The sequence below is a fragment of the Staurois parvus genome, unplaced genomic scaffold (assembly GCF_062004578.1).
Source record: "Staurois parvus isolate SC_StPar_1 unplaced genomic scaffold, SC_StPar_1.0 ptg000298l, whole genome shotgun sequence".
In the NCBI taxonomy this organism is placed as follows: Eukaryota; Metazoa; Chordata; class Amphibia; order Anura; family Ranidae; genus Staurois; species Staurois parvus.
In genome coordinates this window covers 484,410-761,872 of record NW_028318094.1, presented here as the reverse complement: position 1 = coordinate 761,872, position 277,463 = coordinate 484,410, and the positions used below count along the sequence as shown (strand labels likewise).

At 42.3% G+C, this 277,463-nt stretch overlaps 2 protein-coding genes, 1 long non-coding RNA gene and 1 pseudogene across 3 annotated transcripts; 2 read left to right on the top strand and 2 right to left on the bottom strand.

Moving 5' to 3' along the window:
• Window positions 1-63,213: 63,213 nt before the first annotated feature.
• On the top strand, window positions 63,214-180,141 carry TNIP1 (TNFAIP3 interacting protein 1). Its single transcript, XM_089682787.1, has 18 exons — window positions 63,214-63,489; window positions 114,404-114,545; window positions 118,123-118,260; window positions 122,798-122,895; window positions 124,666-124,734; window positions 137,165-137,359; window positions 139,633-139,727; window positions 142,342-142,456; window positions 146,183-146,272; window positions 148,068-148,133; window positions 150,761-150,892; window positions 152,658-152,786; window positions 159,118-159,246; window positions 162,429-162,554; window positions 164,807-164,872; window positions 173,746-173,934; window positions 174,014-174,104; window positions 177,691-180,141. The coding sequence occupies exons 2-18, from the start codon at window positions 114,443-114,445 to the stop codon at window positions 177,732-177,734; spliced, it is 1,875 nt and encodes a 624-aa protein (XP_089538913.1). The 5' UTR covers window positions 63,214-63,489; window positions 114,404-114,442; the 3' UTR covers window positions 177,735-180,141.
• Window positions 158,826-176,139, bottom strand: LOC149457990 (uncharacterized). Its single transcript, XR_016313527.1, has 2 exons — window positions 176,011-176,139; window positions 158,826-160,807 (listed from the first exon to the last, which is right to left on the bottom strand). It is a non-coding gene; the product is annotated as an uncharacterized LOC149457990 (long non-coding RNA).
• Window positions 180,142-187,265: 7,124 nt separating the features above from the next.
• On the bottom strand, window positions 187,266-222,648 carry GPX3 (glutathione peroxidase 3). The gene is made up of 5 exons (XM_089682786.1): window positions 222,471-222,648; window positions 207,344-207,497; window positions 199,667-199,784; window positions 189,474-189,573; window positions 187,266-187,841 (listed from the first exon to the last, which is right to left on the bottom strand). Exons 1-5 carry the CDS (start codon window positions 222,549-222,551, stop codon window positions 187,599-187,601), a joined length of 696 nt encoding a protein of 231 aa, XP_089538912.1. The 5' UTR covers window positions 222,552-222,648; the 3' UTR covers window positions 187,266-187,598.
• A 50,370-nt stretch (window positions 222,649-273,018) lies between these two features.
• Window positions 273,019-273,134, top strand: LOC149457987 (U2 spliceosomal RNA; annotated as a pseudogene).
• The last annotated feature ends 4,329 nt before the right edge of the window (window positions 273,135-277,463 follow it).

The following is a 277,463-nucleotide window of genomic DNA, read 5'->3' as shown; positions in this document are numbered from 1 at the left end:
CCGGACGGTGGCACTGCAGGGTCGGGTGGCCGTTTATAAATGGCCTCCCCGCACCCTGCTTGTGCGCGCTCCCTGGGAGCATGCAGCACCGCAATCCGGTGCCCGCTGTGTCCTCCAGACACAGTGAAACACCGATCGTCAGACGGTACCTCTGTACGAGGTCCCGATCATGTGATCACTGATTGGCCAATCAGTGATCACATGCAGAGTAGTAAGCAATATGTCACTTGTGACATCATTGCTTACTACGTGTGAAATCTGTGAATGATCACAGAGGTCACATGGTACAAAGCTATGTGACAAGCTGTGACCAATCACAGCTCACTCAGTACTTCTCAATGAGTGCAAGAATGCAGACAGAGAATGAGAAATGATTGCTTTTACATCCTATATGGGTCTAAAAGCAATCGGTGTAAAAAAAAAAAAAAAAGATCTTCATCACCCCCCACAAGTAGTACAGTGTCACCATGGTGACACTGTACTGCTAGGGTGACAGTATGTAAATAAAATAAATAAAAAATAATATAAAAAAATAAAATAAAAATGTAAAAAAAAAATTTTCAAAAATTATAATTTTTGGTTGTAAACTAATTTGGATTTTTTTTTACTAAAAAGATAACGGAAAAAATTTTGGCCAAGATTTATGATGAAATATTATTTATTTGCAAAATTTTATTTAAAAAAAACACTTTTTTTCAAAATTGTTGGACTTTTTCATTTACATAGCAAAAAAAAATAAAAATCCCAGCGGTGAATAAATACCACCAAAATAAAGCTTTATCTGTCTCAAAAAAATGGTAAATTCATTTGGGTTCAGTGTTGCATGACCGCGCAATTGTCATTTAAAGTGTGATAGCGCTGAAAGCTGAAAATTGCCCTGGTCAGGAAGGGGGTATAAGTGTCCGGTCTGGAAGTGGTTAAGCAGAGACCCTAGAGAATAAAATGGTGGGTGTTACATATTTTTATGCTTCAACCATGATCCCAGTAAAACCACTTCAACCTTAGGCCATTTAGAAATGGTCTAAGGACAGAAAGTGGTTAAAGTGTAACTAAAGGCACTACCCGTCCCCTAGATATACACAAGCATTTAGCCCATGCAGTGCCAAGGCAGCCCGACTGCAAGAGAGGATTTGTACTTGCCCTGCAGTTCAGCTTTAATAAGACATTCTTTGTACATTGCAGTTGTAATTAAAATGAATGCATTTCCAGGCAGTTTTACCCATCATATTCTAAAATATGGCCTTAAATACATAGACTAAATTCAAAAAATTTTACACAAGGATAAGGAGTCTTCATTTCAGCCATGTGACTGTAATTCCAAATCGCATCGGCGTCAGATGAATATAACTGTTCTTTTTTTTTTTTACCTTTTTCTTTTTTAGAAAAGAATCCTTAGTCGGGTGTGTTGGCTGGGCAATTCAGCATATTGCATGTGATTTGACATGATTGTAATAACCAGCTAGCACACTGCAAATGTAAAAATGTCAGCATTTAATAACATAGACTCTAGAAAGAATAGGTTTTATGCAACAAAGCTGAGTGGAATTCCCCAGTTAAGCTTCCTCTCTAAACCTGAATTTCCTGATGTATGCTTGATGAGTGAAAACACTTGCTGCAACAGTTATGCAGGTTCTATGTTTGGCTTTGATTTGAGCCTTTTGAGAATTTATGACCAAAATGGCAAAAATAACAATTGACAATCCCTTTTTAAGGGACATATTTCCAAAGCAGTAAGGGTTTGTTTATACTTGTAGCAAGGACTGCTTCTTCTCTCTAAAGCGATCAACATTCAGATGTCTTTTCAGAGGCGTTTGAAAAGTGGTGAGGAGGTGATACAAAGCAGAATATAAAAGCTGCACAAACTCGGACTCTTCACAGTAATGTATCTGTGACTTCTTTAGGGTAACATGTGGCATCCTCAGAGGGTCCAGCTGAGGATAACTACTCCATTGAAACAGTTCTGAACACAATCTACTTGTGATTATCCTGTAGACAGCGTCCCTCACTGTGATGTCCATCTCTGGTAACACAGGACACCGGCTGGAGGGATCCAAGAACAAAGAGCCATCCCACTGGAATTGAGTATGCTGGTGGCAATTACGGAGGTGCTCCTCACTATAGCTGAGTCTGCTTTGGAAGCTGCGTGCTATTATGCCCTGGCCTGACTGTCCACATGCCTATTCTGAGAGTGGAGGGCCTCCTACTTGGCTATAGGTCACTTGTCTCATCAGGAATGAACCCTCTGAGCTGCTGATGAAGGGAAGCAGAGAAACTAACTGTATCTTCCTTGGGTATGGTCCGGGAACCCAGGTGGTTAAAGGTAATGAAGTTAAATGGGCCTACCCCTACATCTGAGTGTGGTGAGTAAATGGGCACTCCACTAGGAGTACTGCAATACACAAAAGTGTCAAGTAGAGGCCTCCACCCATTTGTCTTCTGCACAGGTCATCTAGACCCTCCATATACTTGTTCTTCATGCCCTACATGGGCACATCCAAGAGAAATCCAGCAGGCTGAGACCAATGGAAAAAATGAGAAGTCAAAAGAAGCCTCCTCTAGAATCCCTCTCTACTGCCAGCTCTTGCCTAGACACCACTCTGCAGCATTTCACTTAGTGTGCTCTTACTATCAATCAAAAGCTGAGTCTGACAACAGATCTGTCCTAGCACAGTATTCAGGGTAGGGGCAAAATGGTACATAGAAGGAATGGTCCACTGGAGCTGTGCTCCAGACCAGATCTGAGGGTTGGTGGGCAGCATGTTGGCAACCAGGGCCCTAACATTATAATAAAAGGAGACCTACCCTGCTTGGGTGCATTATTACCTACTTTGGTAGCTTGCTTCTTGCAGCTACCATGCTGGTTTCTTTATGTTATTTTTAGGTTCACACACACACCTTAAATTTGGTGAGTCTGAGAGCTAAATACAAGGCTACACCACCTGGTTATGGTGCCAACTCTCTATTTATATTAGCCCTAACATTATAAGCAGTACTAGAGAACACACTTTTCTCTAAAACTCACAATTACGACAATATACTCAATTTACAAAGCTATAGTGCCAGAAAAATGTCATTTTTTTCTACTGAGACCAGATAGACACACCAACCACATTGCCTACAGATATCTCACCACTATTATGCAGGGTGTTACTGGCAAGTGATGGTTTATGCAAAGCATGTGGAGGGCAGTACGTTTCCAGAACACTGTGGCTGTGGGAAAGAGATGCTTCCTTTACTGACATGATGACCTTCACTCATATCTCCACTTCAATGTGAGTCATCAACATGATACTTCCTCATGGATATGCAAACAAATTGGATGCATCTGCTTCACCTATTATGAAGCTATCATTCCTGGAAAGTATACATTAGATCAGTTTACATTTTTGTTTATATTATAGAATATAAACTGATTCTGTATATAATTTTTAAATAATTCTTATAAAATCCTTGTTTTATTAATAAACATTTAAAGAAAAAAAACCATATATGATGCAGTGACATACAACAGTTTTGGGTTTTCTGTGTCCCCGTTAGTTTTATTCCTTGTTCATCCTGCCAGTGGATCTATTCATTTTCAATTTCCTGCAATAGGGTGACAACAATGATTTGTGAGTCCACTACAAAATGAACAGTTGCGTTTTCACCCTGTAGACAGGGTTGTCTTAAATATATTGTTTGAATAGCCTTTAAAGCGGAGCTCCACTCAAAAGGAAAAGTTCCGCTTTAAGCCTTTTTCCCCACTCCCCATTAAGGATTGGCAGCTTTTGGGAGCGGGGAGGAGGAGCGGGTACCCAAATTGGACAGGTTCCCACTTCCGCTGCGATCGCCTAGGCGATCAGAAGCGGAAGTTGTCCTCCCCCCTTCCCTGTAGTCTTCTGGGCCATTCACAAAGTGCAGCGCTTCTTGCACATGCGCAGTGGGCACCCGGCTGTGAAGCTGCAAGCTGTCACAGTCAGGTGCCCACACTGGACATGCTGCCGTCGGGGAGAGAAGACGGCCGGTAAACCAGCGGTGGTGAGGACACCGCTGGACCGACGGACAGGTGAGTGTCTGTATTTTAAAAGTCAGCAAGTACAGTTTTTGTTCCTGCTGACTTTTATTTTTTTCTTCAGCTGGAACTCCGCTTTATGTAAATGACAAATTAAAACCCAACTCAAGCAAAACTTTTAGGCAGTTAGAGCAACTGATTTTCTGTTTTGGAAAAAGGTTTGATCTGTATGAATAAAAGCTGACCATTGCAAGAATATATATACACAGTATATGTATACATGTAGCGCTACCCCTGAAGGAGCCGCTAAAAGATTTTGGGCCTCCGCTTCCCAACTGGCCCTAGACAGAGCCTCACTCTTGCTGACACCACCTGAATACCTTTTTGCCAGGGCCTCCCATCAGTCACACAAGAAGGGTACACACCGGCTGTGGTAAAATAAAAAGGTTGTATTGATAGAACTAGAGTAATCAGACAATACAGCAGTTTAGAGATGAAACTTTGCACACAATGAAACAACACAATAACAATACAGTGCAGTTAACTCAGGTACCCTTTTAAAGCAAGGCTTATTATGTCCTGAAGAACAAAGAGCAAAAAAACAATAGCTCTCTAACTAGGAGATCACACCCCAAGTGAATTCAAAAGGCTAACAAAAGAACAATAGGATAGTTCACTTGAGGTCTCTCAGGTGGGGGAGTCTAGGCTTGGATTTGAAAGTCTAATAAATCTTGTGCACATCAGTGCTGCTACCAGACAAATGCTTAGTATCTAAATAAACCTAAGATATAGACTTCTACTGGTTTAGTTGGGGCACTTTACATGCATGCAAAGCAGGGTGAGATTACTTTATGAGGTGAAGTTATTGGGAAAGTTCACTTTAAGAGGTGAAGCTGTTGGGACAGTTCACTTTAAGAGGCAGAGTCAATGGGAAAGTTCCATAAAGAGAACTTTAATTCAGTTAGTAGGTGTGCCCCTTTAAGTTGCCAAGGCCAAAGTAGTTGAAGAGAGGGATCTAAGCAGGCAGCAAAGTAGTGAATCAGTTCACCAATCTGGGAGCCACAGCAGTGAAAAAGGTGACAGCTTGCAGAAGTGGATGGCAGTGGAATGTTTATCTCAGATCAAGGTCAATGTCAGGAGGTATCATAGCCTAGCCAGGCCTGAATAGTAACAAGCGCTAAATGCAACTTGCAGTAGAGAAGTGTTGGTCAGCAACCTTCTCATCCAGTTCCTCTGCAGTGATTCAGAAAATATAAGTCGTCACACTTTGTGGGCCCTTTTATCTGCAGTTGTGAATGTCGATTGGGTCACATACACTCCGGCAGCTGAAGGGTCCCCACAGGATGGTTCTTTCGCTCAGCGTTCAGCACAACAGTCTTTTCCATGGTTCTCCAACAATCCTGTACAACTCAGCTTAACCTGGCCTAGTTTGGAATGGCACAGCTCGGCACAGTCACACAAGCGCTCCTTCCCGCAGGCACGTCTCTCCCCAACTCCCAAGATTTTTCTTTTATAAATTTCCCACCACTTGGCTGTTGCTTAAGGGGCTTTGTAGTTTGACTTCAGCTTTACTGTGTGGAAAGTCCTACTCCCAGCCTACAACTCCCAGAATGCTCTGAATCCTTGTATTAGGGCTATGGCAGAGTGAACATGCTGCCATCTTGTGAATAAATAAAGTTCTGCATTCCCAGTAACAATGCATAGTATCACATATACTGTAGGGAAAATATTTATTTGATCTGCTGCAGATTTTTAAGTTTTTATAATAGGTGTATTTTAAATGATAGAGATGGAATATCAACCAAAAATCCTGAAAAAAACACATGATACAAATGTTATAAATTGAGTTGCAGTTCAGTGAGTAAAATAAGTATTTGATCCCCAAGCAAAACATGACTTAGTACTTGCTGGAGAAACCCTTGTTGGCAAGCAGAGAGGTAAGACGTTTATTGTAGTTGGTTACCAGGTTTGCACACATCTCAGGAGGGATATTGGTCCACTCTTCTTTACAGATCTTCTCTAAAACCTTAAAGAGATTACTGTGTTCAATGGTTTTGAACAGAGCAGCCTGGATTCTCCTCTTTTCAGGCCCCTCGCAGGCTCTCCTTACTACTCTTGTCTGTCAGGTGACCCCACAGCAAGCAGCTTGCTATGGGGGCACCAGCTGCTTAGTGTGTCCATTCACACATGGAGCTGCAGCTTGGCCCCACCCCTCTAGTTCCTCATTGGCTGACTGGCTGTGATTGACAGCAGTAGGAGCCAATGGCTCCTGCTTGCTGTCTCAGACAATGAGGAAGCAGAGACCTGGGACAGCTGAGGCTGTCACTCACATTTCTGGATCGTGATGAGGCTCAGGTAAGTATTGAGGGAGCTGGAGGAGCTGCTGCACACAGAAGGTTTTTTACTTTCAAGCAAAGAATGCATGTAGATAAAAAACCTTCAGCCTTCACAACCACTTTAAGGTTTCTTGGCTGTCATTTGGCAACTCGAAGTTTCAGCTCCCTCCATAAATTTTCTATAGGATTAAGGTCTGGAGACTGGCTAGGCCACTCCATGACCTTAATGTGCTTCTTCTTGAGCCACTCCTTTGTTGCCTTGGTGGTATGTTTTGGGTCATTGTCATGCTGGAAGATCCATCCATGATCCATATTCAGTGTTCTGGCTGAAGGAAGAAGGCTCTCATCCAAGATTTTGCAATACATGGCCCCTTCCATTGGCCCCTTTAATGCAGCAAAGCCGGCCTGTACCTTTAGCAGAGCAATAGCACCAAAGCATAATGTTTCCACCTTCATTCTTGACTGTAGGGATGGTGTTCTTAGGGTCAAAGTCTGCATTTTTCTTCCTCCAAACACAGCGAGCCGAGTTAATGCCAAAGAACTCAATATTGGTCTCACCTGACCACAGCACTTCGTCTCATTCCGTCTCTGAATCATTTAGATGTTCATTGGCAAACTTCAGACAGGCCTGTACATGTGACTTCTTGAGGAGGGGGACCTTGCGGAGGACCTTTCAATCCATGGCAGCGTACTATGTTACCAAGGGTTTGTGTAGTGACTGTAGTCCCAACTGCCTTGAGATCATTCACAAGCTCCTGCCGTGTAGTTCTGGGCTGATCCCTCACTTTTCCCATGATCATCCTTACCCCATGAGGTGAAATCTTGCATGGAGCTCCAGACCGAGAGCGATTGATGGTTATTTGCAAATAATCGCTCCAACAGTTGTCTCCTTCGCACCAAGCTTCTTGCTGATGGCCTTGTAGCCCATTCCAGCCTTGCGCAGGTCTACAATCTTGTCCCTGATGTCCTTTGACAGCTATTTGGTCTTACCCATGGTGGTGCCCAAGAAAGAGATTCTGTAGACAAGTGTATTTTATAGAACACAAGATATGAGGCGAGCGCAGATAATATGGCAGCCGCTAGCACAAAAGGCATGGTAACAAACCCACAGTAATCAATTCAAATGTAAGTGCAGCGCTAAAGCATAAGTGACAAATGCAATCATAAATTGCTTATGTGAATAGAAGTGTTCATACAAAATTCCAGTGAAGCAAATCAAATAAAACGTCTCAGATCACATAGAATCATAAAATCATAAAAAAACTATAACATTCTGAATATAAATAGTGGATAGTTTGTGACATTGCAGGTCACAGAAGTGCCAAGTGATATATGTGTGCTTATTTAGCAATAATGGTGATTATACATAGTCCGTGGCACTACAGGTCACAGCAATGCCTGATGTGCGTGGAACTACAAGGTGCAGCAATACCAGCTTGGATGCTCAAGAGTTCTCATGATCCAACATTGGAATCCATCCACCTTATATGGATGTGCACTCACCAGAACGCTACTTGTATAATAGCGTTAATGCTGATCCTTACGGGGGGGGGGGGGTCTCAGGAAGCCATAAATAGGAACCAGACTTCACCAGGGTCAGGGCTTTGCAAAACCAGCAAAGGATCCTCCTAGGGAGAGAAGCTCACCACAGGAGCTGAAGGTATGGCAATATAGTGTAGTATTTATTGTAAATAGTTAAAAGCAATCCACACGGATACAGCAAAGAGTTAAATGCATAAAAGCATACCAAAATGGCTGCCGCTCCAAGCTCCACGGCGGTGGCGTGACATCAGTACGTAAGGCTCCACCCAACGTGTTTCGTGCGCATGCATGTCTTCAGGGGCACGCTTACTGTGTATTGTATACACATAAGTTATAGTTATGAGCACCTTCTTAAATCAACAGGACTAATCTGTGTTGCACATGGGCGCATAGCCAGTCTGTGGGAGACATAATTATTGTTGGTTGGTAGGGGATCAAATACTTATTTTACTCACTGAACTGCAACTCAATTTATAACACCTGAATTGTGTTTTTTTTGTCGATTTTTTGGTGATATTCTGTCTCTATCATTTAACCACCTCCCATCCTTCCGTTGTATATAAACGGCCGGACGGTGGCATTGCAGGGTCGGGTGACCGTTTATAAACGGCCTCCCCGCACCCTGCTTGTGCGCGCTCCCTGGGAGCGCGCAGCACCACGATCCGGTGCCCGCTGTGTCTTCTGGACACAGTGAAACACCGATCGTCGGACGGGACCTCTGTACGAGGTCCCGATCATGTGATCACTGATTGGCCAATCAGTGATCACATGCAAAGTAGTAAGCAAGATGTCACTTGTGACATCATTGCTTACTACGTGTGAAATCTGTGAATGATCACAGAGGTCACATGGTACAAGGCTATTCACAACAGCCTTGTACCATGTGACAAGCTGTGACCAATCTCAGCTCACTTAATGGCTGCAAGAATGCAGACGGAGAGAAAGAGAAATGATTGCTTTTACATCCTATGTCGGTGTAAAAGCAATCGGTGTAAAAAAAAAATATATATATATATTCATCACCCCCCACAAGTAGTGCAGTGTCACCATGGTGACACTGTACTGCTAGGATGACAGTATGTAAAAAAAAACAAATAATAATATAAAAAATTAAATAAAAATGTAAAAAAGTTTAAAAATTATAATTTTTGGTTATAAACTAATTTGGCTTATTTTTTGTTTTACTAAAACCAAGATTTATGATGAAATATTGTTTATTTGCAAAATTTTATAAGAAAAACACTTTTTTTCAAAATTTTTGGACTTTTTCATTTACATAGCAATTTACATAGCACCCAGTGGTGAATAAATACCACCAAAATAAAGCTTTATCTGTCTCAAAAAATGGTAAAAAAATCATATGGGTACAGTGTTGCATGACCGCGCAATTGTCATTCAAAGTGTGATAGCGCTGAAAGATGAAAATCGGCCTGGACAGGAAGTGGGTGAAAGTGTGCGGACAGGAAGTGGTTAAAATACATGTTGAGATTCAGCCTTGTGTTGGGATATCAACAGGATCAATCACCACTGTCCAGATAAAAGGACATACATTTCATTCATGTACAGCATTGTCAGTTAAAGTAACACAGTGCCGTTTCACAAAAAAATGCCCTGGTCAGGAAGGGGGGTAAATCCACTGGAGGGCAAGTGGTTCCCTCCCACTGGTGCAATTTGGCCACACACACCCTATGACATGCCTCCGGGGGATGGGGAGGGTGATTTCCTGCACACCTATTCTCTGAGAAAGAAAACTCTATCTATATATATATATAGACATTTGCTCAAAAAAATTAATGGAACACTTTGAAAACACATCAGATCTCAATAGGGAAAAATATCATGCTGGATATCTATACTGATATGGACTGGAAAATGTGTTTGGAACAGAAGGATGCCCCATCGTTTGATGGAAATGAAAATGTTCAAACTACAGAGCACTGAATTCAAAGGACCCAGGAAAATCAAAGGGAAAAAATAATGCAGCAGGCTAGTCCATTTTGCTGAAATTTCATTGCAGCAACTCAAAATGGTAGTTTGTATGGCCCCCACATGCTTGTATGCATGCCTGACCACGTGGTGTCCTGGGGTATTTCCTCCCAGGTCTGGATCAGGGCATCACTGAGCTCCTGGACAGTCTGAGATGCAACCTGACGGCATCGGATGGACCGAAACATAATATCCCAGAGGTGTTCTATTGGATTTAGTTCAGGAGAGTGTGGGGGCCATTCAATGGTATCAATTCCTTCATCCTCCAAGAACTGCCTGCATACTATTGCCACATGAGGCCAGGTATTGTCGTGCACCAGGAGGAGCCCAGGACCCACTGCACCAGTGTAGGGTCTGACAGTGGGTCCAAGGATTTCATCCCGATATTTAATGGCAGTCAGGGTGCCATTGTCTAGCCTGTAGAGGTGTGTGCGTCCCTCCATGGATATGCCTCCCCAGACCATCACTAACCCACCACCAAAACGATCATGCTGAATGATGTTACAGGCAGCATAACATTCTCCACGGCTTCTCCAGACCCTTTCATGTCTGTCACATGTGCTCAGGGTGAACCTCCAAATCATTGGATTTAGGTGTTCCAATCACCTCCATGGTCACAGGTGTATAATATCAAGCACCTAGGCATGCAGACTGCTTCTACAAACATTTGGGAAAGAATGAGTCGCTCTCAAGAACTCAGTGAATTCAAGTGTGGTACTGTGATAGGTTGCCACCTGTGCAATAAACCCATCCGTGAAATTTCCTTGCTACTAAATATTCCACGGTCAACAGTTGGTGGTATTATAACAAAGTGCAAGCAAATGGGAACAACAGCAACTCAGCCACAAAGTGGTAGGCCACATAAAATGGCAGAGTGGGGTCAGCGCATGCTGAAGTGCACAGTGCACAGAAGTCGGCAACTGTCTGCAGAGTCAATAGCTAAAGACCTCCAAAATATGTGTGACCATCAGAATAGCACAACAACAGTGTGTAGAGAGCTTCATGCAATTGATTTCCATGGCTGAGCAGCTGCATCCAAAACCTTACATCTCCAAGTGCAATGCAAAGCATTAGATGCAATGTTGTAAACTGGACTCTAGAGCAGTGGAGACATGTTCTCTGGAGTGATGAATCACGCTTCTCTGTCTGGCAATCCGATGGACCTGTCTGGGTTTGGCGGTTGCCAGGAGAACGATACTTACTTGTTTGGTGGAGGGGGATTATGGTGTGGGGTTGTTTTTCAGGGGTTGGGCTTGGCCCCTTAGTTCCAGTGAAGGGAACTCTTAAGGCGTCAGCATACCAAGACATTTTGGACAATTTCATGCTCCCAACTTTGTGGGAACAGTTTGGGGATGGCCCCTTCCCATTCCAACATGACTGCACACCAGTGCATAAAGCAAGGTCCATAAAGACATGGATGAGCGAGTTTGGGATGGAGGAACTTGACTGGCCTGCACAGAGTCCTGACCTCAACTTGATAGAACACCTTTGGGATGAATTAGAGCGGAGACTGCAAGCCAGGCCTTCTCAGCCGACATCAGTGCCTGACCTCACAAATGCACTTCTGGAAGAATGGTCAAACCTTCCCATAGACCAGTGTTTCTCAACTCCAGTCCTCATGGACCCCCAACAGGTCATGTTTTCAGGATTTCCCTCAGATGAAACAGCTGTGGTAATTACTAAGGCAGTGAAACTGATCAAATCACCTGTGCAAAATAATGGAAATCCTGAAAACATGACCTGTTGGGGGTCCAGGAGGACTGGAGTTGAGAAACACTGCCATAGACACACTCCTAAACCTTGTGCACAGCCTTCCCAGAAGAGTTGAAGCTGTTACAGCTGCAAAGGGTGGGCCAACTCAATATTGAACCCTACGGACTAATGGGGGCCATAGACGAGTTGAAAATCATCCGAGTTTGCGGCCGAAAGAAAAATCGGCTGATTTTTCGTCTGAAAAAATAAATCATCCGATTTTTTGGCCGTAAAAAAAAATCGTCCGATTTTCACACCATTAGTGGGTTAATTGTTTGGTTGTTTTTTTGGGCTTTTCGCACATTTTTTTTATCAGGCATGTTGGAAATTTTGTGCCCGATTTTCCTGGCAATGATGGGAAAATTGGCCGATCGTTTTACCGATAAAAAATCTGCGCATGAGCTATGACCTGCAAGAAGAAGAAAAAGAAGTAGAAGAGGCAGAAAAAGATGAAGAAGAAGAAGATAAAGAAGAAAAAAAGAAGATTTCCAGTCCTCTATTATATTTTATATGAAAAGTCTTGCGGTTGCAACAATGTATCTATTTGTATCCGAATAAAACCATCTGTGTCCAAAATGGATACATTGTTGCATCCGCAAGACTTTTCATAAAATATAATAGCGGACTGAAATTCTCTCTTCTTTTTCTTCTTCTTTTTCTTCTTCTTCTTTTATTCTTCTTATTATTCTTATGTATTGCTCCCCTGTGTGCTCCCCTGTCTCTGCAAGGGACAGAAGTAATTATGGGGTTAAATGCCGGCTATAAACAGGACGAAAATCGTCCGATTTTTTTTTTACCGTTGGTGGTAACGGCAGCCGTTCGAACGACCGATTTTTAGTTTTTTTTTTTTTAAAAATGGCCAGTTTTCGACCCATCTATGGCCTACATTAGGCTGGGAAGCCATTAAAGTTCATGTGCGTGTAAAGGCAGGCATCCCAATACTTTTGGCAATATAGTGTATATACTGTACAGTATGCATATATAGTATGGTTCTAGGAGATACGATCTGTCCTTTTTTCTTTGACTGGTGCTGCAATGTGCTTAATCTCATCTCTCATCTCTCTACTTGTCAGGTCTATGTAATAGCATCAGCTCTAAATCGGCACCTAGGAAATTGCTGCCCTTCCTTGAAGCTTGTCACCAACCACACTATCCTTACATTTCTCTCTTTGAAACTACTAATCCAAATGCGTTTCATCTGTCTCTGTGGAGCTACAAATTCCTAGAATGCTATTGCAGTGTTTCTTCTGTCTATGGATCTACCCATCACAGCACACTGTGTATTTGTGCATTTCCCTAGAATTTGGAGACATAGAAGCCCCAGCATATTATACTTTCTGTAGAACTACATGTTTTAGAACATACCTGGATATCTCTCATCTCTGAAATGTTTTTTTCTTCCTGCACTCTTGAAGCAAACCTGAGCCCATTGATGGGGCAGTACAGTGGCTAACTGGTTAACACTTCCGCCTGGCAGTACTAGGGTCATTGGTTTGAATCCCAACCACGGCACCACTTACTGGAGTTTGTATGTCCTCTTTGTGATGCATGGGTTTCCTCCAGGTTCTCTAGTTTCCTCTCACACTCATGCTGGTAGGTTAGTTGGATCCTATCTAAATTGGCCCTAGTATGTGGGTGGATGAATGTAAGTTAGGGACTTTAGATAGATTGTACGCTCCTTGAGGGCTAGAGACTGATGTGAATGCACAATATATATATATATATATATATATATATATATATATATATATATATACACATGTAAAGCACTGCTTAAATTGACAGTGCTATGTAAGCACCTGTAATACATAAAATAAATTTAAAGCAGAGCTAAAGGCCTTATACTTACTTCTTCCCTAACAGTTCAGGTCCCTTGCTGGTGCCAGCATCTTCTCCCTGTGTGCCAACCTTTGGGCATCTCCAATGCCTGGCATGGTCTGGCATAAATCATTCACACAGGCTGGAATCAGTCACCCTGGCACACATGGACCGCATTGACAATGTAAGCTGAGCTGCAGGAACATAGGTGTATTTTATTGCAGAAGAGACGTATGTGGTAATAGCCTGCCTGCTAGCCATTTGTTAAAAAATACCTTCAGTTCAGTCAGGGCCTGGACTGAGCAAAGCTAATAGAGAGGGCCAGCATGACTAGGGCGTGCAGAGGAGGCAGAGATTGGATTTGGGTGGGAGTATAGTCAGATGGGGGTGGTTACTCACCTGACTGGAGTATTCGAGCTTGAGGGTGCTCTTGACAGGATTCGGAGGTGGGTTGGGACTTGTCAGAGGTCTGTTGGAGCTTGTGCCAGCACGTGTGTGGTTTCTCCCACCCTCCCTCCTTGGAGCTGTTTAGTTGTTTTGTTTTGCTTGCTTTGGTTATTGGTTTTGTCCTTTTTGTGTTTGTCCTGTTGTTTGTTTTGTGTGGGTTTGTTGATTTGTTTTCTTTTCCTGATGGGCATTTGATGCTCTGTGGTGTTTGTCTGGTTTTTTGTTTTGTCATGGCAGCCGGCAGGGGTCCCTGGGTCTTTGAAGGCGGTGCTGGAGTGACAATTTGGTGGATTATTGGGCCCATCATAGGTATGGGTGTTCCTTCCAAATTATAAGGTCATGTTAGTAAGGTGGGAGGTCATTGGCTGTATCTGGGACTACGTAACTGTAGTATTGTCCTTGAGGCGGTGTAGTAGCGACTGGGGGCCTTACATTGGGCTTCAGATACAGCCGAGGTATTGATGTGAGCAACAGTGCTTTTGAAGACCTTGGACCCGGTTGGGATCATTACTGTCAGTTATTATTTGATTGTATTGTAAGAAGTGTTATGTAATAGTTATGTTAAATAAATGGGCTGCTATGGCCGGTTTTACACCAAAAAGGAGAGTTGCGTGGTTATTTAGGTGGGGAGGGTTGAAGGGTGGTGGTTGTTTTATGGTTTAGGTGGTAAGTACTAACCTCAATATTCTGCATGTCCCTCAGTCATGCTTTAGCTTTTTCCCCAAGCTGTTACATTTAGGCTAGGTTCACATTATTGCAGGACAGCCCTGAATCATTCAGCTTCCAGCAGTGGCAGCTCCCATATTTTTGCCCCTGTACCAAATGAGCTCACCAGTCTATTTCTCTGCACCGTTTGTAGAAATGCTCATGTTCCTTGTAGTGTGATTGTCTCTTTGTCTTCCTCTGGAAATTATACTATGTTGTAATCTTCACAATGCCCTTCATTTTCTAAGAACTTGTGCCAAATTACACAATAAAGGAGGTAATTCAGATTTATGACTTTTTGTGAATGCCTGTGAAAAAAAAGTTTAATTAAAGTGAACCTATGAGGATGGAAATAGGGGAGCTCCCATGACAGGCCCTGAGATTGCCATTTTGAACTTGATTTAACCACATGCCACCCAGCCACTGTAGAAATACGTTGGCAGGGCGGCACGGCTGGGCAAAAGCACGTTTTAAAACGTGTGTTTTTAAAACAGGCAGGGGGTGCGCGCGAGGCGTGCTGCCGCCCTACCTGTCCCGCCGATCACAGCCACGGATGTCAGTCGCCGGGTCACAGCCAGTCGTTATTGGCTATGTCCCGGCGATCGGCGGCAATCGCTGACAGAGAGCACACCTGCAGTAGCTGTGCTTTCTGTCAGTTCCCTGACAGCTCCAGGACACGCTGATTGGGACAGAAGAGTTTCTCTCTCCCGATCAGCGGTGTTTCCTGCAGTACACCCCCCCCCCCGGCCCCTAGTAAAACACTCCCCTCACACAGTTAACCCTTTCCCTGAATGATAAACTTAACTCCTTCCTCCCCAGTGCCATTAGTACAGTGTCAGTGTTTTTTTTTTTGCATAGCAAAGCCCTCAGCTCTGACTTGAAATAACCTGGCTGACTCATCCCAGGCTGCTATTCAGCCTCTGCCTCATAGCTAAATAGAGGGACGCCACAACTCTTTTTTGAATTAGTGCACATGCTTGCTGACACGAATAAGGGTGATGCTGTGATTTTGGGATGCAGCCTGGGTCAGGACAGCATCGTCAGGAAACAGCACCTCGATGTGGCTTTAACGGGACAGCTGCCATCTATGTGGCTTTAACGGGACAGCTGCCATCTATGCTATAGCTGCAGACCCTATAGAACAATTCATTCTCAGTTTTTACAAGAGATGCAGTGAAGATGTTCAAGCCTTGGGTCTCAGCACTCTGCTCTCCCCTCCTCCTGTGTACTTTATCGGTGTTTACTTTAGAGATTAAATGTCTGGAAGTCTGTAAAGTGACTGCTGAAAGAAAATAAAAGTATGTTTGCCCTTTGAGGATTCAAAGCTGAATTCCAGGCAGATAGAAAAGACACAAAGTAATGCAGCTCTGCAATAATTATTACATCATTAGGAAGTTTTATGCAAGCAACGTAAGTGCATGCAATGGACATATCAGCCTCTTTAAGTCCTCATGCACGCTGGACATTTTTACAGCTGCTGTTTTTGACTTTTGACATTTTTTTCTACAGCCAGTAAACTCCCCAGCATGTTATCCTATGTGTCCATGCACAAATAGACTGTAAACGACTTTTTTTTTGGCAGAGACGTTTTTTGGCTGGAACAAAACCCAGGACGAGTGGGTTTCTAGATGAGTTTTTTAGTTGTAAAAATGCTCTAACCCTGAAAAACGTGGCAAAACACAGTAAAACGTTGCAAACCTACGTTTTTGGACTTTTTTGGTAAAAAAAAAACAAAACTAAAAACCACAAGCGCAGAAAAACGCTGCAAAACGCTGTTAAACACTAATTCAAAAACGCCATAAAACGCTTAAATACTCACGTTTTTACACAGCTAACGTTACCAGCGTTATAGTGTGCATGGAGACTTAGGGTCTATTCACATCAGGTGAGGGAGAAATGCGTTGGGTGGCTATTACAGCGCAGCCCCACCAAAAACACAAGCCAAACTGTCTTGTCTCCTACCTGGCTGGCATACACCACTGAGTTGCAGTGGTGTATGCTAAAAAAAGTGTCATTTTTTCCAGCCCAGTGCAGAGCGATGCGATCCACTGCTTTTCATTGGATGAAAGCAGATAGAATTTACTAAAATGTTACCATTTGATGTGCCGTAATTGGTGCATTGGCACTGCAGTGATCCTGCGGCATTACACCACACACCAGTCGCTGCTTTGTAATGTACAGCAGAAATCAGTCTCAGAAAGGCAGCACAAGGCTGCAGTGCTCATATTCTAAAAAGGAACATGCACTTCTGCTTCTCCTTTCAGTCTTCTTCCTTCTCCATTTCCTTCAACTGCAGCAGAAAATAAACCGTGTCTTTGGCTTGTCATACAGGGCAATGCTGTGTATATCTCAGGACTGGATGAACAGGAATACAAATTATTGGATAGAAAAATAGCTCCCATATACTCTGCTCAAAACAATTAAAACGAACACTTTGAAAATCCGTCAGATCTCAATGGGGAAAAAATCTCATGCTGGATATCTATACTGATATGGACTGGGTATTGTGTTAGGAACATAAGGATGCCCCATCGTTTGATGGAAATGAAAATTATCAACCTACAGAGGACTGAATTCAAAGACACCCCGAAAATCAAAGTGAAAAAATGATGCACCAGGCTAGTCCATTTTGCTGAAATGTCATTGCAGCAACTCAGAATGGTCCTCAATAGTTTGTATGGCCTCCAAGTGTTTGTATGCATTCCTGACAACGTCGGGGGAGGCTCCTAATGAGACGACAGATGGTGTCCTGGGGTATTTCCTCCCAGATCTGGACCAGGGCATCACTGAGATCCTGGACAGTCTGAGGTACAACCTGGCAGTGCTGGATGGACTGAAACATGATATCCCAGCAGTGTTCTATTGGATTTAGGTCAGGCGAATGTGGGGGCCATTCAATGATATCAATGCCTTTTTCCTCCAGGAACTGCCTGTATACTTTCACCACATGAGGCCGGGCATTGTCGTGCACCAGGAGGAGCCCAGGACCCACTGCACCAGCGTAGGATCAGACAATGGGTCCAAGGATTTCATCCCGATACCTAATGGTAGGCAGGGTCGTCATATGAAGTCCTCCCAATCTAACTGCTCATGCGCGCCCCCAGGGGCGCATGGCGATCATAGAGAGCAGATGACACAGGCTCTGTCATGTGATCAGCTGTGTCCAATCACAGCTGATCGCATGTAAACAGGAAATGCCGGTTATCAGCAATCCTCTCCTAACGCTGACAGCATGTGAGGAGAGGAAAGCCAGTAAGCGGCATTCCTCAGAGAGGACATCTACACTGATCATCAGGATACTGATGATCAGTGCCCTGATGATCAGTGTAGCCCCATCAATGCCACCTGTCAGTGCCCATCAATGCCACATATCAGTGCCCATCAGAGCTGCATTTCAGTGTTAACTATCAGTGCCAGTCAGTTCCGCCTATCAGTGCCCGTCAGTGCCGCCTATCAGTGCCCATCAGTGCAAACCTATAAAAAAAAAAGGAAAAGTGAAAATAGTTTCTTTCCTTTTTGGTTTGCTGTATACCCCTTTTATGCCCATCTATTTGAGAATCCTTTGAAGCATTATATACTTGTTTTTATTATAGTTTTATAAAACTGCATATTGTACAGGAATCATATTTATCTACATCTATCATAGGTGTGTGCACAGAGTGTGCCAGGTGTGCCTGGGGAGAACCGGGGAAACCAATTCTTATTTTCCTCCTGCAGCAGCTGCTCCTCTCCCTCCCTCTGGCATTCAGATTCCATGGGAGGAAAATACATGAGATCGGTAGAAGTATATGTTGCCCTCGCTGTCCCTCCTGTACCTGTTCCTCTATTTTTCTGCACGCTAGGCCCCCCTGTGTGCTTCCCTGGGCCCCAGTCCCCCCGCAGCTCTGCCAGCACCTATGTCATTTAACGACCCCTTCCATTTCTGAATTAACACAGTGAGTGATTGGTACTGATTTCTCAGTGTGTTCATTCATAACTGAAGCAACGTAAACTGTGTTGACTGAGTTTGTGAATGAACAAGAAGCTGCTCAGCAAAGAGCACTTCCCATTCATTCGATGTCCAGTGTAGCTGAGGCTGCAGAGAAAGAGACTGAGGAATCATTGTCCTCAGTCCCTTTCTCTGTCTCAAAAGTGAGACATCAAGGATCTGTTTTGACCCCTGATATTTCACCAAAGCCCCCCAAAAGGGGTTCCAAAAACAATTGTAAAAAAAATAATAAAAATATTATTGTAAAAAAAAAAAGTAGAAAGTAATTTAAAAAATAAAATAATAAAAATAAAAAACAACTGACAACATTCACTGTCCTACTGACACCAATCTCTCCCCTACTGACACCATCCACTGCTTTACTGACACCGTCCTGTTTTGTACTGAAAAAGTCCACTGCCCTACTGACACCGTCCACTGCTCTACTGACTGACACCATCCACTGTCCTACTGGCACCAGTCTCTGCCCTACTGACACATCCACTGCTCTACTGACACCGTCCACTGCTCTACTGACACCATCCATGTTTCAATACATTTTGAAATGTTTGTTTACATTTCATATACACTGCATCTAGTCCCCCGGCGGGCATGATGATGTCACTGCTGTAACACCACCCTGTTTTGCCCAAATTGATATCATCACTGGGGCAAGTCACATAGCAAGGGTTCAACTTCTGGTTGTGACCCTAGGGCCACAGATTGTAAGGGGTAGCTTACGATCTTCATACCCTCCCCACCTGGGCCTAAGTGTGTGGACACATCAGAACAGTCTGTTGTACTGGAAGGAGTTTCCAGATCTTCCATAGCCCTAGTATCAGAGTTCTCTGTTTCTGAGTTGGCAGAGGGTGGGTATGGGAGCAAGAGAGGAGACAGAAACCATTTGTGGGGGGCTTATTTTCTAGGTGGAAAATTCCCAGGGTCGAATGCCTCCTGGTCACCAGCAGGCTTGTTGGAACAGTTCCCACTCAGCACACAGGGCCACAGTATGTTGCGGTGAAGATGCCTCATTACAGGGTTGGGCTCCTCAGGAACCAAATCATATACTGTTGTAGGTGTGATTCCCCTCCATCCTCTATGGGGTACGCTCCCACTTCGGCTCCAATTTTATGCCCCTGGTGCTCTGGGTGTTTTTCACTAACACTCAGTCCCCCCGGTTGCAACGGTAACAGAGTCAAGTGCCATTTCATTGTGCCTATCTAGCACCAGCATCTGCTCCCAGCATTCCTGCACCCAAGAACTGGGCGTCTGGGGTGGAAAGGGTTCCTGGGATTCCAAGAGAAAGTCCACAGGCATTTGGCCATAATGCCCAAACATGAGAAAGAAGGGTGTGTGGCTGATGGACCAGTGGACAGTACTGTTGTAGGCCCAGACTATGGTTTTCACATGTTGATTCCATCTGTCCTGATAGCTGAGCTTAAGGGTTCGCAAAATTCCCAAAATGGTTCAGTTGAACTGCTCATGGGTTCCATTACCCTGGGGGTGATAGGGAGTGGTATGGGACTTCCGTATGTCGCTGAGGTGGCACAATTCAGTCATGATCATTAATTCAAAGTTTGGACCCTGGTTCGAGAATATGCATTTTCGGCAGCCATATGATTGGACAATATGCTCTCAATAAAATTAGGCTGTACTGGGAGTTGTCTGGTCCTTGGTAGTCACTAATACCGGTTGACGAAAATCAGAGCATATAGGTAACCTGAGAGTTTGCTGGAGATTGTCAAAAAGTCCATGGTGAACAGCTTGAAGGGCTCGTTGGTAATTGTCATTGGTGTAGTCTTTTTGGAAGGGGCCTTGTGTATAGTGCAGCTCTCAACACTCTCGGCAAGCCTTGTGCACCCAGTCTGACAGCCGGGACTCAGTTCGCTCTGCCCTGAAGTGTCCACACGCTGCATGGAGCACCTGACATATCTGCAACGTGTGACTTGGGGACCATGACTTTAAGAATGTCATTTTGTTTGTTGGGAAAGCCTGATTGTCGGTATAGCACTTTCCAGCGTCTAAAGCCAAGTCCACTGTCTCAGGATCAATCAAGCAACATGGGACCATTTTTGGCATTCACAGGAGGCTGGCCTGTGTTGTCAGGAAAGGAACTGTTGTACCTGCATCAGGTCAGGATACTTTTGTTGGATCAGCGCCCTTTCCTCCTAATTGTAGAGTTTGAAAGCTTTCTCCTGCATGTCGGTGACCTTTTCTTTGAGAGTTAGTGAAGCACCTGATGTACAAAAGACAAGCCCTCCTGGCTATGGTCCACAGTCTTTCCCTAGACTCTCCACTGGGACAGGGACAAGGGCATCTGCGTGACAATTAATATTTTCTGGCTGATAGTGAATTTTGAGCTTGAACCTTGCTAGACGTGCAGCCCACCTTTGACCCAGCGCCCTGTTATTACTGTGTCCAGGTAGGCCAGAAGGTTGTTGTCTGTGAAAACCTCTATGTCTCCTGCAGTGAGGTATTCCATAAATGTCTCTGTAATGTCCCAGATTAGGGGTGGCAACTCTAGGTTAAAGAAGTTGTAATTATAGGGGTTCTTCTTTGTGGCTCACCTAAGCAATCACTCATTCACAGCCATTCTGAACCTGAGCCAGGACAGCCCCCAGACCCTGGAGGCTCCCATTTGTGCACACTCAAAAAGGCTTGGTGTAGTCTGCATAGCCCAACAATGGTGCTGAGGGCAACTACTGTTTCAGTGCCTTGAAGGTCTGCTGTTGGGGGGCCCTGCCACAGGGCTTGTATGAAAGGTGGAGGCCTACCCCTTTTCTGGGTGGCGTGCCTGCTGAGTAGCTGGATAAGCGGGGTAGCTATCTGGGCAAACCTTGGGATAACCCGGCGATAGTGCCCACCAACCCCAAGAAAGAGAGTAGTTTAGTGATAGTCTTTGGGGGAGTAGAGTTGAGAGGTAGATCCTTGACCTCCTGACATAGGGCTGAGGGAATGTGGTGGTACCGTTCTCTAATGGATGGTGTATTCCCCCTGTGTAAGTCGAATGGCTTAAGTGAACCTATAGTTTTCCGGAGCGGTGGCAAACAATAGTAAGTGCTTCTCCAGTAATTGATGAAGTAGTCTTTGCTGTGGCAGAGGGAAGTCTTGAAAGGATATGTCCAGCTGTTCCAGCAATAGTTTGTATTTGGGCTTGTCTATTGGCGTCATGGCCGCGTGTAAAGGAGCACAGACTTCTTCCACTCTTGGTTGAGCCTTGGAGATGCAGCGACAAGGCACCACATACAGGTCTGCTATGGTGGTGTGGCTGGGAAGTAATACTGGGGTTTTCCCCAGATTGGTGAGCTGTACCAAAACCTTCCCTTTGTGAATTTTGGACAAGGTATGGCCCACCATCCACTCTCATGTTGTCCTTGCGGGGTTTAACAATAACGGTGGCTCCCTGTAACATATTGTGGGCCCCGATGGGGAGTGACCAGACCACCTCTTGAGGGGGAAATAGGAGAAATTTCTGCCTGGTAGGAGCGCGGACCATCCTCACTTGTTCAGGCTGTTTCCTAGCTATCCTTTGTTTGGCCTCATAGGCCTGGATCACTTTGAGCCACATATGGGATTATATTTCTTTGTCACTGCCAACGCTGCTTCTACTTCTTCTCGCTCCCGTGTAATTACATCGAAAAGAGATGGCGCGTTGCATCCCGATTCACTCTTACATGGCTCTCCTGACAGGACCAGCTTTCATGCCCACTATAAACTGATCCCTATGATGCAGTGATATCAGCACAGCTGTGCACATCACTCTTTTCCTGGATCTTCGAACGATTCTGGAGTTCTGTCACAAAAGTGAGATTCTAATCCTTGCTTCCATACAAAGAATCTCCATCTCAGCTCCGGGACAGGTACCTTTTCTCCTAACAAGCCCTCCAGATGTGACACAATCAGTTCTAATGTAGCCTGTTCCTCCTCCGGCAGCACTATCACCGTTCTGTGAGCATCATCCTCTAAGGCATTAATAGCCAGCTTCGTGATTAGCTGGGCTGGAACCTGGTACAGTCTCACGGCACTTTCTAGGCTCTCTTCCCACTCAGCCAAGGGAATATTGGAGTGTTTAAATATAGGTACTAGCGTTAGGGCTGATCCTAGTGCTGCCATGATGGAGTCTTCTCCTCCTTCCGAACTTGTAAGAAGGGACATATCCTGCTGACTGCCACCAAGCATGGTGCTGCAGCAGTAAACACAGTGAGTCTGATGGAAAATAACAAAACTTGTAAGTGAAGAATTGGCCCAAACATGCAAACAGTCCAGTGGGAGCTCGGAACACTCACAGTTCTAGGCAAACTTGTGGATTGGAGCAGGTTCTTATGAACCAACAGCATCCGTCTCTTAGGGCAGAATGTGGCCTGGCCAGTCTAAGACCAAGGGGGAGGATTCCGATGCAGGATAGCGTGTCCCTAGCCTGTCTCTACTTATCTGGAACCATTCCCTACCACTATTCACTCTGACAGATGGGTGAACTGTCCTTGCACTACCCACTTGCCAAAAATTGTGCCAAAGCCTGGGGTTAGGCACATTTTAAAAGGCTCTGTTGACCCAAGATGGCAGGATTTGAGGCATCTGTGTTTAGTTCTCCAAGATGTTTGCAACAACCTACCTGCCAAGTTCCTTCAAAACTTCAGGCACTGTGTGTACCTAGAAGTGATAATGTTTTGGAGGCAAAGGGTGGTTACACAACAAATATTGATTTGATTTTGATTCTGTTTTTACTTTCCATTTTGTTAATTGATAAAAATAAACTATTAACTCTTCTATTTCTGAAAGCATAATTAATTTACAGCATTTTTTCACACCTGCACAGTACTGTATATATATACACACACACACACACACACACACACACACACACACACACACGCATGCTTGTTTGAGATTTGGGTGCACACCCTAATGCTATAGGCTGCATACACCTATGACATCTAAAAAATGTCAAGGAAGACATTAAGAATTGTTTGACAATATATCTATAGTACATTTATCCTGGAAGTGGACATTTAGGAATTTCCAAAGGAGCAACTCAATGACAAAAGACTTACTATAAACACCCAGAAAAAGGAAATACATGCAAATGTTTTTTTTACATTTTGGCCTGCAACATGTCCCTTTCATTGCCCATCTAATTGTAAAATCTTTGCAGCCTTGTAGACTAGTTCCTTATGGTTTTATAACATTGCATGTTGTACAGGAAACATATATCTCAACATCTATAAATGTCAAAAGGTGCCAATAAGAATTGTTTAACTCTATATCAATAGTACATTTAACAAGTAGGAATTTCCAGAAGAGCAACTCAATGACAAAAAAACAATTTTAAGACAATAGACAATGCTGGATTTATTGAATGTTTTTAAAAACCTCCAACTGCAGCTTTTGGACAATAGGAGCCCTTTCACGCTCCAGAAAAAAAACGCAGTAAAAACATGTATGCATTTTTATGCGTTTTCTTGTTCCCTGACCCCCAGCATGGACATGTGACTCAAAAAACGCACCAAAAATGCAACCTAGGTGCTTTTTTTACGATTTTTCCATTTTTTTAAATGGGCAATACAGTTTTGGTGCTGTTTTTAGACAGGACACCAAAGATGCAGCATGCAGGACATTTAAAAATGCACTGCACCCGCAGGGCACTGGTGTGAAGAATACCATAAGATTTAAAGGGAAATATTTTTATTCTGTTTTCTTGCACTTCAACACATCAAGGTGAAAGGGCCTTAAGTAGTACAAGCCAGTGTATATAAACGACCAGAAGGGAGCAGTGCAGGGGCGGGTGGCCATTTATAAGCATCCTCCCCGCTTCCCTGCTTGTGCTCGCTCCCTGAGAGCGTGCAGCACCGCAATCCGGTGCCCACTGTGTCTGGAGGACACAGCGAAATACCGATCATTGTACAGGACCTCTATGTGAGGTCCCGATCATGTGATCACTGATTGGCCACTTCTGACATCATTGCTTCCTACTAGTGAAATCTGTGAATGATCACAGAGATCACATGGTACAAGGCTATTCACAACAGCCTTGTACCATGAGACAAGCTGTGACCAATCACAGCTCACACAGTATTTCTCAATGGCTGCAAAAATGCAGCCAGAGAGAAGGAAAAATGATTGCTTTTACATCCTTTATGGGTGTAAAAGCAATCAGTGTAAAAAAAAAATAAAATCTTCACCACCACCCACAAGCAGTACAGTGATAGGGCTTTACACATGCTGTACCCCCAATATTTTGCTTTGCCCCCCACAGCATTTCTACCTTGGGTTGACAGGCAGCACCGCCTGTCAAACTTGCCTATTGAGTTAAATGGGGCTACACCACGGCTTTGAGTTGAACACTGGAGCAGTCCTGCAATGTAAAATTGGCATTTGGTAATTTAAAAATAAAAGTATAAAAAAACAGGCATTCAGGAGGTGAAGATTTCATGAGGTTTGGCAAATGCCCTGTGTGTGTTGATTTTCGATTTGTGTTAAAGGGGCCCTGTAGAACCCCCGGTTCAGCAGATCCCCAGCTCATTATTATCCTCATTCAGCAGATCCCCAGCTTATTAGTACCCTTGTTCAGCAGATCCCCTGCTCAGTAGTACCCCCAGCTCTGCTGATCCCTCACTCAGTAAGAACCCTCATCTCTGCTAATATCCTGCTCAGTAGTGATCCCCAGCTCTGCTGATCCCCCACTCAGTAGTAACCCCCAGATCTGCTGATCCTCCAGTATGGTCCCCACTCACCTCTGGCTATATTGTTGCTATGCTGCTCACTATGTGTGACATCTGCAAGTTTCTCCTGCTCTGGTCCCCCAGCTCAGTAGTAACCCACAGCTCTTCTGATCCCCCACTCAGTAGTAACCTCCAGCTTTTCTAATCCCCCACTCAGTAGTAACCCCCAGCTCTGCTGACCCTCTGGTTTGCTGATCCTCCTCTCTTTCTGGTCCCCGCTCACTTCTGGGTATATTGCTCCTATGCTGCTCATCGCGTGTGAAATATTCTAGTTTCTCCTGCTCTGGTCCCCCAGCTCTGCTGATCATTTGTAGCTCAGACCTCTTTCTGTTGCCTGCTTACCTTCCACTATTGCGTTCCCATGATGCATGCCATGTGTTCCTTCTGCTCGTTTCTCCGCTCCAGTCCTGATCCTGCTCACCTTCCTCCTGCTCCATGTTACACAACAGATGTGATGTCTGCACTAGACACGTCTAGAAAATATACTGTATACACATGAACCAGGGGTGGCTTCTGATGACATCCTTTTGGTTTCCCTGTGCATCCTGAGATATCTCATACCTGTAATACTACATTAGCACATTTTGTCATAGACTTTTATGGATGAGATGCTTTGAAGCACCAAGAAAGTGACATGGGGGATAATTTTTGAAGTAAAGCAAACACAATGTGTAAACAGGACTGTAAGCTTACCATTTTATTTCATGACAGGGGCTTTGATTGGCATTCAGAGTGCTTTAAAAAAAAAAAAAAGAGTGTCCAATGCTACATTGTGAAGCAAGCATAAATGAGCCCTTCCTGCAACAATCTTTATAAATGTAACCAAATGATGGCTAATATGGTCTACAGAATGTTACTATCTCACCCTCAAAAATACAGAAGTGGATGGCATTTTTTCAAATAACAACTTTTTGAATGAATACTTTCAAAACAGACGTGGTATCCTATCTCTGGAGTTCACCGAATATATGAGTTTGTGATTTAACTTACCGACATCCAGAAATATCTGTCTGTGGACTTACCCTATTCAAGACTCTTGCAAAAGGTATGAGGAAAACAGTTTGGGGAGTCCCTTGAGTCATATATAAGAGGTTTACTGTCCATGGTACTGAGGTAACAGGTTAAAACAAATCCATGGTCAAATGAAAAATCATATATTCACTTCCACATTGTATTTCAATTATTTATAGCCTACTCCTATTAATCTGAATGTTCAATTATTTTTAGCCTACTCCTATTAATCTGAATGTTCTTGAAGTTTGTAAACTTACCGTATTTTTCGCTCCATAAGACGCACCTAGATTTTAGAGGAGGAAAACAAAAAATTCTGAACCAATGGACTGCAGACATAGTACAGGAAATGTTCAGAGATTGCTGATGTACTACAGGAGATGACCAGAGACTGTGGACATAGCACAGGAGATGACCAGAGACTGCGGACATAGTACTGGAGATGGCCAGAGACTGCGGACATACTAAAGGAGATGACCAGAGACTGCGGACACAGTACAGAAGATGATCAGAGACTGCGGACATAGTACAGGAGATGGCCAGAGACTGCAGACATACTAAAGGAGATGGCCAGAGACTGAGGACATAGTACAGGAGATGGCCAGAGACTGCGGACAAACTACAGGAGATGACCAGAGACTGCGGACAAACTACAGGAGATGACCAGAGACTGCGGACATACTACAGGAGATGACCAGAGACTGCGGACAAACTACAGGAGATGACCAGAGACTGCAGACATACTAAAGGAGATGACCAGAGACTGCGGACATAGTACAGGGGATGACCAGAGACTGCGGACATAGTACAGGGGATGACCAGAGACTGAGGACCTTTGGGGAGGGGTGGGTGGGTACCCGAATTTGACAGGTACCCGCTCCCACTTCCACGGAGTTGTCCTGCCTCCCCGTAGTCTTGTGGGACACGTGACAGGTCCCACAAGACTACGGGGCCATTCACAATGCGCAGCGCTTCTCATGCATGCGCAGTGGGCTGTGAAGTCACAAGCTGTCACAGCCGGAAGCCCACACTGAAGATGCCGGCGCGAGGGAGAGAAGACGGATAACTCCATTGCATGAAGAGTTATGGTGGAGTGGTAGGATCCTACCTACAACCCCACCATAGCTCTTCATGCAGTGGAGATCACATCAAGGTTGCTCAGCTGGAGGAGGGACCAATCTGTCAGGTCCTTCAAAATTTGCTAAAGGTGAGTGGAAAGCACCAGAAGACAAGTAAAAGGCTTATCTCTGAAGAGAATCTATTTCATAACAACAAAGAAAAAAAAGGCAATGTTTAGAAAAGGAGAAAACACAGGTATGTAGAATACAGGTGGGTAGAAATCCACAGAGCAAGATTTTATACAAGGGAGACAACAAAATTCATAAAAGACATAAAGACTTAGAAGAAAGTCAACATATCAATGTAAAAAACCAAAGAATATGGAGAACCATATAATAATTCAACAAGAATAATCCAAATAAAAAAGTATCAAGAATAAGTTTACATTCCTATTTACTGATTATCTTGTGTACAAACATTTATATATCGACCCCTGTTTGACCCTACAGTTGAGTTTAGGTATGGCAATTTTTTATATAGTTGTCTTGGTCCAGCTTGGACTAATCTAAGATCCCCATGGAAACTGGAAATGACTGTAGTAGGCACTGCTACTACAGTGATCTCCACTAGCGGGGCAGTGACATCAGGTTCTCCTCCTCATCCAGTCAAAGTATGCTTTGGACACATTGTGAAAATGCAGTGTTCTCTGAATGGCACCTGTGCTGATCAGGCAACCTCCTTTGTTCAGTAATCAGCAATCTCTGAAAATATACTTCACTTCCCTCTAAATGGGATATTTTGATGGTGGTGGTCATAGGATGAAGCTTTTGCAAAAGTCCACCAACATATCAATGTAGCTAGGACTGTGGATTTTCAAAACACAGCCAATATTATTATTGTTGTTATTAATCCATATAAAACACTATAAATTTAGAGAAGTCACCAAAGTCATAAGAAGTAAGAAAACTAAGGATAGCAAGCAGTAGATGAAAGGCAGGAAAGAATGGTCATGTATGGCGTTGGCAACTCCAAAGACTTATTGTGAGATATGTACAGTATGCAGAGGCGTAGCTTGAAACTTGTGGGCCCTGATGCAAAGTTGACCTGGAGCCCCCCACTACCAGCTGCCACTTCCACCATGCACAAAGATAATCTCACCACGCGTTAGGATACTCCAAGTGACAAATGACTTATTTCAGAGTTTTATTTACATATTGAGAGGGTAATTCAAAAGATTTTGCAAAAACTATCCAATTTTGACATACCTCTCCAATTATAATAAGATGCCCCCCTCCCTCCCCTCCACCATCCTGGTAATGACATGCTCCCCCCCCCCACATTCCTGGTAATGGCACGCTCCCCCTCCCCCCACCATCCTGGTAATGACATGCCCCCCCCGATCCCCTCCATCCAGGTAATGACATGCCCCCCCCATGCTGCTCAAATTGACAAAATAAAATTTGTGGCCCCTTGGGACTCCTCAGGAGGTGTTAAGGGTTTTTTTTTTAAATAATTCTTCTGTAAGTGTTGGCAGGACAGGTGCTGTGGGGGGCATAAGTTTCAGCGGTCCTGTCCTGACTCTCAGGTAGCACTCTCCTTCTGCCTTGCTCTGTTTTGTGTGACAGAGAAGCAGCCCACTGTCTCCCCCCGTTTTCAGCACACTGGCACCACACTGCCCTGTCCCAGGCTGCTCACCATCCTGCACTGAGTCCACTTCATTCAGGAAACTGGACACACATGACTTCTCCCAAGCCAATGAGAGTGGGGGAGGGGTGGGGACTAGGGTCTGGGGAGAAGGCAAACTGGAAGCTTGGGACTGAATTGCAGAGCTCTGCTGGGGCCCTGGAAGACAAACGGTGAATCGGACCTGGATTCTGTCTCTGGGATTTGTGGGAGAAAAATGCAACATATAAGATGACAGCATTGAGTGGCGGGTCCCCTGGAGCTAAACACGGGGTCACAGTTGTGACCTCTGCAACCCCTGATGCTATGCCCATGACAGTAGGATCTCAATAAACTGGGTAGGGTTAAACCTTTTGATAGTCAGGGTTATTTTGTGCCCTTTTGACTACAATAATTCCAGCTACAAAATTCTGGGAGCATGCCATCTTTCTCCATTTCCTGACAGTGAAGAGCAACGAAAACATATTTTTATGTCAATGCAGTATTTTTGCAATTCTAGTTTATGGGGAGATTATGACAATGATCAGCAACTGGGAGCCAATGAGTTCAGCTTCTAGCCTCCCTGTGACCATTGCTGCTAATTCAGCCTCACCAAAGGAAAGCCCTGAACAGGGAAATGTACATTTGAGTACACTTCAATCTTATGGGTGACTGAACTCAATGTGTAAACAAACAGAAATAGCCAGCTCAGATGCTAACCCTGGTATTGGAATGCATTGCTTATTAGGGTGTGGATTTACCTTGGTTGGTCTCTTAAGTGATTAAATTGTAATTTTATATATATTGTGGGGTTAGCTCAGGTGGGGGGATCACCTTCCCTGGGTAAAACAAGTAGACCGCACAGCAGGCTTTCTTAAAACTCTGACGGGTTGTCAGTTTTTATTCACAGGTTTGCATAAAAATATCCAAAATAAACAAAACAGCAAAATAAACCCTTGACATTCAGGCACTAACTAAACATAGAGCTTTCCCTCTCTTACTGGTGAAGGGCTTCTCCCTGTCACCAACAAAACAAAACCATAAAGCAAACCTGGTCTCTTATGGTATCACAATCACTTTCAAACACAGCTCTGTCAGAATGGTTTTTCTGAGTCCCGGGCCACACAAGCAACTCCTTGCTCCAGCCCTGTCTTATTTATACCACCTGTGGTGGTCATCAGTGGAGCACAAAATCTGGTCCAGAACCACTCCTGCCATTGTGGCCCCAAAAATCCGGAGTGGACTCCACCTAAACTTCAAAGTATGAGCGTATGTGAGGTGACCCATAGCGTCCATCTATCACCTCGCCGTTCATACTGTCACATATCCCCCCCCCCCCTCTCAAGCCCCTGCGGCTGAGCAACTGTCCCAACCAGGCAATGGACCCGGGAAAGGGCGTCGACATTACTCTGCAGTTTCCCCGCTCTGTGCTCCACTGTAAATTTAAACGCTTGTAGCGTAAGAAACCACCTTGTCACTCGGCTATTTTTCTCCTGGTTTCGCACATCCATTTGAGCGGGGCATGGTCAGTGACCAACTTGAACTGTCTTCCTAACAGGTAATATTTCAGAACCTCCAAGGCCCATTTGATGGCCAAACATTCCTTCTCAACAATTGCATAATTTCTCTCATGTTTGTTGAGCTTTCTACTTAGGAAGACCACGGGGTGCTCCTCTCCTTTGGGACAGTACAGCACTGAGTCCCACATCAGAGGTATCAGTCTGTACCACAAAGTCTGTTGTGAAATCTGGGGTCACCAGCACAGGTTGGGCACAGAGAGCTTGTTTCAACCTTTGAAACGCGGTCTCCGCCTCAGGATTCCACTTAATCATGACCGACCCCCTACCTTTTGTCAGATCTGTCAGTGGGGCTGCAATGGTGGCAAAATTGAGAATAAACCACCTGTAGTATCCTGTGATCCCAAGAAAGGCCCGGACTTGTTTCTTATTTACAGGTTGGGGCCACTTTTGAATTGCCTCAGTTTTATTTATCTAAGGCTTAATGAGACCGCGAACAATGATGTAGCCAAGATATTTGGCCTCCTCCAAGCCTACGGCACAGTTTTTGGGGTTGGCGGTAAGACCTGCTTTCCTAAGCGAATCTACTACCGATTGCAAGCGGGACAAATGAGACTCCCAGTCTGGACTGTGGATGACGACATCGTCCAAATAGGCAGCTGCATATTGGCGATGTGCTCTTAACATTTTTTTTCCATCATTCTTTGGAATGAGGCAGGAGCACCATGCAAACCAAACGACATCCGCTTATATTGGAAGGACCCCTCAGGGGTAGAGAATGCCGTCTTTTCTTTTGCAGATTCCGTTAGGGGAATCTGCCAATAGCCTTTTGTCAAATCTAAGGTAGTTCTGTAACGAGCCGTTCCCAACCTGTCAATGAGCTCATCCACCCGAGGCATCGGGTACGCATCAAATTTAGACACACTGTTCAATTTCCTGAAATCATTACAAAAACGAATTGTTCCATCTGGCTTTGGGACCAACACTATGGGACTTGACCACTCACTGTGCGATTCCTTGATCACCCCCAACTCTAACATGTCCTTTATTTCATTTGCCACTGCTTGCTGCCTGGCCTCGGGTATTCTATAGGGCTTTACATTTATACAGACACCAGGCTGGGTAACTATGTCATGCTGTATTACTGTAGTCAGTCCAGGTAGGTGAGAGAAGAAATCGCCATTCTTTCTCACAAACTCCTTAACGTCATTCTGTTGGGCTACTGACAAGGTTTCAGTTATAGGTACTTGAGGGGCCACGGGGACCACAACCTTTTGGGGGCTTTGTACTGCCAATAAACTCACTCTGTCCTTTCAAGGTTTTAAGAGATTCACGTGATATCTTTGCTCGGGTTTCCTTTTCCCTGGCTGGTAAACTTTATAGTTTACTTCACCCACTTTCTCAATAATTTCAAAGGGACCTTGCCACTTTGCGAGGAATTTACTTTCCACGGTGGGAACTAGCACTAACACTCTATCCCCAGGGTTGAAGGTACGGATCCTGGCACCCGGTTATAAACCCTTCTCTGGGCCTCCTGGGCTTGCTCCATGTGTTACCGTACAAGCGGCATAACAGCTGCGATTCTATCCTGCATCTGTGAAATATGCTCGATGATGCTTCTATAGGGCGTGGTCTATCCCTCCCAGGTTTCTTTTGCAACATCTAGCAACCCCCTGGGATGTCTACCATACAGTAGTTCAAAAGGCGAGTGCCCTGCAGATGCCTAGGTACTTCTCGTATAGCAAAGATGAGGTATGGTAACAAAAAATCCCAATTTCTCCCATCCTTGTTCACCACCTTTTTTAACATATTCTTAAGCGTCTTGATAAATCTCTCCACAAGCCCATCTGTTTGGGGGTGGTAGATAGAGATGGGAGATTTTGAACAATTTGCATAATTCTTTCATGACCCGGGACAAACATGGCGTGCCCTGATCCGTTAATATCTCTTTTGGAATACCTACACGACTAAATACCCAGACAAGCTCTTTGGCGATAGTCTTAGCAGAGGTATTACGCAAGGGAATGGCTTCCGGATACCGGGTGGCATAGTCAAGTATCACCAGTATGTGCTGATGGCCCCGGGCAGACTTTACCACTGGACCCACTAGGTCCATGCCCACTCTTTCAAAAGGTACTTCAATTATGGGTAAAGGTACCAGTGGACTACGAAAATGGGGCGAAGGTGCAGAATACTGACATTCCGGGCATGACTCACAATACACTTTTACATCTGCATGTTAGCCTGGCCAAAAGAATCTCTGGGTTATCCTCTCCTTAGTTTTCTCCACACCCAAGTGTCCACCCATTATATGCCCATGGGCTAAATCTAGTACCATCCGGCGAAAGGGTTTGGGGACCACTAACTGTTCTACCACCTCCTCCCCTTGCTTTACCACTTGATACAGCAAGTTTTTTTTTTAAGAGCCATGTAGGGAAAAGACACCCCTACATCATTTTCAACTGGTTCCCCATCAATCATTTTAATGTTTTCTCGGGCTCTATTAAGTGTGGAATCTTTCAGCTGTTCCGTACAAAAATCCTCCTTTCTGACCTCTAGGTCAGGCACCACATTCTGTCCACTCTCATTAGAGCCAGAGATAATCTCTTGTTCATTATCCTCAATGTCTGGGTTGGGATCCACCTCCTCCTGCTCCCCAGCCATTACAGAGAAAGGAAAAAGATCTACGCCTTCCTCGGACACACCAACAGTTTCCACTTCCACTTTGCAGTCAAAGGGGTCAGGAGTGAGTTCAGGTGTTTCCGGTGTTTCCCCAGCAGGGGGAGCTCAGTCCTCCTGACTCCTCTCCTTGTCCCATAACCTCCAGAAATGGGGAAAATCTCTCCCCACTATCGCTTCATGAAGCAGAGAGGGCACCACTCCCACTGAATGTGTCACAGGGCCCCAGGGAGTATTAATCTCCACCATAGCAGTCTGGTAATTACGTGTATCACCATGAATACAAATAACCCCAATAGTGCTAGGGTGTAAGCTTGCAGGGTTTACCAAATCACTTTTGACTAAGGTCACAACACTACCAGAGTCTAGCAGAGCAGTTACTGGCTTTTCATCAATTGCAATTACACACATTTGCTTTTCCATGCATTTCTGACATGCTGCAGTACATACCACCTGTGCAAAAAGAGACATGTGTTTTCCTAAATAAGCACTTTCACATTGCATAGGTTCATCATTTAAGGAACAGTTTCCAGCAATATGACCTAATGCATGACAACGATAACATTTTATATGTTCAGTACCTAGACCTCTAAACGGCCTCAGGGACCTTCCTGACCTATTTGGCCAGTCTCTAGGTCCTGAGCCTACAGTCTCATTATCTGAAACAATAGTCTTATCACTTTTCCCTGAGCCTTTGACCCATGGAACAGTCTTACCGGATCCTCTGGGTAGTTTTCCAACCCTAGCGACATTGGGGTACGGCCCAGATGAATACAACAAGTCCTTAGCGGCTGTATATCTCTCCACCAGGTCCACCAGCTCATTTACCGACTTAGGGTCCCCATGGCCAACCCACTTCCTCAAAGTGGCAGGGAGCGCACGTAGATAACGATCCATGACCACACGCTCCACAACCTGAGGGGCTGACAATACCTCTGGCTGGAGCCACTTCCTGGTGAGATGGATCAAGTCAAACATCTGGGAGCGGGGTGGCTTGTCCCTGTTATAACACCACTGATGCATGCGTTGAGCCCGGACTGCAATGGTGACGCCCAGGCGTGCAAGGACCTCAGCCTTCAGCTTCTCATAATCCTGGGCAGCATCTGGTTCCAGGTCATAATAGGCTTTTTGGGGTTCACCTGTCAAAAATGGTGCAAGCAGTCCCACCCATTGTTCTTTTTGCCATCCTTCCCGAACAGCAACCCTTTCAAAAGTTGTGAGGTAGGCTTCCACATCATCTGCAGGCGTCAATTTTCACAAAAAATAGCTGGCCCGCGCCATTTTCTGTTTCACTGGCAGCGGATCTGTGGGCTCCTTCTTTAATTCCAATAGGTGTTGGGCCACCTCCTTAAGGAGCTCTCGGTCTGCTTTTTGGGCCTCCGCAAACTGGCAAATCACTTCCTGTTGTGCTTGTTGGGCCTCCGAAAACTGGCAATTCGCCTCCCGTTGTGCTGCATTGGCCTGCAGCAAGGCTCTTGTTACTTCCTCCATCTTCCCACTTGCTCAGTAAGTTGCCCGCATCCTCCACCATATGTGGGGTTAGCTCAGGTGGGGGGATCACCTTCCCTGGGTAAAACAAGTAGACCGCACAGCAGGCTTTCTTAAAACTCTGACGAGTTGTCAGTTTTTATTCACAGGTTTGCATAAAAATATCCGAAATAAACAAAACAGCAAAATAAACCCTTGCCATTCAGGCACTAACTAAACATAGAGCTTTCCCTCTCTTACTGGTGAAGGGCTTCTCCCTGTCACCAACAAAACAAAACCATAAAGCAAACCTGGTCTCTTATGGTATCACAATCACTTTCAAACACAGCTCTCTCAGAATGGTTCTCTGAGTCCCGGGCCACACAAGCAACTCCTTGCTCCAGCCCTGTCTTATTTATACCACCTGTGGTGGTCATCAGTGGAGCACAAAATCTGGTCCGGAACCACCCCTGCCATTGTGGCCCCAAAAATCCGGAGTGGACTCCACCTAAACTTCAAAGTATGAGCGTATGTGAGGTGACACATAGCGTCCATCTATCACCTCGCCGTTCATACTGTCACAATATATATATATATACACACATATTGCATGTATAAAGTGTAAGTATTCAGATCTCAGGCGAATTTTCAGCTTTCAGCGCTGTCACACTTTGAATGACAATTGCACGGTCATGCAACATTGTACCCATATGACATTTTTATCATTTTTTTCACACAAATATAGCTTTATATTTGGTGTATTTAATCGCCACTGGGGGTTTTATTTTTTGCACTATAAATGAAAAAAGAGCAAAGAATTTGAAAAAAAAAAAAACAGTTTTCTTTGTTTATATTATAAAATTTAGCAAACAGGTAATTTTTCTCCTTCACTGATGTGCATTGATGATGCTGCACTGATAGGCAGAACTGATGGGCACTGATAGGTTGCACTGATAGGCGACACTGATGAGGCGGCACTGATGAGGCGGCAGTAATGATGCTGCACTGATATGCAGCAATGATGGGCACTGACTGACAGCACTGACTGGCGGCACTGCTAGGAACTGCTGGGTGGCATTGCTGGGCAGCACTGATGGGTGGCACTGCTTGTCACTTGTGGGTAGCACTGCTGGGCACAGGTGGGTGGCACTGCTGGGCACTGATCTTAAGGGCACTGATAATCAGTGTCAATCTGTTTTCTGGCAATTGCCGGTTATCGGCAGTACTTTCCTCACGCTGTCACAGCGTGAGGAAAGTGCAGCCGATAACTGGCAACTGCATTTACCCAGGGATCTGCTGTGTCATTGGACACAGCTTATCACGTGGGAAAAAGGCCGCTGTGATTGGCCTTTTAGCACATCACATGATCAGCTGTGTCCATAGGATACATTGATTATGGAGATCGTTGAGGGCTTGCCGAAGAGCGTGTTCTGTGAAGACGTCATATGACGCCCTCCCAGAACTGGACAACTGCGCTGAAGCCGTCATTGTGCTATAGCACGGTTGCCAAGTGGTTAAATTATTTTTTTCTCTCGTTAATCTACATTCAGTACCCCATTATGACAAAGAGAATTTGAAAAGAGAATTTTAGAAATGTCTGTGAATTTATTAAAAATAAAAAAAATAAAATATCACATTGACATAAGTATTCACACCCTTTGCAACAACACCTCAATTGGAGTCCACCTGTGGTAAATTAAATTGATTGGACATAATTTGGAAAGGCCCACACCTTTCTATAAAAGACCTTACAGTTAACAATGCAAACTGTATCAGAGCAAAAGCCATGAGCAAAGGAATTGCCTGCAGAGCTCAGAGACAGGATTATTGCAAGGTGCAGATCTGGGGATGGCTACAAAAAATTTCTGCTACATCGAAGAATCCCAAAAGCACAGTGGCCTCCATAATTCTCAAACTGAAGAAGTGTGGCACAGTCAGGACTCTTCCAAGAGCTGGCTGCCAAGCCAAACTGAGCAATTGGGGGAGAAGGGTCTTAGTAAGAGAGGTGACCAAGAACTCGTTGGTCACTCTGACTGAGCTCCAGAGATCCTGTATGGAGATGGGACAATGATCCAGAAGGACAACCATCACTGCAGCCCTCCACTGATCTGGGCTTTATGGCACAGTGGCTATATTGAAGTCTCTCCTCCCACAGAGAGTCCTGCAGGTGCTTTTTTGCAAACTCCAAGTGGGCTTTCTTGCTGTTTGCTCTGATGATAGGCTTCAGTCTAGCCCAGGGGTGGGCAAACTTTTTAACTTGAGGGCCGCAATGGGTTCATATATTGGACCCGGGGGCCGGACCAAGAGTAGATGAATTATGTGTATGTGTCATCCATAGTAAGTATAGTAATATTCCCCCATAGTAAGCATAGTAATTAATCCCCCATATAGTAATTCATCCCCCATAGTAATTCATCCCCCATAGTAATTCATCCCCCATATAGTAATTCATCCCCCATAGTAATTCATCCCCCCTATAGTAATTCATCCCCCCTATAGTAATTCATCCCCCATAGTAATTCATCCCCCATATAGTAATTCATCCCCCATATAGTAATTCATCCCCCATATAGTAATTTATCCCCCATAGTAATTCATCCCCCATATAGTAATTCATCCCCCATATAGTAATTCATCCCCCATAGTAATTCATCCTCCATATAGTAATTCATCCCTCATATAGTAATTCATCCCTCATATAGTAATTCATCCCCCATATAGTAATTCATCCCCCATATAGTAATTCATCCCCAATAGTAATTCATCCCCCATATAGTAATTCATCCCCCATATAGTAATTCATCCCCCATAGTAATTCATTCTCCATATTAATTCATCCCCCCTATAGTAATTCATCCCCCATATAGTAATTCATCCCCCCTATAGTAATTCATCCCCCCTATAGTAATTCATCCCCCATAGTAATTCATCCCCCATATAGTAATCCATCCCCCATAGTAATTCATTCTCCATATTAATTCATCCCCCCTATAGTAATTCATCCCCCATATAGTAATTCATCCCCCATAGTAATTCATCCCCCATATAGTAATTCATCCCCCCTATTGTAATTCATCCCCCCTATAGTAATTCATCCCCCATAGTAATTCATCCCCATATAGTAATTCATCCCCCATAGTAATTCATCCCCCATAGTAATTCATCCCCCATATAGTAATTCATCCCCCCTATAGTAATTCATCCCCCATATAGTAATTCATCCCCCATAGTAATTCATTCCCCATATTAATTCATCCCCCCTATAGTAATTCATCCCCCCTATAGTAATTCATCCCCCATATAGTAATTCATCCCCCATAGTAATTCATCCCCCATATAGTAATTCATCCCCCATAGTAATTCATCCCCCATATAGTAATTCATCCCCAATAGTAATTCATCCCCCATATAGTAATTCATCCCCCATAGTAATTCATCCCCCATATAGTAATTCATCCCCCCCATAGTAATTCATCCCCCATATAGTAATTCATCCCCCCTATAGTAATTCATCCCCCATATAGTAATTCATCCCCCATATAGTAATTCATCCCCCATAGTAATTCATCCCCCATATAGTAATTCATCCCCCATATAGTAATTCATTCCCCATATTAATTTATCCCCCATATTAAGTCCCCAAGTACCCCCTGTGTCAATTCACTTACCTTTGCCCCGCGCTTTCCTCTCGCCGTGTCCCGCGCCGTTCCGGTGTAGCATGAAAATCTGTCTCCTATGAGGATCTGTCCCCCTCGACGTATCTGCGCATGTGCCAGTTTCAGGCATTAGCAGCCGATCGGCGATCTCCGGCACATGCGCAGATACGTCGAGGGGGACAGATCCTCATAGGAGACAGATTTTCATGGTACACCGGTCTTCAGGGCGGACTGTGAGAGGAGCCTAGCTCCGTGGGCCGGATTAAAAGGTCCGCCGGGCCGTAGTTTGCCCATTGCTGGTCTAGCCACTCTGCCATAAAGCCCAGATCAGTGGAGGGCTGCAGTGATCAGTGGAGTATTATTGCTCCTTCATTGTCCAATTATTAGGCTGAAGGTGGGGAGATGAAACCTTTGTATTGCTTATTTCTCAGAGAATGTGGTGCTACCCTACTGGCTGTGCTATCACATATGCATGAATCACAAAAATGGCTGGACAGAATTAAAAACCCTGTGGCAGATAACACAAATACAGTTCAAATAGAGGTCTTTCGGTTTTGTATTTAGCTATTTGTTTGCAGTTTAGGTTTCACAAAAAATGTCAAAATTCCATTGTCTGCCATTGAAATGCAAAGGATTTACTTTTGAAGGTGAACTACAATGTGATCAATTATTGAAAACCAGCATTTTCAAGAGAAGATATCAGCAATGGCAACCTTCATGGAGAATTTTCCTTTAAAACTAGGAAAGAGAAGAGTATCTCTTTTGGTGCATAGCATCTAGCGTGAATAAAGGAATTTGTTTTGTTTTTTTCACTCAGCCTCTAAACTGAATGAAAAAAAAACTAATAGTGTATGGCCAGCTTAAATCTATAGAGATAGAGATCAGAGCTTAGTAGAGTTATTGGTGTAATTGAATCAGAGATGCAAAATTAAGACACAATCCTCACCTCAAATGAGTGTCCTTTTATAAAAATGTCCATATACCATAGAAGCAAATAAATACAACAATTAGAGAAACACAACTATTTTTCTTGACCGACTTGAATAATAATGGGTATTGTAAGTAGTTAGGGCTTGTTCTTACATGCAGCAGCCCTTGCTGATTTTCTGAAAAGTGATCACAGTGAATCGCTTTTAAGAGGGCATTTGACATTCATTGAGAAGCCACCTCCTCACCACCTGTTTTAACCCTAAAGAGGCTGAGCCAAAGCACTGAAAATATGCAACCCCATATACTTAGGTGGGCCATGTTCAGCGGTGATAACACCTATTGAATATCTCTTTATCTATCTATAGAAATAAATAAATAAATGTGCATCTCACAGTGAATCACTTTTAAGAGGGCATTTGACAGGCATTGAGGAGCCACCTCCTCACCACCTGATTTACCCTAAAGAGGCTGATCCAACGCACTGAAAACATGCAACCCCATATACTTAGGTGGGCCATGTTCAACGGTGATACCACCCATTGAATAACTCTTTATCCATCTATAGAAATAAATAAATAAATGTGCATCTCACAGTGAATCACTTTTAAGAGGGCATTTGACAGGCATTGAGGAGCCATCTCCTCACCACCTATTTTACCCTAAAGAGGCTGATCCAACGCACTGAAAAAATGCAACCCCATATACTTAGGTGGGACATGTTCAGCGGTGGTACCACCCATTGAATATGTATCTATCTATCTATATAAATAAATGTGCATTTACCTTTTAAATCCCATTTGTAGTTTACCTTCTTTTGGCAAAAAGGAGAAAAAGAAATACAAAGGTTTCCTTATTTATTAATTTCTAATAAGTTGCAAAGATTCTTTTCTTCGACATTACTGCTTGGACAAGGCAGCGTCTCTTGAAAAAGTGGAAACTCCAATTTAGCATTTCAAACAGGTTTAGCTGGGCCTGGAATTTCCCCATCAGCCTAGAGCGAATAGGTTCAAACAAGACCTTCGGACTCAAGTCAGCAGACCAGCAGTGACAGAGGACAAGAGGTAAGACAGTTTTCTTCAATTTATGTCTTCCAGAATTTTTTTTGGCATTTAATTCTTTATTACAAAAAAATTTTACATTTTTTTTTCAAATAAGGCAGTCATATATGTTAGATAATGCAAGATCAGTCTTTCTTTATTAATTACCGATACTTAAACATTTACATACAAATAGTCCTAGCTTGCGCAGAAGATCTCCTAATACCAGCAATATTATGGGTGAAAAATATCTATATCAAAAATTATTTCTAAGAATTTTCCTCTGAGAATAATCAGTGTTGAAGAATTAAAGTGAGACTAAACTCTGGTTTAAAAGAATTCTACTCAAGTATATGCAGTATTCTTAGCTCAAAAAAAGATCCTTCTAATGCTCTCAGCCTCCTCCAAATTTCTTTATTTTTTTCCTGCTACGACTTGACTTAGAGTTTGGTTCTGTTCTTTCTCCATGGTCCTATTGTATGTAGGAACGTAGTCACCCTTCCTTGTAGGCTCTGAAGATGGACTAGCGACTTTGGACTACAGGGTTTGTAGTGTGCATAGAGCAATGCGCATGACTCCCAACTAATGAGCGCTGCTTGTTCCAAATAAACAGAAGTGAAGGGAGAGGTTGGAGAACTCACGGGGGACATTACAAGCAGGCAAAAACAAACCACAGTAACAACAATTTCATGTAAAATCGATTACATTGCCATATGGCCATTTAGTAAAGGATGCGTATGGATTCTTTTTTTTTTGGGGGGGGGGATAAGGATATTGTTTGTTGCATTTTATTTATAGGTTTATCCTTACTGAATTAGCTCCTATTTTTTGAGTCATAGATACCCCAACAATGATATTTTCCTATAATAATTCCCCACCCTGTTCCTGTCCACATGGAAGTTTTGGATGTTCCCTACAACCTTAGTTTTCCAATTCTTCCTGTTACAGTACCCATATTTTAAAATAAATAATACATCTAGCAGATTGAGAACCCCTCATAATGACCATAGCAGGTGTGCAGACCAAGGACAAGCTCAGAATTCTCACCACTAAAGTTCCTGAGATATAAGAAACTGCCAAGTGGTTTATTGCTCTAGCATTTACCAAAAACTGAAATATATGTTTTAGATGGACTGGCCCTTTAGTAGTCATGTCATGTTGCTGTGAAGAATAGGCAGCAGGTCATCTTGGTGTGTTGTTCAGATGTTCAGAATCATGCATGACTGTGGCCCAATAAAACTTTTTTCTTGATTTTGTAAAAACATTTGGATGATGAGTTTTTGTGATGAAATTATGGTAATTTTAATTTCCGTGGAGAAATAATATGAAGTTTTTCCTTGTTATAACTTATAAATTAGAGAAGAGTTTAAAGTGGTAGTAAAGTCCGCATTTTAACTTGTACTACAGGTAAGCCTATACTAAGGCTTACATGTAGGTAAAGTGAATATCTTCTAAACTTGCAGTGTTTAGGAGATATTGATACGGGATGCAGCTGATGACTTGAGCGCTGTATATGCTCTGAAGGGACGGCATTCTCATGCTCTCCCTTCAGACCTCCGTGCTATGGCTGTGACTCCCGCAGGTAAGTGCAAGAGTGAAGTAATCGCAGATCGTCCATTCATATGGCTGGAGCCTGTGAACCCGGAATAAAGACCGGGTGAAGATCGAAGCCCTGTCTGCGGGCTTCATTTTTAAGTATTTTATAACTTGTTAGTATGCATTGCATACTAGCACATTATAACATTACTTTGCAGGTGGACTTTTTTTATTTATGGACTTTACTACCACTTTAAGCAAAATTTTGTTTTAGTTTTGTATAGAAAGTGGTAGAAGCTTGATCACATTTTTATTGTTCTGGCTCTCCATTGAGGAAGATTTCTTTCTCTTTCTGTACCAGAGGTATCACTTGGAGTAGAAATCTCCCCTGAGTTAGGGAAAACCCCACTTTTGACAACTGTCAACAGGAATCCCCAATAGCAGATTTCCCCTTTACTCTTGCACCAGTTACATTACTAAGTTCCGGTTCACATATATGCGGATTGGATGTGGTTTGAGCCACATCCAATCTGCATGGCATGCAAAAAACATTGCTTCCTATGGTGCCTGTTCACATATGTCTGGTGTACTGGTGGTGCGGATTCAGTACGGTTTGAAAAAGAGTCAAGTACAATTTCTGAGCAGCGCAGTCCAGTTCAGGTGCAGATTAAGGCTATTGACTTTTATGGGAACCGTTTCTAAAGAGCATATGTGTAAACAGGATAATCCTAAAAGCTAATCCTGTCCTGAACCTGACAACAGTGAACAACTACTGTATCAATTAGCTGTGAAACCTGGGCTTCAATCCACACCAACCATGTGTGAATCAGCTCTAAAACATTGGATTTCCCTTGTTGAAAATGATCACCATGGTGGACAGTGAGTGGAAATCATGCCAATGAGGTACACTGAGAGCAATAAAAACCTGACAGGACTCTTTCCCAACTCTATCCAAACCTTTAAAAACATTAGTCTGAAATATTATGTTATCATTGTTCATTTACTTCTGAGCTGTATCAGATATATCAGAGCTCTGATTTTTCATATTATTATTATACAGGATTTATATAGCGCCAACGGTTTGCTCAGCACTTTACATTATAGTGGGAGACAATACAGTAACGATACAGTTCAAAACAAGAGGGATTTGAGGGCCCTGCTCTTTGGAGCTTACAATCTAGGAGGGAGGGGTTAATGGTACAATAGGTAATAACTGTGGGAGATAGAGTGGTTGGAAGAGTAGAGGAATCCAGTATTAGCAGAGGGCGGGATAGGCTTCCTTGAAGAGATAGGTTTTCAGTGATCGCCTAAAAGTTAGTAGGCGATAGTCTGATAGATTGGGGTAGGGAGTTCCAGAGGATGGGGGACGCCCTGGAGAAGTCCTGGAGATGAGCATGGGAGGAGGAGATAAGGGAGCTAGTGAGTAGGAGGTCTTGCGAGGAGCGGAGAGTACGGTTTGGGTGATATTTAGAGACAAGATCGATTATGTAATTTTGGGCAATGTTGTGGATGGCTTTATATGTCATTGTTAATGTTTTGAATTTTATCCGTTGGGCAACTGGGAGCCAGTGGAGGGATTGGCAGAGAGGGGTGGCAGATACAGAACGGTTAGTAAGGTGGATGAGTCTGGCAGCAGCATTCATGATGGACTGGAGTGGGGATAGCCTGCGATGAGGATACAAGAATATGAACAAGAATTGCACTGAGATAATTCTGTGTGTAGCATTTTGGAAATGGATCTCTCGTTTTCAACACTTGTATGGCAGTAGAGTGGCGATCCCTCTTCATGGCAGTAGAGTGGCGATCCCGCTACAACTGCCTAATTACTGCAAGCAAATTGTGAAATTTGTGCAGCTCACAATTCAAGTCAAGGCTCATTAACATGAATCTAAACCTAATTACCATGTTAAAGTGTAAACAAACAGATAACTTTTTAATAATTCTGGATAAAGTTGGAAATGGTTAAGCTGAACTCCAAGGAAATTACAAAAATACCTTTGCAGAGCCTGAGCCTGACACCGACCAACACCCCCCCCCTTGCAGACATTGACCAACAATACCCCTGACCCCTCTCCCCCCCCTTCCCACCCAAGGGAGCTTTCCACTATCACCACCCCCCTATACACTAGCCACCACACACCCCCCATCAAGAGAGAGAAGTCACTCACCTTCACAGCTCTGGACATCCCCGGGAATGAGAGTCGGGCTCTGCATACATCAAGCAGCCCACAGCCCCACCTGGTCCCCATGCCGCGTGTGTCCCTTCTTCCTTCCCTTCTACCGGGGAGTGGCGCTGCCCCCATGAAAAATGGCAACCTAAGTAAATGCCTTGTTTGCCTTGTGGTAAATACACCCCTGCTTGCAGTAGGGCACCCCCCTACACTGCAAAGCTTAAGTTCTCATTTTCGTCTAGAGCAGGGGTGTCAAACTGCCAGCCCTCCAGCTGTTGCGATACTCCCATCATGCCTCTACCTTTGTGAGTCATGCTTGTAACTTTCAATCTTACAATGCCTCATGGGACTTGTAGTTTGGCAACAGCTGGATGGCCACCAGTTTGACACCTGTGGTCTAGAGTATCTTAAAAAAAAAAGCATTTTTACTGATCTCACCTAATACTCTTAGGGCTTTATAGTTGCTTCTCTCAAATTCTTCATGCATCAGTCATACTCTTATGTCAACACGTACAATTCAGGACCAGCAATCATTTATTACAAGTGAGAATACTGAGGGACCAGCCACAACCCAGTGCTTCAGTAGGAAAAGAAATGTGTTGGCATGTAAGGAGGTAAGCGTTATATCCCCCAACATGAGGGGAAATCTACCTCCAGCACTGGTTACCTGAACAGGTGTTTCATGCAACGGTTTCTCCTCAGCCCCTGTTCCTGTAACAACTCTAAAATGTTGGATTTCCCATCGCTTTCTGCACCAAGACTAATGGGGGGAAGTAATAAATATCTGACAGGGATTTTCTCTGTTTTTCACTCATAAACATTAAAAGGTCTTTACATTATATTCATATAACATAATCTCAAAAGTTGTTTTTGATCCCCTTACACCTGCATCTTTCATTCAAATTATACTTGCTTGTTCTGATATAAAGGACCTTGTTTAGGAATTTTCTGTTGTGGGGTGAAAACTGTCCCCCATTTGCTATGCTGTGCTCTCATGCTGTCATATTCACCCCTGGTGAAGACAACAGACTCCAAACAAGTATCCATCTCTTGCTCTACCTCCTTTTGGGGCAAAGTCCAAGAAGAAAAGATTCTTCACAGTGACATCCTCAACAGAAAGAAGTGCATGAGGGAAGCCCAATCTAGAAATTTGTGCCAAATATTTATGGTCCCCTGTTACACATCACCAGACCAAAACCATCAATGGTTGGGTAAGGCAGATAAATATTCATATCTCATACATTGTTATCTATCTCACTAAATACTGGAGACAACTCAACAGTAGCAGGCAGAGACCACCAATGTTCTGAACTTAGAAGAAACGGAGCAAGTGCAGAAAAAACACAACCCATTCTAACTACAGCTTAGCTTGAATAGCACATACTGTACATTTATGGACAGTCCAGATTAGACATAAGTAACTGTGGGGTTTATTTACTAAAGCTGATTCACTCAAAATTTCGTGTACCTATGCATGGTAGCCAATCAGCTTCTAGCCTTAGCTTGTTCAATTAAGCTTTAGCAATAAAATCTGGAAGCTGATTGGCTTCTATGCAGACGTGCACGGGATTCTGAGTGAACCAGCTTTAGTAAACAAACCTCTGTTTTTTTAATAATATATTTGATTTGAAGATGATGTGTTTTCACATTTATAGAGACTCTTAGGTTGGATTCACATTTGTGTGCCCAGGGCTTTTCTCAGGGAATAGGTGCAGGTACCCCCCCCTTTCCAAATTACCCCTTGTCTCCACCCCTACCTACCTCCAAGCACCACCACTTTGTTTCAACTCCCACCCACATCCCAGTACAGCCCCTTTTAAAGAATACAGAACCAAGCATCATTTTGTGATGCTAAGTAATTTGTAAGAATTTGTTAATGATAACAAAAAAAAAGCAGTAAAACAGATCACCCTGCAACCAAATACTCCCCCAGGAACAATAGATCCACCCTACCAAGAAGAGACCCCTGCCATCAATAATAGATCTCCCAGCAGCCAGCATCACTAGATCCTCTAGCAGCTAACAAAAATAGACACCTCCCTCAACAACAGATCGCTCCTAGCAACAATTGCCCCCCTGTAACAAAAGACCCCTCCCAGCAACAATTGATCTTCTACCAGCAACAATACATCGCCCAGCAACAATACATTCCCCAGCAGCCAGCATCGATAGACCATCCAGCACATCCCAGCACCCTTTGCCATCACATGCATTCAGTGAAAGAGCTGCATTCCCCCCCACATTCCCACGATTTCCCATTGAAAAAAGCCCTGTGTGTGCCTGTTAAAATGCCAATTTTACCGTGAGTTACCACAACACACATTAAGGCATGATTCCCGGAGAGTTATTTTAGAATGGCACTTTAATGCACTAATTAAGTAGACTGTAACTCTGCTGTACACCACAACACAGGATGTGAATTTTGGTGCACTGCCTTGGAAAAAAGGGTCATCTCTAATTTTTGGCCCAGTGCCATGTGTTGGCAACTCATTCACAATGTTTATATCCAATAAAGCACAGCGCTCTAAATACATATATAAAGTGCCTAAATACATTTTCAAAAAGTTCCAATAAAAAGTCCAGAGATTATGAACACCTCTAATGTGCCCGGAAAACCAGACTTCAGTGTTATCCTTCAACATCATCCACCGCTAGTGAGCACACACAGCCTCTTACCAAAATATCTTGACCCTCTGTGTGGTCAAATAATGCTTATTAATTAGAGTTTCCAAACTCATACACACCCGGCTGTTGTCTTCTAACCAATCTGTTGTCTTCTAAATTATGAGTACAACACCGGCGATCTCATCCGCCCTCTCTGGTTAAGCTGGGCCACTTTTTCTTGTGCCTGGAACCAGGGGCGGACTGACAAACCTCAGGGGCCCCCGGGCAATAGGGGATCATGGGGCCCCTGTGTCCTTGCCCAAACTCAAAAAAGCCTATGAAAAAGGTACCAGGGGCATCTCATGGGGCCCCTTACTGACCCGGGCCCTCGGGCAGTGCCCGAGTTTCCAAATGGTCAGTCCGCCCCTGCCTGGAACTCACTTCTCACCAGCAGTCTCATGCAGACAATACATGGGTTGAATTCCAAATAAATTTTCTTTAGAAAATCAGAAATTTTGTGTGTTTTGTAATCTGATGGTGCCACCAAGATTTCGAAATTCAACCAACCAAGCCTTCAATTTCACCTGATTTTGCTACAGAAGGGAATTTCCGTGGCCAAGAATTTTCTTTCTTTCCAGGTCACAGCTCATGCCCATTTCTTTTTTGTTTATATTTCCCGCACAATTATCCCATCATTGATTCTAAATTTGTTTGTTTTTCAAAAAATTTCCAACATGCCCGAACACTCAAATTCGATGGTCACATAAAAATCGGCCATTTATGTGACCCACTAATGGTGCAAAATTCGAATGAAAATTCTTAGAAAAGATTTGCGATAGAAAATTCTTTCGGAATTCGACCCAGTGTGTCCGGCTTAAGGGCATCCAACTCCTGTATACATTTGACTAGTACCAACTGATAGTGAGCTCCACTTGATAAATTTTCTTTATTGGTCACTAGGTAGAATGTAGTAGTTTGTGGCAGTGATGTCATCTAGATAGATCCTATTCATAATGACCTGCCTTATCACAACCCATGTTATACATGACATAGCATACATGCAGTTGGGCAGCACAACCGTTTGAACACACATAAAGACAGCCTTATGCCATTACCTATACTTGTCCATCTACTACATCTGGAGGTTATTCAAAGTTTATTCATAACATATGTTTACTGCATCTCTCCTTACATAGTTACATAGTTAGTCTGGCTGAAAAAAGACAAAAGTCCATCCAGTTAAACCAGACGAAGGCAAAAAAACCCAGCAAAGCATGATCCAATTTCCTCCTGCTGGGAAAAAAATTCCTTCCCGATCCCTCAAGAGACAATCGGATATTCCCTGGATCAACTTTACCTATAAATGTTGGTATTCAGTCATATTCTGTGTATCTAGGAAACAATCCAGGCCTTTTTTTAAAGCAATCCACTGAGCTGGCCAGAACCAACTCTTGGGGGAGTCTATTCCACATTTTCACAGCTCTCACTGTGAAGAAAGCTTTCCGTATTTGGAGATTAAATCTCTTTTCCTCCAGATGTAAAGAGTGCCCCCTTGTCCTCTGTGATGACCTCAGGGTGAATAACTCTACACCGAGTTCACTATATGAACCACTGATGTATTTATACATGTTGATCATATCCCCCCTTAATGTCCTCTTCTCAAGAGAGAATAAATTCAGTTCCTGTAAACTTTCCTCATAGCTGAGCTCCTCCATGCCTTGTATCAGTTTGGTTGCCCTTCTCTGTACTTTCTCCAGTTCCCCAATGTTCTTTTTGTGAATTGGTGCCCAAAACTGAACTGCATATTCCAGATAACGGGCCCATTCACACCAGATCGGTCTGTTGCGGTCATGTTATGCACATGCACTAAGGGCTAGTTCACAGTAGACGCAGTCCAGTGTGCTATTTTTCTGCATCAAAAATACATGCACAGTGTTTTCCATGTATTACAATGGCCCTAGTTCACACCAGCGCAGTCAGTTCCAGTCAGTTTCCAGTGCAGAAAAAAAAGTAGAACATGCTGCATTTTTTCTGCACAGAACCATACTGGAACATCGCAAACTGCACCAGAACTGCACCGGAACAGAGTATGGTGTGAACTGTAAGCAAAAACGTATCCAGAATGCATCCGGAGTGCTTTTTGTAGTGTGAACTGGCCCTAAAGCTTGTTAAGTCTCCTACTAAGGTGTGTTGTGTTGAATGAGCTGTATAATTATATTGTAAAGCGCTGAGCAAACTGTTGGTGTTATATAAATCCTGTATAATAATAATAATGCATTACAACAGACACAAATGTGGATCTGCAACTCATTTACTATCACCGCCTATTGCAATGCACTGGAACGCAGGTGTTTTGTGGCAGTGCATTGAGTATTCTCAAACAATGGCGCCAAAGCAAGGAACCTGTGTTACCATAGCACAGTGGTGTGAATGGGCCCTTTGTGCAGGTGTACCTGACAAGTCTGACCTGTTGAGCATAATCTGGTGTCTGGGGCTCAGTTGTAAAGAAAAAGGCCAAGTCATTGCAGTAACTTACAGTCAACTACTACAAAGAGGGTCTACAAATAAAACAATTTAACGCACAAATCCAGGCAACATGTGACAGCAATAAATGAACAGTATATTCAAAGCCAAAATGTTTTGTATAGGGTAGGGAAGTGTTAGAACCCCTGTCTGTTTGCTGCCATGGGGAGATTTCACTTCACCTCTCATCCCAAATACACAAGGGGAGAGATTTACTAAAACTGGTGTGCACAGAATCTGGTGCCGCTGTGGATAGTAACCAATCAGCTTCTAACTTAGGCTTCTTCAGTTAACTAAACAATATGGTAGTGTGACAAGAGCACCCCTACCTGAAAAAAGAAGGTTACTAAATGATCCACGCGGAGTAATATGAATTCAAAAAAATTCAGACAATACTTTATTTGATCACATAGATCATAAGGAGGTTAAACATCATAAGGAGGTTAAACAAGTATGAATCTAACTATGTGATTCTTCCTATTCCCATTATATATTAAACTCCTATAATAACTAGATTAATACTAAAATTAGGAAATTGAACCCTGTCTTGATGTCTCCCTGTTCGAATAATAATTATTATAATAATAATTCCTTTCCATTATCCTCTTTAAAGATGATCTGATTTACAGTAATATGGTCTCTCCTTTTTATTGCCAGCAGTCAATTTAAATTTAATATATGTGTTTTAATTCACTTTGGATATTTCAAATGCAGTGATACTCTTTCAACACAAGATGGCGAGGTGGAGACTCTTTGGTATGCAATTAGTGCACCATATAAGGCAAAGGACTGAAGTCCCCTCCCAGTTTTGACGAAGTCTGTGGTGATTGGCGGACGAAACGCGTCAACGTATTGACGTCACTACGCTCGGCGTCTTCATAGGGTGCGGCGCCCACGAGGTGGGAAGGAACGGCGGTGTCACAGCTCCTTGCTAGGAAGGCACGAGGCCCTCTGAAAAACTACCATAAGGCTACTATTACAGCGGTTCGCAAACGGCAATCCCCTAGGGGAAGATACCTTCCACCGGTGGCAAGTTATTTAAGCTTACAGCTGTTTAGATTTATAGAGCATATATGGAGTTAAGAAGGCATGTCATACGGGCCTAATTTACCCTGTATACTCGGGGAATTTTTTGGAAATCCTCTTTAGAGGATAATATATATATATATATATACACGCTATCCTATTTAGGCATTGTATGCTGTGACAAAGCCATATCCTAATGAAACCGCTTCAATTTTCTCAGATTGAGTAATTTTTGGAAACCCTTCATTGGGTATATAGACTCAGGTACTCACGGCCTGCTACATACATATTATATGTGTTTGGAATCTACGTACTGTGACTACCTGGCTCCCCACCCCCATATGCACCTCTGAACAAGCATCAAGGACCTGATCTTATTTCAAGTCGACGGGAGTCTTCTTGATCTTTATTGATGGTAATATACCCATATTGTGTTCCTTGTTTTCAGGGTTTACTTGATGCCTGTGATCTATACATTTATTTTTATATATATCCCCAGAATCATTTGGTACTGTGGACTTTGTTTCATTTGGGGTGGCTACCCAGGAAGTCCCTACATTTGAGAAGCGGGTATGACAGTCTCACAACTGAGAAGGTAATAGAAGTGTCCACTAATTACTGTAGAGGGAGGCTTGGTGAGGCTTGGATGCGATTCAGCTCCTATATTTTCATACATACACTGTGTATTTTTGTGTTCCAGCTTTCACATACCAGGAGGCTCCTGATGTATATTGGGAACATATCTGCTGTATACATGGCTCACTCTAATATAAGCTGGAAGTTCATGGAAATCTAGGAGAATTACCTCACCATTACCCTATATTGCCTTATATGGTGCTCTACTTGCTAAAATGACCCTATAATGAAGACGCCAAGTGCTTTTTAACATGATTTTATTTGTTTGACATGTTCACCTTGCTCATGTTTAACCTCCTTATGATCTATGTGATCAAATAAAGTATTGTCTGAATTTTTTTGAATTCATATTACTCCGCGTGGATCATTTAGTAACCTTCTTTTTTCAGGTAGGGGTGCTCTTGTCACACTACCATATTGTTTAGTATGCATTTTCTGGGTTTATGGATCCACACTTATATAAGTGAGTCGGAGATATGACAATGACACCAGTTATTCGTGTCATTTTAGGTGGCCTGTTTCTGCTCTATTCTTCAGTTAACTACTTGCCCTCCAGAGGATTTATTCCCCCCCCCCCCCCCCCTCCTGACTAAGCCATTTTTTGCAATACTGTGCTGCGTTACTTTAACTGACAATTGCGTGGTCATGCAACACTGTACATAAATAACATTTCTGTCATTTTTTTCCACAAAATAGAACTCAGGACTCTGACTGGGCCACTCCAGAAGGCGTATTCTGTGCTGTTGCAGCCATTGTTTTGTTGAATTACTTGTATGCTTTGGGTCATTGTCCTGTTGCATCACCCATCCTCTGCGGAGCTTCAGTTGGCGGACAGATGGTCGTACGTTTTCCTGCAAAATGTCTTGATAAACTCTGGAATTCATTTTCCCATCAATGACAACAATCCGTCCAGGCCCTGAGGCAGCAAAGCAGCCCCAAACCATGATGCTCCCTCCGCCATGTTTTACAGTGGGGATGAGGTTTTGATGTTGGTATGCTGTGCCTTTTTTTCTCCACACATAGTGTTGTGTGTTCTTCCCAAACAACTCAATCTTGGTTTCATCTGTCCACAGTATATTTTGCCAGTAGCGCTGTGGAACATCCAGGTGCTCTTTTGCAAACTTCAAACGTGCTGCAATATTCTTTTTGGACAGCAATGGCTTCCTCCGTGGTGTCCTCCCATGTACTCCATTCTTGTTTAATGTTTTCCTTATTGTAGATGTGTCAACAAAAATGTTAGCATGTGCCAGAGATTTCTGTAGGTCTTTAGCTGACACTCTGGGATTCTTCTTTACCTCATGCAGCATTCTGCGCTGTGCTCTTGCAGTCATTTTTACAGGACGACCATGCCTAGGGAGAGTAGCAACAGTGCTAAACTTTCTCCATTTGTAGACAGTCTGTCTTACCGTGGACACATGAACATCAAGGCTTTTGGAGATACTTTTGTAACCCTTTCCAGCTTCATGCAAGTCAACAATTCTTGATCGTAGGTCTTCTGAGAGCTCTTTTCTGCGAGGCATGGTTCACATCAGACAGTGCTTCTTGAAACCAGTAAACCCAAAAAAGGTGTGTGTTTTTTAAGGGCAGGACAGCTGTCAGCAACACATCCAATATCATCACACTGATTGGAGTCAAGGTTGGCTCACTCCTGGCTCCAATTAGCTCTGGGAGAAGTCATTAAGCTAGGGCCTCACATACTTTTTCCTCCCTGCACTGTGAATGTTTACATGTTATGTGCAATTAAACCATGGCAACATCTAATGTTTGTGTAGTATTATGTTCAGCAGACTGTGTTCTTCTATTGTTGTGACTTAGATGACGTTCAGAGCACATTTTATGCCCAATTCATGCAAAACTCCACGTAATCCCAAGGGGTTCACATACTTTTTCTTGCAACTGTAAGTGAAGGAGCCCCTGCAAGCTGCACACAGATGCTGATGGCTATACTGCTCCTGAGCTCTTCATAACTAAAAAGAAATGTATTTACACTAACACAGTGACCAACATAACTCAGATGTGAAATACCAAATACCAGAGCAAACTTAATTCCATTTCATCAGAAGTTAACGACTCCGACACATTCACACTTCAATGTCATCGTTCTGTTACGCACTTTTGTTATGTCATGTGTTGAAATGCGTTGTGTTAAAGCAGTCCAGTAATTTTGAATGGATTGCTACCGCACCAGAACATGCCTAAAAGAGCATGTAGCACTTTTCCAACACAGTGCACTACAATGCACAGCAGCATGTTATTGCGTGTTGGAGATGTGTTTCCTGTGCGTTGGGGTCAGGGGCGTGTCTGCCACGAGGCATACAAGGCGTTTGCCTTGGGAGGCATTTTTCAGTGGGGTGGCACTGCCCCCAGGCAGAAGGGACCAGTGGCGTCTAGGCAGTGCTTGGATGGTAGGGTGGTCTTAGCAGTGCTCTGGTGGGGGGCATTCTCAGCAGAGCTCTGGTGGGAGGGCAGTCTTGGCAATGCTTGAGAAGGGGGTGAGCTCAGCAGTGTTCGGGCGGGTTTGGCAGGGCTTCGCAGACTATCTCCTGTATCCTGTCTGCAGGCTCTGAGCATATCCTGTATCCTGTCCACAGTCTTCTGTATCATATCCGCAGTCTCTGACCGTCTCCTGTATCCTGTCTGCAGTCTCTGATTGTATCCTGTCCACAGTCTCCTGCATCCTGTCTGCAGTCTCTGAGTGTCTCCTGTATCCTGTCTGCAGTCTCTGACCATATCCTGTCTGCAGTCTCCTGTATCCTGTCCGCAGTCTCTGATGATATCCTGTCTGCAGTCTCCTGTATCCTGTCCACAGTCTCCTGTATCCTGTCCGCAGTCTGCTGTATCCTGTCCGCAGTCTCTGATAATATCCTGTCTGCAGTCTCCTGTATCCTGTCCGCGGTCTCTGACTGTCTCCTGTATCCTGTCTGCAGTCTCTGACCATATCCTGTCTGCAGTCTCCTGTATCCTGTCCACAGTCTCCTGTATCCTGTCCGCAGTCTCTGATGATATCCTGTCTGCAGTCTCCTGTATCCTGTCCACAGTCTCCTGTAATCTGTCCACAGTCTCTGACCGTCTCCTGTATCCTGTCCGCAGTCTCTGACCTTATCCTGTATCCTGTCTGCAGTCTCTGACCATATCCTGTCTGCAGTCTCCTGTATCCTGTCCACAGTCTCCTGTATCCTGTCCGCAGTCTCTGATGATATCCTGTCTGCAGTCTCCTGTATCCTGTCCACAGTCTCCTGTAATCTGTCCACAGTCTCTGACCGTCTCCTGTATCCTGTCCGCAGTCTCTGACCTTATCCTGTCCGCATTCTCTCACCATATCTGCTGTATTATGTCGGCAGTCTCTGACTATCTTCTGTAGTATGTCGGCAGTCTCTGACTATCTTCTGTAGTATGTCTGCAGTCTCTGACTGTTTCCTGTATCCTGTCCAGAGTCTCTGACTGTCTCCTGCATTATGTATGCAGTCTCTCACCATATCTTGTAGTATGTCTGCAGTCTCTGACCATCTCCTATACTATGTTCGCAGTCTCTGACCAACTCCTGAAGTGGAGCCAAAAGAAGAAAGGGTGGAGTTTGCAGATGAAGGGGTGGATCTTAAACAGGAAGGGGTATGGCAAATGTAGATTGGGGGTGTGTCCAATTTTAGCCTTGCCTAAACCAAAATGCACAACTGGTTGGGGTGTACCAGGATAACACAAATAACATGCAAGTATTACCTGCAGCGTAAACGTGTGAGAGCTCAGTCACACCAGCCTCCACACTAAAATGTATGCGTGTTGTATGCATGGCATAGGAGCGGAGTGCTGCATTGTGATAAAGCATGGCACTGTTTACTCTTTTAAACTTTATTGAAATGTCACAAAATGCCAATTCATGAAACTCTACATAGCGCAGGGCTTTGCTGCACGCTCTGGTGACATGTGATGAGGTGTGTTGCACTGTATAAAACTGCGGCCATGCTTCGTTTTTATGCACTGCACCTCAACACAGTGCTAGAGTTCGTTCACACTAGCAGCTTGGGGGTGATAAAACCCCAAGGTAAGCTGCACTTTTACCACTCCCAACCGCTACCCACTTGAGCTGCAGATTAGTTGGTTGGGGTGTACACATGCCAGCAGGAATTAGCACCCCTGTCTATTTTGGGGGGCGCTACTGCCTGCCGAACGCAAACCCGTTCATGTGAATGGGACCAATCTGCTTCCACTCATGTAATGCATGCAGTTGCAAGCACACTATTCCCAACGCACATGTTCCTGCACAATGGCTGTGAATATGGATGGGTGCTGCAGCAACCAGCGGCTGGACACTAAAGTTGTTCGAAGCCAAAGTATGTCACCAGCACCAAGGATCTCCAGAGCGAGTCCAAAGCTTTATTCTGCGATCACATCATAATTACAGAAGCAGTGTTTCAGAGGCTCGCAGGACCCCTTTGTCAGGCATGTAACAGTGCGCAAGTGAGGGGTTCAAGGCAGTGGCATCCCTAGGTGGGTGCGGGGGGTGCGCACCGCACCAGGTGACACCTATTGCACGGGGTGACACCGGACCCTCTCCATGAAAAGGGAAGTTTTAAAGCAAGCTGACAATCCCTGCAGGATGGATCGGATCTGCGGATTGAGCATAATGGATTGGAGTCCAATCCATTATGCTCCCCAATCCGCAGATCCGATCTATCTTGCAGGGATTGTCGGCTTGCAACCTATACAGGGTTAACTGAACTAGGTAAGGCTGTGCAAGATCCGGGACTAGGGAATTCAGATAGAATCCATAGAACATAGAGTAGCGGCCTTTGCAGACGACTTATTGTTCTATGTGGGGAATCCCCGAATAACTCTCCCAAATATAATGAAGATTCTGAAGGAGTACGGTGAACTATCAAATTTAAAAATTAATCCAACGAAAACAGAGATCCTGAATATTAATATATCAAAGAATGAAAAAGAAAAACTACAAAAAGAATTCCCCTTTATATGGAGAGAAAAAGAGATAAAATACCTAGGAATAAAACTCACTGCCTCATCTAAGCATTTGTATAGATTAAACTATATCTCTTTGATAAATGAGATCAGGGAAGATTTAAAAAGACTAGAAGGAGGAAATCCATCCTGGATAGGACGTATAAACCTAGTCAAAATGGTAATTATGCCCAAAATACTGTATAGATTTCAAATGGTACCAATTAAAATTCCAGAAGCCTTCTTTAAGATAATGAAAAAAATGTTAACAAGATACATATGGAAGAATAAAAAACCCAGAATAGCATATGAAACATTGAGTAGGACTAAAGAGAAAGGGGGATTGGGTCTACCAGATGTCAAGAGATACTATAAAGCAGTGGTTTTAGCAAGAATATATGACTGGACATTTAACCATAAGGGGAAAAGTTGGGTAACAATTGAAAATGATCTTAGTGGCATTAGACTGAACCAGATGATATGGGTTCCACCACAGTTCAGGGGAATTAAAGAAAGCACAAGTATCTACACTTTAAATGTCCTTAGGGTATGGGACAATTTACACAAAAACATGAAATGGGAATTTAATTCTATATTAATGCCTCTCACAAATACTGAGTACTTCCCCCCGGGAAAGTATAAGATATCAGGGAGATGGTTTAGAAAGGAGGATACCCAACTGAGAGATGTTTTGGTGGAGGGGGAATTGAGACCACTTAAAGATTTAATAGAGAAGAAGGGAGATATTTTTATTAGAATAGATGAGTGGAATATCATCAATTGAAATGTTTTATTGGAAATCTACCGAAACCCCTGAGAATAAAACAGGAGTGGAATATGTTTGAAAGGTTGTTAGAGACACGAAGGGATGGGAAGCACGGTATTTCAAAAGTGTATAGAATACTCACAGAATTAGACACAAACACAAAGTTAACTTTTATCACAAAATGGGAAAGAGATATGGGAGTTGGGTTTGATGAAGATAGACAGAGAAAGATGTTTAGATTGATACACGATAATGTTAGTATGAGAGAGGTTGAGGTTAATTATAAGTGTGTGACACGATGGCACATTACACCGAGTGTAGAGCACAAGATGAATGGGGAAAACTCAAATATGTGTTGGAGAGGATGTGGAGAGATAGGCACGGCGTTTCACATATGGTGGGAATGTCCGAAAATCCAGGCTTTTTGGAAGATAATAGTCAAATTGATTAAAGAAATAACTGAAATTGACATAGGGTTAGACCCAACGACGTGCCTCCTACACAATGTGGAGACATCTGTAAATAAATATAAAGATTCAGGTATTTGGTACTTCTTGAACGCGGCGAAAGGGTTGATACCCAAGTTTTGGCGGAAAGCTGAGGTACCAAAGGAGGAAGACTGGATTAATAGAGTAAACCAGATAGGTAGAATGGAAAGATCATACCATATGCAGGAAGATAGGATGAGAGTTTATTTTAGGAGATGGGAAAAGTGGGAAAGAGCAGGATTGAAAGAGAAATATAGGAAAATATGAACTAGGGTGTTAGCAAAAAATTAATAAGCCTCAAGAGAGTAGAATGGGCTAGAGTCTGCAGAGGGGGAGGAGGGGGGGGGTGAGGGGTGGGAAGGGGGGGTAGTGGGATGGGAAAGAAAAGAGTTTTTTAGTAAGGGAAAGGTAGAAATGTTATAAATGTCTATTTGTATGAGAATTATTTCCCTTTTTTTGGGTTTTTGTATTAACATGAAAAATTTAATAAATATTTAAATTAAAAAAAAAAAAAGATCCGGGACTTGTCTGTAAAATGGAAATACGGCCAGGATAGCAGGAACCTCCTCCATCTGACATTAATTCTCGAGCAGGGGCGGACTGACAACTCATGGGGCCCCCGGGCAATAGGGGATCATGGGGCCCCTGTGTCCTCACCCACACTTAAACCACGCTCAAAAAAGTCTATGAAATGTACCAGGGGCATCTCATGGGGCCCCTGACTGACCCCGGGCCCTCGGGCAGTTCCCGAGTTTCTGAATGGTCAGTCCGCCCCTGTTCTCGAGCATGTGCAGACCAGACTGGTGTGGAAAGATCAGTTAACCCCGTATAGGTTGCAAGCCAACGATCCCCGCAAGATGGATTGGATCTACGGATTGGGGAGCATAATGGATCAGACTCCGATCCATTATGCTCAATCCGCATATCCAATCCTTCCTCCGGGGATCATCGGAGGGGTGACACCAAGTGTTACAGCACCAGGTGACACCAACCCTAGGGACAGCCCTGGTTCAAGGTAGGGTTCCCACCTCATCCCTTTAAACCCGAAAACATATTAATTACACAGGTTCTGAGGATAATTTAATGCAGATAAGGCACTAAGGCCTGGCTTACACTGGATGTGACTTAGCATGCGATTTGCATGCCCTGCAATTTGTAAATTGCATGCCAAGTGCACCCTATTGTCCGCAATTGGAGCGGTCATATCGGTGTGGTTGCGACTTGGACTGATTTCAAAAGTTGTACATGCACTACTTTTGGTGCGATTTGTATATACATCCATATCAGATGTCTTGCAAATCACACATGATCCAGTAATACCCTGTTCTGCACATGCTTAGTTGCTTTCAGTTTTTCAGCAATGTGATCAAATTGTAGAGGCCAATCTGCTGACAACCTAAAGTTTTACTGCTGTTGAGGGGCTCTGGGCTTCAACAAAATGGCAGCCGCCAGCAAGAAGAAACAGGAACAATGCTGGAGGCAATTTACAGCCCACACTCATTTTAGTAGCATAATTATTAACCACTTGCCCTGCAGAGGATCTACCCCTTCCTGACCAGGCCATTTTTTGCGTTACGGCGGTGAGTTATTTTAACTGACAATTGCGTGGTCATGTAACGCTGCATCAAAATTAAAATTACATCCTTTTTTTTTCCCAGGAGTTGAGCTTTCTTTCGGTGGTATTTGATCACCTCTGTGTTTTTTTTTATTTTTGGTGCTTTCAAAAAAAAAGACCGACAATTTTGAGAAAAAAAACAATATTTTTAACTTTTTGCTATTAAACATGTCCAGTAAAAAATTTTAAAAATAACATTTCGTCATAACTTCCCAATTTCCTAAAAAAACATAACTTCCTAAAAAAAATCCCAATACGTGTAAGTTTATATAAAAAGTTATAGCGTTTACAAATGGTGGTATAAATACTGGGCTTTTTAAAAAAATATTTTTACTAGTAATGGCGGGGATCAGCAACTTATAGCGGGACTGCGGCGGGCATTCTGACACTGGGGGAAATGACTGTCACTGACATCACCAGTGATACAAATACAGTGATCAGTGCTAAAAAAAAAAAAGCGCTGACACTGTACTAATGGCACTGGGCAGGAAGGGGTTAACATGAGGGCCGATCAAAGGGTTAACTGTGTGCTGTTTCACTTGTGTCTGTGTGCTTCACTGTAATCACACTGCTTTGCATGGCTGTGCTCTGCACAGCCATCCAAAGCAGTATGCAGGAGCCAACAGGGAGGAGAACTGTTTTGTTTACTAACAGTTCTCCTCCCTGTCAGAGATCCTTGTCAATCACCGGGCACCAGCGAGTAATCACCGGCTGGGATCCGTGCCCCCTACCTGGAAATGCAAAATCATGTATATACAGTTGCAAGAAAAAGTATGTGAACCCCTTGGGATTACGTGGAGTTTTACATGAATTGGGCATAAAATGTGCTCTGAACGTCATCTAAGTCACAACAATAGAAGAACACAGTCTGCTGAACATAATACTACACAAACATTAGATGTTGCCATGGTTTAATTGCACATAACATGTAAACATTCACAGTGCAGGGAGGAAAAAGTATGTGAGGCCCCAGCCTAATAACTTCTCCCAGACCTAATTGGAGCCAGGAGTGAGCCAACCTTGACTCCAATCAGTGTGATGATATTGGATGTGTTGCTGACAGCTGTCCTGCCCTTAAAAAACACACACCTGTTTTGGGTTTACTGGTTTCAAGAAGCACTGTCTGATGTGAACCATGCCTCGCAGAAAAGAGCTCTCAGAAGACCTACGATCAAGAATTGTTGACTTGCATGAAGCTGGAAAGGGTTACAAAAGTATCTCCAAAAGCCGTGATGTTCATGTGTCCACGGTAAGACAAACTGTCTACAAATGGAGAAAGTTTAGCACTGTTGCTACTCTCCCTAGGCATGGTCGTTCTGTAAAAATGACTGCAAGAGCACAGTGCAGAATGCTGCATGAGGTAAAGAAGAATCCCAGAGTGTCAGCTAAAGACCTACAGAAATCTCTGGCACATGCTAACATTTTTGTTGACACATCTACAATAAGGAAAACATGAAAAAAGAATGGAGTACATGGGAGGACACCACGCAATATTCTTTTGCTGTCCAAAAAGAATATTGCAGCACGTTTGAAGTTTGCAAAAGAGCACCTGGATGTTCCACAGCACTACTGGCAAAATATACTGTGGACAGATGAAACCAAGATTGAGTTGTTTGGGAAGAACACACAACACTATGTGTGGAGAAAAAAAGGCACAGCACACCAACATCAAAACCTCATCCCCACTGTAAAACATGGCGGAGGGAGCATCATGGTTTGGGGCTGCTTTGCTGCCTCAGGGCCTGGACGGATTGTTGTCATTGATGGGATAATGAATTCCAGAGTTTATCAAGACATTTTGCAAGAAAAACGTACGACCATCTGTCCGCCAACTGAAGCTCCGCAGAGGATGGGTGATGCAACTGGACAATGACCCAAAGCATACAAGTAATTCAACAAAACAATGGCTGCAACAGCACAGAATACGCCTTCTGGAGTGGCCCAGTCAGAGTCCTGACCTCAACCCGATTGAAATGCTGTGGCATGACCTTAAGAGAGCGATTCACACCAGACATCCCAAGAATATTGCTACACTGAAACAGTATTGTGAAGAGGAGTGGTCCAAAATGATTCCATATCGTTGTGCAGGTCTGATCTGCAACTACAGGAAACGTTTGGTTGAGGTCATTGCTGCCAAAGGAGGGTCAACCAGTTATTAAGTCCAAAGGTTCACATACTTTTTCCTCCCTGCACTGTGAATGTTTACATGTTATGTGCAATTAAACCATGGCAACATCTAATGTTTGTGTAGTATTATGTTCAGCAGACTGTGTTCTTCAATTGTTGTGACTTAGATGACGTTCAGAGCACATTTTATGCCCAATTCATGCAAAACTCCACGTAATCCCAAGGGGTTCACATACAACTGTATATGTGATTTTGCACACCCCTGCCACCCTGTAGCAGTATTTCTGCTGTAGGGTGGTCCGGAAGCAGTTAAAGTAGAGCTAAAGGCAATTCCTTTTTTTTTTTCATTTTGGATCGTGCAAGGGAGGGCTATAACCCATCAGATTTATTTTTTCGCCATCTGTATCCCATTACGGAGATTTCCCTTCACTTCCTGTCCCATAGCTAAACAGGAAATGAGAGAAAATCCCTGCAAATTAAGGAAATCCCTTGGGAAACCCCAGATCAGAAGAACTAGTGTCCCCATTGGATGATTTCCCCTTTTATTACGTTTCTGGGGACAACCCAAAATTTGCTCTTTTCTTTACTTTCACTTTCATTTTCAAAACAAAAACAGAAATCTATGCCTTTAGTTATAATTTATTGTGGAATGTATGTTCCTTGCTGAAGAATATTATTCTTGTCAAGCTGTTATAGGTAAAGTTCCACTTTAAAGCAGGCGTGGAGGAGACAATACAACACCTCCTCACCGCCTCTCAAATGCTCGCTGAAGAGCAATCCAAATGCAGATTGCTCTTCAGGGACCAAATCTAGCGTGAACGACCCCTAAGCAGGGGCGGACTGACCATTTGAAAACTCTGGCACTGGGCACAAGGGCCTGGGGTCAGTAGCGGGCCCCATGAGATGCCCCTGGTACCTTTTTCATAGGCTTTTTTGAGTTTGGTCAAGGATACAGGGGCCCCATGATCCCCTATTGCCTGGGGGCCCCATGAGTTGTCAGCTGCCCCTAAGTCTAGGTTCACATCTGTGCAGGCTGCAGGTGATGCAATACTGGCGCGTTTTGTGTTTTTGCTGTATTTTTTTTTTTTTTTTGCTAATACAAAAATATGACAGTTCTGTTCATGTTATGACAAATTAAGCTTGCAGTGCTTCTCAAACCCAGGGAACTGAAAAAAACAACGTTGGTATGCAGAAGGTGGGTGGCGGCATCTTGACAACGATTCAGGTCAATGAAGGTAGAGGAGACAGATGCCGCATCGACCTGCTCAGTGTGAGTAGCAGGGCTGGCCTCCACTGCCACTCCAGCCACACCCCCTTACATGTTTCGTCCTGCCGATTAGGGCTTGGTCACAGAGGAGACAGTATGACAGTTCTGTTCATGTAGTGCATGTAGTGTGATGCGACTTTACACTCTCTGGCACTCAAGTAGCATCAAAGTAGCACCAAAGTCGCACTACATGAACTCTTCAATTAGCAAAGAAAATGCATCAAAAACAAGGCAAATATGCATCAAAAATGTGTTTTTGGTGCGGGTCTATTAAATTCTATTACAGCAAAACACAATCTGCTTCGAAATAAAAAGTCCCTGACCCTTTCCAAAACGCACAGCTGTGAACTAGATCCATAGGAAATCACGTTAAATGGACAGTAGTGTGTTTCTGCAAACTGGAAAAGCACTGAAATCCGCATGAGGCTTGGTTCACATATATGCATTTTGCGTTTGATGCTTTCTCCAGTGCTTTTTGCAGTTTGTCTTGTGTTTTTCTACACGTGTTTTTGACATGTTTTTACCATGTTTTGTGTTTTGTTCAGCTCTTTTTTTTTTTTTGTTATAGCGGATTTTTTTTTGTTGCTGGGCAGAATAAAAAATACAAAATGCATCACAAATGCACCACTATGCGTTTCATCAGCTACTCCATCGAACTCTATTGTAGCAAAAATGCTGCTTTTTGCTTTTAAAAAAGTCCCCGACCCTTTCCAAAAACGCAGCAGCTCAAAAACTTCATTATAGATGGGCGGGCGTTTGCGGAGCGGCACCATAGACTTGAATAGAAGGCTTCAACTCCTCCTGACTCAACCAGAGACGTCCGTTTTTCCGCGATGCGACGCTAACGCTCCCGTTTGAACAGCACTATGTGCTGCAATGTGCAGAATTTTCCGAGGCGTTTGGAAAATGGTAAAAACGCTTCCCAAACGCCTGCCTGCCGCTTGCTACCAAGGCTAGTGTGAACGTAGCCTAATTGTGACGACACATCGCAATGTTTAGTTTTTATTTCCAACATTACTGAAATCTCCTAAAATGACATTTCATTCATCGTTATTCACTGCGGCGACTGCGATGCGGTGTAGTGCGTAGCAACGCACTGCGCTGAAAAAAAAGTAGAGCCTGCCCTAGTTTTTTCGGTTTTAACACACGCTCATTTCCACGCCTCACAGTACATAGACTCAGCCTGCCGTAAAGTGAGTGAAGACAGTCCATTCCAGGGAAGAAATCCTGGACATTGGAAGTACACAGCCTGCAGACGGCAGATCTATACAGAGATCACTGCGGAGGGGTGTAGCCATCTGTCAGACAGGCTATGCTTCCTCATTGAGATGACACTGACCAATCAGAGTGCACTTGGGATTTCCCAGCAATAGGAAGTGGTAATGTGATGATGAATCTCGCAGATTGCATTGTATTGTTTATGGATTTTGTAACTTTTTCAGCACAGATCTAGCAGGAGAGGATACAAGAAGACGCACAGGATTCCATAGGAAGAGGTAACCTCACCGACTGCCTGCTTTTTTACTTGTCAATACTTTTGCAGGGGAATTGCAAAGCATTCTGGTCCTTGGCTGGTCTGTCTGTCATTGTCTGTCTGCTCTTTGTATGTAGTGGGTTGTTCAGCTGCTCTGTAGGCTCCTTTATAGGCAGTCGATGGCTGAAGGCGATCGGGCACAGAACAGGGCAGATTTTAGAGGATGCATATCTGACAATATCTGACAATCACGTCTGTCCATCCAACCCTGAGTATGCCTGATCTATACAAAGGGGTCTGCCTTTCCTCTACAAACCTTTCCGTTATATATTTCTGTGGTTGCAGCAGGAGTAGGGAGACTCCATGGAGGGGGGTGCAGCGTCAGGTACTCCACTGGTAATCTTGCTGCTGCTGGGACTTGGATCTAGTAACCCTTTTATTATTATTATACAGGATTTATATATTATTATTATTATACAGGATTTATATATTATTATTATACAGGATTTATATATTATTATTATTATTATACAGGATTTATATATTATTGTTATTCTTATTATACAGGATTTATATATTATTATTCTTATTATACAGGATTTATATATTATTATTATTATACAGGATTTATATATTATTATTATTATTCTTATTATACAGGATTTATATATTATTATACAGGATTTATATAGCGCCAACAGTTTGCTCAGCACTTTACAATATAAAGGGAGACAATACAGCAACAATACAGTTCAATACAAGAGGGTTAGGAGGGCCCTGATCCTGGGAGTTTACAATCCAGCAGAGTTAACCCACCACTAGTACAGGAATATCAGGGTTTGGCTTGATTGACCGTTTAGGGGAGCTGGTCCACGTCGGTACGCTTCGGTTAATTCTTGATAATTACAAAATATTATTTTTTTTGTTTTCAAAGTTGCGTGTATTGCAGCTTTTCTAAATACAGTGGGGCTACCCTGCACTGCAAGGGTTAAATGTTCAGCCTAGGGGTGCAGGGATGAGCTGTAATACTAAAGCCGGCCATACACAGGTTGAATTCCAAAAGAATTTTCTTTGGAAAATCTTTTCTAAGAATTTTCATTCGAATTTCGCACCATTAGTGGGTCACAGAAACGGCCGGTTTTCGTGTGACCATTTTGAGTGATCGGGCATGTTGGAAATTTTTTGAAAAACAAACGAAATTCAAATCAATGATGGGAGAATCGTGCAAGAAATATAAACGAAAAAGAAACAAGCAGGAGCTGTGACCTGGAAAGAAAAGAAAATTATTGGCAGCAAAAATTCTTTTCTGTAGCAATATGTAAACTTGAAGGCTTGGTTGGTCGAATTTCGAAAGTCAATGAAAATCAGATCACCATCGGATTACAAAACGCAGGAAATTTCTGATTTTCTAAAGAAAAGTTGTTCAGAATTCGACCCAAGTATGGCCTGCATTTGGCCGGTCATACACTATGCAATTTTCTTACAGTTTTCTGTCCAATTTCTGCCTAATTTCCATTAGATTTACCTTCAACCATGTAGCGCAAGGGCCCGCCTAATTGGATACAATTGAAAGTGTTGTTTAGGTTTGACCTCCTATTATATGGTTTTTGGTAAATCTAAAGCAAAATTCTCAAGAAAATTGCATAATGTAGCCTTGGGCTGGCCATACACTATGCAATTTTTTGTCCAATTTCTGTCCAATTTCCTTTAGATTCATCTTAAACTATGTAGCGCAAGGGCCTGCCTGATTGGATAGAATTGAAAATGTTGTTTAGGTTTGACCTCATATTATATGGTTTTTGGTAATTATAAAGCAAAATTCTCAAGACAATTCTATAATGTATGGCCAGCCTAAAGCAGGCTTTCTATGGTCTGGCCATACATTATACAATTTTCTTCAAACTTTCTGTCCAATTTCCTTTAGATTTACCTTCAACTATGTAGTGCAATGGCCCGCCTAAACGGATACAACTGACAGTATTGTTTAGATTTGACCTCTTTTATTATACGGTTTTTGGTAAATCTAAAATAAAATTCTCAAGAAAATTTTTAATCTATGGCCAGCCTAGACAACACTTTCAGTTGTATCCAATCAGGCAGGCCCCTGCACTACGTAGTTGAAGGTAAATCTAAAGGAAATTGTACAGAAAATTGTATAATGTATGGCCAGCCTATATCTATGTGATTGGTCAGGTGCTGTGGCATGCTTGCCTCCCCAACATACAATGCAGGGTTAACAGCCCTGCACTGTACGTAACAAGATGAGAAGAGCATTGGATAGGATAAGTACTAGACTTTATAACTGCACCCCTAAACAGGTATTTGACCCTTGTTGGGGGGGGGCACTGCAAGGGCAGATTTTGTCTAATTCCTGGAGTTCCAATGTAAACGTAAAAATGATCCCTTTCAGTGGGACCGCTCCAGCACTGCAAGGGCTAATTGCTCGTTTAGGTCTGGAGACAGCGGTGCTAGACTGGTCCCCGCATTGTATCTCCTCCATGCACCAGTGGTCTATGGTCCTTGCATCATTAAGACTGATACAGGGTGCTAGACTGGTCCCCGCATTGTATCTCCTCCATGCACCAGTGGCCTATGGTCCTTGCATCATTAAGACTGATACAGGGTGCTAGACTGGTCCCCGCGTTGTATCTCCTCCATGCACCAGTGGCCTATGGTCCTTGCATCATCAAGACTGATACAGGGTGCTAGACTGGTCCCCGCATTGTATCTCCTCCATGCACCAGTGGTCTATGGTCCTTGCATCATTAAGACTGATACAGCTAGACTGGTCCCCGCATTGTATCTCCTCCATGCACCAGTGGTCTATGGTCCTTGCATCATTAAGACTGATACAGGGTCTATAGCCCTGCATTGGACATGTTGACACCGAGGGACAGTCCACCAGGCCCCTATGTGCTGGGGGGGGTAGTGGAGGATTGGGTAACCTAAAGTGCTATTACTCTCCCCTAGATGAGCATTGGGGGGGCGCAGTCCAAGTTCCTGGAGTCAGGCTTTAAGTGATAGATGTTTTCCAGCAGGCTGGGAAAGACTCTGTACATAACAGTGCCAACTGTTCCACTTGTGTTCTGTCACCCCTTCTTTGCCAGAGAGGATGGTCGTTGGGGGAAGCGAATATATGACTTATCCAACAGGCGAATACTTGCAGCTTTTCATTACAGCCGCTGGAAAGGAAAGTATTGTGCCAGTTTTTGTTAAAAAGTCGATCTATCAGGAGATTGCTGAAAGTATTCAAGAACTTCAAAAAAGTGAATTTACTAAAACTAGGGCAGGCACATTCAGGTGCAGCTGTGCATGGAAACCAATCAGCTTCCAGGTTTTAGTCACCGGTCACACCGCTGCCATTTGTGTGCAATTTCAGCGTGATTTCAGGTGCGATTTTTGAAGACTTTATTGCTACTTGTGAAGATTTTCAATGAATTCCTGCAATTTGCACTGCGATTTCCATTATATTGTATGTATGTGAAATCGCAACAAAACTGCAGAAAAAGTAATGCAAGAACTACTTTGGAAACATGTTAAGACACTGACATATACTTTCATTAGATGTCACTTCAGTTCACAAATCGCACCGGTGTGACTGGGCACTTACCCTTCATTCACATCAAGCCCGACTTTGAAATCGTGCGACTTACAGTGAAGTCGCACGATTTCAAAGTCGGGGGACCTGCCGATTTCAGGTGCGATTTGCAAGACATCTGATACAGATGTCTATGCAAATCGCACCAAAAGTAGTGCATGAACAACTTTTGAAATCGGTGCAATATGACTGTTCCAATTGCGGACAATAGGGTTTGACTTGGCAAGCGATTTGCAAGTCGGAGGGCATGCAAATCGCATGGCAAGTCGCATCCAGTGTGAACCAGGGCTTATTGTTATACCTTTATTGAACAAGCTGAAGTTAAAAGCTGATTGGCTACCATGCACAGCTGAACCAGATTTTGCACCAGGGGTGGACTGACAACTCATGGGGCCCCCAGGCAATAGGGGATCATGGGGCCCCTGTGTCCTTGCCCAAACTCAAAAAAGCCTATGAAAAAGGTACCAGGGACATCTCATGGGGCCCCCTACTGACCCCGGGCCCTCGGGCAGTGCCCGAGTTTCCAAATGGTCAGTCCTCCCCTGTTTTGCTCTCTCCAGTTTTAGTAAATCAACCCCAAGGTGTCATGGCTAAAGAATGTTTGGGTGTCATGCCGTCATGGCTAAAGGCTTAGGGTGGCCAGATATTATACAATTTGCTTTATTTTTGCTTTAGATTTACAAAAAACCATATAATATGAGGTCAAACCTAAACAACACTTTTAGTTGTATCCAATCAGGCGGGCCCTTGCACTACATAGTTGAAGGTAAATCTAAAGGAAATTGGGCAGAAATTGGACAGAAAATTGTATAGTGTATGGCCAGCCTTAGGGACCGTTTACACTAAAGTGTTCTGTTGCAGAGCATTGCGTTGAGGCAGCCCATTTATTATGAATGGCCTTCTGATGCACCATAAGGGCCGGTTCACACTATAGAAACACAGTCTAGATGTGTTCCGGATGTGTTTTTGCATGCATGTTTTTAACACGTTCCAGAGCATTTTTGGTGTGCTTTTGATGCTTTCCAGTTGGTTTTTTATGCATTGCAGTTAATTTTTCCCCTCTCTTTTTCTTCACTTTAAATAGAAACATGTGCATTCCAGTGCATTTTTGGTGCATTTCGGGTTGTTTTTGATGCGTGTTACTACGTTCCAGTACAGTTCTGTGCAGGAAAATGCAGCATATTCTACTTTTTTTGTTCTGCAACCGGAACGCACTGGAACTGCAAGCACTGATCTGAACTATGACACTGACAACCATATAACCTACTTTCTGTGCGTTTTGGATGCAGAAAAAAAGAAACTGAAATGCATGTAGTGTGAACTGGTTAGCACTTCCACCTGGCAGTACTAGGGTTGTTGGTTCGAATCCCAGCCACAGCACCACCTGCCTGGAGTTTGCATGTTCTCCCTGTGCCTGTGTGGGTTTCCTCCGGGTACTCCGGTTTCCTTCCACACTCCAAAGACATGCTGGTAGGTTAATTGGATCCTGTCTAATCTGGCCCTAGTATATGTATGAATGCAAGTTAAGGACATTAGATTGTACGCCCCTTGAGGGTTAGGGACTGATGTGAATGTACAATATATATATGTAAAGCGCTGCGTAAATTGACAGCACTATATAAGTACCTGAAATAAATAAATAAAATAAATAAACTGGCCCTAAAAGATGAGAATACATGCATGACCCTTTTTTAACAACACAACACATGGTATATACTGTATACATAGTATGAATGGACCCTTAGCATGGGTTTACACTGATGTGGTGCGGAATTTGCAGCGTTTTCAGTGTGAATTCCGCACCGCATCAGAATCGCACCCCGTTCATGCGAACCGCTGCGGGTGTGTACGTTGAATTAACAACACCCCGAAATCGGTCTACAAAACGCGGTGCGATGTGCAGAATCGGATCACATAGGTGTGAATACCCATGCGATCCGATTCTAGTGCAGACCCAAAAAAGGGTCCTGCACCTTTTTGGCGCAGATGCGGTGCGATTTGAGTCATACTTAATGTATGGCTCCGATCGCACCACACACAATTCGCATGTGATTTGCATAGGAATGCGGTGCGGTTCCTGTACGAATCACATGCGATGTACCGCACTGCATTAGTGTGAACCTAGCCTCAGAGCTATTCCAAAATGCAAGAAAGTCCCTGTGACTAATTAAAGGAAACCTATCATGGCAGAAATATGTAGGCTTCCATTGCTGGCCTCCTGAAATGATAGTCGTCTGTCTGTGTTGCTGTGCCCCTGATATAAGTACTTACTAAGTCACTGACACCAAACAAGTTTGCAGATGCAGTTCTGGCTTTTCTGACCACATGTTCCAGATCAGTGACATTAAAAATATTAAAGTGATATTAAAGGCAAGCTTTTTTTAAAAAATAAACATTTCATATTTGAGGTTTTGCACAAAGCATCTTCTCTGGTCCCTCGTCGACGTTCCTGGCCCCTCCCTCCTGCCAAGTGCCCCCACAGCAAACGACTTACGATTGGGGCACCCAAACAGGCTCGCCCCTGAGCCACTGCTCTGCATGTCCATTCACACACAGAGCTGTGACTCGGCCCCACCCCCTCTCTCTCTTTATTGGCTCACTGGCTGTGATGGACATTGCCATTGGCTTCCACGGCTATCTCAGCCAATAAGGAGGGAGAATCTCCAGAGAGCCAAAGCTCTCGTGCACATCGCTGGATCACGATGTGGCTTAGGTAAGTATTACGGGGGGCACTGCTGCACGCAGAAGGTTTTATATCTTCATGCATATTATTATTATTATACAGGATTTTTATAGCGCCAACAGTTTGCTCAGCGCTTTACAATATAATGGGACAGCAACAATACAGTTCAATACAAGAGGGTTAGGAGGGCCTGATACTGGGAGCTTACAATCTAGGAGCATAGAATGCATGAAGGTAAAAAACCTTGAGCCTTTACAACCACTTTACCTGTACTATACACATTACAATCTTTGTATGATCAACTTCAAATTTACTAAAACTATGTAATATGAGGACTTATGTAAACCATACAATCAATTTGTATCCAATCAGGCAATACATAGTTGTTGGTAGATCTAAAGGAGGCTGTACAGTGAAATTGTAACCTGTGTGGTGACTTCTGAAACCAGAAGATTAATATGACAACCAATTAGATGGCAGCTGCCCTATCTTTGTACTTCACAAAATATGTGCCCACCCTTATTCGCATGGGATGTTGTGTTTTTTTTTTGTTTGGTTTTTTTAGCATGATACCGATATTTGTTTTGGTTTGGTTTTGTATCTAGGTATGTGGCTAGAAGGATGCAAAGCAGCAGGAAAGGTTGTCTTGGTAGCAAGTTCAGAGGGTTCCAAACCATGGATAAACAGGGCAAAACAAAATTCTAAATTTACATTTTCATCACGTGTGTTTTTCGCTTTCAAAAAGTGCTGCGGTTTCATTCCAAGTTAGGAGGATGTACAACAGTAAAGACATTTATGTATAAAGAAGAACCCACAGTTCTGGCTAAAATAACGTCAAACTGGCCAAAGTAATCATCATCGTTCATTGTTTATTTCATATTTAACAAATATTAGACTTGTATTTTGAGTTTCGATTCAAGGGAATATGTAAATAATAAAATATGAAAATGAAATGGACAAAAATTATGGAACTCAACCCAATATTTTGATGTATAACCTTTTGGAGGCAACCACGGCAGACAAGTGATTTCTGTAGCTTCTGCACCTGCCGGCAGGTAGTGTGGCCCACTCAGATTGATCCAGCTGTTTCAGGGTTGAGGGGCATCTTCTCCAGAATGCATGTTTTAGCTCTTACCATAGATGTTCAATAGGATTCAGATTGGAGCTCATAGAGAGCAACTTTGAAATAGTCCAGTATTTTTTTTTTTTTAGCCATTCTTGGATGATTTTTTTTTTTTTTATCCTGTTGGAGGACCCATGACCTGTGACTGAGAATGAACTCTCTGACTCTGGGCAGTACACTTTGCTCCAGAATTCTTTGATAGTCTGGATATTTTTGTGTCCTGTACCGATTCAAGGCACCCTGTGCCAGGGGCGGACTGACAACTCATGGGGCCCCCGGGCAATAGGGGATCATGGGGCCCCTGTGTCCTTGCCCAAACTCAAAAAAGCCTAAGAAAAAGGTACCATGGGCATCTCATGGGGCCCCCTACTGACCCCGGGCCCTCGGGCAGTGCCTGAGTTTCCAAATGGTCAGTCCGCCCCTGCCCTGTGCTGAGCAGAGATATCCGCTCCAAAACATAACCAAGCCTCCTTCATGTTTCACAGTTGGTACTATGTGTTTTTTTCTTAAAATTTCACTTTTTTCCTCTATGAACTTGCTAATGTGAGTTGCCAGAAAAGCTCCAGTTTTGTCTCATCTGTCCCAAGACCACTTTCCCAAAAGCATTGTGCTTTCTGCATTTTAGGTCCTCCTGGGTCTTCTTCCTTTGAGCTGACTGTTGTTTAGAAACTGTTGGATGGAGCTATCAGACACTGATGTACCTGATCCTCGAAGTTCAGCTTCAATTTCTTTGGAAATTGTCCTTAGCTCTTTGTCTACCATTCTCAATATCCTTCTGCTCAATTTGGAGTCAATTTTTTTCTTGCATCCTCGTCCACAGAGGTTGACTACACTCCCATTGGCCTTAAACCTCTTAATAATATTTGTATCTGTAGTCACAGGAACACCAAGCTGCCTTGAGATGGTCTTTTAACGTTTACCTTTGACATGCTGGTCTATAACTTCTTCCTGATCTTCTCAAACATCTCTGACTTTTGCTTTCCTTGGGTCCATGTTCAGTGTGGTGCACATGATGATACCAAACAGAAGAGTGACTCCTTTATATCATTTAAATAGTCTGTTTACAAGATTGAAGATCCGCGATACTGATTAAAGAAAATAGGTTGAAATATCCGTATGATCCAATTATTTATATTTGCTATTTAAATATTTTATAATATTTTAATTCATCCATTTTTTTCTTGAGGTACCAACAAATCTGTCCAGACCATTTTATAATGTTTTTGGAGATTAAGCCTTTTTTTCACACTTTATTTGCTTTAGACTATGACATACCAAAGGCATGCAGATATACAGGAGAATTGCTTTTAATTTCATCACTTTTCTGGAGGAATGAAGCATTGGTACAAGGAGCTGTAAGGGTACCCACAAATTCATCTACTTTTCTAAAAATTGGACAGTGTACCCATTTTGTAAATTTCAGATTTGAAATGTTACTAAACCCACAGCAGTAAAATCAGTCTGTATGTGCAGTAACGCATGCTTGTTATCCTCACTGTGGAACCTAAGGGGTTAATCCTTTGCATTGTGTGAAAGGGCTGTTTGGTCATGTCTTCTCTGGTCTGCCCATTCATATGCTGTTCCCAGTCCATCTGTTGATAATACAGAGCTCTAGGAGTCACTCTGCACATGCTCAATTTAGTGTGTATTCCTAGAGAGTTTTTTTTTTATTAATTGGGAGGGTGCATGTGATCAGCACAGGGCCAATCAGCACTGTCCAGGCAGAGGGTCAGGGGTCATGCAGCCTCATAGGACAGTCAAAGCAGAATTAAAACTCCTCCTGCAAGCTTTAACCAGTACTCGGCTGGACACTGATAGAAGTCACAGGACTGCTATATAATGCTGATGAGAAAAGGTATTTAGCAGTTTATATTTACTAAAATAATTGCATTTCCATGTTCTGTGTACTGTGGGAGACCAGATATAGTGAATGCAGGGTCCTGGGTTTAGTAACACTGTAATGATAAATTACTTTGATGTACGGATGTGTGCAGCTGCAGGCAGTGTGACTTATAATAGAGACATGGAAATCTAACATTCATAATTTATTGCCAGGGGTACAATGTTCCTTTCGTTTTTGTGTTTATTAAAAGTCAGCAGCTACAAAAACTGTAGTTGCTGACTTTTAATAAACAGACACTCACCTGTCTCAGTGCTCACCCATGCCGTCCCTTCTCTTCCTGGAGGCGGCATCTCAATTCGTGGCATCCGGCTGCAACAGCTTGCGGCTTCACAGCCGGGTGCGCACTGCGCATGTGCAAGTCATGCTGCACCTCCTGTTTGATCCGGCAGTCTTTTGGGGCCTGTGATGTGTCCCAGAAGACTGCTGAGGGAAGGAGGGGGCCTAACTTCTGGCTTAGTTCGCCATGGCAAAGTGAGCTGGAAGTGGGAGCGGGTATCTGTCAAAACCAGGTATCCGCTCCTCCCCAAAAAGTGCCAAATGTTGCAATGGAGGGGGGGGGGGGAGGCAGACGAGTAGAGCTTACCCTTTTGAGTAGAGCTCTGTCTTAGAGCAGAACTCTGGGCAAAAGCTTTTTTACATGTCCTTGTTTCTAATTTCCTACTTTCACCGAAAATGTCATCCATCTCCTAGCTCCCTCAGTAGTTGCTCTGAAATTCCCTATTCTTTTTTAAATCAAACCGTTAATTCTCTTTGGTTTCCTGTTTGTAAGGCCAGTTACTGCTATGCCTCCTATTCCCCCAGCCACTGGTCTTGGCATATCCCTCCTGTAGTTCTTTCTCCAGGAAGCAGTGATGTAATTCACCCACTTGTAGTGGTGGATGGACCGAGACTCTCAGATACATTCAACTTGTACAGGCCTAGTGTACCCGCCTACATTTACTACAATTCCCTGTGGTTGATGGGAACTGTAGTTTCCTTTTACTGCAGAGAGAGTGGAGAGGATATGATGTAATCTTGGCTGTTACACCTGTTCCTTGGCAGAGCAGGTAAGGATTTTCAAAATAATACTAACTGTTTATTGTTTTGTGTAGGGGGGTGTACTAATGGGTGATTTTTTTTTTGCATACCCTGGAGTTCTTCTTTAAAGTAGTATTAAACCCTCCGTGTTTTGTAGCTTAGCAAATTAAACCCAATAAAATGATCATTCCCCAGTAAACAATTTCGTAAAAATCTTAACCTAACACTTTTCACAACATTCAATGCTGCTGTCTGAGCCGCTTCCCTGAACTTCAGGATTTCACAGGAAAGAGTTACAGGGAAGCATGGAAATGCTTTGCCATCCTAGACTACAGGGTTGTGTGTTTCTGTTGATCTAAGCTTTGTAGGGAGACACAACTTTTGTCCTTGCATGCAAGAGTGGCTGATAGGATGCTGCAAGAAAAAAGAGCCACCCTAAAACAGGAAACCTGAGGCAGTGGTCATGATATTGACTTAAGCTGGAAATTAGGCAAGGATTAAAAGATAAAGAAGCTGCATATTTGGAGAGCTGTTGCACCAAGCTGATTGACATGAATCATGGCTCCAACAAGAGAGATGTCACTTGAAACAAAGGAGGGTATTCTAAAACTTCAAGAAGGTAAATCATCACGGAATGTTGCAAAAGATGTTGGTTGTTCCTAGTCAACTGTGTCTAAAATTTGGAACAAGTACAAATAAAATGGGAAGGTTGTAAAAGGGAAGCATACTGGTAGACCAAGGAGGACATCAAATGGTCAAGATAGAAAACTTAAGGCAATATGCCTTGAAAACAGAAAATGCACAAGAAAACAAATGAGGAACAAATGGGCAGAAACTGAAGTCAATGTCTGTGACAGAACTGTAAGACATCGCCTAAAGGAAATGGGATTTACATACAGAAGAGCCAAACGAAAACTATCATTAACACCTAAACAGAAAAAAACAAGGTGACAGTGGGCTAAAGAAAAGCAATCATGGACTGCGGATGACTGGATGAAAGTGATATTCAGTGATGAATCACGAATCTGCATTGGGCAGGGTGATGATGCTGGAACTTTTGTTTGGTGCCGTTCCAATGAAATGTATAAAGACGACTGCCTGAAGAAAACATAAAAATTTCCACAATCATTGATGATATGGGGTTGCATGTCTGGTAAAGGTACAGGGAGGATGACAGTCATTAAATCTTCAATAAATGCACAAGTTTATATTGAGGTTTTGGACACTTTTTTTATTCCATCAATTGATGTTTGGTGATGATGACATCATTTTTCAGGATGATAATGTATCTTGCCATGGGACAAAAGCCGTGAAAACTTTCCTGCAAGAAAAACATATATTGTCTATGCAAATAGTCCAAGCCTCAATCCAATTGAAAATCTATGGTGGAAACGAAAGAAAATGGTCCATGACAAGGCTCCAACCTGCAAAGCTGATCTGGCAATAAGAGAAAGTTGGTGCCGGATTGATGAAGAATACTGTTTGTCGATTGTTAAATCCATGCCTCTGAGAATTCAAGTTGTTATAAAAGCCAGTGGTGGTGCAACAAAGTACGAGTGGTGTACTGTAGTGTTTTTTTTTCATGATTTCATAATATTTTCCTCAGAATTGAGTGATTTCATATTTTTTCCTCTGCTTGACCTGCAAAAACAGTTGCAACTGACTACAGTTTTCTTTCTTTTTTATTTTTTTTTCAGTTTTTAAAGCCAGAAGGTTAGAATGTTAGATGAAAGTAGTTTTGAGGCATGTCTGTGATTGTTTGAAAAAAAAAAAAAGTTTAAATATTAGTAGTTCTAAAATAGAAATAAAATAAGTCATCAGGAAAATAACTGGTATGTGGGGAGAATGGGCAGATTAATTAGGGCTGAGTAGGGTAAACTAAGGGTCAATAAGGGGTTACAGCTGAACACATTTTATTTACATTTTTTTTTTTTTTTTTTTTTAGCTGTCAGGTTGCTTTAAATCCTAAATTTAGTTAAAAAAAATCAGCACAAGGATCAGTACATAATGTCTAAGTGCTTTGTCCATCCTTTTGTTCTTTATATATACAGCACACCTCCCTCTTTGTAGTGTGAGATGCCTGTCCTTTGGCTCAGTTTACAGAGTGGCAGTAAAAATAGATGGCTGACTCGTTTTATCACCACCCCAACTGCCCAGCTGCAACTCGGCATGGTCACCGATGATCCCGGCACTTCATGGCAAAAATGTTACCCCAGGTCACATTCTGCAGATAGAACAGCCGACAAATGTGACTCATTCAAGTGAATGAGACTGAGCCATACCAGTCTATACTCTGAAATTCGATCAGTAGAACTGCCAGCTGAATTTGTAAAAGTTACAAAAGTCATGATTAGCCCCAACCTATCCCCCCTTCTTAGCCTCCATTTTGGTCCTTTAAAGTGGCTGAAAACCTCAGATACAGTATGGAATATGAACAAAGCATATCCCTCTTTAGTGTGTACTTGACTCAAACCAGAGCACTAAGTGTCACTTCTGTCTGCTGCCCCATTCCTCTGCTATCAGCATGAATCACTTGAGAAAAGTTTTCTTGAGACTAAGAGAACAATGGTGACAGGGGAGGGACCTGCAGTGCATTGACAGCCTCAGATCTGTTCCTGTGAGTTGAGTGGAAGGGGATGTGTCTCTTCCCTCCAATCAGCTCTCAGTGCTCTCTTCACTGCACTCTGCAGACTGTAACATCAGCTCTTCATCCCTTTTTTTCTGAACTCTCAGAAAAGCTGTATAAATTTAGCACTTTGAACAAATGTAGGGAAGAGAAGACTGCAGATAGACAAGTACAACTTATGTAGGAGGATTTGCTTCATCTCTGTGTATCAGCTGAGGCCAGTTACTTCACTGGGTATATGTGAGGGTTTACAACCACTTTAATATGATGGACAGCCTCATTTACCAATATGGACGTCCATTAGGCCAGGAGGTAGATTGTGACTTTCACATGAGAGTCAAAATCTGCTCATTATTTCTGCTGCCAATAGTTCTAGATTTGATCAAGCATATAATTTTCACTAACAGTAACCTATGATTTTGTCTTTGTTGGTTTATAAATAGACAGTACAAGGCTCTGAGTAATAAGCCTCATTCCACTATTGCCGCCACCTATACAGCATGAATTGGCCATTTGTTTAGGTGTATAAATAACCCTTTAAGTGCAAAACATGAATCCTCTAGGAATCCAACAAAAAATTAATAAATAAATAAAAGTGAAAGTCCCAATCTTATCGGAAAATATATATATTCGTCATCAGTGTCCATAAATAATAAAGTCATTCAAAATTCAGATCCCAAAAAGGAACATTCCAAAATCTTTCTGCCGAGCCCTCCGAATGGCTCCAAAGGAAACGTGAACCTCAAAATAGGAAAAACTCAATAGTGCATTACCATTAATAAAATCAATCCTTAACCACTTCCCTTTCGGCCATTGTTTATAAACGGCCGGAAGATGGCAGTGCAGGGTCGGATGGCCGTTTATAAACGGCCTCCCTGCCCCCTGCTTGTACACGCTCCTTGGGACACAGTGGAACACTGATCGTCGTACGGGACCTCTGTGCGAGGTCCCGATCATGTGATTACTGATTGGCCAATCAGTGATCACATGCAGAGTAGTAAGCAAGATGTCACTTGTGACATCATTGCTTACTACGTGTGAAATCTGTGAATGATCACAGAGGTCACATGGTACAAGGCTATTCACAACAGCCTTGTACCATGTGACAAGCTGTGACCAATCACAGCTCACACAGTAGTTCTCAATGGCTGCAAGAATGCAGCCAGAGAGGAGAAATGATTGCTTTTACAGCCTTTATGGGTGTAAAAGCAATGAGTGTAAAAAAAAAAAAAAAATCTTCATCACCCCCCACAAGTAGTACAGTGTCACCATGGTGACACCAGTGTCACCTGCTAGTGTGACAGTATTTAAAAAAAACCCATAAATAATAAAATAAAAATGTAAAAGTTTAAAAATTATAATTTTTGGTTACAAACTAATTTGGGTTATTTTTTTTTACTAAAAAGATAACGGAATAAATTTTGGCCAAGATTTATGATGAAATATTATTTATTTGCAAAATTTTATACGAAAAACACTTTTTTTCAACATTTTGGGACTTTTTCATTTACATAGCAAAAAAAAATAAAAATCCCAGTGGTGAATAAATACAACCAAAATAAAGCTTTATCTGTCTCAAAAAAATGCTAAAAAATTCATACGGGTACAGTGTTGCATGACCGCGCAATTGTCATTCAAAGTGTGATAGCACTGAAAGATGAAAATTGGCCTAGACAGGAAGGGGGTAAAAGTGTTTGGTCTTGAAGTGGTTAATAATGTAACAAATGTGCACTATTCCCTCCAAACAGGGGTGGACTGACAACTCATGGGGCCTCCAGGGCAATAGGAGATCATGGGGCCCCTGTGTCCTTGCCCAAACTCAAAAAAGCCTATGAAAAAGGTACCAGGGGCATCTCATGGGGCCCCCTACTGACCCCGGGCCCTCGGGCAGTGCCCGAGTTTCCAAATGGTCAGTCCGCCCCTGCCTCCAAATAAAACATGACCACATGTGTGATTGTGAACAATAGTGAAAAAAAACGTGATCATGAATCATTCTGTGAATCAATAATCAAAAAAATATAATCCTATTTTCAGTGGCATTCCATGTGCACGTCTACGTTTTGGGCAATTTTTAGACATTTTGCCAAGGCACCCCTGAAGAAACCATAAGGCACCCCAGGACGCCTGGGCACCCTGGTTGAGAAAGGCTGCTCTAGACTTTACTGCTAATGGACCTTTTTTTTTCAATCAATGGTTCCTCTACTGACTGCTGGGGCCCAAGGGCTGCAGTTCAAACACCAAAGAGCTGCATGTGGCCATCGGGCTACAAGTTGGGCACCAGGGGCATAAACAACCGATTTCCTCTGTACGGATCACAGCACCGCTTTGAATGATGCCTTACAGTTTCTTGACGTCAGTATTGGCTGTCCCTGCTTCCTCTACGTACAATGAAGTGGTCTCTGTGAAAAATAAAGTGGTTTAATAAATGTTACTTCCAGGTTGCTGGGTTCTGAAGTAAACATGTTAAATAAGACCTAATCCCATGAGAGATCTGGTGAGGAGAACCGCATGCAGGAGCCACACACGTCACACAGCTGTGTCAATATTCAGCAGAAGCCGTGTCAGACAGGTGTTGTGGTCATACGACCACGAGGAGGTCGGATGCTTTAATGTGTCTACATAATGAGAGGAGGAACATCTGTCTAGCCTGTTGGGTCCTCAAATGCTGCCACTGTTGGGACGAGTCTCCCAGCAATATTTCGCTGTTCATGTCATAATACAACCTGAGTAATAACTTACTGTTGTTAGTCATGCGGACTATACTGTAATATTTTTAGTTAGAAAAAAAATACTGGGGAAAACAGCATGTATTTTTAGTGTACTCATTTTGAATTCTCGTTTTGTAGTGTTTCCTTGATAGAAAAGTTTGACACAATCTTTAGATTTTTATGAGGTCGTTTGGGAAATTTATCACACAGATGCAGTGAAGATCAGGTACAGAGTAATTCTACCTCCGCCCTACCTCTTAAGGGATTTGTAGTCTTGTGTAATCGCTGACAGCCAACTCTGACAGTTTTCCATTTACTGCTAGGAAATGTATCATTACTTTCATCATTTTGTCATAAGAATGTATGTATAGCCAACTTTTGTATTTAGTTTTGGATAGAATCGGGAAGAACCTCTGCTAAAGCCATTCACACAGGCCAAAATTCACCTGGTTCAACAAGGACCGGCCGAATTTTGATCCAGGTATGGACTTTTTGGCTGTACAGCAGTCGATCTACCAATCAACTTCTGTACAAACACCCTATCAGATTTTCCTCACTCAACCAGAGCTGCAGGCTTTAGCTTGCAATGCTGATCAGTGTATTCTGACGGCAGAGAAGTTTCCTAGCTGTCAAAACACAATAGCTCAGTGAGGAGGATTCCCCCATCAACATCGAGTATGTACATGGGGGAATTGAGTCAGTTTTTTTCCATTAAACCTGCTAGTAATAAACAGAAATGAAACAAATCTTGCTACATATGTTGTACCTGTTTATCTGAAGTCTTCTCTTCTCTACATCCCTTCAAAACCCAGAATTTAGAAAGCTTGCCTGAGCTTTCAGAACACAGGGTGGGGAGTTGAAATTACACACTGCAGTGCTCCGTGAGGAGAGCTGTGAGAGTGGATTGGAGGGAAGGGACACAACCCTTCACACAGCACACAAAAACAGAGCTGAGTATGTCACTCACAAGCTGTGTGCTAGAGGTCCCTTCCCTGTCACCTTCTTTCTCTTGGTGTCAGCAACACTTGTCAGAAGTGACTCATGCAGATAGCAGAGGAATGAGGCAGCAGACAGAAATGACGCCTAGTGCTCTTATTTGGGACAAGTACTATAGAGGGATATGCTTTGTTCATATTTCATATTCACATTTCCAACGGTTCTTCACTGGCACTGAAATCTTCTTCTGAGTGCCAGTCTGCAGGCTTCTTCATTGGCTGGCAGGGGATGACATCACCGTCATCCCATCACTCGGAGACCTGCCCAGCGCTGCAAGCTGAGCGGCATATGCACAACTCCGTTTACAGAGCTGGAGAAAACAGTAAGCAGGAGGCTAGGGGCATTTTATTGCAGAAGAGACAGTGGCAATGCCTGTCTCTTCTGCAATATAAGCCTGCCTGCTTGCTGTTTCTTTCAGCAGAACTCTGTACCGAGAATACGCAACTGCTACATATTGTTGCGAATAGTAATGGAGTAGCTACCCCTGCAGGGGCCGCTTGATAATGTCTGTCCTCAGTGCTTGCCCTGACCTTGCAAGACTCCCGACACCTCTGACACTCTGGGTTTAGGATAATAATGCAAGATACACAATTCTTTAGTAACACCTCTATAATAGTCTTGTTGAAAAGAGTAGACCAAAAGAATAATGGGTTTATTACAGGGTGGATTTGATTTAAATCACTAGTCAGTAAGGCTTGATTTAAATCCTAGTTTTCTACATAAAGACTAATTCTTGCTGGTATAACTTTAATATGCAAGTAGATGAAGATTTTTAGAATAACAACTTTTCATATTAGTTTTTTTATCCCCAGTTTAATAGGTTAATCATTCATATTTGGACAACTTTTCTGTTGTACTTAGGAAGGAGAAAAATAATCATTACCTTAATAATAACAATTTAAATAGATTTATTCATCTGAAACAATAACATTCCAGCATACGGTATTTGCTTAAACAAACATCCATGTTTAACTAATTTGGCTAAACAAAATATATATATTTTAAGAAACTTAGACTGTCAGCCCCTTCCTCCTCGCACTGTCAGCCCCTCCCTCCTCGCACTGTCAGCCCCTCCCTCCTCGCACTGTCAGCCCCTCCCTCCTCGCACTGTCAGCCCCTTCCTCCTCACACTTAGTTTCACTTTCTTCTTGTGCAGATCTATTCCACTCCAAACAATCAGAAAAAAATTGTTTCTATTCTATTCACTGAACTTCTTGAAACTTAGCACTGAAGGGGTTGATTCTGTATTCATAGGTTTGTAGAAGTTAGGATGAAGGTCTTTTTCTTAACTCTGTTCATGTTATAACATTTTTGCTGTGAAGAAGAGGCATGTGATCTCCGCTGAGTCAAATTCAGTTTTGAGAACTGCAAAAGTAAACCAAGCATCTGTGATAATATCTTGTAGGCAGAGAAACTGCCCAATTTTCTTACAAAAACCTCTGGAAGAGCATGACATTGTGAATGGATTCATGGAATTTATTTACCAAAAAAATTAAAGATATACAGCCTTATTCTACATAATTAAAAAACTAATCTTTATTTCATGATGGAATAACCTTTGGATGGAAGCATTTTATTCAAAAAAATCCGATTTAAATAAAAAAAATCCAATTTTTTTTTTTTTTTTTTTTTTTTTTTTTAAAAATCATTGATTTTTATCCACCCTGGTTTATTATATACTACCCCAGTGAATGCATAAATATAGAACGTTGGTAAAATAGCAATAATCAGTTAGCAACGTTTAACAAATTATACAGTCATGAGTAGTAAGCTTCATCTATTAAACTGCAGCACCAGCAGTAAAAGGGGGAAGAAAAGGCTTGTTGACATATCAGCTCCCTGTAGTCCGCTGCTGCCACATTGGTGATAACAGAGAATTATGTAAAAGTATACTCCAACATAAATAGATATCAGTATACTAATTTGAATAACAATGGCCTTAGAAGAAAAGAGGCCTCTTTTAACAAGAGATTGTAATTGAGTCCTGTGATGTTTAAAGTTCTTGATATGGTGGTGTTTGTTGTCTTCTGCTAGCAATGGTGGGGCCCATAAACAGTTGTGAATACTGGTAATTTGATGAAGTTCAACAGGTTGTGGTATTGCTAAAATCAATCTCCTGATACTGAGGTGTAAAGGTGTTTTGTATGCAGTGTCATGACAGAAAAAGGTTGTGCATTCATCCACTCACCAATCCCATGGATAGCATGGTCTCCTAAGAATGAGAGTTCTTGCCCAGGTTCTTAACTGTTTGCAGGGATGTGCAGAGTTACTGCTTGACAGCCTGTCAGCGCAGCGTGCAAAGATGTCTGTGTGAAGACCAGATAGTTACAGTCCCAATGCAGAAAACTGGTGCAATCCTGGTTTGGCAAACGTCATTGTTGTGCTGAACTGATGTGCAGAGTCTCACAGCAGCAGTAGGCAAACAATCTGTCACTAGAGGAGAATGGCAGTCACAGTGTTCAGCTCTGAATCCCACACCAAGAGAGTGAGCCAGTCCCTTGCTGTGAAATATATTTGCTTTCCCAGCATCCTTTTGGCTCGCTAGCTTTCTAGTAATTGTAGTTCAATCAGAACTCAGAAATACAGTTTGTATTGGCTATAGGACTACAAGTCCCAAGATCCTCTGTTGTCAGGAGGACTGGATCCACTCTGCCTATAGGAAGTGATGTAGCAGTCCAAATACTGGGCAGTAGGGGGAAAAGGATTAATCATAGTCTCTTCTGTAAATGTCCCTGAAAGGCATCATGATATAGTCGGAACCTGGCTACACAGCTATAGGTGGGTTTGTACTTGGGTAGAGCCATTCATTGCTATATGTGCCAGCTGTAGGCTGACATTGTGTATCGTGGGGGCAGAAATACATCTGCAATTTATGTTGTATGCCAAAAAGCACCTGTGTGCATGAATCCTAATTGTGGCGATTCCGCCATTTTGAGTCTTCTCAAGTTTATTCAATATCTAAACCCTGAAGAAGTGGGATACCCCTGAAACTCATTTGACTTTTTTATATTGTCTTCATCAGTGACCTGGTTTTGTGTGGGATTCTCACTCGGACCAATGTTACACCTCCCTGGGCTTTTGGTGTATCAGTCTGGGGTACTTTTTGGACTTGTATACATGGTTTATAAACTTCAGTTCCTCCCCCGTTTTAAGAGGCACCCTGTTTTTAGAGCAGCCTCACTGGAACCATTGCACCCTATATGAATTTGTTTGATCCTCACCAGTCATGATCCATTGGTGAGTGGAATCCACATAGCATATCAAGCATGGTGAGGCTCAGTACAGAGAGGGTGAGACTGAATTACTAAAGGAGTTGGGAATAAATTATGTGCAAATTTTCTTCAATTATCCATTCACGCGAAAAACTATTCCTATTCATTTTGAATACCCAATCATGTACAGATGACATAAGTAGACAGAAATGTTTTTCACATGGCTGAATAATGAATATTTACATTGTCTATGGTGTGAAGATTCCAAGCTCCTTTGGAAAATCGGCCTCACCCTCTCTATATATCCTGAAGACCATTGTCTGAAGACCGAAGGTGATAGGAAATCCAACATTGTAGGACAAGAATTGAGGGAACGCGTGTTCCGATGAGAACTGTCACTCTTTAGTGATTTCCTCATCTGTATGTCAATGGGCACCCTCGCTGATTAACCGCTGCAAAAAATCAGGTTAAGCCAGAAGAAAAATAGTCCATTAAGCTCTTATTGACATGCATTTGTTCATGCAGTCTGTTGTAGGTGTCAATTAAAAGTTAACGCTGCAAAAGCAGCTCACAAAATGCAATGTGTTTACCTGAACCAGATCACATGGGCATGAACACCCAATGCGAACACAAAAAAAAAGCTGCACCTTTTTCATGCGGTCACAGTGCGATTTGAGAGGAAATACACTGTATCTGAGTGCCACAAACCAAAAACGCTATTTAATTCATTTTTGTTATTTAACACCTTCCCGCCCGGCCTATAGCAGATTGACGGCCGAGCGGGACACTCGCCATTGTGACTGGATGTCATATGACGTCCTGTCAAAACAAGCCGGTCATGCGGCTGCGGGGCCCTGACGTATCACTACACTGGCAGTGTCATGTGACCGCTTTGACCAATCACAGCAGATCACATATCAATTGTATACAATGGATGGCTTCCTGCCATGCCATTCATTGTATACAATTATGTTGTTAGCTGTGACTGGTCAAGGCAGTCACATGATACAGACGAAGCAGAGAAACGAAGAAAAGTGCGTTTTTTTTTTTTTTCAAAAGTTTCAGGAATTTTTAGTTTTATTTATCAAAAAATAAAAAACTCAGTGGCAGTTAAACACCACCAAAAGAAAGCTCTATTTGTGTGAATAAAATGGGTACAGTGTTGCATGACCACACAATTGTCATTCAAAGTGCGACAGCGCTGAAAGCTGAAAATAGGCTGGGCAGGAAGGGGGTATAAGTGCCCGATATTGAAGTGGTTAAAGCAAACTCACCCCTCCATCCATGTCTCCAAGTTCTATTTTGCTGAGGCCATCTTGAGTAAGGGCAAATGATTCATGTAGCATTTACTTCCTGGAATCCATCTGCCCTTAACTTAGGCATACAGGCAGGAGGGTGTGCTTAGCTGAGAAAACCTATCCTCCCCTCCTGAAGATTCTGGGATATATGACATCATGTGCCTAGGCATGGAAACTAGGAAGTAACTGAAGAAATGTGAAAAAAGTTTAAAACAAGTAAATATGATATACTTTCCTATCTTTTGCTAATGCTAGAAAATAATCAATGATGATTGAGTGATTGAAGTTCCGCTTTAAGGTCTATCAGCTTCTATGCTCTGTGTGTAGAGAAAAGCAAGATGCCAGCAGTAAGATTCCTGGTGCATTGGTTATCTGTCGCCTGAGAGCCACACTGTTACACATTTAGCAGGGTTATTATAGTGTTCATGTAATAACTAAATTTGCGTTCATTTATTTTGTCTTTTTTTTTTTTTTTTTAAATGTGCGAGGATGGACAGCCCCTGAAAAAATGAAATATTATCTTTAGAACAGAAAATGAAAATACCGCACCTCTATGCTTTCAATACGTGATATGCCTTCTAAGAAATGGGTGGAGATCTAGTCTAGAATTTCCCACATAAAATATTTGATAAACAACTACAATCTTCCTGGGGGTTTTGGGGGGGATAGGGTGGTTGTAATCACATTTGGATGCCAAGCTCCCCATTTTCTTTCATTTAAAGTATGTGTTAACCCTCATAGTAAAAAAAATGGAGTTACAGCCATTGTGTTTATTAAAAGTCAGCAGCTACTAATACTGTAGATGCTGACTTTTAATAAACTCACACTTACCAGTCCCAGAGTCCTGTGATGTGCTCACCTGCACCGTCCCTTCTTTCCTTCCTCCCTCCCCGGCACCGGAATCTCAGCTGTGGGCACCAGGCTGTGACAGCTTGCGGCTTCACAGTCGGGTGCCTACTGCGCATGCGCGAGTCGCGCTGCGCATCCTGATTGGTTCGGCAGTCTTCTGAGACCTGTGAAGGTACCCAGGACACTGCGGGAGGAAGGAGGGGGCCAAACTTCCGGCTCACTTCACCGTGGCGAACTGAGTCAGAAGTGGGAGCCGGTAACTGTCAAAACCCCCCTCAAATATGACTGTGGAGGAGACAAAAAAGCGGAGCTTCCACTTTTGGGTGGAACTCCGCTTTTAGGGACCTTTCACATTGATCCATTTTTGATAAGGAAGAAAAATGCATAAAAATATATCCCTTTAAGGCTAGGTTCACATCTATGCAGGTTGTAGTTGATGCGACTTTACACTCTCTGGTACTCAAGTAGCATCACAGTCACATTAACCTTTTTGTGTCCATAGTTCCATGCAGGAACCTTTTTGTGTCCATAGTCGAATGTTAGGGTTGGGCTTAAGGGCTAGGGTTATATGTTAGGGTTGGGGTAAGGGCTAGGGTTATATGTTAGGGTTGGAATTAAGGGCTAGGGTTATATGTTAGGGTTGGGGTAAGGGCTAGGGTTATATGTTAGGGTTGGGGTAAGGGCTAGGGTTATATGTTAGGGTTGGAATTAAGGGCTAGGGTTATATGTTAGGGTTGGGGTAAGGGCTAGGGTTATATGTTAGGGTTGGGGTAAGGGCTAGGGTTATATGCTAGGGTTGGGGTTAAGGGCTAGGGTTACATGTTAGGGTTGGGGTTAAGGGCTAGGGTTACATGTTAGGGTTGGGGTTAAGGGCTAGGGTTACATGTTAGGGTTGGGGATAAGGGCTGGGGTTACATGTTAGGGTTGGGGTAAGGGCTAGGGTTATATGTTAGGGTTGGGGTAAGGGCTAGGGTTATATGCTAGGGTTGGGGTTAAGGGCTAGGTTACATGTTAGGGTTGGAGTTAAGGGCTAGAGTTACATGTTGGGGTTAAGGGTTAGGGTTACATGTTGGGGTTTAGAGCTAGGGTTACATGTTGGGGTTAAGAGCTAGGGTTACATGCTGGGGTTAAGGGCTAGGGTTACATGTTAGGGTTATAGGTTAAGGGCTAGGGTTACATGTTAGGGTTGGGGTTAAGGGCTAGGGTTACATGTTAGGGTTAAGGGCAAGGGTTACATGTTAGGGTTGGGGTTAAGGGCTAGGGTTACTTGTTAGTGTTGGGGTTAAGGGCTAGGGTTACTTGTTAGTGTTGGGGTTAAGGGCTAGGGTTACATGTTGGGGTTAAGGGCTAGGGTTACTTGTTAGTGTTGGGGTTAATGGCTAGGGTTATATGTTAGGGTTGGGGTTAAGGGCTAGGTTTACATGTTAGGGTTGGGGAAAAGGGCTAGGGTTACATGTTAGGGTTGAGGTTAAGGGCTGGGGTTACATGTTAGGGATAAGGGCTAGGGTTACATGTTAGGGTTGAGGTTAAGGGCTAGGGTTACATGTTAGGGTTGGGGATAAGGGCTAGGTTTACATGTTAGGGTTGGGGATAAGGGCTAGGGTTTCATGTTAGGGTTAGGGGTTAAATGCTAGAGTTACATGTTGGGGTTAAGGGTTAGGGTTACATGTTGGGGTTAAGAGCTAGGGTTACATGTTGGGGTTAAGGGCTAAGGTTACATGTTAGGGTTATAGGTTAAGGGCTAGAGTTGCATGTTAGGGTTAGGGATTAATGGCTAGGATTACATGTTAGGGTTAGGGGTTAAGGGCTAGGGTTACATGTTAGGATTAGGGGTTAAGGGCTAAGTTTACATGTTGGGGATAAGGGCTAGGATTACATGTTAGGGTTAGGGCTTAAGGGTTAGGGTTACATGTTAGGGGTTAAGGGCTAGGGTTACATGTTGGGGTTAAGAGCTAGGATTACATGTTTGGGTTAAGGGCTAGGGTTACATGTTAGGGTTGGGGGTTAAGGGCTAGGGTTACATGTTAGGGTTGGGGGTAAGGGCTAGGTTTACATGTTATGGTTAAGGGTTAGGGTTGGGGGTTAAGGGCTACACTGACTGAGCGTTCTCTACTGGCAGAACACAATGATTACTGCTGGAAGCTTTAGCCTTCGGCAGTAATCACATGCAAAAAAAATCTGACAGGCTGAATGTACTGAAGTTGATCAATGGTTCGACTTCAGTACAACCAGCCTGCCCATAGATGGATCAAATCTTGTCCCTGCTGAACTGGCTGTGATTCTATCCATCTGTGGCCGGCTTAAAGCGTAGCTCCACCCAAAAGGGGAAGTTCCACCTTAAGGACTGCTCCCCCGCTCCCCAATAAGGATTGGCAACTTTCGGGGGCGGGGGGGAGCGGGTACCCAAATTTGACAGGTACCCGTTCCCACTTCCGGTCCGATCGCCTAGGCGATTGGAAGCGGAAGGTGTTCTCCCTCCCTGTGGTATTTTGGGACACGTGACAGGTCCCAGAAGACTACAGGACCATTCATGAAGCGGAGCGCTACTCGTGCATGCGCAGTGGGTACCTGGCTGTGAAGCCGCAATCTATCACAGTCGGGTGCCCACACTGAAGATACCGGCCTCCTGGAACACAGGACGGCCGGTTAGACGGGCTGCAAGGGACACATTGTGGGACCGAAGGACAGGTAAGTGGCTGTTTTTCAAAAGTCAGCAACTACAGTTTTTATATCTGCTGACTTTTATTTTTTGACAGCGTGAGAGGAACTCCGCTTTAAGGTGACAACACTGCTCCACATAGATACAGTACAGTGAGTGTTGTCACCCTAGGACAGGAAGTGTGTTGCTGACTGGTTCACCAAATGCAAATTAGGGAAAATAACAATAAGGTTAAAAAAAAAAGAAAAAATAATGCGACCACTGCATGTAATGGCGAGTAAGCTGCAAGATATACATTTTTGCCCTTGGCGGTGCTCGGTGGAAGTAAAAAGACACCATGCACACCTTAGTAAAGTAAACCCTTAAACTCTTCTGGCACGCAATCCCTGACACTATATATACACAAATCACAAAGTGAAAGCAGATAAGATGCGGGCCTGGGAATTTCCAGCTTCTCTCTGCTTACAGTTTCACAGTACTGTTATCGATGATCCATAACAGCCAACGAATTTATCTTGTTAAAGACTTCCACTCATTTGGACATCACCTTAGACTTTCCGCACTGTTACTCCCAAAGCTCTGATTAGTTTGTGAGCTCTGCGGGAGAGAATCCCACCTAAAAACGGGCCATCGATGCAGAAGTGAAACTTGCGGTGTGAGTTGGCTTAGGACGTTCATTTTCTTGGAGGAAACGTAATATGCGTGTAAGGGAAACTGTAATAAAAAAATACTTTTATTATGATGATACAAGTACATTGTTATAAAAGAAATATATTTTTAAACATTCTATGTATAGCTTACCTTCTGACATTTTAACTTCCCCATTAGCACAGTGTCAAAGGGAGATATACTTCCATTTCATGAAATAATACAATATATATTCTTGTGACATACAGACCTCAGCTATTGCGCCTGAATGCATTTTCATTGTTTAAAGCTAACACAAACAGTTAAATACACAGCTAAAGGCTTTTTTACTCTCCATCCAGTCCTGAGATTTATACAGCTCTACCACACAGCATGTCCCCTGCCTGGTGGTGGTGGTGGGGGGGGGGGTTGATCTTTCTTTGCTACAATTTTACTTTCACTTAAACCCAGGACCCTACAATCACTATATCTGGTCTTCCACAGTACACACAACATGGAAATGCAGTTATTTTAGTTATTATTAACTGCTAAATACCTTTTCTCATCAGCAGTTAGATCAGTCTTTTGACTTCTATCAGTGTTCAGCAAAGCACTGGTTAAAGCTTGTAGGAGGAGTTTTCATTCTCCACTGATTGTCCTATAAGGCTGCTAACCCCTGACCCTCTGTCTAGACAGTGCTGATTGGCCCTGTGCTGATCACTCTCTCAAGAAAAAAAAAGCTCTCTAGCAATATACACAAAACTGAGCATGTGCAGCTTGCCCCAAGGCACTGTTCTATCACCAGATGGATTGGGGACAGTAGAAGGGGAGGATCAGAGAAGAGAGGATCAAACACCCTTTTTACACAATGCAGAGGATTAACCCCTTAGTTTCCACACTGAGTATAACAAGCATGATTTACTGCATATACAGACTGATTTTACTGTTATGGGTTTAGTAACACCTTAAATTATCTTACATGTACATCAAATGTAACCTGTTCCAGGTTCTGCCCCCCCTCTCCCCCTGATCACTCTCCTATGTGACATCCTCTCCTCTGCAGCCGCTGACACATTTAAAATTGAGGCACAGGGATCTGTGAATGAGTAAACTACAAGTCTCATCTGCCACCACGACAGAATGACTTGTAGTTCTAAATGGACTATGAATGAGCAGATCAGTGTGCTCATAGTTCATTCACTTTTCCTCCAGCTTTCTCATTAAAAGCCATACAGAAGGAGATACGGGCAGGAAAATGGAGGGAGAGTGTGCAGGAGCCCGACCATGCACCCTCCATCTACTGATCGTGGGTGCAATGCTCTGCAGGCTCCTGTAAGAAATAATAAATGTGCATTTTTTTAACCGCAAAAATATAGGCATTTATTATTTTTTTCTTAAAAGGTGAACTTCACCTTTCAGAGAAGAGACCTTTAAAGGCTAAGTAGCAACAATGAGCTTTTCCCTCTGTCCCCACACCCCTCACTAGCCTGCTTCTACAGCAGCACACCTGATTGGCTCATTGTGCTGCTTCTCCCTCTCCCACAGTCTGAGCTGTGCTGTACATGGTATTACAAGAGGCTGATACTAAGCCAAATTTCAAGTACATAAGCTGACCATACAGTGGGGATCGAAAGTTTGGGTACCCCAGCTAAAAATTTGTATTAATGTGCATAAAGAAGCCAAGGAAAGATGGAAACATCTCCAAAATGCATCAAATTACAGATTAGACGTTCTTATAATATGTCAACAAAAGTTAGATTTTCATAAATAAACAAATAGTGTGGCGCTCAAAATTAATTCAATAAGTAAATAAATATGTTTATATCAAAATAAATAAGTGACCAATTCATATAATGTAACATAAAAAATCTCCACAAATATCAAAGAATATCAATAAATAAATCAAATGAATTATTAATAATAAATAACGGTGTATCTTAAAAAACTCAAGTGATCACACTCTAAATTAATCTAGTGTCTCAATAAATAATAAGATACGTGCTTATAAATGGAAAAAATGGTGACCAGGTTGTATCACAGCCTATATAAAGATGAAAAGTGCTATAGTGCCAAAAAGTGCTAAAAAACATTTGTCCAATCTTTCTAAAAATCCGTTGAAAACAATGTCCATCAGGTGATATATATATTCATGCAATGTGTGGTGATAATCAATAGGTGATTGGTGCCAAAATCCTCTCCTAACGGTGGCTAGATTTCCTCCTCACCTCCTCCCAGTGACCCCTAGGGGCCAGCAGGCTTGCAGGATCACCCTGGATCCTTAATTCAAATGTGCCAGCAGCTTTCCTCCTTCATTGGATTTCTTTATTGGTCTCCTATTTCCCTTGCTCAGCCAAGGTGCCTCTGAAGAACAATGGCTCACCAGTATTTCCTGGCAGTCGTCCCTCCTCACCGATGTGTGGGTACACTGCATGTGAATGGGACTTCCTTGGTGTAGTAAGATGGCGTCGCACGCCGGAAGTGCGTCACTGCGCACCGGAAACTGCGGACTCGCGAACCTACGCGTTACGTCACTGTCTGCTCGTGACTTCCTCGGGGTCACCCCGAGGAAGTCACGAGCAGACAGTGACGTAACGCGTAGGTTCGCGAGACCGCAGTTTCCGGTGCGCAGTGACGCACTTCCGGCGTGCGACGCCATCTTACTACACCAAGGAAGTCCCATTCACATGCAGTGTACCCACACATCGGTGAGGAGGGACGACTGCCAGGAAATACTGGTGAGCCATTGTTCTTCAGAGGCACCTTGGCTGAGCAAGGGAAATAGGAGACCAATAAAGAAATCCAATGAAGGAGGAAAGCTGCTGGCGCATTTGAATTAAGGATCCAGGGTGATCCTGCAAGCCTGCTGGCCCCTAGGGGTCACTGGGAGGAGGTGAGGAGGAAATCTAGCCACCGTTAGGAGAGGATTTTGGCACCAATCACCTATTGATTATCACCACACATTGCATGAATATATATATCACCTGATGGACATTGTTTTCAACGGATTTTTAGAAAGATTGGACAAACGTTTTTTTGCACTTTTTGGCACTATAGCACTTTTTATCTTTATATAGGCTGTGATACAACCTGGTCACCATTTTTCCATTTATAAGCACGTATCTTATTATTTATTGAGACACTAGATTAATTTAGAGTGTGATCACTTGAGTTTTTTAAGATACACCGTTATTTATTATTAATAATTCATTTGATTTATTTATTGATATTCTTTGATATTTGTGGAGATTTTTTATGTTACATTATATGAATTGGTCACTTATTTATTTTGATATAAACATATTTATTTACTTATTGAATTAATTTTGAGCGCCACACTATTTGTTTATTTATGAAGTTCACACTGTACTAGGTATCAGTAGGAGAGTGTTGGCAGCTTAATGTTGGTTGTTAGCCATTTTTTAGCGCAGGAGGATTTCTGATTTATTATAAAAGTTAGATTTTATTTCCATCATTTACACTTTCAAAATAACAGAAAACAAAAAAATGGCCTCTGCAAAAGTTTGGGCACCCTGCAGAATTTATAGCATGCACTGCCCCCTTTGCAAAGCTGAGACCTGCCAGTGTCATGGATTGTTCTCAATCATCGTCTGGGAAGATCAGGTTATGTCAGTCTCAAAGGTTTTAAATGCCCAGACTCATCTGACCTTGCCCCAACAATCAGCACCATGGGTTCTTCTAAGCAGTTGTCTAGAAAACTGAAACTGAAAATAGTTGACGCTCACAAAGCTGGAGAAAGCTATAAGAAGATAGCAAAGCGTTTTCAGATGTCAGTATCCTCTGTTCGGAATGTAATTAAGAAATGGCAGTCATCAGGAACAGTGGAAGTTAAAGCAAGATCTGGAAGACCAAGAAAAATATCAGACAGAACAGCTCGCAGGATTGTGAGAAAAACAATTCAAAACCCACATTTGACTGCACGATCCCTCCAGAAAGATCTGGCAGACACTGGAGTTGTGGTACACTATTCCACTATAAAAAGATACTTGTACAAATATGGTCTTCATGGAAGAGTCATCAGAAGAAAACCTCTTCTACGTCCTCACCACAAAAATCATTGTTTGAACTTTGCAAATGAACATATAGTCAAGCCTGATGCATTTTGGAAACAAGTTCTGTGGACCGATGAGGTTAAAATTGAACTTTCTGGCCGGAATGAGCAAAGGTACGTTTGGAGAAGAAGGGGCACAGAATTGAATGAAAAGAACCTCTGTCCAACTGTTAAGCATGGGGTTGGATCAATCATGCTTTGGGGTTGTGTTGCAGCCAGTGGCACAGGGAACATCTCACGAGTAGAAGGAAAAATGGATTAAAAAAATTTCAGCAAATTTTGGATGGTAACTTGATGCCATCTGTGAAAAAGCTGAAGTTAAAGAGAGGATGGCTTCTACAAATGGATAATGATCCTAAACACAATTCGAAATCCACGGGGGATTACATCAAGAGGCGTAAACTGAAGGTTTTGCCATGGCCTTCACAATCTCCTGACCTCAACAAAATTGAAAATCTATGGATAGACCTTAAAAGAGCAGTGCGTGACAGACAGCCCAGAAATCTCAAAGAACTGGAAGACTTTTGTAAGGAAGAATGGGCAAAGATACCTCAAACAAGAATTGAAAGACTCTTGGCTGGCTACAAAAAGCGTTTACAAGCTGTGATACTTGCCAAAGGGGGCAGTACAAGATATTAACTCTGCAGGGTGTCCAAACTTTTGCAGATGCCATTTTTTTGTTTTCTGTTATTTTGAAAGTGTAAATGATGGAAATAAAATCTAACTTTTGTTGACATATTATAAGAATGTCTAATCTGTAATTTGATGCCTTTTGGAGATTTTTCCATCTTTCCTTGGCCTCTTTATGCACATTAATACAAATTTTTAGCTGGGGTGCCCAAACTTTCGATCCCCACTGTACATGCAAAAATATCACTTGATGCATGGATGGACAAATACTCCACTGCGGACTATTGTATTCTGACAACTGGCACTTGCAGCTGTCAGAATACCTGAACAGTGACTGCAACTGATTGGCTGCAGTCACTGTTCGGACAATTTTTTTTTTTTTTTTTGCTCAGCTCTTTCGATTCCTTAGTCAAAGTTTGTCAAGTGGCCAGATGTCAGCAGGGTCACCCATGGTTTGAATTTCATCGGATTCACAGGAATTGTCAGAAATTTGAGCCACGTGTGGCCAGTTTTACACTGCTGTGAGTTTCTGAGGCTAGGTTCACATGTACGCGTTTCTGTGGGCTGCGTTTTGTGAGGGCACGAGAACCCATTCATTTGAATGGACTCCTGTGCCCTGGGACACACAGGGAAGAAGTCCCTGCACTTCTTTGGAAAATGCAGCCCGCATTGGAAACTCGGTTCCCAGTACGGTTGCGATTTCCAGTGAGGGCAGCGTGCCATTAGAATTAATGGCACCCGCCCGCAGGTCCGCATTCCTCTGTGCGGGTGATGCGGCTGCACGGATGTTTGTGCGGATCCGCAACGGCACCACCCGCACAGATGTGAACCTAGCCTTCGTGTGCATTAGAAACTGCCACAATTCATATACAGCCTGCCTGGCTCATTCAAGTCCTTCACTGGGCAGGAAGGTGCAAATGGGTCATAGAAGCTGCCTGTACGCATTTCAGCTCAAATGAATAGAAGCGCGTGCATGTCTTCATGATGAACTGTAGACGAGTTTTTACGTAGGATTTTGCTGCCAGCTTTCTGCCTGCAAAATCCTCCCTAAAAACCTAATGCACATGTGAGTGAGTCCTTAACTGTAAATCTGCAGTGTGGGATCTAAGGCTTTGCTTTCTTTGAACTAAATTTGTGGTGAGATTTGGAGATGTTAATGCGGTGCTGCTCATTGTTCTCATTGCTGGCGAGGAAGCCGTACCTGAGGACATGCAATGGAAGAATCTACCTGCTTCATTTATTTTGTGAATGTGCTTTCTGTGCATTGCATTTTTATTATTCTCCCAATGGTCATCAGCTCACCAGTTACCTGGGTTCACAGGTCTCACATAAGTAAGCAAAGCCCTGCTCCTTCACCAAGTTGGCCATCTCCACTCAGAGTCACAGTAGAGAACATGGCATGGTAAATAGGGAAAAGATTAACTGACCTACAGGCATTACTGGTAACTAGTCCTTTGCCCTCTGCTAGTCATGTTTTGGAAATTACTTCTATTTTTCAGGTTAGTTTGACTTCATGCTAACTGGGGATTTACAAATGCTTTCCTCCTAGCAGGAGAAAAGCAGTTTCAAAAAAGTGCTTAAAGTGATACTAAAGTCTTGTTTTTTGTTTTTAAATAACAAACATGTCATACTCACCTGCTCTGTGCGGTGGTTTTGAACAGAGTTGCCCGGACCCATCTCTTCTCGAGTCCTCCGCCCTGGACCCTCCCTCTTGTCGGGTGCCCCCAGAGCAAGCAGCTTGCTATGGGTGCATGCGAGCAAGCATAGCCCTGCCCCCTCCCTCTCCTTTTGGCTCTCTGGCTGTGATTGACAGCAGTGGGAGCCAGTGGCTCAGACAATCAGGAGTGAGAGTCCCCAGAGAACTGAGGCTCTCGTGGACATCTCTTGATCATGAGGGCGCTCAGATAACTGCTAAGGGTGCTGGGGAGGCACACACAGAAGGTTTTTTGCCTTTTTGAGCCTTTAGAACCATTTTAAGCCCCATTTTTTACAACATGCTTAGGCACGTCAAGTGCTCTGGCCATTGAAAGGCACATTCATATGTGTTTACACGCATTTCTGCATTTTTCTGCTAAACGCTCCTCTCTTGAACGCATACGTGGTGTCCTTTTTCTGCCTCTAAATGCCCCTGCCACAATATTCCTGAAAACCGCTATGTGTGCATGGACACATAGGCTAACATAGAGGGGCATTCAGAGGATGGAAAAAAAACATTAGATGCCTGTAAAACAGGCGTTTTTGATCTCAAGTGTGCATGAGGCCTTTAAATGACACATTACTCCCATTAAGTTGTCACACATTCAGGTCAGACTGGGGGTTACCAAGTCAATGCTTAGTCAGTGTGACTCATGTCAGGGTATCCTCTAGAATAGATCTTTATGATTTATATTTTCCTTTGTGTCCTTTGAGAAGAAACGCAGACTTCTGCCTATGAGCCATAGCAATTATAATTAGAGATGAGCGAATCGAAGTATCCGAAGTGGAATTCGAGTCGAATATCTGAAAAATTTCGATTCGTGCCGAATCCGAAAAATAGCCTAATTCGGACGCACGAATCGAAATTTTTCAGAAAATGGCGGCTGACATGTGCGGCGACGGAGCGGGGATGTCTGGGAAGGCGCGCAGACAAGGCGCGCTGACCCATAATGCATTCCTCAACTACATGTGATCGCATCAGCCAATCAGCAGCCAGCCAGCCAGCACTGTGTAATGGTCGAGCTATAAATAGCGGCCATTTTGGAATTCTTCATTTGCCTGCAGTTATTGAACAGAGGCAGACCGCTCTGTACTAGGGACAGGGACAGAGTTAGGGCCACAGAAACGATAATTGGGGACAGAGAAAAGTTACTTAGGGACAGAGAACCATTACTCAGGGACACAGACTTGTTAATGAGGGCCACAGAATCGTTATTTAGGGACAAAGAAACGCTAGTTAGGGCCACAGAATTCATACTCAGGGACAGACAGAATTGTTACTCAGTGCCAGAGAATTGTTACTTAGGGCCACAGAAACGTTATTAGGGCCACAGAATTTTTACTCAGGGACAGACAGAATTGTTACTGAGTGCCAGAGAATTGTTACTCAGGGACAGACAGAATTGTTACTGAGTGCCAGAGAATTGTTACTTAGGGCCACAGAAACTTTAATTAGGGCCACAGAATTTTTACTCAGGGACAGACAGAATTGTTACTGAGTGCCAGAGAATTGTTACTCAGGGACAGACAGAATTGTTACTGAGTGCCAGAGAATTGTTACTTAGGGCCACAGAAACTTTACTTAGGGCCACAGAATTTTTACTCAGGGACAGACAGAATTGTTACTGAGTGCCAGAGAATTGTTACTCAGGGACAGACAGAATTGTTACTGAGTGCCAGAGAATTGTTACTCAGGGACAGACAGAATTGTTACTGAGTGCCAGAGAATTGTTACTTAGGGCCACAGAAACTTTACTTAGGGCCACAGAATTGTTACTCGCACAGACACAGAATTGTTACTCGCACAGACACAGAATTGTTACTGAAGGCCACAGAACTGTTACTTAGGGCCACAGAATTGTTACTCGCACAGACACAGAATTGTTACTCGCACAGACACAGAACTGTTACTGAGGGCCACAGAACTGTTACTTAGGGCCACAGAATTGTTACTCGCACAGACACAGAATTGTTACTCAGGGCCACAGAACTGTTACTTAGGGACAAAGAAACGCTAGTTAGGGCCACAGAATTCATACTCAGGGACAGACAGAATTGTTACTGAGTGCCAGAGAATTGTTACTCAGGGCCACAGAAACTTTACTTAGGGCCACAGAATTTTTACTCAGGGACAGACAGAATTGTTACTGAGTGCCAGAGAATTGTTACTCAGGGACAGACAGAATTGTTACGGAGTGCCAGAGAATTGTTACTCAGGGCCACAGAAACTTTACTTAGGGCCACAGAATTTTTACTCAGGGACAGACAGAATTGTTACTGAGTGCCAGAGAATTGTTACTCAGGGACAGACAGAATTGTTACTGAGTGCCAGAGAATTGTTACTTAGGGCCACAGAAACTTTACTTAGGGCCACAGAATTGTTACTCGCACAGACACAGAATTGTTACTCGCACAGACACAGAACTGTTACTGAGGGCCACAGAAACTTTACTTAGGGCCACAGAATTGTTACTCGCACAGACACAGAATTGTTACTCGCACAGACACAGAACTGTTACTGAGGGCCACAGAACTGTTACTTAGGGCCACAGAATTGTTACTCGCACAGACACAGAATTGTTACTCAGGGCCACAGAACTGTTACTTAGGGACAAAGAAACGCTAGTTAGGGCCACAGAATTCATACTCAGGGACAGACAGAATTGTTACGGAGTGCCAGAGAATTGTTACTCAGGGCCACAGAAACTTTACTTAGGGCCACAGAATTTTTACTCAGGGACAGACAGAATTGTTACTGAGTGCCAGAGAATTGTTACTCAGGGACAGACAGAATTGTTACTGAGTGCCAGAGAATTGTTACTCAGGGACAGACAGAATTGTTACTGAGTGCCAGAGAATTGTTACTCAGGGCCACAGAAACTTTACTTAGGGCCACAGAATTTTTACTCAGGGACAGACAGAATTGTTACTGAGTGCCAGAGAATTGTTACTCAGGGACAGACAGAATTGTTACTGAGTGCCAGAGAATTGTTACTTAGGGCCACAGAAACTTTAATTAGGGCCACAGAATTTTTACTCAGGGACAGACAGAATTGTTACTCAGGGACAGACAGAATTGTTACGGAGTGCCAGAGAATTGTTACTCAGGGCCACAGAAACTTTACTTAGGGCCACAGAATTTTTACTCAGGGACAGACAGAATTGTTACTGAGTGCCAGAGAATTGTTACTCAGGGACAGACAGAATTGTTACGGAGTGCCAGATAATTGTTACTTAGGGCCACAGAAACGTTATTAGGGCCACAGAATTGTTACTCAGGGACAGACAGAATTGTTACTGAGTGCCAGAGAATTGTTACTTAGGGCCACAGAAACTTTAGTTAGGGCCACAGAATTGTTACTCAGGGACAGACACAGAATTGTTACTGAGGGCCACAGAACTGTTACTTAGGGCCACAGAATTGTTACTCGCACAGACACAGAATTGTTACTCGCACAGACACAGAATTGTTACTGAGGACCACAGAACTGTTACTTAGGGCCACAGAATTGTTACTCGCACAGACACAGAATTGTTACACAGGGACACAGAACTGTTACTGAGGGCCACAGAACCGTTACTTAGGGCCACAGAATTGTTACTCGCACAGACACAGAATTGTTACTCGCACAGACACAGAATTGTTACTCGCACAGACACAGAACTGTTACTGAGGGCCACAGAACTGTTACTTAGGGCCACAGAATTGTTACTCGCACAGACACAGAATTGTTACTCAGGGCCACAGAACTGTTACTTAGGGACAAAGAAACGCTAGTTAGGGCCACAGAATTCATACTCAGGGACAGACAGAATTGTTACGGAGTGCCAGAGAATTGTTACTCAGGGCCACAGAAACTTTACTTAGGGCCACAGAATTTTTACTCAGGGACAGACAGAATTGTTACTGAGTGCCAGAGAATTGTTACTCAGGGACAGACAGAATTGTTACTGAGTGCCAGAGAATTGTTACTCAGGGCCACAGAAACTTTACTTAGGGCCACAGAATTTTTACTCAGGGACAGACAGAATTGTTACTGAGTGCCAGAGAATTGTTACTCAGGGACAGACAGAATTGTTACGGAGTGCCAGAGAATTGTTACTCAGGGACAGACAGAATTGTTACTGAGTGCCAGAGAATTGTTACTTAGGGCCACAGAAACTTTAATTAGGGCCACAGAATTTTTACTCAGGGACAGACAGAATTGTTACTGAGTGCCAGAGAATTGTTACTCAGGGACAGACAGAATTGTTACGGAGTGCCAGAGAATTGTTACTCAGGGCCACAGAAACTTTACTTAGGGCCACAGAATTTTTACTCAGGGACAGACAGAATTGTTACTGAGTGCCAGAGAATTGTTACTCAGGGACAGACAGAATTGTTACGGAGTGCCAGAGAATTGTTACTCACGGCCACAGAAACTTTACTTAGGGCCACAGAATTTTTACTCAGGGACAGACAGAATTGTTACTGAGTGCCAGAGAATTGTTACTCAGGGACAGACAGAATTGTTACTGAGTGCCAGATAATTGTTTCTTAGGGCCACAGAAACGTTATTAGGGCCACAGAATTGTTACTCAGGGACAGACAGAATTGTTACTGAGTGCCAGAGAATTGTTACTTAGGGCCACAGAAACTTTAGTTAGGGCCACAGAATTGTTACTCAGGGACAGACACAGAATTGTTACTGAGGGCCACAGAACTGTTACTTAGGGCCACAGAATTGTTACTCGCACAGACACAGAATTGTTACTGAGGACCACAGAACTGTTACTTAGGGCCACAGAATTGTTACTCGCACAGACACAGAATTGTTACACAGGGACACAGAACTGTTACTGAGGGCCACAGAACCGTTACTTAGGGCCACAGAATTGTTACTCGCACAGACAGAATTGTTACTCGCACAGACACAGAATTGTTACTCGCACAGACACAGAATTGTTACTCAGGGACACAGAACTGTTACTGAGGGCCACAGAACTGTTACTTAGGGCCACAGAATTGTTACTCGCACAGACACAGAATTCTTACTCGCACAGACACAGAATTGTTACTCAGGGAAACAGAACTGTTACTGAGGGCCACAGAACTGTTACTTAGGGCCACAGAATTGTTTCTCGCACAGACACAGAATTGTTACTCGCACAGACACAGAATTGTTACTGAGGGCCACAGAACTGTTACTTGGGGCCACAGAAACGTTAATCAGGGACACAGAATTGTTACTGAGGGCCACAGAACTGTTACTTAGGGCCACAGAATTGTTACTCAGGGACACAGAATTGTTACTCAGGGACACATAATCGTTTAATTAAAGAGTATGTCAGACAACATGCAGAGGAGTGGCAGAGGAGGCAATGTTTTAGGAGCGAGCAGACGTGGCAGCAGAGGAAGGGGTCGAGGCAGCACTATTCGCAGCCAGAGGCCAGTGCTCCCGGTGTCATCCAGCGGTCGTGTCTCCACCGACAACCCTGCCGTCATCGATTGGTTGGCTCAGTCGTCTTCCTCTTCCCAGGTCACCTCTGACACCTACAGCCAACGGTCGGTGGGTACGTCAGACACAACCGTTAGTTGGCATGGCCTGGGACCAAGCCCACTGAAATCACGTGTCCTCTACCTGCCCCTGTCCTTTGGTGTTCCCTCACCAAGCGAAGTATCGCATGCTGTGGGCTCAGCCCCACTGTACAGTGAGGAAGAGCTAACAGAGGGCGGTCAGGAACGGGGGGAGACATCCGCCTTTTCAGCAGCTAGGCGAAGAAGTAGTGGCGAGGAGAGTGGCCCGGTAGCCGGTCTAGAGACAGGTCTGTCTCCTGACCCAGACGCAGCCGAGGGGGCTAGTAGTGAGGCGGAGACCCTACTTGATGATGAGGAGGTTGATCGCACTTGGCAGCCTCGTCGTCATCAGGCAATTTCTTCCGCATCATCAGGAGAAGAGGGTGGCAGCTTGGCAGTGAGCGAAACAGTCGGTGGGTTGCCCAGGAGACAGCAGCAGGGTCGCAGCAGTGTCAGTGGAAGCAGTGTCAGTGGAGCCAAACGGCCACGGAGTAGAGCACCAGCTCCACTGCAGCCTACCACCACGGCCAGTAGTGGTGCCGGTGTGCACGGAGGAAGCAGCAGTCAGCCAGTGAGGAGTATCGGGGGCAAAGTTTCCTACTCGACGGTGTGGCAATTTTTCGTCAAGCCGCCCGAGGAAGTAAACGTAGCCGTATGTCGACTATGTGGCCAGAAAGTCAAGCGTGGCCAGGGGGCCCATGTTGGGACTATTTGGGCCATGTTGGGACAATGGGAGACCTCCCATTGCTGCTGTCTCCATCGCCACACTCTGCCATGTGCCACTTTCAGGTCTCCTCACACACTGCTGGTGTGTTGAATTTTTTGACATAGGGTGCTGGCAGATTACGGGCCTCCCATAGCTGCTGCCAGGCCCCTAATCTGCCATAGGCCCCTATATACCGCCTCCTCATGCTGCTGCCAGGTCCAGAGTCTGTCATGGGTCCCTGTACGGCCTCCCATTGCTGCTGTCTCCATCGCCACACTCTGCCATGTGCCACTTTCAGGTCTCCTCACACTGCTGGTGTGTAGAATTTTTTGACATAGGGTGCTGGCAGATTACGGGCCTCCTATAGCTGCTGCCAGGCCCCTAATCTGCCATAGGCCCCTATATACCGCCTCCTCATGCTGCTGCCAGGTCCAGAGTCTCTCATGGGTCCCTGTACGGCCTCCCATTGCTGCTGTCTCCATCGCCACACTCTGCCATGTGCCACTTTCAGGTCTCCTCACACTGCTGGTGTGTTCAATTTTTTGACATAGGGTGCTGGCAGATTACGGGCCTCCCATAGCTGCTGCCAGGCCCCTAATCTGCCATGGGCCCCTATACCGCCTCTTCATGCTGCTGCCAGGTCCACAGTCTCTCATGCCATGTGCCACTTTCAGGTCTCCTCACACTGCTGGTGTGTTGAATTTTTTGACATAGGGTGCTGGCAGATTACGGGCCTCCCATAGCTGCTGCCAGGCCCCTAATCTGCCATAGGCCCCTATACCGCCTCCTCATGCTGCTGCCAGGTCCAGAGTCTCTCATGGGTCCCTGTACGGCCTCCCATTGCTGCTGTCTCCATCGCCACACTCTGCCATGTGCCACTTTCAGGTCTCCTCACACACTGCTGGTGTGTTGAATTTTTTGACATAGGGTGCTGGCAGATTACGGGCCTCCCATAGCTGCTGCCAGGCCCCTAATCTGCCATGGGCCCCTATATACCGCCTCCTCATGCTGCTGCCAGGTCCACAGTGTCTCATGCCATGTGCCACTTTCAGGTCTCCTCACACTGCTGGTGTGTTGAATTTTTTGACATAGGGTGCTGGCAGATTATGGGCCTCCTATAGCTGCTGCCAGGCCCCTAATCTGCCATAGGCCCCTATATACAGCCTCCTCATGCTGCTGCCAGGTCCAGAGTCTCTCATGGGTCCCTGTACGGCCTCCCATTGCTGCTGTCTCCATCGCCACACTCTGCCATGTGCCACTTTCAGGTCTCCTCACACTGCTGGTGTGTAGAATTTTTTGACATAGGGTGCTGGCAGATTACGGGCCTCCTATAGCTGCTGCCAGGCCCCTAATCTGCCATAGGCCCCTATATACCGCCTCCTCATGCTGCTGCCAGGTCCAGAGTCTCTCATGGGTCCCTGTACGGCCTCCCATTGCTGCTGTCTCCATCGCCACACTCTGCCATGTGCCACTTTCAGGTCTCCTCACACTGCTGGTGTGTAGAATTTTTTGACATAGGGTGCTGGCAGATTACGGGCCTCCTATAGCTGCTGCCAGGCCCCTAATCTGCCATAGGCCCCTATATACCGCCTCCTCATGCTGCTGCCAGGTCCAGAGTCTCTCATGGGTCCCTGTACGGCCTCCCATTGCTGCTGTCTCCATCGCCACACTCTGCCATGTGCCACTTTCAGGTCTCCTCACACACTGCTGGTGTGTAGAATTTTTTGACATAGGGTGCTGGCAGATTACGGCCTCCCATAACTGCTGCCAGGCCCCTAATCTGCCATAGGCCCCTATATACCGCCTCCTCATGCTGCTGCCAGGTCCAGAGTCTCTCATGGGTCCCTGTACGGCCTCCCATTGCTGCTGTCTCCATCGCCACACTCTGCCATGTGCCACTTTCAGGTCTCCTCACACACTGCTGGTGTGTTGAATTTTTTGACATAGGGTGCTGGCAGATTACGGGCCTCCCATTGCTGCTGCCAGGCCCCTAATCTGCCATAGGCCCCTATATACCGCCTCCTCATGCTGCTGCCAGGTCCAGAGTCTGTCATGGGTTCCTGTACGGCCTCCCATTGCTGCTGTCTCCATCGCCACACTCTGCCATGTGCCACTTTCAGGTCTCCTCACACTGCTGGTGTGTAGAATTTTTTGACATAGGGTGCTGGCAGATTACTGGCCTCCTATAGCTGCTGCCAGGCCCCTAATCTGCCATAGGCCCCTATATACCGCCTCCTCATGCTGCTGCCAGGTCCAGAGTCTGTCATGGGTCTCTGTACGGCCTCCCATTGCTGCTGTCTCCATCGCCACACTCTGCCATGTGCCACTTTCAGGTCTCCTCACACACTGCTGGTGTGTTGAATTTTTTGACATAGGGTGCTGGCAGATTACGGGCCTCCCATAGCTGCTGCCAGGCCCCTAATCTGCCATAGGCCCCTATATACCGCCTCCTCATGCTGCTGCCAGGTCCAGAGTCTCTCATGGGTCCCTGTACGGCCTCCCATTGCTGCTGTCTCCATCGCCACACTCTGCCATGTGCCACTTTCAGGTCTCCTCACACACTGCTGGTGTGTTGAATTTTTTGACATAGGGTGCTGGCAGATTACGGGCCTCCCATTGCTGCTGCCAGGCCCCTAATCTGCCATAGGCCCCTATATACCGCCTCCTCATGCTGCTGCCAGGTCCAGAGTCTGTCATGGGTCCCTGTACGGCCTCCCATTGCTGCTGTCTCCATCGCCACACTCTGCCATGTGCCACTTTCAGGTCTCCTCACACTGCTGGTGTGTAGAATTTTTTGACATAGGGTGCTGGCAGATTACGGGCCTCCTATAGCTGCTGCCAGGCCCCTAATCTGCCATAGGCCCCTATATACCGCCTCCTCATGCTGCTGCCAGGTCCAGAGTCTCTCATGGGTCCCTGTACGGCCTCCCATTGCTGCTGTCTCCATCGCCACACTCTGCCATGTGCCACTTTCAGGTCTCCTCACACACTGCTGGTGTGTTGAATTTTTTGACATAGGGTGCTGGCAGATTACGGGCCTCCCATAGCTGCTGCCAGGCCCCTAATCTGCCATGGGCCCCTATATACCGCCTCCTCATGCTGCTGCCAGGTCCACAGTGTCTCATGCCATGTGCCACTTTCAGGTCTCCTCACACTGCTGGTGTGTTGAATTTTTTGACATAGGGTGCTGGCAGATTATGGGCCTCCTATAGCTGCTGCCAGGCCCCTAATCTGCCATAGGCCCCTATATACCGCCTCCTCATGCTGCTGCCAGGTCCAGAGTCTCTCATGGGTCCCTGTACGGCCTCCCATTGCTGCTGTCTCCATCGCCACACTCTGCCATGTGCCACTTTCAGGTCTCCTCACACTGCTGGTGTGTAGAATTTTTTGACATAGGGTGCTGGCAGATTACGGGCCTCCCATAGCTGCTGCCAGGCCCCTAATCTGCCATAGGCCCCTATATACCGCCTCCTCATGCTGCTGCCAGGTCCAGAGTCTCTCATGGGTCCCTGTACGGCCTCCCATTGCTGCTGTCTCCATCGCCACACTCTGCCATGTGCCACTTTCAGGTCTCCTCACACACTGCTGGTGTGTTGAATTTTTTGACATAGGGTGCTGGCAGATTACGGGCCTCCCATAGCTGCTGCCAGGCCCCTAATCTGCCATAGGCCCCTATATACCGCCTCCTCATGCTGCTGCCAGGTCCAGAGTCTGTCATGGGTCCCTGTACGGCCTCCCATTGCTGCTGTCTCCATCGCCACACTCTGCCATGTGCCACTTTCAGGTCTCCTCACACTGCTGGTGTGTAGAATTTTTTGACATAGGGTGCTGGCAGATTACGGGCCTCCTATAGCTGCTGCCAGGCCCCTAATCTGCCATAGGCCCCTATATACCGCCTCCTCATGCTGCTGCCAGGTCCAGAGTCTCTCATGCCATGTGCCACTTTCAGGTCTCCTCACACTGCTGGTGTGTTGAATTTTTTGACATAGGGTGCTGGCAGATTACGGGCCTCCCATAGCTGCTGCCAGGCCCCTAATCTGCCATGGGCCCCTATACCGCCTCCTCATGCTGCTGCCAAGTCCAGAGTGTGTCATGGGTCCCTGTACGGCCTCCCATTGCTGCTGTCTCCATAGCCACACTCTGCCATGTGCCACTTTCAGGTCTCCTCACACTGCTGGTGTGTTGAATTTTTTGACATAGGGTGCTGGCAGATTACGGGCCTCCCATTGCTGCTGCCAGGCACGTAATCTGCCATGGGCCCCCGTACCGACTCTTCATGCTGTGACGTTGCAACAAGGTGGAATTCAACCCTACATATGTTAGACCGCCTTTACGAACAGCGAAAGACCATCACCGATTTCCTGATGTTAAAAGCGGATAAAGGTACTCCCTGTGTAACTTAGATGTCAGCCATTGGCAGCTCATGCGTGACACCTGCGCTTGCTCAGGCCCTTTGAGGAGGCCACGCTATTCGTGAGTCGGCAGGACTATGGGATGAACGACGTCATTCCTCTGTTGCACGTCCTGGAACAAATGCTGTTAACAATGGCTGGTCAGGGTGCGGTAGACGTGGCGCACAGATCTCAACGCCACATGACCCCTGTGGGGGCAGGACAGGAAGAAGAGGAGGAGGTAGAGGAGGACATTGGTGCTCAGGAATTATTGAGTGAAATGGGTGGTTTTTCCACTCAGCGGACAGGAGTGGAGGAGCAGGAGCATCTGGTAGAGGAGGAGGAGGAGGAGACAGAGGACCCAGACGCACCGTGGCAGTATGCTGTGGAGATGGAGGCAGGGAGTCCCTCGCATTCCTTGGCACAAATGGCCCATAGCATGCTCGGTTGCTTGCGTAGCGACAGCCGAATAATAACCATCAGACAGAGGGATGACTTTTGGCTGTCCACCTTGTTGGACCCTCGCTACCGTTCAAAAATGGTGGCCTTTTTCACACCTGCTGAGAGGGAGGCCAAAATAACGTACTATAAAAACCACCTATGTAGTCAGCTGGTCTCTGCCTGTCTGCGCCAACGTCCATCCTCAGACACTGTGGGCCCTGTGCGCTCGCGTTCCGCTGCCATGGCAGCAGGGGAGGGGTGGGGTGGTAGGAGCAGTGGCAGCTCCACCAGCAGCGGCTGCCTCAGTCTGCAGTCGATGATGAGTAGCTTTCTTCACCAGCGCAGTGAGGAAACTACTAACCAGCCGCAGCAGCAGCAGCAGCAGCATCAGGTGGACCTGGAGCAGGACCTCAAACAACAGGCTTAGGCCTACTTGGACAGCACCCTGCCAACCGAGGTAGACAATCCCCTTGACTACTGGGCAACGAAACTTGACCTTTGGCCCCAACTAGCTGAATTTGCCCTTGAAAGGCTGTCATGCCCGGCCAGTAGCGTGGCATCGGAGCGCGTGTTTAGTGCGGCAGGAGGTATTGCAACTCCGCGGAGGACACGACTGTCCACCCAAAGTGTGGAGAGACTGACGTTTGTGAAAATGAATCAGGCGTGGATTAGTCTGGATTTCAAACCACCAGTTCCTGACACAACTGACTAAATCCGCCATGAATCATGCCCCAAACATGTGCCACTTTCAGGTCTCCTCACACTGCTGGTGTGTTCCATTTTTTGTCATAGGGTGCTGGCAGATTACGGGCCTCTCATAGCTGCTGCCAGGCCCCTAATCTGCCATGGGCCCCTATACCGCCTCCTCATGCTGCTGCCAAGTCCAGAGTCTCTCATGGGTCCCTGTACGGCCTCCCATTGCTGCTGTCTCCATCGCCACACTCTGCCATGTGCCACTTTCAGGTCTCCTCACACTGCTGGTGTATTCCATTTTTTGTCATAGGGTGCTGGCAGATTACGGGCCTCCCATAGCTGCTGCCAGGCCCCTAATCTGCCATGGGCCCCTATACCGCCTCCTCATGCTGCTGCCAGGTCCAGAGTCTCTCATGGGTCCCTGTACGGCCTCCCATTGCTGCTGTCTCCATCGCCACACTCTGCCATGTGCCACTTTCAGGTCTCCTCACACTGCTGGTGGGTTCCATTTTTTGTCATAGGGTGCTGGCAGATTACGGGCCTCCCATAGCTGCTGCCAGGCCCCTAATCTGCCATGGGCCCCCGTACCGACTCCTCATGCTGCTGCCAGGCCCGTAATCTGTCATGGGCCCCTGTTGTCGCTTGTTGGCATATTCCGCTCGTTCAGATGCTCCTTCTCCTACTACTCCTTTTCACGGATTCCGTCAGCAGTCTTTCTTGGAATCCGTTTCCAAGAGACAACAGTTTGCGAGCACGCACCAGACGGTGCAGAAACTGAACGTCCTCCTGTCCAAGTTGCTGCTGCCAGGCTCGTAATCTGTCATGCGCCCCTGTACCGCCTCCTCATGCTGCTGCCAGGTCCAGAGTGTGTCATGGGCCCCTGTACGGCCTCCCATTGCTGCTGTCTCTATCGCCACACTCTGCCATGTGCCACTTTCAGGTCTCCTCACACTGCTGGTGGTTTCCATTTTTGTCATAGGGTGCTGTATGGCCTCCCATTGCTGCTGCCTCCACCGCCACACTGTGGCTCCACACTCTGGTTTTGGCCCCGTGACTGCCCAAATGAGTGAAGTGTGCGGTGATTCTAAGATCGACGGCACTCATCTGCATGTCATACTGACTGACAGTATTATTTCTCTTCCCCAGCAGACTCCAAGGGCATTTAAATTAAAGGTACAGTGTTCAGCACTAATATTAAGTCTCTCTGAAGCCTAGAAACACCCTTTTTAAGTTAAATTCACAGCGAATATATTCGACTCGAATCGAAATTTTTCCACGAATTCGCCGAATCAGTCGAATCGAATTTTTGAATACTTCGCTCATCTCTAATTCTAATACATCCTTGTGTGCCCTATCCTAGAACATTGATCCTTTATAACATTGGGGCAGCACAGTGGCTAAATGGTTAGCACTTCCACCTGGCAGTACTAAGGTCACTGGTTTGAATCCCAGCCATGGCACCTCCTGCCTGGAGTTTGCATGTTCTCCCTGTGACTGCGTGGGTTTCCTGCAGGTACTTCAGTTTCCTCCCACACTCCAAAGACATGCTGGTAGGTTAATTGGCTCCTGTCTAAATTGTCCCTAGTATGTATGAGTGTGAGTTAGGGACTTTAGATTGTACGCCCCTTGAGGGTTAGGGGCTGATGTGAATGTACAATATATATGTAAAGTGCTGCGTAAATTGACGGCGCTATATAAGTACCTGTAATAAATAAATAACATATCCATGTATGAAGTGATTTTCAGAAGTGTTCACCCCCTCCCTTTGGACTTTCCCACATTTTGCTGTATTACAAACTGGAATTGAAATGGACTCATTTGGACATTTATGGCATTAGTAAATACAAAAAGTCCATCATGATGAAGAACAAAACATTGAAATAGTGTTCAAAATAATTTACAGTTCGAAAACTGAAAAATGTTCATTGCATATGTATTCACCCCATTTAACCACTTCAATACCGAGCACTTTCACCCCCTTCCTACCCAGGTTATTTTCAGCTTTCAGCGCACTTTAAATAACAATTGCACGGTCATGGATCATTTTCTTCACAAAAATAGAGCTTTCATTTGGTGGTATTTAATCTTCACTGGGTTTTCTATTTTTTGCTAAATAAATGAAAAAAGACTGAACATTTTGGAAAAAAAAACAAGTTTTCTTTGTTTTTGTTATAGAATTTTGCAAATGAATAATATTTCTTCATAAATTGAGTCCACAAACTGTGGTAAATATCTGAAAGCTGATCATTTATGATGTACTGAAAGCCTATCTCATTTCTTGAGGTCCTGCAAGACAGTACAAATATCCCCCAAATGATTAGAAACTAGCACATTATGATTGCTTATAGCAGTGAATTTCATTGCTATAAGAAAGCATTTTTACTGAATGAAATAGATTAATTCAGTGTGTTTTGTTGTGATTAGCTGTGATTGGCCACAGATAGTCACTTGGTACAGATGGGCTGTGATTAGCTCTGTCTGTAACATATGATCACTGCGACCATTTATAGCTAGCAACACAATTGTACACAATGAATGGCAAGAATTGAAGGTATTCATTGTTTACAATTGTCATGTGACCTGCTGTGATTGATCACAATGATCACATGGTACTGGTAGCAGGCCAATACAGTGATCTGTCATTGGCGCGTTTCAGGAGGACTTCATATGACAACAGGCCGGGCGGGAAGTGCCTATTGTAGATGTAAACGCCATCAATGAAATCTCATTTAAACCTTAACCCCTTCCCGCCGGCGCCTCCCGGCCTTTAAACGGGCAGGGTTTAGGGATCATGTGACCGCCGTGACGCGTCGTCACAGCGGTCACATGATTGGTAAAGGTCCCGATCGAAAGAGCAAACTGGGACCTTTCCGTGAGTAGCGGACATGTGTGCTGGGAGCGCGCAGGGCACGTGCTCTCAGCATATATGTTTTTTTCTTACCTGAACGCAAATGTGCAGCCGCTCGGCATCTAGGCCCAGCGGCCGGCGTAAAGGGGTTAAAGCCCAACTCTGGGAAAAGTAAAACTGCTCCCCCCCCGCAGTGGAGGTGCCCCATTACTGCAAGGGTTAAATGCTTGTTTATGTCTAGGGGACAGCCAAAGCAGTTTATTTACCTGATCCTCTGCTTGCCGGCAGATGACGCTCCCCTGTGTTCTGGTGGTGGACTGTTCCTCGCTGGCATCAGAGGGCATCTGACCACCAGAGCACAGGGGTGAAGTGGTTGTGAGGAGTGCTTTTGCAGAATGGAGGAGTCTGCGGGAGAGGAGAATTAGGCAAATAAAACTGCTTTTCCTGGCACCCTAGATATAAATGGGCATTTAACCCTTAGAGCATGGGGGCAGCCTAACTGCAAGGGAGGATTTGTACTTTCCCCAGAGTTCAGCTTTAACATTTAAAAAACTACCTGGTGACCCTGTCATGAAGGTACTTCATGTTATAGGGTGACCATGGTCTCTCCTTGTTTCCCAATCTTGCTCTTGTATTGTCACACTTTTTTCCAAGTGACAGTTCAACACACATCACAGAGTTATGGTCCACTGTTGTCACCTTCAGGACACCCTTTGTAAGAAATGCCATGCAGGCATGGCTGGAGTGCATGTAGATTGGAAGTGGCAGAAAAGAGTCTGCAGGAGAACAGCAGCCTTGAGATGCAACAGACAAGAAAGCAAATGTAAAGTATTTTTGTTTTAGTGCAAACTTTTGATACTTATTGCTTTAGCACAATAAATGTAATTTGGTTAAAGTTTACATCTACTTTAAAGAATCCCATGATCGAAATATTAATAAACCTAAAGTGGACCTTGCACTTAAAGCGGAGTTCTGGCCCCCGCCACCTCCAAAGAAAAATTAAAAGTCAACAGCTACAAATACTGTGGTTGCTGACTTTTAATAGTAGGGCACTTATCTGTCCAGGGATCCAGCGGTGTCCTCACCCCGGGCCGATTCTTCAGTTGGCTGTCGGGTGCTGGTGCCGTGGCGAACTCAGCTGGAAGTGACAGCAGGTACCTGTCAAAACTTTTGGGTGGAACTCCGCTTTAAAGGCATAGTCCATCTTTTGAAAAAAAATGTAATAATAAAATAAAAAGTGTTTGTCTATTAATTTTTTGCATTTTATAGGTAAAGTTGATCCAGGGAATATCCGATTGCCTCTCGGGGGATCAGAAAGGAATTTTTTCCCCTGCAGGAGCAAATTGGATCGTGCTTTGCTGGGTTTTTTTGCCTTCCTCTGGATCAACTGTGGGTGTAGGATTATAACTTTTTTTTTTAATGGTTGAACTGGATGGAATTTTTTCAACCAGACTAACTATGTAACTATGAAGCTTGCAGAGCATTGCAACTGTGATCAGGCTCCTGCACACTCTATACCCAGGCTCAAGTCAATTTACGAAGCGCTTTACATATATATTGTACATTCACATCAGTCCCTAACCCTCAAGGGGTGTACAATCTAAGGTCCCTAGCTCACATTCATACATACACATACTAGGGCCAATTTAGACAGGAGCCAATTAACCTACCAGCATGTCTTTGGAGTGTGGGAGGAAATCCATGCGGACACAGAGAGAACATGCAAACTCCAGGCAGGAGGTGCCGTGGTTGGGATTCGAACCAACGACCCTAGTACTGCCGAAGTGCTAACCAGTTAGCCACTGTGCTGCCCCATCAATGGGTTCAGGTCAGTACAAGCCGATAAAACATTTCACAGAGATGGGGGATATCCAGGTATGGTGTTCTACAGACAAAGGAGAAATGAAAGTATAATATGCTGGAAGTGCTAACCATTTAGGCACTGTGCTGCCCGCATAGAATAACATTGAGTTGCTTCTACAGCCAAAACACTAAAATCCTGTGAAAGCAGCGTGCATGGTCCCTTATTGGCCCCTGTCTTTTCTGAATGAAAACAGTGAGTGATTGGTACTATTACAATCCTTGGGGCATCTAAAGGTGTCCCAGGTCTTTTACAATTCTATAGGGTATACTACAGCAACAAAACAACGTTTGGCTTGAAGAAAAGGTGGCAACCCTACTACCCAGTGGCTATGCTTTAAGGTTTATTGAAACCCTAAAGCATCCCAAAACAGTTCCGGCGATTTCGGTGCAGTGAAGGGACGGACACCACGCAGACCGACCCAAAGAGTCAGATGTGTAGGATGACCTCACTGCAGCTCCAGCCACGCCCACTGACGCATTTCGCCCTGCTGATCAGGGCCTTGGTCACAGAGGCAACATGGAAGCAAGCTTGCTCCCAAGCCACTGCTCTGCATGTCCATTCACGGTGCCACAGCGACTGCCAATGCTGGATCGACATGGGGCTCAGGTAAGTATTAGGGGAGGATGAAGCTGCTGCATGCAGAAGGGTTTCTGCCTTCATGCATAGAATGCATGAAGGTAAAAAACCTTCAGCCTTTTCAACCAATTTAGAGCAGAACTCTGGGCAAAAACTTTTGTTGCTGATTTCCTACCTTCACTCAATATGTCATCCATCTTCTGGTTCACTCAGTAGTTGCTCTGAAATAGCCTATTCATTTTCAAATGAAACCTTTAATTCTCTTTGGTTTCCGGTTTGTAAGACTGGTGGTTGCTATGCCTCCTTTTCCCTCAGCCACTGGTCTTGGCACATCCCTTCTGTAGTTCTTTCTCCAGGATGCAGTGATGTAATTCAGCCCCTCTTGGAGTGGTAGGTGTACAGTACCGAGACATATTCAACATATACAGGCCTGGTGTTCCAGCCACATTCACTACAATTGTGGTTGATGGGAACTGTAGTTTCCTTTTACTGCAGTGAGAGAGGAGAGGATTCGATGTAATCCCAGCTTTTACCCCTCCTCTTTGGCAGAGCAGATGCTGTTATGTTTTGAATTACAAAGATGAGGTTATTCAGTTAGACTTCTCTCCTAAATGGTAAGTATTTTCAAAATTGTATTAACTGTTTAGTGTTTTTTGTAGGGTGGTGCACTAATGGGTGATTTTTATTTGCCCATCCCGGAGTACTATTTTAAGACTCACCAAGAAAATTATATGGAAAGGCCGTTTCCATTTGCTATGGGTTATGGCTCTTTACTGATTTTTACATATTTTGCCAGAAAATCCCTAGCAGGCTGTCACCTACACTTCCTTTATGTTTTGTAGTTTATAGACTTTGGCACCAAAACTCCCCATGGTGGTGTTTGCGTGACAAGGCTCAGAATTTCAGATCTGTTTTAAGTGGTTTGCAGAGGAAGAGAAGTTTTTTTAACCACAGCTTTATTTTTACATACACCTAAATATGTGCAGAAAGACATGCCCTGTTCATCCTAATTCTGTCTTTCACAGGGCATAAGAAATAGCCCCACCAATAAAATGATTACGATATAAAAGAAATACAAGCGTCCTGGTTGCCACTCCTCGATGTCCTAGAAAGACAAGTGAACTCATATTTCACAGAGGTCATCCTTACTTTCATATGAATCTCTCAATCAGTAAATTGGTAGCGCTAGCCTGGATCTTCATGCGTCTGGGATGTATAAGTAAATCATTCAATTCAATCCTAGTCACACCTTTTTTTAATCTCTTTATAATCTTGTGCTCGCATATTATGATTTGTCACTGATTTTTGCATGGAAATTGTAAACTACCTATTCTTCTTAGTCCTCATTCACACAGGAGTACTGATCATACGATTGCTGGATGCACAGGCGTTCTGTGCAGGCAGCCTGTTCAAATCAATGACAAATGGTTGGCTGCGTGGACCTGCACAGTTCTTCATGCACATCCCAGGGTGTATATTCATATTCAAAGCTTGGGTCAGAATGCAGGCAGACTGTTCTGATCTGTGCATCTGACCCGCAGGGATGTACACTTCGGGATACTCCATCATTGGTTAACCAGTTCAAGTCCGGACACTTTCACCCCCTTCCTGTCCAGGCCAATTTTCAGCTTTCAGTGCTATCACACTTTGAATGGCAATTGTGCGGTCATGCAACACTGTACCCATACAAATTTTTTACTATTTTGTTGAGACAGCTAAAACTTTATTTTGGTGGTATTTTTTTTACCACTGGGATTTTTATTTTTTTGCTATATACGTTAAAATGTCCAAACATCTTTAAAAAAGTGTTTTTCTTATAAGATTTTGCAAATAAATAATCTGTCTTCATAAATCTTGGCCAAAATTTATTCAGCTATCTTTTTAGTAAAAAAAAAGTAACCCAAATTAGTTTATAACCAAAAATTATAATTTTTCAAAATTTTGTTTTACATTTTTATTTTTTTTTATATTATTTATGTTTTTTTTTAAACATTGCTTTGCCCTGCAAGGCCAATGCACAGGTTTACTTAAAGGCAGGTATATTCTGTGTGATTTGCTCAAACCTGCATATTTTGCCCTCTTGAATTGTAACGGATAAGTGATTGAAAATGTTGTGTTTGGTTGTGCATTATATTGTATTTATTGGTGTATTTGTTTATTTTTTTAGACATGTTGGATCACTTTTAGTTGGATGTCTAACTGATTAATGGAAGGAAGAAGCCCCTACAGAATATATGATCCAGGAGGCACTGCCCCAAACCGACTGGCCGCACAAAACAGGCAAAACATGGATGGGATCTTGAGTTTAGGTAAATGAAAATCATAATTGTTGCGGTATTCCTACCATCTGTACATTTACTCTATGCTTCTCGTCCAAAGACCTGCTGGTAGGTTAATTGGCTCCTTTCTATCCGCTGTAGCGCCGCCCCATAGCAGATATACTGCTTCAGGGCAGAAGCTGTGCGCAAAATCACGTATATACAGTGGGGATCGAAAGTTTGGGCACCCCAGCTAAAAATTTGTATTAATGTGTATAAAGAAGCCAAGGAAAGATGGAAAAATCTCCAAAAGGCATCAAATTACAGATTAGACATTCTTATAATATGTCAACAAAAGTTAGATTTTATTTCCATCATTTACACTTTCAAAATAACAGAAAGCAAAAAAATGGCGTCTGCAAAAGTTTGGGCACCCTGCAGAATTTATAGCATGCACTGCCCCCTTTGGCAAGTATCACAGCTTGTAAACGCTTTTTGTAGCCATCCAAGAGTCTTTCAATTCTTGTTTGAGGTATCTTTGCCCATTCTTCCTTACAAAAGTCTTCCAGTTCTTTGAGATTTCTGGGTTGTCTGTCACGCACTGCTCTTTTAAGGTCTATCCATAGATTTTCAATTATGTTGAGGTCAGGAGATTGTGAAGGCCATGGCAAAACCTTCAGTTTACGCCTCTTGATGTAATTCCCCGTGGATTTTGAGGTGTGTTTAGGATCATTATCCATTTGTAGAAGCCATCCTCTCTTTAACTTCAGCTTTTTCACAGATGGCATCAAGTTACCATCCAAAATTTGCTGAAATTTTATTGAATCCATTTTTCCTTCTACTCGTGAGATGTTCCCTGTGCCACTGGCTGCAACACAACCCCAAAGCATGATTGATCCAACCCCATGCTTAACAGTTGGACAGAGGTTCTTTTCATTAAATTCTGTGCCCCTTCTTCTCCAAACGTACCTTTACTCATTCCGGCCAAAAAGTTCAATTCTAACCTCATCGGTCCACAGAACTTGTTTCCAAAATGCATCAGTCTTGTCTATATGTTCATTTGCAAAGTTCAAACGATGATTTTTGTGGTGAGGACGTAGAAGAGATTTTCTTCTGATGACTCTTCCATGAAGACCATATTTGCACAAGTATCTCTTTATAGTGGAATAGTGTACCACAACTCCAGTGTCTGCCAGATCTTTCTGGAGGGATCGTGCAGTCAAATGTGGGTTTTGAATTGTTTTTCTCACAATCCTGCGAGCTGTACTGTCTGATATTTTTCTTGGTCTTCCAGATCTTGCTTTAACTTCCACTGTTCCTGATGACTGCCATTTCTTAATTACATTCCGAACAGAGGATACTGACATCTGAAAACGCTTTGCTATCTTCTTATAGCTTTCTCCAGCTTTGTGAGCGTCAACTATTTTCAGTTTCAGTTTTCTAGACAACTGCTTAGAAGAACCCATGGTGCTGATTGTTGGGGCAAGGTCAGATGAGTCTGGGCATTTAAAACCTTTGAGATTGACATCACCTGATCTTCCCAGACGATGATTGAGAACAATCCATGACACTGGCAGGTCTCAGCTTGGCAAAGGGGGCAGTGCATGCTATAAATTCTGCAGGGTGCCCAAACTTTTGCAGAGGCCATTTTTTAGTTTTCTGTTATTTTGAAAGTGTAAATGATGGAAATAAAATCTAACTTTTGCTGACATATTATAAGAATGTCTAATCTGTAATTTGATGCCTTTTGGAGATTTTTCAATCTTTCCTTGGTTTCTTTATGCACATTAATACAAATTTTTAGCTGGGGTGCCCAAACTTTCGATCCCCACTGTATATATAATCATATATATATACGTGATTTTGCATTTCCGGGTATGGGGCATGCGTGAGCAATGCGCGTACCCTTCCCTCACCGCCATTCGCGGCCGCTGCTGTCCTGCCCGGTGATTGGCGAACATCTCCAACAGGGTGGAAAACTGTTTGTAAACAAAATAGTTCTCTCCCCTGTATGCCTGTCCATTTCTTTGCATAGTCATACAAAGCAGTGTCCATTACAGTCCCGCTATAAGTCGCTGATCGCTGCCATTACTAGTAAAAATAAAAAGCCCAGTATATATACCACCAGTTGTAAATGCTATAACTTTCAGATAAACTAATTAATTTCCACGTATTGGGATTTTTTTTTAGAAAAGACATGTAGCAGAATACATTTTGGCCTAAATTTATGACAACATTTTTTTACTGGACATGTTAATAGCAAAAAGTCAAAAATCTAGACACTTATGTAGGAACGCAGCCACCCTCTCTTGCTCACTCCTCAGATGGACTAGGGATGATAGACACAGAGCAGTACACACAACCACTAACGTCCCCTGCTCATTCCAAATGAAAAGAAGTGAGGGGAAGAGGAAAGGTTCAGGAGTTCACTAAGACAGTTAAAGGAGGCAGAAAAAGGCAGTAAGAAACAATTTTATGAAAAATAGACTACAGGGCCCTTTAAGTGGTGATAAAGGCAATAGGCCTTTTTCTTCTTGCATTTTATGCATGAAGATGAAAAATCTTCTTGGTGCAACCCCCACCCTCAACCCCCTCTAATACTTACTTGAGCCCCATCTAGATCTAGTGATGTGGATGAGCGCCACAGATCTCCCTGGTCTCTCTCTCCTCATTGGCTCACACAGCAGCGGGAGCCATTGGCTCCTGCTGCTGTCAATCACAGCCAGTGAGCCAATGAGGAGAGAGTGGGGGGTGGGGCCGAGCTGTGTTCTGTGTGTGAATGTCCATTCACAGGAGTGCAGTTTGAGAATGAGCCTGTTCGAGTGCCCCCCATAGCAAGCAGCTTTTGGAGCACTCAGCAGGGGGGAGGAGCCAGGACCACTGGCAGCGGACCCAAAAAAGAAGAGAATCAGGGGCTGCTCTGTGCAAAACCATTACACAGAACAGATATGTCTAATGTGTTTTTTTTTTCCAGTTACAACCTTTAGAATCACTTTAAGTACTAGATGTGTATGGATTATTTTTGGAGAACTAGGATATTGTCACTTTTAGTTAGTGAATGAGATGAAGCTATGTGAAAATTAACTTTCCAAAGAATATCCAATCAAGGAAAAAAAAGGGAAAAGAGAATTTAAAAAAACAAACAAACAGTCTTTTCCTTGCACATATTGGATGATTGAAGTCAGCATAGCTTCACCTTAGTAACTAAAGCTCAATGACAATTGACTTCGCAGTGTGAACATGTGCTCATCCTTTAGTAAACTGACCCCATTCTCTCTAAAATGAAATTTCCTTTTCAGTGAAGATACAACATTTTTTCCTTCTGAATTCACTTTACTTCTAATGTCCTGTGTGCCAAAAATATTTTTTCTGAATGGATGTTTAGTTTGGTAAGTTAACAATTTCTGCACATTTTCTCTCTGATGTATAAAAATCGAGAACATTTTAAAACTTTATTATTGTCACAGTAAATAATAATAAAACATGGCCTGGGTGTTTCCCAATCTCCTTATCTGCTCCACTCATTACTCCATGTAGTTTCTTTTCTCCGTCAGCTGTTTCTGTTTCTGTTCTTCCCCTGCTACTAATACACTGCATCAGTCTGAGGCTTCCCACTCTTGTATCTCAGGTGACTTGTTGGAGGAGTCTCAGAATGTGGCGTTCACTCTCCGACAGAAAGCTGAGGCTCTGACAAAAGACGACCAGGATTTGCAGCCTTCTTCGTGCCCAACCACTCGACCCTCTCACCCTGGACCAATGGATACAGGTGAGTCTTTGCTCCAGAGGTGTAAAGCCTTATAGGTTGAGGCCATGACTTTGGTCCCAGAATTCATTTGGGGGTCTTCTGTTATGTCTTCCTAATATGTATGCAGTTTATGGGCTTTAAAGTAAACCTATCACACCTTTTCTGTTTCAATATTTTTATTAGGAAAGTTTTGTTTTTAAGAATATAACAAGCTCAAAATACACCCTCGCAGGGGCACAGCAGAACAATAACATATAAACAGAGACATCCTGCTGACTTGTATTAGTCAAATAATGAAATGTCTAATGACATCAAGAAGGGACGGCAAAAAACCGAGCCAAATAGCAGCAGTAATCCAACATAGTATCGGAGAAAAGAAGAAAGGTTAGAAGAAAATAAAATAAAACAAAAGGGAATCAGAAAGAAAACATGAAAGAAGGGAAACTAGAAGGATCACGGATCCGGGGCTATCACAGGCAACGACTATAGGAGGCCATAACTAGTAGGAGGCAGGGATGGTAAGGAATCCTATCACACCTTTTAAAGTCATCCAGCTTTCGATAGTGGCAACTATCAAACCAATTAAGTCAACTTGACAGCAACTCTGAGGGGGGGGTTGGTTGTCATAATCTTTCGAGTCCAAAGTTGGTGGAATTTGAATGAATAATGCTACATGTATGATCGGTTTTACAGCTGCTATTTCTGCTACAGTGTCAAAACTTTATAAATTGCTTTTGTTTTTTGAGTAGCATTATTGATAATTTATCTGCTTGCCTTCCAGGGCAGTTTTTGAACATTTCATATACAGTATGTTAAATTCAGCATTTTTCTTGATAGAAAATTACTCAGAACCCCCAAACATTATATATTATCTAATAGAATACAATTTTGGCTGTGGCGATTGTTTATGTCATATAATAATTGCGCAGCTGTTTATCAAATAAAAATTTTCAGGAAAAAATACACTTAAATAAACACATAAAACATGATATAATAATCCAATTAGAGGTAAAATAAAAATATGATTTTGCGTCGAGTAGACACCAAACATCAATATTCAAAATTGCGCACTGTAAAATGACAACAAATAAAGATATCTAAAATTGTTCATATGCAGCATATTTAAAAAAGTTAAACATGAGCTATGGCACTAGAATTTATTGCTCTCATTCTGATGTTCATGGCGATGCCTCACATGTTTACATATTTGTGCTGGACTACGTGCTTGTTTGCATTTGCATGTGAGCACAGGGTGGGGGGGAAAGGGTGCTTAATATTGCTATCATAAAGGGGAGAACAAGCCCCTTTGTGATAGCTTTGGGCAGTGACAGGTACTCTTTATGGAGACATAATAGACCCCCAGAGTCTCCCGTGCCCTCCAAGGCAGCTGATGAAACACAGATCGTGTATGATCAGCTGCTTCCCTGACTGTAACAGCCAGGGAATGGCAGCTCTGAAAAGCTCTAAAATCCTTGTTGCTTGAGACTTCATTTGTCTCAGAGAAGATGGGGAAACAGCTGTTCACCCATCTCCTCTGTGGGCAACCAATCAGATGACTCACCACTGTCCTGGACTCCCCAGTGGAATGGGAGAGACCAGATGTGACAGCAGGCAGCTGCATTAGGGGATAGGAGCTCTGCAGCACTGTAATAGTGATAGGCCGGATGTAAAGATGCCCAGATCACATTTGTAGGAAAGCCGATTGCCAGCTTTAATAAATGGTACCAGGATCATGGCTGCAGCTGCATGGCTGGTATGACCAATTGCTGCCCAGGACATCTTATATACACACACTGGGCAGAAAATGGTTAATATTCTGTGTTTGGGATAGTGTCAGTTGTCAGAAACTGTTTTTGAGATCACTGTATAAGTTTTGCTTTCAGTGGTTGTTACAAGCAGGGTTTGGATTTTTATTTAAATAATACCAGTGCAAAGCCAACTTGGTGCAGCAGAATAAATTAGACTCCAAAATGGGATGAGGCATGGCTGAAAAGTCTTCTCAGAAGATCTTATTGCTGCAGCTAAATGTGATAGAAGGAAGCAAGAGCAAACTGACATTGTCAAGCTGCACCCAAAAATATAACATCCTATATAAAATACTGTACAAAATGTATAGCCAATGGCAACAGAAGATGCATTTCTCAATGTTTCTGCCAGTCTTGGGTAGTTTGGACTTCCAGGATGTCATGAGAAGCAAATGTTATAAGACATTGAAGGTTACTGTATTATTCACACAATTCTGAACAAATACTGTCACCTTGCAACCACTTTCTAAAGGATAAGATACATTTCCTTGCTCACTGAATTGTCTTTTTGCCTTGAAAGCCTAAACTTAAATACAAAATGTAATGTGTTACGATTTACCAGTCCTTAGATGTGGTGGCTGAATTAAAGTGGTCCTAAACCTCAGAAATGAAATATTAAGGAAACATTTCACTCTATAGTGTGTATTTGGCTCAGTCTAGAGCACTAAGTAATATTTCTGTTTACTACCTTGTTCCACTGCTGTTTGCATAAGTCACTGATGACAAGTTTTCCTGACACCATGAGCTAAAAAAGTGACAGGGGATGGAGCTCCAGCACACATCCTGTGATTGACAGTCTCAGCTCTGTGCCTGTGAGCTGTGTGGAGGGGGTGTGTCTCTTCCCTCCAATCAGCTCTTGAAGCTCTTCTCACTGAGCTCTGCAGAGTGTAACTTCAGCTCCCCACCCCTGCTTTGTGAAAGTTCAGACAAACTGTATATATTCTGCGCTTTGAACAGATGAAAAAAAGAGAATACTGCAGATAAACAGGTATAATGTATGTAGGAGGAATTGTTTCATCTATGTGTATCGCCTGAGGCTAGTCACTTAATTGGGTATATGTAAGGGTTTAAAACCACTTTAACCTCTTGGTGCCGGCCGAACGCAAATGTGCATCCTCCCGGTGTCTGGGCCTAGATGCCGAGCGGCTGCACATTTGCGTTCTAGTAGAAAAACACATATGTGCTGAGAGCGCACGCCCTGCATGCTCCCAACACACATGTTCCTTACTCACGGAAAGATCCCGATCTCCTTTTTCGATCGGGACCTTTCCCGATCATGTGACCGTCGTGACAGCGAATCATGACGGTCACAAGACTCTAAAACCCCGCCCCACCTCCCGGCTACTGAAATGCCTTAAAGGGCCGGGAATCGCTGGCACCAAGGGGTAATCTTTTTTTTTTTGGGGGGGGGCTTTTTTCCCTTATTTTCATTTGGCGAAGCTGACAAGCTGAACTCCAGGCTTGTCTGCCTTTAGTTCATCTGTTATATAGGGGCTGGAGAGATTAGTAGTTTACAGAACAGAGGTAAAATTGTTTTATGTTTTCAGTTCAGCTCACAGAAAATGAATAGGGCACTGCATTTCTGGCAAGATCATCAGGCATTTTCTGTACTTGCAGAAAATGTTCTGAGCCTGAATAAAGAAAATGAATGCAGCCACCACATCTAAGGACTGGTAAGCAGGATAATATTACATTGTTGTCCACGAGTTTAATTATCCTTTAAGCCAAATCTTATATTTCTGTGATGCTTGGTTCAAACTTCTAGACCACATGCTATTAAACTGTATTCTCAAGTAGCAAGCCACTTCTAGAAACAATGTAGAGGCCATTTCTGAGTGCCTAAAATGTTGGTTGGATGATGCAGTTCTATTCTATGCTCTCTGGACTTTTATTTCCTAATAAAAATGATGGACAACAGTACCCAGGTACTGGAAGGCCCACCTTACAAACACCTAAACAAATAAAATATGAAAAATAAAGTGGAGCTCCACCCAAAAGGGGAAGTTCCGCTTTAAGGACTGCTCCCCATTAAGGATTGGCACCCTTGGGGAGCGGGGGGAGCAGGTACCCAAATTTGACAGGTACTCGCTTCCACTTCCGGTCCGTATGTCCTGTAGTCTTTTGGGATACGTGACAGGTCCCAGAAGACTACAGGACCATTCATGAAGTGCAGCGCTACTCGTGCATGCGCAGTGGGTACCCGGCTGTGAAGCTGCAAGCTATCACAGGTAGGTGCCCACACTGAAGATGCCGGCCTCCTGGAATACAGGATGGCCGGTGAAACGGGCTGCAGGGGACAAACCACGGGACCGAGGGACAGGTAAGTGGCTGTTTTTTAAAAGTCAGCAGCTACAGTTTTTGTAGCTGCTGACTTTCATTTTTTGACAGCGTGAGTGGAACTCCGCTTCAACGTGATACTAAAGGGATTTTGTAAAATATCAAACCTGTTATATTTACCTGCTCTGTGCAATGGTTTTGCACAGAGCAGCCCCGATCCTTGTCTTCTCGGGTTCCCCGCAGCACTCCTGGCTCCATAGGAGAGAGCCAGGAGAGCAGTTGTTGTCGTGTGTGTCGCTGGATCAAGATTGGGCTCAGGAAAGTATCAGGCTGGGGGGAGGGGAGATGCACCCAGAAGGTTTTTTTACCTTTATGCATAGAATGCATGAAAGTAAAAAAAACCTTCAGCCTTTAGAGACAATTTAAGTATCAGCCTTGAATGGACTAACCCATTAACTCTTTGTAATTTATTTCAGAAAAAGAGGACGCAGATGATTTCCTGCATGTACAGATGGAGAAACGGAGTACGGAATCAAATACAACTCTGAAAGCTAACCAGAAATCTCCTACAAGTGTGAGTAGCCTAAAATGTTTCAAATGTCTTTAATTGTAAGCTCTATTTAAAGCAGAACTACACTTCATCTGAGCACCACACACCACATATTGCTATTTCATTCATTTTTAATATTCAGAGCATGTCTCCATGATGTAGTTTGCTGAGAAATCACATTGAAAAACACACCCCCAGCATGTCTGGCCGTGGCCATCTTGAAAAAGGGCAGATGATTAATTTAGCAATTACTTCCTGGAATTCATCTGCCCCTACCTCAGGCATGCAGGCAGAAGGGAGTGCTTAACTAAGAAAACCCCTCCTGAAGACTCCTGGGATGCATGATGTTGTTTGCCTAGGCATGGAAACCAGGCAGTAACTAAAGAAATTAAAAAAAAAGTTTAAAGAAGTAAATAGAATATAATTTACAATCTATTTACTAATGCTAGCAGTATTAGGATTCAAAATAGTCAATGTTGATTGAGAGAGTGAAGTTCCACTTAAGGCATACCCCTGACCCATTTATACTCACCATTTCTAGTTGCTCTGTTGGAGCTGCCACAAAACAGTGGATCGCTGAGAGGCTGAGCCAGGTGGTGGTTCCGGGATCTGGGTGGATTATGACTTTAACCACTTGCCCTCCTGAGGATTTACCCCCCTTCATAACCAGGCCATTTTTTGTGTTACGGCACTGCTTTCCTTTAACTGACAATTGCACGGTCATGCAGCGCTGCACCCAAATGAAATTTACGTTCTTTTTTCCCACGAATTGAGCTTTCTTTCAGTGGTATTTGATCGCCTATCCGTTTTTTATTTTTTGCGCTATAAGCAAAAAGAGACTGACGCTTTTTAGAAAAAACAATATTTTGGACTTTTTGCTATTAAACATGTCCAGTAAAAAAATTTTAAAAAATCTAATTTCATCATAAATTTAGGCCAAAATGTATTCTGCTACATGTCTTTGCTGAAAAAAAAAAATCCCAATACGTGTAAATTAATTGGTTTACGTGAAAGTTATAGCGTTTACAAATGGCGATATAGATGCTGTGATTTTTTTTTTTCCTACTAGTAATGGCCACGATCAGCGACTTTTAGCTGGACTGCAGCAGACATTCTGACACTGGGGGGGGGGGGGTGCTTTACACAGCCATCCCGAGTAGTGTGTTCAAGCTGAAAGGGAGGAAGACTGTAAACAAAACAGTCTTCCTCCAAATCAGGTGATTGTTGGTAATCACCGGGCGCTGGCAGGTAATTACCAGCTGGGACCCAGTGATTGACATCCGTGGCCACAAATGGGTGGGTAGAGTACGGCTCGAGCACGTCATCTACCCGGAAATGCAAAATCACGTATATATACGTGATTTTGCACACAGGTGCAGCCCTGTAGCAGTATATCTCCTATAGGGCGGTCCTTAAGCGGTTAAAGTCACGATCTTTCCCCAGCCTGGACCAGCTGAGTGCTGACAGTGGGTCACAGGAGTGTAGAACAAACTGCACTCCTGTCATCCAAATGAGCTTTGGCTGTACTATCCTTTAAGTGTCACAGGATATATGACACCGCTTTTGTATACCTTTCCTTTGCTGTATTTGAATCCTACTGCAGTGTCTCCATTCTTCCTGCATGTGAGTGGTCAAGCAGCTAATACAGAGCAAGTTCCTTCTACCTTCATCTAACAGAGTATTAATCAAACAAACTCACAGCTTGTAGCTTACAAAATATCATGATTATATTAATAAAACAGTGTAGTCCGAGCTGGAGTTTCCTGTTCTAAATCAATGTTTTTTTTTCTATAGGGATCATCTTCTGAATTTGAAATCCTGCACCATAATGAAAGAAAAAAGCCCCTTAAAGTCAGATTATCGGTGAGTGGATAGTTGTGTAGTAGGATAACCTGTCTGTAGACCACATTGCCTTGGGACAGCACTCCCACTTTGCTGGCTTTACATCCTCAGTCAGATTTTTATTGCTGTATGTGTCCTGATTATAATGCTTCTGTATCTGGGTTAAAACGTTTCTAAAGGCATCATTTTTTTTATATTAAAATATTACTCACCTGCTCTGTGCAGTGGTGTTGTTCAGGGCAGCCCAAACCTCCTCTTTGGGGTCTCCCACCAGTGATCTTGGCTTCTCCTGTTCTGTATTTGCTCCCATAGCAAGCTGCTTGCTATAGGGGCAGACATACGAGCGAGCTCTCAAGCCGTGCTGTGTGTGTCCATAGTCTCACACAGCGTCTCTCAGTACCGCACCTGACTCCTTTCTTACAGGATTTGATTACCTGCAGCAAGATCCAATGGCTCCATCTGTTCTAAGTGTAGCACTGGGCACAGTGCTGGATTGATGTAGGCCTAAGGGGGCACAAAAAGTGGCAAAACGTTTTTTACCTTAATGGAAGGAATGAATTAAAGTGATACTAAACACACTGTTTATTTTACATTATGTCTTCTCTTTCTGTATATGGATGATGACACTGTAATTATTTTAAAGTGGTTGTAAGCCTCAGACATGAAATATGAATAAAGCATATCCCTCTATAGGAAGGGTAGGCAACCTTAAAGAGGTGGAGATCTACCTGAACAACATGGGAGAAGTCAAAGATCACTGGGCACAGTGTCTCCTCCTCGCACCTGATTTAAATCTCTAATTGCCGTACTACTGTGTCGTAATGGTGTGCATTGCACGGCAATTATGGGTCACATGCGGTATATCGCATGTGATTCGCACAGGAACCGCACCACATTCCTGTGCAAATCACATGCGATTCGTGTGCGGTGCGTTTGGAGCCATACATTATGTATGGCTCTAATCGCACCACACCCGCATCAGAAACGTGCAGGACCCTTTTTTTGGTCCGCACTAGAATCGGATCGCATAGGAATTCACACCCATGCGATCTGATTCTGCACATCGCACCGTGGTTTTCAGACCGATTTCGGGGTGTTGGTAACTTAACTTACACACCCGCAGCGGTTCGCATGAACGGGGTGCGATTCTGATGCGGTGCGGAAATACTGCAAATTCCGCACCGCATCGGTGTGAATCCAGGGCTTAGTGTGGGGCATCATGGATAGAGAAATCTTTTGTTTCCAAGAGATAAATCAACTAAGTGAAATTCCCCCGTTTAATCTCCTATAATGTACTAAGAATGTAATAGGAAACATGTCATTGGTTAATATTGGCAAGAATACTTCTTCATGTAAATCCTTTTATGTGGAGCTCATTGTTTTCCAAGGAAAAAAAGGGCGGAATGGGCAGACCCACATAGGATAATGTTTACTTTTTCATTAATGACAAGCAGCCTAGATGTTGCACAACTTTATTAATGATTTTTAGCAAGAGTTTAAGTATTCCAAGAACTATTTTTTTATTGTTTCACAAAGCAGAAATTCCAGATCTTCCCTTTCCTGAAATACAGCATTAACATGTTTGTCTTGCATAAAGACTGGTTACGCACTTTTTTCCTGCCACATATCAACAAACATTTGCACAAAGTTTAAATTAAAAGAAACAAAATAGGAATTTGACAATCTAATGCTTGAAGAGAACTATATAACAAATGTAATGTGCCTTGTATGGGCAAAGCAAAGTGTATCTAATCTCAGAGATAAACATGGAATATATTGCATCTTAAAAAGGAATTCCAGGTATAAATATTTTATACATGGTTATATTGGTCCAACTTGGTCCAAAGTAGGCATCGCTACTCCGGGGGTGTCTTCTGGGACCTGTGTTGAGTGACTGGCCTGCTGCATTGTGAACACAGGAGGTCAGGAGCTCAACATGGACACCATTCAGGGAATGCTTTACACTTTCATCCTGTAGACTTTAACTTACACATTAGCTGTCTGTGGGGAACTGTGTGAATGTTTTTGCAAAGCCCAAGTATAGAGACAAAACCTTGGGTTTTGCTTATTCCTCATAAAAAAGTAGATTTGTTTGGACAACTTTGGTCTTTCATGAACCCAGGCCGACTATTGCTCAGAATTTTGTTCTGTGGTCTTTTTTCAAATTGTCAACCATCTTCCCTACTTTTGAAGTTAAACTTACAGGTCTGCATTTACTCAGTAAAGACTTTGATCCCTTTTTAAATATAGGCTCTACAATGGTCTGTTGCAAATCCATTGGTACCACACCAATCATTAAAGAGTCTCTAAACATTAGAAACCATGGCTTTGAAATATTTTAAACATTTTGGGAGGGCAGTCTTATCCTCTTTTGCAGCCTGTAGAATATTTTTTTTTTTACTAGATTTCCTTTTTACACCTTTTGCTATTGCTTTTTCTTTTGAAAGTGTTCTTAATTTTTATATTTTTTAAATATCCTTTCCTTTTTAACATTGGAAGGTTTAATTTTGAGCTTTTTAGCAGACTAAAGGTTCTGACACATTGTAGGAACCTATTAGTTCCTCCATCAATGCTCAACAGTGTGGATTTAGGAATCTCTGGGCTATAAGAATAACTAAAGAGTGGCTTCTGATTGGATACAGCCACTGTTTGGACAACAATTTTCCGACCTGCTCCCTTTTTTTTTTTTAGGATCCAAGGATATCAGGCAGGAAGGTGTAAACAGGGCCACCCATGGTTTGAATTTCAGGCAGTCTTGATGAATGTCATTCTGTGTATGGCTGCCTTAAATATCAGTCAGTTTACGGTTGACATCTACTTTGAAAATATGCGTCAACGTATGCTTGCATTTGCCATTAATATTCTAAAAAAGGGTACAGGATGTTCTTTAAATGTTCGCATTTCTGTTAAACTTTCTCTTCTTGGGTTTCCTAAATTACAGCGTCTTATCGCTCATACACAATGTTCTCTGGTGGTCTGTGTTTCCTTTTGTTGGCCTCTTGTATACAGACTAGGTTAGTCAGCCTGGCCACACTTCCCCATTGTGCAATCTTGTAGTTTTCTTAGTGGGATCAGCATTGTTCTCTGACACTGACTCATTGTTCTGTGTAACATATATTAACTCTGCAGAGTAGCAAGGATTGTATGTTATGTGAATCAGCTAGGGGCTTTCTCATCTTGCCTGAAGACTGGTTAACCCTGTGACTAGATACTAGAAACCAGCCTGGTCATCGAGGAACTAAGCCTTTCAGTACACAGGGCTGTTTTTAGAATTCTTCCTGTTCTAGGCTATCATCAATGAAGCATCCTACCATTTTTTTTCTGTAATTTTTTTTTTCTCATCAGGAATGCTACATACAGTTGTGTTCAAAATAATAGCAGTGTGTTGAAAAAAGTGAATAAAGCTCAAAATCCTTCTAATAGCTTTTATTTCCATACACACAAATGCATTGGGAACACTACACACTACACATTCTATTCCGAATCAAAACATGAAGAAAAATATATCAAATTTGTGTTGTTCCTCTAAAGAAATTGAAGAAAAGTGAATATTAGACTGTTAAAAAAAAATAGCAGTGTTTGTATTCTTCTTTACAAACTCAAACATTCACTATATAAACTGAAAATTTTTGAAGATTTTTGCTTTCCTTTGAATCACTTAATTAATATTTTGTTGTATAAGCACTGTTTCTGAGAACTGCTGAACATCTGTGTTGCATGGAGTCACCGAACTTCTGGCACCTGTGAACAGGTATTCCAGCCCAGGATGATTGGACTACATTCCACAGTTCTTCTCTATTTCTTGGTTTTGCCTCAGAAACTGCATTTTTGATGTCACCCCACAAGTTTTCTATTGGATTAAGATCCGGGGATTGGGCTGGCCACTCCATAACGTCAATCGTGTTAGTCTGGAACCAAGATGTTGCACGTTTACTGATGTGTTTGGGGTCGTTGTCTTGTTGGAACACCCATTTCAAGGGCATTTCCTCTTCAGCATAAGGCAGCATGACCTCTTCAAGTATTCTGATGTATTCAGACTGATCCATGATCCCTGGTATGCGATAAATAGGCCCAACACCGCAGTATGAGAAACATCCCCATATCATGATGCTTGCACCACCATGCTTCACTGTCTTCACAGTGTACTGTGGCTTGAATTCAGTGTTTGGGGGTCGTCTGACAAACTGTCTCCGGCCACTAGACCCAAAAAGAACAATCTTACTTTCATCAGTCCACAAAATGTTGTGCCATTTCTCTTTAGGCCAGTCAATGTGCTCTTTGGCAAATTGTAACCTCTTCAGCACGTCTTATTTTTTCAACAGTGGGACTTTGCGGGGGCTTCTTGCAGATAGCTTGGCTTCACATAGGCGTCTTCTAATTGTAATAGTACTCACAGGTAACTTTAGATCTTCTTTGATCTTCCTGGAGCTGATTGTTGGCTAAGTCCTTGCCATTTTGGCTATTCTTCTATTCTATTCTATTTTGGTTGCCATTTTAAAGCATTTGCGATCATTTTATCTGAGCAGCCTATCATTTTCTGTACTTCTTTATATGTTTTCCCCTCTCCAACCAACTTTTTAATCAAGGTACGCTGTTCTTCTGAACAATGTCTGGAACGACCCATTTTCCTCAGAATTTCAGAGAGAAATGCACTGTAACCAGCATGTACAACATTTGCTGCCTTCCGTCCTTAAAAAAGGGCAATAATTGCCACCTGTTTTTCAACGAATGAATGACCTCACTAATAGAATTCTACACTGCTATTATTTTGAACATGCCCCTTTCAATGAGTGATTCAATTACACAGAATCAGCAGCATGCATGTCATGACTGTTGGGTCTGTTGGATTTCTATTACTCTACTACACCTGCTAGTAAATTATTTGCCATGTAGAAATATAATTTCTACCAAAAACAGTGATTGATCAGGTTAGTGATGTCTGACTGCTATTATTTTGAACACAACTGTACATATGGAATTCAAAAAATGAAAAGCAAGACATCTGAAGTAGGATGCATAGGTCTGGGTCACACCAATGAACTTCAGTTGTACAAAGACACAGCTAAAATTGCTAGTAATTAGTCACTAAGTCATTTACACCTGAGCATCTTTGCATTTTTTTTTTTTTGTAAATCCTACACATGATAACACTAAGCAATAGGTATCTGATTATTTTCAGTGCAGGCGGTTCACATCTCTATGTTCGGTCGTTCAGTGCTTGAAGGTAAAAAGCGATGTGCTTCTTTTGGAGCTGTGTCATTGTGCATTGCAGCTGGAGGAGGAAGTCAAGAGAAACTGGGTTTCTCTATGGTTTCCTTGGTCACATGGAACAACAATCTGGTTTAATGTACTGGATCCAGGTGACCCTAGGGGCCATCTTGGGTTATACAGAATCTTTTAAAGTATCTGCCCCTGGGTTTTGGCATGCTTTGTGCAAGTGGCTAGTGTAAGGATAGGATACCAGTCTGTCGGGGATGGCACTAGCGGTAGGGAATGGTTTCCAAGGAGTGGGGAAAGCGTAGGGCCTACATCTTCTTCTGTAGCAAGCTCCCCTTTGGGTTGGACTGGCCAGGCTGCACTCCGGTCCCCATAGCAAGCACTTTCCACAGCCCAGGCCTACTCACCACTGATTCTTTTCTGAACTGTTGTAATTGTCCCGGTCGAGTGAGCCTCCCCGCTGGGCTTGTAGTACTGTTTTTCAAGCATTGCAATACATCGTTCCTGACAATCCGGGACTGTGTTTATTGCCGCCACACCACGCTGCACCTACCCAACTCTAAAGAGCCCATGTTGTAGGCTCCACACATGGTCTGCATGCAAGAGTAGTCTGTAAAATGGAGGCTGTCGTGTGGACTAATATTGCAGTGTAAAGTGGATAGTGGTAAGAAACCCCCGTAGCAGGGGCCTTAATTGCTGGTGGTTTTATTAGACTGATCACAATATTAAAGTTTGCCGATATCCTCTCAGTCTTAAATTTGGAGCCCTTAAGAAAACAACAGATTGTTACTAAACAGGGTCTTGTTACTCTCTATTCAGTTTTTTTACCCTTTCACCTTCAGATCTCCTGAGGACTTAAATATTGTTGTTTGGTGCTGCCTCCACTTATATGCAGTATCAGGAATAAGCCCATAAGTGCCTTGGGGTGCATTTGGCTAGCTAAAACCATGATGGGTGAGACAAAGGGCGAGTATAAAAAGCCAGTTAAGAAGCACAACCCTACCTGCCTCAAAATGGTCTATACAAGATGTACTGCAATGTGTTTGGCAAGACAGAAGTCAAGAATGGCAGGCTAGAAATCCCATAAAGTTGTCCTGTTTTTAAAGAAAACTTTTCCTGAGAGAAACATGGTGGTTGCCATTGCTAGGTGCCTGGCTATCATGCTCTCCCTCTAGCTTTAGTATTTTGAGTTGCTAACCCAGCACAAATATGCATATCAAGACTTAAAGGAGAAGTTGGGCCAAAGTCCTTTTGGCTTTACTCCTATGGATCACAGGAGTGCAGTTCATTCTGCTCTCCTGTGACCTGTTTTCAGCTGACAATGGGCTAAAGCCTGCTGTTGGCTGACATCACTCAGCTGGTCCAGGCTTTGGGAAGAGATGCCTGAACTGGCAGCTGGCTCAGACTCTCAGCGAGCGGCTGAGAGCCTGAGCCATCCATTCCCTCTCCCTTCCCTGCCTGATACCCTGGTGAGCGAGGGGCGGAGCAGAGAGCCGGAGACTTACAGTCATTAGCTCTCTGCAGGCCGAAGATTGAGAGCTGAGCGCTCAGTGGTGTTTGATTGCTCAGTTCTCAGTTTTAGAGGAGGAGGGAGACAGATGCAGCTGGGATCGGTATTGAAGCCCTCTAGGTTAGAATGAATGTTTTTTTTTTATTCCTGAACTTCTGTTTTAATTCAGACATTCCCACTTCCTAGTCAGTGACTCAGACAGTACTGAAACCAGAGGGTTATCATAATTGCATGATTCTTTTTCTTTTTTTTTTAATGCATCAGCCCCATGACATTTTAAATAACCCTTTAACAACTTAACATGGTACTTTTGGCTTGCTCTCTAACTTGCCCTGTATATTCAGAATGCATTTTAGGTCACTGAACATCACCATCATTATGTGACATCATTAGTCCGGCTATGCATGATTCACTTATTTTTTAATTCAGCCAGTGAGTTGAAAAAAAAAGAGCTGATTCCCCTATCCACACATGCCATGTGTATAGGGGAATCACTCCTGCTGAGCTCCTGTATTCTTCCTTTTGAGAAGAATACAATGATCCCTGTCACCAGCTATAGCCGGTGGCACTGCTCATTCATAGAAAAACCCAACAGACTGGTTGTTGTACAACCAGCTAGCCCATACATGGATCGGAATTCGGCCTGTCCCTGCTGAACTGGCTGAATTTTGATCTATGTTTGGCTTTAAACTTCAGCAGCACTAATGACCCAAACCCCAATGTCCAACCTTTTGACTTTTCTGGTCCGCTCTGGAAGAAGAGGAATTGTCTTGGGCCACACATAAAATACATCAACAATAAGGATAGCTGATGAGCAGGAAAAGTCAGGCAGATCACAAGTTAGCAATCACTTATATAGACAAAATACCTATCTGAGTAATAAAATGTTTTTTTAATTTATATTTTTTATTATATTTTTAATATATTTTTTATTATAAAAGTAAAAGAGGGCAACATAAAACTTATGCAACATTTGACACTAACAGATCAATATCTGATTAGATGGATGTTGTGTCAATTTTCAAGGAATTCTCAAGGTGCTCATCAGATATTTTGCTTCCAATGTGTGCCCTTTGTGTGCTTCATCCTTGAAAATAGTTGCTCACAAAATAGGTGCTGCCAAAACTGATGACATGAATAAGGTGTGATTGAAAAGAGTGGGATATTTTTAATTTGGGAAGATAAAACTTATAAGAGTCCATTAAGAGGCACTGTCAAATTTTCCTTCAGCCACTTGTGTTCGCTAAGTAACACATTTTTAAAAAGAAATAAATAAAAAAAACAACATTTTCAAGTAAGTGTACGATTTTGCGTTGGGACAGATTCATAGCCGCGGCAGGTTGGACACTCCAATCTAAACCATTAGAAACTAAACCGTATCTGTTTGTACTTCCTATATTTCCCAATAGGGGGCGATCCAACTCCTAGTTTGTCACTCCTGGACTTGTTTTTAAAGTTTCTGAGAACTACTTGGAGCTGGTAATGTTTTCATGATTCAGTCTCAATATTGTGGTTTTTAAAGGCTTTTTAGACTAAAAAAAAAATCTTTTACCCAAACCTTTTGAATTCCTGTTTGCGAAGGTTGAGTGTAAAAAGTGTTCTTATTAGCATTACTAGATTATTAAATAAATATAGAAAAAAAAGAAAATTAAAAAGAAATAGCTACAGCTGTACAATGATAGATAAGATGCAAACATGCAATCCAAAGAAAGAGAGGATGCAGACATGTGATCGCAGATCTTTTTGTGCAATTCAGAACTGGTTTTCTAATTCTTTATTTCGGAGCAGCAAAGAGTACATTACAATGGTAACATAATATACAGTCATAGTTGACAAAAGTAACAAACAGTCATAGAGTTTAGAAAGCCTAAAGCAGTAAACACAGTGAACAGACCAAGGCAGGCCATAGACATCCGTTTATCGGCCGAATGTTCGGCCGATAAACTAAAAATCGGTTGGCCCCATGGCCGATGCTGCCACCCATGTCCGCGAAAAACAGCATGACCGATAAAACTAAACGAGAAGATCCACAAAAAACGGCTTATGGGTTGGCCCCACTAATGGCGTGAATATCGGCCGATTTTTCGTGTATGGCCTGCATATGACAAAAACACTTCTTGAAAACACCTGAATTTGTGTTCCTGACTATTGTTCAGGGGAAGAGAGGCCAGAATTGTGTTTTAAATTAGAAAATTCTTGTATGACTTTTACATATTGGGGGTTATTTACTAAAACTGGGGAGTGCAAAATCTGGTGGAGCTCTGCATAGAAACCAATCAGCTTCCAGGTTTTATTGTTAAAGCTTAATTGAACAAGCTGAAGTTAGAAGCTGATTCACTACCATGCACAGCTGCACCAGATTCTGAGTGCTCCATTTTTAGTAAATCTTCCCCATTGTATATCAGTGTTTAAAAAAATTGGTGTTTTTATTTTGAAACCATTTTTCATTGAGACCATTTTGCTATTCACATGCCAAATATTTAGAAAATTCAGCCAGCATTTTTTTGCCAAATGATTATTACCCAGTTTCGAGTAACAGCAGGGGTAGAAGAGTTGGGTTTTTCCATGATTTTACAAAGAAAATATACTGTATGGCTCATTTGTTATGAAATGAAATATTGTTACTCTTATGTACTGAAGTTCTCTATCTTGGCTAGCATTCCTGGTTTGTCTTGTTCAGAAGGGTAGATCAAGATCGAAAGATAATTTTTGTAGTAGGGTACATAGAAGTGTCATGTCACTAGAAGTCTCATATCCAGGGGCAGACTGACAACTCATGGGGCCCCCGGGCAATAGGGGATCATGGGGCCCCTGTGTCCTTGCCCAAACTCAAAAAAGCCTATGAAAAAGGTACCAGGGGCATCTCATGGGGCCCCCTACTGACCCCGGGCCCTCGGGCAGTGCCCGAGTTTCCAAATGGTCAGTCCACCCCTGCTCATGTCACTTTCAGCTGTGAATATAGAAGGGGCGCCAGATACAGTGTATGTCCTACATAAAAATGTCTGTGTATTTAATATAGATAGACATATTTTTAACAGGCAAATGTTGGATCTTTCAATGTAGTAAATAACAAAAAAGTGCAGCACTAGATAAGGTTAAGAACCATCAATTCATACAAAAGTCCAAGCTAAATAGTGTTGAAGTCCATCAGACACATAAAAATCCATGCTCAAAAAATCTCCTTGAATGAGTGAAACCCAACCATCAACAGAGATGGAAAAACCACATTCAGTGACACCTCTAAGATCCTGGTGAAAAGCACAGACATGCAAGAGCTCTTACCAGAGCTATTGGGCTTTTATATAAAAAAAGCCAACAGCTCTTTAGGGGTTAACCCGGCATGACTCTCCAGTTTATGGTGCAGAGATGGTTCTCCCCTTGACTCCAACTCTGTTTCCACAAGTAAATCATGCAAGGAATAAGCAATAATAGTATAGTATGCACAAAACTTTAAAATTTTATTAAAAGTAAACGAATGCACTCACAAGTTTAAAAATTGCATAGCCATCAAAAAAAGCGATCCCGGGCTTGCAGCAATCACGGTGTATGGATGTTCCAGCTCAGGGGTCTGCAACCTTTAAGACATAAAGAGCCACTTGGACCCGTTTCCGAGAGGGAAAAAAAGACTGGGAGCCGCAAAACCATTGCAACATTTAAAACAAATCCGACACTGCATATATTGCAAAAAGTGCTCTGGTCATGAAGGGGGTTTAGGGGCCCAGTAAGCAAAGGGTTAATCAGGGCCACAGTGTATCGTCATAATCACAATCATAGCCTTAGGTCAGTGGTGGGCAACCTTTTGTTTCAACTGAGACAAATCTCGCCAAAACCACGATTGAAATTTATTTTGAGAGCCACATTTTTAAAACTGAAAATACATCTCCCATATAGTAATTCATCCCCCATAGTAATTCATCCCCCATATAGTAATTCATCCCCCATAGTAATTCATCCCCCATATAGTAATTCATCCCCCATAGTAATTCATCCCCCCTATAGTAATTCATCCCCCATAGTAATTCATCCCCCCTATAGTAATTCATCCCCCCTATAGTAATTCATCCCCCATATAGTAATTCATCCCCCGTAGTAATTCATCCCCCCTATTGTAATTCATCCCCCCTATAGTAATTCATCCCCCCTATAGTAATTCATCCCCCCTATAGTAATTCATCCCCCATAGTAATTCATTCCCCATATTGTGTGAATTCACTTACCTTTGCTCCGCGCGTTCCTCTCGCTGGGTTCCCGCGCCGTTCTGGTCTTCAGGGCGGACTGTGAGAGGAGAGGAGTTCGTCACGCTGCCCCGCCTACATCCTGACAGCCAATGTTTGCCAGCGGGCGCCCGGCACACAGAAGATCTGCATTAAAAGAGCCGCGGCTTGCCGACACTATTGCCTGTCACCTGGTGGGCAGTGTGCTCCGGAGCCGCAGGAAAGGTGAAAAAGAGCCGCATGCGGCTCCGGAGCCGCGGGTTGCCGACACCCGTTCCAGCTGGTGGCCATGTAGCATGGTGACATTTGAAATGTTGGATCTTGATTTGGATAGTGCCTACAGATAAAAGTGATATACTTGAACAAATAACATATAAGTGACATGGTGTATTTATTTTCATGATCTAAATTAATGAAAATGCTGATTTGTTATATGGAAAACACATGAGAAGTACACCCTGATGATTACCTCCACTTCAAAACCATGAAATCCGCTGTTACAGATTAGGTGTCAATGATTAGAACCAATAGAACGTTTATTTGAAAAATGGTTACACTCACATGAAAGTGGACATAAATAAGCATGTAAAAGCAAAATATCCAATTCTTCCAACATCCAAAACGTTATTCTATTGGTTTTACACTATGTGGAGCATTCGTCTCTTGCATGTCTCCTAATACCTATTTGGTGTCCCATCCGGAGTGCTTTAGCTACCTTATTTAGGATCATTGCTTGGAGGATCTTTGGTATTTCTCCCTTGGGGATCCAGAGGAGTGTCCGGCTTTCCAGTTTTCTGGGTTATCATACAGCAAAGAGTGATTGACAACGCTTAACAGGGGGTCATATCTCTCTGGTAAGCCTTTTATGTGAGTGGTTGGTGACACATCAGCTATCTTTGGATTTTCCTGTTCATCATGGCTTTGGGGACTTTCCTTTATTTTTGACAACTCTAGATGGATATTTCCTTTAATGATTTATTATTATAATTTTGTCTCACCAATTGTTTTCTGTTAAGCGCTGAACTTTATATGCATACTTTTATATTGCCTGGTATTGGGGTGTAGTGTTCAGCTGCTATATATTTGCACTCTCATTTTTATCTTACGTTTAGCGCAGATTTATATATATTTTGAAGGAGTCATTTCTGCTGAAGGGGCAATACCAACTTTTGATGCCAAACGAGTACATACTTTTCCATAGTACACCATTGCATCTATTGATTTTTTTTTTTAATAAATGATTACAAGGCAAATTGTTCTTGTGGTGTTATTCAACAATATTTATCTGTAGGCATCATGTGAAAGAAGATGTCATTTGTGCCTGATCAAATATTTTGAAAAAGACCAAAGGTTTCCAATGGGGTGTACGTAATTGTTCATTTGACCAAATGTCTATAATTATAGAGGGGAGTTGCAGTTTTTCACTGGTTAAATGGATTACAGTCAACTATGTATCTATACAATGAATTCCTTTAATCTGATTGGCTATTGTGCTGATATCGTGCATCAGGATCCTGGCCCTACTGTGCATCATGAAGACGACAACCTACATCATCACCTGCAACGTATGGAAAATTCACTGAGTATGTTCGCAGAGGAATCCGACCAAAACCGGCTTCTCAGTCACATAAGTCGCATGGTGTTGGAGTTTAACCGTCTGGCAAGCAAAGTGAACAAGAACGAGATGAGGACATGGGTATTACAGGTACAAAATTACAGTATAACAGTAAGTCCCCATCACACCAGTGTGAATTGTCATGCGATTTGATTGTTTCAAATTGCATGACAAGTCGCACCCTATTCTCTGCAATGGAAGTGGTCAAATTGTGCACTACATGCACTACTTTTTGCAATTCATATGGGAATTGCATAGACATCTGTGCATGAAGTTGCACAGATGTCTTCCAAGTCGCACCTGAAGTCGTACTGACATCCAACTTTGAATTCCAGTAAAGCCGCATAATTTCAAAGTCAGATTTGGTGTGACCGAAGCCTCAGAAACATAATAGTGCCGTGTTGCAAATAAATAGTAATCATTTGTACTTTCATACCTAAAAGCCACGTTGAGGTCACCAAAATAAGTACTGAGCTAGGAAGACTTTGTGTTTGCCATCTCTGTTTTTAGAATCTTCGCTTCATTTTCCTGTAAGTAGTTATGCACGCTCTCTAATTATGACTGTGCAGAGGCACAGAAAACCGTGTCAGACTTGCCAGCTTGCTAATTCCAGCATTGGTACTGCTGTATACTGCCCATCATGTCTAAATCCACCAATGCTTAAAGTGGAAAAATAGCAAAAAAAAAATGGTATAGCATATAAAATTGCGGCACAAGTCTTATTGTAATTCAATGCTAGTAAAAATTACCTTTCCTTTTCAATCTGCAGCACTGTAATTTTCTGTAAAATACAATACAAAATGGCTACCTGGAGGTGTTCTGTACACAGAATGTGTACATAATGCCCCCCCCAGAAATATCCTGATTGTGTGATTGGCTCACTAATTTTCCCAGAAGTCTGCACTAAAGATACAAGTCAGATTTCAGGAATCCCCTGCAACAAAAATGTCATTTTTGGTGAGATACTCACAATAGGAAATCATGTCTAAAGGGACGCAGACCCTGACACTTTCCTCATTGGAGCCCTGGTGGTGTAGCAGCTGATTGATATTTATAAAACCACTCCCATTAGATTCACTTTCACAGAATAACAAAAGGTAGGAATCTGCAACAACGTTTGCTAAAATCCTTGCAATGTGCATAACCACCCAGAGGGGAATGTTTGTTTTTCTCAACAAAAGTGGAGTTACTCTTTAATTCTTACTGATGGGAAGAATCATCCTCCTAAGTGAACCTTGCATCATTTTAAAATTTCAAGCTGAACTCCACTCAATCAAAAATATAAGCCCACTAAGTCTCCATTCACACTTTACGTTTTTACAACTGCCGTTTTTGGCTTTTCACGTTTTTTTCTACAGCTAGTAAACCCCCCCCCCCAGCATGTTATCCTATGTGTCCATGCACACATAGACTGTAATCAATCAATTTTTGGCTGGAAAAAAACTCAGGAGTAGTCTATTTCTAGAGGAGCTTTTTAGCTGTAAAAATGCTCTTACGCTGAAAAACGCCATAAAACAGCGAAAACCTGCGTTTTTTGGCTTTTTTTGACCGTAAAAAAACCCAAAAAATGCAAATGCAGGAAAATGTCCCTAAAAGTGGCAAAACGCTAATGCAAAAATGCTAAAAAAAAGCTAAAAACCACGTTTTTAACATGACTTTACACAGCTTGGAGCTTAAAAGTTATAAAAGCTCAGCTTCAATCCGTAGCTGTGGCTTTCATTACTTTCTTTCTGCCAGTAGGTGTCCTCAGATTTCTGGGTCGAATAACAGCTAGCATCATTCAACCCACTTCCTCTGAGCCCAGGCTCTCATAGATTTGCCCCCAGTCTTTGACTCTACAGTGACAGAGAAGCAGCACAGTCATGGGCTCATCTCTTTTTCACTCTACTTTCTCCTCCTATCAGTATGCTCCTCATGCTGCTTCTCCCTATCACACTATAAGCCCTGCTTTACAGGGATTGAAAGAGGGTTATATCAGGTAACATTTAGGTGCTTGCATTTGAAAAAATGTTCATGATGTATTAATGATTACAACGTTGCATTCATCTGTGTCTTTTTAGCTGCCTAGAGTTCAGCTTTAAATAGTCCTGCCTAAGTCAAGATATTGGTTGTTGTAGTACCCTTAATGGACTGTTTTTATTCTTCCGGAATGTAGACTGTATGCAATGTACACCACTCCCTCAAATATTATTTATTAGGCAAAAAAAGCCTCTTCTGTGCCCCTTGATAATTTAGTTTCACTTTACTATGGGGTCTGATTTTTGCTGACTTGATGGCTAGGCTCAGAGGAAGTCATGCTCAGTCAGTTGGTCAACGTCGCTCCAAAACTGTAATGAAGTGTGATTTTGTTCTGCATCTTATAGACATTGTGTGAACAGCTGAGGAAAGAGAATGAAGACTTAAGGTCTAAATTGGAGGATGACTGGAACAAAAGGAGCCAGGTTGAGCAAGATTTGAGGTAAGAGGCACCATGCATAGCCATACCATCCAGTTATTTCCAAGATCCATGCCTCATATAAGTATAGGTATATTTATAGGTCAAAAAGAACTCTGGGATGTCCTGTTCATATCTAAACTGTCCTCTTAAAGTAATTGCTTTTTTTTTAACCACTTGCCCTCCATAGGATTTACCCCCCTTATTGACCAGGCCTTTTTTGCGATAGGGCGCTGCGTTACTTTAACTGACAATTGCGCAGTCATGCAACGCTGAAGCGGTTAATAACAAACATGTCATACTTCCCTGCTCTGTGCAATAGTTTTGCACAGAGCAGCCCCAATCCCCCTCTTCTAGTGTCTCCTACTGGTGCTCCTGGCTCCCCCCCTTTATGAGTACCCCCATAGCAAGCCACTCGCTATAGGGACACACGTCTGGGCTCAATCCTAAGCCGGGCTCTTGTGTGTTCATTATCATGTCCTTCTATAGTTTGGTTTGGTCAGAATACAATGGCATGCTATTAAAAAAAAAAAGCCTGGAGGAAAAAAACAGTAGCTGAAGCTTACAACAAGCAAAGTTCCAGTGTTTTATGGATAGTATTAGTTTTTAGGTTTTATATTCCATGAATATAGCCATTTACTTCATTTTTCAGCTACATGAAACATAATGAATTCTTATACCATTTAGCTGAAACCTCATGTTCTGCCATGGAAGGCTGTGATTAAGCATGCTTGATTATCACTGAAGTGTACATATCAGGTTTGGTAAGCGTTACCATTGGAGTTATGTGAAGTACACACAGGTCTTCGGGTTATGTAACAGGTAGTGTGTTGTGTCAAAGTTATGATCTTGTATTAGTGTATCAGTTAGGCCCAATGGTGTCAATGGAATGTATTTGACATCAATATAGTACACTTCTGAGATCATTCAGGGTTCATTTACAGGTGCATAAAACCTGCAATTGATCTCCCTCTGACCTGCATTTTACTTGCTTCAAGCAGGTTTTGCATTCCTGTAGAATTGTATGGGGATGGAAAAGCCTGTCTGAAGTGAACAAGAGTCGTCAACACAGGCTGCTTATAGACGTATTTGATAAAATGTCTCACGTTGGTCGATTAGCCCATTTTTCTGCTGGAAGATCCGGAGCCTAGTCTGGAAGATAAGATACCACAAATGCTTGCTTGTAGATAGCCTGAAAGGGACTTCTCTTGTTCACTTCTATCTCATGAAGAGTATTGGCTGGTATGGGAATTTTCTAAAAATGTCCAATTGTTTATCCTAGATGAAAGGTCACAGGCAGCGTTTGCACTTAATAGGAAAGTGTAGCTTAACAGGATATAGTTTGGCTCAGCAATTGTCAGACTGATATATGTCTATGACCAATCCAAAGGACTTGGAATATCCCAGCAATGGCACTCAATGCTAAATTGCAGATTTTAAAGCAATCAAGATAATTTCTTGTAAGAAGCAGTATAGAAACCAGAAAGAGACATAATCTTGCCCCTACACAAAGCATTAGTAGGACCTCATACTGAATGTACAGTTCCGTTTTGGGCACCAGTTCATAAAAAAGATGTGGAAATGGAAAAGTATAGAAAAGGGCAACTAAACTATTGAGCATGAAGGACCTCTGCTATAAACTTTTGGGCACCAGTTCATAAAAAAGATGTTGTGGAAATGGAAAAAGTATAGAAAAGGGCAACTAAATTACCGGGCATGAAAGACCTCGGCTATAAAGATTAACTAGACTGAATGTATTCTCCATTGAGAAGAGGTATGATGAGTGAGAGATATAGCAAGTATTAGCAGAAAAAGATATGTTCACCTTAAAAAATGGTCAAAATAGTAAACAGGGAACAAACATTGGACACTTTGAGGGCATTGTAGAAGACAAGGGGGCACACTTTGCTCCTAGAGAAAAGTAAGTTTAACTTCCTCATGTGTAAAGACTTCTGTACAGTAAGATTAGTGAAAATGTGAAATAGACTTATACAAGACCAGGTGCTACCTGATTTAACAGATTGCTTGAAAAAAGGGCTTGATGTGTTTTTAAAGCTAAATTACAGGAATTCAGCCACTTTGTACTAAGTGCAGGCACACTATGACCTAAGTCCAATGAAGTGCATGCCACCTTCTGGACTTCTCTTTTAATTACATCTGACAGGTTTATGAATCTAACAGAGGATATAATTCAGGCTGAAAGAGGAGAAAAACGCACACAGCAGCTATACTCAGGGGCAGGCATAGCTTCTGCAGCAACTCTACTGTTGAATATGCTGAGAACAAAAGAACTACAGTGATAGCTATCTTCCTGGAATTCTATAATCAGATGTAAATAATAGAGATAAGTCCAGGAGGCATCATGCACCTTGTTGGACCTAACTCATAGTATGCCTTCACGTTTTTACAAAGTCTAGAGTTCAACTTTAATTAAATATACAAAATTATTATTTTTAACATATAACAATGTAAATTGTTGAACCATGTTTATTTTCTTGCAAGAGCCAATTAGACCACACCTGGCTAATCTTGATAGACGTGTCCTTTTTTTTTTCCCTGACTAATCAATGTAACTATATAAAGTGTACATTGTTGCCTTTTCTTTTTTTCCCTCATTGCTTTGTTGACCTCCCTGAAGATATGAAAACCTGGAGCTCAGACAGTTAATTCTGGACAAAGGGAAAACACCAGTAAATAATACCACACCAACAGGGGAGGACATCAGCAAGGTAGAGAATGCTACAAATCAACAGGTAATAACCTTCAAAGTATCAGTCCTGTAAGAATCCAAAGGCGTATGACCAGGGGAGGACTGACCATTTTGAAACTCGGGCACTGCCCGAGGGCCCGGGGTCAGTAGGGGGCCCCATGAGATGCCCCTGGTACCTTTTTCATAGGCTTTTTTGAGTTTGGGCAAGGACACAGGGGCCCCATGATCCCCTATTGCCCGGGGGCCCTATGAGTTGTCAGTCTGCCCCTGCATATGACTATTTGATTGGTATTTAATATGCTTAAAGAACCTCTTTCTAAAAATACCAGTTGCTTGGCTGTCTCTGGCTTCAATACTTTGAGTGCCTAAAACCAGCAGGCATCAAGCATTGTCAGAATTAGGTCAGAACACCTAATGTGCTTACTTATTGAGGGTCAGTTACTCAGACAATAATAAAAACAGTGGATCAGTATGACAGTCAGGCAACTGCCATTTTCAAAAGGAGAGGTTAGCTTCTTGATTTTCTTAGTACTGGTTTCATTTAAAAGTTATCTTACAGATGTAAAAGATAAACATTAATACTGATCTGTATTCATTAGTACATCATGAAATGTGTTTTTTTTTTATGCAAGCAGTATAAATATCTGTATTTAACTTGAGTGTTTATGGCTGATGTGGAGAAAACAAACATTTTTGTTTTTTTCAGACTCTTATATCCTATTTTGGTTCCTGGAGCCTGGAGGTTTTGTAGAGCTTTGGGTAAAAAAAAAACCTCTATTCTTAGGTTCATATTTTACCTTGTATACTGACCTCATTATTAGACTCAATTGTCTCCGGATCTTTATATACATGAGCTGGCTAATGCCCAGGGCCCTTCTCTCTCTCTCTCCTGCGGGAGAATGCTTCCAGGTGAAAAGAATGATTGCTGACTGAATGCTAAAAAGGCACAAGATTTGCATATTTGTGCTGGGGAACCCACTAGGGAGGGCACCCTTTTAGTAAGGAACTGAGTTTAGTTAATGGCTCATATGTGCAGATGTTTTGTTTGTTTGATGCTAGGGGCTTTCTGTACAAATCCCTCCTGCTTTTAAACCGTGTTTGTTTTCTGCTTTGCTGGGTGTTCCTGTCCTGTGCATTGTTTACCCCTGCCAATACCAGTTGTACCCCCTTTTTCAATTGATGTCTCCATTCCCAGCCAACTGGGACGAACACTGACAAGTATATCAAGGATTGACTTAGTAGCATCTGTTTCAAGAGATCATTAGCTAAAATTAAAAAAAATTATGTTTAGCGTGATAGAAAAACCTAATTAAATAGAACAAAACAAATGTACGTGCAGCATACTTGGGATTTGTGATATCAATGAATGGGAGATGATTACCCAAAATGTAAAAACATAGTTCCTGTGTTCTTGTCTTGGACTAATACAAGTTGGTAAGTTTAGCCCAAAAAAGATAAGGACGGGATCATATTTGTAATTGAACCCAATCCTACTAAGCTTGCTATCTCTATCAGGAAATCCATAATACTAAATAACTTCCATTTACTTCTCAGACTTCTCTTTTATTTATGTGTTTTGTCATTCTCTTACACAATGCTGTGCACTTGTCAGTGGAAATGTACTATAATTATGTATTATGTGTATAACTCTTGTTTGTATCTTTCATTTGTACATCACCACAGGAAATGATAGAGCTATAAAAACGATTTAAAATATTTGGCTATTGTGACAGACCCAAGAGGTACAGGGACGTTTGGAGGGGACTAGGGGCTAGCTTTCTGCTAAATGATTATGGCCCGTGGAGAGAGCAGATCATTCCCTAATGATGGACAACAACATGAATAATGCTGACAGTGAGACAGTAAATCTTCCATTCTGGAGTGGATGGAAAAATGTAATATTAATCTTGTACAGGTTAATGGTGAGAAGAAACACGGTGGCCCTCATGCTGACTGGGTTCGAGAAGCTCCTCCATTTGGGACAGAAATATTTATAAACACTCTCCCTCAGGAAATCTAAGAAGATAAAATAAATCCACTTTTTCAAACTTGGAATATTGTAAGAGTTTTGTCTTATGATGGACAGATTATACAAGTGAAAGCAAACAACTGAAAGAGCTTGTCTAATGGACTTTGTGTATTCAGGGTGTGGGCATATTGTCAGTCGGTCTAGGGAGGGCTCCTTGATTAATCCAAGCCTCGTTCTCAGCGTTTATCACATTGTTGTTCATCATTAGAGAATGGTCTGCTCGCTCCATGGGCCATAATCAGTTGGTAGAAAGCTAGCCCATAGTCCCCTCCAAAAGCCCCTGCACCGGTTGGGCCTGTCACATTATTACAACGTGACCCTGTGAGGGAATCAACGATATAAAAAAGGCACTAACCAATGAAGAAATTAATATTATACATTCCTGTCTGTGTGCTAAAAATTTCTCTTTGTAGCAGAGTTTTTGGCACTGATTTGATTCAACTTTTCCAGCTCGTTGAATAATGGGTTTCGTCTGCTGGTCACTGTTGATCTAAAGTGATATTTTGGGTATATAAGTGTATTTGTACCTTGGTTAGGCTTTTGTTGCTGTCTGTGTCACCCAGTCTGTCCTGGTGAAAGTGGTGGGAAATCCAACAGTTTATGGTTGTCATCAGAAAAGCAACAAAAGGGAAATCTTACAATAGGGACACCTGTTCTAGTGGCAACCAGAAGGGAATTTCTGTTGCTTTGGGAGAGATTTGTTCTTTCTTTCTGTTGTATTTCCAGGCAGCAGAAAAAAATTATAGGAATGTTACCCATCCCTATTTAATCCAACACAAAAAATAATCATTTTAGACATACTTTAAAGTTACATTAAACCTTCTGGGTTTTTTTGTTTTTAAATTAAAATAACAAACTTGTTATAGTTACATCCTATGTAACAGAGCAGACCTTATCACCCTTTTTTGGGGTCCCCTGCCAGAGCTCCAGGCTGCTCCTCTTCAGCAAGTGCCACCCGTGGAAAGCCATTTTCCATGGGGCCACCCGTGCGTACTTGCTCGCGAGCCACCCTATCTGTGTCTATTGACACAGACCAGGAGGCTCGGCCCTGCTCCCTCTTCACAGCATTAGACTGACAGCAGCGAGAGCCACTGGCTATCAATCTGCCAGGTGAGGAAGGAGACAGCGGTGAGAGCCACCTCTCTTGTGCATATCAATGGATGGGATCGGGCTCAGGTAAGAATAAGGGAGGGCTTGGGGGATCCTGCAGCAAAGAAGGTTTTTTTACCTGAATACATAGAATGCATTAAGGAAAAAAAAAACCTAAGGCTTTAGAGCCACTGTAAAGTATAAAGCTTCCAATTATTTTATTTTTTTCTTGTCCAGTGAGATTGCTTTTGTGATAAATAAGGACACTGTGATTAAACTAGGGATGGTGGGCATTCCTTAGTAACAGAGTAAAATCAGTTTAAAAAGGGGCTGCAAAGGAGGGTTTTCTGGCCATCAAATGTACTAGCAGGGACTTAGGCCCAGATAAATTAGTTCTATTACATCAGGTTGTATAACCTAATTTGTATTTGAATATGTATGTAAGTGTATTCCTTTTCTGTAAGTTATGTCGGTAATTGTATTACAAGTTTGCTTTACAAAATTTTAGGGGCCACTTGTATGTTTTACAACTGTCCTATAAACCGTCATTTTTGATTCACAGCTGTATACAGTAATTTCCTTTGGTGAAGTGCTTGACATATTTTGAAACAAAAAGTCTGCATGTCTCAAATCTTTCATTTGTTCTTCCAGGCAGCCAAATTGGTTGAAAAACCAACAAATAAAGACCACAGCGGAGTGTTGTTAAAGAAAGTGAAAATTCTGGAACATCAAAGGGCAGAGGTGAGAGTACAGAGAAAATACTTTTCTGTATCTGCTTCATACTCTGGTTATTGTACATTAATTACTATCTTGTCTCACATGAGATCTCTTTAGCATACCTATTGCTAGGAAAAATGGAATGGCAGTCAGTGAGAACACATTGCTGTGTTGCAACAATTCCAGTCATTTGCAGCCCAGATGCTCAGTGAACAGGTGCTTCTCTGAAGCTTTTGGAGCTAGCTACAAATTTGTCAACTGTGGCAGCTGCTCTTGTCCAGTGCAGCTGCTGTTGACCAAAACACACTAATAACTTGTAGCCTTCATATAAGATCATCATTATTTTCATCAACAGATTGCTGAAAAAAATAGCAGTGCTATCCTCCAGCGTATACACAATACAATTTACAAAATTAGTACAATTTGTGCTAAACAAAACAATATAAAAACATATGGTGCAAACCCTTTAGAAGTCCAAAAAATAAAGTTCATACATCAAGTGCTCAGTGTTGCATGGTATGTCCCATGAGTACAAAAGATACAAATATTTACCCCATGTCCGTGTGTAAGTGTTCACTTCAAGGTGATCCCTCGATGACTTTTTATTTTTAATTTTATTCCTTGCATCAACAAGAGTCTAACAAGAGCCTGGTATATCCCAGATATGGAGGGTTCCAGTAATCCCAAAATCCCCCAGCACTATTACTAAAGCAGCTTCAAAGTACTCGTGTTAAGGAGAAGCATACATAATAGGCACAGAGAAAAACCGAGCAAAACTGTGTCATATTGTTTATTAGGATAAAAGATATAAAACCAATTCATTCACAATATGTAAAACCAGAAAGAGCCACCTGGCATGCATTCCAAATGGTGGAGATTACTTCAATAGATGCCTGCCCAACACGTTTCGTCATCAAAAATGGACATTCTCAGTGTCGCAACCTGAGTATTTTAGATTGCTTTAAAAAAGATATGTAGCCATGACAAATCTCTGCTACAAATTGGCTAATGTGGCATGCCCCAATTCCCACCCACTCTATAGTGCCCTGATGCCTGTGTGACTCTCTTAAAGAATAACTGTACTTTCATACAATTATGATTTAAAGGACTCCCTCCCCCATTATCTGCCTCACAGTCTTATACCTACGAGTCCACAATCCTTGTTGATTTACACTGTGGACACACAGCTGCCCCTGGAAACTCTCTCAGCCAGTCCTGAAGTCTTCTGCCCTTGTGCAGACTAAATCCCTATCATTCCTATGAAGAGGCCATATGTCATGTGACCTATTCCCATAGCAATGAATGGAATTTATCTGGACATATGCAAAAGATTTTGGGATGGGCCAGGGGAGTTTTCAGTGGCGACAGTGTAGTTCTCTGCGAGCTACAGAACATTAATCTGCCAGGATTGTAAACTTGAACGAATAAAACCATGGATGAGGTAGTAATTTTAGGGACAACTTTACAAAAATTTAGTGTGTTCCTGTAATGAATAATCTTCAAAATTATTTTGCACATGTACTACCAGTGAGCTGTTTATGAACATTGGAGCAATAAAAACTATTGTGGTTTGGCCAAAAAATTTCAGCCTGTAGTTGTTGGTTATGACCACTTGAACCACATCTGTATGACTGTCACAGAGAAGCCTCAAACTCACAGTGATTTTTTGTTTCTTGGAAACCAGAGCTTGCAGCTTCATCACATCTAATGATTGACCTTCATAACATCTGATGAATGACCATCTAGATTTGATCCCTAATTAGCTAAATGAAATTTAAAGGTGCCTGATGTAGACTCACTTAATTAATGTTTCCTACAGCTCTTGGAGGTAAATAAGCAGTGGGATCAGCAGTTCCGTTCTATGAAGTTGCAATATGAAGAGAAGGTATTTTGTTATTATAGTTATACCCATGCTATTTCCAATGTAACCTATAGGTTAATTAATCTGTAGGGAGGTGATACAATGCCTTGTGACTGGAAAAATACATTTTTGTTCCTGGGTTTAACCAGTGGTGTATAGCACAGATACAGTCTAATATTATACAGCCATTTATTCAAAACTTCATACAGCTGTGTCAGGTTTTTTGGTCCTAATTAATGCAATGTATGAAAACCATTTAATAAATAAAAGCCCAAGGATGATCATTTTGTAACAGTCCCCTGCTCTATATGATATAATACATTGCAGCAATATTTGGAAAATTATAATAGCAAGAGGAGAAATGTAAACAGACTTTTATTTATTAGTGGTCAGTGAAGAAATGCCTTCCTACGTTCGTATTCAATGAAAGGTCCACTTACTTTGTGGCCAATGAGAGAGGTATTTCTTTACATTGCTGGTCAGTAGAAAGATACCTTGTACGTTATGTTCCGTGAGAAAGGTACAACATTACGCCTATGTTCAGTTAGAGGAAGAATGACACTGATGATTATGGCTTACAGCTCATGAAAACCCCAAATCCATAATCTCAGAAAATTATAATATTGTGAAAAGGGGCAATATTCTAGGCTCAAAGTGTCCCACTCTAATCAGGTAATTAAGCCATAACAGCTGCAAAGGGTTCCTGAGCCTTTAAATGGTCTCTCAATTTGGTTCAGTAGGAATCACAATCATAGGAAAGACTGCTGACCTGACAATTGTGCAGAAAACCATCATTGACACCCTCCATAAGGAGGGAAAGCCTCAAAAGGTAATCGCAAAAGAAGTTGGATGTTCCCAATGTGTTGTATCAAAGCACATTAATAGAAAGTTATGTGGAAGGGAAAAGTGTGGAAGAAAAAGGTGCACAAGCAGCAGGGATGACCGCAGCCTGGAGAGGATTGTCAGGAAAGGCCATTCAAAAGTGTTGGACTTTCACAAGGAGTGGACTGAAGCTGGAGTCCGTGCATCAAGAGCCACCACAAACAGACGGATCCTGGACATGGGCTTCAAATGTCGTATTCCTCTTGTCAAGCCGCTCCTGAACAACAAACAACGTCAGAAGCGTCTTACCTGGGCTAAAGAAAAACAGACCTGGTCTGTTGCTCAGTGGTCCAAAGTCCTCTTTTCTGATGAGAGCAACTTTTGCATCTCTTTTGGAAACCAAGGACCCAGAGTATGGAGGAAGAATGGAGAGGCACACACTGCAAGATGCTTGAAGTTCAGTGTGAAGTTTCCACAGTCTGTGTTGATTTGGGGAGCGGTGTCATCTGCTGGTGTTGGTCCACTGTGCTTCATTAAGTCCTTGGTCAACGTAGCCTTCTACCAGGAGATTTTGGAGCACTTCATGCTTCCTTCCACAGACAAGCTTTATGGGGATGCTGACTTCATTTTCCAGCAGGACTTGGCACCTTCCCACACTGCCAAAAGCACCAAAACCTGGTTCAATGACAGCGGGATTACTGTGCTTGATTGGCCAGCAAACTCACCTGACCTGAACCTCATAGAGAATAGAGAATATGGGGCATTGCCAAGAGAAAGATGAGACATGGGACCGAACAATGAAGAAGAGCTGAAGGCCACTATTGAAGCTACCTGGTCTTCCATAACACCTCAGCAGTGCCACAGGCTGATAGCTTCCATGTCATGCCGCATTGAGGCAGTAATTGTTGCAAAAGGGGCCCAAACCAAGTACTGAGTACATATGCATGCTTATACTTTTCAGAGGTCTGATATTGTTCTATGTACAATTCTTGTTTTATTGATTGCATATAATATTCTAATTTTCTGAGATTGCGGATTTGGGGTTTTCATGAGCTGTAAGCCATAATCATCACAATTATGACAAATCACGGCTTGAACTATCTTGCTTTGCATGTAATGAGTCTATCTCATATATTAGTTTCACCTTTTAAGTTGCATTACTAAAATAAATGAACTTTTGCACGATATTCGAATTTTTCGAGTTTCACCTGTATATATTTATTTATGTATATTCTTATGGATTTTATGTTTACCGAGTGCAAGACAAATTGGAAAGAATGTATCATCTCATCAGGGCTTATTTGGAAAAAAAACCCTTTACAGTGGTAGTCAGAATGCCATCCTTACAGACAGCCAAAAACATCATTGGTATTCTCTTTCTGGTATCGTCAAGTGGTGTTGACCCAAGAACTATTCAAGCACCATCAGATGTGGGAATCAATCAACCCCAGTAACCTCCTGTATGGAGTAAGGCTTGAAGGCCAATGAGAAAGTATTATCCTTATGGCTATGGCCTGAAAAGGACTAAATAAAGGAATAAATCTATCTATCTACAGTAGATGTACATCATTTAATAAACAGTCTTTCATAAGAACTGCCTTTGCTGTCTCAGCTATCATTTGGGCTGTCATTCTTCAGCTCTGATTTTGCAGTTATCGCGAGACAGCAGAGATTCATATGAGGATGAGATTGAAAACTAAGCGTATTCATTGTAATATGAAAATTATGGTCTGGGAGATTGTTCTTTAAATTTGGGCAAATGCTTGCAAACCCTTGCTCAAGATTAGTGTCCTGTTCTCACTATATTATTCTAATACTGGTCACCACAGATCACATCCCTGCGTCAGAAGTTGTCTCAAGCCACCAAGAATGAAGGTGAACAGGAAGCAGAAAGAGACCGCAAGCAGAGGGATTTTGATCGCAAGCTCCTTCTTGCTAGGGACAAACTAGAAGAGAAAGAGGTAAGATATAATGACCTAGAAATAATTTCTGGATTAATAATTATTTTACTAGAAGTGCCTAACATTTCCCTTAGCTATTCTCTGTTGAATCTTCACCTTTACAAGTAGGGCCCTGTGCTCACTGGTATATGAATACCCTTATGTAGCAGCTGCTGTGAGTAGACTATAGATGTGTTTTAGGCCATGAGATGGCCTGGTAAATTGCAGACATGTTTGGTCAGAAAACCCAAGTCCTGAGTAGGTAGATTATGTCCCTTGTACATTTCAAGGCAGCATTTTTCATTTTTACTGAAGTGTACTTTTAATACTGGCACTTTGGTGAAGGTTTCAAAAAGCATCTGAGGTGCATCCATGTAAACCATCGTACTTGTGTCTTTTAAAATTTGTGTTCACCAGAGTGAACAATTATCCTGATGGTACAAACTATGTTTTCCAAGCCATGGCAGGTAAGAAATGATAGACTCATAAGAGGGAGGTACAGCTAATTCTGAATGGAAAATTAATTAAATGCTTCCTCTATTTATTTGTGTAATGTAGAAGTCTGTTATGGAGTTGTGTCTCCAGTAGACGTGAGACTCCTTCACCGTGTGCCTACAGTGAACAAAATAATTATTTGATCCCCTGCTGATTTTGAATGTTTGCCCACTCACAAATAAATGACCAGTCTAAAAATCGAATGGTAGGTGTATTGTAACACTGAGAGAAAGAATAGCAACAACAATTCAAAAGAAATGCATGTCTAACAAATTATGCACTGATTTGCATGTTCATGGGGGAACACGCACGCAAGGTGAGATCTTGCATGGTGCACCAGACCTAGGGAGACTGACAGTTGTTTTGTGTTTCTTCCATTTGCGAATAATTGCACCAACTGTTGTCACCTTCTCACCAAGCTGCTTGGCGATAGTTTGGTAGCCCAGTCCAGCCCTGTGTAGGTCTACAATCTTGTCCCTGAAATCCTTGGACAGCTCTTTGGTCTTTGCCATGGTGGAGAGTTTGGAATCTGATTGTTTGATTGCTCCTGTGGACAGGTGTCTTTTATACAGGTAACAAAATTAGATTAGCAACACTCCCTTTAAGAGGCTGCTTCTATTCTCAGCTTGTTACCTGTATGAAAGACACCTGGAAGCCAGAAATCATGCTGAATGATAGGGGATCAAATACTTATTTCCCTCATGAACATGCAAATCAGTGCATAATTTGTTAGACATACATTTCTTTTGATTTTTTTGTTGCTATTGTGTCTCTCAGTGTTACAACACACCTACAATTCGATTTTTAGACTGATCATTTCTTTGTGAGTGGGCAAACATTCAAAATCAGCAGGGGATCAAATACTTATTTCCTTCACTGTAAAAGGTACATTTGCAGTGACTTTTGTGTTTGGTATACATCACCTAATATCCGTATCTAATGATTGGATCTTAGCATTGTGAGTGGATAGGCTTCTATATTACCAGGGATTTTACAAGCAACCCCTATGTCTATTCTACTAATTCCATCCAAAGAGAAAGTAATTCAGAGGAGGCTTGTGGTGTGTGGACTGACTACATGGCAGTTCCTGAATCAAAACCACAATTCATTTATTTATGCTAGTCCTTTATATAGCACCTACATATAGTGAAAGACTTTAACAACACAGAGCTCAAATCACTTCCTGAACCAGAAGAAAGTTGGGATCTGATGTCTGGTCCACATTCTGATAATAGTATTATTTTTTCTTTTATGCAACAAATCTAACGTACTGTTTTCTCTATCTCCGCAGTCACAAATCCAGAAACTGGAGTCTGACGCAAGAGATCTGAAGCAAAAGAATAAGTTTCTCCATGACCAGCTGAGCTCCACCAGCAAGCAGCGAGAGTACCAGGAACGGGAGATCAGCCGACTGAATAAGGTAAGCTCACCATAGACACTAATGGCTGATTCAGACTGGTCCGATGTACTTGTACGCTCTTGTATTAAAAGAGGTAAAGACTCCAGAGAGAGAGATATCATATTACCCCGGTACAAATCATTAGTAATACCTCATCTGGAATATGCAGTTCAGTTTTGGGCACCAATTCACAAAAAGAACATTGGGGAACTGGAGAAAGTACAGAGAAGGGCAACCAAACTGATAAGAGGCATGGAGGAGCTCAGCTATGAGGAAAGATTTGAGGAACTGAATTTATTCACTCTTGAGAAGAGAAGATTAAGGGGGGATATGATCAACATGTATAAATACATCAGTGGTTCATATAGTGAACTCGGTGTAGAGTTATTCACCCTGAGGTCATCACAGAGGACAAGGGGGCACTCTTTACGTCTGGAGGAAAATAAATTTAATCTCCAAACACGGAAAGGTTTCTTCACAGTGAGAGCTGTGAAAATGTGGAATAGACTCCCTCAAGAGTTGGTTCTGGCCAGCTCAGTGGATTGCTTCAAAAAAGGCCTGGATTCTTTCTTAGATACACAGAATATAACTGGATACTAACATTTATAGGCAAAGTTGATCCAGGGAACATCCGATTGCCTCTTGGGGGACAAGGAAGGAATTTTTTTCCCAGCAGGAGCAAATTGGATAATGCTTTACTGGGGTTTTTTTTTTTGTTTACAAACAATTTTATTGTACATAAGTAGACAGTAAAACAACAGCACAGTATGAAAGTGATATTGTCAACAAAAATATGGCACATTTGAACCGTACAATACATAAAAGTATATTAACATAAAAAAGAAGATAGAGGAAGAAAGAAAGTTATGAGTGCATGAGATACATAAATGATAAAACAGATTGAGTGATACAGCTATCAACAATATATGTCAGCCATTCTTTACCGGGGATGTTGTCAATCATGCAATAAATGTCTACAATCCTTCCATGACTCCCATTTTTTATCGTATAAGTGCATCTTATCCAGTAGTGTATAATGAATACGTTCCATAAGCATTACAGCGTCAATTCTGTGTAAAACAGAGTCCAAGGGTACAGCATTAGACCGCCAATGCAGGGCAATGGACCACAAAGTGGCAATACATAATGTATGTAGCAATCTCCGAGTGGCATCAGAGACCCCTGGGATATGAACCCCCAATAAACAGGTCTGTATAGACAACTGTATCGGGTTGCCCGATAGTGAGGTAGCCACCTCAGATATCTTACGCCAGATCAAAGATATGTTTGGGCAATCCCAAAACATATGGACCAAAGTACCTGTGCGGCCACAGCCCCGGAAACATAAAGGGGATGTTTGTGGGAACATTGTATGTAGTCTGGACGGAGTATAATACCATCTGGTTAAAACTTTAAGGGCCGTCTCACGAACCGAAAGAGATCTAGAGCTCTTGCATATATTATCCACCATGGAGTCCCAATCCTCATCCGAAAAAGTGATACCACAATCCTCCTCCCACCTCTGCCTGTACATAGGAGGAGCATGAAAAAGACAGATCAAAAATTGGTGATAAAGATCTGAAATAAGACCCCTACCTCTAGGAGAGTCACGGCTGACACGCTCAAAAAAAGAGATCGGAGAAGACGGGGTAAGGCCAAAGTGCGCATTAAAAAAGTGCCTAATCTGTCTATAACGAAGGTACTCACGAAGAGGAACATCAAATAGCACGCGCAGCATATCGAAGGTAATATAAGATCCTCCTCTTTGGAAATCAGACAATCTGATAAAGGATCGATCATACCACCAACGAAACATGTGAGGGGAAGAGAAGGCTACAACAAAAGTAGGATCACCAAAAAATGAAACACCTGGGGGAATATGAGAGACTAAACTCAGCTTAGCCTTGTATTTGGACCAAAGTGTCAGTGAGTGGGTCACTATAGAGTTATGAAAAGTAAGCGATCGGGGGGAGATTTTAGACCACAAAATTCCCGGTAAATAAAAAGGACGTATCGACTGAGACTCAAACTTAATCCATGGGATTTGAGAGTTAATAGTAGCCCATTGTGATAATTGCGCAAAACGAGCCGAGAGGTAATATAGCCAAAAGTTGGGAAGACCAAGACCTCCCATCCGTTGTGAGCGATATAAAATGGATGAGGCAAAACGTGGATGCTTATTTCCCCAAATAAAATTGTTAATAATCCGCTGAAAATGATCCAAAAACGTTTTTGAAACCGGAACTGGAAGTGCTCTAAAAAGATAAAGCAGTTTGGGCAAGATATTCATTTTAACCGCCGTGACTCTACCCAGAAAGGAGATATGATAACCATGCCAAATCTTCAGTAGAGTAGAGAGATGTGACACACATGGTGGATAATTAGCCATAAACACATCAGAGTATCTGGGAGCAAGATTAATCCCCAAATAGGATATCCTGTCCTTGACCCAGCGAAATGGAAAAGAACTACGGAGAGATGCACTTAGGGAGTCAGGAACATTAACAGGCATAATTACCGATTTGGTAAAATTAACAGTGAGGCCTGACACTTTAGCAAAATCATTCAATACGACACACAAATTGGGCAAAGAAGTCAACGGGTTAGTAATAAAAAGCATAACATCATCAGCATACATGCTCAGCTTAAAGTGTGAAACTAATAACGAATAGCCAGAAATATCCGAATGTGATTTGATCGCCAATGCCAAAGGTTCCAACACCAGCGCAAACAAAAGGGGCGAAAGAGGACAACCCTGACGGGTACCTCTACCCAATGTAAAAAAGTCAGAGTTACAGCCAGGAAGCCTTATTCTTGTTTTAGGAGAGTCGTATAGGGCATGTATGCCTGCCAAAAACCCATCACTGAAGCCCATTTTCTGTAGCAAAGAGAACAAGTAGGGCCAAAGGACACTGTCAAAGGCCTTGTTTATGTCTAAACTCATCAACAGAACCTCTTTGGAATGTAAATTGGCATCTTGGATAACGTTTAGAGTGAGACGAATGTTATCAGTAATAAATCTGTCGGGAATAAAACCCGACTGGTCTGGAGATACCAAAGAGGAGATAATAGGAGCCAACCTGTTCGCCAAAATGCGGCTAAATATCTTCAGATCGTTATTCATTACTGAGATTGGTCTATAGTTTTGCGGCAAACAGTGGTCTTTCTGTGGCTTGGGTATTAGAGACATGTTAGCTAACAACATCTCCTCGGGGAATTTACCCCCCTGTAAAACATCATTAAATAGTGTTATCAAGTATGGAGCCAATGTAGAGGCAAAATGTTTATAATAGCCAGCAGTAAATCCATCAGGACCCGGTGCAGTAGAGCGTTTCAGCGTTCCTATTGCACATGTTATTTCCTCTAAAGTACAGGGGGCATTAAGAGAGGCAATCTGAGAAGGTGTGAGAACAGGAAGGGGTATAGAATCTAGCCATGAATCTGATAGAGAAACAGAATCCGACTGTGGAGAAGCCAGTAGTTTAGAATAAAAATTTTCAAAAATACCCAAAACTTCCTGAGGTAATGATGAGATAGCACCTGAATTAGTACGCAATTTATACACATGTGGGGGGCGCAAAGAATGGTTCAATTTCCTAGCAAACATGGTAGATGCTGAGTTGCTATGTAATAGGAACGAGGCCTTCGACCAGCGGAGGGCCTTTTCAGTTTTTTGGGAAAGTAGGGCATTCAGTTCCAAGCGTTTTTGGGACAACAGCTGTTTATTAAGTAGAGATGGATCAGCTACATGGCTTCTATAGTGTGCTTCTAATTCTCGGGTTAAAAGTAGTATCTGCTGCCAACGTTTTTTATTTCTGGCCGAAGCCATAGAGATAAGTCGGCCCCGCAGGACCGCCTTGTGGGCTACCCAGAGTGTGGCTGGGGAAATATCAGGGGTTGAATTAGATTGAAAGTATTCCTTAAGAGACGTAACCACCTCCTGCCGAGAGTCAGTATCAGTTAGCATAGAATCATTAAGTCTCCATGAAAAGGGAGTAGGTGCCAATCCCACAAACGTGATAGATAAGGCCATAATACTGTGATCCGACCAGGTGCTCAAATGAATACTAGCTATCCTAGAATTAGCTAGCAAAATAGGGGTACAAAAGATATAGTCTAGTCTAGCATAAGAGTCATGTGGGTGGGAATAAAATGTGTAATCCCTGGCTCCCGTGTTGTGCGCCCTCCAAGCATCCACCAACTGGAGGGTATCTAGTTTCTTAGTAAGGGATGTTGGGAAAGCTTGGGAAGTGTGCGAGGCGGAGCTACGATCCAAAAGAGGATTTGCCACCAGATTAAAATCACCACCCACCAATAGATGGGGGGACAAAAATTTATCCAGAGCACCAAAAAATTTAGAAAAAAAGGTAGCCTGTACCGAATTTGGTGCATAGACATTAGCAATTGTAAGTTCTCGACCTGAAAGGGTGCCCTTAAGAATAATAAACCTACTGTCCGGATCACGATACACTTGTTGAACCTCAAAAGGAAATGAGTTATGTAGAAAAATGGCCACTCCCCTACTCTTGGAGGAATGTAGGGTATAATACCCCTGCCTATAGGATCTATGAAAAAAGGTCGGGTGTTTTGCGGCTGCAAAATGTGTTTCTTGTAATAAGATGATTTTTGCTCCTAATCTTTTATATTGAAGAAAGGCTGTTTTGTGCTTATTTGGCGAATTGAAACCCTGGACATTATGTGAAATACATTGCATTACCATAATAAACAGAGCCTGCCACTATCACCATAAAAGTACACATTACAAGGATATCCCCTAAAGTTATTTGACTAGACATAGAAACCCGCAAGTCTGCATCAGACAGACATACAGGTGGCAGAACCAGCCTAGGGGACCTCCAGACCCCAACATAGGGGTCGTGACGTCCACAGACAGACATAATACCATCCACATGCACTAAAGTTTTAAGAAAAGAAAAAGCAAAACACAATGGAGAAGAAGCTTTAACATCTTCTATATTTGAAAGGGTAACTGAAGAACGTGGATCAGGCAGAAAAGTCGTCATACCTGATAAAACAAAAAGTTCAAACATTAAGGGGCCACATGGGCCCAAACGCTGTCTCCTTAGAACATGGAAAACAGAGCTGCCACCCCGCAATCGGGCGGCGACACCTCCGGCCATGTCAGGAGGCAGGGTGGGGTAACGTGTCAAAGAGTAGTACAACCATGAATTAATGGGCGCAATTAGGAGGGTCCAATGACCCTTGTTATACCTTAACCCGTACAGTTATCAATGCAAGGCATACAAAATATTCAGTATTGCAAAAATAGCACAGCAACAACCACAGAAATACACAACCTGACAATGTAAAAAATAGAGAGCAAAATCCCTGTGTCCCAAATCTTAGTAAAGTGTCCAGGTGAAAGGAGGCCTCTGGCAGAAGGTGTAGGCCGCAACCGTCGCCGCCGCCGCGGGGAGCAGCAATACACAGCGGCGTCCCTCTCCCAGCCTCTGTGATACAGAGGACGCTGCAGACGTCCTCGGATGATCCCCCACAGCCCGGATGGCAGCGGGTGTGGATGGAAGACGCCGGAGCCCCGGCCCGCGCGGCCGCACTAGGCCGCGGATGTCCGCCGCCAGGAGGGGCGGAAATGTCGCCCGGATTCCACCTCCCAGGTATCCGGAATGACACCAGGGCCCTCCTCTGCTCCACTGTGATCCGCTGCTGCACGGATGGCAGCGGATTCCGAAAATCGGCGCCGGAGCTCCGGATTATGCGGCCGCTCCGGTCGCCATCTTGGACACGCCCCTACTGGGGTTTTTTTTGCCTTCCTCTGGATCAACTGTGGGTGTAGGATTATAACTTTTTCTTTTTTTTTTTTTTAATGGTTGAACTGGATGGACTTTTGTCTTTTTTCAGCCAGACTAACTATGTAACTTGCTGTGTTATTGCACACTCGATGGAGTGCAGCATTTCATGTGTTACCATACACTGTGTTGAGGCAGCCCATTCACTATTTTTTTTCACACAATCTTTTCAACAGGGACCTAACAACAGTAAAAACTTGACAGCTGTGCAACCACTGACCCAAGCTATTCAAAGCTTGAAAAATCCACTTTTTAATATTTGCACATAATATATAAATAATTTATAAACATGTCTAAATATCATGATTGGGCTTAGTCCGTAAAACAGGGCATAGAGCAGTCACCCGCAACAACTGACATCAATTTACTGCAATTAATGAAAGATTATTTTCAACTAGTTCTTTGTGGGGTTATTGTATTTTGTACAGTTTTTTATTGTATTTTACTCTGCTCATTGTAAAACCCAGATTAACTATTTCAACAAAAGCTGGTGAATGATCTGACTTTTTTTATGTTGTTTGTAGGCCCTTGAGGAAGCTCTAAAACTTCGCGACTTGGGCCCTCATTCGCCCTCATTCTCTGCCTCTGGAGAGGACACTTTGTTTCTGCAACGACAAGAACTCCTAACCCAGAATGACCTTCTCAAGCAACAGGTACTTATAATTATAGATTAGATCAGAGTTCAGCTTTACAGAGTCACATCTGGTGATCTTCAAGTCCAGTAATTTTCCAGCGTCTATAAATGCAGACCGAAATGGTCAGCCTGGCCAAGGAAGTTTCATATGTGTGTGCTCTGTTTTGATATTGACTGATGTGTTTACTCCAAGTACTTTGATTGTTAAGCCTTTAGTCAGGCTTGCTATTTGTTTCTGGCACTTGAATTATGTGGCCATTTTCTAAGATAAATGTGTGGTACTGGTAATCCAGCCTGTCTGTTTAATGGGAACCAATGACAAGAGTAGAAAAAGAAATACATCTTTGATGTCAGAGCTTCCTAGTGAAGCTGTGTAATAATGTGTCTTTAAAGCTGAACTCCAAGCAGATCTAAGATCCAGGCAGGTATGTTTAATGGGATTAAATTGAAGGACATCTTAAAAATACAAATAAATATCTAGACCAACAAGTGTCCAGTATAACAAAATAACAAAACTTTGTCAGCAAATTGCCAATAGCAAGAAACAGTAGACACAGTTTCACAGGAAATCAACATTGGTCTTAAAGTAGAGTTATAGGCAAAACATTTTTTTTTGTAATTTTGGTTAGAGTAAGGGAGGATTAAAACCCCTGTCAGTTTATTTTTTGCTATATGTGTCCCAATGGGGAGATTTACCTTCACTTCCTGTTAGCCAAAACAGGAAGTGAGAGGAAATCCCTGCAAATTAAAGGGAACTCCTTGGGGACTCCCAGGTCTCCAGAACTAGTGTTCACATTGGATGATTTCCCCCCTATTACTTTTCTGGGGGCAACCCAAAATGTGTGGTTTCTTATACTTTCACTTTCGGTAATAATGGTAAACAGAATAAAGAGTGACTCTCTCTCACAGGGGCACAGACAGCAATAAAAACTGACAGGTGTTCTAATCTATCTCCACTCTGTTCAAAACTAAAAACAATGTTTAGCCTTTAGTTATACTTTAAGGCATATAAGGTCAACATCCCTCATTGTTCAGGCATATAAGGCTCAAGGCAAAAAAGGGAGACAATTCGAAGGAGAAAGAAAAAAAGAATGGAGAAAAGAGAACTACAAGTAAATTCCAAATAAGAGAAAAGAACAGGTCTGAGTAAGAAAAGTTGCTTCGCCCAACTTGACGTCCAACTCCCCTGATAGGCCACTCCGCCAGATGGGTGATTATAAATATGTAATCCAGAGTTTCCAAGTTTTATCAAATTTAGCTTGTCTGTCACAGAGAATGCTAGCTAATTTTTCATGTAACATTATACCGGACAGTTTATGATTTAGTTGTAGCAATGTCCACCACAGGAGATTTCCAAGCTTTCGCAATGAACATTTTTGTGGCTAGTAGTATGTTGAAGATAAGAGATTGGGTATGCTTAGGGATGTCATCCGCCAAGTCATTGAGGAGCGCTGTTTGGTATTTTGGTAGGTTTAACAGAGGTCACAGAATAAATCGGAGTATACGCTCTGATCCAGAAGAGGTTGATTTCCGAGCAGGTCCACCAAATATGGTACATAGTCCGCTCCTGTCTGCATCCTCTGAAACACAAAGGAGAAGCATCAGGGTACATTTTAGGGAGTCTCACTGGCACCAGCAAGACAGGACCTTGTAGTTCGCCTTGACCAAAGTGGTACTGAGGATCCCCTTGTGCACCATTGAATACCATCTAGACCAGTCCTCCACTTCTGTTTCTCTTTCAAGGTCCCGATCCCAGGCCACCTGATAGGGTAATTTTGTCACAGGTTCAGAGAGAAAAAGGTACATTACTGGTATACCTCCTCTCAAGTCAGTATCTCATATACACTTGTCCTCAGAGTGTCCTCAACAATAGTTAATTTTAAGGCGTTTTCTTCCAAATGCGATGCTGGATTGCGTAAAAAGCACACAGTCACCTTGGCAAAGATGGAAAGATGTTGTTATATGATATAACTAACTTGGCATGACCTATATCCCTTTATTACACAAAGGATTAGCTGTTAGTGATATTTCCAGTTCTGGAGTTACTGGGAAATGACCTAGCCAATCTACTTAGTAACTTAGTTAACAAAGCATGCCTGAATTACACCACTTTACATCCTCAACAACTGGGAATGTACAGCCTAGAAGATAAACCCCATCACCTTCTACCTTCTACCTGCTCCACGCGTCCCCTTCAATATACCATAACACATGACACGCACTCCATGGGATATTGAAAGCACTCATAGTTCAAGAGATGTGTGTGCTCATTGTGAAAGTTAATAATCTAAAAGGTCTAAGAGGATTGTGGAATCTGATACTTGCAGATAACATTGAGAGTCATAAATAATATCCACAATAAATTAAATATAAAAATATTGTTTTATACTTACGCAGCTTGATATAATTTATCGAATGAATGAATGAGACATTGTTTGCAAATGGCAGGGTAGATACTAACTTAAAGTAGGCTCAAACCATAACTCAAATTAAATTTGCTAAAGCACTGATTAAACACTTGCCATTTTTTGAATACTTGTTTTTACCTTTTTTCATTCTTTGCTGCATCTCAGTGCTGCTCGTCTCCTGCAATCTCAGTGCAGACATTTGCTGTCTACATACACTCCAGTGATGGTTTCATTGCATTTCTCAGGGTGCATTTGCTGATGGTCGCAATAGTGGTCCATGCTCACAAAATAGGCCACTTGTAGTTTCCATCGGAAGCCAAAGAGTGAATTGTACTTAGTGGGTCAGTTGACTCATGCACTTGTATTTTGAGAAGGATGTAACTGTTTGTGAGATATTCTCTAAAGAACTGCACCAAATCAAGGTAAATTGTATAAACAAGTTGCTATGAGTTATTGTGCTTTTGAATTCTCACTTTTTAAGAAAAACTAACATTGTAATGTTTGCTAATTTGGAATTGTTGAGAGCACTCTTTGGTGTCCGTTTCTACAGGGAGCTAATACCACTACACATTCTCCATAATACTCAACCCATTCATACAAGGTCACAGTGTGGAGTCTGCAGAGCCCAAAGGAGATTTATCTGCCTAACTCTGCAGAGATAGCCCCGTGAATGGAGGAAAGCTGGTTATGTGACTTATGTTTCTGCCTTTCATCTTCTACCCTGCAATAGCAACATAAAGGCAATAAATCCTATAAGTATCTTTTGGTTCTTACATTCATGTTTTGTATCAAGGTGACCATCTTTGAAGAAGATTTCAAGAGGGAGCGCAGCGACCGGGAACGTATGAATGAAGAAAAAGAGGAGCTGAAGCGACAGCTGGAACAGCTTCAATCACAATTGGCTCAGGCAAAATCCCAGGTGATCTATATGGCTACAGTACATGCCAAATACAGGTTTTCTTATGCTCGCCTAAAGCATTGTTACCACTTAAAGGGTTAGTCCTTCTAAACTAATCAGTTAGTTGCTTGTCTCTCATAAAACTCCCTTGTCAACTGTCCCTACAGAACAATACTTGTAGATCTACCAGTGATCCAGTGAGCTTCTAATTTTTCTGTTTGAGTTGATCACACTGCCTTGCTTGTACTGACAACCAAAACAGAATCGTTAGCCCTCCCTAGTTCTACTGTGCTGTACTACAGAACACCTTCCATGTCTTCATCCTGCAAAGTTAGAGGGAGGCATTCTGTAGTTACACACGTGATAACATAGGTAAGACTGATAACAATGCTTGGGATTTCAGTGCAGCAGAGGCAGCTTTGTCAGCGCAATATAGAAGGCGAGGAGTTCACTGAATTTCTGACATTTTCACCTGAGCAAATGTGCATTTACTGTAGAGATGTACTGAATATGTTTTTGTTTTTTTTCCCCACACATCCTATATAATATATGATTTCTAAATTCTACTTCCAATTGGCCACTGTGCAAATCAGGCTCTTCTGTTCCTTCCCCAGTCACATCACACCTCCAGCACCCAGATTGTTTCTCCTGTATCTCTCCCCCAGCACCCAGTATTTCCCCGCATCCATCTGCTAGCACATACACATTGGTCTTTCCCTTGTATCCATTCTCTAGCACACAAACATTGGTCTTTCCCCTGTATCTCTCCTTTATCACACACAGATTGGTTTTCCCCTGTATCCCTCCTCCAGCACACACAAATTGGTTTTCCCCAGTATCCCACCTCCAGCACACACACACATTGGTCTTTCCCTTTTATCCCACCTTCAGCACACACACATTGGTCTTTCCCTGTATCCCTCCTCCAGCATACACACATTAGTCTATCCCTGTATCCCTCCTCAAGCATACACACATTGGTCTTTCCCTGTCTCCCTCCTCCAGCATACACACATTGGTCTTTCCCTGTCTCCCTCCTCCAGCATACACACATTGGTCTTTCCCTGTTTCCCTCCTCCAGCATACACACATTGGTCTTTCCCTGTATCCCTCCTTCAGCACACACATTTTCATCTTTCCCCTTTATCCCACCTCCAGCATACACACATTGGCCTTTCCCTTGTATCCTTCCTTCAGCACACATACATTGCCTTTTCCTTGTAATCCTCTTCCGACACACATATTGGTCTTTCCCTGTATCCCTCCTCCAGTACACAGACACATTGGTCTTTCCCTGTATCCCTCCTCCAGCATACACACATTGGTCTTTCCCTGTATCCCTCCTCCAGCATACACACATTGGTCTTTCCCTGTATCCCTCCTCCAGCATACACACATTGGTCTTTCCCTGTATCCCTCCTCCAGCACACAGACACATTGGTCTTTCCCTGTATCCCTCCTCCAGCATACACACATTGGTCTTTCCCTGTATCCCTCCTCCAGCACACAGACACATTGGTCTTTCCCTGTATCCCTCCTCCAGCACACAGACACATTGGTCTTTCCCTGTATCCCTTCTCCAGCACACAGACACATTGGTCTTTCCCTGTATCCCTCCTCCAGCACACAGACATTGGTCTTTCCCTGTATCCCTCCTCCAGGACACAGACATTGGTCTTTCCCTGTATCCCTCCTCCAGGACCCAGACATTGGTCTTTCTTTGTATCCCTCCTCCAGCATACACACATTTGTTTTTCCCTGTGTCCCTCCTCCAGCACACAGACATTGGTTTTTCCCTCTGTCCCTCCTCCAGCACACATACATTGGGTTTTCCCTCCTTCAGCACATTCGTTTCAGTTTCTTCTCTGGAGGTGTCTGCAGTCACACACTCCCACCCCACAAATTACATATTGAACACTGCCCATGCTGTCCCCTAAGACATTGCACACTGAGCCCAGGCACACAACCTTGAGTTTCAGCTCTAAGGGTGATGCCCAGTTCAGCAGCCCCATTCCCACTTATGCAGAAATAAAGTCTCTCATTACTGTCCCATTGTCTCTCCTGCGTATATAGCCCACTGTCATACCCTCCACACTCCTCTTCTGCATATTCAGCCACAAAGTCTATTTATTATATTCCCACCTTTTCCTGTTATTGAATAGGCACCCTTTTGCTAGTATACTTTTAAAATGTTTGTTATTGGGGGCAGAAGAAAAATGGTTCACATTACTAATAAAGATTATGTAAAACATCTTGTATGCCTTTCTTTTCAGTTGCGCTCTTGTCCAGAGGATTCGCGACAGAAGAGAGATTGCTCACGTGACCTGACAAGGCAACAGGTAGACTGTTTTCACTGTTACATAGACAGAAAGCACTTGCTGGGATATTGGTGGCAGCCATATTTGTATATTACAAATACAGGCTTACTGCTAAATAGAACAGCACATTGACTGTGCTTTACTGTTCCACTCCCTCAATGCAAGTCTCAGATGGTGTTTGGCAGGGAAACTGACTACACTTTTGATACACTAGTACCTACAAAAGATCAATATACATAGCTATGTATGAGATAAAGTCATTCACATATAAAACCGCATATATATAGACATTTGAATTCTGCATCAAAATGCTCAGTTTAAATTAAAGTGTTACTAAACCCACAACAGTAAAATCAGTCTGTATATGTAGTAAAGCATGCTTCTCATACTCACTGTGGAACCTAAGGGGTTAATCCTCTGTATTGTGTAAAAAGGCTGTTTGATCCTTTCTTCTCTGTTCCTCCCCTTTTTCAAGCGACCACCACTTATCTCCAGACTGAACCGCAGGCATACACACGCTCAGTTTGGTGTATATTGCTAAATTGTTTTTTTTTTCTTGGGAGAGTGCAGGTGATCAGCACAGGGCCAATCAGACAGAGGTCAGGGGATTTCCATCCTCCTAGAGCAGAAAGAAAACTCTTCCTACAAGCTTTAGCTAGTGCTGGGCTGGATACTGATAGAAGCCACAAGACTGCTCTAGCTGTTAATGAGAAAAGGTATTTAGCAGTCTATATTTACTAAAATAATTGCACTTATATGTTATGTGTACTGTGGGAGACCAGATATAGTGGATGTAACACTTTAGGCTCAGTTTACATGTAAAACCTGTATTTGGGCTTTAAATTCTGCACTATTTCTTAATAAAATCACTGATTAGATGGAATTCACTGATTAAATGGAATGCTCTCACCTTAAAATATGGAAGGCAGCACAGGCTGGATTAATGTGAACAAGAGCCCCCTCTTTGGAATATATATATGTGCTTATACTTCCAAGCTGTCTTTATGGTAACTTACTTACGTTGGGTCTGGATGGTTCCCCATTGGGAAGTTGGTCCTTCTATTTTAAGATTGTGTATACAAGTTCAATTTGCTGTTTACTTAATGTACCTAAATTTCCCACTGGAGAGGCAATGGCCTCACCTTGGTCTACTCATTTGCACCTCTATGGGCAACATGCACATGCAATGAATTCTAGTCTACCTGAAACTTGTCGAGTTGTGCATTGTATTCAGAATCTTTGCATGTTGTGAATTCCTATGTGGAGAGTAATGTTTAATGTTGTGTGAAAGATTTTTAATGGTACATAATAAAGTTGTGTTTAAGGTACTCATTTTCTCTTCTATATGTCCATGCGAAGTGCAAGACTACATATTTTGTTCATAGTTGTACAACATTAAAAGAAAAGTATGACCAAAGTTTCTTTGGCCATACTTTTCCTTTGGGTGACAGAAATGCCCTTACTTTTGCTTTTCTGGGACCCAGAGCCAGCTTATAGGGAGCTATAGCCCGCTGTCAGCTGACATCACAGAGCTGCTCCAGCCCAATAATATTCTCGGGATTCACCCAACTGCCTGATTAACAGCTGATTCCAGCTCTCAATGCATAGCTGAGAACCAGAGTCATCTGCTCCTGCCCCCTCTCCAGCAAGGTGCTCCAGTGTGCGCTGTAGGGGCAGAGCGGAGAGCTGTGACTGACAATCACTGCTCTCTGCTTGGAGCAGACCAAGAGCTAAGCGGTCATGTAGTCACTCTAATCTGCCTTAGAGCTGACATGGGATAGGTGCAGCATCACGTCAAAGCTGCAGCGTAGAGATGAGTATGTATGTTTGTTTTTTTAGTTCCCATACTTCTCCTTTAAATGCTATATCATCTGGTATTTCCTCCAAAATGTGATGTTTGTATCTTCTGGAATCATTACTTAAGGGCAGGGGCCAGCAGTTAATAAATATTCACCTCATCTTACTGACTTGGAACTGTGAACCCAATAATCTGCTGATCTGGCGTGTTTGTGCCCTCTGAAACATCTGTGAAATGACCTAATATATTTTTATTATTGTAGGATTGAACCAAACCTTCCTGTGACTCCGTTAATATTTGCTAGGATGTACCCTAAACTCTAACTAATGTGAACTGCATCCCAGTAATCCTCATAGCTAGTTGTGTGTTGTGTTGCCTCTTAAAGGTGAATGTGTGCTAAGCTGGAGTGAAAACAGACATTTTGGTGGATTTTGAAGCATAAGCTCACTCAGAATGTCTCTGCTAGAGAGCCAAGCTCTTGTATGTTTGCTTGCGCTACTAGCACAGGAGTATTTGTGCAGATATTTTGATGCATGAAGATTTTGTAATAAAAGCCAGCATCTGTATACGCTGAAAAGCATAAAGTAATGAAAGCCTACCATACCCAAAGAGAATAATTCTTAAAAATACACAAAAATTGCACACATTTAGAGGACAAGTCTCCTTCCTCAGATCAGAAACTTATATACACAAAGTAAAGAGCAAACTGCAAGCAGATGGGAAAGAACCAAAATGGGTGACCACCTAAAAAGAGTGTACAGGAATGGCCAGTCCCTAGTAGACGGAATCCCAGGGTCCACTACAGAACTAATAAAGCATTCTGGACTCTCAACCTTTGATTTTTCCCTGCTGTTGTATTCTTCTGCTTTGAGTTGTTACCTTGGTACCCACTGGGGTCATTGGCAATGAGCAGCTGTACTGGAGCCAGTGTTCCCTGAATTAGTGTACTTTCTTTACTTCTTTACAATGATGTAATTGAAGTCCCAGTGCTAACAACATGGGCTTTCTGTGGAGGCATAAATGGGTAATTCGACAGAGAGAGAGAGAGACTCCTTAGTAAAGGCTATAGCAGATGAGGGCATCTGAGGACCTTGGTAAAGAGCAGCCGCTACTACCTCTGAGCCTCATAAGAAGCTGGTGGTTGATTCAATCTGAAGCTTGTAAGTTTCAAAGAAATAAGTGACGTTACTGGGACATCAGTATTTATGACAATTAAATTGGAGCTCTGATTGGGTAGAACTGTTAGGACACCTTTTCATTTTTAAAAGTTCTTCTCTAAAGGCCGCTCCCAACAACATCTTATCACCTCTTTATATAAGCTACTTCTCAATAAAGATTCTCTTGTTGAGAGGCCTCACCGTTATATGAAGAGATGGGAGGATGAACTCCAATGCTCAATTTCTTTAAAATGTTGGCAGGGGATATGGGATTCTGTTGCTAAGACCTCTCGTTGTGTTGTATATAAAATATTCTGTAAAAAGTAAATATGCGAGCGCTATCTGAAAGAAAAATAGCCGCTGAAACACCTAAAAAGGCAACCAACCTTCCAATGCAAATCTCAATATGAAGGTAGGTAGGTGAGTAAATAGGTGAGTAAAGTGCAAAAAAAGTCCCAGATGTATTGCCCACGTGAGGATCCTGTATGATCCCGATAAGCATGCGTGGAGAGTTAGTCCCAGTGGCAGATGTTCAATGTAAATGAAATGCGCACTCACCAGAAGTGCGTGTTTACATCTGGGACTTTTTTTGCACTTTACTCACCTATTGGTGACATCATTTATGCACATTTATTTGTTTATTTTCTTGATTGATCTGATATTGCTGATTATCTATACCTACATACTGAGTATATGTTATCGATTTATTCATGCTGCACATTTTTTAAAACTGCATCTTCTCATTTCTTTATAATAATGATGAGATTTATGCTGCATATTTAGTTTTTAGTGCTGCACCTTCATATTGAGAAGTATATAAAATATTGATGCATTGGTACAAGACCCCTGTAGTGCTTCATGCAATCAACCCAAATCTGTCTGACAAGTGCTGGAGGTGCATGGGAGGAGTAGGTACCTTGGCACACATCTTTTGGTTTTGTCCACAGATTGCAGGTTATTGGGCTATAGTTAGAAAGGTATTGGAACAAGTACTCAATGTTACCCTAATCCTTAGACCCGCTACACTATCTTTTGGGGCTACCCTTTAGGGGTATCCCTAAGCAATCTAAGAGGTTGGGAATGCATATTTTGACAGCCGCTAGAAGGGTGATACCACGATTTTAAAAATCAGTTGATGTTCCCATGCTAAATCATCTCTTAAGAGCGATCTCTGAAATCAGGGAAATGGAATATCTTACAGCTCTAGTGGGTGAACACTCAGGTCACTTTTGCTCTATTTGGGAGCTATGGGATCATTCTCCCTTTGGTAGACTTCCTTCCTCTCCCCCTCTTCCCCCACCCCCTTTATATAGTCTAGACACTTTTCCAGGTAACATGCCTTTGACAAATAATGTAACCTAATGATATGCAGGTTTATGTTGATTTATGCTTTTATAGTGTGCAGATTACCATGCTGTCGATTTATGTTCATATTTCTCCTGATTTTATTTTCTTTTATACTGATGATGGTTTTTTTCATTACAACGTTTACATCTAAAAGTGTTGCTGTTGTAACTATGTTCTAAAAAAAAGGGCACTGGCCCTTAATAAAAATGTACAATATTAAAAAAAACAATTCTTCTCATCACACTCCATTTTAAAACACTTTCCATCTAAAGCTAGAAATCAAGGGCTGTAAAATACCAAAATAATCTGTTAAGACCCATCACACCATAGCTTATGACTTGGCCAGTGAGCAGAATTGGCACTGTTGGGATTGTAGCATGCAGGTCAAACTAGACAGATCAATGAACTCCCCATTCACATGGATGGAGGAATTTCCCCTGCCAGCTATTGCATTTTGACAGCTGATACCCGCTGCTGTCTGAAGACTTGAACAGTGATTGCATTGGATGCAGTCAATGTTTGGTCAGCAATTTTCCACCAAGCTCCTATGATTTTTCATTTGACTTTTGTGAAGCATTGGGTCTCAACAGGACCATCTGCAGCTCCAATTTGGCTTTTAAGTCCAAGCATTACTCACATTTTCTACTAAACGTTTCTCTGCCCTTGTGGAGTTTGCCTTAGCATTATATATTTTTTTTTGTTCTTAAACGGAAAAACAGCTTTTATTACTTCCTGAGAAATCATCTTCAGGCTTGCAGATGATACTACTGGGAACACAGTTCCTATTAACATAGAGACTCCCCAGAACTGCATTACATCTCTACAGTGTGTGGGCAGGCTCTTGGGAGTCAAGAAATGTATGCATGGGTAATGGGACAGACAGGGGCAGGAGTTAGGCGTTCAGTAGCCCAGCAGGCAAGGCTGACAACGGTGGTTGGGTATTCAGTTAAGCTAAAGCCACTGTGTTGTCAGCCTAAACAGGAATTTAGGCTCACTCTGTATATCCATCAGATGAACTGGAATTTTTCTATATTAGCAATGATGCAAATTGGGGAAATGCACGTGTTGCAAACATGTCATTTTTGTTTCCTCAATAGATACTTTTAACCCCATTGCTTGAATGACCCCTGTACTCCTTTATGCCTCTTTTCTATAAGGCAGCTTATTTTAAAAATGTCCTGATCCCTTCTTTCTCCTTTACATTTATAATCGGATTCATTTAGTAGTCTTAGCAGCACAGTAAGGGGTCACACTCCCCTGCACAAAGATTTATTGACACAGAGAGCGGAGTCAGTGAGTCATTGCCTCTGCGTCATCTTGGCTGCATTAATGAAACTGTACAGAGCTCAGCTGCAATTATACTTATGATGAATAGAGATTAATTGCCTTTCAGCTTTAGTTAAGTAAAGGCTGTGCCTCAGAGTGTTTGTCAGAAGCTTAAATGGAAAATATATTTTTCGTGCTTCCATAGGAAGTGAAGTGCTTTTAAAATCAAAATGAAAATTGAATTCATATGTAACAAAATCACATTAAATCCGTGTTTGATTTACCCATTGTTTGCACTCTTCCCCAATATATCTTTTGTAAAAGGCAAAATAGAGCTTTAATAAGATAGATGCTCAATAAAAATTCTTACATAGAAAAACTACAGTATATGCTTACTTTATAATCTACATTGCCTACTGGATCTGTAAAGTAAGTAAAATGTGTAAAGCCATTATCTATTATATTCTGGTGTAAAGGAAGTGGACTTGCCTACTCCATGCTGCTGATTTCATCTTAAAGCAGAGTTCCACCCAAAAGGAGAAGTTCCGCATTAAGGATTGGCACCTAGGCGATCGGAAGCAGAAGTTGTCCTCCTCCCCTCCCTCCCTGAAGTCTTGTGGGACACGTGACAGGTCCCAGAAGACGACGGGGCCATTCAGGAAGCGCAGCGCTACTTGCGCATGTGCAGTGGGCACCCGGCTGTGAAGCCACAAGCAGTCACAGCCGGGTGCCCACACTGAAAATGCCAGCGCTTGACATACAGGACAGCCTGTGAAACGGGCTGCGGCGGGGGCACAGGTAAGTGGCTGTTTTTTAAAAGTCAGCAGCTACAGTTTTTGTAGATGCTGACTATTTTTTTACAGAGTGAGTGGAACTCCGCTTTAAGCTTAGTACACACAATCAGAAAATCGCACAAAAAATACCGCATTCAAAATGATTGTATGATAATCTGATTGTTAGTACACTTCCAAAATTATTTGAAGGGACAATCACGAAAATTTGTCTCGTAAAATACCACATCGTACGATTTTCATTTAACCATTTACCGACGGCCTTATAGCAGATATACTGCTACATGGCGGCCGCGCTGTGCAAAATCACGTATATAAATGTAATTCTGTACTTCATGGTTGTTGATGTGCTTGCGCACCGTTACTTTTGTGATTGGTCACAGCAAAAGCCAGTCAGCAGGTGCTGGCCAATGGTTGAGCACCGGCACCCACCAATCAACTAGCAGACTGACAGAACATAGCTCTGCCTGTGTAAACAAGTCAGAACTGTGATCTGTCAGCGGCAATGTGCTGGATTCTCTATCCCTGCAGAGCAGGGAAAGAGAATCCAGCACATTATCTAGTGAAAACAGCACACGCAGTAAACATTACACATAGCTGGGCACACAGTTAACCCTTTGATCACCCTAAATGTTTAACTTCTTCCCAGCCAGTGTGATTATTACAATGTCAGTGCATATTTTTAGCACTGATCAATATATTAGTGTCACTGGTTCAACAAAGTGGCAGTTAGTGTCAGTGCCCAATTGTCCCCCACAAAATTGCGCTCCTGCTATAAATCGCTGTTTGCCACCATTACTAGTATAAAAAATAAAATAAAAATCCCAGTATTTATACTATAGTTTGTAGACTGTATAACTTTTGCGCAAACCAATCTATATATGGTTATTGGGATTTTTTTTTACCAAAAATATTTAGCAGAATACCTAATCGCAGAGTGGCCTAAATTTATGAAGCAATTCGATTTTTTTATTGGATGTGTTTTATAGCAGAAAGTAAAAAATATTGTGTTTTCTTTTTCAACATTTTCGGTCTTTTTTTGTTTATGTTACATAAAATGAAAAACCCAAAGGGGATCAAATACCACCAAAAGAAAGCTCTATATGTGTAAAATTAGATACATTTCATTTATGTACAGAATTACACGACCACACAATTGTAAATTAAAATAGCCCAGTACCGTATCGCAAAAAAATGGCCTGGTCAGAAAGGGGGGTAAATCTTCCGGAGGTCAAGTGGTTAATCAGTACAGTTTTCATCCGAAAATACAACACAGATTTAATCCAATACATTACGTCGCTTTCTAATTTTGATTCTGTCGTACAAGAATTTTGGTAACTTTAGTAACCTCTTCACTTTCGACAGGACATTAGCATGCAAAAAAAACAGATGATCATTCGTCCGATATTCTCATCGTGTGTACGGGGCCTTGGTATTGCAGAGAATGCCTTTCTTCCATCATGTTTGATGTGATTGTAGCCATATTAGTTGCACTTGCAACAAGAACAACTGAGTACTGTCTATGATACTTTTGTATTTGCACTGACATCCAACTTTTCAAGACAAGCTTTAGGTGTTTGCTCCCTCTTCAAGGTCAAAGCAGTACAGTACAGTACAGTACTACTTGGACCTTGAAGAAGGGGGCACAGTCCTGAAAAGTTGGATGTCAGTGCAAGTAAAAAAAAGTATCATGAATAGTAATCAATTATTCGTGTTGCAGAGAATGCCAAAATTACACCTTCTGATTGTCAGGAGGCATAGGATATCAATAACCTCCTTCATGCTTAGAACTGGGCTGAAAGTGTATGTCCAGTTTTTATCCATATATACTCCCCAACCTCCCTCTCCAAGGTCTCATTCACATTGGCATACCTGTTCATTCACCCATGCAAGGGGCTGTCTTTGCCCACATAGGATGCAGAGGAGTTCCTTGCATCCACATGCAGGGGGTTCCATTCATATCTTTTGAGACATAGTATTTGCATGGACACAGATGCTGGTCCCAATTTGACAACCATGTGGGTGCAATTGTCCCATATGCAAACAGTGTGTGTGTTTGGGGACACGCATCTGCACCCACATGGCTGTTTGTGCGTTCTCCCTGTGCTTGTGTGGGTTTCTTCCGGGTGCTCTGATTTCCTCCCCCATTCCAAAGACATGGTGGTAAGTTAACTGACTCCAAATTGTGCCTAGTATGTGTTTGTATGACCTTAGATTTTAAGGTTCTGGAGGGTAGGGGCTGATGTCCCCGGAACTACATCTCCGAAGAGGCAGTGGGGGCAGCACAATTTCTGAACATAGGCTATTTCTGAATAGTCAGAGGTTCCTGAGACATGGCAGCTTTAGTGTACAGTTAATACAGGAACTGCAAAACACACTACAAACATATGCAGTTCTTTTAGACCAAGATGAGATGTTTAATAATTCACCAGCCCTGTAATGTCCTTATGACTTTTTACTGTGCAGATTAGTTTTAATAAGGGTTGTAAATATAGTAACATTTTGCTTTCATCCACCTTCTGGTTCAAATTTCAGGCTTTAGGTGAAAGATACACTCAAGATTCCCAAGCAGGACCTGCATGCCCACCATACCAATATCACCAACACCCATACAGCCCCCCTGGCCTAATTTACCAAGGCTTTGATGATTGGCAAATCTGTTATCCACCTCCAGTTGTTGCTCCAGAACATAGCCAAGTTCAAGACTTGCCAAATGGTCCTCCGGTGAGTTATCACAGCTGGCCTTTCTTATATTCTAGGGCTTCCATACATTAATCTAATCCAACTCTTACTCTGTTCACAGCCTGCGTATCAATGGAAAATCCCCAATGCACCTCTGCGTCCACCTAAACCAAAGGGAGCACAGATGCCAAAGTCTAGAATGAAGGAGCAAGGTGAATATTAAGACCTAATTCTAAAATTTTACTTGGATGTATTTTAATTCTGATTGTACAACAAGAAAAGGATAAAGATGAATGTCAGAATGTCACGAAACTGGTTCTCTTCCCTACAGAGGGTCATATAAATGATAAGATATTGACATTTCAATTGGGATTTCTTTTTTATAACCTAACCCTGCTTTAAACGTCGCCACAATTTTATCCCTGACCTGTCTGGTGTGTTCCTTGGCCTTCATGATACTGTTTGTTCACTAATGTTCTCTAACAAACATTTGCACAGAACAGCTGTATTTATACTGAGTGTAAATTACACACAGGTGGACTCTATTTACTAATTAGATGACTTCTGAAGGCAATTGGTTCCACTAGATTTTAGTTAGTGATATCAGAGTAAAGGGGGCTGAATACAAATGCACACCACGGTTTTCAGATATTTATTTGTAAACATGTTTGAAAAATATTTATCATTTTCCTTCCACTTCACAATTATGTGCCACTTTGTATTGGTCTATCACATAAAATCTCAATAAAATAGATTTACGTTTTGGGTTGTAACATGACATGACAAATGTGGAAAATTTCAAGGGGTATGAATACTTTCTTAAGGCACTGTAACATTGTAGGAAAATAATAATTGTATACAGTGCCTTGAAAAAATTGAAAAAGCTCTGTTCCTGTGAGTTGTGTGAAAGAGGGTGTATCTCTTCCCTCCAATCAGCACTTAGAGCTCTCCTCACTGAGCTCTGCAGAGTGTAACCTCAGCTCTCCGCCCCTTTTTTGCTGAGCTCTCAGAATAGCAATATAAATTCAGCAATTCAAACAGATGTCTAAAAGAGAAGATTGCAGATAGGCAGGTACAACTTATGAAGAAGATTAGTTTAATCTCTGTGTATCACCTGAGGCTAGTCATTTTACTGGGTATATTAAGGGTTTACAAGGAGAACTCTACTCACCTCCGCTCCAGCAGTGTGACATCTGAGAGCTCCTATAATAGATCTCTGTTGCAATAAAAACCCTGTCTGCTTACAAATTTTTAACATATTTAAAGGTAAGTTTTAAAGTGGTAGTAAACCGCCAAAAAAAAAAAAATCTGAAAAAACTTCCCCCTGCAAGAAAAGAGCATGATATGTTAGTATGCATTGCATACTAGCACATTATGAAAGACTTGCCTAAAAACAAAGCCCTCCAGCGGAGAACTCTTACAGCTCCCCGAGTCTTCCATCTTCACTTGGTCTTCCTTCCGGGTTTGTGGGCTGAGGTCGTTTGGTGGAGCCGCCGATACTGTCACTCCCGTGTATTCGCACGGGAGTTTCGCCCACAGCACGCTGTCCATTGAGAGTGCAGTGCACATGCGCCAGTGACTTCAATGGCACTGCCACAGTAAATATCTCCTAAATGGTGCACATTTAGGAGATATTTACATTACCTACACATAAGCCTTATTAAAGGCTCACCTGTAGGTGAAAAACAAGGTTTACTTTCACGTTACCATATCCTTCCCCCTCCCAACCTATCCCCTAACCCAGCCTTTCTCAACCTCTTTACCCTAGAGGAACCCTTGAAATAAATTCTAGGTCTTGGGGAACCCCTGGAAAAATTAATTTATCTGGGAAGAATGCCCTTTACATTGGGGGTCAGTATAAGGAATTAAATCCTTACAGTGGTGGCCAGAGAGCTCATAGTGTCATACCACTGGTTCTACCATTTGGCAATGGACTTGGAACCATGGAGGAACCATAAGATGGGAGGTCAACCAGCCACAGCTCAAGGAACCTCTATCCACCTCTGGAGGAACCCAAGGTGGAGAATTCCTGCCCTAACCTGTCTCTTAATACTCAAAGCTAAACTCCTGGCAAACAGCTAATACACAGAGAAAAAAGATATATTAGAGCTGTTTTACCTGGCAAAGGATTTGTATTTCTGTCCATCCAGTCCATAGATCTTCTATACAGTCTCCTCTGGGAGGGCTGTATTGAAGAATTTTCTATGCTGCAGTTGAGTAATACAATTAGATCTTGTCTCTGGCTTCATCCTGTAATTGGAGAGTGAATGAAAGGCATTAGACTATTGAGCTCACTCCTCTGTCACTCTTCACCTGTTAACATGCACCTTGTTAGCACACAAGCACTGCAGCATGACTGACTGGCTCCTCGGTGCTGCTTTTCCTTCTCAGTTTGAACTCTACTGTACAGGGATTGCAATAGGCCAAACCCAGGTCAAATGCAGGTACCTACAATGCTTTCATTTAAAATATTACATGGAATGATGTACAGAGCTAAATTAATTAGTGTTCTTTAAATATGCCAGGAGTTCAGCTTTAACTCCCTCCCAACCCTTACACTGCTAAGCTAACCCCTAAAGCCAGCCCCACTGTAGAACATTTTAGAGATTTACCAATTGAGTTATTACTTGACACATAAAGAGAATCTTTCACTTTGCTCACTGAAGGGAAAGTAACAGATTCTCCTTAGAGGACACCCATACCCACTGATACCTTGTCTTGCTCTCTCGGCTCCATTTGAGAGTGCTAAGAAATATCCAACTTTCCAGGGATGGGAGAACATGTAACCTTTTACCCTTTCTTTGATGATGTAGTGATCATACATGAGTGGTCAACTGCCAGGCTCAAACACTGACATGTAGGGTAGGGAAGCAGGTCATGTACACAGGGCTCCCTCAGGGCAAGAGGGTGGTGATGGGAAAGATAAAAATGAGTGGGCCAGGATTGCTCTGGCTGGGCAAAGTGACATATTCTGTTTACCACCTCCAGCACTTAACATAACCCCTAAGGAGAGTCCTTGACCCTTATATTTGGCCCCCATCATTTAGCTCCTCGTCTGCTGCATAGTCATTCTACACTGTACTGGGAACAAAATTGTTCTTCACCAAGATCCCGGTGCTATAAGAGGCTTTTTCACCTGCAGGAATTCTGTACGTGGGTGTTCATGTTTTGTTTCTCAGATATGTTTCCAACGCATTTTTTTAAGGTTCTGGAATGCATTGTTTCAGTAGGCTTGTATGGTGTAGTAAAATTGTATGACCTCCAGCCCTATGCTCCTAAAGTCATCTAAATCCAGACTAAAAGTGTTAATCTCTTTCTCAGCTGCCGTGTGCCAACACTATATAGAAACATCTAAATTTTAATGCTAGTATGCATTCATTTTTGCTTTTGCCACATGTCTTGACATGCTGAATTTTTTGTGAAAAAAGTCTTCCCTAGTCTGCTTATGATACGCCTTTATTGTTCCCTACAAGCTAATGAAGATGCAGTGTAAAAACAACAAACATATCTCAAAGATGATCTGTTTTCCCCTAAAATGATACTTTCTTGTGGCTGCATTTTACCTGTTTTTAAATCAGATGCCCATGCACAAGACATTTCAAAAAATGCTTGACTGCTACTTATAAAAAAAAACTTTGCCTATGGCCAACCAACCACATTCCAGTCATTTATGCTAGCGTATGATTGGTTACTGTAGGCAACAGACACTTTCCTACAAGTTTCTTTTATAGAGTCCCCAAAAATAACCAATCTGGTTACTCTCACTATATTTACTTTTTTAATTCTTATTTGTTTTAGATGCTGCCAAGCGAGGAACCCAAAACCTTCAAAGACCAACCTGAGCCTGAAGGCAATGATGCTTTGTGATTCACTTTGTTTTGGCACTCCTTCCTTTCTTTGTGTTGGATCATTACATCCTTTTAGCTATTATGTTGGCATCACGTCCTTTCTGCATGTAGCATTATTACATCCTTTTAGCCAGTTCCTGAGCTTACAATGGTGGACATCCTTAGCACTTGGTATCAGGTTAAAGATTGGTCAGTGATGATCGAATAAAGATGGAGTTAATTTAGAAAGCTTAATGCAATCGGTTACAACATATGGAATACAATTTGAAAACATTTTACTAGCCTATTTTTTCAGTTCAAACCGTGTATGATGACACAGTCCAGTTGGGCTTAAATATTTACTGTATTCATGTTTAATTTATCATTGGAATGTCTCTAAGTGCCCGTGAAGGCTTTCGATTGAGTCTGTCAGTGAACATTATCTCAAGTGTCCCTACCACTCCAGTCTAAACATATCCAGTTAGAACAATATTTCTGTCATAAATTATTTCCGGCCAAATATTATTCATAATAGAGGTAACTGCAGTTGGTTCTATCAGGTTGAGAAAAATAAAATATATTAGAGGGCGGAATTCAGCAAACACAGGAAATGGGTATATTTTGTAATTTTTACACCATATTATAAATGGTACCTTTTAGCGTAGGAAGTAGTGTGGGAAGCTATTTTTTAGGATGGGGTAGTCCCCCCAATTCACCAAGAATTAGTGACATCCGTGAAAGTGTAGTGTATTGCTAGGATAGAACAGTGTATTGTATTGTCTTGTTATGGTAGGAATCCTGTGCAGCTCATATATGTGGTACAGTATATGTAGTCTATATGAAAGGTCAACATGAATGCCTGATTTGACGAGACATGCTTGTCTTCTGTAATTCACCCCTTTAGTCTTGCTCAGCAGTAAATATGAGTTGGCTCAACTTGTACACTGCAGAGGTGGAGCGAAGACTGTTTATGCAATAGTGATCATGATCTGAATGCTATGACTAAGAAAAAAAATGCCTCTTCTGACAATTTTTTGACTTTTCTTGACCAAATGATGATTCCAATATACAGCTTCAGAGAGGTGATTGGTGGTTGGAACATGCAGGTGAGAATAGTGGAATGGAATAGTAGAAGGGTGAGGGATAAACATTGGATATATAATGGATTAGCAAGAGCTGTCCTATTCAGCAGAAAGAGAGAATCCTTATATGTTTAACACTGCTAGGCACAAGGTGGACAATAAGCTGTGCAGAAAGTCAAGTCTTGACAGCTATGAAAGGAATAAGTGCCTGTTGATGCTCTGCTCCCACATCTCATTGCCTGAGATGAGCTATGAGGTAGCGACTAGGCTATTTCATGGGGCTTTTGAAGTTAGGAAAGCCTTTGCAGTAGGTGTATGAGATAGTACCAGCTGGTAGAAGGGCCTGGGCTAGATCCAGAACACATTGTGGATTATAACTCCTGGTAGGCATGAGAACAATCTGCAATTCTCTGGAAGAAACTGAGTACCGTAGGAAGGCCTCCACTAGGACCAGTGAAAGGCAAGTTAGCAGGCCCCACTGTGGACCGGTTGATGATGGAGGCTTTTGGACAATAGGAAGTCATCTTCCATCTTACTTCCCTTGAATATTTGAGTAACGGAGTTTTTTGGTAAAAGAAAACTGTCACTAAATTTGCAGTGTTGCCAATGCTGACCTCTTCTGAAAACAATAGTTACCTTATACAGTTTATATAATATATTTCTAATGTGACTGATATACTTTGGGACATGAATAGATACCATTATATAATGTCTCCATTCACACTGGCTTATAAAACAATGCTCCTAGAGGAGTTTAGCATTTTGCCTGTAGAAGCAGCTAATGTTATCATATGTGTCTGTGCACATTTGGTAGTCTAGAGTGGTTTTTTAAGCTCAGCGTTTAAAGACAGAACCTTCTGTTGAAGGGTTTTCGTTTTCTGCCAGAAAAATGCTCTAAAAAAAATGCAAAACACTCCTAAATGATGCCAAATGCTCTTAAACGCTAGTACAAAAAAATTCTACAATTAGCGTTTTATTTTCTGCCAAGAGAACTTGCATTTTTTTAAGTCAGTGTGCATGGAGCCTTAATGTATCAGGTGATAATTGGTCCATGTAGGACACATGAAAGGTTGTACTGAGAGACTGGCCTTGTGTGTGATTGGGGAGTTTCCATTTTTCTTTCTATTCCTCTGTTGAATTGAATGGACATAACCACTAATTCTATTACAACAAATGTTATATGTTTATGTGAAGAATGCTGTGGAGGCATATCACACAAGCAGATTTTGAAAATTAATCTATAATCAGCTTTTTTGCTTGATCTATCTAGTATTTGCACTTGCCCACTGAGCTGAGCTGTATGCGACATTGAAAGAATAAACTATATTTTGTATAGTGCATATGAGAATGAGCTTATTCAAGCTGACCTAGTTGTCAAAGACTTTGCATTTTGATGCCCAGACTGTGAGAAGACTTGTCCATAATACTGGTAATTAGGTACATGGTGGTGGTCATCATTCCTTCTGATTAGACCTATTTCAGAAAAGTCTATTCAATAGACAGTATAGCTCCTGGGATAATGGACGCCATCTTGGAGAACGTCCCTGGAACCTATCTTTGACAAAATTATTTATTGCTGCCCATAGCAACTGTTAAGCTGCCAGCTGTTATTTTGCAATGCAGAGTTGAAAACGATTAATTTCTATGGGCAAAAAGATATTTTGATTTTAACATACTTTTCCTACCCGTCTAACCCCACTGTCATTAATACAGCACTTTCCCTTCCTTCATAAAAGTAAAAATACTAAAATTCAAACTCTTGATACAAAACATAATTTTTTTATTCACTTTTGCTCCCTTTTCGTTTTCCCTTTGGGATATTATTATTATTATTATTATTTATGTAATTAAAAGTCACAAAGATAAGGCAGCACTCACGGGCTTGAATGGCTATTTGATCATGTTTATTTCCACATTTGATGAGAAGAAAGATTGTCTTCGTCAGGTTTTTGACCCTCTCAAAAGGTTGAAACAAACTTTATCATTGAGTGTTCACCCTTTTTAAGCTCCGTGTGTGCCTCCTTAACTTTTGGATATGTATCTTATGCTTGATGAGCAACCAGGCCCAGTTTTATATTACCAAACACTCCTGCTCCTGAACTTCTATCAGAGTTTGTTTATTTGGTGAAGCAAAGACAACTTTTGTGAAAGTTTTCCATGGAGGTGACCATTTCTTTTCATTCTTTCAGTGCTAGCTGTTTGGGAAGGGGAAGGGAGGTCATGCTGATCCTATGGCTTCAATAATTTTAGTTACTAACCCAAAACAAGTATACAGATAAGAATTTTGATTTTTCTCTAAATTTCCTGATCTTCATACTAGTTTTGCGTCAGTCATGGAGTATATTCATTCACACCCCACATGGAAGAAAAGTATATTTGAAATATATTTTAACAATATTCTTTCCAAATATATTGACATATATTTGAAATACTACAATTCTGGCCATATTCAATATATTTCAATAAATAAATAAATATATATATATACTGTATGTTGAAATGCGTTTTTATTACAAAATATATGAAAAAACATTTTCAAATATACTGTGTCTTTAAAAATACAAATCTACATTTTTGGAATGCATTTACAACTGTATGTAAAAATATATGTTAAAATTACTTTTTTATATTCTAAAAAAAATCTGAAAAATATAAAACTCATTTCAACATTCACTGTGTGTATGTGTGTGTATATATATATATATATATATATATATATATATATATATACACATACATACTGCATGTTGAAATGTGTTTTTATATATTATAAAATATATGACAAATATTAAAAAAAATATATATTTTTTAATATATTCTTCAGGTTTTTTTTTAATATAAAAAAGTCAGTTTAACATATATTTGTACATATATTTGTAAATGCATTCCAAAAATGTAGATTTGTATTTTTAAAGACATACAGTATATTTGAAATGTATTTTTAAAAATATTTTTCATATACTTTGTAATAAAAATGCATTTCCGCATACAGTGTGTATATATATATATATATGTATATATTTTGAAATATATTGAATATGGCCAAAACTGTATTTCAAATATATGTCGATATATTTGGGAAGAATATATTTAAATGGGACACCATACTGGAATCAATCTTGTGGTTAACAAGGTACTGCAATGACTGGTAACTAGGCAAGGTGTAGGACACGGATAAGATATGTTGTCAGCACAGCTGGAAGGTTGTTTCAAAGTGCAAGACTCTTTTTTTTGTATCTCTAATGAAGGATCCCTGTGTTGTTCTGAAATTTTGTCTTTCTATGTGATCATGGCATAAAGAAGAGCTTTGCACTTGCAGCTTTTTTGGTGTGCTGATGACATATCTTGTTCTTGTTGTGGGTCAGTGAAGTGACCCAGAAATATGAAGGCTAAAGGATAAGTGCTAGATAGCATGCATTGACAGCGATGGCAGCCCTTAGAATAAAAAAAGTAGACACCCATGAGTGGAATATGCTGTGCATCATGGAATGGATCAAGTTGGAGCGCCTAGTTAGCATTCCTCTCTTTTGCTACCCCACTAGCCAATGAAAGAGCTTACGAAGAAAAGGTATTTTTGGAGAAAATTAAGGAATGACATTTTGGGTCTCGTTGGCTGTAGCGTAGTGCAGACAATTCTTTGAAAGACCATTTGATAAAAGTAGGCATTTTGTGATCTAAGAAGAGACAGACACTGCTATCATTTATCTACAACCATGACAGAAAAAGAATTACTAAAATAATAAATAAGAAGCTACAACATATGTTGCTGTCAATGGACAGAGAAGAGTTGACATTTTTATTTTGTGCTGGAAATAGCAGATTCTTTGTACCCTATAGCAACCAATTAGATGGCTGCTGTTAGAAACCGAGTGTAGCCAGATTATTGATTGCTAGGGCCAATTCTCACCATATGCATTGGGCAGCATTGCCCATCACAGTCCTAAAGTATAGACAAGGCAATTTGCCTTATGTCCTATTGTTTCTGTTCACACCAATGCACTTCGTTAATGTGCACTGAAAAAACAATTGGATAGAATTATTTGAATACGGTGTACCGTGCTGCAACACATTGTGGTGCATAAAGTTGACGCATATCTAGTTTTGTGACATTTTTAGAAATGTGAAAAAAAAAAAGATAAACAGCATGCTGTGTCATAACAACACTTTTCACTGCCCCTACACAATGCAAATACAGAGATACAGAGTATAACACCCACCCATGGACATATTCAACTATGGGGTAAATAGGCCTGAGGGGTTGCTGTGGGTAGCTGCATGTTATGTTTTTGTTTTTAAAATAATAAATAATTGATAAAGGTTTGAATTGTATTTTGTGTTTCCCAATAATTGTCAATATCTGTTATATTCAATTACTTATTTTTACTAAATTTACATTAATTCATGTATGTAATAAAATGTATGTTTGTGAATTCAGTTGTGTTAATAAGTGTACAGTATCCTATCACAAACTAGCTGATACACCTGATTACCTCTGAAAGCCAGAAAGGCTTGTATGTTAAATATGTAGTCAAATCTGTAAACCAATTTATGTAATGCTTCATTCCAAGTTTATTAATAAAGTTTTTTTGTTTATACCTAATTATTGTTCTTTATTGTGAAAAAGTTCGAACAAACACCCTTATTCGCTGGACAGTGTGCAGTAGCCAATAGCAATCAAACAGATTTTACTTTTCCAGTCTGACTTCAACAAAATGAATTCTGATTGGGTGTCATGGATTACTACACTTAGAGTCAGTCTACCCAAAAGTGATATTTTAGTTAGACTTGTGTATGTATATCTGTATGTATGTATCCAAGTCATATCCAACTCTATCTTATTCAGCGGGTCAGCTGTCCGGGCACCATGTCTGACAGTGAAAGCTTTTTCCATAGAATTTCCTTGACCCTTCCCAACTAGTCACCTTGGGACTGGCCTGCAGAATGTGACAAGACGTGTGGAGCACCCTTCTAAAATAGGATAATAGGCTAATTAAATGTTATAACTCCTGTAGTCAAGGGAGCAGTGGTTGATTGCTCGGGTCTGTTCACAGGCTGGGAGTCTGACTGCATCCCCCTGCTTTTGCAAGACGTTTTCGGACTATGGGGTTGGGAGAGTAAAATGACCAGACTGAATATTTATTGTGCCCTAGCCAATCACTGGATGGGAGTGTCCAGAAGATGGCTGGGGAGGTGATAAATGGTCTAGAGCCCTGAACAGATTGTTCTTCCCTTGTCAGGGAGGGTTCCAGAGCCTCTAGGGCTGCTGCCCCATGAGACTACCTGTTTAGTTGATTTTGAGGCCTCAGCTGTGGCACAGCTGAATGTCTGAAGCAATCTTTTTGAAGAGCTGTCTGTAGGACTTTACCATACCAGATCTGGTCTGGAGAAGGATGGTCTCCCCCACTGGGCCATGTCTGGAGGAAGTTGGACAGTATGCAGCTGTCCTGTGGACTTGTGAGTACAGACCCTGATCCGTGATCCCTGGTGATTGTGTGCTTTGGGATGTAAGTGCTAGAGGTAGCTATTGACTGAGATGGCTCTCATAGGGTGTCAGAGTACTGGCCATTCCCCTGTGTCCCTACAAGAATCCATGTGTGTATGCCTAGAGAAGAGTAACCTCCTATTACCGTGCAAGCATTTGGAGTATCCCATGCCCTTACCCCTCTCTTGTTTAAGCAATAATTATCAAAAAGACATCCACTAGACTCAGTTATTGGAGCCGGTGTGCATGACTGCTGTTTAAGGGGATGGGCAGCCTCTGTACTATTTGGGAAGAATCAATTATTACCAGCAGCCCCTACGAGGGTAGCACAACATGTGAATAGCCAATTTGTACACTCATACTAGGGTCATTTTAGAGAGGAGCCAATTAACCTACCAGCATGTCCTCTCCATGCTTTCACAGGCTTTGTTGAGAGCAGCACAAGCTATTGGTTTCTGCTGCTGTCAGTCAAATCCTGGGACAAGGAATCGGGAAACAGAGCTAGCCTCGCTGTCTGTGTCAATGGACACAGGCAGCACAGCTCAGGATTGAGCACGCAGATGTGCCACCATAGGAAGCGGATTCCTATGGCGGCACCAGGGGCGGACTGACCATTTGGAAACTCAGGAACTGCCCGAGGGCCCCAGGTCAGTAGGGGGCCCCATGATACCTTTTTCATAGGCTTTTTTGAGTTTGGGCAAGTACACAGGGGCCCCATGATCCTCTATTGCCCGGGGACCCCATGAGTTGTCAGTCCGCCCCTGGGCGGCACACAAAGAAGAGGAAAAGCCAGAAGCACCGGCGGGGGACCCGAGAAGAGGAGGTTCAGGGCTGCTCTGTGCCATTCCATTGCACAGGGCAGGTGAGTATAAACTGGTTACTTTAAAAAAAAAGTAAGACTTTACAACCTATATGACTAACTGGGTATATGTACACAGTTACACAGGACTCTTGTTGGGTCCATTGCGATAATAAATGTTTGTACATTTAATGTACGATAATTTTTTACATAAGGCTTGTATTATTTCCATACTGGCATGCATCTACTGTATATACTTATGATTGAGGTTATATGCTGGTTGCAGTAGTTCCTCTGATCCAAATTACAAAATGACTGCTTAGATGACTCATGGAGGCACTGCCAACTTTATTATCAAACCCACTCTTCCACTTGGTTCCGGATTATTATTTACCTTCAGGTTTAGTGCACTACCATGTTTGGGGAGGACCATTTGTCATAACCCCCCCTCCAAAAGAAGGCTACAAATATAGCAGTAGAGTTTATCTAATCCTGGAATTTAGATCTAAAGGGTTTTATTCACATGGATATTACTTTCATCAACTTCTTAACAAACGTTTGATAATTTAAAGCAAAAAACATTTGAGAATTTAGAGTCATCTTAACCCCTTGGTGCAGGCGCCCCCCGGCCCTTTAAGGGTTCCAGAATCCGGGAGGCAGGCGGTGTTTCACTGTCACGGCGGTCACATGATCGAGAAAGGTCCCGATTGCAAGAGATCGGGACCTTTGCGTGAGTACCGAACGTGTGTGCTGGGAGTGCGCTCTCATCTCATATGTTTTTTTAATAGAACGCAAATGTGCGGCCGCTCGGCGTCTAGGCCCAGACGCTGGGAGGCCACACATTTGCGTTCGGCCGATGCCAAGAGGTTAATGGAAATGTCAAGGTCCTTCCTTTCCTCAGAGTTGGTGCTGCTCCATGTGCTGGCATCCATCTTAGGTTTCTGCAAAGCATGGTGGGAGCCTTTTATGCTTTCAGGCCTCTGCGGTCCCTCCTCCAGAGGGGTGTGGTTGATCATATTTAAGCCTGTTGTCTGCACTTGCTCTTTGCATTCATGTCTTGTATGATTGTGTTGCAGCAAGCTCTGTTTCTACTCTTGTTGTTCTCCTGGAAACCGACTCGGCTTTGACTAAGACTAAGACTATTCTCTGCCTTATCCCTTTATCTGACTCTCCATTGCTGAACCCGGCTCGTGACCTGTGTATTCTTGTCTACCATCTTGTACTGTCTGTCCCGCTGTTATCGACCCGGCCTGACCGACTACATTATCATTTCCCATCTGGTTCCCACCAGCTATACGCCACTGGCGGCGGCCATTACCGCAGCTGGGGTTACGCGGGGGCCGCGACCTGGTACCTGGTTGCGTCAAGTCCATCCCCACCATCAGGGGCCCTGGTGAAAGGCAGCCTGAGGCTTAGACTCCGCGCCCTGAGGGACTCCGGTCTGTGGGTGGTGGCTGTTGTCAGTCGGTGCGTGACCCTACCATTAGGCCTGCCCGTCCATTCCACCGCTCCTGCCCTGACAGGAAACTGATGAATGTTCATGTCAAACTTACCAATGTGAATGAACAAATGCAGACAGCTGTAAACACAGATAAACCATGAGAACTATACAATGGGATTTTTGTTGGAATACAGTGTTCATATATTTTGCAACAATTACTTCAGTGTTCAGTAGAGATATAAAACACTGCCATCTACTGGCTGAAGAATATAAGTTTGTAGCTGCATCTATGATTAAACTCTATGTCTTTTCTCTGTAATAAAGTTCCTGTTTCCTGTTAGTAGAGAAGCAGCAGATAAACGCATGTGGACTGTGCAATGTCTGTTATGTAGGGCTATATACAGAATCTCTAACAATTTTTAAGGTGCATGACCTCAGTAATAACAAGGGATGTGGTGCCACTTGTGGCATTATTGAGGTAATTCACCATAAAAATCCTATTGTACAGTATTTCTTATGGCTTATCACTTCTTACAGCAGTTTATTATTACTTGTTAGGTACACAGGCCAAGTTTTTTTGTAACTAGTGTAAACACAGACTAAGGAGTAACATACTGCACATATCTGCTCATGAATTGCCAGATATAACTTCCACAGAAAAGAACTTAAGTAATGGGTTATAACAACTTTCTACATACATAATGTTTATTAAATCTTAACAAATACATGCAAGACTTTAGAGTTTGTTTATGAACAGGCAATGTTTATTGAGTACCAGCACAGTTAAAGCATCACCCCAGAGTTCAGGCACAAAGCAGTAAGCCAATGGTAATGCTATAGACCCATCCCAGGATGGTAGAGATACTGGAATGCACTGAACAGCAACCTACCAAAGTCCTGGTTTCCAGTTAGGTCCCATACTAGTGTACTTTAGGACCCAACTTTCATACAGATGGTATCTCAGCCTACCTTAGGTGTCCTGCCAACTACCCAAACACTTAGCAATAAGAGCACAAAAATATATAAATCTATATAAACAAGCAGGGCAACATTAAGCAATGATGTTCACAAATGTTTAGTTTTGATCCCTTCCCAGCATCATGACTCTCTGAAGTCCGGACTGTGTTTTCAGGTAGGCAAGCACGTCCCGCCTTACTTGAGTGACTGTTGAGCGGGGAAACCAACGCTTCACCGGGCGGCCATCGGGTCCAACTAAGAACTTCTCAAAGTTCCACTTGACATCACTGACTTTGAGGGGTTCCCAAAAAAGACGATTCTGTGGATTTCCAAAAGTATCACCCACAGGGGGACAGGAGTTCTGAAGACAGAAAAATTGTGTATTTAGTGATGTGGGCTACATCTCAGTCCATTGTTTTGCAAACCATTGGCAAGCTTTTTTCACTTAGATCCCTTCACAGGTGCCTTTAAAAGGACAGTTAGTCTTTCAGTCAACACATATTTTGTGATGTTATTGCAGTATTTACCTAAAGTAATTATTCAAGTGACTCAAATTATGTTTGCTGCATCTTTTCCATATTTTTTTGATGTATTATTTATAGAGATTTGTAGATTAGCCACTAGATGGAGCAATCACCCATCCTACAATCACTCAACCCCCATTTTACTGCTGAGATATCAGATATATAGCAAATATAAACCAGTCAGTCAGCTGGCCCAAAGACTTGTGAGAAGGAGCAGGAGAACAACTGTTATACAGCACTGCAGAGTAGGAAGCAGATCTCATGTATGTAATGTGCAAATAGGGCTACCTAGAGTCCAGAGATTTTGGACATTTTCTTAAAGTACCCATGTCCTGGGCTGTCCCACTGGGACAGGACACCCCCACTCTATCCAAAACGTTAACTTTTGGCTATCTTTATAACACAATTATATCAAGTCAGCGCTAGTTCTAAAATAAATTTGTCAGCAGCTGTGCAATAAATGTAGATATACCATACACCCAGTGGTGTATTTAGGTTTTTTTGCTGCCCTGGGCAACACAAAAATTGCCGCCCCCCCACACACAGAGAAAGAGGTGGACATTGACCAAGAACACCCCTGCCCTCCACCCGAGCCTTCCACTACCACTGCCCCCATACACCAGCCACTATCCCCCATGGCGAGAGAGAGACACTCACCTTCACAGCTCCGGACATCCCCCCCCCCCCCTGAAAAGTGCCGCCCTAGGCAAATGCCTTGTTTGCCTTGTGGTAAATACACCCCTGCATACACCACATACTAAAAATAATTGTGATTGCAGCGCTATATGAAACAATAATAAAAATGCACCAAAGAAAATACACCTCAGTGTCTTTCAAATGAATCATCCACCAAATATAACTTAAGACATTAAAGTCCCACAAAATATACAAGAAAAATTTAAATAAGTCCCAAAATTTTTTTTTTAGATGTATCTTCCAGCTTCCACCACACATGATTCCAAACACCTTCAGTGTTAACCTCAACCATATGGTAAGAATTTGCACTCACCACAAGGATATGCTGTCTAATAGAACAACATACAACGCTTGTTCATCTCCCCTTGGTTATGTTGTCCCTTCAGATGGTACAAGTGCTTCCACTCATCAGAAGATACTCATTCATCATCAAAAATAAATTATCTCATATTGTAGTAGTTTAATATCACGTCTTCCAAAACCTACATAAGGGGCTGCCAAACCAACAGGGAATGGTGGAGCAACCTCTAACCTTTCACGATGTTGCTCAACTCCATTTCACACAACTGCACGTCCTCCGGAGGCCTCACTGACGTAGCATTAGGCTCGTCAAAAACAGGTTAGAAAATATAAGGTTTCTCTAACAAAATGCCCTCTGAAAACTGACCTGACTGGCTGGTAATTGTGTGTTGTAGGAAAAAAAATTAAAAACAAGTTGTAAAACACCAAACCTACTTGGAACATTCAACAGAATTCATTGCAATTTGAAGTACCTTCAAAAAGGTGTATATTTTCTGCTCTTTCTTCCCGTTAACGTCTCCTTTCTCAAATAGCTGGAAGTTTGGAACAAAACCGCCTCCGGGACGCACACATCTGTTGGAAAGAAACAAGCAATATCAGAGTATTGTATTGTTTGTATTATGTCACACTGATACTGTCACTATTATTAAGGGCAAACAAAAAAAGCATATACACACTAGTTGGGGTGAGATGTATGCAATTCCCAATCTATATGCAGACATGGTGCATGCCACTATACCTAGTTTTTTCTAGTCAGCAGGCTGGTCCCAGCTGGCTTCAGTTATCATACCACCCAAATCCTTATCCTATTTGGAGGTGTAAGTGGGGAAAAACGTATGTGTGGATTTCATATGTTGGGTATAGCAAAGAAATCATACCTTGGGCATGGGGTTAGTAGCACAGAAGCTTTTAAACTAAGTTTTCTCAAGTTAGATCTTCAACGTTACATCTCAGGTTATACCAGTAGTGCTTAAACTGGAGACAACAAAAAAAATCACCCTGGGGGTGGGGTAAGGGGTTTCAATCATTCATAGTTTGGATATACTTATATATTTATTGGGTTACATTTGGTCTTTCTACACAATTTTGACAGTGTTTGTATGTAGCACTACCCCCGCAGGAGCTACTTGAGTATTGTCCGAGTATTACCCACCATAATGCTGACAGCCAGGCACAAGGTATTTTCCCACAACCAGGTGCATACACTTTTAGCTCATTGGAATCAAAGACCAGTCTAGGGGTGTTGTTTTGTAGTTTTATTTTATAGGAACTTGGATAGGGTTAGGGGTTTGCAGTAGGATACTCTAAAACAACACTTTTTACAATCTGAGGACACTGGCTGTTCTAAAAAGGAGCCTAAGGAGAAGTCCCTTGCTGGGAGCAGATGGCAGACTTCTCTTGTAATGGCAGTGTAGTAGTAAAGAAGCTTGAGCAAAGTCCCTTGCAGTAAGTGTCAGGTGGACAGAGCTCTTCGGCTTTCTAGTCAGTGATCCCTTTAGCTAGGCCCTTAGCTGATTAGAAGACAGCAGAGGGGGGCTTAACAGCACCAGGTCCTTGAGATCCCACAACAAAGCCACTCTTTGAATCCAGCTTCAAGCCCTCAGGTCACCTACATGAGGCCTCTTGGCAGCAGGTGCCAGAGGAGGCAGGCCTGCCTCAACCCTGACTTGGTGCAATCCACTCTGGGAAGCACCCCAAGCCCATGTGCTCTCAGACTATAATTACCAGCTTCCAGCATGCAATGGGGACAGCCTCTCTTGTAATTATCCAGAGCTGTATTTATATTCATGCTGTTTATTTACCTAGCTGCCACCTATGTCCTGGAAAGCTCTAGTACTTTCCAGAAGGCAGGAGGAATTCTAGGTAAACCTAACCTCTTGGCGCTGGCCGAACGCAAATATGCAGCCTCCCAGCATCTGGAACTAGACGCCGAGTGGCCGCACATTTGCATTCTATTAAAAAAAACATATGTGCTCCCAGCACACACGTTCAGTACTCACGGAAAGGTCCCGATCTCCTCTTTTGATCGGGACCTTTCCCGATCATGTGACCGCCGTGCCAGCGAATAATAGCGGTCACATGACCCTAAAACCCCACCCCACCTCCTGGCTTCTGGAACCCTTAAAGGGCCAGGAGGCGCCGGTGCCAAGGGGTTAAACATCAACAGAGCATCATGAGCAGTCCTGAATAATAGACTGCAGCACTCTGTTAAGCAGAATGCCGAGGATAAATTGACCTATTATCTCTCCTGTTAGGCAGAAGAGCAAACTATAGTAATCTAATTATGTACATCCTAGCAGCTATACTAGAAGGGTGCTACATGCACAGTATATTCCAATTCAAACATAGGGTTCCAAATCAAAGTCAGAAGGGAAGAGTATGGGGAGAGGAGTCAGCTGCAGTAGTTGACATCACCCCACACTGTCAGGGAGGGGGCAGTGATGGCGTTAGTAACTTATTTATGCCAGCCATACAAGATTGTTCATTGTTATAAGATTAATATATACACACCATTGCAGCGCTTAATTCTCAGTTGAAGTATAAACAAAGCAAAATATAATTTATCATGTGGTTTTGATATGAATATAAAGTCCAAAGTGAAAAATAATGATGCTTTTCATGCTTATGAACAATCCATTGTGAATTTGTGATTAACCATACAGTAGAGGGCACCGTGAACTCTCTACTTGTTCACTAATTGTGTAAAAACAGCTCATGTCCTCCACCAGCCACACCAGTGACCCTCTCATGAGAAGTCAAACAGCACTTGTTGTAACCATAGAAATCACAAGTGGGACTCCTCTCCATCACGTCACAGCATTAATATAAAAAAAGAGAAAAAAACCTGCTCACAATAGTGTAAAGCCACAAGACACTTTTATTAAAATCTGTTATAAACACTTATATCAGCAATTCCCAGAATCCTTGGTATCAAAGAGCACATGCGCCATGACGTCGTGGCTTCTGGTTCTGCCCAACTCATTTCACCAAATATGATGTCATCAGGGGCATTGAAGCCGCACGTAGCCACTCATCTTATATACTGTAGTACAGGCCTTGAAATTTCCACTTGCCTGCACGCCAATGGCGAGTGGAAATTATGGTGGGGGCGAGTGTGTCCCCCAGGGCAGTCTTGCTGAGCAGGCTCGGCGCTCAGGCCGGATCTGTCATTGGCACTGGGAGTCGTCCGACTGCTCAATAGCTGAGCGCAGTGAAAGCAAAGCAAGGAGTGTGTGCTGTGCTCTCTGCCTCCCCCTAGAGTGCAGTACCCGGCTCTGTGAGTGAACAACGAAGTACTGCAACTTTTTATAGGTGTATGTACCTAATTTCAACTCACTCTGGTCACATGATCCTCTTTGTCAGCCAGTGGTGGCTTCAGGGGAGAGCACTTAACAGCGTGTGTGTGTATGCATGTCTGTGTATGTACATGTGTGTATCTGTACATGTATCTGCGTGTATGTACATGTATGTGTGTGCGCATGTACATGTTTATGTATGTACATATGTCTGTGTGTATGTACATGTATCTGTGCATTTCTGTGTAAGTACATGTATCTGTGTATATGCGTGTCTACATGTGTCTGTATGTACATGTGTCTCTGTGCACGTGTGTACATGTTTCTGTGTGTAAACTAATATATAAAAATGATGCAGCGCTAACAGAAAACACATATAATAAACTAAATATGATAGTAGATAACCCACATCCACCGGGGGATATGGGAACAGGCAAAAAACCCTTAACAGGTAGATAATAGTGGCTTAGTGCAAAATGCAGTGTCCATAGTTCATATCTTTAAAACGTGCAGGTGAATCACAGCACACTCCAAACGTGATCCAAGGCAGTCTGGCTGCAATGGCCTCTCACCTCCACTCTATGACCCCACAGGGCCACAAAGCATATTGCAGATCACCTCTGGGTCCTTTCCAACCAGTAGCTCCTCAAAGAGAAATGGCATGGGCGGACATCACATGAATAAGAATAACCTCCAGCCGGACCAGCGGACATACAGAGTGTGCCCTCCTCAGATGTCAGAAAGCTCGTATGCTCATAAATGAGGAGAGAAACACAATCCTCATAGTGTATTACTGATTTTAATGGCCAGACAATCACAGTAAGCCAAGAAAAACAGGAGAGACATACACTTACATAACAGCAGTATCTTTCCCCATGGATTGGGTGTACAGCATGATCAGAAGGTGTTCCAAAATGGCGCCACGCCGGAAATACGTCACCACGCTATAAACGTCGACGCGTTGCGTCACGTAACTCGTGACTTCGTCAGGACAGCGTGATTGGCCGACAGTACTTCCTTATAAAGACCGAGGACCGCACCAATCAAGGACAAGGGGCGGTTCCATCGCGGCCATATTACTGTAGTCCAATGTACACAGATACTTTCCCATTGTGTCTAATAATCACAATAGGACCAAACGATATAGTAATTTGGGAAAAAAACCAATTACTCTGTAAGGTATGTTAATACTGGGACACAAACATTAAAACCAGATGTGGAAACCACATGCTTTATTAAAAAAGGGATAAAAATAAGATACGATCTGAACGCATGTCCATCGATGCATGACATGCCAAAATACACTACACATTAAACAATGTGTGTAAAAATATATATATAAAGAAAATATTTATATATATAAAAAACTAATAAAAAACATAAAAAATATATTACTAAAAACCTTAAAAAAGGTGAATCCAAAGAATAAAAAATAAGAACAAAAATATATATAACATATATAGCTCCCCTATGATCATGCATGGACTCTCACTCCTAATGCATAATAACAGACATAAACCAGCATAAAAATTATAAAAGTAAATTACCGATCACTAATAAAGCAATTCAAATCGAACTCAATATTAAGTCCCATAGGGGCAAACGTATCCATCAAAAAAATATATCTAGATTCTACCTGACTCAAAGACCTCACTTTATGGGTCCCTCTCCAATGTTTTTTGAATTTTGCAGCTCCCCAAAATTTAAGACTAGAGGGATCTTGGTTATGGCAAAGCCGGAAATGATTGGATAAACTATGTTTTGGAAAACCCTTTTTTATATTTTGAACATGTTCTCTCAGCCGAACCCACAGGGGCCTTTTTGTCCGTCCTACATATTGCAGACCACAACCGCATTGAAGGACGTACACAACCCCCTCTGTTTTACAAGATATAAAGTCTTCGATCTGAAAGGCCCTTCCATTGCTAGTAGCTGTGAATGAACTCAATCTACGATTAAGACCCCTAGTGGCCTTACAGGCATAGCAAGATTTACACGGGAAAAACCCTTTATGATCAAGAAACGTAACTTTAGGACTCTTAGTGGGGGGGTCTAGTTTGGAGTACTGCCTCTCCCACAATTATTTTTGGTATGGGAAGCAATTCTATAGACAAATGAAGGGAGTGGCTATGGGGGCGAGGTTTGCCCCCAGTGTGGCCAATCTGTTTATGGCCCACTGGGAGGAAGAGGCTGTATACCGTGATCCCCCTAGACAACTACTCCTGTACAAAAGATATATTGACGATATTGTCATTATTTGGGATGGAGTGGAATCTGATCTATTGAAGTTCTTGAATCAGTTGAATAGTAATGACAAAAACATTAAGCTTTCATGGGAAGTAAGCGGTACATCTATCAACTTTCTGGATTTGTGCATTTCTACTAAAGATAATATCCTGCATACTAAAACTTTTTTCAAAAAAGTCGATCGGAATGGATATATTCCACTAGATAGTTGCCATTTCCCTCCGTGGCTGATGAATATTCCGAAGGGACAATTGGTAAGACTTAGAAGGAACTGCACAGATATTAAGGATTACTATGAGCAAGCAACTATTATGGAAGAAAGATTCTGCAGTAAAGGTTATCCTAGAGTTATTGTTAAAAATAAGATTGCTGAAGTGGGAAAGATGGAGAGAAGCAATTTTCTTTTTGATAAACCCAAAATAAAAGGTTCTGAGGATTATATGGCAATTATTTTGGATTTTAACAGCAATTATAAACAAATAGAAAAAGTATTTAAGCGACATTGGCCGATTTTAATGACAGATCCTGTTCTTTCAAAATTATTACCTCCGATACCGAAATTCACATATAGGAAGGCTCCTTCTCTTAGGTCTAAACTAGTCCGTAACGTACTAGACCCCCCCACTAAGAGTCCTAAAGTTACGTTTCTTGATCATAAAGGGTTTTTCCCGTGTAAATCTTGCTATGCCTGTAAGGCCACTAGGGGTCTTAATCGTAGATTGAGTTCATTCACAGCTACTAGCAATGGAAGGGCCTTTCAGATCGAAGACTTTATATCTTGTAAAACAGAGGGGGTTGTGTACGTCCTTCAATGCGGTTGTGGCCTGCAATATGTAGGACGGACAAAAAGGCCCCTGTGGGTTCGGCTGAGAGAACATGTTCAAAATATAAAAAAGGGTTTTCCAAAACATAGTTTATCCAATCATTTCCGGCTTTGCCATAACCAAGATCCCTCTAGTCTTAAATTTTGGGGAGCTGCAAAATTCAAAAAACATTGGAGAGGGACCCATAAAGTGAGGTCTTTGAGTCAGGTAGAATCTAGATATATTTTTTTGATGGATACGTTTGCCCCTATGGGACTTAATATTGAGTTCGATTTGAATTGCTTTATTAGTGATCGGTAATTTACTTTTATAATTTTTATGCTGGTTTATGTCTGTTATTATGCATTAGGAGTGAGAGTCCATGCATGATCATAGGGGAGCTATATATGTTATATATATTTTTGTTCTTATTTTTTATTCTTTGGATTCACCTTTTTTAAGGTTTTTAGTAATATATTTTTTATGTTTTTTATTAGTTTTTTATATATATAAATATTTTCTTTATATATATATTTTTACACACATTGTTTAATGTGTAGTGTATTTTGGCATGTCATGCATCGATGGACATGCGTTCAGATCGTATCTTATTTTTATCCCTTTTTTAATAAAGCATGTGGTTTCCACATCTGGTTTTAATGTTTGTGTCCCAGTATTAACATACCTTACAGAGTAATTGGTTTTTTTCCCAAATTACTATATCGTTTGGTCCTATTGTGATTATTAGACACAATGGGAAAGTATCTGTGTACATTGGACTACAGTAATATGGCCGCGATGGAACCGCCCCTTGTCCTTGATTGGTGCGGTCCTCGGTCTTTATAAGGAAGTACTGTCGGCCAATCACGCTGTCCTGACGAAGTCACGAGTTACGTGACGCAACGCGTCGACGTTTATAGCGTGGTGACGTATTTCCGGCGTGGCGCCATTTTGGAACACCTTCTGATCATGCTGTACACCCAATCCATGGGGAAAGATACTGCTGTTATGTAAGTGTATGTCTCTCCTGTTTTTCTTGGCTTACTGTGATTGTCTGGCCATTAAAATCAGTAATACACTATGAGGATTGTGTTTCTCTCCTCATTTATGAGCATACGAGCTTTCTGACATCTGAGGAGGGCACACTCTGTATGTCCGCTGGTCCGGCTGGAGGTTATTCTTATTCATGTGATGTCCGCCCATGCCATTTCTCTTTGAGGAGCTACTGGTTGGAAAGGACCCAGAGGTGATCTGCAATATGCTTTGTGGCCCTGTGGGGTCATAGAGTGGAGGTGAGAGGCCATTGCAGCCAGACTGCCTTGGATCACGTTTGGAGTGTGCTGTGATTCACCTGCACGTTTTAAAGATATGAACTATGGACACTGCATTTTGCACTAAGCCACTATTATCTACCTGTTAAGGGTTTTTTGCCTGTTCCCATATCCCCCGGTGGATGTGGGTTATCTACTATCATATTTAGTTTATTATATGTGTTTTCTGTTAGCGCTGCATCATTTTTATATATTAGTTCTCATTGTCCTTTTTTTGGTATAGGATAGATGCTGGCGGCTTCTTTTAGCTGAATATTGTATCCACCATAGAAGCGCAGGAGGATTTATATTTACATGTTTCTGTGTGTGTATGTACATGTCTGTGTGTGTGTTTGTTGGTGGTGAGTAACTCTTAAGGCCTGGCTAGTAGTTCAGGACTTGAAATTTTAAGCCCTGCTGTAGTACATACAATTACAAGTCAAAGGAAAACCTGGAACCAGATATCAGCTACTGAAAACCACTGAGAGCCATTTTACAACTGGGCAAACAGATATTACACAGCCCACTCTTCCATATCCGGTAAGGTGAGCCTAGGGACACCTAGAGGACAAATCTGGAAATGCAACATGCTGTACAAATTACCCATAAACAGCATATTTATTTCAGGTACTTATATAGTGCCGTCAATTTACGCAGTGCTTTACACACACACATATATATATATATATATTTATTGTACATTCACATCAGTCCCTAACCCTCAAGGGGCGTACAACCTAAGGTACCTAACTCACATTCATACATACACATACTAGGGCCAATTTAGACAGGAGCCAATTAACCTTCCAGCATGTCTTTGTAGTGTGGGAGGGAACCGGAGTACCCGGAAGAAACCCACGCAGGGACAGGGAGAACATGCAAACTCCAGGTAGGTGGTGTCGTGGTTGGGATTCAAACCAACGACCCTAGTACTGCCAGGTGGAAGTGCTAACCATTTAGCCACTGTGTTTGCTTAATGAATATAAAAGTATAAAAATATAAAAACCACAAGTATATCAAATGAATAAAAAAAATTAAGTTAAGACATATACAAAATGTCTCTTATATATGAGAAAAACTCTCATAGAAAAAGGGAATAATACAAATTTTAATTCCGATGTTTCCTTTTTACAGATAAGAAAGAGACAGTAATATAGCCATACTTTAATCTTATTCCCCCAACCACTAACAAATTGACTAGTTATTATCAATAAAAGCATTCACATCCCACTCCATGTAGTCCATGGGGCAGAAAACATGTAATTTGTATATCCAATTGGTCTCCATCTTAGATATTTCTCCCCTGATCCAACCACCCCACCAGTTTTTAATATATCTTTGGCCCTTATTATGAACCAAAGCGTAGTGCTTGGACATGCTTTGCTCACTAAAACTATGTCAGATATTACACTCGTTTGTTTAACCAGACATGCAGAGCCCAAGTTGTCTTGCCCATATATTGCAGGCAGCATGGGCACTGCAATTAATTATAAGAGACTGCAATTATATGAGAGATTTTTTCCTCATATACGAGATTTTTGTATATGTTTTAATTTTAGTTTTTTTATTTGATATACATCACAATGTGGTTTATATATTTTTTTATATTCATTTAAGCAAATATGCTGTTTGTGGGTAATTTGTACAGCATGTTGCATTCCCACGTCCATCCTCTAGATATCACAAGGCTCAGAACACTGTTGTAAAATGTCCATCGGTGGTTTTCAGTAGCTGTAATCTTATTCAGGGGGTTCCTTTGACTTGGGATTGATTGTACTGTATAAAATGAGTGGGTATGTGAAGCTTCCATGAGGCATATTTGATGAAATGCGTTGGGCTCAGCCCGAATCCGTGACGTCACTGAGCATGTGTGCTTTTTTTTTTTTAACAGAGGATTCTGGGAATTGTAGTTTTATGTGAAATACTTTACACAGTGCAAATGTAAGTGTTTTTTAACTGATTTTAATAAGAGTTTCATCAGGATTTACACTATTGGGAAGATTACCTTTTTGCTCTTTTTCATGTTTATGCTGTGACAGTGATGGAGATTGAGAGGAAAACCATGTTGTAAAGGAGCGGAGTCCCACTAATCTTATACCAATGGTTACAAGAAGTGCTGTTTGACTTCTCATGAGAGAGTCACATCTTGTTTGGTAAGACTTAGTGTGTGGCTGGTAGAGGATGCGAGGTGTTTTTACACAATTAGTAATCAAGTGCAGAGATTACAGTGCATTTTATTGTATGATTAATCACAAATTCACAATGGATTGTTGATAAGCATCGTTATTTTTATTACCATGGACTATATGATATATCATGTGGTTTTGATATGAATATATTTTGCTTTGTTTATATTTCAAATGAGAATTCAGCGCTGAAATGGTGTGTGTGTATGTATGTATGTATGTATATATATATATATATATATATATATACATACACACAGTTGTGTTCAAAATAATAGCAGTCAGACATCACTAACCTGATCAATCACTGTTTTTGGTAGAAATTATATTTCTACATGGCAAATAATTTACTAGCAGGTGTAGTAGAGTAATAGAAATCCAACAGACCCAACAGTCATGACATGCATGCTGCTGATTCTGTGTAATTGAATCACTAACTGAAAGGGGCATGTTCAAAATAATAGCAGTGTGGAGTTCTATTAGTGAGGTCATTCAGTCTTTGAAAAACAGGTGGCAATTATTGCCCTTATTTAAGGAAGGAAGGCAGCAAATGTTGCTGAAATTCTGAGGAAAATGGGTGGTTCCAGACATTGTTCAGAAGAACAGCGTACCTTGATTAAAAAGTTGATTGGAGAGGGGAAAACATATAAAGAAGGGCAGAAAATGATAGGCTGCTCAGCTAAAATGATCGCAAATGCTTTAAAATGGCAACCAAAACCTGAAAGACGTGGAAGAAAGCGATTGGCTTCCGTGGATTCCCATAAACTCTTGTTCTGTGCATCATGTGAAAACATTCCGCATAGTGATAACTATTGCCCACTTACTTTAATCCATTGAGAATTTCATCATTGCTTCCAGGTTCCTGTAGACCAAATTGATTGCAGGGAAATCCCAAGATGACAAATCCATTATCTCCCAGTTCTTCTTGTAGTGCATTCAGTTCTGAAAGAAAGCCACATGTGTAGCAGAAATTGTTTTAGTTACAAAATGTTAAATTTCTCACCATAACAAAGAGGGAAAATCTTCCAATGGAGACAACTGTGCTGTTGACAGCTGTCTAAGAGGGGAGTTATTTTTTGGGTAATTTTATTTAATTTCCTGATGCATCTCTAGGACAGAATGTGAAGTGTAATTTCCTCAACAATACACAAGCTGAAGAAAAAAAAACGTACAGGTGTTTAAATGCACATATATACACCTAAGCCTTATGGGATATTATTATTATAATTATTATACAGGATTTATATAGCGCCAACAGTTTGCTCAGCGCTTTACAATATAACAGGAGACAATACAGCAACAATACAGTTCAATACAAGAGGGATAGGAGGGCCCTGCTCCTTGGAGCTTACAATCTAAGAGGGAGGGGCTGGTGGTAGAAAAGGTAATAACTGTGGAGGATGAACTGATAGGAGGAATAGAAGATTCGGTTATTAGCTGAAGGCGGGATAGGCTTCCCTGAAGAGATAGGTTTGGGGTAAAGAGTTCCAGAGAATGGGGGAGGCTCTGGAGAAGTCCTGGAGATGAGCATGGGAGGAGGAGACAAGGGAGCTAGAGAGGAGGAGGTCATGCAAGGAGAAGAGTAATGTCTGGGTGATATTTGGAGACAAGATTGCTGATGTAATTTGGGGCAGAGTTATAAATGGCTTTATATGTTATTGTTAATGTTTTGAATTTTATTCGTTGGGCAATGGGAAGCCAGTGGAGGGATTGGCATAGAACCATGGAATGGTTAGTAAGGTGCATGAATCTGGCAGCAGCATTCATGATAGACTGAAGAGAGAATAGCCTGCGATTTGGTAGGCCAATGAGGAGGGAGTTATAATAGTCAAGGCGAGAGATAACAAGGGAGTGAATAAGTTGCTTAGTGGTTTCCGAGGTTAGGAACGGCTGTATCTTGGAGGTTGCGGAGGTGAAGTATACAAGATTTGGACAGTGATTGGATTTGGGGCTGGAAGGACAGATGGGAGTCTAGGATTATACTTAGTACCCTGGCATGAGGGGAGGGACTGATGGTTGTATTATTGATCTTGATGGAGAAGTCAGAGGAGGGAGCACAGGCTGGAGGGAATAGTATAAGCTCCATTTTGGAAAGATTTAGTTTGATATCCTACCATATGGTGTATACTGTATATAATGCTGTAGCCTAGTACCTCCCAAAGCCCCAGTTTGGATTTAGATTCATTTGAACTGTTATTTTTAACAAGCTAGTTTTAGTGCTAGGATACCCTTTGGTGGGACCATTTTCTTTGTTGCAGACTTTATTGCCCATCTGAGAGAACTATACACAGCAACCAAGCACAAGAAGAAGCAATTAAAAAGTCATGAGGATTTTCTTACCACGTTCTCAACTGCTGGAATACACATTCCAACATCCTGTTTGCTTTGTTGCTACTGCCATCAGGGCTTAGACAAATAATATAACGTGGGTTTATTTGCCGCTACCAACCTGTTCCCAGGATCTTGCTGACAAAAGACAGTTCACTGTATATCCTTATTAAATATTTGTTTGAATACAATTGCGGGGAAAGTAAAATGAGTTCAATCACAAGACGGACCACATAACCCAAACACAAAAAGCAAAAATTTTATTGCCAGCAAACAAAAAGAAACATACATTTTCTAAGTTTTATAAAATTATATAACTACATGTTATATACTCGTTCACTCCCTTATTATCTCACGCCTGGACTACTGCAACTCCCTTCTCAGCGGCCTACCTCATCACAGACTATCCCCGCTTCAGTCTATCCTGAACTCAGCGGCCAGACTCATCCACCTTACCAGCCGATCCACTTCTGCCACCCCCCTCTGTCATTCCCTACACTGGCTCTCGATTGCCCAACGCATCAAATTCAAACTACTAACACTGACATACAAGGCCATTCATGGTGCTGCCCCAGGCTACCTCACCGACCTGATACCCAAATGCCACCCTACCCGTAATCTTTGCTCCTCGTAAGACCTGCTACTCTCTAGCTCCCTGGTCTCCACCTCCCACGCCCGACTGCAGGACTTCTCCAGAGCTTCCCCCATCCTCTGGAACTCACTTCCCCAATCCATCAGATTGTCCCCTACCCTCCTCACCTTTAGGCGCACCCTGAAAACCCATCTCTTCAGGGAAGCCTACCCCACCCTGCACCTAACAGCCGATTCCCTCCACTCCTCACTCCATTCCATCCCCCTCAGCCATCTCCTCCTGTACCACCATCCCCTCCCTCCTAGACTGTAAGCTCGAAAGGGCAGGGCCATCTAACCCTCGTGTATTGTGTATTGTTTTGCTACTGTATTGTCTCATGTCTTGTCCCCCATTCTAATGTACAGCGCTGAGCAAACCCTTTGGCGCTATATAAATACTCTATAATAATAATGTTATGGATGGAAGTCAGCAGCTGGACAATTTCAGTGATACATTTAAAGCCACAGTAGTGACTATATGTGCTGGGTGTTTGGTCTTTGAACCTTTTTGAATATTTTTGTCACTGTTTTTACCTATTATAGGCAAACAATCCAGAAGTGGTCTCTCTATCTCCTTGATAAACTCTTTGCAGGTTTTTTTGGAGTTAAGTCATTATCAGACCCTTTTTTCCCCATTAAGTGCATTTATTCCCAAAAATCGCTTAGTGATGTTTTACTCTTGCTGGCATATCCTTACTACTTATATTTACATGTGTTATCATCTATTTACACAGCACCACCTTATCAGTATCAATGTGCAGGCCAACATCTGGTTCGCCACTGGTATGGTTGGGCAGGGCCCCTCCAGGAGACGTTTGAGTGGCAGTTATCGTTTTCCAACTTTCCTTTTCTGCGTTCTCTGTTCATCATTGCTGTTAGAGGCTCATGAAATCCTCGGCTGCATCCGAGGAAACTAATGTCTTTTAATCCCTTGGCAGTTCCTTTTCATTTCTCCTGCCCCCATATGGGGCTATGTAAGTGTTTATTTACACTCTAAGTTAATTACATCATAAAAATTCTTATATACAATGACATGTACTGATATGTATGTTGATTGCAGGCGTCATGCCTTTTGAGCACTTTTGAAGAAGAGACTGATTGGTCTCGAAACGCGTCAGATGCAACACATGCATGACTGATCTTCACATTATTATTGAGTTACCAGCTCTTGATAATTCCGCCACACTTTGCATCGCAACTTGTATGTCTTTTTTAAGATTGTATAAAATAAAAATTGACTGTTATTTTTTAACTATTGACCTATCAGTTCATTATTTGATAAACCTGTGCCTTTAAAGTCCCATCAACAAGAGGACCTCTCCACTGTATGAGCAGAATTTAAAGACGGCTCACCAGGGACAGTACCAGCATAGGGAGAACATCAACTCAGACTGTTCTTTGGACACTGCAGATAAAACATCACATTACTGCTTTATTAGTCTTTGTCCCCCCTTTATTAGATATGAGCATGGTTCCAATGAACTTGATTTTGCTGAGAAACTACTAACTTTGCCTACATTTTCCAAAATTTAGCTCACCTTTCTCTGTGCAGACTGCTAAGCCAAAATTGTGTGAAAATAATAATTTAATTGATAAAACAGTAGAATAATGCAGGATCTATGTGAAAATGTATCGCTAGAGCAAGAAGGGCTTTACTGATAAAGGTTTGAACCAGGACAGTGGCCTGGCATCATGGCAAGCAGCAATATGCTGAATTTCTGAACTGCTGAAATGACTGGCCTGCTGCACCCAAGCAAACAATGGAGGAGCCTGAAAGTTACGTCAGTGACAACTTCCAGCCAGCCAGGCGACCTAGTCTTTGGGGGAAGGGGGAGGTCACTAATGTAAGAGGAAGTGAATACACTAAAGTAAAGGGGCACACTGATATAGAAGTTCCCTCTTTTATCAGTTAACCCTCCTTACCTTCATGTATTCACTTTGCGGAAGGTTGTCTGTGGTCACCAGAGTCCCCCAAACGTCAGAGTTTGCAGTGTTCCCCTTTAAATCAGTGTCCTCAGAGTTTCCCTTTACATCAAAGTCTTTACCATCAGTACACTGTAAGGGGGGGCCCTGCAGACTCTAATGTAAAGGGGACCTCTGGAGTCTGGACTCTGATGTATGGGAGAACTTTGTGGACTATGATGCAAAGGGGAGCTCTGTGGACTCTTGTGTAAGGTGGGGGCTTAGGTAACCAGAGACCCCCTTACATCAAAAGTTGTCCTTTACACCAGAGTCTGCAGCATTCGCAATTACATCAGAGTCCTCAGAGTTCCCCCTTGCACTGTAAAAGAGGAACCCTGCAGACTCTGATGTAAGGGGGAACTCTGTGCTGGGTTATATTAAAAATGGAGAAATATGTTTTTTCCTTTTGTTATGCCTTAAAACACATTGCTAATAGTGCTGGCTATACTGTATGTTTGCAGCTTAAATATTGATATTTGCATTGTTTTGCACTTAAAACAGCCAATGTATGTACTTTTTTGAAGTGTCGGTAAAAAATGTGGCTCTGTCAGTAAATTTCATGATTTTTTGCCAGTAAACAAAATTGCTGCTGTTTGTAAATTTTGAGTGTCCTGTCAGTAAATTTTACTTCGGGGTGTTGGCAACATTTCCTGGGACTGGCATGTAAAATGTAAAAAACACACATGCATAGCTAATTTGTACATACAAATGCCAATTCAGACAGGAGCCAATTAACCTACCAGCATGTCTTTGGGAAAAAAATGATATATAGGTGTCAGGATAAAAACTCCCCAATGTAATCTTGGCAAGACCAATTGAGTTGGCTGAAGTTCCTGAGCCGAATGGGAAAATGTTGGGCTGGCTAGAAAGCCTGCGGATGTAGCATCACTGGAAGGGAGGAAACCAGAGTATGTGGAGAAAACCCATGACAGGTTTACTTTAATGTAAACCAAGTCACCAAAACTCTCATTCCACACTTTCCAGTCTTGGTGACTAGAAACAAGACTTCTAATGCTTCTTCACTCTAAATCTAGCCATGTATTATACAATTTTCAAGTTTAATTTCCGTTAGATTTACATTTCACTATGTAGTGCCTGAGGGCATACAAATTGAAAGTGTTTAGGTTTGACCTCATATTATATGTTTTTGGTAAATCTAAAGAAAAATTGTACAAGAAAATATAATGTATGGCCAGAGAAGGACACCCTAAAAATAGCTGGACTTGGGATTTGGCCTTATCTTATGAGGTTAAAATAAGGATCACTGACTAGTAATAACAGAAAAAGACCTGCCTATCAATGAGCAAACACCCTACTTCCTTTATATAACACAAAAATGTTGCAGCCCATCTCCCCTTTCTCTCCTCTCAGACACTTCATAAAAGTGGACCTATCATTCAAATTCTTGCTTCATGCAAGTTTCACTTCACGTTGATAACTTGATTAAATAACTACCTTTTGCACATGATTGGATGATGGAAATCAGCAGAGCTTCCCCTCATTTACTAAGCTCGGGAGCAACTGCACTTGTAAAGTGCACAGTCTATTTGCCTTTAGTAAATCAACCTAAAATGAGCATGGTGGGTGTTTCATGTCATAAGAATCTGTTTTTGGCAGTTAGACAGACTCTGTCTACTGTACATGTAGTGAGATTTGAGAAAAGTAGGGCATTGAATGCACAGCTGTAATGATCACATATGTAAATATATATTTTGAATGCAAAGATGTGCCAAAAGTGGAACTATAGTCAGAATACTAAGTCCTGATAGATCACTTCAGGTTGGCCTATTTTGCAGGTTTAGTTATATAAAATATTAAAAATAAGTACCTATACTCTTTAAAATCCAGTAAAACACCGTCTCACCCTCCTCTGCACATGCTCAGTTGCTCTCTATTCTTGGCACTGTGCCTAAAATCGGAGCCACTAGAAGCTGACAGATTTAAGTATTAGTAAATCCTTACATATACCCAGTGAAGTGGCTGGCCTCAGGTGTTACACAGAAGTGAAAAAAAAATCCTCCTACATAAGTTGAACTTGTTTATCTGCAGTCTTCTCTTTTCTGCATCCCTTCAAAAGGGCTTAAATTAGATAAAATCCTTCTTCACAGAGGAGGGGGTGGAGAGCTGCAGTTAGAGCTCTTCTAAACTTTGTGTGAGCTGATTGGAGGAAAGGGACACACTCACTCCACACAGCACATAGGAAGGAAGGAACATGCAGAGCTTTTGTGAGTTGATTAGCTGTGTGCTGAGCTCTCTCCCCAGCCACAATTTTATCTTGGGTGTCAGGAAAACGTCTCAGAAGAGACACATGCTGATAACAAGGGGATGATGCATCAGAGAGTAATGACACTTGGAGCTTTGGAGAAAGACAAGTAAATACTACAGATATATGTGCTTTGTTCAGATTTCATGACTGAGATTTACAACCACTTTAAGATTTACTGTTGCTGAAGGGGGAAGAAAGCAATAGGAATGCCACTGACTGTGGGGAGGGAAAATAGATTAGGGAGGGAGAAAAGAAAAGCAGGAGAGGTGACAGGGCAAGCTCTGCTGCCAGAGAGATACATAAGGGTTAAAGCTACGAGGATTGGTTCTTATCGTATTTTGATATTTTCTCCTTTCACCCTCATCAGCAGCCTGTAAATTTCAGCACTGTAAAGCTTCTGTCAGCCTTCCTCTCTAGCTGAGCCAAGACATAAAATCAAGGCTGGAAATGTACATATTTTAATTACTTAAAGTGGCATATAGTTTTTCAGACCATGGAGAGGGGGAGAGTGACTGCTCTGGGCTTTAACAAAATGGAACCCTCCAACAAGAAGAAACAGGATCAATGGTGGAGGCAATTTACAGCACACACTAATTTTGGTAGCATAGCTATTAATGGGGAATGTATAAACATTAATTGTTTCAAACTGTTAGGGGGAAAAGTTTCACTTTAAAGTGGAGATGTAAGTAGCAGGAAATCTTTCAGACCTAGAAAGAGATCAGTTTGGGTCATATCTGAGTAATTGACTGCTAATTTTAGCTTTTATAGATCTTTTGTAAATAGACAGATCCAAATTTACTTCCTGAATTTAGGTCTAACATAAATGTAGGATTTCAACTTACTGGCCTCTGATTAAATCTGGGTAAAATTAATTGCATTTATTAAAAAATCAGCAGTGTATGGTAAACTTAATGTGAACCCGCAATTTGAACTAGTCAAATAAACTAATAAAAGGTAGTGGCATCACAAGGTGTTTGTAAGCAATTCCCACTCCTCCCCCACCACCCTGATCTCCCACCAAAAACCTGTATTTACAAGTATGGGGGAACATATGACATGATCCCCATTTCTTAATGTGTAGTACTTGCAGCCTAAGTGGTCAACCACCAGGCCTGGCCATTGTCACATGAAGTACAGGAATGTTTACGGGTTGCAGCAGCAGATCTAGGTGGTGAAGGCAAGCAATTCCTAATGCTGCCTATGTTTAGGTGAAACCTTTCCCGTGCCTAGTTCAGGCAAACACAGGTTTGTGTTGAACAATATTAGAATGCATTAAATATTGCATTGGTTTGGAAACTAAATGAGCATAACTTACCTATGTACTGCATGGTGAGCCCTCAGTAGGTGGCCACATTCACAAACAGTACTGTCTTCCCCTGATATTGCTTGAAGGGGATGAACTGGCTTCCATCTAGAGTGAGGGCACCATAGTCATAGATGGTTCCAGTCACAGAGTTGTAGCAGTCACACTGAGAGAAAACATTTATGAACAATTAACTTCTGCTTGAACATAACAGAGATTTTAGTTACAGACATAATGAAAAAGGTAAAACACAAAAAAAAAACGTTTTTTTCTTTTACACTGCCGTAAAACTGATCCTTCACATAACTACTTGACATCTTCTATATTTATACTAGAATCTGTAGAAAACACATTTATATATATTTATAATATGTGGGTGAATCTTGGCACATTTAGATATCTAAATTCACCCTTGTTGGCTGGCAACCTGGTGGCACTCACCTCTTTTCTTTGTAGGACAGTTTCTAGTGGTGTGCACAAGGCACAAATGCTGACATGCGAATATTCTCATTTGCAGTGTATTGAATGTGCAGCAAATGTTGACCAATGGCAATTTTTACAAGTTCCGCAAAAGAGTAGTCAAGATACTTGCAACTCTAAAGAAGCCATTTATTGGGTATAGTTTTCAGTGGTTGTTTTGGGAACCTCACGGCACTGGTTATACAATATATTTCTGTGGGTCCTGTTGGTGACTTGATGGTTTATGTCTTATATCAATAGAGGCTAACAATGTGATAATCATTATACATAGCCAAACTGAGAATGGCAAGAATCATCAGAACATCAATGAATAAACCAGCGATTCACCATTTAAATGGTTTAAAACCATGTAAAAAAATTGGTGCTAGCAAAAGTAACAATGGCCTATTTGAGAAAATACTACGAAAGCTTTAAACCTGAATTTTCCATTGAAGAGTGGGAAAGTTAGATGTTAAACAGCCACTAATGTGACTCGATATGGGCATTGAATGCCAAGTTAATCTAGCAGACAAGTGTGCATTATAAGCCAGACAAATCATCCAACAAGGATTTAGAAGTGAAATGGCAGTGATTGATCTTTTTTTAATCTTTTGCTACTTTATAACAATAACCTTAAGGCTGGGTTCACACTGATGCGGTGCAGAATTCGCAGTTTCCTGTGAGAATTCCAGATCGCATCAGAATTGCACCCCGTTCATGCGAACCGTTGCGGGTGTATATGTGTGTAACAACACCCCCGAATCGGTCCGCAAAACACGGTGCGATGTGCAGAATCAGATCGCAAAGGTGTGAATAACCATGTGATCTGATTCTAGTGCGGAACCAAAAAAGGATCCTGCACCTTTCTGGTGTGGGTGCGGTGCGATTGGAGCCATACAAAATGTATGGATCCAATGGCACTGCACACAAATCCCATGTGATTTGCACATGAATGCAGTGTGGTTCCTGTGCGATTCACATGCGATGTACCACACCGCATTACTGTGAACCTAGCCTTAGTGACATAGAAAAGGAGATTGTTTAGATCACAGCTCTATACATTACTCAAACTAATCAGACCAAAGCCTTAATTAACATACTCTAATTTGTTCTGGCATATGCATAGCCTAATATCAATATGTGTGGAGTAGAGCAGTGGACTCTAACATGTAGCCCTTTCCTTGCATTTATTCAGCCTTGGGGCAATATTTCTTCCAATGATATGTGGCACTATTCTTCCTATTGACTCCAATGATAAGGCACCATTCCTTCCATTGACACCAACAATGAGGCATAATTCTTTCCACTGACACCAATAATGGAGCACCATTCCTTCCACCAACAACAGTGGGGGACAATTCTTTCCACTGATAGGACACTGTTTCTTTCACTGATACCAGTGGTGTGGTACTATATTCCTCCTACTAACCATAGGTGCTATGTCATTTTTTTTATTCCTACTGACCACCAAACCAGAGGTATAGTTTACTCCCACTGGTGCTGGGGAATCTACTCTCACTGTCCACAATTTGAAGAACAGTAAACTGTAAAAAAAAGTTTGGAGACTCCTGGTGTAGAGAAAAGATTTAAACTTGTCACATAGGCTTACATGCCAATATGCCACTGGCTATTTTGCAGTTTTACCCCATCTAAGCTTGCAGTCATATCTTGTGGAGCTGTTCAGACGTCTGTGCTACCCAACGCTGGTGTATTTAAAGTATCGGGGTGAAATGGGTAGTATTTTTGATGAAAAATTTCCCATTTACATGCTGACTATTTTATAAAAGTGATGCATTCATTTCTTTTGTAAGAGCTAGCAAGTTTTAGGAAAGATTTATACTTTCTGCACCCTTAGGCCAAATGTTTTAAACCTACTTTCATCAACTACACTGACTTGGCTAAGTATGCTCTCACATAAATAAGTTCAGATGTTACAGAAAAGCATACTGAGTTTGAAGGCAGGAAAGGCTAAAAATGTAAGCTTCCCTACTCACCGCTCAAAATACCAATCTAAAACTGATGACTAGAAGTGTAGGTCAGGGGATAAAGACCTTACATAGCCCCTGAGGCGATGGACTGGAGGGCCTGGAACACATGCATCCATAAAAGTGTTATGAATGTGGCTTTGGTGGAGGCGGGATACAAGGTATACTCTAGATGGTACTTGCTACGGGAACGCCTTGCCAAAATGTATCCGGGCTCCCCACCCTATTGCTTCTGTGGTTGTGGCCAGATGGGTACCACCCTGCATTCGTGGTTTACCTGTCTTAAAGTTCTGCTCTTTTGGAGATATGGGTCCATTCCATTATACATTCTGTCACCATGGTCAACATCCCCAAAGATGCTCAGATAGCATTATTGAATGCCCCAGTGGAAGATATCCTGAGACACACACAAACTTTGATTCACTTGTTTTTAGTGGCTAAATTCACTATAGCGATGGCCTAGAAAAAGTCCAGTAACTGACCTGGCCTTCATGAAGCGGAAACTAACCTGGATTTTGCCTAACGAAAAGATTGTGAGTGTCTTACGGAATACACAAACCTTATTTGATAGAGTCTGGAACCCCTGGCTTTCTTATCTACTGGTACAAGACACTTAGGGGTGGCTCACGGGAGAAAAGACATTTATATTTAATTTAAGTTGGTTATCATTGTGAAGATACCTGTCCCGACTTATGGGTTTTTGGCTTGTTCATCACAAGTGATACATTATTGTATAGTGAAACATGTAATTTCATGACCCCGATGGTACTTCTGAACTAGATGGGTATCCTTTATGTATAGGACTTATGTAAGTTGTACTTACTTGCTCACTCATGTTTGTCCTTGTCCTGGACTATGTTTTGAGACCTTTTTGCCAGTACAACGTGTGTTAGGTGTTGCTACTAGCAACCTTGATGCTGAATGTTCTTTAATGTATGTCTTCATTCTATTTTGTATTGTTTTTTTTCTAATTGTAAACTTAATAAATACGATTGAAACAGAAGTGTTTTATAAAATGTGCATCACATACTAGCACATTATATAAAACTTACCTTACAGCGAAGCCCTCCAGCGTAGTGCTGTCACTACTGTAAAGGCTTCCATCTTCACCCGGTCTTCCTTCCAGGTTCATGAGCTCCATCCATCTGACTGGCTGAGCCGATGACATCACTCCCGCGCATGCGCACAGGAGTCACGGGCCACGACACAGTGATCTGAAGGTACAGCACGGGTATGCCGTTCCTTCAGAGTGCAAATGCTAAAAAGCCCCCTGAATATATCCTAAACGGTGCACATTTAGGAGATATGAATTTTACCTACAGGTAGGCTTTATTACAAGCTTGTGTGTGGGTAAAAATGAACAAAGTGGGTTTACAACTACTTTAAAATATCCTTCTTCTTCCTATTGTGTCTATGGCACAGAAAGTGGAGGGAAATCCCCCCCCCCAATAGGTCACAGACAAAAAAAACACTGCAGTTTTAAGAAGATCCCCCACTAGCTGGCACTAGATGCAGCGGAGCGGGGAGATGCTGCAGGAGTGGAAACATGTTATATGTTCCACATTAAAAACAGGTGGAACGTGTAACATGTTCCTAAAGGTAAAATTATCCTTTAAGTCCGTTTAAAATGGATATCCTAGTAGCGAATAAATGAATGTCAGCCGTATCAACCACTGACTTCATACTCCTAAAGACCCTAGGAACATGGCCTCCCTGCTGAAGTTCTCAGCTCCACCTTTTGCTTTTTCCCTGCCACTTTTTTAAACTGCCATTAACATAAAGCAAGAGTTTGCTATCAATATGTAGGGGGATGTAAAGGGTTTTGTGATTGTAAAGGATTTTTTATTTTAAATACATTACAAGTCATACTTACCTGCTCTGTGAAATGGTTTTGCACTACTCAGCCCCAATCCAGTAACAGGATTACCTTTTAGTGAATCAATAACCTCTGCTCTCTGTGCTGTAACCGCCTTGTATCTTTTAATTTTTGTGTGTTTTGGGACACACCTGGTTATATGCAGTCATGACCAAAAATATTGGCACCCCTTGATTTCAGTTATTTTTTTCCAAGGGGTGTGCTACCAAATGATAAATTGAGGGTGCCAATAATTTTGTCCAGTCCATTTTTGGGGTTTGACGTGGAATGTGTCAGAATTGGCTTTTTCTTTCTCACTTTCTTCACTTTTTTGTGTCATGCCAATACAAACAAAAGAAATAAACAAGAGAATGCCTAAACATTTGTAGCAAACAATTTTCTGGACAGAGTGGTGCATTATTGTGACAGATATACAGGGGGTGCCAATATTTTTGGCCATGCAACTTTACCTGTTGGTACTATTCACTCTCTTGAACTTTGTGTATTTTCCCTTTGTTGATGTACATTGCTGGATTTTGGTCTGTAGCTCTCTAACGGCATCCAAAATTGGCACAATAAGTTCATATTCTTAACTGTGTTAATTAGCAAGCCAGAGGTTGGCACTCCGCAGTGTAGAATAGGGGCTGGCAAGAGGGGGATCATTTTTTGATGAAGCTGGCCAGCCTGAACATGTGTTTAAACATGGGTCATACTGCAGCATACAGCCGTGCAATGACCATGTTTACACACTGTTTTGCTTTGCCTTTTAACGTTCTTTGTGGTAAAAGCAAGGAAGCATAAAAACCTCTGTAGTGCATTGACAATTCACTAAACGAAAAATGCTGCACAATTGTAGAAAAAAAATTCATGGCATACAAGGTATCACAAAATATGCCTACAACATATACAAGCTATCTATCCTTCCTAGCAAACAAGCAGCTACAATGTATGTGATATGCATACACTAAACAGTTACTTAACTTCTTCCTGGTGATGGAAGCTGCTCCTTGCTTCTCAGAGTCCTGCAAAACAACCTCTTATTTCCTTCATCTGCTCAGCACATGGCTGTCCAAAGTCCTTTTTCCCCCTCCCTCTACTTTTTGTAGCATCACTTCCTGTCCTGAGCTCATGAACCAGTTCAACAAGTTAATTAGCATATGAATAGGGGAATCATAGCTTCTAAAACAATGCATGGTCATCATTCTTAAAAATAGCAATAGCAACACTCCCACATGGGGATGCATAGGTGTTCTGTGCATCCCCATGCAGCCAGTTCCATTGAAGTCAATTGGGATGCTGCAGCTGAGGGCTCATCCCAAATTGACAGCCATGCAGTTGTGGCTGAGCAGCCTTGAACACAGACAGTCTTCAGAAAAGAGGCGCCTATTCACAGACTACAGGTGCCAGTGCTCCTCTGAGCAATCCCTAAAGGTGACAAAAATTGATAGGTGGTAGTTTTCTTTTACGACTTTACTGGCTATGATAGCAAATGTGTTTAGAAAACTTCTTTCTCAATGGAATTTTTTTTAACATAGCTGTTACAGTTAACAATTGTGTCTCGGTCTGCCACTGTCCAACTCTTTGGGTCAGTTACAGTAGCGGACTGATAACTCATGGGGCCCCCGGGCAACAGGGGATCATGGGGCCCCTTTGTCCTCACCCACACTCAAACCAGACCTAAAAAACCCTATGAAAAGGTACTAGGGGCATCTCATGGGGCCCCCTACTGACCCTGGGCCCTCGGGCAGTGTCCAAGTACCCGTATTGGTTAGTCCGCCCCTGGTCAGTTATAGCTCAGAGCTCCTCTGCAGCATCACAGCAATATTCCTGGGACTACAGCCCTTTTAAAAGTCCTAACAGGTGCCTTTCAATATATTAATCCCTTGTACGTCCTGAAACATTCCTTTAAGAATTATTATTTTTAACATTTTTTACATAGCAACGTGTAATTTATATTCAATGGAATTTGTTGATAACGTAGAAGTAGTATTAAGGTAGCTTATAATAAGTCCAAATATGCTGAATTAAAACAAATCTATACATTCAAACAAGCTTATCGCCGATTAAGGGGCCTTTTTAATAAAGCATTAAGGCAGAGTAGAAAGCCACCCACGGCTCCCTGCTGCGGGGACATAAATGTTATGTCAAACGCCGCTCGCTGATCTCACTGGAAACAACAGACATGTTAGCAAAGATTGTATTGACTCCAGTTGCTTGTGGTTGTGAGGTTTTGTCTTCCTGGTATTTGTAACTAGCAGCAGATGTTGTTTTCCCCTTTTTTAATGTCCAACGAGAAAGACATTTCACCCAACTGGCAGAGAACTAGTAACTGGGTGGGAGAGTTGGAGAACCTAGTTGTAAACAGGATGCAGAACAGACAATTGTGTTTTGGGAGATGTTGCTGTCACAATTGTAGAGAAACAGAAGCTAAAGCTGACTATAGACATGTGAGGTCGGTCGGATGTGCAGGCACAATGCAATTGGCCATGTTCGAAAGCATGCACACATGGATTGACCAAGTGAACATATTGATGGCATGGAGGAAAGTGAGCCTCTGCCAGATGGTGGCAGCTTATTTTGATGGAAACAGCAGTTGTCAGCAAATTTTTCCCCAAAAATCTACTTTTTGCACTACTTTTTAAAACACACTGTAATTGGATCGCATGGTACAAAAGTACCATGCAATCCAGTGCAGGCAGGTGCGGGCAAACGCACTGTGTTTGGGATGTTGTTAACTTTTTCTTGAAACCCACAGCAGATGGCACATGTAGTTCGTTTTGCATGCAGCTTGAATCGCACAGGAATGTACAGCGCGTTCCTGTGCCATTCAAATGCGGGCATGGTGTGAACCAGCCCAAAAAATGCTCTTTTGGTCTAGCAAGAGATGAAAAGACTGACACTTACCTTATCCCACTCTAGATGGCTCCAGCATGTTCCTCCTCTCCCTCCAGCACTCCGGGTGGTTCCTCAGCATCATCATGTACAATGCAGGCCTATGAATATTGCATTGGATGTAGAGGAGGCAGGAGTGCAACCATGGCCCTAGACCAGTGTTTCTCAACCTTTTTTCCATCAAGGCACCCTTTACAATTAAGGAAAGTCTTGAGGCACCCTTTAAAATTATGGCCAGTCTTGAGGCACCCTTTAAAATTATGGCCAGTCTTGAGGCACCCTTTAAAATTATGGAAAGTCTTGAACCACCCTTTAAAATTATGGAAAGTCTTGAGGCACCATTTAAAATTATGGAAAGTCTTGAGGCACCCCATTGTAAAATGTGAAAAACTATTCTAATACCTTATATAATGCAGCAACATCCACACATGTAGGACACGCAATGTTAGAAGTGATTTATTCTTCCAAAGCAAATACACTTTTGCAGATTGGTGCTGACTAGTATTCTCCCTCAGTTTTTCTTCATCACTGAGCTAATGTGACCCCAGCACTAATGGAGAGGGAAGGGTCAAAGTAAAATGCTTTGTAGGCAGCAGACATTCTCCTTATCAACTGATGTAATTGGCTGTCAGGACGCCGGCAGCTAGAAGGTTGTAATGGTGCACAATGAAAACCTATGGCTTTGTGTACCTAAAAGGCAGGCTTATTCCACCTCCTGGCTTGTGTACAATGTTTGGCCAATTTTTAGGAATTTTGCCAAGGCACCCCTGAAGAGACCTCAAGGCACCCCAGGGTGCCTGGGCACCCTGGTTGAGAAAGGCTGCACTAGAGAGGAGGCTTTGCTGGACCAGTTGTAGCGCTGGATGAATCCTGCTGGTTTGAGGAATAAGGGAAGTATTATTTCTTATTTCCTCCCCCAAGACTGTTGATTTGCTAGTTCCTGGAGTTGGACTTTATCCTTGCTACACATTTCTGACAAATGTCATATATGAGATATATCAATAACATGACAAATGTTTTTAGTATTCATTGTACAGCTATTTTGTGATTCTGCAAACTGCTAAGATAGCCACATATCTACACAATCTTGAGTGCTAGGCTATGTTCACACTAGCTTTGTTTGCAGGCATCAGACAGGCGTTTGGGAAGCATTTTTAATGCTTCTCAATGCCTATGAAAATTCTGTGCATGACAGCACACAGTGCTGTTCACACTGAAGCGTTCACGGCAAAACTGATGCCTCATGTGGAGTCAGGAGGAGCTGAAGCCTCCCGTTCAAGTCTATGTTGATGCTTCTCAAACACCTGGCAGGCATTTGCAGAGTGTTAATACCATTAAACTTCATTATAGGCGTTTGTGGTGCAATTTTAACCCTTTGCAAATGCCTATCAAATGGCTCAAAACGCACATAGGGCGTTTGGGAAGCGTTAAAAACACTTCCCAAATGCCTGTCTAACGCCTGTCAAATGCTATAGGAGCATTTGGCAGGAGTTAGAAATAAAGTCAAGTATGAACGTAGCCTGTGTTCTTCATCTATGGAAGGTTAGAGTTATCTACAGCTGAATGGAATCATCACACATACTGTATGTGCAATAATTTCATTGTTAGCTGGCAATAACTCCAAACTACTTCCGCCAGTCAATGTACAATTTAATACCCTGATTTAACACCCTGGGTAGGCATACTGGAAAAAAAATAGGTCATAAATACTATTCCCAAAGCTGATTTCACTGGAGTACATAGTTCAAGTAGGAGGACTTCAGCCACAGCTCCTTGGGAAGTGCATGCAAATAGTTGTCTTCAAGAGGAGAAAGGACTTCTGAGTAAGGCCATAAATAAATGCCCCATCCACAGGCTTTCCCGAACCATAGTACACTAGATCGTAACTCTGACATTATACATTTTTCAAAACCATCTGCAAAGAGGTAGAATTATATTTTTAAACAAATACTGGAGAACATCTATTATGTAACCTTAGTCTGGTAACACAGGAGCTTGTGGTTTAATATAACATGCCCAATAACATAATAGGGGTCAGCGGTCAGCCTTGCAGACATAGCATGGCTGACCTTCAAAACCTTTGCTGTCAGAACTGTCCATGCTTGGCCATCTATTGAGAGTGAGGATAAGTGGCACTGGCAGAAGTGAGCAACACTTCCCATATGGAAGAAAAATAGATTTGAAATATATTTTAAAAATATTCTTCCCAAATATATTGCCATATATTTGAAATGCTACAATTTTGGCCATATTCAATATATATATATATATATATATATATATATATATATATATATATATATATATATATATACACACACACACACTGTATGTTGAAATGCATTTTTATTACAAAATATATGAAAAATATTTTTAAAAATACATTTCAAATATACTGTATGTCTTTAAAAATACAAATCTACAATTTTGTTGGAATGCATTTACAAATATATGTAAAAATATATGTTAAACTGACTTTTTTATATAAAGAAAAACTGAAGAATATATACAAAAATATATATATTTTTAAAAATATTTTTCATATATTTTGTAATATATAAAAAATGCATTTCAACATGCAGTATTATGTGTATATATATATATATATGTATATATATATATATATATATATATATATATATATACATATACACACACACACATATACATACACACACACACTGAATATTGAAATGCGTTTTATATTTTTCAGATTTTTTTACCATATAAAATAGTTATTTTAACATATATTTTTACATATAGTTGTAAATGCATTCCAAAAATGTAGATTTGTATTTTTAAAGACATACAGTATATTTGAAATGTATTTTTAAAAGTGTTTGTCATATATTTTGTAATAAAAATGCATTTCAACAAGCAGTATATATATATATATTTATTGAAATATATATTGAATTATATTGAATTGAATATGGCCAAAATTGTAGCATTTCAAATATATGGCAATATATTTGGGAAGAATATTTTTAAATATATTTAAAATATATTTTTCTTCCATGTAGGCTACCTCATGGGTTAATAATAGAGATGGGGAAGGAAGGCTTTCTAAAGCTAATCCTACACCATAAGATTTCTCTCACTCAGCCTTTCACGCTATCAATTCCCTCATCCATGCTAAACTAGCAAGCATGAATGGAGAAATCTCCCCTACCAGCTATAGGATTCTGACAGCTGGCACCCACAGGCTGTCACATTACCCAAAAATTGGTTGCGTCTGATTGAATGCAGACACTGTAAAACCCATAGTTTTCCAACCAGCTTCTTCAATTTTCATATGGGAAGGTACCAAACGGGCCACTCATGGCTGGAATTTAGACCTGTTCATGAGGAACTGGTTGAAATTATTGACTCGTTCTTCACATAGCATCGAGATGACAATATCTGGGGTCCCCACCCATGGACCTAAAATGTTCCACAATACAGCCAAAAACAGCACACTGGTAAAGTTTGGACTTTATTACTGACAATGTTTGTAACATCTCTGAACTTGTTTACTTCTTGAAGTACACCTGTCACTTTTCTGCATTCAGAGCAACATGACAGATTCCCTTGACATCCCTTTCCTCCTAAAAAATAGTTTGCCATGTTGCCAGTCACTCCGCTTGAGAAATAGCAGGGAGTTCCACTTATTGGAGGATCATATGGAGATGGGGGGGGGGGGGGGTTGTTATTACAACAGTGAAAGCTATGGCATAGATTGGGTTCAGGAAGGGGAAAAGGCAAAGCTGGAAGAAAAGCAAACACATATAGTAGTAAAGGCAGAATATATTATTAGGCACAGAGTTAACTTCTTGATTGCCCCTAGATGTTAACCCCTTCCCAGCCAGTGTCATTAATACCATGACAGTGTATAGTATTAGCACTGATCACTGAATTAGTATCATTGGTGATGTCAGTGTCAGTTCCAACTCAATGTCAGTTAGTGTCAGATTGCCTTCCGCACTTTCACAGTCCCACTATAAGTCGCTGATCACCGTCAATATCAGTATAGCATCTATAGCTGCATAAATTCCAGTACACCAGACCATACCATACTTTCTAGATGCTAAAACTTTCACACAAACCAATCAATACACACTTATTGTGATTTTTTTTACCAAAGACATGCAGCAAAATACTTTTTGGCCTATATTTATGAAGAAAATTAGATTTTTTTAAAAAAAATTATGGATATGTTTTATTGCAGAAAGTAAACAATATTGGGTTTTTTTTTAATTGTTGGACTTTTTTAATATGCTAAAAAATAAAAAACCCAGTAGAGATCAAATACCACCAAAAGAAAGCTCTATTTGTGTGAAAAAAAGATATACATTTCATTTGTGTTCAGTTTTGCATGACCGCACAATTGCCAGTTAAAGTAGTGCAGTGCCAAACTGCAAAAAAAATGCTCTGGTCATGAAGGGGGTAAAGTTTCTGGAATTTAAAGTGATACTAAAGCCTAATTTTTTTAAATATAAAATAACAAACATGTCATGCTTACCTGCTCTGTGTAGTAGTTTTGCACACAGCTGCCCCGATCCTCTTCTTTTTGTGTCCCCCGCTGGTGCTGCTGGCTTCCCCCCTCAAGCAGTGTCCCCAGAGAAAGCTGCTGTATGCATCCAGAAGACCACCCGCCCCCAACTTGGTTTGGCCAGCTTGTTAATGTGCAGATTAAAACCACAAAACGCATCAAAAATGCGTCAAACACGTGAACAATGCATCTCCAGTAAAGTCTATTGAACCAAAAGCACATCAATTTAGCATTTTAAAAAGTCCCTAACCCTTTCCAAAAATGCAGCAGCTCAAAAAAGCATAGATGGGAACTTGTCCCATAGGAAACCAAGGTAAATGGACTGTAGTGTGTTTCTGCAAAATGCACTTAAAAATGCAATAGTGTGAATAAGCCTCAATGGGGAGGTGTTTTTTTTATTTTTTATTAACTAGCCAAATATGCATCTAAAATGCGGTAAGCAGGATTTTTAACACCACAAGGGAAGCACAACAGACTAGTGTAAAGACAAAGATTGAATTTAAAGGGATGCATTTTTCTTCAGCTTTGCTTGTGCTTTTTTTTAATGCAAAAGCGCTTCAAAAACTGCTCAGTGTGAAAGCAGCCTTTTGACCATAATGGTGCTGAAAATAAATTCACGTTCATTTAAATTCCTGATATTAAATAAAAAGTCAAATACAATACAATTATATATAAAAAAATATATAAAAAAAACTGTCCATTTCAGTTTTTGGCCAAATGTATCCTGAATTTTCGGTTTTGGTCCAGAATTTTTATTTTGGTGCACCACTAATGCCAGTCCTGTTAGACTCGAGACATTCTTTTTTGATACACCCCGTTCAAGTGCTTTATATTAAGAAAAAAAGCAAGCGCGTTTGGAACAGCGTTATGTGATACAATTGTGTGTGCAATTGGGTAAAAGTGCATCAGAAACTTTGGTAATGGTGAGGAAAGCTTATGGAGAAGCTGTGCTATCAAGTGTACCAGTGGCCTTCAAGGAAGGATGACAAGGTGTTGAAGACCAACAACGATCAGGACATCCCTCTTCCTCAAAGACGGAACAGAATGTGGATGCAGTGAGGTCTGTTCTCAACCATGACTGACGGCTCTGAATGCCATCCCACTTGAAGACATCCAGGGATGCTATGAGAAAATCGCTGGGAGCGTTGTGTACACTCACAAGGTGCAGCTTTGAAACAGATATTGTTCAATTGTACACTTTTTCAATAAAAGAATTTTGAAAATATCACTCATTACTGTCTGGACACACCTCGTGTGTGTATATATATTTCCACTTACAATACACTACATAATGAAAAGAAGCTGCCAAATGAAATCTCTTCAGAAGCCAACACTTCCAGAAATGTCGATCTCCAATGTTCCCACTGTATTTGGTGGTTCCTTCTGCCTCTTACATCACTATGGTACCCTTTAACCACTTGCCTACTGGCAGGGCCGGTGCTAGACTATTTTTCACCCTAGAAAACACCAGCTACTTGCAACCCCCCCCTCCAAAAAAAAAAAATTAAATTAAACAGTAGAAAATATTACATCAACGAAACTGCTACATTTCTTTTAATTTACAAAATAAAAGCCAAAAAATGCCACCAGCACCAATATCAAAGACAAATTCAGTGTCACAGACAGACTGTCTCTGTGACCGACAGTGGCAGGGTGACAGTTGCAGTGAGTGGAGGATTTTGACAGATCCCAGGCTGGAATTCCCCAGACAATAGGTGGAGATAAAGTGCTGTGACAGCAAGCTGCTGGACTGAGCGATCCCACACAGTGTCAGATCCGACACAACACACCATCACCAACATTGAATGATCAGCAGGCACTAGAAGAGAAAAGAACCAGCAAACACAAATGCTCCTGCGCTTGGGGATGGACTCGATGCAGGCTACAACCACATAAGGAATGTCCTGGAACATGCACACCTTGCTGCCCTCAAACGGACTGGGGAATTGTGCGGTCATGCAACACTCTACCCAAACTAAATTGTTATCGATTTTTTGAGACAAATAGAGTTTTGCATGACAATTGTGCGGTCATGCAACACTGTACCCAAACTAAATTGTTATCGATTTTTTGAGACAAATAGAGCTTTGAATGACAATTGTGCGGTCATGGAACACTGTACTCAAACTAAATTGTTATTGATTTTTTGAGACAAATAGAATTTTCTTTTGGTGGTATTTAATTACCACTGGGATTTTTATTTTTTGTTAAACAAACAAAAAAAGACCAAAAATTTGAACAAAAAAAAGTTTTTCTTAGTTTCTGTTATAAAGTTTTGTAAATAAGTGATTTTTCTCCACTGATGTGCACTGATAGGCTGCACTTATATGCTGCACTGATGGGCATCCACAGGCATCATTGATGAGGCACTGAAAGCCAGCACAGAAGGGCACTGAAAGCCAGCACAGATGGGCACTAATGGGCACTATTGGCCACACTGATGGGGCTACACTGATCACCAGGGCACTGATGATCAGTGTAGATGTCCCATAAAAAATGCGGCTTACCGGCTCTCCCTCCTCCTGCGCTGTCAGCATGAGGAGGGGACTGCTGATAACCAACATTTCCTATTTACACTGTGGTCAGGTGTGTCACCGCACCTCTGGGATGCGATACCTAAGGGACACATGGAAACCAATTGTATTCTAGGGGCCCTAGCGGTGGCTACCATTTATCCAGTGCAGAAACAACCCCCTAGAGTTTTATTTCTGCAACAGAAACACTACAAATATTGAAAATGGAATTAGCATGTTTAGGAATGTATAAGTATTTAGTGATCAGGTTTACTATACATTAGACAGTGCTTTTACTATACAAGTTGAATGTTCTGTATTATAAAAGTGGTACTAAAGGTAAAAGATTTTTTTAATCTTTTTACCCCCAGCCCCCCCTTATACTTACCAGAGCCCAAACTCGATCCAGTGCTGTGCCCGAGAGCCTTGGCTCTTTTGTCTCTCTCTCTTCACTGGACATCGAGGCAACAATGGGAGCCATTGGCTCCTGCTGCTGTCAATCTCTGCCAGTGAGGAGAGAATGAGGGGTGGGCCAAGCCATGCTGTGTGAGTATATGGACACACAGAGCGTGGTTCAGTATCAAGCCAGCACAGGTGCCACCAGCGGCTAGCTATGGGGGCACTCAGCAGGGGGAGGAGTCAGGAGCACCAGTGCAGGACCCCAAAAGAAGAGAATCAGAGCTGCTCTGTGCAAAACTGTTGCACAGAGCAGTGGAGTATAACATGATTTTAAAAAAAATCCTTTACAATCACTTTAATGATCAGCAATAAACAGAAGAGCACAAAAAAACAAAAATAGAAGAAAAAAATGTCAGTGAAGATGCAAAGCAGCAATAATATACAAAGGTAACAAAGGAAAGATGAATAATAAACAGCCATTGCATAAAAGGGACGATTTACTCACCGACTTCTGGTCGTTTTCTTTCTGCGCCAGGACAGCCAGGAGGCAGGGCAGCAGCCAGGACAAGGTGGATGTGGCCCCCATCCTGGGGTAAGGGTGCAGCCCCAGCAGTAGACAGCAGAGCTCGGAGCAGTGCTGCCTATCTCCCTCCACCTCACAAATACTGACACATTCCAGGGATCACACAACAACATGCTCAAGGCAGAGCCACCGCCAGCCAATCAGGAGCCAGGAAGGGGAAGACAAGGAAAAGCTGGATAGCTGCTCTGTCATAGAGATTCCACTTCAACTTTCCAAACAAAGCCATCTGTGCTGTGTGCTTTGACATGATGTGGGGTTGATTTCTATGGCCGTCTGCTCACTGCAGGCTAGAGCGCAGATGTGGGGAAGGCAAAGAACAATGCAGAGCCAGACAGGCTGCTGAGGGAGGCTGGATTCTTTCATTTACATAGGAAAGACGCTTCCAAAGACATGTCACATCAGTCAGATCTCTTCAAAGGAGCTTGCACTCTAATGTCCATGCCACAATCCTACAGGCACGCATAAGACGCAGGGGGATACGTTCAGGTGGAAGCAAAATACATGGTTGTAATTTAGGCTCCGTTCACACCTATGCAGTTTGCTTTTTGTCCATTTTGCCGTGCCTTTTGCAGTTCATTTTGCATTTTTTTACACACATTTTTATTGCGTTTTTATATTAGTGAACTCACTCACTTGGAGGCAGGAGAGAGAAGGGAGGGAGTAAGGAGACTTCAGTCATGGACAGTGGATGGTGAGCTCACTCACCAGAGGACAGAGGTTCAGGCATCAGCACCTTTCATCAATATATCTGTCGCTTACCAATATATTGCAGTTTACCAATTCTTAGATGTCATGGCTACATTCGTTTTCTCTTTTAGGCTCTCTTTCCTTCATTTTCATCTGGTGATTTGCCCAGTAAGTTTGTTATTTTTCAACAGAACAAACTGTCCTGCAGATATAGTAGTATGAGGGTTTAGACAAACCATTTAACACTTACGTGTTAATAGTTTACTTGTGTCAATTAACAAAGTGGAAAGTAGATGAACAGAAGAGAAATCCAAAGTCAAATCAAATCAATATTTGGTGTGATCACCCTTTGACTTCAAAACAGCATCAATTCTTCTAGGTACACTTGCACACAGTTTTTGAAGGAACTCGTTAGGTAGGTTGTTCCAAACCTCTTGGAGAACTAACCACAGATCTTCTGTGGATGTAGGCTGCCTCAGATACTTCTGTCTTGTTTTGGCGGTTTTTCTACCGCGCTTATTTCCTTGGTTGTATCTAAGATTATAAATGTAATAAGTGATTACAACTTTTTGTCTATACATGAATTTCGCCAATCCTCATGTGGCTATTACCAACAATGTTAATAGCAAATGATAACAACTGTGCAAAAATAAAGATCTAATTTATTTACACAGCAAAGAAGCTGAATACTAATCAAAAAAAAAGACAATTTTTGGAATGACACTTGTCATTGGAGGCCATGTTCGGAAAGCCCTGAAAGCCAATGACAAAACCTGTGAGGTAAAACACCAATAAAATGTAGTTATAATACATTCAATTTTTCACCTAAAAAAATAATAAACCAATGGTTAGGGACTTTACAAAGCCAACACAGCTTACAGTGAGTATTTAAAAAACATTTTCTTAGAGGTTTTAAGAGTGCACTTTTCCTAATACAAAAAATCATTGACATCAACTAATTATTACCACGTGGATTTTGTTTATGGTATACCATTAATATAAAAAAAAAAATTGTTCACCATGGTTAAAAAAAAATATATAAGCAGCTCAAAAAAAACATTTTAGTGTTACCATTCATTTACAAAATGTACTTCACCAAAGAAATTCTTCAAAACTTGTCTTTCTAGAAAAAGAAACACATTGTAGTGAATACAGCTCAGAACATTTGCATGTCAATAGAGTCATTTACTCTGACAGACCAGGCTATACAGGAGGAGGGGGGGGGGGGGTCAGTTGTTGGTGGGCTGTCAGCAGCTGAGACGAAATTAGATTTTTTGAAGCTCTAGACCAATGGTTCTTAACCTGGGTTCGATCGAACCCCAGGGGTTCAGTGAGTCAGTCTCGCGGGTTCAGCAGAGGTGAAGACCCACACCCGACTCATATGATTCGTGCAGTAAATATTCATTATTATGTTTTTGTGTGAAAATCATGTTTTAATGGTTTTGTTCTTTGTTCTTAACGGTTTTGTTCATTTTGTGCACCTATGTATAAATATATACCTATGTTTTGAATTTTAAAAATCATATTTTATTTTTCCAATTAAGAAGGGTTCGGTGAATGCGCATATGAAACTGGTGGGGTTCAGTACCTCCAACAAGTTTAAGAACCACTGCTCTAGACAAACATTACAGTTAATTTCAGACAACAACATAAATTCCATAAACACACTCTTACTATTTGTTATCTTAAGACAAACTTTAGACACCACAGATACCAGCATGTCTTCTCCAATAACCTGGACTTTTTCTTTTTACTTCCATAAAATCCATTTTGGAAGTTTGAAATTCCTTTAATGATGCATCCCATTTCAGTTGCTTATTGTCAGACTGTTTTGAACAAAAACAAACAAGGGCGCACTCCCATCGTGCATTAACATGGTACACCACATATTTATTGAAAAATTATAGATAAATACACACAAACCAATAGGGATAAAAACAGAACAGGTGATCCGTAAGGACAGTCCAATGGATTCAAACACCTTGTAAGGGATAGGCTAACGCGTTTCGGGAGACGAACCCCCCTTCCTCAGAGCTAAATTGTAGAAATTTCCCATCACCTAGATTTACCGATCTCTGAAGGGCTGCACCTCAACGTTTGGCATTCAGAATCTCCTTAGTCTGCATGAAGATTTGAGCGCTGGTTTCGTTTTGTTCTTTTGGATGCATCAGCCTGTATAGATGCATTCTCTACCTTAATATGCTGGAATGGGACCCATGATCTAGGCTGTTTATACTTTGTAGACCTCGGCCATGTTCCAAAGCGTGCTGAATACACTTCAAGATCACGTATTGATTTTGTCCTATATGGATTTTGTTTCACTACCTTTCCAGCAGAAGAGGATAGACAAAATTGAGCAATGTGGCCAAATAATCCACATGCATAACATTTGATCTTTTCTTAGGTGGTCTGGCATCTATTAACTAAAGGCTTTGTTTTGACGAAATGTGTAGGGCGTGGCCTACTGGATGCCGACGTCTGAGATAGTCTCTGTAATCTGAAGGGAGGTGATTCGTTCGTGTACCCATGCCTAAACTAATAATTGTAACACTGGTGTCGGTGCAGACACCTCACTTGTGAGTTTTATTCCTTCATTAAAAATTTGTTACATGTGTGAAACTTGCTGCACCATGATTTTGTTCTTTTACCTTTTAAACATGGTCCCAATGGTATGGAGGTGTATGAAAGAAAGATGAGCTGTATCCCTGGAAATTTCCTACATCCTTGAATGGTGGCTATTTATCTGAGGAGAGTTTGTTTATTTTGCACAGAATTGTATTCAGGAATTGGACTGCTATATATTGCCCCAGAGCAAAAAGTGCTTGTTGTGAGTCCAATTGTTCAGCATTTAGCTCTGGTGAGTGATTCAACATTTTTTGGTGGTGGCTTCAACACAGTATGGACATTATTTGAAGACTTTTGATTTTGAATATTTAATGATTTATGAATAATTTTTTATATATATTTTTTCACATTATTATTTAGCGCATTCCTTTTATTTATTTGTTTTAGACTGAGAATATTTAGTGACTGACACCTGATTAGCAACTTTTTCTGGCTGCGTACAAGATGAAGGGGCAGCTTTACAATCGCTCTTGCTATCCAGAGATTTACAGATATTGTCACATACACTATGATGATTTCCCAACTGAATTCACAAATACTTAAATCAGTCTTTTTATCATCTACTGTAACGGGAAAATGAGCGAGCTGCTTCTGGCAGTTGACAGAATTCATTCAATTCACTTTCTGCATTCTTCAACCTTTGTACTAACTGATCAATTTCCTCCTGTAATCTTTTGTTATCTCTTGTTAGCTGTTGGTGGCTAGCATCAGAATTAGTTACAGAAATATTTAAACTACTCATGTCACTTTTGGATATTTCAAGAGCTTCCTTTAGGGATTCATTTTGCAACTTCAAATGTTCATATTGCCTAGCCATCCAACAGGCAGCAAGGATCAGTGGAGTCTTTCCCGCACGCTTACAACAACTTTTGCCGCTAGGCTTTGATTTCGTATCTTCTTCTAACTCCAGTCTGACCTTTCCCTGACTAACTTCTCGGTTTTCCTTGTTCTGTTCCTGTTCCTCACAGTCTTTTGACCTTACCTTGTGGCTCTCCCTTTTCATCAACAGCTGATAACAGTCTATATCAGTGCTTGAGAATTCCACTGGCAAGGACTGGGTAACTGCATAAGGCCCCAGCCCTGACTATTGCCCATTGTCCCCCTGTTCATCAGTGCCACAATTCTGGGGTTTAGACTTTTGTGACTGTTCCTTCATATATCTACTTTCAAGTGTTGTTTGGAATGATTTCCCTTTAGATTTCATATTAAAAACATTCCCTGCCTCCGCCCTACTTATTGACTCTAACAACCATATACTGAAAGCATCTTTCATTTGGGCGTGTCATCTTTTTACGATGATCATACCAGAGGTCTTCCCAAGTCTTAGGTTTAAAAGTACCTCTTTTAGAAAACTTCATTCCAATCCAGCGTTCCCAATCATGTATATATTTTACCACCCAGGATCCATATTTACCGATCATCTCTTCCCTTGGGGTCAGTTGGTTGGTATACTTTGACACCTTCCTTGAGTTGATACTGTTACCCATCCTTACGGATACTGGACCCTGGAATAATTTCCCAGCCTTAAGCGGTTGCCCCCAGAGGTAGCTAATCTCTGGCCAGCGATTGGGTTGACAGGTACCGCCCCTGTCACCGTTGCTGCTTTTCACTACTTGTCAGAACAAACTTTTAATTTTTCCCTTTTCTGACTATAGCCCTTCAAACAGCCCGGGGATCTCCCAAACTTGCCAATAGTTCAATCCCTCCCCCCCCCCCCCATGGACCTTTCTGAAGTATTCTGACAGATTTTTTCCTAAATTGCTCCTATTATCCCAAGAAGGATTAGAGCAAACTTGAATAATCAAAATTTGAATGCTTGGAGTACAGCAGGCAGTTAATTGAGGCACAACTATTTGCAGTATGGTTTGTGGTAGTTACAATATAGCTGTTGTTTACAGGTCTAACTACACGCTTACAATCCACAGTTAGTAGATTACAAAGAGGACAGATTCATACACAAGATCATTCTGTGGGATTTAGGCCCACAGGTGCATTTCAATCGCAAAGATTGGGAAGTGTATTGACCAAATGTCATTTGAGGGTCAACTGAAAACTTTTAGGCAGACTGGCACAGATCCTACGTTTTATTCCACTGCCTCTAAGGAGTCCAGTCAGTGCCCTTTCATCCACATTCACACCCTGCTGCAATAGGCGCAACCCAGCAGTTAGGATGTTTTCTCATACACTCTCAGTACAATTTTATTTCAATTATACTGTTCATAATCAGTCTCATCAAAATATTAGTAAAGACAAAAAGGTAAAAATGACATTCGACAAAGCTTACTAGTCTAGGTATTTCACAGACATGGAAGATAGACATGAAAAGAAAGAAAGATGTAAATAATGCTCTGTATTCCACATAAGAAGTAACATTTACCTAAACATTCAGACTTCCTCACACGGGGTGTGGCAGGCGCAGCACCCTTTGGTGCCTTGTGCGCTGTGGCATTAGAAAAATTATGCAATTGCTGTTTCTTTGTTTGATTAGACTGACTTTACTCTGTAATTCCTCCAATGCCGCTCTATGGATGTAGTAGGTTTAAAGAGCACACCGAATACTTTAGTTAACTTCTTTAATAACTTCAATCTTCTTCATATAACACTGCTTACAATGGCTTATTTCTTTCATATTACAATGGTTTGATTCGATAGCTTATCTCAATAGGTTCAATAGATTCCATAAATTCGTTCTGTATATTTCGATAGATTGATAAATTCGCTTGGATTCGTAAATTCGTTAGACTCGATTATAATTACTCTACAGTGACTTGATTCGTTAAATTCGATAGGTTCGGTGGAACTACAAGTAAACACATACAACAGATTTTAGACACAGATCTACCTGCACTGTTAAACAACAGAGGAACACACAAGTGCATTAAATACCTATTTGGCTATTTGCCTATTTCTCTGCTTCCATAAAGCTTTTCTGATTGGAACTTTGTCTGTTTCCTCTTCTGTCTGGTGAGCATGTGTCTCTAGAAAATCCTAGCAGGGAGTTTTACACAGGCACAAATGTGAAACTGGCTGGGATTGGTTAAGGCTCTGTACAGTGTGAGGCTGTCTGTGATTGGCTCACCTTATACTAAATCTTAAAGGCATATTTTCCTTTTCTGCTTCTGCTAACACAATGAATATATAAATGTCATATAACAATCAAAGACATAAATTACAGCAATGATTTTGCTTTTAGCTTTAACATGTGCACATATATACTGTACTGAGGTTATTGGCAGGTTTGGTATACACATATATGTGAACCATATTAGCAACCTAGGACTGGTCTTAGCTGGCCAGCTACACGGGGCACCATTTGTTTTGGCTGTTTTTCTACTGCGCTTATTTCCTTGATTCTATCTAAGATTATAAATGTAATAAGCAATTACAACCTTTTGTCTATACATGAATTTCGCCAATCCTCATGTGGCTATTACCAATAATGTTAATAGCAAATGATAACAACTGTGCAAAAATAAAGATCAAATTTATTTACACAGCAAAGAAGCTGGCTATTAATCAATTATGACAAAATAAATAGTAGTCGGTATAACCTTAAAAGTAGTAATATTACAATGCAAATACAGAATTTTACCAATACAAAGAAAGAATACAGGAAAGAAATACAGAAAGGAAACATAGAATAATACATTACGCAGACATCCTGATGACTGGTCTTTCCAAAGAAGCAAGGGACAAAGAGGCAGAAATGTGAGCAATGGCATACTTTATTCCTCCTCCCCCCTTCATTCCAGGTAGTCACACCCTTCAATAGGTTCCAGTATTTTGCCATTTCTGTTCAAAGGGGGGCTCTGTGATTTGTGAAAGATATTGGCCAACTGTAGTTCATCAGATGGAATTTAGGATAGGCCAATGTCCAGGAATCATACGTCCTTTGAAAACCAGTTCCCACAGGAAAATCTATGACAATACTCCCTAGGAGGTGTTAGAAATTACGACTCTAGGGCTTGTTCAGCCAGATGGCCCTACTGTCATAAACATCTACAGGAAACCTTCTAAGGGGGGTGTTGAGGTGATGCAACAGATGGTAAATAAGTTACAGGAATTGAGACCCCCATCAGAAGTTCACAATAATATTAAAAATGATTGTAGGCCCAAAATATCTATCACAGTCTCTTCATGTAACTCCAGAGAGACTCCATGATGTTGAGATCAGGGCTCTGTGGGGGCCAAACCATTGCTTCCAGGACTCGATCTTCTTTACGCAGAAGATAGATCCTAATTTGGCTGTATGTTTGGGGTTGTTGTCCTGCTGCAGAATAAATTTGAGGCCAGTCGCATGCCTGCCTAGTTGTATGACATGATGGATAAGTATCTGCCTGTATTTCTCAGCATTGAGGACAACGTTAATCCTGACCAAATCTACAACTCCATTTGTAGAAATTATTATTATTATACAAGATTTACATAGCGCCAACAGTTTGCTCAGCGCTTTACAATATAACGGGAGACAATACAGTTCAATACAAGAGGATTAGGAGTGCCCTGCTCCTTGGAGCTTACAATCTAAGAAATGCTTGCAAGGCACCTTCACCATTCTTTACTGTTTCCTGCAGACGCTCATTATTGTACCACTCTCCAGCCCTTCATGGACAAACTGCCTCCTGCTACAGCCAAATATTAAAATTTTTACTCAGTCCAGAGCACCTGTTGCCATTTTTCTGCACCCCAGTTCCTATGTTCTTGTGCATAATTGAGTCACTTAACCTTGTTGCCCCGTCAGGTGTGGCTTTTTGCCCACGATTCTTCAATGAAGACCATTTCTGGCCAGACATCACCAGATAGTAGATGGTTGTACCTGGGTCCCACTGGTTTCCACTAGTTCAGTGCTGATGCACCCTTGGACACCTTTAAATGTGTAATGGAAGTAAGCATGATGTGTCTTTCATCTGCTACATTAAATTTCCCTGGCTGACCACTGCGTCTGCAGTCCTCTACAATGCTCATTTCTTTGTGCTTCTTCAAAAGAACTTGAAGAGCACATCTTGAGACCCCAGTCTGCTTTCAAATCTTTGCCATAGAGCAGGGGCGTGTTTGCCTTGGGCGGCATTTTTTAGGGGGTGAGGCACTGCATGAGCTTCGCTCTGCCACATGAGATCTGGAAGAGGCTGTGGGCTGCTGGAGGATGGCAGAGTCCGACTGTTAGTCCCAGGGATGTCCAGATAACTGGCTGAGCTCACCTGGGCTTTCTGGATCGTGGCTCTGGCGATTTCTGGCTGTGAAGGCGAGTGCTGTAAGATCTAACTCTCTCTCTCCGGCTGTAAGAGTGAGTGCTGTAGGAACTAACTTGCTCCAATTTTTTGCACAATTTTTGTGTTGCCTAGGGCAGCACAAAACCTAAATACACTACTGCCTGAGAAAGACCTTGCTGATGCAATATAACTACCTTGTGCCATGTTACTGTGCTCAGTCTTGCCATGGTGTATGACCTGTAACATGAATCTATCTTCCACAACCTTACCTTAGTAGCAGAGTTTGGCTGTTCCTCACCCAGTTTTAAGCCTCCTACACAGCAGTTTCTGTTTCAGTTAATGACCGTGTTTCAACCTACATATGAAATTGATATTCATTAGCACCTGCTTGGTACAATTGATTAGTCATACACCTGATTCTAATCCTACAAACATTTCTGACTTTGTGCAAGTGTACAAATTGTGCAAGTGTAAGAATTGATGCTGGTTTGAAGCCATAGGGTAGTCACACCAAATATTGATTTGATTTATATTTTTCTTCTGTTTGCTCACTTTAAATTTTGTAAATTAATTTAAAAAAAAATAAGCATAAACAAAATATGGTGTATGTAAAACCTTTATTCCAAAAGGAAAAACAGTTTGCACTAACTGTATATAAAACTATTAGCTGACGTTTGGCTTCAGTTTGTTAGTGTATTTTAATCTGCTAGTGCATCTAACACTCCTTCCCCTTAGATTAATTAAGATTTAAGACTAATTAATGCTGGTGTCTAAAAGGATCTCCGTGCTCCTTCATTTAGAGTGTAGGCACTCCTATACAGGAAGTATGTTATTGGCCAGATCATCAGGAGAAAACAGGTATGAAAAGGCCAAAAAAAGAAAACAAATGCAGCCACCACATCTAATGATTGGTAGGCGGCAATATACTCAATTTATAATTTTGAGGTTTATTACCTCTTTAATGGCAATGGGCCATTGTTGTCTCCTTCAGGACATATTGCTTGGATATGATAAGATGGCCAACTGACCCTGCAAATGTTTAGAACATAATGTTATGACAGGTGGCATTTTGGAATGTCGGGGTAGTTGTGATCTCAGGGTATAACACTTACCGTATTTTTCGCTCCATAAGACGCACCTGACCATAAGACGCACCTAGGTTTTAGAGGCAGAAAACAGGAAAAAAAAAATTCTGAACTAATGGACTGCAGACATAGTACAGCAGATGACCAGAGACTGCGGACAGCACAGGGATGACCAGAGACTGCGGACACAGTACAGGAGATGACCAGAGACTGCGGACATAGTACAGGAGATGACCAGAGACTGCGGCACAGTACAGGAGATGACCAGAGACTGCGGACACAGTACAGGAGATGGACCAGAGACTGCGGACACAGTACAGAAGATGACCAGAGACTGCGGACATAGTACAGGAGATGACCAGAGACTGCGGACACAGTACAGGAGATGACCAGAGACTGCGGACATAGTACAGGAGATGACCAGAGACTGCGGCACAGTACAGGAGATGACCAGAGACTGCGGACACAGTACAGGAGATGGACCAGAGACTGCGGACACAGTACAGGAGATGACCAGAGACTGCAGACATAGTACAGGAGATGGACCAGAGACTGCGGACACAGTACAGGAGATGACCAGAGACTGCAAACATAGTACAGGAGATGACCAGAGACTGCAGACACAGTACAGGAGATGACCAGAGACTGCAGACATAGTACAGGAGATGACCAGAGACTGTAGTCATAGTACAGGAGATGACCAGAGACTGCGGACACAGTACAGGAGATGACCAGAGACTGCGGACACAGTACAGGAGATGACCAGAGACTGCAAACATAGTACAGGAGATGACCAGAGACTGCGGACACAGTACAGGAGATGACCAGAGACTGCGGACACAGTACAGGGATGACCAGAGACTGCGGACACAGTACAGGGATGACCAGAGACTGCGGACACAGTACAGGGATGACCAGAGACTGCGGACACAGTACAGGGATGACCAGAGACTGCGGACAGCACAGGGATGACCAGAGACTGCGGACAGCACAAGGATGACCAGAGACTGCGGACAGCACAGGGATGACCAGAGACTGCGGACAGCACAGGGATGACCAGAGACTGCGGACAGTAGAGGGATGACTGCTGACCTTTGGGGAGGGGGGGGAGCGGGTACCTGAATTTGTTGTTCTTTCATCTTACCTGTTCCTCTATCCAGCCGCGCGCTGTCTTCCCGGCTTCTGTAATGGCGCTCGGCATGACAGCCGGGTGCCCAGTGCGCATGAGCGAGAAGCACTTGCGCTTTGTGATTGGTCCGGCGGCTTCTGGGATCTGTCATGTGTCCCAGGTGCCGCCTTACCATTCACAAAAAGCACCGCTTCTTGCGCATGCGCACTTGGCACCCGGCTGTCATGCCCACACTACAGAAGCCAGGAAGACCGCGCCGCTGGATAGAGGAACGGGTAAGATGAAAGAACAACTCCACGGAAGTGGGAGCGGGTACCTGTCAAATTCAGGTACCCGCTCCCCCTCCCTCCCCAAAGGTCAGCAGTCATCTCTATAAGGTCCCGTTGTAGAGCTGAGCGGCCGGCCCGGTATTTTGACACGGCGGCAGTGGAAATACCGGACCGGCCGCTCCATATTCGCTCCATAAGACGCACTGACATTTTCCCCCCTTTTTTTGGGGGAAAAAAGTGCGTCTTATGGAGCGAAAAATACGGTAATGAACTTACAATACATCTAATTGCCATGGATAAAATGGCTCCAGACACTGAAGCAACAAAAATTGGATGATTATCACATCAAGGAATCTTAATGCGGGGTAATCCGATGGTGTCACCACTGATTTTCGAAATTCGACCAACCAAGCCTTCAAGTTCACGTTGCTACAGAAAAGAATTTTCGTGGGCAAGAATTTTCTTTTCTTTCCAGGTCACAGCTCTTTTTTTTTTCTCTTTAACGATTATATTTCTCGCACGATTCTCCCATCATTGATTAGAAATTTGTTCATTTTTCAAAAAAATTTCCAGCATGCCCGATCACTCAAATTCCATGGTGACTCGAAAACCGTCCGTTGCTGTGGTCCACTAATGGTGCGAAATCTGAACGAAAATTCTTAGAAAAGATTTTCGAAAGAAAATTCTTTCGGAATTTGACCCATGTATGGCTGGCTTTATGCCTCTTATCCAGGGCTGTGTGCAGCCACAGCCAAAGAGCTGAAGGAAAGACCTGCCCACCAACAGGGAGAGCAGAGAAAGCTGTTATGTAATGCTGTGCACCCTGGGAGAAGATAAAGCCTGCTGGGAGGAGCAAGGACTTGTGAGAGATGTAGTCCCCAAAGAGACTGAACCTGTGCTGCAGTTTTGCTCTTGAACTACAGATCCCAGCATTACCGAAGCTCTACAGAGGAGGAAAAATAAGGACTGTTCCTGGGCTCTGGCAGTCTTTGGGAGGACATTGTAGAGCACACACTGTGCAGAAGGGTTGGGGAAGCAGACAGAAAAAGTAGCTTACATTTGTTATATAGAAATGGCACTGTAAAGTCTGGTGTTGCTGAGTCCCACATGGAGAGAAGCCTTCATCCTTTGTGCCAGGAAGAGGCTGCTGGCCATACCCTCAGCCAACTATTTACAGGAACAGTACTGACATTTAGGGCATCATTTAGGTACCTATATCTGGGTTTGTGGGATTCACATTTGTGCCCCCAATACTGAATTTGGTCCCCAATGCACTGGCCAGTGAGAGATAGTTTCCCAGAAACTGACAGACCCCTATTTTTGCATTGCCCTTAGTCAAGACCCCCCTTAACAATATTTTGTAGCGGTTTCGGTATACATAAAGCTTAAAGTGCCCAACACTACTTTTTCATCTTTTGGTTATTACTTAAGGCTTGGTTCACACTAGTGCTGGTGGAGGCAGCTGCAGTACTTCATCCCGCAGCTGCAACCATCCGCACAGAAACCATGGGACCCTTCGGGTGGGTGCCATTCATCTTAATGGCACATCGCCTACACTGGAAATTGCATTCACACTGGCAATCGCACTGTAGACCAGTTCCCAGTACAGGCTGCGATTTCTGGAAAGGCGCAAGGACCTTTTTCCTGCATTTTGTGAGGCACAGGAGCCCATTCACATGAATGGGCTGCAGTGTCACGGCTCACAAAACCACACTAGTGCCAACCAAACCTTACTCTGTGTTGCACAAATAAATATTTTCCCTTCAGCCTTGGTGTGTCATTACCATGTTGACATCTGGAGTCAAGGGACTCGGACATCAGAGGTGCTGCATTAGTAGAATTCCTTATGATACTGAATGAGAGTACAGCTGGCCATACAGTACTATATGAACTTTGCTTTCGTGGGTGATACTGTCTCCACTCTCCCACCTGACATCCTTTGACTGAAAAAAATCGAAGGACTTAGAACATTTTTGGCTGAACACCAACAGCATCCAATCAGATGCAGCTGTTACATAGTTAGTCTGGCTGAAAAAGACAAAAGTCCATCCAGTTCAACCATAAAAAAATTTATAATCCTACACCCACAGTTGATCCAGAGGAAGGCAAAAAAAACCCAGCAAAGCACGATCCAATTTGCTCCTACAGGGGAAAAAATTCCTTCCTGATCCCCCGAGAGGCAATCAGATATTCCCTGGATCAACTTTACCTATAAATGTTAGTATCCAGTTATATTCTGTGTATCGAAGAAAGAATCCTGGACTTTTTAAAGCAATCCACTGAGCTGGCCAGAACCAACTCTTGAGGGAGTCTATTCCACATTTTCTCAGCTCTCACTGTAAAGAAACCTTTCCATGTTTGGAGATTAAATTTCTTTTCCTCCAGATGTAAAGAGTGCCCCCTTGTCCTCTGTGATGACCTCAGGGGGAATAACTCTACACCGCGTTCACTATATGAACCACTGATGTATTTATACATGTTGATTATATCCCCCCTTAATCTCCTCTTTTCCAGAGAGGAAAGATTAGAGGAACTGAATTTATTCTCATAGCTGATCTCCTCCATGCCTCTTATCAGTTTGGTTGCCCTTCTCTGTACTTTCTCCAGTTCCCCAATGTTATTTTTGTGAATTGGTGCCCAAAACTGAACTGCATATTCCAGATGAGGTGTTACTAATGATTTGTACCGGGGTAATATGATATCTCTCTCTGGAGTCTATACCTCTTTTAATACAAGACAGGATTTTGTTTGCTTTAGAAACCGCAGCTTGGCATGTTGCAGCTGAGCTGTTGCTCAGGTATTCTGACAACATCCAGTAGACACAGCTGAAAATTCATATATCCATGCTGTATAGAGTGGATGGAGGGATTTGTGAGATATTTTTGTGTGATCACTGAGCTTGGTATAAAAAAATCAAATGGATAATAATAGGGATAGGGGGCAGCAGCCTAAATTATAAAATATATTAGACACTGAACCAAAAACTGTGCTAGCCCTTTATATGTACAAAGTAATGCAATAATAAAATATTAAATTGTTACTAAACCCAGTAAAATCAGTCTGTATATGCAGTAAAGCATGCTCTGTATACTGACTGAGGAACTTAAGGGGTTAATCCTTTGCATTGTGTAAAAAGGATGTTTAATCCTGTCTTCTGTGATCCTCTAATTCTTCCACTGTCCTCGACTCATCTGCTGATAGAACAGAGCCTTGGAGGAAAGCTGCACATGCTTAGTTTGGTGTGTATTGTTAGAGAGATTTTGTGTTTGGAAGAGTGTATGTGATCAGCACAGGGCCAATCAGTACTGTTCAGAGAGTCAGGAGTCCTGCAGTCTCATAGGACAGTGAGAGCAGAATGAAAACTCCTCCTACAAGCTTTAACCAGTGCTCTGCTGGATAGAAGTCACAAGACTGCTCTAACTGCTGATAAGAAAAGTTAATTAGCAGTTTATATTTACTAAAATAATTGCATTTCCATGCTCTGTGTACTGTGGGAAACCAGATAGAGTGAATGTTGGGTTTATTAACACGTTAAGAGAAAATGATTATAAATCAACTGCGCAAACCAACTATATACAGTATAAAGTAACATATGCAATTTATATTACAACCAATAAACATAAATTATGATCATTCTCAAATAAAATGATTAAACAGTGACAGTCCAACATCCAGAATTTGATGTTAAAACACAACAGGTGACACTCCTCCACTGGCCTCTACCAAAAAGCCGCTTACCAAACACTGAGACCCCTTAGTTACAGGACAGAAAACACTTCCCCAAGTCTATGGTGCCAAGCATCCTTTCTTCCTCATATCAGATCCACAGTATCTGCATTAAGTATTGATCATAATAAAGGAATGAGTACTGTAAAGCCTTATTAATGTATTTGTATACAATACTCACAAAAAGAAGGATGACTTGGCATAAAACAAAGAAAAGTCCATGCTGCTCAGATAGTATGCTCCTTTGACTCCCCTCTAGATAGCCAGAGGGAGCTAGGTTTTGTTTTTTTTTAGAGGAAGGTTGAATAGCAGCCAGGGCATGGGTCACCCTGGGTGTGAGACAGCCAGGTCATCTTAGGTCAGGGCTGAGGGTTCTGCAGATACCTCCCCCTGCTCTGTAGAGACTTGAGAAGTTTCTAGAAGGCAGTGGGTGGGAGTGAGGAGGAGCTGATCTGCATACTTTAGGTATCCTGACCACGCCCCAGGCAGGAGACTTGGCATGAAGTCAGGAAAGCCCTTAAGTATGACTGAGCCTGCTCAGCAGCAGGAGAATTCAGATGGAAGATGGAGTGAAGCTGGGATGAAGGAGCCTGGGAGGGGGCCCAGTGGAAAGGGGCCTACCTCCAGGATGGATCTGAAAGGAGGATCTCTCTACCCCAGTAGTCACCTGAGAGAAGAATACCTGTGCAGAAGGGAAGGAGCCAGCCCAGCAGAAGGCCTGAAGGCAGCCGCCAACCCAACAAGCTCACAAGAGAGGAAGAGCAAGTAGTCCTACACCCCCCTGGGTCGGATAAGGGGAAAGGGCATTCGGGTGAGAAACCTGACTAACACCCATCTGGGACTGTTTGATTTAAAGGGACAGATTCTGGGTCCCTTTTGCCCAGGGATTCCCTCAGGCAGCTGGATGAGAACAGGATTCATCCAGGGTCTGGGGTGATACACCAGGAGAGGCTGGAGAGCTCTCCATGAAGAAATCTTTGCTGTATAGAGACTTGTACATAGTTGATAGAGACTTGTCCTCTGTTGTAGTTTCCTTGGGCATCCCATACATCCCTTGACCCCATCCAAGTTCAAATACCCCCAATAAAAACCTAAAAACCAAGCTCAAGGACTGTTTACTGTCTCCAATAAGCAAGTCTGAGAAAAATTTGTGTTGCCTGGCTGTGCAGGGCTATAGGGGAACCAAAAAACACAGCAACTCCTAATGGGGTAGGGATACACTCCTGTCGTCACAACTGACATAATCATGGACCAGGAACAAATATACGTAAACAAACTGTTGTGAACAACATTTGTGAAATAAACTGTAAGTATTTACCTTGGTCTGGCTTCTGGGGCACGAGTGATGTCACCACACCTCGCAGCAGAGCTTTGCATTGTCATGGGAGTTTGAGCCTCTCAAAAGCACTAGAGACCAGAATTGTGTTGTTTTTTTTTTTGCTCGAAAAGTTTGTTTATAAATGGCTATTAATTTTAAAGCGATTTGTGTTGGGTGTCAGGGGGCTGGCAATAGAAATGAACCTTCCAATTGCCCTGGAAGGCCCCTGTAGCACCCTCCTAGTGTAGAGTAGGCTACTAGGTAAATTTAGTTAGCTCCACTGTAATCAGAGGAGCAAGGGGTCGATTAATTAGAGCTGCTCAGTGTTTCACAGGCTGATGTTCAGTTGTTCCCCCTGTTTTCTAGAGGCTTTCAGATCCATAGTGGAAGGTAGAACAGGGCATACTGCCTGAATATTTATGGGACTCCAGCCGATCCCTGTGGAGGTGTGCCCAGAAGGCGGTGGGAGAGCCTATAAATAGTCTGACGCCTGAGCAGCAGGATGCAGTGTTCCTGGGTCCAGTCCTGCAAGAGGAGACCCCTGTGCAGGGACTCTGCATCCTATCTCTCCCTCTCCTCCGGCACTTTACCCTCCCCACTGAAGCATGCACACATCACCCCCATACCTAAAAAGCCCTCCCTGGACCCCAATGACCCGAACAACCTCAGACCCATCTCCCTGCTCCCACTTACATCTAAACTCCTCGAGCGCCTCGTCTACACCCGCCTATGCTCTCACCTCAATGACAACAACCTCCTCGATCCCCCACAGTCTGGCTTCCGTCCCCTACACTCCACCGAAACCGCCTTACTCAAACTCTCCAACGACCTTCTAACCGCCAAAGCTAATGGCCACTATTCAGTGCTCCTACTCCTTGACCTCTCTGTGGCCTTTGACACAGTTGACCACACCCTCCTCCTCAAAATACTACACTCCCTCGGCCTCAGAGATTCTGCTCTCTCCTGGCTCTCATCCTACCTGTCACAACGCTCTTTCAGCGTTACCTATAATTCTACCACCTCCCCCTCACTCCCCCTCTCTGTTGGGGTCCCTCAAGGCTCTGTCCTTGGGCCCCTTCTCTTCTCCATCTACACCTCCTTCCTTGGCCAACTCATACACTCTCACGGCTTCAACTACCACCTCTATGCCGACGACACACAAATCTATCTCTCAACCCCCCACCTCACCCCCTCGGTCTCTGCCCAAATCACACACCTACTGAGCGACATATCAGACTGGATGTCGCTCCACTTCCTTAAACTGAATCTCTCTAAAACCGAGTTTCTTGTCTTCCCCCCAGCCCGAACCCCACCCCCCATTGACTTCTCCATCACATCCAACAATGCCAATATCAAACCCGCCCTGCAGGCCAGAGTACTTGGTGTCATTCTGGACTCCAACCTATCCTTCCAGCCCCAAGTCCTATCTTTAACAAACTCGTGCAGACTCCACCTCCGCAACATCGCCAAAATCCGCACGTTCCTAACCCCAGAAACCACTAAACAGCTCATCCACTCACTCATCATATCACGACTCGACTACTGCAACTCCCTCCTCACTGGCCTGCCTCGCCGCTGGCTATCCCCGCTTCAGTCGATCCTGAATACGGCTGCCAGACTCATTCACCTTTCCAACAGCTCCGTTTCCGCCACCCCCCTCTGCCAATCCCTCCACTGGCTTCCGATTGCGCAACGGATCAAATTTAAAATCCTAATACTGACGTACAAAGCTGTCCACCATACTGCCCCGAACTACATCACCGACCTAATATCCAAGTACCACCCAGCACGCACACTCCGCTCCTCACAAGACCTCCTTCTCTCTAGTTCCCTGGTCTCCTCCTCCCATGCCCGCCTCCAGGACTTCTCCAGGGTGTCACCCATCCTCTGGAACTCCCTTCCCCAACCCATCAGATTATCACCTACTCTCCTCTCCTTTAGGCGCACCCTGAAAACCCATCTCTTCAGGGAAGCCTACCCCCTGCTAACTTGACCGACCTCCTCCACTCTTCCTACCACTCCATCCCCCACAGCTATCTCCTCCTGTACCACTATCCCGTCCCTTCTAGATTGTAAGCTCGAAAGAGCAGGGCCCTCGATCCCCTCATGTTTTGCATTGTATTGGTGTTGTTCTGTCACATGGTCTGTCCCCCTTTGTAATGTACAGCGCTGAGCGAACTATTGGCGCTTTATAAATACTGTATAATAATAATAATAATATCCCTATCCAAGTTCATCATTCCTAATAAACACCCAGAAGAAGAAAAGTGCAGAAAATGTGGTGTGTCTGGCTGTGTGTGCTCTAAGGGGGAAAGAGGACCAAATTCACCATTAGCTCCTTAGGTGGTGCGTTACAACCCCTTTAAATAACTTTGATGTGAGACATTTGTAGAAGTGTCCTTTTCCATATTGTTGTCACTGTTGTAGCAATGATATAGGAGGTGGGATACTGACTCAAGTCTGGAATGCAGAAGACACTAACGGAGGCTGCACAGCTTAAACAAAGGGAAGTTAGAAGACATGGGCCAGCAGAGAAGCAAGTATAATATATCTTCTCTCTGCCTAGATACTTTAAAGACCTGACGGGGTTTCTTTGAGGGGCAGTTCACACTATTGCGTTGTGAGAAACTGCATGTGATTTGGCCAGAAACCATACCCCATTCCTGTAAAAATCACATGCGATTTTTTGCAGTGTGATTTGAGCCATTCATTTTGTATTGCTCAAATCGCACTGCACCAGCAGGAAAGGTGCATGCACCTTTTTTTTCACACTGGAAAAAACGGATCACATGGGTGTAACAATATGTTAAACAAAAACAAATAATAATATAAAAAAAATTAGAAAAATAATAATTTTTGGTTAAACTAAATTTGTGTTATTTTTTTTTACTCTGATTGGCTATCACAGTGATCAGTCACTGTGCAGCCCAGCCCCCTTGTTTTTTTCTGTCTCTATGAATGGAGGAGAGAGATACATTGTATCTCTCTAACTCCTGGCATAGAGAGAAAAAAATGTTTGTAAAAAAAAAAGAAGATAAATAAATAAATATTAAAAAATAAAAGAAAAAATAAAGAAAAATACCTAGATCAAGGTTTGATCTAGTTCAGTGCCAGGGTTAGTGTTTGGGTCAAGGTCAGGGTCAAAGGTCAAGGTCAAAGGTCAGGATTTAAAAAAAAATGGTATCAGTGTCAGTTAGTGTTAATGTCAGTGTCAGTGTGTTTTAGGTAAAAAAAAAAAAAAGACAAAAACAAAATGCGCACTATTGTTTCTGGGCTGTACTACGGGTACAAACAACAAGTAACATACACATATATGGTATCACTGTGATGGTCAAGAGCTGGAAAATTTATTTTGGGTTGTTCTTTGGTGGTAGGTTATGGTCGTAACAAGAAACACACAGCTAAATAAAAAAAAAAAGATTTTTTTTTTTACTATTTTGCGCCAGTTTTCCTTTGATAATAAACAAAAATTAGGAGCTATCCATTAGCATTTACCACCAAATGAAAGCCCAATTTGTCCTGAAAAAATCAAGGTGTAATTCACCTGGATGTACAAAGTAGTTGTGATGATATGTACAGTTTTACTATCACATGTCAACGTTGCAGAATTGTGCTTAGGCATTTAGATTTGTTTTTCACTTAGGCGTGAAGGGGTTAAAATAAAACTCAGTTCAAGCTTTTGGCAAATAATACATCCTATACATAGTATACAGTACAGCAGCCTTTTTCTTCTTTTTTTTAAAGCCCAGTAAAAGCAGTTTTACTTACCTGATCCTCTGCTCCCCTGGCAGATGGAAATCCCCCATGCTCAGCATTTTAAAAACTTTGAGTGTTGGCATTTTTTTTACGTAGCCGATAAAAAAAAAATACCTGTTTCATCATATTTTGCTATAATTTTTAGCTTTTTTAGGTTTTTCATCAGCTTTTCATTATTTATTAATTTTGTTTTTTATTTTTTTTTGTTAGGGTTAGGGGTTACAGGTTAGTGTAGAGTTAGGGATTGGGTTTCGATGTTTATTATTAAATAAAAATAAATACATTTAATATTTTTTGTTTTTATTTTTTGTTAGAGGTTAGGGATTTTTATTGACTGATTATTATTTTAAAAAAATACTTTTTTTTTGCAAGTGTAAGGGTCAGGTTTAGAGTTAGCGTTAGGGGTTTATTATTATTGTATTATTTATTAAAAATAAATATACTTTTTATTTTCATTTTTTTTTGCGAGGGTAAGGGTCAGGTTTAGAGTTAGCGTTAGGGGTTTATTATTATTATTGTATTATTTATTAAAAATAAATATACTTTTTATTTTCATTTTTTTTTGCGAGGGTAAGGGTCAGGTTTACAGTTAGCGTTAGGGGTTTATTATTATTGTATTATTTTTTAAAAATAAATATACTTTTTATGTTCATATTTTTTTTGCGAGGGTAAGGGTCAGGTTTAGACTTAGCGTTAGCGGTTTATTATTATTGTATTATTTTTTAAAAGTAAATATACTTTTTATGTTAATTTTTTTTTTGCGAGGGTAAGGGTCAGGTTTACAGTTCGCGTTAGGGGTTTATTATTATTGTATTATTTATTAAAAATAAATATACTTTTTATTTTCATTTTTATTTTGCGAGGGTAAGGGTCAGGTTTAGGGTTAGAGTTAGGGGCTTTTATTGTAGTATTTAATAAAAATAAATAAATACAATTTTTATTTTCATTTTTTTTTTTTTTTACGAGGGCAAGGGTTAGATTTAGGGTTAGACTTAGAAGTTAATTTATTGTTTATTTTTTGTTAGGGTTAGGGGTTAACTTGTTTTATTTATTTGGGTTTTTTTTGTTAGACTTAGGGGGTTAGGGGTTAATTCATTAATATATTTATTTGCTATATTATTTGTGTTTATTTTATTTGCTTATTATTGTTTATGTCATATTTATTTTATTATTATTCATTTATTTATTTTTAATTATTGCAACTGAGCAGAAAATATGCAAGAATCGTGCGTTTCAATGTATTTCTATGGAGACAGAAACACCTAAAAACACACCAATCTCGCTACAAAAGTAGCTCCAAAACTTTTGAGCTTCGGGTGTTTGGCTTCAGGTGACTTGTGAACCATCTCCACAAAGAATAATTATTTTTTTCTCGTTAAGCGTTTGAGCTTTGAGTGGGTACAGTCCCACACTGAAAGAGAGAATTTTAAGTTTTCCAGAATTGGCCATTAAAACAAGGGCCTCTATGTGTATTGAAGAATAATGGCTGCTACATCAGAAATAAACTTTTAAAGGTAGTAATGATTAATGAAGATTAATAAAAAAAAATGGAAACAAGGTAATTAAATAGAACTGATAAAATTATGAAGAGTAAACATTAACATGTATAAAATGAAATGATGGGAACACTTGAACTGGCTTTATGCCTAACAATTAATATTCATAGGTGTTCCAGCTCCCTCTACTGTCCATACACTGAACACACAAGGACAAAATGTCTCAATCCTCATAATTCAGTAGTATTTCATAAAAGAAAAAAAAAAAAAAAGATTCCCTAAAACGGATTAATATATTTTTGTTATGTTTCTTCACCGGTGTTATAATGAATGATATATAGAATGTTTTACATATTATGCTTATGAGTTCTTTTCATTTACAGTATAAATATACTAGATATTCAATAGGTAGGGATTAGCAAAATTGGGAGTTATGGATTCCCTGAAAATTCTCAAAAAAAAAAAAAGACATGTCTGAGAAATATCACCACCAGCTCATAGAAATTGCATTGCAAACTAGGAAGGTTAAATCAAAGTACAAGTAAACCCTTACAATGAACGTCTCTTGCTTGCTCTCGTGTGATCTGTTAAAGAAACCATTGAAAGTGCTCTGTTGTATCTGTTCGAAAAGTCTAAAAATACTTGATCCTGCTGTTTTAAACTGTGATCAGTTAGTAGTCCTCCCAGCTCTCTCTCTCTGGACTACAGTACTCCTCCCCTATGTTATGGGTGTAAGAAATGAGAGAGGGGGAAGTTTGTAGTCTCAACATGCTTCTCGCTCTAAGGTGACAATGCTGACCTCCTTAGATACAGTACAGTGAGTAGTTATTCGCACTAGGTAAAAAGGCTAAAAAGAAAAAGAAAATGAATGCAGCATCTAGATTTGAGGTTAATTTTGATGCAATGTTGGCAGAAGTAAAAATCGGTAAAATCAATTTTCGGGAAATCAGTGCACTCGTCAAGCCTCGGTACCACTCTCCTTTTTTTCTTCCCAGTGGTGACATCCATGGCTGACAGGCAAAAGCCAATGCGATGGAGTGGCTTGCAACATCAGACTCAGCATTAGCGCTGCCAAGCGTGTACCTATAGCATACGGGTGCAGACCAAGCATAGGAAATGTTCTGTTCTTACAATACACCCACACATTATATGAGTGTTTATCCGAGTAATGGCACATACCTGAGTACAGCCTCACACAGCCATTCATATCTATGTATCCTGGGAAATACCTGGAATTTGCATTGCATGGGTGTAGAAAGACCGTGTGCAAGAACCCTTAACTACTTGAGCTCCAGAAGATTTGACCCCCTTCATGGCCGGCCATTTATTGCTAATCGGCACTGTGCTACTTTAACCACTTGCCTACCAGGCACTTATACCCCCTTATTTACCAGGCCAATTTTCAGCTTTCAGCGCTGCCGCACTTTGATTGACAATTGCGCGGTCATGCAACATTGTACCCATATGAAATTTTGATCATTTTTTTCTCACAAATAGAGCTTTCTTTTGGTGGTATTTAATCGCCACTGGGTGCTTTACTTTTTGCGCTATAAATAAAAAAATTGCAAAAAATTTGAAAAAAAAAAAAAGTTTCTTTGTTTCTATTATAAAATTTTTCAAACAGGTATTTTTTCTCCTTCACTGATGTGCGTTGATGAGGCAGCACTGATGGGCACTGATAGGCGGCACTGATGGGCACTGATAGGCAGCACTAAAGGGCACTGATAGGCAGTACTAATGAGGTGGCACGGATAGGCGGCACTGATAGGCAGCACTAATGAGGTGTCACGGATAGGCGGCACTAATATGCAGCACTGATAGGCGGCACTGATAGGTGACACTGATGATGGGTACTGATAGACGGCACTGACTGGCATCACTGCTGGGCACTGACTGGCGGCACTGACTGGCACAACCCCTGGGCACTGACTGGTGGTACTGACTGGCAGCATTGCTGGGCTGCACTGGTGGGCGGCACTGGTGGGCAGCACTGGTGGGTGGGCACAGGTGGGTGGCACTGGTGGGCACAGGTGGGTGGGCACAGGTGGGTGGCACTGCTGGGCACAGGTAGGTGGCACTTCTGGGCACAGGTGTGTGACACTGCAGAGTGGCACAGGTGGGTGCACTGTTGGGCACAGGTGGGTGATCTGCTGGGCACAGGTGGGTGGAGCTAGTGGGCGCACTGCTGGGCACAGGTGGGCGGAACTTGTGGGTGGCACTGCTGGGCACCGATCATCAGGGCACTGATCATCAGTGCCGATCCCCGCTCTGACAACTGCCAGTTCTCGGCAGTACTTTCCTCACGATCTGACAGCATGAGGAAAGTGCAGCCGAGAACCGGCACTTGCATTTCCCTCTGATCAGCGTGTCATTGGACACCGCTGATCACGTGGTAAAAGGCCGCTGTGATTGGCCTTTTACCACATCACATGATCAGCTGTGTCCGTAGGACACAGCGATCACGGAGATCGCCGGGTGTGCGCCCCCTGGGGCGCGCAGGAGAGCGCGTTCTGGGAGGACGTCATATGACGTCCACTCAGAACTGGCCGGCCGCAGTGTAGCCGTCATTCGGCTATCTGCGGTCGGCAACTAGTTAACTGGTAATTGCGCAGTCATGCAACACTGTACCCAAACAATTTACTGTATATAATTTTTTTCTTTTACAAAGAATTTTATTATAGAATAGATAGGAGGAAAGAATCAGTCAAAAACAATTGCATTGACCAACAGGAATAAGACATACAAGGAATTCAATGAATATTCCAGAATATGTACTGGTGGCGAGACATAGAATTAAACTGTATACTTAAGTGCCATGTATTAAAAAAAAAAAAAAAAGAGAAAACAATGAGTAAACAATTAAAGACCAATGACAATATAAACTCTAAGGAAAAATTGCCATTATATCAGCATACAAAAAGCGGAGAAGATATAAAATGGAGCCTCTCCAAATTTAGATAAGTATTCCACATGTAGGGCTCTCGAAGGAGTCCAGCATGAGGATTTAGTATTGCAGATGCGGCACTGAAAGCACAAATCACAATCAGTACAGATAGTAAATTTTATATCGACAGAACGGACAGGTCGAATCTCGATGGTTGGGCTATATCATGCCAGGGACGCCATGTCTGCAGGAATTTAGTGTGGGTATCCCACAGTATACCTGTCACCCGGGGAGCGGACTGACCATTTGGAAACTCGGGCCCCGGGTCAGTAGGGGGCCCCATGAGATACCCCTGGTACCTTTTTCATAGGCTTTTTTGAGTTTGGGCAAGGACACAGAGGCCCCATGATCCCCTATTGCCCGGGGCCCCATGAGTTGTCAGTCCGCCCCTGCCTGTCAATTTTTCATTAACCATTATGAAGTTCATCCGGTTTTTGACAGCTTCGAAGCTGAGGAGGGGAGTCTTCCAGACCCTCGCGATTGTCAGCTTGGTGGCCATAAATAGGTGTGATGCCAGCTGCCGTTCGGGGTGGAGTAGGCCCACTAATGGTTTAAATAAAAGCGCTTCATACGGGTGTATATCATTTTTTTCACACACAAATAGAGCTCTCTTTTGGTGGTATTTGATCACCACTGAGCTTTTTATTTTTTGTAATAAAAACGAAGAAAAGAACGAAAATTTAGGAAACAAACTTTTTTTACTGCTAACATATCCAATGCAAAATATAAATAAATAAAACGTCTTCATAAGTTTTGGCCCAAATTTATTCTGCTACATGTCTTTGATAAACAAAAATCCCAATAAGTGTATTGTTATTGGTTATTGGTTATTGGCATGAAAGTTATAGCACTTACAAACTATGGTACACCTGTATATAGGTGAAACTCGAAAAATTAGAATATCGTGCAAAAGTTCATTTATTTCAGTAATGGAACTTAAAATGTGAAACTAATATATGAGACTCATTATATGCAAAGCAAGATAGTTCAAGCCGTGATTTGTCATAATTGTGATGATTATGGCTTACAGTTCATGAAAACCCCAAATCCACAATCTCAGAAAATTAGAATATTACATGCAATCAATAAAACAACTATTGTACACAGAACAATATCGGACCTCTGAAAAGTATAAGCATGCATATGTACTCAGTACTTGGTTTGGACCCCTTTTGCAGCAATTACTGTCTCAATTTAGTGTGGCATGGAAGCTATCAGCCTGTGGCACTGCTGAGGTGTTATGGAAGATCAGGATGCTTCAATAGCGGCCTTCAGCTCTTCTGCATTGTTCGGTCTCATGTCTCTCATCTTTCTCTTGGCAATGCCCCATAGATTCTCTATGGGGTTCAGGTCAGGCGAAATTGCCAAGTCCTGCTGGAAAATGAAGTCAGCATCGCCATAAAGCTCGTCTGCGGAAGGAAGCATGAAGTGCTCCAAAATCTCCTGGTACACGGCTGCATTGACCAAGTGTGTGCCTCTCCATTCTTCCTCCATACTCGGGGTCCTTGGTTTCCAAATGAGTTGCAAAAGTTGCTCTCATCAGAAAAGAGGACTTTGGACCATTGAGCAACAGACCAGGTCTGTTTTTCGCTTCTGACATTGTTTGTTGTTCAGGAGCGGCTTGACAAGAGGAATACGACATTTGAAGCCCATGTCCAGGATCTGTCTGTGTGTGCTGGCTCTTGATGCACTGACTCCAGCCTCAGTCCACTCCTTGTGAAAGTCCCCAACACTTTTGAATGGCCTTTTCCTGATAATCCTCTCCAGGCTGCAGTCCTCCCTGCTGCTTGTGCACCTTTTTCTTCCACACTTTTCCCTTTCACATAACTTTCTATTAATGTACTTTGATACAGCACTTTGCGAACATCCAACTTCTTTTGCAATTACCTTTTGAGGCTTTCCCTCCTATAGGAGGGTGTCAATGATGGTTTTCTGCACAACTGTCAGGTCCGCAGTCTTTCCCATGATTGTGATTCCTACTGAACCAGACTGAGAGACCATTTAAAGGATCAGGAACCCTTTGCAGGTGTTATGGCTTAATTACCTGATTAGAGTGGGACACTTTGAGCCGAGAATATTACACCTTTTCACAATATTCTAATTTTCTGAGATTGTGGATTTGGGGTTTTCATGAGCTGTAAGCCATAATCATCAAAATTATGACAAATCACGGCTTGAACTATCTTGCTTTGCATGTAATGAGTCTATCTCATATATTAGTTTCACCTTTTAAGTTGCATTACTGAAATAAATGAACTTTTGCACGATATTCTAATTTTTCGAGTTTCCCCTGTTTACTGGGATTTTTTTTTCTTTTCAACATTAGTAATGGTGGTGATCAGCGACTTATAATAGGACTGCGACAGTACAGCAGGCAATCTGACACTAACTAAAGGGTTAAATGTTTGCCTGTTTGTAATGTGTGCAAAGTGTGCTGCTTTTACTAATGGATTGCTAGGTTTCTCAGCTCTGCTTTGCATTGGACTTGCTGATAGGCTTCTGCGGTGTACAATTAAAACAGGTGCCAGCCAGGGGGGGCACATGCACGTGCAGAAAACTGGAAGTGAGCAGAGACATACAGGTAAATCGCTTTGCCTACAGCGGCCGCCTGTACTTAGGCGAGAAGTGGCACTAAATTCTAATTAAGTATGTATTCTTAACTCAGAAAAGTACCATCTCAGCCTCCTCCAAATCTTCACATTTTTTTTTTTGCTGCTGTGATCTGACTTCCTGAGAGAGAGGCTACGTGCATTCTCCATTATCCCACTGTAAGTAGGAATGTAACCACCTTCACTTGCTTGTTTCTGAGATGGGCAAGGAACTATGGGATTTGTAAGGTACATAGAGTACTGTGCTCCGCTCATTCCAAACAAAGTGAGGGGTGAAACGGATACGGTTGGGAGCTCACATAGGACACTACAAGCAGGTGTAAAAACAATAGAAAATAATTTAATGAAAAAATTACAGGGCCATTATGTAGTGGATGTATTTATGGAGAATAATGGCATTGTTTAGTGTCACTTTAATGTAGTTTCAATAGTTTTTTCAATGTTAATTCTATAGCTTTCATTAAAAAAGGTGATCCTGCCATGAAGGTCTTTGGGCACCTCCTGTTAGTGGTGACAATCCTCTGTACCAGTTTCCCAATTCTCTCATGAGTCACCCTGGGAAACTGGCTTCCAGTAAAGACTACAAATGGCTGTGCCTACACATTGCGCAGCACTTGTCCACCATTGTTACGATCAGTTAGCCTTGGTTCACATCTGTGTATGCTGTGTGCAAGGCAGCTCATTTATTTCAATTAAATAAATCTCCCTTTTTTGAAATTGTGCCACACCAAACTGCATGTTGTTGCGGCACCATGTGGCTTGGCATACGTGAAGTCATGTGTGGTTGCCGATACATAGGGTGCCATTAAGAATTAATGGCACTCTGTGGGTCTGCTACAGTGCAGTGTGTTTTTCTGTGTTTTGAGAAAACTCAAATTTGTGCTCGTTCCTGACATACAGTGAATCTAGCCAAAGCAAGTCCACAGCAATGAACTGCAGCTGGGATTGGAGTGCATGCATGTAGACCTGAAAGTGACTGGAAAGAGGCTGCAGGGGATAAGCAGCATTGAGATGCAAAAAGGATCAATAAAAGGTGAAACAGCAGTTTCTAAAATAAAAAGCACAATTGTTTATTGACACACAGCACTTTAGCAAGCTAAACATGATCCACTTAAGGATTTTATCTACTTTAACTGACTACACTATACCCAAAAGTCCATGAACATCCTCCCAGGACACCTCCCCCTGCATACCCCCAGGGCATGCATCGGGTGCGCTCTGTTACTCTTGTGTTCTTTGGATACAGCTGATCACAAATTGGGGTAAAGGGCCAATCACAGCGGATCACACGTAAACAGACTTGTCCATTATCGACAGTCTTTTCCTCACATGCTATGTCTTGTGTGAGGAAAGGAAAATGGAAAATTGTACACTTGCCTTTCCATAATTTTCCTTTCCTGGTGCACCTTCATGGCAGCATACAATGGGTTATGGCTCAGCCAGGGGCAGACTGACCATTTGGAAACTTGGGCAGTGCCTGAGGGCCGGGGTCAGCCTTTTTCATAGGCTTTTTTGAGTTTGGGCAAGGACACAGGGGCCCCATGATCCCCTATTGCCCGGGGGCCCCATGAGTTGTCAGTCCGCCCCTGGGCTCAGCCCCCACAACCTGATAGGACTGGTTAATTATAAATTAAAAAAACAGACCCAGCTTCAGCATTCTCTGTAACTCTAACCATTTGGTTGGAATCTGTATGTTGCCTTGAAGATGCACAGGGAAAGGAACATTTTGGAAAGGTAAGTATACAATTTTCGGTTTTCCTGGCGCATCATGGTAGCATACAATGGGACCTAACTTGCCATACGGGAGGGCACATGAAAAAAAAATGTAATGCTCAGTAGTGCAAGTATGCTTCTGCACAACACATTTTCCAAATGTTACTGTCATAAGCTGAGATGGGTTCACCTAATAAAGTGCAATAAAGGTGTTCTAGGAGGACCAGATTTGCTGACTTGCAAGAGATACTTAGCATTGTGCTATCCATGCATCTGGCACTGCCCTGGTAGAATGTGCTCTTAAGTCTTAAGGAATAGAAAGGTTGTGTGAATAGTAGGCATTTTTAATGGTCTTAATATAGGAGGCGACTGTATGTGTTGATGCTGACTGACCCTGCCTTAAGGACCAGGCACAGATTTCAGCTTCCCTGAATGAATAAGTATCTGCAAGCCATCCAAGTTTGACCAACATCCAGGGGATATGGTTCTTCCGCTTCACCAAAGAAAGATGGTAAATTAAGTTCCTGGTTAAAGTGGAAGGAGAAAGACACCTTTTGGATAAAAACGGTTTGGGGATTTTAGGATTATTCGGTCAAGATAGAACGTTAGGCTAGGCTCCTCGAGTGCAAAGACTGAAGCCTGGCACCCTTTCGCAGAGGTTGTAGCATCCGGAAATGTGGTCTTTTGGGTTAGATTGCAGAGTGTAGCCAATTCTGTAGGATAGAAATGAGGCCTTGATAGAACTTCGAGGACCATAGGCAAATCCCACCTAGGAAATAAAGGTTACCTGGCAGGACTTTAACTTCATGCAAGCCTTTAAGTATTGTACCACTAAAGGGCTAAGGGTTCCTTAAACCCCTAAAGGTGCGTACAAGGCTGAACTTCGAATGTTAAAATGTATTTGAAGCTAGACCTTTGTCCAAATCACAGGAACCACCCGTGTATGTGTTGTAGATTATAACCCAACTAAATAAACATCAGCCATGGGGGGGGGGCAGGAAATAATGAGGGGGCAGGAAATGGGGGGGGGCAGGAAATGGTGGGGGCAGGAAATAATGGGGGGGCAGGAAATGGCGGGGGGGGGGTTGATACACGTTCCATCATATTCGTCTATTCCAGCCTGAACATGGGGGACCCCAATTAATAATTACTATATCAGTGGGAAGAATGTCCCTTACATTAAGGGGCAGTGGGAAGAATGTCCCTTACATTGGGGGTCAGTGGGAAGACTGTCCCTTACATTGGGGGTCAGTGGGAAGAACGTCCCTTACATTGGGGGTCAGTGGGAAGAACGTCCCTTACATTGGGGGTCAGAGGGAAGAACGTCCCTTACGTTGGGGGGTAAGTGGGAAGAATGTCCCTTACATTGGTGATCAGTGGGAAGAATGTCCCTTGCATTGGTGGTCAGTGGGAAGAATGTCCCTTACATTGGTGGTCGGTGGGAAGAATGTCCCTTACATTGGGGGTCGGTGGGAAGAATGTCCCTTACATTGGCGGTCAGTGGGAAGAATGTCTCTTACATTGGCGATCAGTGGGAAGAATGTCCCTTACATTGGTGGTCAGTGGGAAGAATGTCCCTTACATTGGTGGTCAGTGGGAAGAATGTCCCTTACATTGGTGACCAGTGGGAAGAATGTCCCTTACATTGGGGGGACAGTGGGAAGAATGTCCCTTACATTGGGGGGTCAGTGGGAAGAATGTCCCTTACATTGGGGGTCAGTGGGAAGAATGTCCCTTACATTGGGGGTCAGTGGGAAGAATGTCCCTTACATTGGGAGGTCAGTGGGAAGAACGTCCCTTACATTGGGGGTCAGTGGGAAGAATGTCCCTTACATTGGAGGTCATTGGGAAGAATGTCCCTTACATTGGGGGTCAGTGGGAAGAATGTCCCTTACATTGGGGGTCAGTGGGAAGAATGTCCCTTACATTGGGGGTCAGTGGGAAGAATGTCCCTTACATTGGGGGTCAGTGGGAAGACTGTCCCTTACATTGGGGGTCAGTGGGAAGAACGTCCCTTACATTGGGGGTCAGTGGGAAGAACGTCCCTTACATTGGGGGTCAGAGGGAAGAACGTCCCTTACGTTGGGGGGTAAGTGGGAAGAATGTCCCTTACATTGGTGATCAGTGGGAAGAATGTCCCTTACATTGGGGGTCAGTGGGAAGAATGTCCCTTACATTGGGGGTCAGTGGGAAGAATGTCCCTTACATTGGGGGTCAGTGGGAAGAATGTCCCTTACATTGGGGGTCAGTGGGAAGAATGTCCCTTACATTGGTGGTCAGTGGGGGTCAGTCCCAATTGTAAGAACTGCGGAACCTTGACTCGTTATACTAATAAAGGACTCAACTTCTGCTATCAAATGTAGTCTCTTGGGGTTGGATGGCAAAACTGGCTATGATAGAGCAGATCCATTGTTACTGGCAGAGGCAGTTTGATTTTAAGGCAGAATCCACCATAAGGCCCTTTATGCCTTTACCACGAGCAACATCGCTCTTGAAGAACATCAAACAAGGTTTACTGACGCCTCCGCCACAGAGTCTCCTGCCAATTTCTGCTCTTACAAAGCTGTTACCACCTTGTTTCTCAAGGACTTCTTTAATATTAACTGTCCAACTCGATATTGTCCTGCCTGATAATGCAAATGTTATTGCTGGTCTGCAGGCAGATGCTACCATACATAAGAGCACTTCAAATCTAGATCTAATTTTCAAACTAGAGTGCCCTTGAATGTAACCGCAAAGTGACATGTCTTACCAGCCGCATTATTGATGCAGCCAACATCAGAGGCAACAGCAGCAGATTGATCTTGGGCTCTTTCAGGGGATACAATTTTGACAACCTGTTTATACAGGCCTTTTTCCTCTGCCCCTGCTATTCGTCCTGGGTTAACTCCTCCAGTCCTTCAATGTGGGAAAATGAGTCCAGATCTCTCTTGAGATTTTGGAAGTACTTTCTCACCTTGTGGAGAGTTTTCTCCACTTCGTCTCAGGTGGACTTAACATACTAGCTTGTCAGGCAATGACTTTCCACCACAAACACAGCAACCATTAGGGCTAGTAACCTCTGGTGTTTGTAGACGGGGAACAATAATAATGAGAGGCGAGATGATGATCTTTACCAATATTTCCGGGATGCCTGCATTTAAATGTCCCCTGTTCTAGCCTTTAGAGGGCTACCTCCATCTTGAGGACTTTGCAGGGCTGTATGCCGCTTGCTCCAGGAAAACTTGACTTACTAGCTTGTCAGGCAGTGACTTTCCACCACAAGCGCAGCAACTATTAGGGCTGGTAACCTGTGATGTTTGTAGACAGGGAGCAATGAGAATGGGAGGTGAGATGTTGACCTTGACCAACATTGCCTGGATGTCTGCTCTTAGATGGCAACTTGTCTTGACCTTTAGAGGTCTCTCTCCATCTTGAGGTCCATACAGGGCTATAGTCATTACGACAGTATTGGCTCTCTTTTTCTCAATATCTTCACTACTTACCTAATCCCTTTACTTTACAAGCAATGGGTGGTCTGACTAGGCAGCGTTCCACATAGAAAAAGAGCAAAGCAGCAGACTGAAATGAAAAACAACATGACACAGCGATCCCAGAGAAACACTGAGTGCTGATTCACACATGTGCGGTGCAAACTGAAGCTTGGGTTACACAGCTAATTGATACAGTAGTTGTTCAGCGGTTCATGTCAGGCTTACATCAGGTTCAGAACAGGTTTATGTCAGGATTTTATCCTGTTCACACATATGTGGTTTAGAAACGTATAGAATATAGAAGGCAATAACCTGTACTCCGCACCTGAATGCACTGCTCAGAAATCATACATGGCCACACAAAATTTTTGCATGCAGGGCTCCTCAAAAAAAAAAAGAAATCGTACATGACTTTTTCAAACCCCACCGCCAGAGCACAGTTCATATGTGAATAGGCACCATAGGAAGCAATGTTTTTTCACGCCATGCAAACTGGATGTGTTTCAAACCGCATCCAATCTGCGTACATGTGAACTGGCACTAAAAAGGAGATAGGAAAAGCTCAGGTGAATGCCAAAGTGTAAAACATACAGTACCTGCAAACAGTGACCACATAAACATCCAGCATGCATGAGTAGAGAACACTACCATGTTCAAACCATTTAAAACTGTCACCCTTGGCCATTATTGATATCAGCTCCCGAGCATGCTCAGATCGCAGTCTGTGGCTCCCAACATCATCTTGGTAAAGGGCAAGCCAGGAAACTGGCCACAGTGGCCGCATCACTTCCTGCCATCCATGTTAAGAGTGTACTTGCATTGCTGCAGCCATCTTGGAAATGGCAAATACCCAAAACACACACAGATGCAGGAAAGTACTGACAGAGAAAAGAAGGGAAAAGCATATGGAAAGCAAAGGGAAACCACTGCCATTTATGCCAAAGCTTGTTTGAAGTTTTCTTTGACAGGCCTGCACTGCCAGAATGGGGATCCAACCATATAGCTCATTTAGAGACTGTAAAGGAAGGACTTCTACCTAGGAGAGGTTGAACCATGCCCCCCAGACCACCAGAATGGGGCTCTAACCATATAGTGCAATTAGAAACTGTAAGGGAAGGACTTCTACCCAGGAGAAGTTGGACCATGCTCCCCAGACCACCAGAATGGGGCTCCAACCATATAGCTCATTTAGAGACTGTAAAGGAAGGACTTCTACCTAGGAGAGGTTGAACCATGCCCCCCAGACCACCAGAATGGGGCTTCAACCATAAAGCTCATTTAGAAACTGTAAAAGGACTTCTACCCAGGAGAGGTTGAACCATGCCCCCCAGGCCACCAGAATGGGGCTTCAACCATATAGCTCATTTAGAAACTGTAAAAGGACTTCTACCCAGGAGCGGTTGAACTATGCTCCCCAGACCACCAGAATAGGTCTCCAACCATATAGTGCATTTAGAGGCAGTACAGGAAGGACTTCCACCCAGGAGAGGCTGAACCATGCCCCCCAGACCACAAGAATGGGGCTCCAACCATATAGTGCATTTAGAGGCTGTACAGGAAGGACTTCCACCCAGGAGAGGCTGAACCTGGCTAGGGTGACTACTGGTAAGGAATACCTCGCCACTCCAGTTTTGAGCAGGTGAGGACAAAAAGGAGAATACTGCAAGCTAAGTCTGACTTTAATTTATAGTTAACCGGTCCTATCAGGTTGTAGAGGCAGAGCAACAACCCATTGTATGCTGCCATGATGCACCAGGAAAGCTGATTAACAGCAAGACTGTCAGTACATGGTTTACACTGATAATCAGGACACTGATCTTCAGTGCCCTGATTGTCAGTGCCAATCAGTGCCTGCCCATCAGTGCAGCCTAATCTGTGCCTGCCCATCAGTGCATATTATCAGTGCCCACCTGTGCACACCTCATCAGTGCAGCCTCATCAGCGCTCACCAGTGCTCATCAATGCTGCCTCATGCATGCTCATCAGTGCAACCTCATTAGAGCACATCAGTGAAGAAGAACAATTACTTATTTGCAATTTTTTATGACAGAAACTAAGAAAAAATGTTTTCTTTTTTTTTTAAATGTTTGGTCTTTTTTCGTTTTTTTTAGCAAAAAATAAAAAACCCAGCATGATTAACCACTTACCCTCTGGAAGCTTTACACCCCTTACTGACCAAGCCATTTTTTGCGATACGGCACCGTGTTCCTTTAACTGACAATTGTGTGGTCATGCAATGCTGTAGATCAATGAAATTTATATCCTTTTTTCCACACAAATTTAGCTTTCTTTTGGTGGTATTTGATTACCTCTATGTTTTTTACTTTTAGCGTTATAAACAACAAAGGACCAACAATTTTGAAAAAAACTATTGTTTATTTTCTACTATAAAACATATCCAATAAAAAATGTTAAAAATTCAATTTCTTCATAAATTTAGGGCAAAATGTATTCTGCTACATATTTTTGGTAAAAAAAAAATCATATACTGGAATGTTTTTTATTTTTTATTTTTTTATACTAGTAATCTTATAGCGGGACTGCAGTATTGCAGTGGACATTTTTACACTAACTGACACTTTGTGGGAACCAGTGACACTAATACAGTGATCAGTGCTAAAATTATGCACTGATCACTGTACTAATGACACTGGTTGGGAAGGGGTTAACATCTAGGGCAATCAAAGGGTTAAACAAGTGCTTAGCTGTGTGGCTGGTGTACACTAGGTGGTGCTGTTACTACAGAAACTGAAGGATTGTGTTCCCAGCTTTGCACAGACACACCATCCTTCAGTTCACCACCTGTCAGAACAGGGTTCTGGTTTGTTTACATAGGCTGCTAGGGACTTGCACATCAGCTTCTACTGTAAGCCCGGGTTCACTTTGATGCGGTGCTGAATTCACATCGGTTTCATAATCGCACCCCGTTCACACGAACCGTTGCGGGTGTGTATTTTAAGTTAACGACACCCCAAAATCAGTTTGCAAAACGTGATACGCTGTGCAGAATCGGATCGCATGGGTGTAAACACCCATGCGATCCGATTCTGCTTCGGACAAAAAAAAGTTCCTGTGTTTTTTTGCTGCGGATGTGGTGTGATTTGAGCCGTACAAAATGTATGGCTCAAATTGCACCGAACAGAAATCACATTTTGCACAGGAATGCGGTGCAGTTCCTGTGCGAATCACGTGATGTACCACACCGTATCAGTGTGAACCCGGTGTAAGTGTTCACAACAGAAGCAAGCCACTGTCAGCGTGCATGCACCCCCTTTGGCAGAAGTGCAAAATCATGTGTGTATATATATATATATATATATATATACATACAGTATATATATATATATAATGTACAGCGCTGAGCGAACGGTTGGTGCTTTATAAATACTGTATCATAATAATAATAATAATAATATAGGTATATATATATATGTATATATATATATGTGTGTGTGCGTGATTTTGCACAGGAGGGCTGCCCTGTAGCAGTAAAAGTGCTATAGGGCGATCCTCAAGTGGTTAAATACCACTAAAAGAAAGCACTATTTGTGTTAAAAAAATTATAAACATTTTTATATGGGTACAGTGTTGCATGACTGCGCAATTGTCATTTAAATTGTGACAGCACTGACAGCTGAAAATTGGCCTGGGCAGGAAGGGGGTGAAAGTGTCCAGTATTGAAGTGGTTAAAATGAACCATATAAAATGTTACACTATTATAAGGTATAGATAGACCTAAGAGCATAGATCATAGGATGCCTAATGTTACATTAATTAGCCAGAAAAGCCATGAAGTCAGATGCAGTCAAGCCTCAGTAACAAAGTGAAACTAAATCAGAGAGGTACATGGAAAAAGACTTTTGTGGTAATAAAAACAACAGCAGGCAGCTTATGGTGTCTGCTCGTAGGTAGCATTTTCACATCAAAACTTCAAAATGGAGTAAAGGTTCACTTTAAATACTGCTGCATGTACTGGTAACCTGTTCTGGTGTCTGTGCCATCTGAGCCTGCTTTAGGACATAAGTTAACCAATACCAATATCCCAGCTGGCATATTCTAGGCAGGAGAGGAAAACAAAAGCAAGCACCTGATCCCCTCTCATGGGGCCAACCGAGTTGTCATTCTGCCGTGCCTCTAAAATGCAACAACAAAATATTTCAGAAGATAAATGTCATTCCTGAAATGTGTGAGATTTTTGTCATCTAGCACAGTGTGCTTTAGGCATTGTGACATTTTCATCAAATGAATAATGATAATAGTCATGAGGCTTAAATACGTATTCACAACTTTTTGGTACTTTGTGGGTGCGGAGGGATAAAAATGCTTCTTACTGTATCTTTGGTTTTCGATAAAGTGCACCTTCATAGGAATGAACGGTAATGTATGTAAAATGTGTGTAAGATGTGTCAAATATGCAACACACCACACTTATCATGGATAGGTTTAAAGCCCAACTCCAGGTTTGTGATCCCCAAAGCTTCCTAATGATGTAGGGGAAATTGCTGATATGAGTTCCTCAGCGCCACCCTCTGCATCACTAAACAGTGAGTACAGGGCACAATGGTGATGCATCCTCAGGGGTGGGGCCATAACACCCTGAACATTCATCAGTCTGCGGGGTTAAGTGATGCTGGGTGTCATTTCAACCGGAAGACTGAGGACATCTTGTGGTGGAATGGAAGTGTTGCAGGGGACTGTTCGATACTGAAGGTGAGTACTGCAGACAAAAGCTACATTTTTATTTATAAACTTTTACGGAGACCCAGAGTAGGACTTTAAATAATAAAAGGGTGCAAATGAAAGGCATCAGAAAAAACATGTAGTAAGACATGACACATGAAGAGAAGCAAGCCCCATAAAAAGTAAACCTTTCCTAAGACAAATAATGTATACATTATGGGCTTCCATTGCTGACCACTTTTTGAAAATCCTAATAGCCTTGCTGAACATTACTTTTTGATTTGCTGACCTGAAATATATACAGATTAAGAAAATTAAAGATATTTTTTTTCATCTGCATACTTAAAGCAGAACTGAAGGCATTTTCCTAAAATTGCGAGCAGGCAAGCTGTTTATTGCAGAAGAGACCTGAAATCTCTCTTCTGCAATAAAAAAAACATGACCTGCCTGCTTGCAGCATTATACACATTTTTGGAAAAGAGTCTAGTGTTACTTTAGTGCCCTCATAGTCTTCAATGTAAATGCACCAAAAACGTATGTAAAATTCATGTACATAGAGGGGCGTGGCTTCAGCAAGAGAGCGTGAGGCTGTGTTCTGCTTGAGCTGTGCTCTACCTTTTCCAGATATAGCACCTGCAGAGGATTGCCTGGGGATTTCTACCTGCCAGATGATGCCCACCCAAACAGTAGACCTCCCAACAACCACAACACAACACATGACAAAGATCCAGCTCGAACAGTGCAGCAGCCTCCTGATAATGTGGCCTCTCTGATCCCATCTCCAAGGCTGGTGCCTGCCTCATCCGCTCCCTGCTCTTCTGACACCTAGGACAAAGGCTCTGAAGTGGGGGATGTACTGGGAGATCAAGACCTCCGCTCCAACAACTGGCTTCTCCTCACTAAGGATGACCTGGAAAGGTTTGTGGGCCAGATAGAGAAAACGTTCATACAGGACATGAAGAACGTGTAAGCAGAGACAGCACAACTAGGAGGCATGGTGGAAAGTCTTGAAACCAAACTAGAGGAGATTCTTCCCTCTTTGCAGGCACTTAAAGACAAATGATCTGCCCAGGACAAGCAGATTAATTTGCTGCTTAGTCAGCTGGATGACTATGAAAATAGGAGTCAGAGATCCAACATCCGCATAAGAGGTCTTTTGAAGGCCACGGCTTCCAGGGATACAGTCCCCACACTGCAAGGCATCTTTAAGGAAATCTTAGGCCTTGAGGCCCCTGACCACATTGAGTGATAGGGCCCACAGGGCGCGTAGAACACCTTTGCAAGATCCGGATAAGCCCGGGACATCATTTGTAAGATCCATGAATAGGGTGCACAGTTTTCTTTTGAGTCTGATGGGGCCAAGCTGTCTTTTTGCCTGGACTTGTCCTGTCGCACATTGATGTAACGTAGGGCCCTCAAACCACGCCTTGCATCTCTTAAGGATGCAGACCTTTCTTATCATTGGGGCTTCCCCTTTAGCCTGACTGTGGACAAAGATGACCAGCAACATGTCTATCGGGACAAGGATGACCTCTCTCATGTTTTGTCTCAACTGCGTTTGCCACCTGTGGACATTCTACATTGGCATTCCTCCATGGACATACCGATTCCACCTTGCTTGAAACCCTGGCAGCCTGCCCGTGGCTGAAACCAGAATCGCTCATGCTCCAGCACTGATCACCCTGCTTCCTTGAACTCTCCTCCTATGGCAGATCCCTAAACCTTTTTCATTATTTGTGCTCTCTATCTACCGTATTCCCTTGTAACTCTTAAGCCGGTATAGTTGCTGTCAACTTAAGTTCGTGGGGTTGCCCCACCCCTTTTTTTGGGAGGGGGTGATTTCTTGTGTATTTGACTCTGGATACCACTCTGCTGGCCAGACAGTGGTTTGTTCTACCAGGATGAAAATTGCATACTATGGTCTGCCCTTACACATGATGTATATACACGCATTGATATGCTGTTCATAGATCAGTATTTCTTGCAGTCTCTCTCCGGTGTGTCGATTTGATCTTTCACAATTTCAGACTGCGCTCCCCTTCTCATTTCTTTAGCTTTCCCGTCCTCAAAGATCAGGCACTGGACATGGAGACTGAATGAGAGTTTACTCAATGACTCCGTGACACAGATGCTATCACCCATTGGCACTGTCTGGGAAGTGCATATTCTAGTGGTCAGAGGGGAGCTCATATCCCAGGGTGCTAGACTCAAACAGGAGCATACAGGGGATATGCATAACCTCCTTGAGCAATTACAGTCAGCAAAGCGCCAACATAAGTGTCGGGATGCCTCAGAAGTTGCTTTGGAGCTTACATGTGTTCGTGCAGAACTCTCTTCTTTATTGGAGGTGCGAATCCATGCCCGATTATGCTACATCTCTCACAAATTTTACAAATATGGAAATAAATGTGGAAGGTTACTTGCCAGGGCGTTGCGACGACAAAGAACATCCACATATGTCCTTAAACAGCAATCGGCTTCTGGAGCTTCGGTGGTCTACTCCTCTAAAATAGCTGCAGTGTCGATCACTGGATGAAGTGATTGATGATGGATGTACATCGGGGGACACTTTTTATATATTTTTTTTAATAAAGGATTTGTTAAAAACTGTATTTGTGTTTTTATTCACCACTAACCTTTTTTGGTGAATGAGCAGGGTACTATGTACCCCTTATTCATTCACATTTATTATTAAAGGGGCTTCCAGATTCCAAAAAGCTCCCCACCCACAGACCCTCTCAATCACTGGGCCAGGATTGTGGGGAAGGGACCCCTGTCTTCATCAACATGGGGACAGGGTGGTTTGCCAGGAGGGTCCCCCTCTGACAAAGTACCCCCCATGTAAAGGGCATGTGGCCTGACATGGTTCAGGAGGAAGGGGGGTGCTTGCTCGTCCCCTCCTTTCCTGGCTTGCCAAGCTTCTTTGTTTACATTCTTCTGTCAGTGGGGAATCCTTGGCTGACAGTAGGGATGAACTATTGGTTGTCAGCCAGTCTCTGGCCCCTATGAAAAAACACAATAGTATCAAAAACACATCAAAATACACCCAAATAGCACTGAAAATGGGATCAACTCGCAGCTGCACTAGTGTGAACCTAGACTAAATAGTGATTGTGGTGGCTGTACTAATGCACTCCCAGCAACCCAGCTGTGTACTGTCTATGATACTTATGTTATTTGTACTAACAAACTTTTGGGGTGTTCCATGGGTCTGTTTTTTTGTTCAACCAGCAGTTTGAATGAAAAAAATAATGGTCCAGTTCTCTCATCCACACATTTGATGTGGATGGGTGAATCCTACTGCTGTGTCATTGTATTCTGGCATAGGGGAATCTTCGGTCAGAATAGACAGATCAGGGGGGAGACTTCCAGCAGAATACACAGATCAGAGGGGAGACTTCTGTCAGAATACACAGATTAGGCGGGAGACTTCTGTCAGAATACACAGAGAATAGGGGGGAGACTTTCAGCAGAATGCACAGATCAGCGGGAGACTTCCAGCAGGCAGACTTCTGTCAGAATACACTGATCAGAGGGGTGACTTCTGTCAGAATACACAGATCAGAGGGGAGGCTTCTGTCAGAATACACAGATTAGGGGGGAGACTTCTGTCAGAATACACAGATTAGGGGGGAGACTTCTGTCAGAATACACAGATCGGGGGGAGACTTCTGTCAGAATACACAGATCAGCGGGAGACTTCTGTCAGAATACACTGATCAGAGGGGAGACTTCTGTCAGAATACACAGATTAGGGGGGAGACTTCCAGCAGAATACACAGATCAGCGGGAGACTTCCAGCAGGCAGACTTCTGTCAGAATACACAGATCAGAGAGGAGACTTCTGTCAGAATACACAGATTAGGGGGGAGACTTCTGTCAGAATACAGTGATCAGAGGAGGGACTTCTGTCGGAATACACTGATCAGAGGGGAGACTTCTGTCAGAATACACAGATTAGGGGGGAGACTTCTGTCAGAATACACAGATTAGGGGGGAGACTTCTGTGAGAATACACAGATTAGGGGGGAGACTTCTGTCAGAATACAAAGATTAGGGGGGAGACTTCTGTCAGAATACACAGATTAGGGGGGAGACTTCCAGCAGAATACACAGATCAGGGGGGAGACTTCCAGCAGAATACACAGATCAGCGGGAGACTTCTGTCAGAATACACTGATCAGAGGGGAGACGTCTGTCAGAAAACAGATAAGGTGGGAGACTTCCAGCAGAATACACAGATCAGCGGGAGACTTCCAGCAGGCAGACTTCTGTCAGAATACACAGATCAGAGAGGAGACTTCTGTCAGAATACACAGATTAGGGGGGAGACTTCTGTCAGAATACAGTGATCAGAGGGGAGACTTCTGTCAGAATACACATATCAGAGTGGAGACTTCTGTCAGAATACACAGATGGGGGGGAGACTTCTGTCAGAATACACAGATCAGCGTGGAGACTTCTGTCAGAATACACAGTTCAGGGGGAGACTTCCGTCAGAATACACAGATCAGAGTGGAGATTTCAATCAGAATACACAGATCGGGAGGAGACTTACCTCAGAATACACAGATCAGAACTGCCTGCAGCGCTGATCAAGCAAAAAAGATACCAACAGGTCAGTTGAACAGGAGTCAGTTGAAATATTGACTTTTGTTCAACCACAGCTTCCACACATGGATCAAAATTGGGCTGGTCCCTGCTGAACTGTCCAAATTTTGATCCATGTATGGTCACCTTAGGAGAAAAAAAACACAAACACACATACACATGATAATAAAAGTAGAAAGCTAGTCTGATAAGGGGAGGGGAGAAAAAAAGTCAGAGGTGAGAATGGTCATACAACTATATGATAGTGTGTTAGTGCTAATGAAAAAAGTATCACAGCCAGTACTGAATAGAGTCACTGTAGAATGGAGAATCACAAGAATGTGCCACAGTGTAAACTTTACACCTAGGTTGGGAGGTGTTAGATGTTATGGGGAAGCCATATATCACAAAAGCAGGTGTTGCATAAGGCAGACATGGAAGACTGCCATAGATAACAGAGGTGTCCTTATGCAGCCCCTGTCATATATGGCACACCTAAGACATTGATACTATTTGCTACAAAAAAAGTAAAGAAATGCAGAGCATTAAATATTTAGTATAGTTAGCAATTCCAATGATTTTCTGTAAAAATACTTTTATAATTTGAACTAGTGAAAGGGTTAAAGTGTATCTAAACCCAGGAAAAAAATGTAATATATTGCAGCTTAGCAGTACTTAGATGTGATGGCTGCATTAGTTTTCTATTTTTAGGGCAAATCCTCCTCTGTAAAATCGCAGAGCAGCTGGAGCAATTCACCGTTCCAGCCGCTCTGCTTTGCCGCTGCGCTAGGGGGAAATATGATGCACAATTCATCACATTACACTGCTCCCCTTTTTTTATTGTACTAACCTTATTTGAAATGTACACAACATACACTTCATTCACCAGAAATCAAGAGTCCTGTGCAAAATATAACATTTTTGTTCATGGGATTTGATATAGTCTAAAGTATCTAAAGCCAAAACATTTTGTTTATATTTGGATAGAGTGGTGGGGCGTTAGAACCTCTTTGAGGTTTTCATTGCAGTCTGGCTGCCATTGTTGTTTGGGCAGAAGTGGAGTTGAAATTTATAATGTTATTTCTGCCACCTAGAAGGGAGAATAGGGGGAATTTTTCAATGGGAACACCTGGAGTTTGAGTTTTGGCTTTAGATATACTAGTTAAAGAGAATGCATTACGATTTTATACATATTTCTTTATTATGGTTGGGATTATATTGTATGTATGTTACTAATTGGATGCAATATTGGCATGATTTTATAGACACACAGATCTCTTTTATGCAAACTAAACATGTTTACAATAAAGACTGACATTTGTGTTTTAGAAGGTACACTTTTACTGATCTGCCCTTAATGTCCCAGGGGGGTTATTTTTCCAGTTTGTGTAATTTATCAGTACAAAGGGAGCAGAAGAGTCACAGGAATGCACAGCAAGGAGGGCTGTAGATATTCGGTCTGGCCCCCTTTTCTTCTGTCTGTTGTCATTCAGAAGTGTTCATCTCCTTGCTCCAGCATTGGTTGCTGAGCAGCGTGTTTTGTCCCTCCACCACAATCCGACCATGCTGATCAACAACCACAGCACAGATTTTAACATGGACAAGTGCTATGTGCACTGGATCCACTGGGGAATGAAATATGCTGTTTAACCTTCTGATGAGACTTCTGTAATATTAAAATATTTCCTACAACAATTAAACAAGGTATATTGTCTTTTTTGGTGGAGTTTTCCCTAAAGTATAGCTGGTTTAATGGCGGTAAGAAAAAGTAACATAACCAATGTAAAATTATGCAAATGAGGAGGCAGCTTGTAATTGTTGTATATTTATTATGTATATACTACATATGAGATACTGTATACTTTATTTGAGTGTATTTGGGTGTCAGTTTCAAGAAGAAAAAATATTGGCTTCAGACCAAGCCCCACTTTGTCAGTGGTTGCCAATTTCACTGGTTTCCTAAGACAGATCATGTTAACCCTAAAGCAAACCTATGGGCGAGACAAGGCAAAGAAAGTATAAGCTTTGGCACATAGTTGACAGTTTAATTAAAATAACAAACATGTCTATACTTATCTGGTCTGTGCAATTCTTTTGCCCCAATCCTTCTCTTCTGGGATCCTCTGCCAGGGCTCCAGGCCCCTCCTCTTTGGCGGGTGCACCCATTGAAAGTCGCTTAACATGGGGACACCCATGCGGGCTCACTCCCGAGATGCCCTGTCTGTGTCGATTGACAGAGAGCATGTGGCTTGCCTTGTTTCCCTGCCAATGGCTGCCGCTGCTATCAATCCAGCCCAATGAGGAGGGAGACAGGCTAGAGCCACTGCTCTCATGCACATCGCTGGATCGGATCAGGCTCAGGTAAGAAAAGGGGGGGCTGGGAGGGGGGCTGCAGCACAGAAGGTTTTTCACCCTAATGTATAGAATGCATTAACGTGAAAAACCTCAAGGCTTTAGAACCACTTTAAAGTGTATCTAAACCCCAAAAGAAAAAGTAATATATTTCAGTTTACCAGTCTTTAGATATGGTGGCTGCATTTTTTTTCTATCTACGTATGTATCTGCTGTGTCTATGAAAGGAGCCATGGTTGTCGCTAGACTGCTCTACTGAGCTGGACTACAAACACGTCTTTCTCTCTTCATTTCCATTACATGGAGGGGAAGGTTGGGATTTGTAGTTTACATAAGATAACTTGGAAGGAAAAAAACATTGTTCGCTTTCCATTAAATGCACAAGACATTGCATTTTTGACAAGATCAACGGATATATTCTGTACTTGCTGAAAGTGTTCTTGAAATATAGAAAATTATTCATTCAGCACCACTCAGAACTGCTAATCTACAATAGATTACCTTTTTTTGTATTAGGATTAGTTATCCATAAAAGCTACCTTGTTACATTTGTACATGCCATTCATTGAGCACGTTTCTGTAAAGAACAGTAAGTAAAAGGCCTCATTCACATGGGCACTATTGCCCATACACTGTGAATCGGCGATTTGTTTTTGTGGCTGGAGCTATCAGGTGTTGTGTGCAAGAGGACTATGAAAAGCTAAGGGGACGCAGTGGCTGTACAGACACAGTTGTTGGTCCTAATTTGATAGGCCTGTCATGCACACTGCCAGTGCCCAGAGCTGCTCATTTGCACCTGCACGTCTGTCAAATTAGGACGAGAGGCTATGTCTGTACAGCCACAATATCACCATCAGGGGCGGACTGACAACTCATGGGGCCCCCGGGCAATAGGGGAACATGGGGCCCCTGTGTCCTTGCCCATACTCAAAAAAGCCTATGAAAAAGGTACCAGGGGCATTTCATGGGGCCCCTTACTGACCCCGGGCCCTCGGGCAGTGCCCGGGTTTCCAAATGGTCAGTCCGCCACTGATCACCATAGATTTACATAAGCTTCCTGAACACTGTACATAAAAAAGTTTGAATCAAGGTGTATGTGCTTCAGTGCTCATCTGAATGAGGCCATACTCACCTTTTCCACACTGCTGAATTTTCTTCTATTCATGAGCACTGGGTCACCGGAAGTCAGCTGTAAAACCAACACTGCCAGGAGAGTTGACCTTGTAGGTCCCCCACCATTCTCTTTTATCTTTTCAGGTATCTACTATTGGATATAATTTAAAAATGTGACAGGACCACTGACCTGGCATAAAAAGTAAAATAATTGAATATTACTGATCAAACAATAGCACCCCTACTCATTTACAAAAAAAATGGTAAAGTAAATAAACACACAGATTTACTTTGACAAGTCCTATCTTTTAAAAATGTAAAGTCATCAATCATGTCATCTGGCAATGAAGATCTATGTCAACCAGGATGAACAATGCCGGCTGACCACCAAAAGAAAAATATGGCAACCACTGACATGATCTGCCCTTGACGACTACTTGCTAAGAATGACAGCTCTAACTGACAGCTGAATGTAAACAAGACGGCTTGGTATCCTGATTGATGTCAATGACCAAAAAAGGACATGACCATATTCAATGATGTCACCAGGGATCCACCCGGAGCCCCTCAATCCCCCCCTCCCCCCCATCATTGACCATATTTGGATCCTTCCCACATTTACTATATTTAATTAATTATTCCTCCTGGGAATGCCCTGCCCTTTTGTTTACATTCAGCAGTGAGCTCAGGAGCAGTTGTTGGGTCAGTATGTTTTTGTTTTCGGAGGGCATCTTTCATTCAGAATGACAAGGTTCTGCATTTCTGATTTCTGTTCTCTGCATGAAGTAATTGGTGATGGATTTACATCATGGGATATTTTTTGTATGCGTGTTTTTTTTTTAACAGAGAACTTGGAAAAGTGTGCCTGTTTATTTACTAATTATATTTTCTTTATCATATGTCATGAGCAGCCTAATTAGTCCTCACTTGATTGGTTATGCACCACCTACAGGTAATTGGAAACTGGCAAAAAAAACAAGAAGTCCTCCCCTTCATAACCCCTCCCACACATGAAGTAAATCAGTTTTCTGTCTCGTGTTTGAAGGTGATGGTCTCTGGTGTGCAGCTCTCTGTTAAAATTCTAGTGCTGGGATATTCCAATAAGGATCAAGAGATTGGTGGTCTGGATCATGCACAGATGAATGCTACCTGGACCCGCTGCAAATGGAAGATATCTGGATGGAAATAACTGACCAAGGTCTTTCAGGTAAGGTGCTATACAGGTCCAGGGCAGTGGACCCCAAAAAAGGCAGGTGGAGCCCCTGAGGGTCCTGAGAGACATGGCCCACAGTGATGGGTGAAGGTTGGATCTTTAACCTTTAAAAGGAGGATCCTGCAGTGGGGAATTGTGAGTGTCCAGGTAGCTTTCTCTAATACCTATGTGTGACTATGGCTAGCTACCTTTTGATAGTGTCTTTTCTCTGATTGGTTGCTGATTTTGGTTCATGCACTGGAGTTTTGGTGCTTTATACTTTGTGATGCAGTTTTACTGTACAGGCATAATTCTGCTTGACATATAGGCTGGCATGAGCTGTCTTTTGCTAAGATGGCGGTTCCCACCCATCCAACGTGGGATAAATTGTAGGCACACGCCTGTATATGGAATAGAATCGCAGGAAATGGTGCACGAAGAGGCAGTCGGAAAGATAGGGCCGTCGGACATGTTTTCAGAATCAGCAGGCTAATGCAGTGAACTTGGCAGAAGGCCTGGGTTCTACAGAGGCAGTTGCTGGACAAATAAAGCATTAGGGGGCACAGAGTAGGCTCTTCAGTATCAGGATCAGTGCATACCTGTCAAGGAGGGCATTGGCAGCGAGGTGGGCATTGGCAGCGAGGTGGTCTTCTTAAGTATCTAGTACACTGTTGCTGATGGGGATTGCTTTTTAAGCATACAGTTGTCCTGTTCTTGCCATCAGCAAGACATATGTTTTCTTAAGTGAGAGCAAGAGGGGAGCACAGTGGGAGAAGGCTTGCAGATGCCTTTATCAGGTCTGAAATACATTAGACATAGTCCCCCTGGTGCAGGTTCCCCTGAAGCCACAGGGGTCTCAGGTGAGTCTGAACCCCCTTTTCCTTTTCAAATGTGTCTACATTGGGGACTGACATTCATTGCAAAGAAGGAACTGTCTTCCCCATCTTTACACAAGTGAGGGGCCCAGGGTTAAAGCATACAGTGCCTTGAAAAAAGCATTCATACCTCTTGAAATTTTCCACATTTTGTCATGTTACAACCAAAAATGTAAATATATTTTATTGGGATTTTGTGTGACAGACAAACACAAAGTGGCACATGCCACGATCGCTGCGTCAGACCCCAGACCTTCTCACCAAACTCGTGACCGAAGGGCTAACCGATCTACAACCACGATGTGACGTGCGTAACAATGCCATACCCAGCTGCACCCTGCACAATGATTTTCCAGCTAATGGATACCGATCGATGTGCCAGCAGCCTGAATCGATTGTTACTGTGTCAGGTTAATTACACAATTAACCCCTTCACACTGCTACCACCTCCTTTTTGATCAGAGAAAGAGGAAACTCAGCGTTCAGCTATAACACTATAATGGTTGATATAATCGACTGCATAACCTGGTCATAATACAGGCCTGTTATACAGAGGGTTAAAACAAACAGTAGCGTCTCTTTAAAGGCAGGGATTCGTAAATTGCAATTAAGAGCTATAGAAACAGTTCAACACTTTCAGAAAGAGAGATTTATTACTAAAAGGGTCAAACAGGTGCAATAAAAATATTTACAGAGAAGATGTAACTAAGATATGTATATATACATAGAAAACAGCACAGCAAAGAGATAACAGGGAGAAGTTAAAGGGTTAAGTTACTTGCCATTAAGCCTTGGATGTAAGCAGATCACGTTTCAGAACGAAAGGCACAGGTCTCCCCAGGTGGTATATTGATGTTAAAAATAGGAGATGTCTTCAAACTACTCTCTTAGGCTTGACAGCCTGCTTTAAAGTTTCCCAGCAGGGGGTGGTTCTGAAGTAAAAGACCAATCCCCTGTTTAGGGAAGGATCGTCAGGCGGAACCCTAAACTGGTGACCACATCTTTCATAATTCATATTCTGGTCCATAACTTTCCATCTGAACAAGTGACAGTCCACCCATGGGTATATTATTATGCAGACAAGTCTGAGGATTATTTCGATATGAATTATGAAATTATATATTGCACGGTTCATGAGTTCTATGTTTCGGCTTCCCTGATGGTCCGAGATAAGCGAGTGACCCATCAAACTGTTCACCTGCTCATTGGCCATCTGACGAGGTGTTCGGTTTTTATGTAAGTCTCTCATATTCCAAGATATGAGACATAGGGGAAAAATTGATTTGAGAAGTGTTCATCTAATTCTGTCACCTATGCTGAGCTAGGTTTATTAGCTCAGAGTCCCTTTCAACTCCTGGGAAGGCTCTGCTATCCCTTCACAAGGCGTGAAATTACACAGGTACTTTGGCCAGTGAGACTCCAGCTCTCTTGGGAAACCTAGTCATAGCTCTTCCTAGGTGAGAAAGGATACAGCTTTCACAGACAGCTTGGCACCTAGCTGAGATGCCTTGGCAGGCCAGTGACCCATAAACAGTACACATACACACACTGGCCAGATGTCTCCTCTCAGTGAGAGGGAGGGGTGGGGGGAAGGATAAGGGAGAAATATATGTGTTAGGACAGTTAACCCCTTTGCCAAGATGGAGGTTGAAACCAAAATGGTTGAACCGCGTCCATCTCTGGGTATACACTGTTACAGCATATAATTGTGAAGATATAGGAAAATGATAAATGGTTGTATTCAGCCCCTTTTACTCTGATACCCCTAACTAAAATCTAGTGGAACCAATTGCCTTCAGAAGTCACCTAATTAGTAAACAGAGTCCACCAGTGTGTAATCTAATCTCAGTATAAATACAGCTGTTCTTTGAAGCCCTCAGAAGTTTGTTGGAGAACATTAGTGAACAAACAGCATCATGAAGGCCAAGGAAAACACCACACAGGCCAGGGATATAAAAAAATATATCCCATGATTTGAACATCTCATGGAGCACTGTTCAATCCATCATCCAAAAATGGAAAGAATATGGCAGAACTGCAAACTTACCAAGACATAGCCATCTACTTAAACTGACAGTCGGGGCAAGGAGAGCATTCATCAGAGAAGCAGTCAAGAGGCCCATGGTAACTCTGAAGGAACTGTAGAGATCCACAGCTCAGGTGGGAGAATCTGTCCACTATTAGTCGTGCATTCCACAAGTCTCTCTTTTATGGAAGAGTGGAAAGAAGGGAACCATTTTTGAAAGAAAGCCTTAAGAAGTCCCATTTGCAGTCTGCAAGAAGCCATGTGGGGGACACAGCAAACATGTGAAAGAAGGTACTCTGGTCAGATGAGACCAAAATTGAACCTTTTGTTCTAAAAGCAAAACGCTATGTGTGGCAAAAAACTAACACTGCACATCACCCTGAACACACCATCCCCACCCCACCGTGAAACATGGTGGTGGCAGCATCATGTTGGGAGATGCTTTCTTCAGCAAGGACAGGGAAGCTGGTCAGAGTTGATGGGAAGATGGATGGAGTCAAATAAAGGGCAATCTTAGAAGAAAACCTGTTAGAGTCTGCAAAAGACTTATTGGGGTGGAGGTTCACCTTCCAGCAGGACAATGACCCTAAACATACAGCCTGACCTACAATGGAATGGTTTAGATCAAAGCATATTGTTAGAATGGCTCAATCTAAATCCAATTGAGACTTGAAAATTGCTTTTCACAGACACTATCCATCTAATCTGACAGAGCTTGAGCTATTTTGCAAAGAAGAATGGGCACAAATGTTACTTTCTAGATACGCAAAGCTTGTAGAGACATCCCTAAAAAGACTTGCAACTGGAATTGCAGCAAAAGGTGGTTCTACAAAGGATTGACTCAGGGGGGCTGAATACAAATGCACACCACACTTTTCACAGATGTATTTGTAAAAAATTTTGAAAACCATTTCTCATTTGCCTTCCACTTCACAATTATGTGCCACTTTGTGTTGTTCGATCAAATAAAATCCCAGTTAAATACATTTAGGTTTTTGGTTGTAACATGACAAAATGTGGAAAATTTCAAGGGGTATGAATACTTCTTTAAGGCATTGTAACTCAGAGCCAGAGGCCCTTTGTTACTTTCCTCATAGAGATGGTCTGTTCTCAAATTGCCACTTCCTGAGTTTGAAAGTTCCACTGCAGAGGTCATGGCGTCCTCTGCAAGACTCCCATGTATTCTCTTTACACCCTCATCTTGAGGAAGGGATGTATGTGGATTGAAGGTCCCCTGATAAGTTGTTTGCTCTACCTAAGAAACTTTGCTCAACCATTCCCTATGGAGTTAGAAATTCACTAAATAATGAGTATGCCTTTGGTGAATGCGGTACTCTTATCCAAATAGGAGTTTTTATGCATCTAGGTGATGACGTTCTAATATCTAATGATCCAGCTGATAGCATTGGAAATAATACACAAGACATGCTTTGCTCTGATGTAGACTGCGGTGCAGCTGGCAGAAGCAGCTATTAATGTCTGCAAGAATCTTAAAGCAGAAGTAAACTCTCCTATTCTTTACAGCCAAGAAAGCAGTCATCTTAGTCTCTATTTGATCTGCAGTTGCCAGGATGCTGCTCATGTGATCAGTTATGGCACCAGCCATCTTCTCGGCCTTTTGGCTAAGATCAAGTGTAGTATCTGTTCTTATCAGTGTCCAGTGGGGGTGCTCCCGACCATTCTAGCTTTGCGGGGATGGTTGTTGTATAGTACCCTCACTGGCATGATGGGGGTCCGGAAGGCTGGACCGGAGGGACAGAAACTAGGGGGCGCCACGATACGCTCTGGGACCTTGGGAGTAATTCCTCTGGGAAAGCTGGAAAGACCCAGTACCTCCTGATTTGGACGGATCTACCTTGGTCTGGCCTGGGGCTGGGGACGCAAAAAGTCTGCAAACTCAGTGCCCCCTGGGGAAGACGCTCTCAGGGGTGTCACTAGTAACACTTGGGTGTGGGACCCCACGGTGTGAAAATGACACATGGCCACTGTTTTTCACCTCTTTTTGCACAGCGCCCTAAGGACCAGGCCTTTTGGCTAGGACCAGGGCAATTTTTGCTACAGGCCTCAGGGCCTGGTCTGTGCACAATTCGGCACGGAACCACTTTTTTATTTTTTCTTTATCTTTATTTATTATGCACTCCCACGTTTGTCACTTTTTTGCTCTTATGTGTGTGTTTTTCACGGATGGAGGGTGTGGGTCCTCGGGCCTACCCTGAAGTCTAGGGGGAGGATGTGTGGCCCTACGGTTCCTTCCTCCCCTGATCCCTAGGGGACTCTTCTTCGGGAGAGTCCCCTTGCCTAGTACTGGATGTCCGGCTTCGGCTGGGCATAGGGAACGGTGGTCCACCAGGCCTTTTGGCCAGGAGGACCAATTGGGAACCTTGTCCCCGTCAGGAGCTTCGTGCCCCGGGGGATCAGGGTAAGCGGTCCAAGCCCCTTTAGGGGTAGGACACAGCACACCCCTAAGTGCACTTTTTCGTGTGGTGTTTTGCACTTGCACTTTTTTTGTGAACACTTACGGGTTTTTTCGTTATAGTTGCACGTTTGCGGGCTTAAAAAAAAAACAAAAAAAAATGCTTGGCTCAGCGCAGTATACTGTATATACCGCACATCCAGCGGGCTGACAGATTAATCTGTCATAGGGACATTTGTTTTGAGCCAGCTTGGCTCAGCACGGTATACTGTATGTATAGTATTACCACACATCCAGCCAGCTTGACCCAAACAAACTCAAGTTTCACATTTTATACCCCGCATATAAGACGACCCCCAATTTTTGGGGTATATTTTTAAGTATAAAAAGTAGTCTTATACGCCAGAAAATACTGTAGTTATTAACAAAGTTGCTCTGTGTCCTGTTATGTATAATAAAGAAAAAATTGGATATTAGTACTTACCTGTAGAATCCATTTCTTGGAGTACATCACAAGACAGAGACCCATCCCCTCCATGTTGGCATATACTGTATTACGTACTACAAATCCGAGGTACTTCCTGTGTGGGAGGGGTTATATGGGGGGACTTCCTGTCTTCCTGTAGGTGCTGCATAACCCATCAAGTGAGGATTAATAAGGTTGCTCTTTGTTCTGTGATGTACTCCATGAAATGGATTTTCAAGGTAAGTATAAAGATCCAATGTTTTTATTACTAAGCAGGGGTACCCTTTACTCATTCACATGGGGGTGCGGTATTTGGGGTCCCCTTTTAAAGAGGGCTCACAGATTCTGGTAAGCCCCCACACACAGAGCTCCACAACCACTGGGTCAGGGTTGTGGGGAAGAGGCCCTTGTCCTAATCAACATGAGGACAGGTTGCCTTGCAAAGGAGGTTCCCTTTCCTAGCTAGCCAAATCTCAAGCTTGGATAAGGGTCTAGTATGGAATGGGGGGGTTTAATCCACTCCTTTTTGTTTCCTTTTTGTGTGGGATACCCTTTACAATCAATACAAGACCTGGAAGGGGGGACCCCACAGTTTTTTCTTTGTTTTAATAAGTGCCAGCCACCATCCCTGTCTGGTTTGTTTACATTCAGCTGAATGGGCCAGGCAGGGATACATCATTAGTTGCTAGGAAGCTCGTGAATACTGGCTCCCCAACAATCAGTCTGAGCACAACGTTGTCACATTTAGCAGCAGTCTTAATATCCAAACACCTTATTTAATTTGTCTGTTCGCCAAACTCCATACATGTAAAGGTTGAAACACAAAGCTCAACCATTCTGATGATTTGCTATATATTTAAAATGTTGCAGTTTGACCAATGGAAGTGAAAAGACTAATGAAACACTACCTCCTGCCTGCAGCAGAACACTTTAATCTTAACCTAGGCAATAGTCACTGGACTCCTTTTCTGGTGCCAAGCCACAATTTGGGATTTTCTTTCACGTTTACTCCCAATGGTAACAGAAAATATGACAAATAATTAGGATGGATCTGCCTAACTGAGGCACAAACAGCATTAAAAACCTAATAGGTATTCTAATTATTCTCCACTCTCTCCAACACTAAAAAATGTTTTACCTTTAGTTATATTTTAAGCTTTAAGCACATATCTCAAGAGAACAACTTCTGTCTTCAACCACAGTGAAATGCTATATAAATAGTGACTTGAAAAATCAAAGGTGCCTAGGAGACCTCCAGGTGCCTCAGTTTGGCCACAATTTAACACAAACTTAAGCGCTTAATCTGACAGCTAAAAGTTTTTCTTTCCCACAGGTTTATCTCCACTAAGCATATTTGCTTCTAAACTGACCACATGACCCTATGCAATTTCTGGAAACTAAAATCTAAAACCGTGTTTCTCAACCAGCGTGCATGGGACCCAGTTTGCCCTAAACCAGCATCATGAGTTGCCAGGGTGCGGGCCAGCGAGCAACCAGCACCATAACATCCAATGAAGCTCTAGGGCCAGGACACGTGGGATCACTTGTTACTATGGTGATGGCAGCCAGCTTACCTGCACCATGGCAACACGTGACTCTGCTGCAGGTGGATAGCGAAAGATCAGACAGCTGAAAGCACAAGCTCTCTTAGCATAGAAGATGATCAAATCATATATATATATGTAAATGGGAAACTGCTAAAGAAATGTGGGAAGGATTACAAAAGGTACATGAAAGAGCTAATCTCAGCAATAAACTGTATTTGATTAGAAAGCTATATCACACCAAGCTGATGAAAGGCCAGGATATACAGGATTACATAAAGCACACCTTAGAAATGGTTGAACGCCTAAGAGGTATAGGAGAAGAAAAAAAAAATTTTTCATTTTGCAGCACTATTACTTAGTGGTTTACCAGAAAGTTATGAAAAGCTTGTCACAGCACTTGATGCACATCCAGATGATGAAATGATATTTGGATATGTTAAAGGAAAGCTTGTGGATGGATATAGGCATAAAACAGAGTCTGCTTTAAAGACAAAAAATAGGCATAAAATCAGTAACATGCAAGAAGAAACAAACGTGAATGCTTTGTGTCAAGAAACAAGGACATTTAAAAGCAGCCTGTGGAAGGAAAGCTAGAATGAAAAAATAAACTAAACCACAAAAGGCCAACAGTGTGAAGCAAGACATAGATTTTTCTTCAGATTTTGGGGTTGATTTACTAAAACTGGAGAGTGCAAAATCTGGTGCAGCGGTGCATGGTAGCCAAACAGCTCCTAACTTCAGCTTGTTCAATTAAGCTTTGGCAATGAAACCTGGAAGCTGATTGGTTTCTATGCAAAGCTGCACCATATTTTGCACTCTTAGTAAATCAACCCCAATAATTAAGTTTTTCAATCCAAAAGTTGCACCTCATCTTTGCAGGCTTGGTGTGTTGATTCAGGAGCTACGAGTCACATGACAAATGACACAAATTTCTTTATTCACCTTGACCAGAGAAAAACAGAAAAAAATCACCACAGCTAATGGGAAAATAATGGAATCAGAAAGAATAGGAGATGGTTTTCTTTACTGTCCTATTTCCCAGAATGTCACTAGAAAGATACCTGTGAAAAATGTCTGCTCTTGAAATGAATCTTTTGTCATTGAAGAAGCTCACAAAACAGGGTAATGCAGTAACCTTACAAGGTGACAGTTTTGCCATCACAAAAAGGGAAATCTGACTTGCAAAGGCTAAAATTACAGATGAACTGTATCAGCTGAACTGCAATGAAGTGGTTATTACTGCAATGGAGAAAAAACATTCACACTGCATTTACACATGGCACAGATGACATAATAAAGAAATTAACTGAGAATGACTATGCAAGTGGAATAAAAATGAGCCCATGAGATCAAACAATGAAATACATGAGCTGTATAAAAGGAAATATTACAAGAAAATACTTTCCAAAGCAGAGTAACAGTAGAGCTAAGAAACCCCTGGGCTTTATTCATTCAGATCTTTGCTGTCCAATGGAAAATTGACTCCAGGAAAGAAGAGGTATTTTCTCACTTTTATTGATGATTACTCCAGGTATACTATATTATACTTGTTACACAAAAGTGAAGTACCAGAGAAAACTGAAAGTATTTGGCTCAAGTAAGCAACAAGGTTATTGCGCAC

Coding starts and splice junctions, on each gene's coding strand:
- TNIP1 (XM_089682787.1), top strand. CDS start 114,443: ATGGAAGGAAGAAGCCCCTACAGAATATATGATCCAGGAGGCACTGCC. Junction 142,457..146,182: donor AGAATGCTACAAATCAACAG/GTAATAACCTTC, acceptor TTGTTCTTCCAG/GCAGCCAAATTGGTTGAAAA. Junction 150,893..152,657: donor ACAAACTAGAAGAGAAAGAG/GTAAGATATAAT, acceptor CTATCTCCGCAG/TCACAAATCCAGAAACTGGA.